The following is a 284,022-nucleotide window of genomic DNA, read 5'->3' as shown; positions in this document are numbered from 1 at the left end:
CCCCATCCTCCGTCCAAAGCAAGAGTACCACAACAAGTGATAAAAACTTTGAGCTCTTCTGAGTAAATTGATCCCCCCACCTCCTGCCCTGAGACATACTCACTCATAATTACTCTCAACTTTTTGGGGTAAGAAGCACACTCTCAAAATGTCTGGCAAGCCACCAGCCCCTACCCCCTGCTTTCCGGTTATAGGAGTTACAGGACAGCATTACCTATCTTACAAGATATTTATAATGAGTCGACCTTTATCATGTAGATCTGCATCTCAGGATGGGAAAAAAATGCTTCCCAAGGTCGCTCCAGATTTGCTATTTGATTCAGAAAGAAACATAGCAAGGCCATCTGTAGTCTGCGCTCTAAATTACAAGTACATGGTTTATGTCCTTCAAGACACCCCAAGTTTTAGATCAACATCTCTTCCTCCAAGATCCCTCTTTAAATATAAACAGGCATAAAACATGTTTAACTTAGGGTATGAACGGGAAGAACTCAACTCCTGCTGTTGGATTTGTAAGCATACCAGTATGGAGAATGCTATTTTCAAGGCCGAAAGAGATGAGGGAAGATACACAACTTTAGGAGGCAGCAACTATATTCTGCAGATATTTATATACATAGAAAAAAATAAATCTATACAAGTTTCCTTTTTATTTTCCTCACTGCATGGTTGTGATACTCAAACGCCTTCAGATTTTAAATATATTGATGCATGTGCTACGCCGAAGAAAATTCTCCATAAGTAATTAAAGCACGAACCTTGTAGCTTTAGGATGTCAGTTTTCAGATCTGACAGGTGAAACATATGGAAACCTGGTTATTTCAGAGAAGTACTGTAAGCCCCCAAAGCACTGTGAAAAGTCAGAGGTGGATGTCTCCTTTGTTGACTTATAATGACGTTTCCAGAAGTGGAGCCCAAAGCACTGGGCACACACAATCCGGGGTCAAACTGATCTGTGCCTGAAGGGATTATGTGCTTGAGAAACAGTCCAAGCGTTGTCTGTACATCTTGTCTCTGAAAAAGGAGAGATGAAATATCCAGGCGAACGTCCACGCGGCAGACGGGAGCTCATCCTACCCTACAGTTACTTTGGCTGGAAGAGCCAGGACCCAGCCAGTCTGGGGTACTGTCTAAGGGTTTTTTTTTTTTAATTACTGTTTGTGTGTTTGCTTTTAGTGTTAGAGGGCCCTGCTGGATTTATTGTAGAGCAAAAATGTGCACCAGTTTCCTGGTACCAGTGAATATTCATGCCACGTCCCAAAGAGTCACAAAAGCCTCTAAGATTCTCTATTCCACGGGCTTTCACGATATCCAGACTGAAGGTCCTGGAAACACACAATTTAGAGAAAGGGGACTTCATTTAAAGTGTGTCTCAAGAGAGATTTCCCTCAGCCCTGTCATCGACCCAGAATGCCCAGCTTATTTCTGTTTTGAAGGAAATCAATTTCCATGGGTTCTTGGGAACTTTAAGAACCACGAAGAAGGATGGTTGCTGCCCATCCTGGGTGTCCCACCTTACAGATAAAGAGGCAGAGGAACAGGTCCTGTGGCAGGACCAGGGGCGTAGGATATAAAGTGCGTTCTTCTCTCCAGTTTGGCTCTTTTCGCCTGTGCTCCTGGATCTGGTTCTGTCCTTCTCCACTGCTTAGCGTGCAGTTTCTCAGGCCGTGTGTTATCCAGGGTCATACAAACTAAAGGACCAGCTAACAAATCCATGCATAGAAATATCCATTTGCTGATTAACCTGAAACATTACAATTTTAGTTTCTTTCTGCAGCCCGGAAACACTTGTTTTGGAAAAAGAAGTCCTGTAGCTGATGTATTATTTTCGAATATCCTGAAGCTTAGGTGTTAGCATCGTTTCCGGTGAGACTGCAAGAGATTCTTTAGCAAAGATTCTTTCTTAAAATGCAGGCTAATCAATCTCGAGTAAGGTTTCTTTAATCCAAACAGACTTCTGAGCTATTTTTCTTAGCAGAAAGGGCCTGACAGGCAAGGAAGAATCCGGCAGTGTTCACAGAGCCTGTGGCTACTCTCCTGTCCTTGGGTCATCAAAGGCAAGCCTGGGAGCTCTGGGGACCCAGCCAGAGCTTCAGAACACTTACCCTCCAAGAGGTCGCTGGAGTCTGAAAGCAGATTTTATCCTTCTCTGTTCTGCCTTTCTTCTTTGCACATCAGTCCCTCCCCCGGCCACCTCAGCTGAAGCTTGCTTTCAGCATCAGGGTGACAAGTGAGCAACTGCAGTCTGAAAATGTTCTGGAAAATTCCAAAAGTAAACAGAGTGATAACATTCACATCATTTTTTTTTTTTAAAGTCGTGTGTCATTATAACTATTCTACCGCTGTTGACTCTTCAATGGTCCTAATTTATAAACTAGAATTCAAGCACAGGAAAAAATGTCAGTGTATGTGGGATTCAGGACCACCTGGGACCTTAAGCTTCTATTGGGGGCTCTTTCTTCAGTATGGGGGTGCTACTGGACTCGCTCTCTCCTCTGCTAATTTGAGCGCAGGAAGAAGTTTACGAAGCAATTAAATTCCTCTGTTACATGTATTTTTTCCCCTTAATAACCAGTGACAAAGGTCAGGCTGGCTTCTTCCTGACCTCACCTAACTTCTTAGAGCATCCATTGCGTTTCTTTCTTGTTCTACGTTGTATAAAGGGCACCCTTATCAGCTGGCGTGTCACTTTCTGAACTTTTCATCAGTGGATCTTGTTCTGCATCTGGAATGACAGAATTTCTATTATGCTTGCACGTGACTGCCCTCAAGCTGTAGTTACCTCTGAAAGCCTACTCCCTTCAGGCCTGGATTTCTGAGTGTTTTCCAGTAAAGGGCAAGATGCTTTTCTTGGTGAAGAGCATTGCTTCGAGATGGTACCTATTTCTCCAAGGAAAATGATTGAGCAGGGTTGCCTGCAGCCCATTATAAAAGACTGGTATTTCCCAAATTGAAGATTCCTCTCTGATCCAGCGACCCACTGTGTGTGCATGCAGGCTCCAAACGTCATGGAGTTGTCCTGTGGGAACTGAACAAAGGACCGAAAGATACTGCTATTGCATGTCCTTTGTGTCTGACCCAGGAGGGACAGAATGTCCACATCTATGAAACCAGGCTGACCGAGGAGTCTGTAATTGCTGAAAGTTCTGGTTCTGCTTCCCCAGAACAAATACACTCGGGTTCTTCAATAATGCTTCATATTATCAGATATTTTGGAGCCATCTCTTGTTCTTATCAAACTTTGGACACTCATCAGATTCACACTGACTCTAGTATCTAGACAGGAAAAGAAAAGTCCATACATAATTAATTAAGATTACTTGAATCAAAACAGACGGGCTTTTATTTTATGTTTTTTTTTCCTAATTGGAGAAGTGATAGTTCATGAGGATGATGTCATCTGGCATCTATTCTAACAAGCCTCTAAAAAAAAACCAACCAACCAACCAACCAACCAAACAAACAAACAAAAACAAAAAAGCCCACACAGTCAAGATATTACAGGAAAAGACAACTTCTCCAAAAGTGGCTGTTAAATTGGTGTCTTTCTCTATTGCAGTTTTGTTTGGGTCTTTTGAGTTTGAAATCTTTGGATTATTTTCTCTGGAAAATAAGTGGAATTGGGTCTCTTAATAAAGTGAAAATATTTTCAAAAATTAACTTGTTTTTTAACAATTTCATACACACATGCAGTATAATGCGCTCAGATTATGCTCATCTGTCTTTATGCCTCCCCCCCCCCATTTTAGTTCTAAAAACCACTTGTATAGTTGCCCAAGATAAAAGCATTCTCTGGGCGCATGCCTTTAATCCCAGCACTCGAGAGGCAGAGGCAGGCGGATCTTTGTGAGTTGGAGGCCAGCCTGGTCTACAAGAGCTAGTTCCAGGACAGGCACCAAAGCTACAGAGAAACCCTGTATCGAAAAAACGAAAATAAACAAACAAACAAATAAGTAAATAAATAAATAAAACGGTTCTTTGGATAGTCACATATTGGCTGAATTATATAGAATCCTATAAGACCTCAAGCATTTTTTTTCTTCTCTGAAGTAGACACTTATGCCCCCAACACACAAGATCATATCAATACCCCACCCTATTCAATAGTTCCATACTGTTCCTCAGCAGAGTTGTGTATCCCAGTCCAAAAACTGAAAGTTCTCGTTCCTAAATTAATCATTTCCCTCTTGTTCCATTGTCTGAAGCTCATCATAACCTGATTAGCCCTGGTATATTCATTCATTGTGCCCTTATTTATGTATGAGAGAGAATTTCCCTTTGTGGGAAATTCCAAGTAGATGCTCACAAAGACAGTCCCAGGGAGCATCAAGAATTAACCTAAAGCTTTCAACAAGCATCAGAAGACAAGGGAAACAACCCAAGTGACATTTATGTACTGTCTTAGGGTTTTTGTTACTGTGAAGAGACACCATGACCATAGCAGGTCTTATAAAGAAAACATGTAACTGGGGACGCTTACTTATGTTTTCTGAGGTTCAGTCCATTATCATCGAGCAAGGAGCATGGCAATGTGCCAGCAGATGTGGTGCTCAATCTGAGCGTCCTACACTTGCATGCAAGAGGAAGTCAACTGACTCCCTGAGCACTATCCTGAGCACAGGAAACCTCAAAGCCCACCCCCACAGTGGTCCGCTTCCTCTACCAAAGGCCACACCCCCTCTGACAAAGCCACACCTCCTAACTGTGCCACTCCCTATAAGATGATGGGGGCCAATTACATTCAAATTACCACGTGCACCTTTCAGAGGTCAGATAAGATGTTGTAGATTCAAACTGAACAGTGGGAGGCAGCGTGAATGACAGCTGGGGACTCTGCTCACATTGGCTTGGCCTCACTCCCTGTGTGTCTCACTGTGACTCTGGTTAAACATGGGGAACATCTGGTGGCAGAGGCTATCCATCAATTGTGAATCAGCTCGAGCAGTGACTGATGCTACACCTGGAACTCCTGCATCCTGAGTTCTCTAGGCTGATCAGCATTCTACGTGGAACTAGGTGGCAGGCTTCCTAAATTCATTTAAGGACTGGGGCGTGTGGTTCAGGGGCCCCGAGCTCAATCTGGAAGAAGAAAAAATAATCAATTCCTCTCAGACTCACTTTCGTAAGCTATAAATTGAGAAGTTTGGGCTCATTTCCAAATTCCTTTTACTCTCCGGTGAAACAGTCATAGTGAGGACTTTGGGACCATTTACTGAATACGGTGGGAAAGAGGTTTGAAGAAGTACACCTATGCCCTTATCAAATCCCGAGCGAAGTCGCATGAGGATCTGAATTTACTCTGCCGCCGAGGCTTTCTGAGCTGTAGAGTGGCCCCAGCGATACGGCCGATAGAGGATGCCACAGAAATGAGGAAAGCTCAAGAAATAAAAAGTAATGTCAAGTTGAATCAACAGTCTGTGAAAGCTGTTGTCATCATTGCAATGTTCAGTAGGCTACCTGAGAAAGAGCTATTTTGTGTGTGGGGGACCCTGAAAAGCAGCCTTTGATAAGGATTATGGGGTTGGTTACCATGCGGATCTCTTGGATCTTGTTCTAGACAAGTGCTCAGCTTGTTCGCATTTAGCTTCTAACCCTCACTATTCTTTGTGACCTTGGGAAATAGATTAGCATTTTTATATCTAATTTCTTCGTTCGCTTCGGGAACGTGCTAGGGGCGACACAGATGCCGAAGTGGTTAAGAGCCTTTGTTCCTCAAACAGGAGGCCCTGAGTTATGACCTCCATGACATTCAAGTGAAAAGCTAGGCTTTGGCCTCATGTTCACCTGTCGCCCCAGCCTGTGGGGGGTCTGGGCAGGAAGGATCGCTGGGGCTTGCTGACTGCCAGATAGGTGTCAGGCAGAGTGAGAGCCCTGTCTCAAAGGGACAAGACAAAGAGACAAAGAGAATAGAGCAGGACACCCAGCATCATCTCTAGGCCTTTTCATATGTGTGCAAACACATGCGACTTGTGTGTGTACACCACATACACACACCATATCCATACACACACACACACACACACACACACACACTCGAAATAATCTGAACCTTATACCAATAGCATTTTCCACTACTGTGATTTCTGAGGATTAAATGTGATGAGTCTAGCACCTAACAAGCTTTCGGTAAATATCGGCTGGTTCTGTCAGCGCCATGATGCAGAAGGTGCCTCTTAATGGATATGCCTCGCGGAAACACTGCTATTTAAATATGCTGTCAAAACAGGGAGCACCCTTCCGCAAATTAGACTCATACAGGTCAATATTATAAAATCGTGCTTTTGTCATTGCCCCATGTAGTTCTCAACGTTCAGAATGTAACAAGGAAAAAAAAATGAAGATCATACTTTAAGCTCTGCGGCTAAAATAAAATCTTCATCTTTGGAGCTTGCGCAAACCTCTGGGCATTGAAAGACAAGGCTTCTCTTTTTCATCCCCAAAGTTATCTTTCATCAGACTTTTTTTTTTTTTCCCTTACATGAGCCAACTTTGAAAACACTTGGAAGCAGAACGCACTCACTCTGAGGCTCCTCACTGCTTGGCTGATAACCTTGGTAATGTCAATTAAATCCCTTCATTTCCCCCACAAAATGTTAATACTAAATGGGACTTTTGAGCACATGAATCAGTGACCTTTTGAGTGCTTTAAGCCCTTCAAAAGTATTAAATGCCAGAATATGAATACTTGAAAGTAGAAGACGTCTTTTTGTTGCTCCAAAAGAGTCAAACTAATCACACCTTTTATTGCTAAAATGAGTCATACTGTCCAAGTAACAAATGCTGCCCCTGAAGTCTGCACCTTCCATGGCAACCCCACAAGCCCTTTGGGGACTGCGCGTTAGTGGTTTAATCCCTGCCCTTTATAGCCTCTAGCTTTGGATAAGTAGAGCCGGTTGCTGCTATTTATAGATGAAATCTGTTTTAAATGGGGAAAATATTCATCTTGAGATTACCCTCCCCAAAGAGTTCTGAGCCTGAGCTTTCGTGGAGGTCACATCACTCTTCTGACTGATTTGTAACTGGAGCCTCAAAAAATTCCGAGCCAGAGAGCCCAGGAAAGGAACTATGTGTTTATTTAAACCTCTCACCAAGGAGGGCAGGCTGTGAGAATGACATGTCCTCGAACTTTTGCAAAGGAATCTTTGGCCATAAATCCCGTTGACTCTTTGGAATCAGATAGCTCCTCCTGGTACACTGGACAGATTTCCCCGGTGTCAAGTTATTGGCCCAAAGCTTTTAGGGGTGAGGTTTCTGTGCAGGAAGTACCTCTGAGGAGTGGCAGCCCCACTTAAGGTATCACTTGAGTTTTAAGGCGGTAGCCTTATGGGCTGTTGCTCTTCAGGTTAGCTTTCCATTGCTGTGATAAAGAACCCAAGGAAATAATTTATAAAGAAAAAGGATATCTTTTGGCTCACGATTCTGGAATTTTTACTCAAGGGTGGTTTGGCTGTGTTCTACCAGGGTTGGGGCAGTATTATAGTACAGTGAGGTGGGTCCATGTGACAAAGGAGACCTGTAGCCAGAAGGCAAAGACATAGATAGAAAGAGGTGAGCCTGTGCATTCTGACAGCCAACTTCTTCCATGTGGGTCCCACCCCTTAAAGGTCCCATCTCCCCTCAGTAGCTTCACAGGACATTTAAGATCCAAAGCACGACACACCTTTCCCATAGTCCTTTTCTCTTCAGTCCTGGAAATCACATGCTTTTTTCCCCCTCTTGGATTCTACGTTACTGGATCATCTCCCAGCTTTGTAGACCATTTAACAGACAGAAGTTTCCATATAGGGAGGACATTTTCTTCCACCTCTTCATTCATTCATTCATTCATTCTTTCATTCACTCATTCATCAGCATGCACAATCAATGAACTCCTATTGAGTACCAGGCACCACAATGGGCCTTTAAACTTTACCAAGATTAATAAACACACTTCTTCCTCTCCGGGGGTTTGCATTTATGTTAGAGGCAAAAGATGTTCAAATGTCATCTATTTGTGACTAATTGCTTTTGAAGAAGTGAACATTCTGATAAAATTTTACCTAAGATGCCTTCAAGTTTGCCTTGGGGTTCAATTGACCTTCTAGAGAAATAGTTTTTGTTCGGCTAGTTTTATAGTAAGTGTAATGTTAAATAAATATGATTGAAACATGTCAACATGTTGAACTTGAGCGAGGCATCCGGGGTCTAGAACTATTTATTTCATGTAATGTTTTGAAGATGAATTCAAAGAAAATCCATGAGTTTAGGCCTAATTAAAAACCATAATTTTTGAAAGAATGCGTTTCAGAGGTGATCTGATGGAAGGGAAGTGGCCATGGAGATTCAGACCTTGGCCTCCCTGCAGAGGAGCCGGTGCAGAGAGCTGACCAGGAACCAGCATGGAGAGGACAGAAACTATTTGTAACCAAAGTGAACTCCCCTCTATTTTCAAGCTAGGATGACATGTCAAATATTTAATAGTTACATTTTATACACCATTAATAAACTGGCTTTTGTTAGATGTCTAGATATCTTCTGATCCCTAAGGCCACAAAATGCTGGCTGTGATAAATATTCAAGTTGTGAGTCTTTGTGCTAAAAAACAGTAGGCTCATTGTTAAGTTGTAAACGTAGCCTCCAGGCCCCAGGCCTGAGAGTTGTATTGGTCTGGACTCCAAATCCCAGGATGCAGGGTCCTGACTCCTCCCTGGGGGGGGGGGGGGCGTCATGTCCGCTCCCACAGAGTATTTAAGTGAAGTCCCAAAAGAGGATCATGTGGTCCCTTTTCCTTTCTCCTGGTGGTCAAGTTCACTGCCTCCCGGTTCCCCCTGGGGCCACCCAAGAGCACAGGAATCCCATTAAACCTGGATATTTCTTAATTGGCTTGTTTTGATTTGGCTTGATTGGGAATTTGCGTTGGCAGAGAGCTCGCGTTAGGAAAAATTTCTAACACTCATTACTGTCTTTTTTTTTAATTACAAAATTTTGGGAGGTAGAGGGATGTGTGGGTGTGTGGTGGAGGTGTGTGTGTATGTGTGTGTGTGTGTGTGTGTGTGTGTGTGTATGCACACGTGTGTGAAAAGCAAAGGAGGACAACTTGGTCAAATTTCTCTGTCACTGTCCGTCCACCTAGGCTGGTAATCAGCAAACCCAGGCCATCTCTCCTGGTGTTACCACCCACAGCGCTGGAATCACAAGTGTGTTTGCTCGTGGGATTTGAGCTCAGGGCTTCACACTCACAAGTGGTCAGCAAAAACTCCTTGGAGTCATATCTGAAGATTCCTTTGACTGTCCTGTTGTTTCTTTTCCCCTACCCTTTCTTGTTTTAAAAATGACTAGTGTTTCTCTGTAGAGGAATTTTCTTTGGATTACTTTTTCATTCCTTTGGAGTAAATTTTGCTTTTTAATCCTCCTTTGATATACATGTAGTTATACTTAAAATGGCAAGGTTTTTGTCCCTTTTAATATAAAAGGAAATATATGAAAGATAAGTGGAATTCTTGGTTTTCCAGAGTCACACCCTTCTCCTTTCTTCCCCTCCAACTTGAAATGGAATTTAGTATAATAAACATTTACTTAATAAGCATACCCAAACAGAAGAATTGGAGTGATGGATTGTTTCACATATAAACATTCACTAACAAAAACTGGCCAACTCTTTTTCAGTTTAACTCACTAGCTCTCCATAGCCAGAAGCCTTCCTGAACTCTACTGTATGGATGCTTGTATTTTAAAGAGATACATTGGGTCCCAAACTCAGTCGCTTAAGCCCTAATTCATTGGTTTCTCCTATGAGTCAACAAGTCTATGTCCTTAAGGAAAGACTTCAAAGGGAGAGGTGAAATGAATTTCAAAAATGAACAAATCTTGAAATCTAGACACAGGCGTTTTGTTCACTACCAGAATGCATTGCACCATGGATAGTGCTCTGTAGTGCTTGTAGGCAGCTGCCTTCACATATTGTGAAGTTAATGTTGAAGAGTTCCAGCTGCTGCTGCCATCTGCCTACCTGGGGCAACAGGAAATGAAGCAATACATAGAGAAAAGCTGGGCTCTGGTGGGTAGAGGGCTCTGATGGAGACACACCAGTATCCAGGGAACTCAGAAGCAGATGGGCCAGTTAATCTCTATTGGAGGTCTCTGTAGGGAATCCTGCTCGCAGTGCGATCATCTTGGAGGAGAAAAGAAATCTAAGGTTGATTCTTTCTATACATACCAGTTTTAGCTGAAGGCCAATTTAACACCTGTGCTGATCCTGGGGAAGCCTTTGCCTTTTCCTGTCCGCCTGAGCAGGGAAAATCTTGTCATTACTATGGATTGGAGGTATTAGGGTACTTGACATGGCCATGCTCATGTTATAATAATAATAATAATAATAACAACAACAACAATACATCCACTCAGACTTTACCTACTGCCCACAGATGGCTTCATCGTTCCTTTAGTGTGGTCTGTTACCTCGCACTGATGTACAGAGGGCTTTCTATTTGGAAGGACATTTCCTGGAAGGTGCTGCTAGAACTGTTACCTTTAGCCTGATCAACAGGTTACCACCTGAGCAAGAGCAAGCTGCCAGCCTGAGCTACAAGTCGTTGCTGTTTGGGCATCATAAGCCGGTACTATTTGTATTAGATCTTGAAAACTGGGAGGGGTTTTCAATATGTAAAATCAGGGAGGAATGAAAAACCAAGAATTCGGTGGCGAGCAACAGAACCGCATTCTGTTCATTCTCAGAAATTCGTTTCATAAGCTTCCAACCTCAGGGTCTCACTTACATAAAGAGGTGTCAGGATAGATGGCGTCCAAGTTTCCTTCTAGCCCTGCTCCTGTAGTGTGACTAGTGTAGACAGAAGTTTCTGTCTCACCTGGTCCTGCAGCCATTCAATTCCAAAGAAACACACAGTGGCTTATATTAATTATAAACTGTTTGTCCTATTAGCTCAGGCTTATCATTAACTAGCTCTTACAGCTTAAATTAACCCATAATTCTTGACTATGTTTAGCCACGTGGCATGGTACTTATAATCAGTGAAGCATTCTCATCTTGCTTTCTCTGCATCTAGCTGACAACTGCGTCTCTCTGTCTTTCCTCTTCCCAGAATCCTCTTAGTCTGGTTGCCTCGCCATTATTTCCTGCCTGAATACTGGTCAATCACTGTTTTATTAAACCAATACTAGTGACAGATCTTTACAGTGTACAAGAGCATTGTCCCATAACAGACTAGTGTTTCCATTCAGTGACACAGGCTTGAGCTGAGGCATGGAAGGAGGAGCAATGGTCTCAGAGTGGGCAGGAACCAAAGGGAAGGGGTGTAGAGTGCATATAGAAAGAAATAGTAAGATTTGGTGCTACATATCAAGTTTAGTAAATTATTCTATGAGAGCTATTAATAAGGTCTAATAGCAACATATTAGTTGATTTGAGTTGGAAGAGCAAAGTCTGTTGAGTTTGCTCTATACATTGTCCAAAGCTCAGGAAATGCTCCTGGATAGCTGGGTGTGGGAGTTGTTTCTCTTCCATCTGCATTTCCAGTTGCTCCAGGAATTTTCACCATGAAAGATTATGTATGGTGACTTACATACTCTTTGATTAGAAAATCAAGTTCCAATGGCGAACATTGGGTTGAAAATACACAAAAGATGCTTTCTTTTGGCTTGTGGGGTCATTGTGAAGAACAACTTTCTCTGAGCCAGACTGGATCAAGTCAAAAATTACTGGGGCCTGAGGTATGATGCCTTTACCACACACACACACATGCACACACAAGCATATGTGCACACACCTACATACCTGCACATACATGCACACACTCAAAAACAGGAAAAAAAATTTCCACCCAAAATAACTTCATCTTGCTTTTATTTATTTAATTTCTCTTCTTAAAGCATTATGGGTCATATGCAAAGGAGAAAATAACCAGGGGGTGTAGCAGTTCGGACTTTTTTCATAAGCAGAGAGAAGTAATTTGTTTTATTTTTGAGTGTCAAGTGGTTTGATTGGAAGTGTTTATGTTTTCAGTACTGACAATCAAATCCAGGCCCAGTGTAGGCCAGGCAAGTACTTTGCTAGTGAGCTACATTTGAAGTTCCCAAAATGATTTCTCTTTTTAAATTTAAAGCTCTCTAATAAAACTCTCAGATGATGAGCAAATGATTCCATGCATTTCACTTAAAGATGCCGGTAAGATACCTATTGTGAAATCTGTAGCAGGCAGTTGTCATGGACGAGTCAAATTTAACACAACAGAACTGAGAATGGGGACACAGCCTTGGGAGCTGGCTCTCCAGTGTAAAGTTCCGTGGTTCTTTAAGGAGTTCAAGAGACAGGGCAGAGAAAGGTGCACACAACACTACAACCTTAGAGTAAGAAACTGAGTGTCACAGTCAGGGGGTAGACAAAGAACCAGGCCTTGCCGTGTTAAGTGGGAGACCATGGAGCTGCTACCAACCCAGGATTCAGAAGACACAAAAAAGAAGGTAAGTAGAAGTATAAAAAGAAAAATATGGAAATGAATGGGTAGTTCACTGTAGTCAAGTAATAGCATCACATTAAGTGCATGCCACCAGATAAGTGGAATATATATATATATATATATATATATATATTATATGTGTGTGTGTGTGTGTGTGTAGATAGATAGATAGACAGATAGATAGATAGAGAAATAATACTTGGTAGAATATTATTCAGCCATTAAAAATGAAATTATGTTGACTGTGGAAGAATGTGTGGAACTGGAGACTGTCATGCACAAATAAAGCACACTCAGAAATACAACTATTGCGTGTTTTATCTTCTATAAAGAATCTAGAGAAAAATCAAAATCAAAACATGAAAACAGATGGGAACTAATTCGAGGCAGAGTTCCAACAGGAGGGGAAAGAGAGCAAGAGAGAGTGATGGAGGGGGCACACACTTGAAATACATAAAATCTATGTATAAAATGTCATAATGATCCCACTTTCTGGTTCAATTAATCAAAAAAAAACAGAAAAGGATAGTTGGATGGTTCAAGTTTGCTTAATTTTGCCATTAACAAAACATTGCTTTAGAGAAATGAGTTCCTAATTTTGAGTCTTCATTTTGCAAGTGTAAGACTAAAACAGGTGAAGTTAATATGTGCCATTAATAACACATGAAGTAAATACAAGCTTGCTCTTATAGCAGATACATGCTAAGTAACCTTTACAATATCAGGGGTTATCTTAACGTAGAATATTAAATTATGATACAGCTCTGAGACATATTTGTAATCTGGCCATAAATACCTTGATTCTTAATGAGGCTCTCAAGAGGTCAATAGAGGTATAAGAAACACGGGAAATAACAGGTATCGTGCCCTTTACATTAACTGGGTCTCTGTCCTGGAACTCCATTTCAGGGTTCTAATGGAAACCTAGGAGCCTTTCTGTTCTTTCTTTGGAGAAGACTGTCTGAGTGGGAGTTAAAGGACTTCACACAGTGGCAGAATTCAACTTCAAAACAGGCCCATGTGATTCTTAAGCCTCTTAAGAGATGAATAAACTCATTCCTTTGCAAGAAACTTGTTCCTGAAAATACTTTATTAGGAAATGGAATTTCTACTCATGTATTTAGAGTTTAAGAATCCATATTGTGTTGGCTACACTCCACTTTCCATGATCACTTCGTTTCAGCAAAGCAAGCTGGTGTGGTCTGCTCACCCTGATGTCAAAACTTGGAGAGCAATCCCAATGTAATGCTGCACTGTCTCCAAAAATTATCATTACTTCCACTTCTTGGCCTAGATTTTGTTTTTGTTCTTTTGTCCTAAATTTCAAATGTACATGCAGATAATTACCTTTTATAGATAAATAAGTTTATGGCTATATTAATATACATAATTACACACTGTATATAAATGTATACACATAGGCTTACTATACATATTTTCCCAGTATAAGCTGCATTTCAGTCAGTTTAACAACACACTGCTTTAGGTTATTAGGCAAATTAACTCCAGAACACTGGTTTCGATTTCAGGGTGATAGCTCCTCTAATCAATCATAATCTGATATAAACATTAATCTGTTATAAACATTACACAATAAGTATCTGAAAAAAATGTCTATGATTTGGAACTGATATTACATATTAGACTTTTGGCATAGTCTATCTAACTTTAATCACCTTTGCTAGTGTTCAGAGCAAACTTTGTTCCTTTATGTTCAGACCTCCTCTTCCCAGTTATGACATACAGATTACACGATTTCTAGAAGCTGATCTTAAAAAACTTTATCTCTTTAAATCAATACTAGGCAACTTTCTGTGTGAGTTGCCACCTTGGTCATGTAAATTGTGATTTCTATCCATATCAAAATAGTCATCCTCTGTAGCCTGAGTTCAGTGTGCCAGATTTTGGATATAATATTAACCAATCCCATCTACTTAATTATCACAGGAATCTCTGAATGAGATGTCACAATTGTCCTTGTTTGTAGATCATAAATAGGTGGAAGCTATCTGTTCAATATCACATGACTAGAGAATGGGGCATCTGGAATTCAGAAAGAGCGTGGTGTCAACCACTAAGCTCTGGTGTATTACATGGAGAACTTGAGTGTCTGCAAGGCCCAGAAACATCCTAAGGAATTTAGGTGCCAATTTTAGGACTGAATTAGAATTTCTTTCTCAAATTGACAATGTAAGTGAAAATGCTGTGTCTTAGTTGCTTTTCCATTGTTGTGATAAAACACTATGACCAAGGCAGCTTAGAAAAAGAAGTGCTTGGCTGGGCTCACAGTTTCAGAAAGGTAAAAGTCCATCAGGAAGCCAACAGCCGTCATGTTGGTCAGGGCAGCTAAGAGCTGCTATGTTGGTGCAACAAAAGTAGGGAGGGGGGTGGCATGAGTTTTTTTGAAACCTCAGAGTTTGCTTCCAGTGACGGACTTCTTCCAATAAGGCCCCATTTCTTAATCTTCCCCTCCCAAACAGTTACAATGACTGGGGACCAGTATTCAAATACATTAGTTCTGGGGGGTCCTTCTCATTTACACTGCCACACTGTATTATTTCAATCTCCTGTTGCCCTTAAATTTAGCATCCGTGAGGGAATCAGCCAAGGAAGACACGGTGATGCGTAAGGATAATTGAGAGTCCTTGCCCTTGCATCATTTAGTTGGGAGACAAAACTGACAGGTGGAACATTCGGAAAGCAACAAAAACGTGTAGTTAAATGCTTAATCATCTGGTGCGTTAAATTACATCACAGAAGGACACAGAGAACAAGGAGAATGCTGAGGGCTAACAGAGTCACGAGGAGTGTGAAGGGATCTTAAATGTTAGGAAGAAAATAGATAAGAAGTTGGAAAATGAAGACTGTTCAGTTAACATTGCCACAATGAGGATGGCCTGAAGCTCGGGCAGATGAACGCCCGCTGTTTGGCCACTGTGCCCCTCATTCTTTCTCTCCGGCTCTTCCCTCTCTCTTGCTCTGTCCTTCTCTTCCCTTTATACACACACTTGTTTCTATATCCTACACTTTTACGTGCATGCACACGTTTGTGACTGTATACTATAGTTATATAGTTACTGCTGCCTGGTGAACCAGCAGTACAGGGCTCTTGGTGAAGCTCAACTTTTCTAACTGAGGGGGTGAAGGGGGAAAAAACCCCACTCACAAACTCTCTTGATGTCTTCCTTCTTTATTTCTTCTCTTTTCTCTTCTCTCTCTTTATTCCCTCCCCTCTATCTCATGTTGTGTACAGTTTTCATGCCCCAACAGAATCTTCCAGGCAGTACAAAGTCAAAACAGTTGCATCCCATTTTTCATGTGAATGATTATAGGTAAAAACATGTTTTTCATCTCCCTCACATGACTAAATGTTTTATGTATTACAGGTGGAAAACAAATCATCCCAAGAACCCGCATACGTTCATACTCAAGCAACTTGTTATAGATTAACCGTGTGGCAAGCGAGGTGTTTGCCAGGTCTTTTACTGGCAGGCTGCATTTTGTAGCTACAAAGGAAGATCCATTTACATGATTACTTTATCCTAAAAGGTAATCTTATAAGGAATCTTAAAGGAATCACAAACTTAAACTTTTATATATGAAAAAGAATCAGTCAACTCTACATATCCACTCATTAATCATTTTGTATATCAGGAGACTGAGGACATAAATGGGTATAAGGAATTAATCATCACCTTTGGTCATCAACCAAACCTAACAAGGAGAATATGTCAGCCAGTAATAATCGGTCTGCTTTGTTCTTGTTCCCTGACCTTAGAGAGTTCCACATTCAACTGTGTGTCTTTCTAAAACTTTAGATTGTCTTCTTGGGGTTTTCACCTCAAAGTAGAAAGGGATGTTTCCAAGAGATAAGCACACTATATTACAGGCGGTGGTGATCTCCCCACATCAACTCACACCAAGCTAGATACCAGATAGCTGCAGCAAACATGTAAAGGCACATTCCAGGGTCCATAGTCCCGGGGCCTTGCCTAAATGAGATTGGCCCATCAGAGGATTTCCTGCTGGTGGACTGACACCGGAACCTCAATTTCAACTTGCTGCTCCTCCGGCATGGCCCACAGCCATATAGTCATAGATTTACTTTCAAATAATGTTTACCTTACGCCAATATTAAGTTGTTTCAGTTGGATTAAAAAATGATTGGCAGCTGGGAGTTGATGATTCATAACTTTTAAATCGACAATTACGAATTCATGAGAGAACAAGGTATCAATTGACTTAGGACAAGACCCACTAAAATACCCTGTATTCTTTTGGAAACCAAGAATAGGTTAATACTTATTCCATGAAGACCTTTTGCTTTTATTAGAAAAAGGAACTCTATAGATTGTAAAGTTGGCTTTTTTTTTTTTGACCGATACTGCCTTACTCTTGATGTCCATATTTTTGGTTTATCATTGCTGTGGGAAGCAGAGAGGAAATTGCTCTGTAACATTGTCCCTCTGCATTTGGCAATAAAATCTAAGAAAAAATAAAGTATTCCTTCAGTGTAGTAAGTTAGCAATTGAAATGAAACTTCCCAGTGTAATAAGCAGAAGGTGTCGCTATGAATCATGCGTTCTGTGATGAGAAAAGCCAGGTTTCTGAAACCACGCTACAGACCCGTACATGAAACAGCATTGTTCTCTGCAGCTTTGGTTGTATAAATAAAAGAAACACAGTTCCTGGGCTTTAAAATTAATTTGAGTCATTGTAAGTTGGATGTATTTATTACGGGGTTTTGTAACTTGCAGAAGGTGTATTCCTTCAGTACAGCTCTCACTTAGCTGGCAACTTCTGTAATCCACAAACTGGGACCAACACTCTTCTTCCTATGCCAATTGAATGCAATATTCTTGGTCCATTATGGGATTATTAATAATCCTCCTTAAGCAACTTTGGATAAATAAGCACAGTTATACTCTCCTGATATATAAAATAGACATTATCATATCTGAAGTTTCACAAATACAGTAAAGCCAGACCTAAAGTTCATAATCCTCTTCTTTTTTCTACAAACATCATCACAATCTTATAGATATTCCTAACAGGCATTAGTAGTTGTATTGTTCATGCTTATAGCACAGCAAAGTGTGGATTCTGATACTATAATGAAATATTGAGCTTACATGCTGCATAAATAAAGCTCACAGTTCAATGGCATGGTGCCAGAATCAGCTCTGCTCAGGTGAGGTCCAAGGTGAATGACATCCAGTAGCAAAAGAGTGTGGGACGAGATCACAAGACCACTCTGTCAATCCCTTTGAGGGCACAACCCTAACTACCAGAAGAATCCTTCCTCACTAGAGTCTAACTTTTAAAGGTCCATCCTGTCTTCACATTTTCACCTTTGGACCCATAACACGACATAGGAGTTTTATACTTCCACCACATCCAAATAATAGCAAATGTGTCTGTGTAGGAGTCGAGTCTGTGGATCTGGGTGTATGAGCAAATAATATTGTGGGGGATTCTTTCCTTTACAAATCTGATACATACTGTTGATTCCTAAAGTCACCTTTCCTTGTCTATTTAAGCAAAAAAGTCTGTTGACCCCTCTTCTCACATATTGTTGGAAGCACAGCATTTTGACCAATGACTATATTTATTCTTACTGGGGGTAGGAATTGGAGGGGAGGATGCCACTTCCATTTTGATGAATTCTGGCTTCCCATTCTTGGCCGTTGAGTTCTCAGGTTCTTCTCCGCTTTCACTTCCTATCTGTCAGGCCATTTTTCTGCACTATTTCACAGTGGTTTGTGTTGTTCAAGCTCTTTGCTCCTTAGCAGAGGCTTCTGAAGGACTTGGGGACCTGAAGGAGAGTTATGTAAAATGCCTAGCACATTTGATGTCATCTAACCTTCACTGTTGGACAGCTTGCTATTAAAGGTCACCTGATGCACCAATGGTGAATAAACACACACACACACACACACACACACACACACACACACACACACACACGCCTGGGGAAGGGTAGAGAGAGGTAGAGATGAAGAAGCATTGACCAAAGGTTGTTCCATCAGTATTACTATGTGTATTTAAAGTTGAGTGAAGGGTACGTGGAGCACGTACATTTTCCACTCTACTTTTGTGTACACCCAAAACCTTATAACAAGCTAATTTTTCTCTTTGCTATGCATGGTATGGAAATACCTACTATAGATTATAATATATTATACAATTAATAATTATATAAATCATAGATACATTTACTTTTGACTCATATAAGAGGTGAGTTGACTAAAATTTGGAGAAGTAAATATTATTAAAATAACTTAAGGGCCCATTGAAGATATTTTATGGCAAATGCCTGAGTTATATTTTGGAGCACAGAAAATTACACGAGAGCTCAGTAGCCATCCACACCAAACATTCATTATCCCAGAGTCATGAGTCAAAAATCCAGGTGAAGTCAGGTAGATTTTTCTGGATCAAGATGTTTCATAAGGTTGTAATGAAGTTGTTGGCTGGGGCTCAGATCATCTCAAGGTTTAAACAGTTGAATGTCTGCCTCCAAATCCATTTATGTAGTGGTTGGCAGGACTCTGATTCTCAATGGCTATTAACCAGAGACATCAGTTACTGCCAGTTGTTTTTTTCCAATACGTGACTCTACAAAATGGGAGAGGTTACCTTAGAGCCACTGTGGGAAAAGCTCAAGACAGGAGCCGAGCTCTTCCTGTCACTTAAGTTCAGGTAAACGTCAGGTCTGTCCTTGTGCAGTTTGTCAGCCGTGTGTCGATAAACCCAGCCATCCAAGGAGAAGGTTATAGAGATTTAAGGCTCTCGGGATCAGGAAAGCATTGGCTGCCTACCACAATTTGCTCTCTGAGCCCTGGGAATCTACCTCCCTCCCACATCCCATGTGGGTCTATCGCCTGCTAAAGTCCCCCAAATATTATTCCATCATTGTATTAGCCCCAAGATCACAATCTCAGCATCTGAGTGGGGTGTGCATAGATCCTAAGGCTCAAGACTGTATGTAGTATCCCTCAAGGTTTGGACCCAGGTAACTCAGGTTCCAGGTTCATGTTTTCTCATGTGCCAACCCACAACAGTGGACACAGGAGAAGAACTAATTGTACATGAGAGTGGTTTTTTTTTTTGTTTGTTTGTTTTTTGTCAGAGCATAAGAATGTGAAAGGTGAGGGGTGGTTAAAAAGTACTTAATCCATAGTACTTCTGAAATCTGCTTGTAAATGATGAATGTTTCTTAATTATTTTTGGAGGCTTATTGATACTTTCCCAGGATTATTGGCCCTCTTCTTTGACTTCAGTAGCCTAGGTCAGGCTGCTGGAATGAAACACCATAGGCTAGGCCATTTACAAAACAGACAGAAGTTTATCTTATAATTCTGGAGGCCAGAGGTCCCAGATAAAGGTGTCATCGGGGAGGCCTTTCCTTGTGGCTTGCAGATGGTTGCCCTCTTTATTTTTCCTTTTTAAATAGAATATCTTTTATGTACTCTTTGACAGTTTCACATATGTAAACAATGTAATTCTAAAGATTTGTTTTTATTTTATTTTTATTTATGTGTGTCTGTATGAGTACATGCCGTGTGTGTGTGTGTGTGTGTGTGTGTATGTGTGTGTGGGTGTGTGTGTGTGTGTGTGTGCCCACAGAGGCCAGAAGAGGGTGCTGTGCGCTTCGAAACTGAAATGGGTGGTGGAATTGAAAGCAGGTCCTCTGAAAGAGCAACAAGCACTCCTAAGTGCTGAGCTACCTCTTCAACCTCTTATGCAATGTACCTTGATTACATGTAGCCCGTCTCCCCTTTCTACTCACCCCAGACACCTCAACATGCCCCCACTTTGGATCCTCTCCTATTTCCGGTTTGTTTTTTATAACCCACTCAGTGATTTGTATTGGAATGTGGACTGATTTGTTGGCTTGATTCTCTGCAGATTTTATGTAGCAAACATAACTGCAGTAAGTTCATGAACATTTACTGTCCAGAAGTCAGAGTTCCACAGCCTTCCTCCCCATCCTCTGGCTCTTACATTCTTCCTAGAACCTCTTCCCCAATGTTCCCTGAGTCCTTGGGTCAGGATAGTTTATGTAGATGTTTCATTTAGGGCTTATTCTCAGCAACTTGACCAGTTAGTTATGAGTCTCGTGCATTAACTGCTGGCCACTGCAGAGTGTGACTTCTTTAGCCAAGCTAAAGGCATCACTAATCTATGGGTATAGGGGTAAATATTTTGAAGGTAGTTTGACAATGTGTCCATATAGAAGACAGCAGCAGTAGTAGGATTCCATTTAGGGCCGATGGTTGCCTAAGCCATGAACTTTTGATTAGGATAATAGTACAAGGCATGAATTCCTTCCTGGGGAGCAGGCCTCAAATGCAACCCACAAGTTATTGGTTACCCACAGAAGCTTTGTGTCATGTGACTGGCATGTGTGGGCCTTAACTTTGAAGTTTCGGGTTTCTATGTTCAATTTGGAGCACATATAGAACTGAGGAAACTAGAAAGAGTCCACGAGAAGGCGAAGGGTCAGTAGAACACAGATGATGTGAAAGTAGAGTCGGGGGTACTTGTGTGCGGGGTTGAATGTTGAAATTTGGAGTCCTAGCCATAGCCTGAAATGCAGGGAATGTGATTATTGAACTGAGAAACCTACTATGAAATTGTCAGGAAAAAATATTAAGCTGCCTCCTGATTTCTTCCTGCCTAGAACCTCACCTAATTAGACTGCAGGACTCCTCAGCATGTTATTCAGTCTAGACAAGTTGACACATTAGAGCGCTCCCAGAGGAAAAGCGGCTCCTTTGTTTGCTGTTTTCCTGATATTGTCCCGCGCTACCTTCTCGCCCACAAGAACGACGCGGGACACTTAGGATCCTTCTGCAGAAAAGCTTTAATGCGTCTTGAGAGAGAGAGCATAAGCTTACATGGCGGAGACCCAGAATGAGGGGAACCCAGCCCTTATAAAGGAAACAGTCCTCGCTTCTGACGTGTCACTCTTGGATTGGTCCGCTGCCCATTATCCCAGATGATGCCTCGGAAGTAGGCAGGGATGCAGCAGTAGAGAGTTACCAAGCGCGCTGGGATTAAAGGCGTGTGCTACAACACCTTGAACTCACAGAGATCTGCCTGTCTCTGCCTCCCAGGCATTGGGACCAAAGGCGTGTACCACCACACCTTGAGGTCACAGAGGTCAATATGCCTCTGCCTCCCAGGCATCAGGACTAAAGGCGTGTACCACCACACCTTGAGGTCACAGAGGTCAATCTCTACCTTTGTCCCTTGAAGCAATGGAGAATGTGGTTGTGGCCCTCCACATGATATAATAAAGAACTCAGCAGAAGACAGTTTCTGTTGGAGAACAAAACTGAGGAATACTATGACTTTAAGAACAACATAAGAAACAGTAAATACAGACTCTTCTGGACCAGACTATAAAGCGATGCACATCAAGGTTCATCTCCTCTAGAAGGAATTCCGACTTAGACTCAGGAACAGCAGTGAGTCCATCTTCCTCCAGAATAAGTGATAGTCAGAAGAACTTGTTTGGAATAACTAGATAAAAGGAGAAATATCCAAATAAATACCTTTAAGTTAGAATGAGAGGCCTGCTTTGGTCAAAATTAGAGCCATGGTAATACTTTGTATATCCCCACATTAAATATTCAAATACCAACAATGTAATGCTAATAACAAAGGACTATAAATGTGTTGTAAATGAATGGATTAGAAATAAGATCCAACTTAAGTAACTCTGAAGTATGGTACCTTTTACTGTCGGCTGTAGTCTAGAGGCAGAAAGCACTGTGCGTAATGATTGTGGCTAGGTGAATTCCTTCCCAAGGGAATAAGCACTCCTGATTCTGAAACTACCCTCATGGAAACCATAGGCTTAAGCAAATGAGCTTAATAATAATGCTTGGAATAATGTGAGCCAGAGTTTTCTCTGATGGGGAAAAGAATTACAAGTAAGGAGAGCAGGTGAGACATATGTGTGACACTGGTATCAACTTAGAGATAAGTGTGTGGTGTGTGCCGGAAAGTACACAGAGACAGGTGTGTGTGTGTGTGTGTGTGTGTGTGTGTGTGTGTGTGTGGTCTTTGCATGCTTACACTCATGTTTTCACTCCGTTTCCTGAGATGGCACAGAAATAATGATACCTAAATGAGCACATGTAGTACCTGGGTTCTACTTCTTTGATGCAGTTCTCTGCTAAGAGGAACTAAGGCTGGGAAAAGTTTAAGAGTAGCAAGGCCTTCACAAGGAAGCCTCTCCCATAAGGTCATGTTCAAAAGCTGATGGAGATATGGCAAGAGGGCGCAGAAGTGTGCTGGTCAAATATTGAATGATTTTTCAAGAAAATTTAGAAACATAGTAGTAATGAGAATAAAATAAATATCAGCAAGTCCGTTTATGAATAAATAATTAAAGGAAAGACCATATTAGAGTTTAGTTCTCATTAACACATGTAGAATGATTCCTGTATACTTAAAAGATTGGTTAAATATCATGACAATGAAATTCTGGCAAGGCCCATAATGGGCATTAGAACTGCTAACTGAAAACCATGATTAAAACTAATCAAGATGTTTTATGAAGAACCAAAGTAGCTCCTTTCCACGTGCCCTTCATTACAAGGTGCAAAGCAGAAGCTCCATGCTGAAGAATATATCATCCTAGCAAAATGATCAGATTGGGCATCACCTGGAACAAGATGTATTAATGTACTCATTCACAAGGGCACAGTGTTGGTATTAGCGACTTTTCTCACGGATACAACTCAATACCAGGGAAGCAACAACCGAACGGGGCAATGTATTTTGGCTCCTGGCCCAACAGTGGATCTGTCCATCACGGTGTGGAGGGTGTGGAAGAGAAGGAGCTACTGGTGGCTGTGCAGTGGGAGTGAATGCTTGCTCATTTCTCAGGGAACCAGGAAGCAGAAAGGGGGAAGTAACTGGGCCAGGCTATAAATCTAAAGGACAACCCGTGGTAACCCACATATTTTTAGATGGGTCCCATTTCCCAAGCTTTCACAGGTTCCTAAAACATTGCGAGTGGCTGGGGACCAGGTACTCAAACCGGTGAGTTTGTGGGGAACATTTTATATCCAAACCATAGCAGTTTCATCTCTTGGGCATTTTTGTGAAAAACAAAACAAAAAAGGCACAACTGAATTTACTCATGTGAGAGCATGAGAAGAACCCGAAGTGAGAGACATTTAAAACCAGCCAGGACTTTCCAGAGTCACCGTTGTGGATAACAAAGTCTTAGGACTCTTCGGAACCATCCAGATGAAGGGAGAAGTAGCAGCTGAAGACACTGTGGGGCCATGGGTTTGAGTATAGGTCAGAAAACCTGTTTGGGAAATGCTGGCAAACTTGAATAAAATATATAGATGACTTAATAGTATAGTAATTGGAGTAATTTGGGGAAAATATGCAGCTATAACATGATGCTGTTTTTATAACTTTTTATAACTGTGAGAATATTTAAAATGTTTTAAAGGCTTAAAAAATTGGCCAGATGGCAGAATGTGTGAATCTGAAGAGCCCAGGTCAGAGGGAAGGCGACGGCAGAAGAATCATGAAAAGCTCAAGGTAACGGAACATGCTGCATAGCCAATCCCACCTGTCTCGACTCTGAGTCCCCATGTTAGTGATCGTGATTAGTAAAACATAGTTCATGTTGCACATTGATCATTCACGCTGACTTTCTTGTTTTCTCTATTTTTATAGGTAGAAATAAAAAGATAAAAATAGGTTTCTCAAGGCTGGAACGATGACTCAGCATTTGAGAGCACCGACTGCTTTTCCTAAGGACCCAACACCTACTTGACAGCTCACAACCATCTATAACTCTGGTCCCAGGGGGTCCAACACTCCTTTCTGGCTCCCATAGGCATTGTACATACAAAAGGTGCCATCATGCATACAGGCAAAATTCCCATACATGTAAAAATAAATATTATAAAAGGTACCTCTTTTCAGTTAGATACAAATTGAATATTCCCAGAAGTTTGGGGAAATTAGTCACTTAGAGACCACTTGGCTTTATTATTTTTAAGTAAGAAGCTGGTAACTATGCAACATTTCATAGCCCCAAATGCTGTAACGTGGCTAAAGATTATCCCTATGAGACTGAACACTGGAATGCTGATGTATAAGCAGAATACCAACACTATGGTATTCTGAGAAATGAGATAAAACATTGAAGTATGGGTATATCTGGTAACGGAATTTATAAATCCAGGTTTAAGTCAGGGTACACAGAGCGAAGGCCCTTTCAAAGTGTGGTTTGGAGAACAGGAATTCTCTAATTTAAATTGTCAAGGGAATGTATAAGCAGGAGTGTAGTTGGGGTTTTGATTGATATCCGAGAATACATTTGTCTTCTATCCTGTTAAGCCTGCAAATATCCAAGTATTTCTGAACAATGCAGATTGAAAACTAGAACTACAGCAGAGGATTTAGAGCAATGTGTGCTGTCCAGTTTGGCAGTGAATTTAGCTAGTCAAAAGGGCACGGTGCAGGGACTGTACTCATTCCTGGAGACAAGCAATTGAAAAACGAAAAGAAAAGGCAAGGCTAGTGGAATACAGCAGACTGCATTAGTTCATTTTCTGTTGCAACAAAATACCCAGCTCACTAATTTGCAAGTTAATTTAGTTCACAGATTTGTAGAGCGAGGGGCCTCATCATCTAGGCCTCTAGTGAAGACTCAATGCCTTGGCTGAATCACATAGTAGAGAATGAGAAAGGAAAATCGCTGTGGTCAGAAAGGACATCGTTCACAGGTACCCTTGCTTGATAGCAATTCACGTTTGAGGGAACTTGCTCATCCTATGCGACTAGCATTAATCCTGTCCTAGAGTAGTGCCTTCATGACATTTTACATTACTGTAGGACCCACCTCCTACAGAAATTAGAGTTTCCATTACTCAAGTCCCATCACTCTGAGGGCCAAGCCTTTAACACACGAACTTTTGAAAAAGGAAGCACATGCACATTATACCTAACAGTCAAGAGGACATCCCTGGTCATCAGCTGGGACTGGCCCTTGTAAAAGGAGATGGAATGATCATTTCCCAGCTGCCCAGGCCCAAATAATCACACAGAAACTATATTAATTACAACACTGTTTGGCCTATTAGCTCAGGCTTCTTATTAACTAACTTACATCTTCAATTAACTCATCTCTATTAATCTATGTATTACTACAAGGCTGTGGCCTACTGGTAAGTTTCCAGCATCTTTCTCCTGTGGCAGCCACATGGCATCTTCTTGACTCTACCTTCTTTCTCCCTGCATTCAGTTTAGTTTTCCTCACCTAGATTTATTCTGCCCTGCCATAGGCCAAAGGTATTAACCAATGCTAATAAAACATATTCACAGCATACAGAGGGGAGTTCCACATTAGCCCCTTGTCCATATGTTATCTTCAAAAAGATTACTACTGCTGATTGTTAGTTTCAGTATAGAAAAACCCACCAGACAGGGTTGTCATGTAGACTAAATGAAGAAGCGTACGTAAGGTCATACTAGCTTTGTTTACATCAAGGGCATGGCAGTGACCACTTTAGACTCTCTCCAGGCAGAATGGTAATTTGGATAAACTTGTTTCACAAGACACTATAGTAAAGCAGATTTTTTTTTTTAAGTTGGAAGAACAGTTGTGACAATTTATCAACATTCCTTGAGATGTTTGTTGGCCCTTAGACATTTCAGAGTTCCATTTGGACGCGGAAGCCTTGGCCAAACCTGGAAATATTAATTTGATTCTCCCCATGGGTGCTAGTGGACCCAGCATGTTTATTTTACAGCTCAAGAAATGAAGCTCATTTGGTTATGGTGACATCCCTCAGCATCAGCATCTGCTGGTGTTCTGGATCAAACCAATCTGAGTCATGGTCCCAAGAAGATAAATGTATCAGCATTTCTTGTCAAGGATATAGATACGTAGGACTATTTTCTGTAAGAAAAAATACATTTATGACCTTGAGCCTTTTGCTCATGCACAGCATGTTTTATTAGGTGTAAACAGTTACAGTACCATGAATTCTCAGACTGTGCTTGTTTCTAATCCAGGCATTGGGCAGAAAGCTTCCTCACTGGCTTGTCCTTCTTCCCTTCTCCCGTGGGTGGGTGTAAGTCTGGTGGAGAAATGGGGTAAGGGACAAAGGTTCAGTCCTGTTGGGAGTGGAACCATTCGTTTTCAGGTTTTGATGTCATATCAACCTAAGTTGGCATTCTTTGAGCTGTATGTAATTTCATTTAATTTTTAAACACATCTTCGTGTTGTTGTTGTTGTTGTTGTTGTTTAACCAGGACAGACGCAGAACCCCACAGGGTCTGCTGGCATCAGCCTCCATTCTGGGCTTCTCTGCTTACAAGCTTGTCCTGGCACAGCAGCCTTGGCTGTCATTCTAAAGAGATGTCACCACAGCCTCTAGCTGTGTCCTTTGTCCAACCTCTAGGATTCTTTCGACCTTCTTCTTCACATCCTCTGTCCTTCCCCTTTGGCATTCAGGTTCAGGGGAGCTTGCAAGACTCCTGCCACTACATCCTTGCCACCTCGGATTATTTCACCCATAAACCCCTTTCCTGCAGGACACTGGTAAAGGAGTTAAATAGGCATAGTTCACGCTGGACCACAGAGGCATTCACCAAACTTCTTTGGTCATGATAGCATCGGGGACTCTTCTGTGTAGGCCACTCATTTATTAACGCTCACCTAGCACTAAGAAATACTTCAGAAGACAAGTGAAATGAGAACTCCAATGCATCCTTCCGCACCTTCAGATGTGGGACCACTATGGGGGAGGGACAATGGACAAGGGCAGGCAGGGTGTTCTTCACCAGACTGCTTTATTCAAATATCTTTGATCATACCTTACAGAAGCATCAATGGTCTTGAAATTAGATGCCAAGAGTTTTGAGTCATTAATCTCCAGGCCCATTGAAGACCGGCTGAACAGCAGTCCTTTTTCTAGGATGCACTGAGGAGGATGAGGCCTTCATCTCAAGATGCCCTGTAGAGCAGACATGGGAAGCAGAAAGGGCAAACTGGTACCTCAGCTCAATCCGCTGATAATTGAACATCGACAATCTGTCCACTCATAGCCCTACCAGAGGTACCAAGGGGTGCCCTGTTATAAAGGAATATGGGGTCAGATACACACTGGCCAAGCACCACCGGCTGTTGAGGGATCAGTGACTCAAGCCACCTGCACTCCAATCTCTACTCTCTACTGCGTTACATGTGTCCCCCCTTCCCTTCTTCTCCTGGATTCCCCCATAGAATATAAAGTTAGTGTCTCCGCAATGTCATTCCCAAGCATCTTTCTCTTCCTAAATAACCAGCACTCAATACTTTCTGTTTTGAGTTGTTAAGTAATTGTCTCACAACTGCTGGTTATACTTTTCCCTGTAAGAAAACCATGACTCTTGAACGTAATGGTCATAACAGAATCTGCCGAGAATCTGCATGCTGTTTTAATATATGGTAGATATTTAATAGTGGTTCATTAGTACTCTACATCAGTATGAAAAATACAAAAATTCAAGCACAGTTGTAAATTATTTTCTAAGATTCATAACAATTTTGAGGCATGAAAGGATTCATTAAAGAACAAATGAAGTTGATTTTTCTAAATTTTCGTAACACGATTTATGATGGAATACTTGTCATGAATATGAGAAACTAATAGGAATGCCAAGTAAACTGCGGGGCTTCCTCTGTGCATTTGCCATGGCTGCTTCCCAGGGGGATGTACCATTTCAGAGTCGGTTGTTCCTCCTCTTCCGGGTTCCCTTCGGATGACACTGTAAAACTTTAATTAAGAAACAAAGGAATGGGTGAATAGAAGTACACAGGTTTGGAGAAATGGTTCAGTAGGTAAGCATGCTGCCAAGCTCGACGAAGGCCTTATAGTGAGTTTCTAGTAGTCTTATAAAAAGTGTAGGCATCGATGCACAAGCCTGTGACCCCAGCATTGGTAAGCGGAGACACATGGGGCCCAGGAGATGGCAGAAATTGTGAAAAGTGGGTTCAGTGAGTGAGCCTATCTTAAGGGAATAAGGCAAAGGGAGGAGCCTGATTGCTTCATTTTCCACATGTACACACACACACACACACACACACACACACACACACACACCATCATTGCTACCAATACCACCAACACCAGTAACAACAGCAAAGAAACCAAGAGTACAACATGAATACAGAGATCAGAGGAATGGGGCCATTTATTATAACTACTAATCATAAAAATAATTATTTACCAGAATTGTGACAGTGGACAAAGATAAATGTTCCAAGCCTTCCACTGGATAAAACAAAATTACCTTTATCTGCTGATGTAGAATTAAAGAATTCTCTGGCTTTCTTATTATTCCATTGTTTTCTTTCTTTAGCCAACCAACAAGACCTTGCTTGATTTGTTCTTTCCATCCACCATTCATGTATTCAGCAAACGTTTATTAGCCCCTTGGGTAGTGAGGCTCCAGTGGCCCCGATAATCATCTCCAAAATCCACACATTTGGGGCTGTCTGGATGACTCAGTGACCAAGCCACCAAGTCTGACAGGGTGGATTCAACCCCTGGAGCCCACATGGCAGAAGAGGGAACTAACATTCACAAGTCGCACGTATACGCACGTGAAACAAACAAAAACAATTTAAAAAATTTAAGACATATGAGTTTTTGTTTCTAGTTAGAATTTGATTTCCTTGTAAGCAGATACCCTCAAATCAGGTAAGAACATTTTGGGGCAACTCAGAAGCCCCCCTAAAGTGACTCTATTTTATAAACATTTTCAAAAATCATTTTTTTCCATAAACATGCTTGAAAATTTTAAAGGGAATTGGATTTTCTGAAAATCTGAGAAATTTATTTGAGTTTTAAATTCCTCTTTGCCTCTTCATCTGGGGCTGAGGAGGTACTTGTGGTTTATATTGAAAGAAGGAGCCAAGTGATTGGCACCTGGAGAGGTGACTGCCCCATGCCGGGCTCTGCAAGAGGAGGGCAATGCTGAGCAACATATGACTCATGGAGCCCGACTGGAGAGCTGCATTTTAATAGCAGTACTTAGAAGACAGATAAACACAGCGGCCTCCAAGGGAAGTGATCCTTTCTGGATATCATCTGACCACAAATGCAAGGCCAGAGCATCCACTGAGCTGCTGACAGGTGGAGGTAAATAAGTATTTATTCCAGAAACATGCCCAGTTCCCACAGCAGCCCTGCCCTATTAGGCTGCTCTGCTAGGCGAGTAGAAATGTTAGATTCCTCCATGGAATATAACTTGTAGGATAGTCTGTTATTTTTTAGCATCTTTCAGGAAGATATTAAAGAGAATCTCTGTGCAGACAAATACACCACATAGTAATCCTTCCTTCCCTAACCTGACAAAGCCACACCCAGTGTTCCCTGCTGTCAGACCGTCATTTGAGCCGGCTGAAGTTCGGCCAACACCTCTGATCTTGCCAGCATGCTCTACTCTGGAAATGATAGCCACAGAGTACCGCTCTGCTGAACTGGGATAAAGTTAGTCCATGTTAGGGGTGACTTGATAGCTGGTGTTCACTTTGACAAATGAGTTACAGTCCTGGAGCAAAGAGTAGGCCTGTGTGCGCCACCTCGCAAGCTGTTCGTGAAGGCGTGGTGCGCAGAAGCAGGCACCACCCGCTTCCCTTGTTAGCGACAGAATGTAAATGCGCGGCCAGAATCCCCAAATCCAGAAGTGATCCAACAGTTAAAATCTCTCTTTTTTTTTTTTTCTGAAGGCAAGAATTCTCAGCAATTTTTCATTTTAAAATTGCCTTTGGTCCTTTTTGCACTGTCGGGCCTGGTCAGGATAGTTTGGTTTGTTTAGTAAAGCCCACGTTATCGTTCTCCTGCTGCAGAGAAAATGTCCTAGTTAATTAACCGCAGCTAGGAAACACATCCATTTCAATTATTTTTGAGATGTGATAAAATAACAAATCCTCATTTTAAAATTACATGAAAGGTGCCAGACCTGAATGCTAAACCACTTTCAACAAAGCTCACTTCAGTGAATACACGCTGCCGGAAGAAGGCTGAGGATTTGCTTGAATTGATAATCACTTACTAGGTTGCTTCTTGGGGAGTACAAAGATATCATACTATGAGCGTCTCAGTGTGGCTACGACATCTAAGAATCATTCACTGAAATCTCAAGAACAAAGCAAGCATGATGCTTGTGTGTGTCGAGTACTTGTTCATGTGTGTGTATATGTTCATGTAGGGTTAGGAGCTTTTCCTGGGGAGAAGCAACATTTGCACAACTCTATTCACCCCAGAAAGGAACACTCGCAGATCTAAGCAAGCATTGCATTGAAGTTCTCCGGATGAACCAGTGAGTTTTATTGGAGTTACTAACAGGTAACTCTGATACAGGTAAGGGGCTACTTACATATAAGGATAACTCACAAGCTGCTGTGTCATCAAAAATCCACCTGTATCTGGGTCGCAACTAGAACTCTCTCCGCAACTTGAAGTCAACACAACAGGCCCACGAATCTCCTCTCAGAAGCTTGGCTGGTGAACCTCTTCCCCTAGCAGCTGTTTAATGTGTCTATAAATCTGTGGAAGGGCCCTAGGGAGTCTTGTATGCGTTCATTTTCCCAGACATAAGACTCTGGAGTCTCACAAGCCGTCATCTCCTGAGTACTTTTGTTGAGTTCTTAGAAAATAAGAAGACACAGGAATCTCAATTCAGGGGATACTGAAACACAGCAGGGTGTGCCTGTGTCTGTGGAGGCTAGAGAGAGCTCTGCTTCCTATTTGGGGGGATGAGGTAGGTGTCTTACCGAGCCCAGAGCTCATTGATGTGACTAGACTGGAGTTGTTCATCCAATGAGCCTTGGGAATCTGCTTGTCCATAGCACTGGGATTGTAGCAACCCACTCAAGGCTTTTATGTCAATGTAGGTACTGGGCATTCAAGTTCAAGTTCAAGTTTGCCCAGCAGCCATGTACAGGCTGAGCTGTGCCTCTGGTTTCCAAAGGTGATTCTCCCTCTTTCCAAAAAAAAAATGAGAACTTTGTACATGAACACTATATCTCTATTGCTTCTACCCCTTGCTCCTTCACCAGACTCCTCCTTGAGTTCCTATTACCTCCTTTCCTCCTCCAGCTCTTCCCATTCACCCTCACCACTCATGGTCTCTTCATTACTATTGTTCTATACACACACAGACATACACACACATGCACTCACGAATGCACGCACACACACACACATTTTTACAACCAACCAAGTCTGTTTAGCAATGCCCATATGTGCATGCGTCCAGAGCTGCCCACTTGGAATTGGACATCCTATACAAGAACTCATTCCTGGAAGGATTTAATTCCCCCTCTCTCAGGAGCCATGGATCCTTGGAGTTCTTTATCCAGGGTGGGACCCTGTGAAATTACCACTTTCCATGTTGGTGTGGTAACTGGTATTGTCACTACGCTAGTCTCACTCAAGCAACTTTTACTGTTGAGATTTCATGGATACATTTTCCCTGTCATACCTAGGAGATGCTATCTAGTGGCAAGCATCCCGGGGTCTCTGGCTCTTACAACGGCTCTGCCGCTTCTTCCCTGATCTTGCCTCCAAAACCAAGATGGTCGGTTACCATTCCATTGGTAGCCTTCCAGAACATGCAGGTAAGACCCTACGGCTGAAGACAATGCACATTTCAGAGACAGAACTTGGAGGGATCAAAATGGAACTGACCTGAAAGCCTCCATCCCAACGACTGACCCTCATAGCATGCAAAGGTCCCAGCCATCTGCCAATGGAGAGGCACAGTCGATAGTCCTGCAAGCTGTAGAGCCAATAAACCAGAGCAATGGCCCAGGAACAGCAAGATCTACTCAATGGTGCAATAGTGGCGCTTTTATTTTAGAGGTAACCAATAGTTCTCGAATTTGAGACAAAATTCAGTAGAATTTGTGCCTGGTACTGAAGCATGATTAATAAAAGCTCAGAGAAAGAAATTGGGGTTCAACCTGAAGGTCAGAAAAGCAAAGGAGCCAGTCACTGGCTCTTATCACTACCTCAGGGCAAAATGGCAATACTGCCTCCAGGAGTCTCAGAATGAGACTGAGACTGAGAACTGTCTCCTCCTGCCTTATATTCCTCACTAGTTCTGGGAATAAGGGCATGCACTACTACGGTTCTATGGCAAGCTAGTGTGGCTACTGGGATTAAAGTGGTGTGTCACCACTGCCTGGTCTGTAAGGCTGGCCAGTGTGACTGTTTTCCTTTTCTGATTCTCAGGCAAGTTTTATTTATGAAAATACAAATGAAATACCACTCCATTGTACCGTAAATCTTACCAACTACCCACGGTTGGAGAGGTCACAAACCCAGGAGGATAACCTAGCCCTGTCATTTTTTTAAACCAATATAATTTCTAACTGTGGTCTAAATACTCTTCGTACCCACAGGTAAGGATAGCTCTCACCCCTCATCAAGGAGCTTCTTTTTGCACCAAATGGAGACCATTACAGAGATCCACAACAGAGCGATTCAGAGAGTAAGAGACTGTGGGTACCCAATCCCAACTGATGCAGCTGCTACTCAATACCTAATTAGCATTTGATGCTGACTTACCTTCCTCATCTTATTGATAAGGAAGTATTTTTAGTTTTTCTTCAACCTCGTCTTCTCTTTTATGAGATATCTGAGAACAAAAGAACAGGGCTCTGCAAGTTCAGGGGAAGAAGAAATTTTGAATAATAATTTTTTCCATATAAATTGCTATGTCATATATAAGGATGAGAGAATTACAAGTTTGTCAGAAATTGCAAACAAGGCAAAGCTTTGGGAAAGCTCTCCCGATACCTCAAATCATTTCAACTACTTTGTAACGAGTCAAAATTCAATAATTAGCTGTTTCAAATGATGCCGGAAGAGCCAGCGCTGCCAGGCACAGGGGCCGCAGTTACAGAGGAGGAGAGGCCAACACCAAGCCGGTCTTTGCTGAGTGTCAGTGCAGCTTAATGCCAGAAGAAACCTGGGAAAGCATCAAGTTAAGAAGACAGTTGTTATGTCTAGTTTGTAGAGACGCTGGTGGGACTTCTAGATGTCCAGAGCACTTCAAACTACTTTCTCATTTCTCTGCCGTAAATTCCCCTCCTGAAACTTTGAGAGAAACTCGTATTCAAGGACAAGGCGCTGTGTAAAAACAAGATTTAATTAAGGACCCAGGAGGTGGTGAGGATTTAGTGTTATGCAATCAAATGAAATATTCTTCTGCAGTGTTTTGTTTTCTTAACAAATTACCAACGTTACTCGGGAACAAATCTAATGGAGAATAAACCCAAGTGATTAAATCAAGGGTGGCAAAGTCTAAGTCTATGACCTTTGCAGAGGGCACCCGCGTTTCTGTTGTTTTCTGAATCCATTTCAAGTACAGCGAACTTCAAAAACAACACAGAGGGGGCTGGGTGTGGTGGCACTCAGGTGGCAGAAGCAGGTGAATCTCCCTGAGTTCTATGTCTGCCTGGTCTACACGGCAAGCGCCTGGCCAGCTAGGACTACACAGTAACACCCTTTCTCAAAGCGGGAGGAAGAAGAGGTCAGAGTTGGTGGTATATGCCTGCAATCCCCACCCTTGGGAGACCAAGGCAGGGAGATTTCAAGTTCAGTTCAGCCTGAGCTACATACTGTATTCTAAGACAGTTTAAGAATTCTTTTCTTTTTTTAAAGTGGAAATTGATTTAGAACAAAATTCAGAGTTCTTCCGAGGATCGAATCTTGCTGAAGTTTGCTAACCCAGCAAACACTACTTCAGTGAGCCCATTACTGTCACAGGTTTCAAGTGTCTACTTTGCAAGAGCTCAGACAGCCCTGGTTTCCAGTTCTGGCCTTCGTCATCCAACCCTCCACTCATTCACTTACTCAGGCTATCCAGAAACGTGCTGCACACTGTGATCTAGGACTGTGTGAGGCACCACAGAACAAGGTTGACCCAAAACAGACGTGTTTGCACAGCTGGTGATGGGGAAGATACACAGCAAAGGTGCACAATTCAGGATGATCAGAATCAGGCAAGTCGAGGCCCCTAGAGGGATTTCCTTGACTGAGCAAATTTAAGCTGAAGTCTGAAAGATGAGTAGAAAATGCTTACTATGCTGGGCAGTGGTGGCGCACACCTTAAATCCCAGCACTCGGGAGGCAGAGGCAGGCAGATGTCTGTGAGTTGGAGGCCAGCCTGGTCTACAAGAGCTAGTTCCAGGACAGGCTTCAAAGCTACAGAGAAAGCCTGTCTTGTATCTGAGGAGTAGGGAAAAACATTCTGGGTTAAAGGAAAAGAATACACAGAAGTCGCCAGGCTGCAGACAGCAGGATGTTTGGGGATGTTAGGAAACAAGGTTAGTGTGGACAAGAGCAACGCCCCTGAAAAGCACCGAGGAAACAAACCAGTGCCCAGATCTCAGCTTCAAATAGAGCAGAGATCTTTGCAGAAAGGCTGAATTCTCTAGAAGAGAGAGACTTGAGGTGTGTCAAGACGAAAGGCTATCCAGCTGGAGGGAGTTACTTTCAGCCAAATTTCTGACAATTTGAGTGTGAAAAGAGGTGATAATGACAGCTTATAAAATATCAGATAAAATAAGAAACCATTAGTGCATGATTATTTAATTATTATACATGATTACACTTAAAGTTTGGTGGCAGATAAGATGATATTCATGTAATTTTAAATTATCTTCCTACAAAGTAGCTATTGATTAAAAAGACAAATGGTATAGTTGTTCATAGATCCTGTGAAGACTCTACCTTCAGTGATCAATGTTAGGTGATTAGTGTAGTTAATACACCCTGAAATCATGTACATTAGAGCAATCAATGAGAACAGAGGGCCATTTTCTTACCTAACCCACCAAAGTGCATAGGCGTCATGAGAACTCAGGACCATAGAAACCGAGACACATGTTCCACAGTAACTGGCCTATGATCATGAAAGTTTAAGATCATAAAAGCCAGCAGAAAAATGAAAAGCTTGCTGTAGACCAAAAGAGACTAAGTAGGTGTGGTCACTGAAGACAGGGCTCTGCCGGGTTCTTGGGTTGCAACAAACATTATTGGACATGTTTTATAAAACTTGAATGGAGTCTGGGTGATGAATTGATGTGAAGTTCCTTCATATGATGGCTGTAGTTATATATGCCTGTCAGGAAATGCTCTGACTTAAAATAAACCCTCTCTAGTATTTGAGGGTAATGGTGATTGCACCCATAATATGCACACCCAAGAGAGTCAGACAAAAAAATGTTCCTTATGCTTTATTTCCAAAACATTTTTAAAGCAAGCTCAAGAATCTTTGAAATGACCAATAAATCCAGTAGTTTAGAAACAAGAAGTAAGGCTGGACAGATGACTCCGCAGTTAAGAGTGTTTGCCGCACAATCATGTAGGCTGGGAGCCAGATTCCCATATCCAGTTAACAAGCCTGAAGTCCTGCAAAGGCCTCTGACTCTAATGTGGAGAATCTGGGCCTCTCTTCTGACTTCTGTGTGCATGCAAGCTTCTCCATTAATGCACACATACAATGCACACATGTCCACATACATAAATAAATTATATCCTTAAGAAAAAATAGATCAAAGGGCTAATAGGACTAAAAACTTGGATTTCCCCGCCTGAATAAGAAGGGCCAAGCAGCTGGGCCCAGTTAGAATTCAGTGTGATAATAGTTCTTGGGAGTGATATACAAACAACAGAGAATATACGTTAATTTTCGTGGCTGTGTCATAGAGGGCTAAAAAGTTGTTAGGTGAAATACCACAAACCGTCACCTTGCAATATCCAGACTGGAGGTTGCAGACTGTGTGAGTGAGTTCTCTAAAGAAGGCTAGGATGTCAGCTCGCCATGTTCTACTCCTGTAACCCAGAGCCCTCCTCAGGCTCACTCCTGCCGGAAGTGGAGTTCAGTTCCATGTAACGCAGGACCAAAGCCATGCTAGCCTCTCTGACTATCATCGGGGGACAGCTCTTGGCCAGAGAGGTTCTTACCCATAGTGCCTCTGTCACCGTACAGAGACCTTCCTCCTTCACATCGAATCCTCATGTTTTGAATCTTTCTCATCTGATAACATCTACAGAAACCTCTGCCTTTTATGTGAGGTAATGTGATTAGGTAAGACAGTCCCCAAAATACCTGCAATCTGTCATTACTGGAGATTGACTCCAGGCCTCCTGTCAGGCAAGCATTCTACCAATGAATGCTATTCCCTGACCAAATCCCCTTACTGTAAAGATGAACTCGATTAGTAATCTTAACTGCATTGCAACCCCCCCCCACTCCTCCCGCCCCCGTCATACAGCATGATCATGGAAGTCACGCCTGGCAAAGGTAGTGAGACCGGCTCAGAAATGTCCCTACCACAGACAGACAGGAGAGGTGATTTGGAGTCCACAGTTAAACAGTGCAGGTGACAAATCATGACAGTCTGTCTCTTAGGCATTTGCAGTTATGGTTTGAGACCGCCAATAGTGACTGGCCCTGGCTTTCCTCTACTAAGCTACAGGCGTGGTCAGAGAGCTCCTGGCTTACGCTGTATCTCTACTGCAGAGCCTGTCACACTGTGAAGCTGAAAAGAGAAGGCGTGGGCAATGAGTAGCCAGCGACTGATTACACACAACAGCCAAAGGCTTATTTCTCAGTCAAGTAATCAGAACCCCAGGGCTGGTCTCTCTGAGTCATTCTCCTAGAATAAGGCGGGTTAGGGTAGAAAACTGACAGTTAATTTCCACTTCCCTTTTGATTAATGATATTACTGTATTTATAGAACCCAGAAGCACAGTTTTAGGGCATAATTTGACAAGACGGCTTAGAAAAGAGTCATTTATCAGTAGAGGCGGTTAATACGTTTAGCACAAAATATCTTACAGGGGTATGCCGCTACAGTTAGCAGATTATGATGAGCTTACAGCGGTGTCTGCAAGAGGAGGGAACTGTTTTGAAAATCATTCTATCAGTAGCTCTCTTGCTTTCTACGATAAAATTAGAATCTGCCCATTCTGGATCGTGATAAGCACCCAGACTAACAGCAACGCAGGGGAAAGAGTTTAATTGGCTCACAGATTACAGCCCATCATCCAGGGAAGCCAAGGCAGGAACACCAGGTAGGAGTGTGGAACAGAAATCGTGGAGGAACACAGTTGCCTGGTTTGTTTTCTCTCACTTGTCAAGGATAGAATACAAGCCCCACCCCCTGTGTAAGGAAGCACCACCGACAGTGGACTGAGCCCTCTCATATCAACCAGCAACCAAGAAAACATTCCACAGCCACGCCCACAGGCCAGTCTGATGGAGGCAGGTACTCAATTGAGACTCCTTCTTCCTTGGTACATCTAGATTTGTATCAAGTCGGCAGAAAACTATGACAATATAGGCCTTTTTTTTTTTAAATGAAGCCTTCATTAGAAAACAAAAGATGGTCCATGATTTTACAAATTGAAAGGGATCATATTCTGAAAGATGTCTGTGCATTTATCTTCTGTCACCTCAGCTTGTGACACACCAGTCCATGCATATACAGCTCTATGCAGTCAATACTTTTGTGGCTTCCCTGTTTCATTTCAAACTACACCACAGGCGTCTTCTTCATACCAATAAATATAAATAGGAATTATCATTCACAGAGCTGTATGGTGCCTTCTACCGTGTTGTTCACAAGGTGTTTTGTTCAGGCAGTCTTTCCTGGGAAACTGCTACTGAGTAATTCCCAGTCACTCTAGCAGGACACGCATTATGTTGGCCAGCATCTTGCTACGTCAACCTTTGAATGCTTCCCTGAGTATTTCTTCAAATAAATATCTAGCAGTATTACAGATATCAAAGGGTAAGAAATTTTGATATTGCCAGGTTGCATTCAGAAATGTCTAACCCCATGATAATAAAACATATATTTACTCATTGATAATAAATAATGAATTGAATATTTTATATTTTCCAAATACATTAAATGTATGCTGCTTTATTTGCATATATTTCATATAGTATTATTCATCATTATGTCTCTGATTTTTAAAATCTCTTTGAAGACAAGTGTATTAAGATGGCTTATAGACATTATTTTCTTTCTCATCCTGCCGAGAAAGGAGCTGTCCACTCTAGAATAAAAATATTTGTCTCTAAATATTCTGTGTAAATAAAGACTTCAGTTGTCTTACTAATATAAGGAAATCATGCATGTCTGGCTTGACCCCTCCTTTGATATAATCAAGGATCTAAAATTGTAATTTGGGAAGAAAAGAGGGCTCTTTCCTCCCTTCCACAATCCTTCTACTGTTTTAACTCTTAGGCTCCTGCCCCTCCTGGGTTAAGTACCAACTCAGGAGAAAATGAAGTACTTACATATTATGGAATATTATTTAGCCATAAAGAAGAATGGAATCCTGTCATTTGTAGCAAGATGGATGGAAATGCTGAGAATTATATTCAACGAAATAAACCAGACATGAAAAGGTAAGTAGTTCATGTTTTCTTCTGATGTATGGAAACTTAAAAAAGGAAATTCCACATGTTGTGTGGAGTAGATGAAGTACTGAGGGAATGTGTACTGTTGGCAAGGGCACAGCTATGTCAAATCCCCAATGCCTCATACCTATGCTAGGGTAAACCCACTCTCACCATGAGGTTCAGAGAGATGGCAAAGCCTTCTTCTAGTTGCAAGTATTGGTGTTTGCAAACAGTTGACCAGTGCATGCACAGGCTAAGAACCACAGCTTCCTCCTCCAGGAAGACTGCAGCTCGAGGCAACTCCCTTGCAGCGAACCTCTCCTGAGAGAGAGCAGCTAAACTCACATCCTTGCTTCTACACTAGTAACTGGCCTCTTGATTGAGATGAATAAATGCACTAAGTTTCTGGATTTGCATAGATGGTATACTCCATCAAAGAAGCACAACCTGCCCAATCCCAGATTTTCTGTCCTTGTGTGTGCCCTTTCTTCATTCTCTGGTCTCCTGAGTCAGGTTTCCAGGACCAAGCCATGCACATAGCAGCAAACCTGGATATAAAATAGTGACTAACAGGGCCTGGGAAGGAGTGTGTGTAGATAAGGTCAGACTGGATTTGATTGGTGCGCCCCGTGTGCATGCATTGCAATGTCACACTGAACACCATCGATATGTGCACTTAATACATATTAATGAGAAACTTTAAGACATTTAAAACATTATTGCATTGCTGTTACCAACATTTGCTGTCACATTTTCATTAAGTCTCAATGTCAGTAGTAAAGGTCAAGAAATTCCCAGTTTGGACAATTCCAACAAAATTAAGCATAAGATGCCTTCTGTGGGGGTCAGTCTACTCCAGGCAAAACCCCTTCTGTGACTATGAAGAGGAACACTGTCTCCAACAAAGACTAACCATCTGCACCCCAGGAAGATGCCGGCTGTCCTACTTAGAGAAGCTGCGCACCGCATGCGCAGAGTGGCAATAGTAAAGGTCATTCAATGTCAGACCACCTTCCAGGATGCTCCCCGAGTGGTAGGCAAAGCTTAAGAAGGGACAGCTTGGGAGTTCTCCCTCAGAGAGGACCCGGATAATTTGTAATCTGAACCCTTGGACGTCAGCCAGATCTGACACCTGTGTGAGCCGCAGTTACATCTGTTTCAACCTGGCTCTCCTTGTAACAGTCTCATGAGGCTGTTTGAAATCCTCTGAGATCAAAAGTGTAAACTATGTCTTGCCACAGTACACTTGAGATTTTTATTGCCATATGTGTGTGTAAATTTCAGAACATTTTGAGAGAGGCAGCATGACATAATTGCCCAAATACAGATGCTCTGACAGAAATGTAGCTCTGTGACTGATAAGGACCGCTAGGAGCTGTCTCTTCATTCCATCCCTTTAGGGCACATCAAAGGTTTGTCTCTATGTCCAGAGTGTCATTGGAGAGTTGCTTTTCATTGGCATAAAGTTTTCTGTTTTCTTTTTGTTCTTAAGATTAGTTAAATTGTAGACTTCAACTAAAAAAAAAAAATACATGCATTTACCCACAGTAAAATATCTGGCCAGTCTTGCTACGTAAGTGACAGTTTAATAGCGGAAAGAGAAACCTATTCTTGAATCTTACTTTCAGATTAAGTAGCTACCCCTTTCTCATTCCTCTGACAGACAAGGTAAGATGAACCACAGTGAAGATGGAGAGGCAACTGCTGACGCCTGTTCTGGAAAGAAATGAGGAAGTGACTTGGGATGGAAGGCACCTTTCCAGAAGGACAGATTCTGCCCTTTGATTCAGTGGGTGAGCTTGAGTTCTATGGCTTGAGAAAAAGTATTATTTTGGGTGATGATGAGATATAGAGAACAGATGTAGCCCAGTAGTAAAAAGTATGGGTTTTAGTTTCCAAAGGACATGTATCTCAATATCGGACTACGACTACTTCATAGCTGTAAGATCACATGAAAATGGTTTACCTGATATAGTCAGAGGGGGTGGCGATGGAGAACGGTTGTCAGAGTTATGAGTTAAATAAAACAATATTGACAGCACACCAAGGCTGGCACTGCTTGACTCTCAGGAGATCACAACTCTGTGTCTCTGTTTTCCACGAGCTCATATATATATATATATATATATATATATATATATATATATATATATATATATATATATATATATATGTATGTGTATATATATATATTACATATATATATATTGTCCAACATTTTCTGACAAATTAAGCAGCCTTTGGACTTCAAATCCTATTAGAGAGGGAGTAGTGGGTATTGTTCTTGAGAAATGAGAATTCTTCTAGTAGGATAATGTTTCAGGGCTTTGCAGTATGTATTTTGTTTAACAAGGTGAGGAAAGGTATTTATCTTCTGTCCAAATATACAATCTTTACATGTTCCAAACTTCATTTCTAAAAGCGTTCATCAGTCTTAAAATGTTTTTAATTAATGAAATGAATAAATTTTTAATATGGAAAGGTAATCCAATCATTACCTTTAACACATATTTAGATTTATATGAAGTGAATTTTAGTGACAGATTCTATATAGGATTTGATGTTTAATGCAATCTGATACATTCATATGACACAGAGTTTTCTATTACAATTATTTTTAGCCTAAACTTATGAACTCTGACGTCTCTAACAGTTGTATATCCAAAGAGCAAACTGTCACTGGTGTCCCATGAACACTGGTGCTAGACCATAACATCTAATTACACCATCTGACTAATTAACTTTTGCTTTTTCTGCACCAAAGAACCATCAAACACGATGCTTTTTCCCCCAGCACACACCTCTTTCAAATTCCAACTTCTCATGAGCATCTTTTGGACATTTCTACAAAGTACTTAACTTCTCATCAAGATCTACTGGAAGTAAAAAGACATTTACATCTTAAAATGAGCCAGTAGGGTAGTAAGTTTGTCATTGGGTGTTCAGTTTCCTCCCTGTATGTGCTTCGTATTCAAGTAGACGGAGTCTAATAGTGTGTGTTTTAGAATAACAAATGGCTAATAGACTCCAAAGGTTTCCCTGCTGGCAAAATATGATATGTGTGCTAATAAAAATAAATCACACTGCCTTTTACATATATATTTAAAGATCAGTTTCTAAAGGCGTGAAAAGTCTGAAGGCAATGGCGTTTAGTTGTTAGAAAGCTTTGGCATTTAATTAAGACTATAAATTGTTTGGGGAAGTAACTGCTCCAAGGGAAAGCAGACGACCTAGAGAAAAACTATGCCACCATTTCAGTTGTGACTTTGATCTGTGTGCCATCAACGTTCAACTACTTGAGACTGTTTCTTTGATTCCCCCCTTTCAAGTGGTGGGATTGTGAGAATCCGTTTCCCGTGACCTCTCAATATGAGGTTGGTATTAATGCTGTTGGTTTTAATGTCATGAAGTGATATCAGCAGTCAAAAGGAAACTGTTCTTATAGTGGAAGCGAGAAACAGTCTGCGCTGGCTGTTTGGTTGCCATGCTGATGCATCTGCTGTGTGCAAAATGACAGCGGGATCATTGAGGAAATTCAATATCCTCCCAGCGAGAAGCCAAATGAGATGGCTTATTTTGGGAACGTTCTGACATGAGGACGTGTGTGTTCTTGGAACATCCTCAGAAAGCTTTTTATTGAACTTTCTCTTGATTAAAGGGACAGCTGATACAGATACGTAGAGAACGAGGAGCTGCCTTTATTATTGTCAATATTTTTCTTACTGCCAGGAAGGTATTTTATTGCTAAGCATTCGCTGATCATCTGTTTTGAGCAGCACCCATTGAGAGATGGTCCTTGAAGCCTGGGTGCTTTGCAAGGGAAACTGACTACAGTACTCTTCACAGTGGTACACATGGCACTCCCATCACACAGACAGCAGGCTTCGGAAGGAGCTCCGGCACTCTACCTAATATCCTTCATATTTTAAGATCTGTACTTTGGGTGCTTGTAACATAGCTCACTGAATGTTTTCAATAATGAAAATTTAAAACTTGAGCTTCAATGTCCTTGTGTGTTGTTAGCTAGAATGCTTAAGTGGCAGCAAAAAATAGCCTATTAACTGATATTACCAATCATGTGTGACATTTGTTAGGACGTAGTATCATGATTTGTGTTTTATTTTTTCTTGAATTATGCTCTTTCCTTTAAGTGTAATTTCCGCTCAGGACTAGGGTTTGCCGTTCACGTAACTTGCTTTGCTAATGAGAGTCAGGATGGTCGGTACAATCATCTGGGGATGACAGACGACTGCGGTGATGTATTGAAAGTCAAGGCTGCCTCTGTTGTCCTGCTTCCCAGGTTGTCACACCTGTGTGGCTTTTGGATTCAGTAAGCATCTCACTAACCTTCTGGAATAATAAAGTCAAGATCAATAGTAATCATAGAACTATAAAATGATAAAATAGTGGCCGTCGGCTTGCAAGGGTGAGTAATGACTCACGGTCGAGTCGTGCCAGGGAGGCTGCGGGGCAGCTTTTCCCAGTGTGTTGTAGGTTGAACATGCCTAATGAACACCAAGGACTCCAAAAAATGCCATCTCTTTGAGTTAACTATCTAAAAACCAATAAACTTTTAAAAATAAAAAATAATAAAACCGCATTTTAATAAATATTTGTGGAAATTTTAGTATTTATTAAAAATAAAAATAAAGTAAAATAATTAGTAAAAAGTTTTTAAATGAAAACCTTTTTCTTCTTTCTAGTCTGGCACACATTAAACCTCTCTGAGATCAGATTTCATTCCTTTAGGTTAAATTGTGGGGACTAATTCATTTCCTTCCCTAAATTAAAACAACTACCGAAATAATATTTCTAAATTAAAGCTACCGAGATATTATTTTTTTGCACCTTGCAGTTGTTTAGAACAAAGTTATTCCAATAGTTTACACGTATTGGCTAAAACTGCCGAGATGAACAGATGCTAAGAAAGACTGCTTCTCTGAACTATGTGCCTGTAAGCTCACTGTGGCTCATCACGGCTAACACTTTCAGAGCTCTGGAACATTCTCTGTAGTGAGAGACACCGGCCACTCATCTTTTCTAGCTCTCTTAGCTTAGATTCACTTTGAGTCCTGAAGTCACCTAGGCCAAGGGTTCTCAACCGGCAGGTCACGACCCATTGGACTGAACAACCCTTTCCCAGGGGTGGCCTGAAACCATCAGAAAACACTGATTCATAACATTAGCAAAATTACAGTTATGAAGTAGCAATGAAAATAATTTTTATGGTTAGGAATCATCACATGATGAAGAACTGTATTAAAGGATTGCAGCATTAAGAAGGTTGAGAACCCACTGTCCCACGTTAATGTTCTAGGGCGTTACCTTCATGTTAAAGATGTGATTTGTCAGCTGTCTTCAGACTCCAGAGCTTGTGCAAGCACTGTATGTACACACACACACACACACACACACACACACACAAACACACACATGTTCACGGAGACAGAAACACAGAGATACACAAAGACACGATATGTCTGGCATACAGTTAGGAATTAGTGAAGTTTGAATGAATGGCTAAAGAAGATAAAGGCAGCCAATGACATACACGACATTGGAATATGAAGGGCACTCTCAGTGAACTGTAGACCTGAATCAGGATACACAACTCTGATGCTACGTAGCTTGGTGAAGACAGAAATGTATTTATGTCTTGGAGACATTAACATGAATATCCTTTCTATTAAATAATGTGTTAATAGACATAAAATTACAACATGATTTCTAAGCTATAACTACTATGAAGTAGTTTGCTAATTTCATGAAAAGTACAAGTAAACACAGAACATTATAGCATAGACGTTACATACTGAAAAAAACCCACATCATCCCCTAGTTAATTACTGCATATTTATCTCACAAATCTTTTCTAATGCTTACTCTCAAATTATTTTCCAATTCAAAATATTGGGGTTGGGATGTTGTCTGTTGGTAGAGCACTTGCCAAGCACGCACAAGGCCCTGATTTCAATTTGCAGCACTGCGTAAGTGGACATGAGGGCACACAGCTGTACTCCTAGCACTAGGAATGTGGAGGAAGGAGAATCAGAGGTTTGGAGTCAATCTTTTGAGCATAAAGAGTTCTGGGCCAGCTACATGAGATGAGACCCAGGAATTAAATAAGGTCAGTTTTATTCATAGATGTTTCTCCTCCTGTAGTATTGTGGGATATTTCAATGTCAGAACACATTCGTATCTCCTTTGGTAACAAAGTTTGTAGCCACACCTTTCTTCCCAAATTGACCTTTTCTGAAAATTTTACTCTTTATTAACACAATTGGTGTAGGAGGTCCTTCTGTTTATGTGTTGCTTTCTTTGGTTAATTGAATAAAGAAACTGCCTTGGCCTAGTTTATAGGGCAGGACTTAGGTAGGTGGGGGGGGGAGAACAGAACTGAATGCTGGGAGTAAGAAGGGCAGAGTAAGAGAGAAGCCATGGATCCTTCACCTGAGTTGAATGCCAGTTAGAATCTCCGATAAGCCACTGCCATGTGGTGATACACAGATTAATGGAGATGGGTTAAACTAATATGTAAGAGTTAGCTAATAAGAAGTTAGAGCTAATAGCCAAGCAGTGTTTTAATTAGTATAATTTCTGTGTGGTTATTTTGGGTGCAAGCTAGTCAGGTGGCTTGGACAAACAAGGCCCCCCTTACAACACACAATGTGCTCTTTTGTTTATGAATATAGTGGTATATTATTTGAGTTTTAATAAATAAAGCTTGCCCGAAGATCAGAGGACAAAGCACCCACACTAGTTAGCCATACAGAACAGGGAGTGGTGGTATACACCACTAATCCCAGGACTTGGGCGACAGAGACAGACGGATCTCTGTGAGTTCAAATATAAAAGGGAAGAGACAGGAACTCAGTGTGTGGAGTCTGAGGATTCATGGAGACAGGATCTCGCCCATTCAATCTGAAGATTTGGTAGAGATAAAAAGTCTCCTTAGTGGTTGGCTATTTTGCTTTTCTGATCTTCACCCTGAACCCCAACGTCTGTGTCTAGGTTTTTATTATTCATGCTACAGTTTATGATACAGGTACTAAATCACATCATTTCTGAGCATCATGGCTTCTTCAGTTGCTGCTACCCGTTGCTGTGAATACAGTTCTTACAGCTGGCAGGCGTGTCCTAGTTCATGACCAGAGACGTTTGCTTCATGTAGATGCCACAAGTCAGCAAGCCAGCAGAGATGCACAATTTGAGGGCATAATTTGACAAGACAGCTTAGAAAAGAGCCGTTTATCAGTAGAGGCGGTTAATACATTTAGCACAAAATATCTTACAGGGGTATGCCGCTACAGTTACCAGATTATGACGAGCTTACAGCGGTGTCTACAAGAGGAGGGAACTGTTTTGAAAATCATTCTATCACTGTTTACTGCTGCCTCATAGACAATCACAACCTGCCCTGCGCTCCACTGGGGATATTAGAAACTTGTATCAATGCTCTTAACAGACAATAACTGCAGGTTTCGACACTGAAGTGCCTTTAGTACTGAGCTCTTGAAGAAAGTCACCGGTTCTATCCTTTTTTAGAGACAGACTGTTGGAGTGGGTATAAAAGATAGAAATTAAAATCTATCTTTAGAAACGTATCGCCTAGTTATGTAGAAACGATTGTATTAAAGGTTCCTTATCATTTAATAACATATTGTAGACGAAAAGGTGTGTCAATTATGATAAACTAGCATATCTATCCTTATTGTGTTTATCACTAGCCCAGATGGAAAGGCCTTTAAAACTGGTCACTTTGGAAAGTATTTGTTTTCCTGTCCACCCTGAGCATACCCAGTCTCTCTTAGTAAGCATTTGAATGCATCATGTTGAGTATTTATTTTTTAAAGTATGGTGTAACATAAATAATATATATGTGTCAATACTCTATTATATTATATAGTCACGATTATATTATATAGTCCCTAACTATATAAGCAACTGAAAAAAACTATATAAATCATATACAGATTCTGTGAAAATGGTATCCTTTGCTGGACTGTGGTTAGATCTTCCTCAATGTATTTCAGCCTTCCCCACTGAATGTTGGCCACATAACTTGAGTGAAATTGATCCTACTGATAAATCTAAAGCAGAATTCTGGGAGTCTTTCCCCCACCTATATAATTATTGGTTTGAGGTGGGCATATATTTCAGGTTAAAGACAATGAACACTGACCCAGTGGTTGGGTTCTAGCTTTTTCAGATTGCCAGATTAGAACACAATATAGAGTTTCAGTTCTAAGATTATGGAAGACAATCCTCTTTCCATCTTGGGCTATGAGAAAAAATCACTTGTAGTCCTAGACACGGCTAGAAGCTAGCTGCTAGCCCTGAAGAGCCCAAGTCTTCAGAATAAGACATTGCTCTTCTCAGAACAGCAACTTGGAACAATGCTGCTTGATAAGAATGTCAACAAGGTCTAGAAAACCTAATCATTTTTAATGCCTGAGCCTTCTAGCTTTGTGATTAGGCAAATTTCTTTGTGAGTTAATTACCATTAGCTATCTTTTCTGTTACTTGTGAATTACAGTGTCTTTCGTGGTACAAAAGTCCATTACAGCATCTTTGTCCATCTGACTGTGAGTCACGAGAAAACTCTCGAAGAAAAGAGGACTTTTCTGAGGCTTCTTGGGTTTCCCTACTGTTAATGAGCTTGTCTTACTTATCTAACACTAGATTTCCTACCGAAAGTCTATGAAAATTATCAAAGACACAAAAATGCGCTATTTGGAAATATTTTTTTTGTTTTTTTTTGTTTTTTTAGTCTTTTTTTATTTTTATTTTTTTTGAAAGTAATTTTATTAAATTATAAAAAGTTTCCATTTACACCCCTCCTCCCAACGCCCTCCCACTCCCCCCTCCCTCTCCTCATCCCTCTTTGTCCCCAAGGGCAGTCAGGGTCTCCTGCCCTGTGGGAAGTCCAAGTTCCTCCCCCCTCCCTCCAGGTCCAGGAAGGTGAGCATCCAAACAGACTGGATCCCAAAAATCCAGTATATGCAGAGGAAACAAGTCCCAGTGTCATTGTCAATGGCTTTTCAGAAAGACTGCAGGCCAGTCACATTCAGAAAATCCGGCCACATTCAGAGAATCTGGTTGGATCACATGCTCGTTCAGTCACGGTCCATCTGGCCTTGGTAAACTCTCATTAGATCCGACCCCTTGTATCAGTGGTTGATAGTATCCCTCGCAGTCCTTCCTCATTTTCTTCCTCCTTCTGCTCCTCATTTGGATCTTGGGGGGCTCAGTTCGGTGCTCCAACGCGGGCCTCCATCTGTATCGTCATCCAACGCCAGATGAAGGATCTATGGTGATAAGCAAAATATTCATCAGTATGGTCACGGGCCAATGCCGGTTCAGGCACCCCCTCCTCTGTCCAGAGAACAATCTGGGGATCTCTCCTTGGACCTGGGATCCCATATATAATCAAGTTTCCTGTAAACTCTAATATGACTCCCTTAGTTGAAATATATTCTTCCCTGATCCCACATTCATCCTTCCTACCTCCCCCCCACCATCCCCGGCCACCAAGCTTTCTCCACTTTGAGATACCATCTTACACCTGTCAGAATAGCTAAAGTTAAAAACACCAATGATAGCCTATGCTGGAGAGGATGTGGAATGAAGGGAACACTCATCCATTGTTGGTGGGAATGCAAACTTGTGCAGCCACTTTGGAAATCAGTGTGGCAGTTTCTCAGGAAACTGGGAGTCAACCTCCCTCAGGACCCAGCAATTCCTCTCTTGGGAATATACCCTAGAGATGCCCAAACATACTACAAAAGTATTTGTTCAACTATGTTCATAGCAGCACTATTTGTAATAGCCAGAACCTGGAAACAGCCTAGGTGCCCCTCAATAGAAGAATGGTTAAAAAAGGTGTGGAACATATACACATTAGAGTTTTACTCAGCGGTAAAAAATAATGACATCTTGAATTTTGCATGCAAATGGATGGAAATAGAAAACGCTTTACTGAGTGAGGTAAGCCAGACCCAAAAAGAGGAACACGGTATGTATTCACTCATAAGTGGATTCTAACCATAATTAAAGGTCTTTGAGCCTATTATTCGTGATCCTAGAGAAGCTAAATTAGAAGACGAACCTGATGAAGATTATTTAGCTATCCGCCAGGAGGTAGGAAATAGTCAAGAGTCCCAGGTAACCTTGGGTGCATGGGGGGTGGGTGGGAGGGTTGTTGGAAGGGGAGAGGGTTAGAGAGAAGGGAGTAGGGGAGGAATGGAGAACGCTATTTGGAAATATTAACATTGAATTTTTCAGCTAATGAATCTCTGAGACATGTTTTAAAGACATAATTAGGGAATAAGGCTTCTACAGAAACTGAAGTAGCAACATGTTGGAAGGATGTGGAGATTTAAACAGTGTAGCAGCAGGAACAGCCTGGAGGGAAGTCTTTATAAAGTGTGTCCAAGTACCTTTCAGACTCATGAAGGTTTTGTTTGGGGGATTTTTCTGTATGCTTTCTTCCTGTGTGTGTGTGTGTGTGTGTGTGTGTGTGTGTGTGTGTGTGTAGGTAGGTAGGTAGGTTAGAGGCTAATGTTATGGGAGAATAGGGAACTTCACTTTCTAATAATGAATTCTAAAGACTCTGAATGTAATGTCAAAAGCAAGGTAACTTATTTTAAAGTCTTGCAAGGTTGGGTACCAGCTCAGACACAGTGGCCCATTAGGCTCAAAATGGCATCCGAATCGTAAGTCTCCCCCTCCCCTTTGTCATTGGTTTGCTCTTCAGGGAAGTATAGTCTTTCCTGTATGTTGCTTTGCTTTTTTTCTACCCCACCCCTTTTTGTCATGAACACTTAGTTACATAACACACTGCCTCTCTCATTCTGTGATAAACTTTTGGTTTGATTAAACAAAAGAGTAGCCAACAGACCCTGACAATCAGGTGTCAATGTAGGGGCAGGGTACTCCGTGTCTCCTGTTCCTCTCCAACCTAAACCCAACAGAAGGCTAATGAGGGTTTGGAGTGCACAGAACCAAGCCTCCTGGGTCAGAGCACTGTTCAGGGAGCCGGCAAGATGAGGGCAGGTGAGGAGATGACAAAGGGCATGCTAGCAGACTCTGTGGAGCAAGAGAAATGTGCAAGATGAACTCTTCTTTTATACAGATTTTGAATTAATTTGCTTGGTTAAAGGAGCACAAGAAGATATGAGGTCAAGGGGTCGCATGCCTAGCCCGATGCTGGGACTGCTGGAGGCTCTGGCCTGCAAGAGTCCCATGACTGTTCACCTCCCCTACTACATGCTCCAGGTCATGTCACCTCCTGGTCCTGTTCTCAGCCCATTATTTTATGATCTTTCTAATGCTTGTCCCTTTCTAGAATGACTCTCTGTAGGTATACACTTTCCTCTACCAAGTAAAGTAAGGACTGGTGTGAGACAATTCTGTATTCTGTCAATTATGTTTTAAATAAATGCTGATTGGCCAATAGCCAGGCAGGAAGTATAGGCGGGACAACCAGACAGGAAGCAGATATGGGACAATGAGAACAGGAGTATTCTGGGAAGAAGGAAGCCCATTCCTCCCCAGTCCTGCCCAGACCACATAAGAAGGAAGATGTGTCCTGCCCCGCTGAAAAAGGTACCGAGCCATGTGGCTAACATAGATAAGAATAATGGGTTAATATAAGTTATAAGAGCTAATACAAAGCCTGAGCTAATGAGCCCATCCATTTATATCTAATGTAGACTCTCTATGTGATTTTCTTTGGGGCTTATCAGCTATGGGAACTGGGCAGCAGAAAAACCCCAGCAAGCAGGCCCTCATATTACAAAGGACTTCCAGATGGCAACAACTTTGTCTTGCTTAAACCACTAGAACACTAGCCCAGATTCACAAATTGGCACCAGTCCCACCCTGGACCTCTGTACTTGCAAGGCAAAAAGAGAACAAACCACTGGAAATCTAGGACTTCAAGGATTTGGAGGCTTCAGATTCCATCCTTGGATTCAGCGAGGAACAGCGCAATTCACATGAGTGCGTGTGGTCATCTTCCCCTGTTTTCTCTTAGTTTGTGTGATGAGGACCAGGTACCTGAACTTATTATCCCTGTAAAGCTACAGCATTGGACATGAGGAAAACATTATCTATCGCTAGGGGCTTCTAACAACCAATGCTCATTTCAGTGGAGGGGCAGGGGTGGATGAACTCGCCTGTTCTGCCACAAACAAACCACACAGGGAAGGTTTACATCTTTGCTCCATAATAAAGACTTTTATGTTTATTGCTGTTTTCTCCAGGCAAAGAGTTTAGGAACAAAAATGGGTAGAGAAAAGTCTCTTCTCACACAGATAAACATTCCTCTCTATGAAAACAGATGGGAGCCTGGAGGTAATTAGACCCACTGTGTCAAGCAATCAGCTTCATGGGGAAGAGGGCCAAACAATGCTGACAAGGGAGCCAGCTCTCACCGGGGACAGACAGCTAGCCTTTTAGTCAGTGGGCGGCGTCTCCATTGTGTTGGCTCTCATCTGGTCCTGTTTATGGGCTGTCACTCTGGTTTCTCTATCATATTTCCCTCTTCCCTCATCCTCCCCAAACACAAATACACGGACCTGAATGCAGCCTCCAATCTCTAGACATGCCGTGAATATCACAAGGAGAACTCGGAGAACGTCTCTAGAACTTTCTCTAGAAACAGGACCTCTCTGCAGGATTGTACTTACACAGGAGGTACCCCTCAAATAACTTCAGTTTGCTCCTTTCATAGTTACTCCTACCTCTGCTGAGTGAGAAGAACATACCTGAAATCCAAAACCTACTTTATTTATTTATGTTATAATAAGCCAGTTGTTGTTAGCTGACTGAGTCATCAGCTCTATGAGAGCTAGGGCAGGCCTGATTTTGTTCACAGTACCGCTACGTACAGCACACAGGCCTTCAGTAAATATTTGGTAAATAACAAGTTAACAAATGACAGACGAATGGACACATGAATGTAGCCGACTCCAAGGACTGCTACTATAATCCTCCTATTCTAAAATAGAGTGTCAATGTCACCTCACCAAGATTTTCTTTTTTTTCAGCCTTGCTATTTTCCCATTCATTACTTTGTTCCTTCCCACCTGTCTTTTCTGGCCCTATTAAAACTGACTCACTTAACTCTAATTGGCAGCAGCATATATGAAGCGTATGTACTCCACAAGCACCTGTGTGCGCATATATCAGTTATGGTTGTCAGAAAAGATACATATTTATACATATTTGAGGGCCAGCAAGTTTGAGGGTTCCAGTGGTTAAAGGTGCTTGCTGCCAACTCTGACATCCTGAGTGTGATCCCCTGGGCCCGTGACGGTAAAAGGAGAGAATTGAGTCTTGAAGTTGTCCTCTGACCTCCTGACCATGGCATGCGCTCATTCTTCTCCCACAACTTGAAAATATTTTTTTTTAAAAAACCAAGATAGGTATTTGACAGGCCATAAGGTAAGATTTTAAATATATATATATATATATATATATATATATATATATATATATATATATATATATGTATATATATATATGTGTGTGTGTGTGTGTGTGTGTGTGTGTCTTTTAACAGCTGTTCTGAGCTTACATTGATTTTTGGCTTCAAGCAATGTTAATGATGACAATAGATGTTGGTTATGTCTTTAGACTTAGAGAAAATGTGTATTTCCTTGAAATATAGTTCAGACTTTCAAAATAGAAGTATTTGCATGATTTTAACCTAATTATGACAGGGGCTGTGATTGATCCTATTAGCCTGGTTAGTCTAGAAATGTCTCCAGTGAACTTGAGCGCTTCTTAACCATCTCGTCACAGCCTTCCCATACAGTGTTCTTAGGAGGAGCAAGAACGTAAAACTCAGGTTCTTGTCAAGGACTTTTAAACTTGCTTTGTACTGGCCACATTTTTCTGTCTTTCTTTTTGATCGTTGAGATAGGTACATTGAGATTAATAAGCATTATAAATAATTAATGCTCACAGTGCCTCTCACTAGCTGCTCTGAGTTGACCTCCCTTTCATAAACTATTAGGGACTACCTACATGTAGGCATCTGCCCATGTCTACAGTGCATGGAAATACAACCCACTCTGTGGGCTTCAATGAGATGGGAGAAGGGAACAGTAGGTTGTTAGATATTGAAGACACCCAAACAGTTCACATGGTTCCTTTAAAAAGAAGAAAATCAAAATATGGAGGAAGGTGATGTATTTCTGATCCCCCAAAGGTTGTGAACCAGCTGTATGTCCTCAACACACATATACACCCAGTGTTGACTTCTTATCTGGGCCCAGCAAGTGCTCAACTCCTTTTAACTTTATTCATACCGTTAGAAAAACTGTCCTTCTATTAGCCTAGTATGTTTTGGTATGAGCGGTGTGAGTAGTTTGCATGCAGAACATATGGAACAAGACCTCCGGGCTCTTTTGTGAAATCTATCAAAGCAGAAGGTGGGGGCTGCAAACTCCTTGGTGGAAAGGTGCAGCAACTGGCTGGGAGGAAGTGACTGCTAACTTCTGAGAAACAGCAGGAACTGCAGATACTCTGTGACAGTGACCGGACGTAGCAGAATGTGCTACTTGCTCCTGCCAGTGTTAGGAAAGGACCGTGAAGATGCCCCTCAGCCAGATGGGACTCCCTGTGGGAAGGCACAGAGAAGGCCAGCAGGCCAGCATAGCTTAAGCCAGTCTGTTTCTGAGTGTGTGCCTCTGTCAGACAGCAAAGTGACAACCATGTCCTTGGCATTATACATCTTTGAGTATTAACCCAGTGCTCCTCTCCTGCTTAGGGTAGGTTTGCAGAAATGGTGGCTCTGTGACTGTTCATCTGTTCTCATGCCTGGATGGTTTGTGAGAAGTTTGTAGGGAAGTTAGTGACTTTGTAACTGTTTTTTTTAATTCTTCTTCTTCTTCTTCTTCTTCTTCTTCTTCTTCTTCTTCTTCTTCTTCTTCTTCTTCTTCTTCTTCTTCTTCTTCTTCTTCTTCTTCTTTTTCTTCTTCTCCTCCTCCTCCTCTTCCTCATCTTCCTCCTCCTCCTTCTCCTCGTCCTCCTTCTTCTTCCTCCTCTTCTTAGCTTTGGGCAGTTAACTGTCCTTACCGAAGCCATTGTGGTTGCCTAGCAACAGTGGGCAGCAAAGCCGTGCCAGGGATTCCACATCTCTAAGGAATGAGGTTGGTTGGTGTCTGTCCATGGACAGAGGATCCCAATGGGCTTTGCTTAAGATGGGAGGATGTCACAGTAAGAAAGTTGTAATCCCAGACTTTGAAACCCCGGGGAGATGCTGGTGAGTCTTCAGTTCCTTCTGTCCAAAAATAATCCATGGAAATTTCTGGATGAAGTAACCTTCACTCCAGACTTCAAAGATAACCTTTCTTTAAAGTCTGGGGGAAAACATCAAAGAAACTTTTTTTCCTTTTCTGATGAATGACCTTTTTCTATGGCCAATTCTGTCTTCCCAGATCCCAGGGCAAGGTCTGATGTATGATGTGTTTCAATAAGTGCTCTTGTCAAATGAGTAAAAACATTCTTTGTGTACATTTGTCAGAATTAAAACTTGCGCATCCATAGGGTACTGAAGCAGCCAGCCTTCTTTTCAGAAACCTAGAGAACCCCACGCTTCAGCTAGGATGCTCATGGATATGCCTGGGCGCTCCTTCTCAGCCTGTTTCCTAAGTGGAAATTAGCAACCACCTTTGAACACAGGAATAGACATAGAGATGGCCTCTTTCATTGATCTGCAGTCAATCCCTGGAAAATTTACATATGGACTTGGTACGCATTTCCCCTTCAAAGACAGAAATAGCTTCTGTTTAGAATTGCCTTTCAAATCTTTTTTTTTTTTTTTTGAGACAGGGTGCCACCACTGTCCAGCTTTGTCTTTCAAATCTTGAGCAAGATAATTGTACCTTTTTTGTGGAAGTTGTCTCCTGAAGGGCAGTTTCCTGTGTGGGGTGTGCACCTATAGCCCTGGTTTCTCCCTCGTTTGGCTTTAGACTGTGTCTTCCTTTTAGTGACTGTGAAAAGTGAGCTTTGCTTTTCACTTTAGACCTGAGGGTCCTGACTAGTACGGAGAACTCACTATATTCTTGTATTTTTATGTAAAATGTCTTGTTTCAATGTATAATCTACAAACCTCCAAAGATGTACCTCCTCATTTTATTTTCCACTTTGAAACAATGAAACTTAGCAAGCATTCATTTTCTCTGAATTTTCCTGAAGAAATCGCCTAATGAATTGATATTTTGAGGTGCAGACAATTAGCAAGGTGGACACCGTGCCTTGTGGTCATCAACTGTGACACAAACAGCCCAGTGTGAAGCAACAATGATGCCCAGGGCAGAGCAGGACGCTGCTCTCATTGCCAGGTGGGCTCTTGTTCTGATACACAGAGCCAACTGAGGGGTGCAGGGACCATCAGGGCTTCTGGGGTGAAGACAGGGAAGTGTTCTACTGCCGTCTTTTATTCTCAGGTGGGTTCAGTTTAATAGTTTCTTTTCCGAGCTGGTACGAACTGGTCTCCTGATTTTGCCTGCCATTCTCTTTTCCCCTCTTCCCATTCCCTGGAGACAGACCCTCTCCTGCAGTTTTTCAAACCCAATGGGAACTTGATTCTAACTTCTCTAAACAAAGGAGGGTGAGACCCGGGGTGCCTACAAATCCAAGGACCAGAGAAGCATCTTCCGAGGACCTCCTGCAAGAACGGGGTGATCGCCTGCTGTACTGAGAAACCAATTGTGCTGAAACCATGGATCACGTAACCACCAATTACTACTCCAATGTAAAGAGCATGGAGGAAAAGCCTAGCAATCAGACACGTTGTGTTAAATGGAAAGAGATATTTATGCTCCGGTAAGGCATTGAGAGAAAATGAACTACTTCCAGCCTCGCGTGATATCACTAGACTCCATGCCACGCGTATTTAATGAAGCTTTTCAGTTTTCCTGTGAATCCTGAAACAAGAAAACACCAAGATGAAAACAGACTCAAAAATATATTTGTTAATTCCACCTTGTTTTATCTCAAGGCTAATAGACTTGCTGAAGCTTTGTTTAATTATTATACATGTTTCCGGTGTGTATGCCGAGTTACTATGGTTACTCTGAGGCTATGTCTCATGACCTTTAAATGTTATTGTCAGGTGGCCAAGGCTCTCTTGTTTTTGAAGTCAGTACTCTGGAGTCATGCTTTATGAAAAATAGGGTGGGTTTTGTTGTACATGTTTTCATGTTTTCATGGCTCATCGAATAAACCCATTGAGTATGTTCTGCTCACAAAAGCTGAGCATACTGTTGAGTAAATAGATCACAGTTCTTGCTCCCTATAAAGGTGTCACTGAGAAATTAAGAAAACACAGGCACACAATTATATACATCTTAAATGTAACGAGGGCTATAAGAGAGCTATCTAAAAACTGCTTGTGGACCACAAAGGGTCCAAGAGGCTCCTGGAGACGGGAGTATTGAGTGTGGTGTAACGAAGTGAAAAACCTTCAGCAAGACAAGGGAACTCAAACATCTTCTTAAGAAGAAATGGGGGAAGCTCGTAGTTTGGAATCATATGATATAGTTCCCAGGCCCCTCAGCTGTGTGAGGCACACTGCTCGAAGATGAGGAGAGATGAAAGGTGAGAATGCCTCGATCCTTAAGTTCACGCAATGCTACGTGTTGATGTTCCCAACAGCTGTAAAGAAGAGGTTACTCTCCACTCTGCCAGATAGGAAGCACCCAAAATACCATGCTTTACTGGCGTACGCATCATTCAAGAGAAGCAATTGCATTTCTTGGAACTCCCATTAAGTGAAAATTGGATGAACTTTACTCATTAGTCATTGATTGCTTGTGGACCTTTTTAAATGGTGCTAATAATATCTTTGAAATGTTAGAAAAGTAAGCAGTAAACACACAAATGTGAAAATGGAAAAAGTAGATTTATCTCCTAAGGTAGAAACTGAGTAGGCTGGCGTTCTAGAGGAAGGCTCGCCTGCTGGCATCTGTGCAATTGAATGTGCTAACCGCCGAAGCTTATTGAAGTGCCCATCTGACCACTGATTCTTCCCATCCGTGTTAACCAACCTTTCAGTCTCAGTGGCTCATTAATTGATTAGCACGTGCAAGACGCTAAATTTGATTCCCAGCACATGAACACGTGCAGAAGTTGCCAAGGACAGAATAATAAAGATAAGAGAAAATGGTATCCTATACGTTTAAGGAATGTACCCGGTCCATTGTTATGGAACACACATAATAAGTAAGTAAGCCATGTACAATGTCAGGAAGTGGTGACATCAGCAGGGGACAGTCATGTGCAGTGAGGTGACAGCTTTGACTGTAAATCGGATGCACATGGCTGGTTCAGGGAGAAGATGGTATTTGGGCAGAGACGGGAAGGAAAGAGCTATAAGACACATGGATTTCGAAGGGTGAGGGATGCCTTGTGAGCCAGGCAAAGGAAATAAATATTTCTAAGAAGAGGCAAGGGATCATGTGAAAAGCTTTTAAGGTGAATTGCCGCAGGACCACACTGTAGATAGCAATGGGGGCAACTCTGGTGACATGCCACATTACCATGGATTAGTGCTAGGAAAAACCTGATAGGAGTGGCTTTAGTGAAAAAATATTGAAGAAAGGAATTGGGGGCAATGGAAAAGGAATATTTGCATTGAAGAAGGTTACAGGAATGGAGTAGAAACTAAAACGCCAAGAAGGCTCAAGCTAAAGCAAGTTACATATTTGTAAGCCTGGTGTCAAATGGACAGGAGAGAGGAGATGAGAGAAAGGAAGAGAGGAGAGGAAGGGAGGGGGTGACCACCCTGCCTGCTTTCCCACAGGGAGAATGTGCCTTCCTCCCTTTTCTTTTTTTAGTCAAAATAGGAGATTTGCAGGTTTCCAGAACAGATTGTACCGCTGTTCAGTCTGCTTATTCTCAAGGGAGCCCTTAAAGGCTGTTTTATCTTACAAGTCAAGTTTACATTCTGCTACTTTTACTTCCTTCTGAAACGACCAGAACATTTGGGGGAAAATACTCTAAATTTTTTATTTTATGTGTTACAATGTAAAGACCTAGTCAGTGTGTCAGTGTGATCTCTCTCTCTCTCTCTCTCTCTCTCTCTCTCTCTCTCTGTGTGTGTGTGTGTGTGTGTGTGTGTGTGGCTGTCTAAAATAAGATTTTGGAATTCTAAACTCCTACTCTCTTTCAGCATGTCATCCAGGTCGGTGTGTAGGCCGACGTTTGGAAGTTGCCAGTCAGATATTAGGCCACAAACCAGAACATCGGTAAGAAATAAACTTTGCCTGGTTTCTTTTCTGTTAAAAAAGTAATTTAATTTAATATTGAAGTTTTCTTGATAAAGTTCAGTTTTCATATCTTATTAGTAAATATTTTTAAACAAATGGTAGAATGGTCTTTTCCAAATGGGATACTGAAGGAAAGGGAATGGAATGTTTCTGGGGAAGAAGATGGGAGGAGAGATGGCAGCTAAAAGGGATGCGGTATGGCCTTTCCCATTTTAACGCATCATTAATGTCACGTTGTCTTTGTGGCCCTACAATAGCTTAAATGTCCTGGGCTATTTCAAGCATGTGTTTATATATGAGGAAGTCCTGAGTTGAGACATGAGATAAACTCAACAGAGCGTATTATTTGGTTTAGTTAAGCTTGGGTTTAAAATGCATTCTATTCCAGTTTGGGTCTTGTTCAAAGCTATTGAAATAGCTGTTTCTGGCCTCGGAGGTCTTCCACAGTTCTGTCATATACTGGGAACACTGGTCCCTTCTTCCCTAAGCCCGTTATGTCCCTCTCTGGTCTTTGGTTAAATCTAGGTGGTCATTGAGAAGTGGAAGCTGGGTGAGGCTTGGGGCTGGAGGTTAGAATAACGCTATTTTTATGCAAGCATAAGAGTTTTCCATAAATTTCCCTCAGCCTCTCCTGGTTCAGTTTTAAAACTTTCCAGACTCTACTCAAAGGCCTTCCTCAAACTATCTGAGCTCTGAGTTAGAGAGGGTGGTGTAGTGTAAAGGTTTGTAAAATTAGGATTCAAAACACAGATCCAGGTTCAGTCTTCACCTCTAAGCTGTATGACTGTAGCCAGTTCCTTTCGTCTCTGTGGGCCTTACCTTTCACCCACAGCATTACCGATAGCATGGCTTGAGTAGTCAACTTTGGGTGAGATGGGTGGGATATGAAAGCAGCCTGGCAAGGACCTAGAAAACCTTCCACGAATGCTGAGGGAGCTCCTTCTGCTCCTTCAGCCAATAGCCTTTAAGATACTAGCCCACTTGGGCATGGTCTCTTATACCGTAAAAGCAGCTGCAAAGGCGCCTGCTCTCTCTTGCTTCTGGCTCCTGCTGGCTGCTAGACTCGGTTCCTCTTCACACAGAGGGCAGTGACCTGTACGTTTTCCCCTTAAGTAAATAACCCTTTTATTATTCATAATTTTGATTGTTTTGTGGCTTACGTCACCGTCTTACGCCCCCACACACAAGGATGCTACTGAACTGACAGCGCTCAGCACGCTGCAGTGCAGATCAGGAGGCTGCCTCCTTCCTACCGTGTGCACTCTCAGGATTCTCCCTGTGGTCTGCCTATCACCATGGCTTAGAACAGACAATTCCCTTGAGAGATCTATGTCTTGAACATCACCTTTGCACAAGTGATTAAATTCATATAATACAAACCTCTGGGCCTGGAGGAAAGACTCAGTGGTTAAGAGCACTTGCTACTCATGTAGAGGACTCTGGTTCAGTTTCCAGCCGCCACATGGTGGCTCACAACTATCTGCAACTCCAGTTCCAAAGATCTGATGTTCTTTTCTGGACTATATAGGAACCAGGAATGTACGTGGTACACAGACATGCATATAGACTCTGCACTCATACACATGAAATAATAGTAAATGTATCTTTACAAAAATGGAATTAGCACACCTCTATTCTCTAGTGTCATAGTCCTAGACACACTAAGCCTAGCTCTCAAATCTACAAACCATTTTCAGCAGGAAGAATGTTGTTAGAAAAAATGTTTAAGTGAAAACCCAACTCAACTCATTAAATGGTTTTAATTAAAAATATAGTCTATTTACATTGTCTTTTTCAGCTAGGTAGAAGAAATCTAATAATGAATTTTGATTTTAGTTAATGCAACAATTTATGAATATATGGCCAAAAATGTCTCCCTTATTGCCTTTCTGTTTGAAGGCAATCTCTGAGTCTGAGAAATGGAATACTTCATGGCCCCAATGTCTGTGAACACTGGCCTTCCCTCTAAATGTGTACATCCATCACTATCTCCTTGGTAGCATCCACACTAATAAGGACAATGACCACATTAGAATTCTGCCTGGGGCTCCCAATTAGCTTCCCAGAGTTCAGAATCTATCCCTTTCCAATTTAAAGTTGACATGATTGGGATGCCTAGGACTCGGAGGAGCCAGCTCTGCTTTCCTTCCTGTCTTTTTACATCTCTAGAAGGTTACACCTTTAACTGGAGGAAGTTGGGCTCAGAGACCACAGAGGCCGTGGCATATGTAGAGTTACTGCTGCCCCCTCTACCGCACAGTTCTGTTAAGTCATGGAAAGTTTAGGACAGAATACCTCAGAACACATATATAGCATAACACACAAAAAACACGGGTGGCATTCAGATGCATCTACTAAGTCTTTCATTTTAGTTTGGTCAGGGAAGAAGGTGATATGAAGGATAAAATCTTTTCAGTTGGTTGAGGTCCTCTTGGCCATGTAGGCATATCGGCACATACTCTACCTGTCGGTCACACTGACATGGACATGTGGCTCTTCTTTGCTTTAAGGGAACTGTCCTTTCAAAGATTTTAAATTCCACATCCTTTGGTGAGCTGTGAATTCATAAGAAGTTGGACTTTATTTATTAGTCTCCACGAATCTGTAACCCAGTTTCAGACATCTAAATGACTCTCTGTCAATTATCATTTGCAATAACAATTAAGGGCTAAGGTGCAGGCCTAGAGCTGGGTGTGCCCCCTCATACCGCAACAGCAGCACACGAATGGAGTCCAAGAATCACCACCATTACGTTGGTGATTTTCTTTTTTGTGCTGTTAACTATTAAGAAATGGTGATTCGGGGAGGCTCAAGGAGCTTACAGGTGTGGACGATGAAGTGGAATGCGTTTGCATTTGATAGGGACATTACAGGTCAATCGAATGGGAGGCAGATTCACTTCTAGGCTACCAGGAGACCACCATGTATCCCAAACTATTCCTTTGAGCCAGTTAGAGAATCAAGATGTTATAGAAAAGCAAGAGAAGTAAAATGTCTTTGCTCCATTTTGTCACCTGACAGAAAACACCGGAGTCTGTAAATTATCTTGTTTGAAGCTGTTTATGAAATAAGAATTCTATCGTACAGAGGGTTGGCCTAAAAATGTTTGGGGTTGTTCTCCTCCGGTTAGTCTTGAGAACCCTGGCAGTGGGGAACACTAACAGAGAGGCACACCCAGAAGACAGAATATGACTGTGGGCTTAGACACACTAAGATTATCACAAGGCTATTCCCTTCCCAGCTGTAATTTAGTGACAACGTCATTAAAGAATTATTAGTTTAGTGTCAAAGATACAAAAGATCTTTGGGGTTTTTAATTTCTGTGGTTGGGTTTACAAGATGACCTGAAGTTATCTAAAGGAACCTGCATTGAGTGAAGACAGGAAGAGACACTCTAAGTCTCGTCAAGTTGTTGGCTCTGGGCTTGCTGTAGCAGTTGGTCTGAGCGCGGCAGCAGCCAGTTTTCCACTTCCTCCAAGATTTCACCTTCTACAATGGGCTTTTAGAAGATCCCTCCCTTTGATGAGCAGAAGTTCAAATCATTAACGAATCACGGTATCAACAGGACCCTGCACTTTGAAGGAACATTGTTCAAGGGATTTCGAGGTCCTTTCGTTCTTCAAATGAGAGCAACACAGACCTGTAGTTCTATGTATATTAAAACAGAAAGATTTGCCAGGATTCTAGAAAATGGGCTAGATTTCAAAGTTTTCTACTTTAATAAGGAAAAAGTAATAGCTCAGGACATTTGCTCTGCCTGCCTCCTTCCTTTCTTTCTTTCTCCCTTCCGGTTTCTCCTCCAGAGTCATAATGGACAAATGTAAGGAGCACACGTTTTGGTGTACAGTTGGCCATGTGAGGTCATCCTCTCAATTAGGATGATAGAGCTGTCCATCACCCCTAAAACTCTGCATCTAGCGAACCCCACTCCGCCCCCAGCGTTTCCCTGAGCTTCATATACAGGAAGCTGCGCAAAAAGTTCCTTTTCCATCAAACTCTTTGGCTCAGAAAAGAAAAAGTTACCTTGTGGTCCATTAGTGTTTCAGTATGTCAGCTGTACATTCTTACTGTGGACTCAAATTCCTTTGTGTGGGATGTGCATCTGTGTTTATCTTTTTGCCTGTTGACTGATGTTCGGGTTATTTCTAGGTTTGGGTTCTTGCAAATGATGTTAGGGATGGTCATGGCTGGTTCTTTGTATGCACATATGGTTTCATTTCTTTTCAGTGAACTCCTAGGACTGGAATGGTCGAATCACATGGTAAGCATTCCAGTCTTTGTATGGAAATGATTCCTTGCCCCCGTCTAGGGCAAATACCTAGGAGTGGAATAGTTGAGTCAGACGATGTAACTCTGGTTTATTTTGCTTAGCTGCTAAATTGTTTTGCAAAGCGGTTGCTGGCATTTTTGCACCTTTACCAGAGGTATGAGAAATTTCTATGCCTGTGCATTGTTTCCAAACTGGTAAAGTTAGCCCTTTTAATTTTTGTTTTTTAGATATTGAAATTATATCTCATTGTGGTTTTTAACTTGCATTTCCTTAAGTAACAAGTGATGTTGATCATTTTACATATCATCTTTCTATCTGGCACTTAAATATTTTGTTCACTTGTATGTTGTATTGCTTGCTTCTTATTTGATATTGAGAATTTTTTATTTTGTCATTCTGACAACTCTTTCTCCAGTCTTGGCTCGTTCCCTTTGTTCAATTAACAGTGTTTTCAGAAGAGCAGAAGTTTTCAATTTGGTGAATTCTAATTTAATAATGGCTACTTTCATGGTTCATGCTTTTGGTATCTCATCTAAGGAATCTTTACCCAAAGGCACAGATATTTGTTCCCAAGATTTTGTCTAAGGGTTTCATAGTTTGGGTTTTATAATTAGGTCTAAGATCCATTATGAGTTCATTTGTCTGATAGCTGAGTTTCTCTTCAGGAATTCCCTTCTGTTGGAAGCAGTTGCCTCAAGTTCAGAGACAGATTTTCCGTGACAACTTGATGGGGGGGCCTCTGGGCTGTGGCTTGGACCATTCAGTCGTGATGGCCAACTTGTCAAGCTGCCCTTTGAAGTGAGCTGGGACTCCATTGCCTTCCTTCCGTCGGCGCCATCTTCTATCAGAGCTTCTATCAGACAGCTCTCTCTCTCTCTCTAGCTCAGTTTCTTTCTTTTGACCCTAACTTAACAAGGTCACAAAATCAAAGTTAGTGGTCAGCTAATGAGGGAAATTTTGTGAGTGAAAATTCATAAGAAGAGTTAATGTCTTTTTAAAACTTTATTTCTTTTTACATACCAACCCCAGTTCCTCCTCCTTCTCCTCCTGCTCCTCCCCTTTCCCCCTACCCTACCCCGATCTGTTCCTCAGAGAGGTTAAGACCTCCCCTGGGAAGTCAACTAAGTCTGTCCCATTACCTCACTAAAGCAGGACCAAGTCTGTGGTCCCCCCATGCCTAGCCTGAGCAAGGTATCTCTCCATAGAGAATGGGCTCCATGAAGTCAGTTCAGCAGTAGAGTTAGATCCTGGTCCCACCACCAGTGGCCCCATACACTGCCCAAGCTACACCACTGTCATCTATATTCAGGGGGCCTAGTTCGGTCCTATGCAGGCTTCCCAGTTGTGAGTCAGGAGCCAGTGATCTTCTACAAGTTTGAGTCAGCTGATTCTGTGGGTTTCCTCATCATGGTCTTGACCCCTTTGTTCATATTATCGCTCATCCTTCTCTGCCTAGAGCTCGGCCCGGTGGTTAGTTGTGGATCTCTGCATCTGCTTCCATCTGTTTCTGGAAGAGGGTTCTAGCTTCTCTGGGGTCGTGGACTGTAGGCTGGTTATCCTTGTCTAGGTGTGTGTGTCTGGTTTTCACTTATGACAGACATACTATAGTTGTCTTTTCTGGCCTGGGTTACCTCACTCGGGATTTTTTTTTTTTCTGGTTCCATCCATTTGCTTGCAAATTTAAAGACGCCATTGATTTTTTTTTTTTAACCACCAAATAGTTTTCCGTTGTGTAAATGTACCACATTTTCTTTATCCGTTTTTCTATTCAGAGGCATTTGGATTGTTTTTGGGTTGTGGGCAAGAGGGAAATCAGGAAGAGAAACGAACTCTTGTTAACCATTTATAGAAGTCCTTTTTTAATGTTTTAGTGAACAGCTTTGTAAACTTGAAGTAAATAAGATATTTCACCAAACAAGCCATGGTGGTATTCCTATATTTGATCCAAAGCATTTTCCCACAAAAGAACACAAATACGCAGGGGAGTGAAAAAGGAGAGGTGTATTAGTTAGCTTTTCTCAATAGACACAAGCTGGAGTTACCTGAAAAGAGGGATCCTCAGTTGAGGGGTCGCCTCCATCGGATTGGCCTGAATAGTGATTGATGGGAGGGCCCAACTCACTGTGAGCAGAGTCAGCCTGAGAAGGAGCTGGTCCTATGTTATCCTAAGAGGGGTGCCTGAACAAACGAGCAAACGGTGTTCCTCCATGGTCTGTGCTTGAGTTCCTCCTTTTAGGTTCTCGCTTGCATGTACTTAGTCCCTGGCATCCTTCACCGAGAGACTATCGTTGGGACGTGATAGCCAAATGGTTTTTGCACACAGCAACAGAAAAGCAAGCTAGCAGAGGGCTAAGAAGCATGGTGGGGAATGCTTGACATGTATGCTATATCCATGTAGCTAGCAGAGGGTTCAGAAGCATGGTGGGGGAATACTTGACATGTATGCTATATCCATGTAGAACAGTACTCTTACGTAATATGCAACTGTGTACAAAAAATAGATACATTGAAAACTTTCAAAGAATTTTTTAAAATCAACAAATAGCACAGAAAACCCAACTTCCACTACGAGAGACAGCTGGAGTAAACGAGTGTTATTTCCTCCCTAGATCCTTGAAGTGGGACATTAGTTAAAGTTTCCAGTCATTGTGCCATCTTCTGCATAGTGGCTTGCCTGCTAAACTCTTGTCATCTGAAAGCAGCAGGTTCACACCATTCTCTCCTATCCCTAGCTCCAGCCCTGCCGCCACACAGGTCTCACTTCACTGGGTCTAGATTCCGTAGCCTGGATTCTATACAGAATGCACTATAGAGCAATTTTGAATTCAGTAGTGCATAGAAAAGAAAGCATGATGGTATCTTTCGAATTGGTAGCTTCATCTTTGAGTTACTATGAAGCAAGATTGAAATGCCAATTCATTTTCATTTAATTTAACATTAAGGTTTTGAAAGTTATTTATTGCAAAGGATTGATGTTTTAGTATTTTGTTTATCTAAGTAATGTATTTCCTCACCACAAAACCCATCCAAAATACTGGACAGAGGGGTTCAGAAGAGTGCTAAAAGCCCCTCTGGGTTGATGCTTCAGCTGAGCACACACTTCAATAACCACAGAAAAGAGGGGACAGATTGTCCATGAGAAGGGCTTCATCCAGCAGTCAGCATTGCTTCTGCCACTGGACTTGAGAATGAAATCACGTGGTCCAAAACTACATCACAGTGTGAAGACCTAGGATCACGTGAGGAACGTGGGAGACATTTCAGCCTTGTTTAGATGGACAGGAACTGCAACTCAAAACCAAGATTTTTAGGACCAGAATTAAGCCTAAGAAAAGAAATACTGTTGAGAGACAAAGAAAAGAAGGAAGGAAAGAAGGAAGGAAGAAAAAAAGAAAAAGGAAAGCATTAGTGTCTCATCTTAATAATAAGTTCTGTTTAATTTGGTAATCATGGCTGTGAAAAAAGACAGTTTAAAATGAAGACGGACAAAGAACTAGAAAGGAAATGATCCTTCCTAGGCCTTTGGAGATGACCTACTCCATTGTTAATTTCTTTGGTAGAGTAAATGTATAAGAACCAGAAGGTTCTGTCTTCACGCAAATATGTTTTCATTTTTTTTTTAAATGTCAACAAGCAAAGAAATTTAGAAAACATGTGTCTTTGGAACAAATTGTTTACACATAGAATGTTTTTCAGAGTTTCCCCAGGAGGGTTCAGTGGAGCAAAGGACCTTTATAAACGGCAGCAGTGGATTGTCTGCGAAATTGTTCCATCAGGTGCCCAGGCCATATTTTTCCGTCATTTGCTTCCTTCAAATGACAAAAAGTTCCAAGTAACTGGTATTACTTGGAGATGAAGGACGCTAGTGTTGTGAAGTGTCGGCGTGTTATTTTCTGTGAAAGTGGCAGTGTTGAGACAGTTCTACGGACGGAAGTAGGAGAGGAGGAACTCCCTCTATGTTAATGATTTAGATAAGAACCAACTCCACATCTAACTTGCTCCTCTTCTGAAGCAGGCTAGGTAAGGGGAAGTGTCTTTGGGGACCTTAGAATTAGTCAACCTGATTTGAGAACACACTTCTGTTGCTGAAAGAAAATTGAAAGTTGGCAAAGATTTTCTCAAGAGAGCCGATCCTCCCAAGCAGAAGCATTAGGACATTATCCAACCCTGCTCTCCCAAAAGGGGTGAGTGGCCTTTGGTGAGGAGCACAGCAATCTTGATGAGAGGTTGTGAGAGAGCTGGGGAGCCCCGAGGCAGACAGTTAAGGATAAGAGACTTCAAGGGAAGGCATAGACAGGGTCGCCCTCAGCCTCTGCAGGCGGATGGGAGCGCATCTGCCTGATTTATCTTAATAAGCTAGTTAAATTGAAACTAGCTGCTGGAGATAAGAGCCAGGACCTCTCAATGAGGGCTGAGGTATTTATGTTCAATCGGCTAACAGAGAAAATTGGCTAATTTAAAGCATGTTTAATAATTCTGATTAGTGAGCTGTTATCTCTACTCAGTGAGGGCTTCAAAGAGCTGACTTCTCCAAGCCGTGCATGAAAGAACATATAATGATGACAAGATAAGTTAGTTTCTGGAAATTCCACTCTTATTAAAGAAGAACCTCCTCACCTTCCCCTCCCTCAATCCATTTAAGGAACAGTTAGAAATACTCAAAATAAGTGACAGAAAAATTATTTGTGCTATTTATTGCAATATAATATCTTTAAATCTGAAGTTTTTATATGCCGGGCTAGAGCAATGGCTTAATGCTTAAGTGCAATTGCTGCTCTTGCAGAGGATCAGGTTGGGTTCCCAGCACCCAGGTGAGGTGGCTCCTTGTACCATCAGCTCCACAGAGAAATGATACCCAGAGTGTGCTCTCCTTCCGCCTCTCCCATCCGCATGGTACTGACATCCAAGAGTCTAGACTCCCATTCTCAACTTCCACCATGCTGAGGGAAATTCTGTTACTGCATTTTTAGCCTCTAATTTTGTTCTAGGCCTTGTAAACTAAATACGCTTGATAAATACCTGAATTATTCTTCTGAGTATGTTATTCAGTACCTGCATCCCTCATTCTCTTCAGTTAGGAAAAAAAAAGAAAATTTTTATTGATTGAGTCATAACTTCATACAAAGGGAAATTAAACTGTAAGGCGTTTTTAAATTAAATGTGATCTGAAAACATTTTTGGGATTAAAACATTAATGGAATTAAGTCCTGTTTGCTCTTTGTTGCTTGGTTGCTTTTACTTGCCTCAAATGCTGTGACTCTGTAACAGCCTTCTTCCTGTAGGGGCCAGAACTACTTACAATCAATCATCTTGCAGTAGGTCCCTGTGGACTGTGGCCTGAACCCCAGTGGGTCTCCTCTTCTGTGGAGAGTGGGTTGACTTCCACAGGTGTTCTGGCTGTTCTTTCCTGTTAAAAAGACTGGATAAAGAAAGTTATTCTCAGTAATTTTCCTTGTTAAAGTGCCACGTGTCCTTCTGGGATTTCAAAGGTCCGAGTGGCAGAACTGGTTTGTGATTCAGAGCAAATGAAGAAAGCAAACTGTGGAGTGCATGCAGGTCTTCAAACCGCTCAAGTTCTCATCCAGAGAGCTGTGACGCCATCACCAGTCTCCCTGAATCACATCAATCCTCCTCCTCCTCTTCCTCCTCCTTTTTCTTCCTCCTCCTCTCCCTCCCCTTCTTTTTCCTCCTCTTCTTCTTCTTCCTCTTCTTTTTCTTCCTCCTCCTCTTCCTCCTCCTCCTCTTCTTCTTCCTCCTCCTTCTCCTCCTTCTTGTTATTCAGTCATTTCCAGAGGAATCTAGGGAAAAAAAAACAAATACTCCGATAAAATAAAATTTAAACTTAGAACATCTCTGTGTCAAGTGAAAATTTTGGCATCCATTCATTATCAAAGATAGGGAAACTCTGTTACACACCCTCTTGACAAAACAGAAAAGTCTACATTCTTGTCCCCAAAGAGCATGTGACGTCACTTACTCTGTGTGAGAGTGTCCTTCTTTATTGCTTTTGTTTGGATTCATGAGTTGATAACATCCATAGAAAACTGATCTGGAGACTTGATGTCTATTTCATGGATACGTGTAATTCCACTCTCGGCATTGTTTCCTAAGCTTACCACCATCCAGGAGAAACAAATTGTAAGCTGTTCATGAAATTCAAACTTTTCTAGTTTAAATTTCCTGTTAACCAATTTCAAGTCTTAAAAGTTTAGTTTAAGTACATGATTCATTTTATTTAGCCTAATATAGCTAATTTCCCTTCACTTCGACACATAATCAATAAAATAATATTAACAAGATACATTGCATTCTTGTGTGATGGACTTAAGTTGCCAGAACTTGGAGAATATTTTCTACTTAAAACATATCTCAGGAAACAAAAAAAAGAAAGAAAGAAAGAAGGAAAGGAAGGAAGGAAGGAAGGAAGGAAGGAAGGAAGGAAGGAAGAAAGAAGAAACGAGCAATTTCAAGAATTGGAGAGCTGTGTATGGTCAGGGGCATCCTTTGGGAAATGGTGGCAGGTGTCAGGTGACCTCCACTTCCACATGCATCTCCTGGTTTTTCTAAAACTTTGGAGATGTTTCCTCTGGGTCAGTGTTCTTCTTTTGTGCACAACTTATGAGAAAGTTCTGGATTTCTTTTTTAAAAACTGAACTGACGTCAACAGAATCTGAAGCAGATCAATAGAGTGGTGACTCCCCGCTAATGCCTTTCTGGAGAAGCCACACGCTGTTGGCAGCAGAGAGGAGCTGAAGATGAAGATGGTTTTAAACCCATTTCGATGAACTGCCTGTCTAGACTTCTCTATCATTTACATTTTCGTTTTCTTCCTGGTATATTTTAAAAGTCATATCGTTTACTTGTTGAGCATCTGGCTATAGTTCAAAAAGTTACTTTCTTAAAAATTGCACCTGGTAATCTTCCAAAATTGCTTTTAAATAGAATTCTTAAACTGTAGGAATAAACAATACAGAAGGTATACTTAAACACTTAAATAATACCATAGTTTATCAAAAACACATAAGAAATTTCAACTCCTATTCCTTGCCTTACAAGAACACATGTTTTTGCTACATTATAAACAGGTTTTTATGTAATTATTTACACAACTTTAGTAATGCAATTTAGTGGCTGTAGGATCAGAACTGATTCTTTTTTAAAAAAATAAAACAAACTTTAGCTCTATTTTATTTCATGTGCATGAGTGGTTTCGTATGTGTATGTATGTGCACCACCTGTGTGCCCAGTGCCTGCGGAGGTAGAAGAGGGCGTGAGTTCCCCTGAAGTGGAGTTTCGGGTGGTTGTGAGCCACCATGTGGTGCTTGTGACTAAACACCAGTTCTCTGCAGGAACAGCAAATGTTTCTCCAGCCCCAAACTAATTCTTTAAGAACAGGATAAGCACAGAACCATTTCCGCTTGTCTTCCCCTGTAGACTGTGTTCATTTCCGCTTGCAGTTCAGTGGTTACTGTATCGCTTACAATTTTAAAAATCACATCCACAGGATGTAGCAAAACCCAGACTGTGTTCATTTCTGCTTGCAGTTCAGTAGTTACTGTATCGCTTACAATTTTAAAAATCACATCCAAAGGATGTAGCAAACCCCAAACAGTTTGGTATGAGCGTTTATTTTTTTTTTCCACTTGTGAAATGCCCTTCATTTGTTGATGTCGTGTAGAAGATAATTTACTCCGCAATTCACATCACAGTTCAACTTCAGACAGGCAACACGCTGCGCCTGAGAAATGACTGCCTGAACTTCAAGTCTGAAATACTGGAAAAGGAACAGTTTGCTCCAGTTTATCTTACGGAACAATCGAGGCAATTGGGAGACATCAACAGTTGGAACGCAATTTCAGCAGCAGTTGGGATAGCAGGAATCGGGTAGAGTTCTTCTTCAGTGTGCTGGGAAAACACAGGCAGTCTTGGGCTAGAACACGCAGAGGGATCTAAAGTGACCTTGGTTTGTTCTCAGTAAACTGACCTGGCCTCCTCAGGGTCACTTTTATCGTTCCCAATGTTATTGCATGCTATCCTTGTCATAATAAATTTATGACCACAGAAGACATCAGTCTGACAGACATGACACTAAGACCCTCACAGCCACCCTAGGCTTCCTCGTCTCCATCCTTTATGTGTGTCTGAAAATCGACTTTGATTGCACGGCAGCTTTAGCAGGTCCAGCCAGTTCTGCAGCCACCACAGCCATGTTCCCCCTATGACACAGCCCTATTCAGGTCTGTCCTACCTGCATCTGCCTGCCCCTGTGCGTTTCAGAGCACTGGATGGAAATTCTTTTATTTTATTTTATTTTTAAAATATGGCTGGAAGTAATTAACAATGATATAAAATAATGCCAGAATCATCAAACAGAGAAATGTTTCCAACACAGGAAAAGTAAGGCCACCAAGATTCCAACTTCGTCTTAAATTTTTAAAAGGTACCAAAGGGCCTGACGAAAACAAACAAAAAAACCCTGCAAGACAGAATTAAGTTTGTTTAATTTTTCTAAACAAATATATTGAAGCTTTGTTCTTTGTGATACTGCCAAGTCATGAAGTATCAATTTTTACAAATGTAACTGTTCACAAAAGAAACAATGTTCTAATTGGGTCCATTGAACTCTGACACATGAAAGCTGGGGTCACATGAATTAAACAGCAAAGGGGGTGGTGCGAAAGCTTCTTTAAAAATAATATTTCTTCCTCTCTTCCTTGAGCATGCATTTCCATCTCACAGGATAACTTCCTCCAAGTTATCTTTGCACAGTTTCCTGAGAAACATGATTCTTTGGCTCTGGCCCACTGTTCACTGTCTCTTCTCTCTACCTCCCCTCTTTCCTTAGTTGGCCCAGAGAACATGTCAATCAATCAATCAATCAATCAAACAAACAATCAATGAAGAAATGGGTTGAGGCTACTGGTGTCGGGAGACAGGCTGTGTGTCCATCACAAGCTCTTCCCCCACCCCCAGCTGCAGTTCTAAACATTCGCTTATTCATGATGCTTTGCTTTTGCTGTCTGAGATGGGTCAGATCACACAGGTCCATGGTACCATAATCACCACAGTCTGCCAGCCTTGTGTTCTTATAACCATCTCCTAGCCTCTGCTGGAGCTGTGAGCTCCAGAAGCTACATCCTCAAAATGCCAGCTTCAGAGCTTTCATTATTCGTGATTACCGTCTTGCTTACCACTGTGGGTCACCATGGAAGTCCTGGCCTGGACATAATGCCTCTGTTTTCATGGATAAGAAATGGGAGTTCAAAACAATCAGTGACGTGAAGTCACACAAATGAGTGACACTTAGTTCAAAGACCTCACACTAGTCACATTTATCCTTGTTAGCACAGGCTCCTTTTTGCTATAATGAAGAGGAAATGGGTTATTGAAGATAATCGGATGTTCTGAAGGTTCGTTAGGAAAGTCAGAAAATCCAGCCTGGAAATTGTGTCTGTTACTCTGCAGTCTCCTGACAAGCCTGTGACTTCTGCCTCTAGGCAGGGACCCAGCATTGCTTGTCACTTTGTCTGAGTATAGAATATACCCCCAATGCTGTTGTTGAAGCCGCCTCTGGAGGCAGCATGCCCCTGCCTTGCTGACTGGTCTGCTTGCCATCTTTTCTCAACATCCCAACCACACTGGAGTCTCAAGAGGATGTGTCTAACAGGGTGGATCCATGTCACCCCACTATACCTCGCTGCAAAGGAAATTTGAGAGCTCTTAGCTTCTCTTTCAGAGACCTAGAATTAGTGAGATGAGAAACTCTCCAAATACTTGGAGAGACGAAAGGCGGCCGAGCAGCATGGTGGATGGCCACCCTGGGAGGAAGGTGAAGGGATGCTAGAGCTTCGTTTCTCAAATGAGGAAACTGAGGCTCACTCAGACGCTACATTTGTGTGAGCTGTATTTCTTGTTAGTATTCATCTGCCTGCTTCTTAGAAGTAGTGGTCTGGGAGACTTTGATAGAAGTGGAAATTTACAGCAGAAAAAAAGGAGCTTTTGTGCCTGTCCTCTGCTGGCCTTATCAGCCTGGAATGCTCTGTGGAAATTGTTGTTGAGCTTTTATCTGATACAAAAGGGTGCATAACCCATTTCTCCTTCTGATCTCGGTTTTGAAAAGGAGAGAGTGAGTCTGTTCAGATGCCAGGCTTGGGGGAAAGAACTTTCTCATTATTCACCAAGTTCAACTAAGGATTTCCTTGCTGGGTTTGGGGAACAGCATCGTTGGAGTGTGGACGTTCTTATCAGGGCAGTTCACTCTCTTGAACACTTTTTTAAAAATGTTTATATATTTATAATCTAAACACCATTGGCAGAAAAACATTTGTCACTCTCTGAACACTGTCAGTATACAGAATATAGCGATAATTTATACAACAAAACTAACTGGAAAATTACAGACATCTTGGGCCCACAGTTGTAGGACCTCACCTGCATAGTGACCTGACGACTGCCCTTTCTATAGACATGTCTAGTTCATCAAATAGTGACATTTAGTAGGGGGATGAATTTCTGGATAATAGGCCCACGTACTCAAAATGTAAACTTTTGTGTGATGCATGAAAAAGATTCTGTCTCCCAAAGATCTTAACCATTCAAAGTGAATGATATGTTTTGGACAATTATAATTAGAAAAATCAAAATCCTCTTCCCCCCCAGAGAGAATATTTTTTTCCTTTTAATCTTTTGTAGTTTTTATTGTATTGCATCTTCTTTTTCTCTATGCGATTCTGACAACAGTCTTTTGAAGTAGGTCTAGGAGAGTTGAATTTGTTTTAAAATAGACTTCTCGTATGTTTTATGGCTGGTGCTATAGGTCTGCTTTCATTTTCTTCCTGAGTTATCTTAAATACATACAGATGTTACCATTGGGATTAGCTTTGAATTGACTAGCTCACCAGTGTTAACCAACCTCTCACTGTCACAAGTATCCCCAAATTTCTCATCATCTAAAGTTGAAACTCCAGAGTCAGGTGGTGATGGCACAGGCCTATAATACCAGCACTTGGGAGGCAGAGGGAGGTGGATCTCTGAGAGTTTGAGGCCAGCCTGGTCTAAAAAGTGAGTTCCAGGACAGCCAGGGCTACCTAGAGAAACCCTGCCTCCAAAGTAGAAACTCCAAACTCATTGAACAGCTACTCATTTGTCTCTGTGTCCTTTATGTTTTAAGTAAAAGAAGTTTTCAGTCGCAGGATAGTTTGCTCTGTTTTATTCCTCGCCTCATTGTGAAGAGGACATAGTCTCACTAGGAAAGTCTTCAGTCTGTGGGCAACAAAGTTGACATAGGCAAGGTTTAGTTTTAAAAACCAAGTGTGGCTTGGAAGGTGTGCTGTTTACTCAGCAGAAAGAGAAAACTCTTTTCTTGGTTTGCGTGGGAGCCATTTCCCGCAGAAGAAAAAATTGCTTGTTTACGCACCTGCATAATTATATTACCGAAATCATACTGATGTGTTTGTCCAGAACTGTGTTTATTTTACATAAAAATTCAAAGCGTATAAACTATACTATTCCTTTCGAAGAAAGGATTTATAATTAGCCCTGACACTGTAATGGAACCCGTCCCAAAATGATATGCAAAAGTGTGCATACATGTGACTCAAGTGGGTGGACCTTGAGGTTCATCAAACACTTAAAGAAGCTTGCCAGTGTCCTAAATCAAAATGGCAGAGCACTGTGTTAGACCACAGGTGTAACCTTGAAATAGACCTAATGAAACAGTGTGAATCCAGGTGTCCCTGCAGCCAGACCCTATTTGTAGCAATGGAAAGCATGGGAGGTAGGGACTTTACACAATCCCTCCTGCTTCTGTTTGAAGTCAATGTTATTTGAGATCAAATAGGAACAGGTTAGGGTGGCCGCTTACTGATTTAAATTTTTATAACTTTTCAAAATGTTTTTGAGCTTACGATTATATTTCTCCCTTCTCTTTCTCCTCTTCAGATTCTCCTATAGCACTCTCACTGATCGCCTTCAAGTTCATGGTCTCGTCTTTCATTAGTTGTTATTGCTTGTGTGTATGTGTCTGCATATACAAGTATATTCCTACATAGAAGCCCTGCTCAGTCCATACAATGTTACTTGTATGTATGTTTCCAAAGTGGGTGATTTGATTTTGGATAACCAATTGGTGTGCTCTTCCCTGGGGAAATCAAGTCTTAATCAAAGAGAAGAAAAATAGCCCAAAGTACAGAATGATATATTATGAATCAACATAAAAGTGTTAGAGTAACTACTAACTTTTTTTCCTTATTTTTATGTAAAACCAATCCCAGAATTTTTGTATGTACAGAGCTTCTAACGTAACAGGGTCAATGTGAGTATCAACCAAGCCTGACTTGGCAATTTCCCAACCACTCAGTATGTGTACTTAAACTGAATTGGTTTTTAGAGCAGAATTGAAATAAGAATGAACAAATCAAGAATTTGGTGTAGACCATTGTACTGGCTGGTTTTGTGTGCCGACTTAGCATAGCCAGAGTTATCAGAGAGGCAGGAGCCTCAGCTGAGGAAATGCCTCCATGAGAGCCAACTGTAAGGCGTTTTCTCAGTTCTCCCCATTCTTCAACAGGGGAGGGCCCAGTTCATGGTGGGTGGCGCCATCCCTGGGCTGGTGGTCCTGGGTTCTACAAGAAAGCAGGCTGAGCAAGCCATGTGAAGCAAGCCAGTAAGCAGCACCGCTCCATGGCCTCTGCCTTAGCTCCTACCCAGGTTGAGTTCCTATCCTGACTTCCTTCAGTGATGAACAGCAATGCAGAACTGTAAATCAAATAAACCCTTTCCTCCCCAGCTTGCTTTTTGGCAATGATCTTTTGTCACAGCAGTAGAAACCCTAACTAAGACAAGTTGGTACCAGTGTAGTGGGGGTGTTGCTGTGACAGACCTGACCATGTTTTGGGGAGATTGTGGAAGGACTTTGGGACTTTGGGCTAGAAAAGCCAGCAAGCATTAAGAGCTCTGTGGATGGTCAATGGGAGCTTGGGGGATAAGAACATTGAGAACAGTGCAGAAGATGGATTCCTGGCTTGTTAAGTTTCAGAGGGACGTTTAAAGACTCTATAAGGGCCATCTTGTTATTTTGAATTAATAGTCTGTTGTTTTGGTCATCTGGGGCTGAAGAATCAACTGTGATTGACAAGATACCAGAACTACTGAAGCAAAACCTCGCTTTGCTGGGACACTGGATGCTGCTCAGCTGGAGCTATGAAATTGATGGTGATTCAGAAGAGACCGGCAGCACTGAGGTGAAATCTTCTGGGAAGGGCTTCCTGAGAGCACAGAGAAGCTGTGTTCCAGAGGTGGCCAAGGTTGCCCCTCATGCTGGCAGCTGGACTTGGTAATGTGTAAGAGTCACTGAGGTGGTACTGGTTTCGAAGGCCTGAGGGGTCATGGAGAGCAGCTGAAGCTTGGCACTGTGAGAGGCCGGGAGAGGCCACTGGTGAAGGTGCAGCTTCAGTGGCAGTTGAAGGCCAGGGACTGAGAGGTCATACAAAGAAACTGAGACTTGGCACCGTGAAAAGAGCCTATGAGAGAATATTGGTGACAGTGCAGCCTGGTTGCAGCAGAGACCTCAGCAGTTCAGAGATGTCTGTACCATGGGATGCCCACCAAGATCAGCAGCAGTGGAGTGCAGCCAGCCAGAGCCTAGAAGACGAGCTGTGTGTGCTGAGGAGGGCAGAACTGAAGAAGGGACCCAAGCCCTTTGGAGGAGCCCAGAAGATGGTGAGGGGATCCCAGACATTGGACGGCTGGAATTTTGTTTGGCTTTGGCTTCATTGTGACTGTGCCCTGACTGTTCCCTCTTAAAGAAAGCATTTTACTGGATCCCACAGTGGAGAGACCTGCATTTTAAAGACTTTGGATTTTGTTTTGTTTTGTTTTTTTCTAGACAGGGTTTGTATGTAGTGTTGGAGCCTGTCCTGGAACTAGCTCTTGTAGACCAGGCTGGCCTCGAATTCACAGAGATCCACCTGCCTCTGCCTCCTGAGTGCTGGGATCAAAGGTGTGTACCACCACCACCCGGATAAGACTTTGGATTTTTAGAGACTGGCTTTTTTTTTTTTTTTTTAAAGAACTGGAATTTTAACGTGTTTGAGTTTATAAAGGCTGTGGGACCTTTAAAGTGATTTAAAAATCTTGGGGATGAATAAGAATGGAATGGTTGTGGCTTAATAGTGTTGTGTTTGTGTGTCAGGTTGATGAGGGGTCAGTTGTACTGACTGGTTTTGTGTGTCAACTTGACACAGGTTAGACTCATCAGTGAGGAAGGAGCCTCAGCTGAGAAAATGTCTCCATGAGATCCAACTGTAAGGCATTTTCTCAATTAGTGATCACTGAGGGAGGACCCAGTCCAGGTGGGTGATGCCATCCTTGGACTGATGATTTGGGGTTCTATAACAAAGCAGGCTGAGCAATCCATAGGAAGCAAGCCAGTAAGCAGCACCCCTACATGGCCTCTGCATCAGCTACTGCCCTGTTTGAATTCCTGTCCTGACTTCCCTCAGTGATAAAGAGCAATGCTGAAGTATAAGCCAAATTCACCCTTTCCTTTCCAACTTGCTTCTTGGTCATGATGGTTTGTGGCAGCAATAAAAACTCTGAGACCGTCATTATTTAAAAGTTACCAACGGAACTTCCAAATGGCATCATCTTCCATGGTAACAATCTTCTTTTAAATTAAAACATGAGTTCACAATTCCCTTACTACGTTACTCTCCTCTGTAGACTAGAACCACAGTCAAACCTGATAGAACACAAGGCTAATTAATCCTTGGAAATGGGTTTGGTTTGGTTTATGAGGAACCCAGTAGCCCACATTCTCTGTCAGACAGATGACTGGGTGGATGGTAAGATCCACTCGGAACTGGTACAGGAGCTTGAGAAGTCATAATTCTGGAAAAATCTACCAACCAAAGCATTCATTTCACCATCTGATACCCATCAGATAAACGTGGGGGAGGGGCCACATGCATGTTTCATAAAGCAGTGAGAGTGTTTACCTCAAAATAATTAGGGTGAGTTCTCACAGGGTTGTGAATTTTCATCCCCTTGCCCCTCCTCCCGCCGCTGCCAAGAAAGCTACCAACATGCAGCCGTTTCTGCATATAGGACCTTAATTTTGTTAAAGATGAAAGACGATGTTCATGAAGCAGGGTGGGGTAGAGAGAGAAGAAAGAAAGATTATGATCTGAGTCAAAGAGCCTCCTCTATCGTGAAGAGCTAAGGCTTCCTGAGCTAAGTCTTTGCTTTGCTCCTGACCTTTTTGTGTTGACAGCTGATGTTGCTCTCACAGGTCCAGACTCCAGGCTGGCCTCAGAGGAGCAGGAATGGGATTCAGTTCCTTCTGACCCAGATTTCCCTTTTTATCTGGCTCTTCCCACCCCTGTCCCCTTCCCCCACTTCCTTTCCTTTACTCTTTCCAGGAGAGGCATTTGCTCTGCACCTGTCCTTCAGGTTCTCTCGTCCTTCTGTTCCTAACCAGGTGGGAAAACAGTCAGGAAAATAGAAGAAAAGACGTGAGGTCAGAGGTCAGGCTCTCTGTGCCACTGTCTCCACACTGGAGCAGAGGCTGTATTCCTTACCTCCAGCTCCCTGTCTAGATTCACCTGTGCTCACCACTTCCTTCCCTAACTGCCCTTAACAGGTCCTGTTTAGCCTAAGGCTGCCTCCAGCCCTCTCCCGACGACCTCTGCAATGTCCACACCTTTAAACAATTCCTTCAATTCATTTTCCCCAGTTAGTCCTTTGGAAGAGCCAACTGCTAGGACATACTTGCTTAGCTGAAAGATGGAGATTCAGGCACAGACATTTCGAGTGATAACAAGCCAGAGAGAGGACAGGACCTCCCAGATGACAAAAGCGCCCCCTAGGCAGTGCCCTCCTACCTGCTCCCTACCCCCCACCACCACCCCAGCACCTCCTGCTCCTTTGTGTTGATAGAAGCTTCATGCAGTCTCCTGTTGTGTTCCCTCCGGGTTTGAACTTTAATATCTTATTGGGTGGTTATAAGACAGCCCCAACACAGATGAACACTGTTTCACGGGAGACAGTGATGAAATTTCCACTGTGAGGGAATCCCGATCATGAAAAATGAGACTGAAAGAATGACGGAAAAGTGTCTGTAATACAGGGTTCAGAAGTAGGGCCAAGTTAGGAAGGCGATGTCAGCAGGGGCAAACAGAACCTGCAGGGAATCCGAGCAGAGGGCAGATCGGCAGATCGGCAGATTGGTGAAGACGTATAAGCCCAGGGTGTCTACCAGGCAGAGAGAAAAAGACCCGATGGCATCAGTGAAGAGATGAGATGCCAGACAGGAGGCTCAAGCATTGCAAACTTTGCTGAAACAGTTTCTAATGTGGAGGGAAGTGGCTGTACCTCCAAGCAGGAGCCCTGCTGGGTGCCTGGCCTGTTAGATGTCCCAGATCTTAGGGACACTGTCTCTAAATCTGACCTGTGTCAGAATGCTTCTCTACAGAGGTGGAGTCTATGATCACTTTCTTTTCAAGGACTGCACATGCATGTGTTGGCTGCACTAGACAGCTTAATCCCATACCTGACAGAATTTTCCATCACTCTTGTGTGAGCACAAAATGTACTGGTGAGAATTCTTTTTTAATGATTTTCTTTTAAATCAACTAGAAGTTTTTAATACCAAACTGTTCTTTTTCTTTATTTTTATTTTATTTTTTATTACTTTAAAAATAATACCAATCCAAATTCCCACTTCCTCCCCTCCTCCTACTTCCCTCCTGCTCCCCCCACCATACCCTACTCCCTACCCCCTCAGTCCTAAGAGAGGGCAAGGCACCCTGCCCTGTGGGAAGTCCAAGGCCCTCCCCACTACATCCAGGCTGAGCAAGGTATCCATCCCAATAGAATAGGATCCCTAAAAGCCAGTACATGCAGTAGAGACAAACCCCAGTTCATTGTCATTGGCCCCTCAGTCTGCCCCAAGTGTCAGCCACACTCAGAGGGTCCAGTGTGATCCCATGCTCATTCATTCTCAGTCCAGTTGGAGCTGGTAAGCTCCCATTAGCTCAGACACACTGTCTCAGTGGGTGGACCAACCCCTCGTGGTTCTGACTTCCTTGTTCATATTCTCCCTCCTTCTGGTCTTCAGCTGGACCTCAGTCCAGTGCTCCGATGTGGGTCTCTGTCCCCATCCATCACCGGATGAAGGTTCTATGGTGATATTCAGGATCGTCATTAGTCTGATTACAAGGATGGTTGAGATGGAGGAAGGACAGATATGGGAGCAGGAAAAGAGATATCTTAATTGAGGGAGTCATTTTGAGGTTGGCAAGAGGCTTGGCTCTGGAGGGGTTCCCAGGAGTCCATGGGGATGACCCCAGCTAGGGCCCTGAGCAGTGGAGGAGAGAGTGCCAAACTATTCTTTTAAGTTGGTTTAATGAAATTATTAATATTTACTGAAGGCGTCATCTGTTGAAGTGCTTGTCTATTTTACTTGATTAAGGTTTTTTCTTTCTAACAGCCCCACCGTCACCTAACCCCCAAGGTCATAACCTTGCCCTCTGCTACCTCCTCTCACCCCTGGCCCTGGCAAACAGAACTTCCTGGGGCTGTGAACTCTGTTAGTGTCAGAGGCAGCATACACGGAAAGCATTGCTAAAAGAAGCCATTGTCAACACTCAGCATGAAGGACAGCTTGCTCTGGTACAGCCGTCTTTGAGCCGCTGAGCCTCTGTTCAATCAACAGTTATTTATTTGGCTTTGGTTAAGGGCTCAGCAAAGTCCCGTGTGACCTCTGCGCACACAGCCAGGCTAGGAGTAGAAAACCTCAAGTTGTGCCCATCAGGACCTTGAACCAGCTCTCAAGGTTTGAAGAAGTTTGACGGACGACACTGAAGAGTTAAGTCATCCGAGGACACAGAAGGAAAGTCAGTAAGAACTAGGGAGAGCGTAGAAAGCACCCAGGTAGATTAAACAAGGACAGAGAGAGAAATACAGATTTTCCCCCTCAACTCAAGTGAGAAACCTTCTACAACCAAAACCAAGTCTCTACCTAGTGTTTGTATGTTGGTTCCATTAATAAACTTATCAATCCAAATACATGCTCACCTGTGTAATTGCTTGGCACTTTACTGTAATCAAAGAATATGTTTGATGATGAAAATTATTTACTAGCATTTTAGTTTGGTCATCTTAACTACATGTGTTTAGAGTGACTTGGCACTTAGGTGGAGATATTTAAGACCTAAAATTAGAAATAGGAACTATTGAGTTATTGGCACGTCTCCACTAGGAAATTGCAGTGTCTTATGTAAACACAGTGTTATAACTTGTAGTTTTGCAGTATGGTGTCATACAATCATCTCCTTTTTAAAAAAAAATCATTTCCATGCTTGTTTGTAACCTGCTTTGATCACATTCCTCCCCTGTTACCTTTTCTTATTCCCCCTCCAACTCCCCCTTTCCCCTTTCACAGCCCGAATGTCCCCTTACCTTTCAAGTCTCCCCTCCTTCCTCCACACATGAGAGAAAATGTGCCACACTCTGAGAAGGACTTACGGGGCATAACAAAATGATCTTCTGTTCCATGAATTTTCTATCGAGGGCATAATTTCACTCTCCTTTATGGCTCAATACAGCTCCACTGTGTATATATGCCACATTTTCTTTATTTGCTCATCCATTGATGACATCTAAGCTGATTTTGTAGTGTGAGTGTTGTGAACATCATTGCAATGAGCATGGATATGCAGGTCTCTCTGTGGTATGCTGACTTGGACTCTGGGTATATACCCAAGAGTGGTATAGCTGGACAATGTGATAGCTCTAATTTTGTTTTGAGGACCCTCCATGCTGAATTTCACAGTGTCTGGGCTAATTCCCATTCCTACTAGCAGGGTCTAAGTGTCCCCCTTTTCTGCATTTTTGTCAGTTTTTTGTTTTCATAAAACAGATTTACCTGTCGGTTTTATGAGTAGTTCAGATGTACAATGTTTACAAGGGTTTATCCTCATAACGTAAGCCCCATCTCTGCTTTTCTGCCTTTTTAACCTATGGAATGAACAATGACTAACTGCATCTTACCTTTGCAGGGCTTCTGAAACTCAGGGTGCCCCTCCAGTCAAATCTCATAACTTCATGTGTTGCTTATTCTTAACTTGACTTTTAAGTTTTATTTTTTTTTCATTTCACTGACGGAGTTGCTTCTTATTGAGAAGAGTTTGCCATTGTATAAGCTTTTTATTATAAGACAGTGAGGGGCAATCTTGGGGGTGCTTCAGGAAGCATAGAAGGGAAGCTCAGGCCTGGGTGCAGATGAGGAGACAGACTGTATTTTATGGCTCACTGAGGCTGTGCTGAACTCTGGAATACATGATGAGTTCCTAAAATTGTTTGTATGAAAGCCCTTTGTTATTGAATCTTCAGTAACACTTGATTTTGCTTAGTTTTGACTTTATGGAGCTCCTTTTCTACCTGTGTGGCTGAATTTGTTGTTGAAGTTTGGAATGTCTGGAGAAAAAAGGAAGAAGAAATATATTTGCTGATCTGTAACATAAGGGGCTGCTCATTGGGGTTTCTGTCCCACCCAGTACCCCACAGCTGGCAAGGTCCCAAAGAAAATCACACAGAGGTCTCCATAAGTTATAAAACTGATTGGCTCATTAGCTCAGGCTTCTTATTAGCTCTTTGTAGCCTATATTAACCCATTATTCTTATCTATGTTAGCCACATGGCTTGGTAACTTTCTCAGCGGGGCATGTCACATCTTGCTTCTTCAGTGGTCTGGGCTGGACTGGGGAGGAATGGGTTTCCTCCTTCCCAGCATTCTCCTGTTCTCATCTCCCCACCTCTACTCTCTGTCTGGTTGACGCCTATATTTTCTGCCTGGCTAATCAGTGTTTATTTAAAATATGATTGACAGAATACAGACAATGCTCCTGCACCACTGATATTGACACAGATTTTAAAATTTTTCTCCTGAGATCAAACTTCAGACAAGAGGGTTCTTGGTGACAGAAGTCTAGAGCAGGGTTTCCCACAGTGTTGTGGGATCATCGGACTTCTTGATGATTTTTCCCTTTCTTCCTAAAAGGCTGCATGACATGTGTTTATCTCTGAGTATAAATATCCAAGAACTTGTTTTTGAAGCTGCTTTTCTGAGACCATCTGAACCCATTTAAAAAATATCATTGTTAGGCGGGTGGTAGTGACGCACACCTTTAATCCCAGCATTGGGAAAGCAAAGGCAGGTGGATCTCTGTGAGTTCAAGGCCAGCCTGGTTTTCAGAGTGAGTTCTAGGACAGGCTCCAAAGTTGTAGGAAACCCTGCCTCAAAAAACAAACAAACAAACATCATTGTTACATTATACACGTACATACATAAATACATCCAACTGAAGATCACTTGGTGTTACCCATAGGTGTTTAGAGCTGATCTCTTGAGATTGGCGAACCATTCAGGGGTCTTGTCTTTGAAGATGGATTCTCTCATAGCAGCCTTTAGTTGCCTGCAGCTCTTCTGTGGAAGGAAGTTTTGGAGAATCCCTCATTTACTCTGACATGTCAGTTGGTGCTGTCATTGTTTCGGGTCTTGCTTAGGCAACCACATTGTTGCAATTTCAACACACTTTCCCTGTCATTTATAGAAGACACAATCTGAGCCCTTGGACCCTTAGACTTCTCTCTCTCTCTCTCTCTCTCTCTCTCTCTCTCTCTCTCTCTCTTCCTCCCTCCCTCCCTCCCTCCCTCCCTCCCTCCCTCTTTCCTCCTCCCCCCGACCCCCCCCATCTCCCTGAGTCTGTTTCCTGAGACTTAGGTGTGGGTCTTGTAGAATGCATCCACTGGTACTAGGTCCCACACAATCAGTTCTTCTCTGCATTTTGACCATTCATGAACCCACTCTTCAAAATAACCGAATCACCCTGGTGTCAAAGGGACTGGTGACTCAGATTACCTACACTAACTCCGTGCTAGCCTTAAATGGTCACCCCCTATAGGCAAATGCTGGAGGGAGCTATGCAGCTGTGCATGGCAGACTTTGGTCTAGAAGACAAATCTGTTGTATCCCGGAAACATTTCCTTGTCCTGTATCCTATGGCGGTCCATTGATTTCACTAGGCCGGTGGCAGAGCCTTAAGACTCTACATCCAAACAGGATGGTTTTAGCTTAAATGACTGGTTCCATTTGCCACCAGATGGCACCATAGTATTACCAGGAAATGCACACAGGTTAAACCGATGACTTCATCAACCAGAGGGAAAAACAAAGCCGCTATCTTTAGAGTAGCTAGGACCACAATTTACCCTTTGTAAGCTTGATCAGAAACAGCTGTCCAGCCAGAGCATCAGCAAGAAAACAACACAGACCCCGAGAGGTCAGAATGCTTGCTCCCATTGAGCTTCCTGTTCTAAGTTTTCAAATTGACCTGTGAATAGTGTTGCCGTATTAGCTAGATAATGGCTAGGATATTTCTCAGGGCTCAGTGTCTGGTCTATAATTGATTCTGTACCAACTCTCTACTCATCCCATAGCTGGTAGAAAGTAACTTTGGAGTAATTTTTGAAAGGTTTGTGTCTGCTGGTTTGGATCTTATTAACTAGGCTGTGTGTGGTAAGAGTGAGCTCATTCTAAACCGTGACAGCCCTTGCTCATGTCTCTTGGAATGGACAGGCAAAAATCAAAGGGCACGCATATCCCTGAGTTCAAATGACCTTTCTGAAAGATGAGTGTTCAACACAGAGCATGTAGGTGATGCTTCCCATCAGATCTGAAACTTTGATCCCAACCTCTTGGAGAACAAAAGTTGCAAATGAACCAAATTCTACCATGGGCAGTTTTATTCCCACGCTCTGAAGTTGTTCCTTGTTCCTTATTTTTTTTTTTTTGCCTTCCCTTTAGAATGAGTTGTTGCTCATAACAATCTGTACTTTGTTAGTAATAAGAAAAGATTGGTATGAGTCTACAAACAAAACTTGTCCTTAGTTCAGAAAATTGTTCAAAACTTTCTCAGGAAATTATTCCTACCAAAAACAAAAACAAAACAAAACAAAAACCTTCCTTCTTGCTTCTTGTTTTGAAGGAAGACTTACCAGTCAATAGACAGGCGGCGACGTTTACCTTGGAACAGCTGGAACACTTGGAGACTTGCCTGAAGGAAGCAGAAGAGAAGGCTAACGCTCTATTGGAACAGGTAATACCTGTCATGGGGACTGGAAAGATCTGCTGCTTGGGCTGCCGGACAGCAAGTTAAATGCTTTAGCCTCTGTCCCATTGACCCAACACAAGTGCATACACACACACACACACACACACACACACACACACACACACGTCTATGTACACATGTACACACAGACATACACACACAGGCAAACACATACATACGGACACGTGCAGTCACATACACAGACACGCACACACAAACACACACACAGACACACGCACACACACAGACACTCACACCCACAGACACAGACATGCACACACAGACACCACACACACACACACACACACACACACACACACACACATCTCCTTTGTTTAGTATAACAACACTTCCTTTAATCTGTAGAGAGCTTTTTCAGCCTCGAAAGCTGCATTTTTGTGCTTTATTTGGTTTTCATTCACTGCAAGCCCCTCTGGGAGTTGGGTGGGCCTTTCTTAAATAAGTGGTTTTCCTGAAGAAGTAATGAATATTCGCATTCATGAATAATGAATGCGAATAATGAATTCGCATGAGTTATAAATAGATAAACTCAGAGGTAAATGAAAACCTAGCAGAACCACACATTTTTCTTGAATTGTTCTAGGAAAGTTTGATCTGGAAAAAGGTCTTCAGATAATGGCTTCCCTCTTGGGTTTTGCAGAATTAAGCAAAGCAGGTCATAAGTGGTGTTTAGCTTATGTTGATGGGACATTGCAGAGCAGGTGTTCCCTGTATATGGCCAGGCCTTGATTTTAGGCACAGTGGATATGGCTACCATAAATTCTCAGTCCAGAGCTGGTATCATTTCCTAATATCACATTTTGAAAACACACAAATAAATAAACAATGTGATGTTTGTTGTCGTGAATTTAGAGTGCAAATCTTCCCAGAGCTGGGTCTCCCCACTTGGCACAAGGGACTGGAGAGAAAAGGACAGGGGACCCTGGAGGTTGGAAATCTGTATTAAATTCTCATGGCTTGACGGACTTCAATAGACTTGGGGAGGCGTCATTTCCTGAGGCTTCTAGGTTAACACAGGTACTTACACATCTGAGCCTTACAGGAATGTTTCCAGGGGATTGTAGGAAGGGAGCATGCATGTCATTTCTTCTCAACCTACAAAGCAAACGTAGTGTCTGGGGCCTGCTCGTGGAGCAGTGACTAAAAATGATCAAAGCTATGGTTCTTACAGGACTTTGGTCAATCAGTAGTGAAACTGTGGGGCTCTTTAGCGAAAGTGTCCATCACAGATCCACGCCTTGTCAGCTGCTGTTTCCCTAAAATAAACCTCAAACAATAGCAAAGTCATGAATTATATACACAATAATGACGGGCATGGAAGATTATTTCTAACTCCTCGCCAAGGAAGACCAGGATTTCAGATAAGTCTTGAATGAGGAACTAATGGAGAATTCCCTGCACTAATGTGTGTTTTACAATCAATTGCTTTCTATGACCAACTCCCTGTACTCTCTTAGACAAGATGCTGCTATATAGTCCAAGTGGCCTCAAACTCACTATTTATCCAAGGCTGACCACAAGTTCATGGTAATCCTCCTGTCTCAGTCTCCTGAATTTTGGGATTAAAAGTGTGTCTCAACACACTCATCTCTGCTTTTTTATTATTAAAATAAGTGAGATTTGATTTATTCATAAAATGTGTGTTTTATAAAGTATTTTTATTTGACACAAATGACGCTTAACGCTTGAGTTGGTAACTGGAACATTCACTCGATATATCACCAAATAATTAGCTGTAGTTTTTCAGCATTTAGAAAATTAAATGGAAGCTAAAATGGACATGATTTCATCTAAATTCTTTTTTTTTTTTTTCTAAGCAGTAAGAGGCTAGTGAGCTGCTAGGAGAAGAAATGTGTACAAGCTTGGTTCCCAAGTAGCTCACAGAAAATAGAATCAGTAGGCAGGTAGCGAGGGGAAATGGGTCCTCTTAGGACTCCGGGTGAGATGCCGGCCAGCATTACCTGTTGCTGACCTAACACAGCTCTTGACGTTTGAGACTTGTATGACAAAGTAGCCTTAGCTAGAGTCTGGCAACACTGTGAGGAAATGAAAGAATGATGTGTAAAACACATTACAGGGATTTGCAGTATTCCGTTTTTAATTAAGTTGAACATTTTCTTGCATTTGGCTGCCTCTATCACTGCTGTTGAAACAGACCAATCAAACACAAACACGGCTCTCAAAGGGTTTCATCTGAGATTTTTGGCTCTCTGCTCAAACTTTATCTTTGAAAAGAGAGAGAGCTGTAGTTAGCTGAATCTAGTAATAACCTAGTTGAAGTGGGAATTCGTTTTGGATGGCTTTTAGGTACTGTAACTTGCAAAACGGGAGCTATGGTAATTAAGCATGCCATACACACTGGCTGTGGAAGAATAGTCATGATCCCACGCAACAGTTAGCTCAGAGGAAGGCAAGCTGATAGCTCGACTTTTCTCAGTTATTGCTTCTGTCCAGTAGAGATGAGGCATAGACACAGTCAGGGCCCTACAGTGGCTTCCATAAAGCAAGGCTTTTGGTAGAAGAAATGGAGAATGACAGAAACTGGAAGGAAAGAGCACAAATGATGCTTTCATTTTTCCTTCCTTCCTTCCTCCCTTCCTTCCTTCCTTCCTTTCTTCCTTCCTTATCTATTTATTTATTGCAGACAAACCCAGTTCGTTCCCCCTCCCTCCTCTCCGCCCACTCCCCCCGCTCCCCCACCTCACCCTTCATCTGCTCCTAAGAGAGGTTAAGGCCTCCCCTTGGGAGAAAGCAGTGTGAGCTTTCAGACTCCCTGTTCCAGGTAGGCGTAATTTTCCTTTAGCTGATGGCATGGATGTTTCATAAGACCCTGGAAAACATTCCTAACTGCCACCCTGTAGTTTGTAGGACAGTTATGTTACACACAAAGAGAAGTATTTTCCTGTATTTGTCTGGTAGTAATGTTACACACAGAGAAATATTTTCCTGTAGTTTGTTGGACAGTTATGCTACACATAAAGAGAAGAATTCTCCTTTTTCTCTTGGAGTCTCCCTGCATGAAAATCTCTCATCACAGATAATGAGGATGAAGCAGAAAGTGAATGGGAGGAAACCTAAGTTCGTGTGTACATCCAAGAGTGTGACAAACTCTGTACCACACTGTAAATGCTAGTCAGTGAGTGAACACAGCATCTTCTGTTTCTTTTTTATAATTATACTTATTTTATTCATTTGTTATTCCTTTATTGTGTGTATGTGTGTGTATATTCGTGTGTGTGTATGTGCCTGTGTGTATACGTGTATTTGTGTGTATGTGCACATACATATTTGTGCATGCATGTATGTGTATGTATGTGTATATGTGTGTATGTGCATATACATATGTGTATACATGTATGTGTATGCATGTGTTTATGTGTATATGCGTGTATGTGCACATACATACTTTTGCATACATGTATGTGTATGCATGTGTATATGTGTGTGTATGTGCATATACATATGTGTGTATGTGCATGTGTGTATGTGTTTATATATGTATGTGTGTATGTGATCTGTGTGTTGGTCAGAGGGCAGCGTGCAGATGTTGTTTCTGTTTCCACCAAGTGGGTCTCAAGATAGAACTCGTGTGATCAGCTTGGCTGTAAGCACCCTCACTCCTGAGCCATCTTTCTGGGTGAGGGTTAACTTCTTTCTTTTTTTTTTTCCAAAGTTTATTAAAATACAAAAATCTCCATTTCTGCCCCTCCTCCCAACACCCTCCCACTCCCCCCACTCCCTCCCCTCCTCCCTCTCCATCCCCAATAACAGTCAGGGTCTCCTGCCCTCTGGGTAGTTCAAGCTCCTCCCCCCTTCCTCCAGGTCCAGGAAGGTGAGCATCCAAACAGACTGGATCCCAAAAATCCAGTATATGCAGAGGAAACAAGTCCCATTGTCATTGTCAATGGCTTTTCAGGAAGACTCCAGGCCAGCCACATTCAGAGAATCCCGCCTCCTTCAGAGAATCTGGCTGGATTACATGCTCGCTCAGTCCCAGACAACTGGCCTTGGTGAACTCTCATTAGATCAGTCCCCTTGTATCAGTGGGTGAACGCAACCCTCGCGGTCCTGATTTCCTTTTTCATGTTCTTCCTCCTTCTGCTCCTCATTTGGACCTTTGGGGACTCAGTCCAGTGCTCCAATGTGGGTCTCCATCTGTATCGCCATCCCTCGTCGAATGAAGGTTCCCTCTGATCTTGCCTTCTTTGCTCACGTTTTCTTTCCTTCTGCTTCTCATTTGGACCTAGGGAGTTAAGTCCAGTGTTCCAATGTGGATTGCTGTCTCCAACTCCATCCATCACCAGATGAAGGATCTATGGTGATAAGCAAAATATTCATCAGTATGGTTATGGGCCAAGGCCAGTTCAGGCACCCTCTCCTCTGTCTAGAGAACAATCTGAGGATCTCTCCTTGGACCTGGGATCCCATTTATAATCAAGTCTCTAGTAAACCCTAAACTGACTCCCTTAGTTGAGGTATAGTCTTCCCTGATCCCATATTCATCCTTCCTCCCTCCTCCCCTCCCAGTCCCCCGAGCATTCCCCATTCCTCCCCTGCTCCCTTCTCCCAAACCCTCTCCCCTTCCAGCAATCCTCCCCCCCCCCCCAAGCACCCAAGGTTACCTGGGACTCTTGTCTATTTCCAAACTCCAGGAGGAAAACTACCTGAATTTTCTTCAGGTTCACCCTCCTATCCAGCTTCTCTAGGATCACGAATAATAGCAGCAGGGGCCCTGACTTCTAGCAGAGGGCCATCGGAGGGAGGGCCATCGGAGGGAGGGCCATCGGAGGGGTGAGTTTGCTTCGGGCCCGTGGCAGGGTCCCGGTGAAGAGGAGCTCGGGCGTTCCCCGACCCCATAGACGCCCAGGTCACCCTGCAGTACTGGCTCCCCCCTCCCGCCTGCCATCCCAGCTCCCATCCAGGTACGAATTCCTATATTTCTCCCTTCCCCCTGGGGCCATAAAATTTCCCCAGCTCAGCTGCCTTGCAAGCTGGGCCTGGGCTGCAGGCGCATCCCGGCTGGAGGCAGTTGCTGGGTCTTAAAGGCCTCCCTGAGGACAGGTGGACCAGGGGCCAGCTCAGCCACATTCCTGACCAGCAGGGGCCCTGACTTCTAGCAGAGGGCCATCGGAGGGGTGAGTTTGCTTCGGACCCGTGGCAGGGTCCCGGTGAGGAGGAGCTTGGGCGTTCCCCGACCCCCATAGACACCCAGGTCACCCTGCAGTGCTGGCTCCCCCCTCCCGCCTGCCATCCCAGCTCCCATCCAGGTACGAATTCCTATATTTCTCCCTCCCCCCTGGGGCCTTAAAATTTCCCCAGCTCACCTGCCTTGATAGCTGGGCCTGCATTGTAAGCGCATCCCGGAAAGAGGGAGTGCCTGTGCTTCAATAGCCTGCCTGAGGAAAGGTGGGCATTCTGTCAGTGAAGTCCCTGCCCAAGAAGGGAACCTGACCCGGTACCAGAAGTTCCAATAGAGAGCATTTGAAGTAAGAGATGGGCAGACGCCAAGGCAAGACCTCATCCAACAATCTGAAAAACAACATGAAAACACCAGATCCCAAGGACCCTACAATAACTTCTTTCTTAATGTCCTTCCAGTATCTCAAGTGCAGAGCTTAGATCTGTAACTATTTTCCTTGATAGACACAGTAGTCCTGTAAGGGACACTATTACTATAATCCCCACTTATTAGTGAGGGCAATGAAACTCACAAATATCATGGTTTCCCCAATGTCATGTAGTCAGAGAACGGTGAGCCCGGCATTGGAACTCAAATGTGTTTAACTGACCCTCAGTTCTTTTTTTTTTAAAAAAAAAATTTAAAGTTATTTTTTATACAATGTATTTGATCTTGTCCACTCTCCCTCAACTCCTCCGAGGTCCTCTTCACCGTCCTGCCTAACCTACTTTATGCTCTTTCTTTCTCACTCTCTCTCAAAAACAAAAATGAAAAACTGAAATCAAGACAAATAAAAATCAATAAGACAAAAAATATCAAAACAAATCAACCTCTACCCCCCACACACACAAAAAACACCACGGAGTTGGTGTTCTGTTGGGAGTGGGGTCTGCCCTGGAGTGGGGTCTGCCCTGGAGTGGGGTCTGCCCTGGAGTGGGGTTGATATACCCAGTGATGCTCCATTAAAGAAAACTCATTCTCCCATTGGAGAAAACTCTTCCTTTTTCCCCCCAAGGGTATCAATTGCAAGTAGTTTTGTTACCAGGAGAGCGGGTTCTTTTGTTTGTCCCGGCCGCCTGGCTAGCTTACACCTGAAATAACCACACAGAAATTGTACTAATTAAACCACTGCCTGGCCCATAATCTCTAGCCTCTTATTGGCTAACTCTCACATCTTGATTTAACCCATTTCTAATAATCCATATATCACCACGAGGTCATGGCTTACCAGGAAAGCTTCAGCATGTCTGACCTGGCATCTCCATAGTGGTTCTCTCTCTGACTCTGCTTTCTTTCTCCCAGAATTCAGTTCTGTCTTCTCCGCCTACTTAAGTACTGCCCTATCAGGCCAAGATGTTTCTTTATTAATTAACCAATGAAAGCAATGCATAAACACAAGGACCTCCTACACCATAGTTTCTTGGTTAGTGATGGGATCCTGTATTCACCTCCCATTCAGTGTTGAGCCCCATCTGACTTGAACCGGTGCAATCTCTGAGAGTTCATGTGAGCATCAGTTCTCTTGAATTGCTAGCCCAAGGGGTACCAAAAGCCCACCCCACCAAAAAGAGAAAACAAAAGAAACAGAAAATACCAAAAACGCCATCATGGGCTTTTGCCAAGGCTGCTGGTTGTCCTCCAGAGCTTCATGATAAGGTCCTTTGCCAAAAATAACCCTGCCAGTTCTTAAGAGTATGGAGGCACAGGCCAATGACACTAAGATGATTCTCTACCCTGCAACTGACTAAAAAGAATTTCTCTTGATTCTTTAACTGAGGTTTCTATCTTGGAGGCCAGATTGGCAGACCCTTCCTCCAGGGTTTCTGATTTACTAGATATGGTGCAGGGCTTAATCATTTACATTTCTATCAAGACCCCATCTAGTTTCAAGGCAGCTGCTAACCCAGAACTCCAAAGAATTTTCTTCAGTGTTATCTTGCGCTCTGCAGCTGTGTGGATTGACACTGTTGCTTTGGATTCCTTTGAGCACACTAAAGAGACAGCCCGGATAAGGTGGATGTTGGCTTTTCCTCAGGTTAAAGTAAGCGTGGTGGTTGGCACGGGGAGGCCTGAGCTCTTCTCTTTTGAATTCACAAATGTGGTGTCAGGTCCTCCAGGACCAAGAGGCCCTGCAACTGTGCTGTCTGTCCACATGTCAGGCAGCACCGGGAGAAGAGGCAACTGCAAGGCAGGGATGGTTGTTCTTGAGATCTGTTAATCCTCCCGTATCCTGCATGCTTGTATTTGCAGTAGAGATGAGAAACACAAGTGATTAGCTGGATACATTGTCACTGCCGCAATCGCTGGGACCCTTTCGTTAAGAAAGGGAAAATGAATATCAGCAATCTCTGCCTCCGTATCTGACCCATTGACCACACTGGCAGATGCAGAGTTTTGTCCTGGGGAGCTCTATGCATCTCTTTTCTGGAGAGAGATGCAGCAATCCCAGCACCCCCTATTGATGAGCAAACTCTTAACCACTCACTCACCTTGATACCATTGAATCACTAGTTGGCCTAGATGTATTGGTTAATTCCTGAACTCTAAATGCTCTCCCTTGGGCTCAACCTATGTGACATGAAGCAAGCACTCCTCTCTAGAAGTCTTAGTCTTCCAGAAGACTGGGAAGATATTTATGCTCTTGGGGTATATTTGGGATATGTGACAGTAGCTCACAGAAGAGTCATGCTTGGGATATACTACCATATCTCACAGTGGGGACACATTTGGGATATGCTAGGATAGTTCACAGTGGGGACACCTTTGGGACATGCTGTGATAGCTACAGAAGAGACACATTTGGGAGCTGAAAGCTCACAGTAGAGACACATTTGGGATGTGTGTGATAGTTCAGAGCACAGACACTTTTGGGATATGCTACCATAGCTCAGACTAAGACAAGTGAAGTTTTCTGTTTGCTGTTCGGCACACATAACTGACGTAATCACTGCACTGCAAAGACAAGTTAGCCACTGAATGTCTTTTAAGCAAAGAAAAGACTAGGGAATATAACCAGAAAAAATATAGTCCTGGGAACTCTGCACACCAGTGTTCAGAGGAAATGTCAATAAAGTGGAGAGCTGTGTCTCCAGCTAGCAGAGAGAGTGACAGGAGCTGAACTCTAGAATACCCACCTTGTTGGTGTAGTATGACAGCAAAGAGGTATGATGAAGTAGGCACCGATTCTCTGCAATCTTTATTTTAAATAAAATATAGTGTTTTCTTAGACTGAATAAGAAAGATGAAAGTAACCCAAGGGAAGGCAAAATGTAAAGGTAAAAATGTCCGGTGTCTCCCCTGCTGCCTCTATATTCCTTCTTTCTGCAAACTCACCCTGAGTTTATTATTATTATTATTATTATTTATTATTTAATTAATATTATTAATTATTAATATATTATTATTATCCAATGTGGGCTCTAATGGCTTTGAACGATGCTAAAGTTAAATCACGACAAATTTAGGTAGCTAGTGTGCACGCTTACTATCTTTAGGTTTCCTGTTTGCTGCCGTTCTGCATAGCACTCGATGTTTACTTCATAGATGTTTACTGCGCATTTTGCTGAAAAGTGGAAACAGCGCTTTGAACAGACTGGCAAATTCTCTCACGCAAAGAAGACAGGCAGGGAGGACACAGGCACTGAAACACAGAGCTTCCCCTGCTCTTGGGAATTTACTAGGCCACACTAAAGAAAGCCTGAGGGGGCAGTGCTGGGTCTTAATTCTGCCTGGGAAGCCTACGTGCTGAGATTAACCAGTAGTCAGTCTCTTGCCCTTGAGAAAATGGAGAGTGCCGTCCTTTTTCACTCTGTGTCTGTCTGTCTGTCTGTCTCTGTCTCTTTCTGTGTGTCTGTTTCTGCTCCCTGTTTAAGTCTGTCTGTCTGTCTGTCTGTCTGTCTGTCTCTCTCTCTCTCTCTCTCTCTCTCTTTGTGTGTGTGTGTGTGCGTGTGTGTGTGTGTTATTCTTATGGTAGAAACTGAACAATGAGAGCTAAAGCCAAGTTAATGTCTTAGGCCATTGTTGGGGGCCTCAGGCTTTGTCTTCAATGTGAGGCTTCCGAAGCACAGCAGATGGGACATTTCTTTCAGGACGCCTTTGACAGGAGTGTGCAATCAACAAGGGAAAGAGCTCAAGTGTAGGCTGTGAGTGGAAGGAAATAGATCGCAGGAGAAGAATAGGGAGGATCCAGCAGTTTACTTTCTCTGGGGATTTTTATCGATTTGACTAATTCTTAGCCTTGGTTCGCCAGGCATTTTTACGTGTGTTGTTATTTAGCTTGGACAAGAAAGAAACAAACCCACAGGATTAGGCATGTCATGTTTGACTAATACCCAAGAAGTACTTAAGCATTTCACACCAAAGGCTCTTAATATCGTCCCATTATTTTTCCTCATCTTATACCTCAGTGTTGGATTGATATTTTCTTTCAGGGATAGAAGGAAGGTTGATCTCTAGCAAAGTTTTAAACAGTGAGATGTGTATTGGATGGCTAAAAATATCCTGATGTGTGCTGGATTACTCCCAAATACAATAGTCCAAGTTCATCTTTACTGTTCAGCTACAACAGCAGATCCCCTGATGTAAGCTTATTTGAAATAAGCCATGCCAGCATGGTAGGAGTATTCATTCTGGAAGTGCTCAGAAGTCATGCTCCCTGTGCCAGTAAAAAAGCAGGCGGTTCTATGAATGAGTTTCTGTTTTCTGATCTAGTTTGAAGTCTACTTTTAATGTCACAAAAGCACACACAGCCAGTTTGGTTTGGAATGGGTTCCTTTGCCACTGGGAAGTCTCATTGTATGTAGCCTCATTGGGTCAGTCTGGGCTAATCAAAGTCCTGATTGATTTTAGAATCAGAGTTCTCTCTTTAATTATAGAACCCAGCCCCCTCCTTTCTAGGTGGATATTAATCTTCACTCTGTGACTGGGTTGTTGGGAATGAATTGGACAATGTCCGGGCAAAAATTCAAGTCCCTGAAGAGATTTTTTGTTTTGTTTTGTTTTGTTTCGAATGGAATCAGGCACAAGGGCAGACTGGCTTCTGCTGTTGTTGCAGGCTGGCTGTGTGGACTGCTAGCCTGTTACATAACTGAAGACTTCCTTTTGCTTGTAAATGTCAAGATCAAACTGAGGTCAGTTTTAAATAGCTGACTGGGTGCTAATTAATGCGATTTTCCTATACAAGGAAAAGCAAAAGGCCTTGTGCCCACAAGAGTCATGTGATTGACTGTTGATTGTAAACGGAGCCTGCGCTCGTGTTTCCTGGTCACCCAGATCCAAATAGTCACACAAAAACTGTATTAATTACAACACTGTTTGACCTATTAGCTCAGGCACCTTATTAGCTAACTCTTACATCTTAAATTAGCCCATTTCTATTAGTTTATATTTTTACCATGAGGCTCGTGCTTTGTTACCAATTGCTTCTTGGGCAGCTACATGGTGTCTGCCTGACTCTGCCTTCTTTCTCATTGCATTCAGTTTAGTTTTCCCACCTACCTATATTCTGCCCTGCCAAAGACCAAAGCAACTTCTTTATTAACCAATGGTAATAAAACATATTCGTAGCATACAGAGGGGAATCCCACATTAGTTGATAAGTTAGGGTGTCATTAGTATGGGCTTCATCTGCATTTTCTTTATTCTGTTTCCTCTTTTCTTAGTTTTTTCAAGTAAAATGGGAAGTGAATGTCTTATTCTGCTATAGTAAAGTATGGGGGAAGGGAAGGTGCTTTGCATAAAGAAAGGATTACTTGGTTCCTAGTTTCAGGTGATCAGAAGTTTGGTATCAACATCTTTTAGCCCTGGTGAGACTCATGGTGGATGCTATCACAACAGCAAGAACTCACGAGAGAGCAGTGAATGCCATGTACAAGAGAGGGTTTCCGAGCAAATGCTTTGGTTGCTTATCACAACATTCTAGCAGGATTCTCCACTCCTGCAGGACCCAAGCACTCGTGTGAGGTGTGAGGCAGGGTTAATCCTATCCCGTCAGGAGATGTGGCTCCCAGACTCCATCCCTGAACAGTCCCATTTCTCAGTACCCACTTTGGGGTCTGAGCTCCCAGCATATGGCTCTGTCAGGACCAAATCATACCTAAACCCTAACATTTAGGTCCATGATTTTATTTACTTATTTATTCTTTCAGAGAATATTTATTGAAGCTGTGAGCTAGCATTCTTCTAAGAATCCCCATGTAACAGCTCATGCAATTGTCCAAACAGTCCTATACAGCTATATGCCATTTTGCTAATGCAAGAACCTCAATGGACTTGCAGGCCTTTTGTCTGCTCTTCTCCTCTTTCGCTTGGTGACCTGGCTTCAGGATACACGCGGGGCTGAGACTGCCCAAGTCTTCATTGTCCCAGATCTTCTTCCTGTCCCTAAACATGACACCTGCTAAACAGCTTCATCAAGGCTACCAGAGTCAACTCAAGAGCCACCTCTCTAGTATATCCGCCTCCTACCACAGACCTGTCCTTGTTCCACATCCCCTAGTGGTAAGCGCTACCAGATACCTCGTGACTGAAATGAGAAGGCTCTGTCCTCTCTCCGTTCTGCTTCCTCACCCTACACATCCAGTCAAATGCTCTGAATGACCTTTCCCTCAGGAGACGCGAGCAAACCTTTCCTCATCTCAACCAGGGCACCAACAAAGGACTCAAAGAAACAATTCCATCCAGTGTACCTTGGCGAACCAATGAGTGAGGGGTTACTTGTAGAAGCACAGGCAACTTGGAGGTGGTTGTGAACTGAAGAACTAGAAATCCCACCTCTACAGGGACTTGAGTTTTTGTCCTTACATTGTCCAATTTCTACCTAACAAGCCAGCACCAGAATGAAGATTAATATCTGGGTGAAGGAGGATTGTCAGGTTTTATAAACAAAAGGAGGCCTTGTACGTCCCTCCTCCAGGAAAGGACTGTTAACTGTCAATCAGTCTTTTAGAAGGAATGGAGCACCCCCTCCAGCATGAAAGACAGTGAATGGTCCCAACCTTGTTTAGGTCATCTGTGGGTAATCATTGCCACTGACAGCTGAAGGGAGCAGTTGGCCATGTCAAGCCTGGAAGATGGTTGGTTCACATTAATATAAGTCATGCCTTCCATAAAGTTTTTAGATCCATCTTTCTTCTGTTTTCACCATCATTACTCTTTTCAGGCCACCTTGTGTAGCAGGAACTCCTGACTTATCCATTATGGTCCTTGTTTAGCAGCTTTACCAACACTACAGCTGGAATAAAACCTTTCACCACTTACCCGCATTTCTCCTTGGCTTAAAACCCCCAATTTAACACCCTCTGCTGTCAGAGTCAACTCTATTCCTCAACATACCTCACTTTCATTTCTTCAGATCTTACACCACTCCCTGCAAACTATTCTTAGCCTTTTCTTTTCTTTTCTTTTCTTTTCCTATGGTCTTAGTTTTTCATGTATATGAGTGTTTTGCCTGCATGTGTGTAAGTGTAGCACATGTGCCTAGTGCCTGTAAACATCAGAAGAGGAATTAGATCTCCTAGAACTGGAGCTACAAATGTTTCTGAGCCACCATGTGTGCTCATGAGTCCTATTCATGAGCAACAAGTTTGCAGAGTTGAGAAATTGCACCATTTACACTTTTTCTTAAATAAAGAGAATGAACTGTAATTTTTGTTTAAGAGAAAAATTAAATTTTGATATACACCTTCCCTTTGGCCCTGTTTAGAAGTTCTCTGCTCTGCTTCTATGGTTTTTTTTTTCTTCTCACCCTTACTCCTGATCCAAAAAGCTTCAAGAAAGTTCTCATTTCCAGATCTTTCAGAAACCATTTCCTCCAAACTAAGAACAGGAGCGTTGGTATCAGACAACCCCGACTGTTTCTTTCAGTCACAACAGTTGGTGTGGACATGCAGGACTGGGGATGGATGGAGAGGTATGGGAGAAGAGGGGTTATACAAATTCAGATGTGTATTCAAGAGACAAGACTGAGGCTCCTGAGGACCAGTCAATGTATGGATACTTAGAAAACTCTAGTTTTAAAATGGTTAAGAATCTAAGATGGTGATGAAGAGAAGAAATTGGAGACAAGAAGTACTAAGCAGTTGTGGTTAAGGATTGGTGAAGTAGAAGCATGGTTCCAGATTGGTCTCCTAGTTGCAAAAGGCGGTATCTGAAGTTATCTATCGTATATGTGAATTTTTCCGTGATTGTGATTAGGATTGATTTTTACATGATTGTGATTAGGGATTGATGAAGCAGAAGTGTGGTTCCAGATTGATCTCCTAGTTTCAAATGGCTATATCTGAAGTTATCTATCTTAGATGTGAATTTTTACATGCTGAAGATTTTGTGTTTCCCAAGGAAGGCTCCTTGGAGGCTTATTACCACTCATACTAAGAGCTTTCTGTCCAACAGTGCTTGTAAGCTGACTTACTTATATCTTATGAATTTCAGCCTTTGAAGTTACACGGTAGCCATAACCCATTCTTAGAAATTGTTCTTCTTATACTCATGTTCAGCCCCCAGAGTTCCAGGGCAAACATTTTGGATGACTTTGTGTTTTCTGTGTAAGGATCCCATTTCCTAGCCATGGAATCATTCAATGTTTACATCCTGGAATTACAAAAATGTCCATCATTTGAGGTTATTTAAGTGGATGCACAGTGATGAATAGTAGCCTGGAGAAGGCTTTTCAGAATGAGCTTCCAAGGACCCAGGAATGCAGTTATCTTCAAATGTAGAGCTATTAGCCTAGCATCAGCAATAAGTTATCAACTTTTTAATACTGCCATCTTCTTAGGAGTACACAAGCGTCCTGTGTCTATACAACATTTGAATATAGAAGGGCATCTGAAAAATCTGTCTTCTACCAAGAAAGATGCCATGATTTGGAAAATAGAATATAATATCATTTATTTGACATTGCTTTTTTGGGTGGTGATGCTGATATTTGTTTTGTTTTGTTTATTTTTGAGTGAGAACCTCACCACCTAGTTCTGACTGGAAGGAAACTCCGCTAGGTAGATCAGGGTACTATTGAACTTACAGTGCAGAAGTTTGTGTTGAAGATGTAGCCACTGGGAGGGAGCAACTTCTGATCAATTGTCTCTGCATTCTGACCAGTTGTGGTTTTCTGTCATGGTTTGTCTGTGGCAGACAGAGGTGTCTTTGATGGTGGTTGAGAACTACATTTAGCTGTAGAACGATAAGTTTTAGAATGTGGTTAGGAAATACGAAGTCTAGTAAGGGACAGTAATAGGTTTTTTTCTAAGATTCATGACCTTACTAGCCCCAGGCAGTTATCTTGATTTGCAAAACAAAACAAAACAAAAATTTGCAGGTTAAAACCTTTAAAAGCGGCTAGTTTTGTGACTCTGTGGCATAAAATTTAAGAACATGTCATGTTTGAGAAGAAGATCCATGATTGAAATCACTTTATATAAAATGAAAAGTAAATTCAAGTAGGTTTTATTGTTATACCAAATAATGCTAATCAGGACCCTTAAGGGATTGAATCCCCTCCATTGCTAATAAACATGGGTTCTTGATTACCATATCACAGGACAAGAAATATCCCTTCAATTAGGAGGAGAAAAATGAGATGAAAAGGTTCCTATTCATTGTGCATGGACCACACATCTTACAAGAACCGCCCACATTGGGAGACTATGCTCTCCCAAGCTGCTCTCCTTCCCACGAGTGTTTGTGCATCTAGATTTTCCCAGAGGCTGTTTTGTCCTCCCGCTTCAGAGAATTCTCCTCTCCCACTGCCTGCCTTCAGCTTCTGAAGCACATTTTCACAACCCTGGCCCACTCAGATCTGCCCTTAGTTGATACTGCACTGTTGAAACCGACGGAAGCTTTTCAGTTCAGAGATGACCTGTACCCCTTTTAGAATTGTGTGAGGTAAGAGGAGCTCAGGGCCATTCTGATTTAGCTGAAGATTACTGCCAGCGTCTTGGTTTCAATGGTGGTGGGGGAGGCTCTACAAGGATAACCATCTCCATAAGATGTTCCTTAATTTGGTGCACCCCTGAAGAGACGGGGCGCCTGGTGAGAATAACTGACTGCAGATTGTTGTACAGGAACCAAGGGTGAAAACCCCCGAGAGTACACACCGAGTATGAGATGAGGAAATAACAGAAAACCTTTGCCTGGTCACGCTAAGGCAGAAATGTTGGTCAGGTCTGCACTTTTATCTCAGGTCCTGGAACTTCTGTCTGCTCCATATTGTCTGTGTCCTCTGTCATCCAGGTTGGGATGTCTTCCCATCGCTTCCGTGCCTTTGCTATTTGTGTCTGTGTTTGTGTCTGGTATCCAATAACAAAGGAACTAGCCCCCACAGACTGTCCTTTCCCTACTTTGTCTCCTCTTAAGCCTGTACCACCCCTGGGAACAAAAAGGCTGCGTCATCCTAAGACTATACAGAGGCTTCCCTACCTCATTCCCCACCTTTTATTAGTCAATCCTGGTTGTTCTCTTTTCTTAGGTTCTCACAGACTCTGAGGAAGCAGTGAGTTGAACTTGAAGTCCATTCCAGCGGAAACAGCCTTTCCCAGCTTTAAAACTCACCCTGGACAGTTACCTTCTTCATTCAAAGAAACCCACTCTGTATTTCTTGCCCCCGGAAGATATTTTTGAAATTATATAACTTTTATTTAAATCCCTCAAGTTGGCTAACAGGGATTTTAGAGCGGGGACTGCTCTAGTCGGGGAAGGGGCAGGACACACATCAAAGATAGCAAAAGACATTTTTCCCAATCTGGAGATCAGGAAGCCAAGTCCATGAGCACCATCGGCAGAGAATGCCTGCTGCTTTTATGCCCCATGAACTTGCTTTGAGAATGTGTCCAGCTTAGGGAGATTCTCTGTGCCCTAGAAATGGGCTCTTGGTCCCTGCGGTGAATCTGCAATCAGTTCATTTGTGGTGTCTAGGCTTGGGGACAGGAGGTTTCTGAGTCATGACCAGGGTGGGGCCAGAGTGTCTTCCTTCTCCAATGCCTTGAAGTTTTGTAAGCTGCCAGGTGAATGAGTAGTTCTAGAGGTGGTGGATGTCCCGACGGAACACATACATACATACATACGTATGTCAGAAACATACATATATGTGTGTCTTTCCACAGTACCCAAGTCTATTGAATAACAAGTTTACAAGGTATGAAATTTTCATTGGCGGTGATATGCCAAGTACCCCTAGTTTCATATTTGGCCACAACAAACATAGGTTTATTCCAGTCTTAACTGTTAGTATTAATTCTCAGATCACATAATATATAGCACACACTGATTTTTATCTATCTTTCTTTATATATATCACCTGTCATCTATCCATCTATCATCTATCTTTCATCATCTATCTACCTATTTATCATCTGTCCATCTATCTACTTGCCCCTATCTATCTATCTATCTATCTATCTATCTATCTATCTATCTATCCTCTATCTATGTTACAGGATGGTAACAAGGGGGTTAAAGAGGCTACAGCAGAGTTCAAGGAGTTTCAAAGAAGCCTGAGAGACAGAAGCTCGTAGAGATGCAAAGGCAGTCTCTTCAGGGACAGGATAACAATCCCAGTCTGGGCTTTTCTTTGCTGCTTAAGAGTTGGACCACAGCATCAGAGTTGAGTTGCAGACGCATGGTGTGAAGGCAACTGTAGAGGCAAATGGTGGGTCCAGGTCCAGATGATCGATTAGGCAGACAAGAGAATGGCAGGTCCAAACAGATAAACAGGTAGGTAGATGGATGAATGGCGATTGAATAAGCCATGACAGTGGCAGAGTGAATCAAGCTGAGCAGTTTTTATGAGCTGGTCAGAGATTGGTCAGTGGAAGTGTCACCATCTTAGTAAGAGGTTCCCTTTCTTTGTGGCATCCAAGTGAGGGTGTCATTCTCTTTCCTTAAACTTGTGTGTCTGACAATTTAGTTGGTCTGATTTTCCCGATATGATTTTAATATGCTCATGTGTTCCTACAGTTTCAGTTTTCTTTGATCAGTTTATAGGGTAGGGCCTCCTATTTTTCAAACTAAGTTATGTGTCATTCTGTACCGCATGGGTGATGCCAGATATGTAGTGCTTGCTGTTTGTATGTCCACCAAGGTACAGAGCCATCCTCTGTTCTCAAAATGGAGTCCCTGTGGGCAAGGCAGAGCCTACAGACAAATCACTGTATTACAGTGCAGAGTTATAGGTAGGGCAACCCAGTTCTCAACAGAGGATCTTAAGAATTATTATTTGACCAAGGGTGAGAATCTGTGGGTTGAAATAAATAGTAAGGTTTACAGGGGAAAAAATGTTATTTCTAGCATATTCAAGTTGGTGTATTGGGTACTTTCTCTCTGGCAAGAATAGCTCTGTGTTGTTTTGTTGTTGTTGTTGTTTTGAATTATGCCGTGTCTAATATCATGCTGACATCAGTGTCCCACAACTCAATGTCACTGTTTTTTTAACTTTAGCCCCCAAGTGCTGACTGTCATAGCCAAGCTGATGATTAATGTCCTCACCTTTTCCTGCATCTCTTCATTTCTTTCTAGTTTTATCTGCACACACGAACATGCTTGTATGCATGTGCACTTGTGCACACACGTTCAATGAAAACTTGGAAGCTCTGTTCCTGGACCTCTATATTTCAATTATTAATTGGCCTTGAAGTGACGATTTCATTATGTTTTCACATAGGTCTTAAGCTTTCCTGTGCTGTGCAGGGATTTCCCGCTCAAATAATTTGGGTGTGCTGTGGGTTTCATTGTGCACCCCTAAAATTCCTCTTCTGCTGGCATTCTCATTCTGTGTAGCTGAACACGTGACTACTTGGAAATGGTCTCGCTATTGTTATAATCAAGTGAGGCAAGGTTGTGCTTTAGTGGGGTGAGCAAGCTCCATTTCCAAGATGATGGGATCCCAATTAAAAATGGAAACGGTCGATATAGACATCCAGGTTGGGAGGAAGCCGTGCAAAGATGAAGGCAGACACCAAACAGATGATTCTGTCAGTTAAAGAGCCACAGAAATGGACAACAAGCCACCAGCAGGGAGGGAAGAAACATAGAATCAAGCCTTGCTCATAGGCTAAAGGATGAATTGATCCAGCTCATACCTAGATACAACTCACAGCCTATATAAACAGGAGACAATAGATCCCTGATGTTTATGTCACCCAATGTGGGGCCCTCTTTGGAGCAGTCCTGGCAAGCTAACACAAAAATAGCTCTAATTCTGAACTGTGCTCTAAAATACTATTTTAAATGTACATGGACATAGAAGTGCCTGAAAATAGCCTGTTAAAAAATTCATAAAAACTCTAACACTCTGCACTATTTGCAATGGTCTAAGACAAGGGGCAGAATGAGGAATTTATTATTTCTTTAAAAGTAAGTTTTAAATTGGATAAAATCACTTTTGTAAGTCAAAATGAGTCTTCAGGCACCAGGTCCGCCCCCCCCCCCAGTTGGATAATACTTATTAAGGTTTTTGCATCTCTTATTTATTGCTTCAGAGACTCAGAATGTGTCATAATAGTCCAGACCAGCACATAAAGCTCTTAGCACTTGGGAAGACTTTGTTTTCAAAACCCTTTCCTCTGTACAGAACTCTGCAAGGCTTGGCTAGAGTTCGACTTTGAGCAATTTTGCGAAAATCTAGCCTAGATAATTAGCTTCGACAATTAGTACTTGCTGCAATTTGTAGGTGGTGGAGCAGAAAATCTAGGAATGCAGACAAGAAGAGACAAAAGAACCCGCAATTCCACATTACTTAGTAGGTGGTTTTAACAATTGCACTTGATGACTGGATGAATGTCCAGTTTTAAATTGCTCCGTGGCTTCAACTCTATTTACTGAGAGAGAGAAAGGCACTGATTACAAGTAGATTCACTTTGAGCTCAGTAATTCTAACATGTCTAGTATATGAGCAACTAACATATTAAGCAAATTTCTCAATATGTGTGTTTATGCATTAGTGGAAAATGAGTGGCTGTATGTATATATAAATATTGAGAGTTGATTTGTGGCTAGGATTTAACAACAATTGTCAACAGAATCACTTACAGGTTACTATATGCCTGTGCTTAAAGCAGAGAGCAGGGCCCAAGACCAAGCCCTTAGATTTCTACAGTGAGAAGACTGGAAGGTCAGAAAAAGTCTAGCCAAAGCCATAGGAGAAATCCAGAAAATGCCCCGAGGCAGAAAGAAGAGAGTGTTTTAAGAGGCATGGAGTTCCCAGATGTGTAATATTTTACTGTGAGGTTGAATGCAATGCCCAGGAAGGGTGCATCATGTTTGCTGAGGTGAGAAGGGCAGAACCTTGACACCCTAAATACCAGCAGAGCAGAGGAGGGCAGAGCCAGGCTGAAAGAGACGTGGAACTGAGACTGTAGGTTGCTCTCCTACCAAGGATTGAAAAAATTTTCCATAGTGATATGTATGTGTGTAAGCAAGGAAGAAAGGAGGGCAAGAGGGAGGGAGGGGAAGGAGAGGAGATTAAAAGGAGTTCTGGAGAACCAATGACAGCAGAGGGAGAAATCTCTGAAAATCTAATGTACGACTCCGTGTCCAGGAGTGCCTCTACTTCCTGGTGAAAGGGGTCAGCTAATATTAAAGCCACTTTGCTTGAAGTCTCTGTTACAGATGAAGTAGTCTAGGGAAATCAGTGGTATGGTTGAGGCTGAAACTTAGTGCAGCGCTTCACTGAAGGAAGTTTTTTTCTTGGATACACCCATAAGGAAGAGGAGAAGGGGGAGTTTCCAGTGGACAATTTGGGCAAAGCCAAGCAGTTTTTCCACCTCCACTCATTGCTCTGCCAGGATAGTACATGTGCAGCCTTTTCACACATGGGGTAGAAAGCAGCGGTTGCAATGGCTGGTGACCACTACAGATTCTTTACCCTTGCTCAGGGTGCCCTATCTTCTTCTGTATATTGGGCACATTAGGACTGATACATTTTGCAATTTGTTTTGAAATGCCATATCTTGAGGATTCTCATGTGACCATGATTCCATGGGGATTGAAAGTAGCTTGGAGATTTGAATGTGAAGCTTGAAGTAAGTTGGTATGATTTTGTCGTGCCTCTATTGGGGGAGGGTGAGTGCATTTTGTAACATGCGTCATATTACGTGGGAACATCTTGGGGAATATGCATGCAAACATATGCACATATATGTATATATGCACACTCGTGTGTATGTTTGAATAAGAATGGCTTCCATGGGCTCATCTGTTTGAATACTTGATCCCCAACTAAATGAACTGCTTAGAAATGATTGGGAGGTGTGGCCTTGTAAGAGGAGGTATGTCACTTTGAGGTTTCAAAAACCCACACCATTCCCAGGGTCTCTCTCTGAACGGCCTCCTGCTTGTGGATCAGGCTATAAGCTCTCAGTTAACTATGTCAGCACCATGCCTGCCTGCTGCCATGATCCCTGACATGATTCTCATGGACTGAACTCTAGAACTGTAAACCCCAATAAACTCTCTTCTATGAGTGGCCTTGGTCATGGCATCTCATCCTAGCAGTAGAAAAGGAAGGAAGGAAGTGGGTAGGTGTGCACATGGGTATAAAGTTAAGATTGTGCTATTGCCATTTTCTGACTCCAGTCGCATAATCACCCATGACTGTGAATCACAGTGTTCATGTTTTAGAAGAAACAACCTTAGAACACCTGACTTAGGTACAGTTCATGATGACAGCGCATCTTCTTGACCATAGAGACTAATCCAGTAGAGAAAATATGACTTAAGATGCCAAAGAGATGTCAAAAGATGCCTTTTTCAATTTTTTTCCTGCAACATGAATAGTCTTGTTATTGAGTCTATGGGTAGCATCTCTGCTGGGTAAAGACAGCTTGTTTCCACTGGGGAATGATGAGGCCAGTACAGGCCCAGCACTATGACGTAGAAACGGGAAGAAAGAGGATACGTTGGTTCCTGTGGAGTTTGTAGTCGACACCTGACACTCCCGTGATATACATCAGTTCTTTGTCTCTTGAAAAAGGGAATGTGATTGTAAGGACCATATGAATGGACACTTGTTTCAAGAAGTTTGAGTAGACAAGAAATGGAATAATTGAAGGGAGCGTTCAATGAGATTGTTCATTTGTGGGAATTATCATAATTTCATATGCTGAACAGAATCTTCTAGAAAGGATAACGCAGAAGATGGAGAGTAGATTTGGTTGTTTGAGAGCAAAAAGCAGCAGGAGTGGAAGCTCTGTGATGGAAAGAGATGATAAAATTAAAGCCGAATGAAAGAATGGCCTTTGGAGGTAGGAAGACTATCTCTTCTATGGATTCATTATGGATGATTTTCACAAAGCAAAAACCGGGTTAACAATGTAACAAGCCTGGCTGTCATCTCACTCAACAGCAAGGCCAGAGGCCAGAAGCTCTGGAGGTAGTTACCTCAGTCAGACAAGAGTTTTCACCCAAAAGTTTTGAGTACCGCTCACCTTTGCCTTGCCCCCTTCTACATGCCAGTTGTGCCACCTTGGAGGACACCTGCAACATCACAAAACATCACACATGGGTAAGAACGTCCCGGAACAGAGTCTCCAAAACTCTGGTAAAGTTCTTCTCTTTGAGCTTCGGGAGTTGCTATTGTATTCTACAGCCATTTCTAAAACAGTCTCTTATACCTGAGAATCAGGCAAACATGGCAGCTTACTTCATACATGATTCATATACTAGGACTGGGTAAAGCCAAGCTCCTTTACATGTGTGCTGGTTGGGTTTTGGGTCAAAGGATAAACAAGGAAAAGGCTATGAGAAGCAAAGGATTATTTTGATCCTTTGTATTTGGTCATAAAATTTTGCAATTCATGATTTGCAGCATAGAATATGGTCTACTATAGAGAAAGTTCCAGAGGGTGCCGGGAAGAATGCCTGTTTCATTTGTGCTGGGTGAAACACTGTCTTTATGTCTGCCGGTACAATGTAGCTCGAGGTCTCTGGTTGGTCTTAGTTTTGATGACTGATTTGGATACGAGAGCTGCATATTGAAGTCGTCCGTCACTGGATACCAGGACCACCCTGTCCGTCACTGGATACCAGGACCACCCTGTCCGTCACTGGATACCAGGACCACCCTGTCCGTCACTGGATACCAGGACCACCCTGTCCGTCACTGGATACCAGGACCACCCTGTCCGTCACTGGATACCAGGACCACCCTGTCCGTCACTGGATACCAGGACCACCCTGTCCGTCACTGGATACCAGGACCACCCTGTCCGTCACTGGATACCAGGACCACCCTGTCCGTCACTGGATACCAGGACCACCCTGACATCTTGCGTCCGTCAGTGCTTGTTTATGAAAGTGGGCATTTGAAATCTGCTGCAAATGCACTTGCAGCAGTTGTAGCTTCTCTGTGAACTGCTCACCTCCTCATTGTAGAGTGGTCCTTCTTAATCTCTTGTGACTCACTTTGGTTTGAGGTCTGTTTTATCAGATGTCAGGGTAGCGACGCAAACTGGTTTCAGCTGCTACTCACCTGAAGATTGCTTTCCATCCTTCGGCTCTCAGCCACTGAGTTTCCGGATCAGTGAGCTCTGTTTCTTGGAGACAACAGATAGTTGGATTTCGTTTTTTTGTTTTTTAAATCCAGTCGCCAATCTACTTATCTTTCCTGGTGACTTCAGGCCATTTGCATTTATTATTGAGAGATGTTTGTCGATTACTGCAATGTTTGCTTGTTTCCTTGTTAGATTATTGTTTGTTCCTTATTTCTTTTCTATTAATGGGAGTTTGTTGGACTTGATGGAGTCCTATCTGTCCTTGCCTTGTATTTAAGGGTGAGCAAGGAACATTTATTGAGAGGCAGAGTAAACTGCACCATACTGTTTTGTACACCTATTCCTCTCCTTTCCTGCATTCTTGGGATTAGCACTGTCCCTTTCCTCTGTACAGCATCCTTTTAAGAAGCTTTTGGTCACTGCTGTGTTGACTTGGCGGCCAGGAAATGCCTTAGTTTGTGCTTATCTTGACTTGACTGTGTTTTCATCAATTCTAAAATGTAGCTTTGCTTGATAAAACAAGCATGGTTGACTAATTTAAATTCAGGGCTCAATAAACACACACACACACACACACACTTATATAGAAACACATTCAGGGCTTGAAATTATATATACACAAGTGTGTGTGTGTATATATATCATTCCATTCTTGCATGTTTTTTAGAGTTGTTGAGGAGAGTTCTGAATTTTTTGAGAAATGGTTCATTGCACTGATTGATTTTGGTCAACTTTACACAGGTAAGGGTCTTGCGGTAAGAGGTAATCTCAATTAAAGAACTGTTTTCACCAGACTGGTCTGTAGGTAAACCTGTGAAGCATTTTTGGATTAATGATTGATGTGGGAAGATCTAGTTTACTGTAGGCAGTGTCTCCCCTGGGATGATAGTCCTGGGTTCTATAAGAAAGAAGACTGAACAAGCCATGGGGAGCAAGCCAGTAATCTGTTTTCCTCCATAGTCTTTGTGTTAGCTCTTGCCTTGAGTTCCTACCTCTAGGTTCCTGCCTTGAGTTCTTACCGTGATTGAGACATGGAAGCCAAACAAACCATTTTTTTCTGAGTTGCTTTTGGTCACAGTGTGTTTACCACAGCAACAGAAACCCTAAGACATGCATTTAGTGTTAGCTGCCAAGCCTGAGATCTTGAACAATTGTTGGTACATTATCATCAGATAATTATGTAGCTTTCCTTTTTAGTAGTTGATTCATTTGAGTTGATTTCTGTGTAGATTGTGGTAGGTTCAACATTAGTTTTTTGCATGATATTACCTAGTTGTCCTAACCACTTGTTTAAGGGACTCTTCCTAATAAATCTTCTTGACATACTGGATAAAAATCTCTTAGATCTTTGGGTTTAACTCTATTCCATCTGTTCACATGTCTGTCCTTGTTGCAATCAGACACTATGTTCCTTATTGCAGATTTGTATAAGCTCTGAAATTGGGAGTTATGAGTCCTACAGTGTTCTTCTTCTATGAGATAATTTTGAATATCTTGAGTTTCTTGATACTTGTAAGAATTAAACAATTGACTTGTTCATTCTGAAATAAATTTTGTGATTTTAATAGTGATTACATTTAATCTACAAAGGGAGCTGGCACCTTAACAGTATTAAATCTTTTAATCTATGAACATTGACTGTCTTTCCATATTTTTAGATTTTCTTTAACTTCTTTCAGTAGCATTTTGTAATTTCAATGTACCAGTCTTTCCCCACGTTGGTTAAATTTATTACTAAGTAGCATTTTCAGTATGCTATTATAGATTGTTTTTTTTTAAAAAAAATCCTTATTTCAGTTGTGTATTTCTCATTGTTTCAATTGTATGGTTTGCCTTCTCACTAACCTTGCCAAACCACAATTTCTCTCTTAAATACTGCTGTGGTTGCTTCACACGTTTCTGCACCCCTGGTTGATTCATTTATAATGTTCTAGCCTTCTTGATGAAATGATACTTTCGTTAATTAACATACAATGACTTTCTTTGTTTTTAATAATAATAAGTTAAACTGATACTATGTAAAACATCTAATGACATTTATTTGGTGTGCGTGTATGTGTGTGTGCCACAGTTTGCACGAAGTCAGCGGAAAACTTGCGTAAGTCAGTTTTCTCCTTCGGATATGTGGGCTCTGGGGTTAGAACTCATGTGCTAAGGCTTGGCAGCGGGTACTTTTATCCACCAAGATATCTCACAGACTCATAGTAGGAAGCTGTTGCCTTCTCATCTGTTTTATCTAGCATTAATGTAACCACTCAGGCTCCCTTGGCTATTGTCTGCAGACAGTACCTCTTCTTTCACTTTTTACCTGTATCAAGTCAGTCTGCTGGAGGCAGGACATTGTTTGATCACATCTCTTTCTAGTCCTTTTCTTTTCATTGGGAGGTTGAATCCACTTATACTTAAAGGATTATGAGTTGTAGCATGAATAATAAAATGCCAGAGACAGATTTTGGGCTCAATCTGAAAACCGGAAAAGCAAAGCAGCCAAACCACTAGAGAAATATTACCTCTCCCAAGGCTGGGCAACTGCAGACTGAGCAGACTAAACAGACCAAGCAGACCAAGCCTTTCTCTCCTCCCATTTTATATTCCCTCTAGTACTAGGATTAAAGGTGTGAGCCACCACCACCTGGATTTGTTTCAGCATTGATCTTGTGTAGCCCAGAATAGGCTTAAACTCACAGAGATCCGTCTGCCTCTGTCTCCCAAATCCTGGGATTAAATGTGTGTGCCCCCACTGCCTGACCTCTGATGGCTTAGCTTTGCCCTTCTGATCTTTAGGTAAGCTTTATTTATTAAAATATAAATAAAATATCTCTATAATGAGTAATGAAATATGCATTTCAGTTACCTTGTTGTGTTGTAGGAGGCTACCTGTTTGTTCCCAGCTGCTCAATCCCAAAACAATCACACATAAACCATATTATTTACAATACTGTTTGACCAATAGCTTAAGCATATTTCTGGCTAACTTATATATCTTAATTTAACCGATTTCTATTAATCTATGTATCAGCACGTGGTCGTGGCTTACCGGATAAAGTTTCATCTGGAATCTGTCTCTGGCAGGGTTACTAAGGAGAGCCACTTGTTTGTTTCCTGGCTTCCCAGACCTGAAATAATCACTCAGAAACTAAATTACTTAAATCATTGTTTGGCCCATTAGCTCTAGATTCTTATTGGCCAACTCTTACATCTAAAGTTAACCCATTATTCTTGTCTATGTTAGTCATCTGGCTTGGTACCTTTATCAGTGAGGCGTTCTCATCTTGTTTCCTCTGTGGCTGGGTGACTACTACAGACAGTGACTTTCCTTTTCCCAGAATTCTCCTGTTTTCATCTCCCCACCTCTACTTCCTGCCTGGTCTCCCATCCCTACTTCCTACCTGACTACTGACCAATTAGCATTTTAGTAAAATACAAGTAACAAATCTTTACAGGGTATTGTAGGTGGCCACTTGTTCATTTCAGGCTGCTTAGGCTCGAAATAATGCCACAGAAACCATATTATTTGCAATACTGTTTGGCTAATAGCTTAAGCATATTTCTGGCTAACTCATATCTTAAATTAACCCATCTCCATTGAGGCTGTGGCTTACTGGGTAAAGTTCTGGTGTCTTTCTTCAGTCAGACTACATGACTTCCTCTCTGACTCTGCTCTTCTCCCAGCATTCAGTTTAGTTTTACCCTGTAGCTCTGTTCTACCCTATCAGGCCAAGCCAGTTTCTTTATTAACCAATGGTATTCACAGCATATAGAGGGGAATCCCATATCAACAGAGTACAAGATCACTGTCCCACAGCACTGTTCTTTATGTATTTTATGACTTTTTTGTGCTTTATTTCTGTCTGTGTCTAAAGTTTCTAGTGAACCATTTGATTCTCTCTTATAGTCTGTTATTCTCTTATAGATGTTCATTTTCCCCAAAATAGGAAAATTTAGTTAGTCTACCTGATAGCATCCCATAGGCCTCTAGAAATTTCTCTCTCTCTCTCTGTCTCTCTCTCTCTCTCTGTCTCCCTGTTTGTGTGTGTGTTCTCCTACCAGGTAATCCTAATGCCCCATTACAATTATCATAAAATGTAGGCCCTTCATCCATAGAATTCACATGTAGAATCCTAAAACTCTATTTCATAGTATTTGTGGGGTATGGCCTTTGGGATGCAATTAAGTTTAGATGATGTCATTCGAGTGCCCATGGTGGCATTACTACTCCTATAAGGGGAGAAAGAGACAAGAAATCTTTCCGTCCCACCGTGTGAATCTATAGCAAAAAGATGGCAGAGAAAGAATGTCTTTACCACTTAATAAACTGGGACCTTGATCTTAGATTCCACAACAGTGACACATAAATGTTTAAGCCACTCAATCCACAGTATGTGCTACCACAATCTAAAAGAATGACTGACAGAAGTTGGTGTCATGAAATAGAGAGTGGAACAGGTTGACAACACCATAGGTAAAAGCCACCAAGCCTGATGACTGTAAATTTGTTCTCTGGAACTTACATGGTGGAGGGAGAGAAGGGAATTCTACTGGTCTCCGTCTAAGCTCTATGTGCATACCGTGGTTGTTTGAAAACAAAATGGCCATAAACGGGAGTGGCACTATTAGGAACTGTGGCTTTGTTGGAGTAGCAGTGGAGGCTGGCTTTGAGGTCTCATATATACTCAAGCCATGTTAGTGTCTCAGACATCTTCCTGTTTCTGCAAGATATAGGAATCTCAGCCACTTCTCCAGCATGTCTTCTTGCATGCTGCCATGTCCCACTATGATGATAATGGGCTGAACCTCTAAACTGTAAGCAAGTCACCCCATTAAATGTTTTCCTTTGTAAGAGTTGCCATAGTCATGGTATCTCTTCACATCAACAGAAATCCTACTAACTAAAACATACCCCTACACTCACATCCAGACAAAAAATAAATAAATGGAAGTTTTAAAATGTTTTTGATTTATTTATTTTTGCTTTATGTATATGGGAGTTTTGCCTTTATCTACATCTGTGCACTGCATGAACGTAGTGCCCATAGAGACCAAAAGAATGTGTGAGGTTCCCTGGAGTTATGGAGTGTTGTGAGTTGCCATGTGAGTGCTTAAAATTGAACTTGGGTCATCTGGAAGTGCAGCCAGTGCTCTTAATTGCTGAGCCATTGCTCTTGTTCCTAAAAATGTTTAAAGAAAAACAATGGGATGCTGTTATAATAGGTACCTAAAACATAAAAAAGATTTAGAACTCAGTAATAGGTAGAGGCTTGGAAATCTGTAGGGAAATGCTTACTGAGTGGACATTACATTGGAAGGGCATAGATCAGGGACCAAGCACTTGTCTGATGTATACAAGGTTCAGTTAGATCCCTGTCCTGGAGGGGGTGTAGTTATTACTGTGAAATGATTACCAGGGGTAATCTGATGAGAACTGAGAAAGGGAGCTAAAGAGAAAGCCTCCATCTTCCCAGAGAAGATGCATCCTATGAATATTAGTAAGGAATCTAACAAGGTCACAGAAAGAAAAGACAGACACAGTATTTACACTGAAGGAAAGATGATCCTGGCTGAATGTGTTCACAGCCTAATGTGAGAAACATAAGACATGTCAGTGATGAAGCTGGACATTTGGCTGAAAAGAATTTCAAATATTTAAGGAGCAGATAAGAAGATAAGCAAGTTGAAAAATATAATTGCTAAGCAAATAACAGAAAGTTCTCAGCTTATTTACACTGAAGAGAATGCCAAGGGTATTGCCACAGAACTGTCTTTTAAGGACATAGTTATGAGTGTGAGCCACAGACCTACTCGGCACCCTTAACAGGAACACCAAGAATTACCACTACAAGAGCTAGAGATGGGATGGGATGAAGGGAGGGTTTCTGGTTTCTTAGGTTCCAGAAGAGAGTCAGTTATGCACATGTAAATGGTTGTCCTTAGTTTCAATGAGCCAAACAAGCCATGGTGGTGGGTGGCACCTGAAACCAGGGAGGTACAAGCAAGCATGGCAGAACCCTAGGAGCAAGACTCATGTGGTAGAATTCTGGAAGTCTGGCTCCTATGCAGCAGAGCCCTAGAGATGAAACTCCTATTCAGCAGAGTCCTGGGGATATGACCCACGCTGTGCAGGGCTATAAAGGATCAAGCACTGGCCAACAAAACCACACCACATCAGAGGATACTTCTCAAGCCTTATAGGTGCATAAAATCATCTTTCTTTCCTCATGTCTCCTTTGTGGAATGGGAATGCTCATCTTATGCCTATTTGATCACTGTGGTTTGGAAGCATATGAATTGTTTGGTTTCCCAGCTGGAAAATAACAATACCTCTAGAGGAAGTGTCTTGCTGATATGTGATTTAGAGAACACTCTGATGGAACTTGGACTTTAAACTTTGATGTTGGAGGTTGTGTAAGCTAAGACTTTGGGGGCTGTTGAGATTAGATGTATTTGTGTGTAAGCACAACATGAATTTGGGGACAGCTCTATGTGGAAAGCTAAAGACTGAATGTGTCCCGAGTGTATATGTTGAGGTCCTAAACCTTGGGGCAATAATTAGACCTGGAGATAATCATGAAGCTGAAGTATCTAGAGTGACAAGATTTTCTTATAGGAAATAGAAGAGACCTGGGATTCATATAGTCTCATAGTGCTCATCGTTTTAAACTTGTAGACTGTGGTAAATGTTATGCCCATTTGAGTTGATAGAAAGAACTCTCTTCTGACTTTCTGACAATCTTCTAGCTTGTACCACACCTTCCTAGTGACTTTTTCAAGGAACTCTTGAATTTCTATTTGACTCCCTTTTATAATCTTTTTGCTATTTTCTGTTTACTTACACATCATTCTTCCGATTTCCCTTACTCTTGTTTGTTTGTTTGGTTTGTTTTGTTCTTAACTCTGAACACATTTAAAATCATAAGATTTTTTGTGGTTGTTGTTTAAAAGTCTAGGATTCATTCTCTAGGATTCCAAACAAAGATTGCTGTTACAAAAGAGTTTTTTTGTTTCCTCTAAAGAAAAAAAAAGGCATATTGTATTTCAAAGGATAGTAGTTTTATTGAGAACTGGACATGCCAACTCTTGCAATGTAGAAATTCTAGATCCAGATCCTACCTTTCACCCCTCAGAACAGGTGATATCACCCACTGAAGACAGTTATCCATTGTGATTTTTTTCTTGGCAGCAGTTTGTAGAGACTGTATTTCTTGTCATATATGGTCACTGATGTCCCATTACTATTTCTATAGTTAGCCTGTGATAATAGAGATTTCCTTGGATATTGATATTTTTCTTCATCAAGAACACCAGAAAGTGTTCTTTTGGACTCTTAAAGACTTCAGTGACTGACTCTGGCAATTTTGTCAACTCTATTGTTATCTGTATCAAAATTAATACTGGGAGCCTCCCATCTTTCATCCTCGAATTTTAGTGTGACTTAAATATGACTCTAAAACACATCACCATCTTTTCTTTACTATCAAAATGGCACTTTGGGTGTGGTTTATCTCTGACTTCTCATGTGCCTGGTTCACCTGATGTTTGTAGGATGGGTACAACATGTTCATTTCTGGTAGATAAGAGAACACCCCAGATCACCCTGGTCTACAAGAGCTAGTTCCAGGACAGGCTCCAAAGCTACAGAGAAACCCTGTCTTGAAAAACTAAAAGAGAACACCCCAAATCAAAGTTCAGCCTCGTTGAAAGTTAACCAACAGTCTGTAAAATGGGAATAACAGCAGCATAAACTTCTTGAGAAATTAAACTGAGATGCTGGAATAAATTAAAAATAAAAGGTTTTGCAGACTGTCTGCTATGTAATAATTCTCTACCTTTCTAGTTAAAATGTGAAGGATTTTTTTGAAGGTAAGAATAATGTTTTCTAATGTTTTCATTTTTAATCTCTCTCTCTCTCTCTCTCTCTCTCTCTCTCTCTCTCTCTCTCTTTGCCTTTCAAGATAGGGTTTCTATGTAGCTTTGGAGCCTGTCCTGGAACTAACTATTGTAGTGCAGGCTGGTCTTGAACTCACAGAGATCCATCTGCTTCTGCCCCCTGAGTGCTGGGATTAGAGGTGTGCACCACCACCGCCTGGCTATCTTCTATTTTTTACATATAACAACAAACTTATTTCTGCAGCAAATGAATAAATAAATACTTGTTGAATAAAGGGATAAAGACTCTCTAAATAGAAAATAGGTCAACAAAAAAAGCAATCAAGTAGTGACCAGGTATTTTACAGATCAGAAAGGATATGGAAGTAAAATGCACCCAACTGAGAGAAAAAAAGTTCCATAAATAAAAGTTTTCTCTGATAATGGAAATAAATTAACAAACCAAATACAATTTAGTGAAAGAGAGAGAGATAAAACTCACCCTTCCTTCTATGATTCAGATCATTATAGAAGAAGGGACAGAAAAAATGTTAAGGGCCAGTGGCAAGTGAGGACCACAGGGGAGCTATGTTTTCTAGGTTCAATAAGGCAGTTACACATATGAACTCCCAACAGTTAAGATTGCAAGAACAAAACATGTCCAAGCTCAAGCCAGATGAAATCCCCGCATGTTGGGGGTGGGACATGAAATCCCATCGCTACCTAAGGAGTTAGCTTCTGGGGAGGAAAGCTAGTTGTCCTTAAGGGTGTGACCCATTGCCTGTCCAGCAAGCTCCCTTGGAAGGTCGCATTCTCAAGAGTATATAAGCAACACCAACTGGACTTAATGGGTATTTTAAAAAATAATGAATGGGGACACAAAATTGCACGGGGCATAGAAACAGGTGTGGATCTAGGAGGAGATGGGGAGGAAATAAATATGATCAAAATCCAGGGTCAGAAATTCTCAAAGAATAATAAAAATGCTCTCAAAACTCAAATGAATGCTTACTGTGATTAGAGGAGGCAGAAGAACAATGAGAATAATAATACTCAGTACTTAGTATGTTGCAGATATCCTTCTGAGTGTTGCTCTTTCATAAATGCACACAGTTTTTAAATCCTGCATATTAAGTAACATTCCCTTACTGTCAGTGTAAAAGGAAATGAAACCCAGAGAGGCTGAGCAAGTTGACCAAATCACTTAGCAAAGCTGAGATTTTGCCCTACAGGCTTTGCCTCAGAGTCCACATCATGAGCTACTCTACTCTAGTAAGACTGAAGTGGGCCCAGAGAAGCCCGACAACATTCACAAGCCACCATGTGCCCGAGTCTTGGCTGTGCTAGTGGCCATAAAAGCACATTGGGCCTCCCCAAACACTTCAAATGGAGAGGTATCGTCAAGAGTTATTGGGATGTGCACTTCCTCTGGTCCTGGGTATACACCTAGGGCACTCCAGCACATGGCATGGTGATTGCATTGAGTGACAGCTAGTAGACTTCTTAAATGAATGATTGTGTAGATAGGCTGGGAGAACCAGCGTGTGGTATAAGGTGTGCACGTGTTTGCTTTCAGATTGCCTTCTTCATACCATGAACTATCCAAAAATACTGATTTTTCAGGACAAAAAACCAAACCAAACAAACGAACAAAAAAAACGAAAACTTTTGCAGAAACTTCCAGGGCAATGAGAAAGAGATTCTCTGAGGTAATCTATGCTTTGAAGATCACCAAGAAGTGGCAGTGAACACAAAATTCTCCAAACTTTCCGGTGACCCTCAGGAGTGCTGCTGAGCTCAGAGACGGCACAGGGAGCTGTGTGAGAGAAATAAGGAAGCAGTCAGGAGACCCAGCGAGGGACTAGGGTCATCACAGCCCCCTCCTTCAAGGGGGATCCGAATAGTAGAACAAACACAAAGGGATATTTTGGTTGTGCTTTTGCATAGATCTGGTTTAATCAGAGTTTAACTTGAAACACTTAAGGTCCAACATTTCCTCCTGCCTCCAACACTGTTGCTCTTATGGTTAAGTGTTAATGTGAGTGAGAACCCGCACACTTTGTGACGTGCTGTAGACTCCCAAGAGTTAAGTTTCAAGAATTATACATGACCGCAAGATGGGTTTCAGGGGCGATTGTGCCAGCTGTAGGACCTCAGAACACAGCGGGGGTGAGCACTAAGACCCCAACAGACAGAAATGTCTCCTTGCATTGTTTCTGTGCTCTTACCTCTCTTCCCCGTTAGAAATGATGAAGTCACCAATATTCCCTTCTTTCTCTCATTTGTCATGTGTAGAGAATGCCACAGAATCTCTCGACAGGAAAGTGTAAGCAGACATTAGTGGGAGACAATTCCTTCCTAAACTGACCTTTTAAAGGAAGCCTTTAAAATACCACCGAACTTGGCGTCCTTACGAAAACATGTCTTTAGCTTACAGCCTCCGAAGAAGCAAAACTACAGCTGCTTGAGAAAGTTTCCTTGCTGGAAAAAAAACTGCAGGCTGTGAGCCAGAAGAGTGCTGGGGGAGAGTCCTATGAACACATGGTGCTTGAGAAAGACAAGGTATGTGGAGGAAAGGGCGTGTTTGGGGAGGGACTTAACTGTATGTGACAAGTCTGGAAGCCATGACTGGGCTGAAGGTCCCCACTTAATGGGCTGGGCCTGTAACTCGGTGGTGATGAAACAGACACTTAGAAGCAGTTTTTACTAAAAGTGTTGACTAACTGAGAGCATAGGGGGAACCTGACACCTGCGTTCTTCATTCTCTGCCCGTTTCTGGCTGGAGACATAGAGATAAGACATTGTCTAAATCTATAGTTACCCAAGATTCCAGAAGACCAAACCCTGGGAGGAAAAGCACCTCTGCCCCAGATGAGGGCAATTATCCACAAGGGTGAGGCTGCATTCTAAAATGAACAAATTAATGTAGTAGATGACCACCATGTGGGACGGAGCCAGCTGAGGAAATGATGGACCAGTGCCGTTCGGGTCACATCTTGACCCAGCGCTTAACTGTGCAGAGTTCTTGCCTTCTAGTTTCATGTCGGTATTCCAAAACTTGGACTTGGCCACTGGGCTCCTATATTTGTTCCTCTTCCCAGTAAGGTCATATTAAGTAAACATCTCCTTTCTCTTTTCTTTACCAATATTTCTCTAAATTGTTTTATTGGAATAGGGGCCTGGGCCTAGCTTATTGGGAGTGCCAGCGCTCAAGCCTTTAACCTAAAATGTCTGGTAACAGTAGAGATTTGCTTAGCATGAACATGGGTCTGAGTTCCATCCTTAACACTGCAAAAAGAAATTAAGCTCACATTTGAGTTTATGGGGGTGAATACAACATTTATATTTGGTGAAGGTAACTTCTTCTCCTGATCCACATTCACAGATTAAAACTTTTGTTACACTTGAAGATTTTATAAATTTTTGATAATGTATCTTTTGGGGAGATATTTTGTACATGGTGTCAACTGCACACATATTTCTTTGTTTTCAGGGTTGGAATTGATGAAGGACTTATTTCTGTTTAGTTAATAACAGATTTTAAAATTTGACATATTGTCTTAGTTAGGGTTACTAATGCTGTGATAAACACCATGACCAAAAGAAAGTTGGGGAGGAAAGGGTTTATTTGACTTACACTTCAGCATTGCTGTTTATCACTGAAGGAAGTCAGGACAGGAACTCAAACAGGGCAAGATTCTGGAGGCAGGAGTCAACACAGAGGCCATGGAGGAGTATTTGCTTAATGGCTTGCTCCCCATGCCTTTCTTTCCCAACCTGCTTTTATAACCCATAACCACCAACCCAGGGATGGCACTACCCAGAATGCAACTGGGCCTTCCTCCATCAATCATTAATTAAGAAAATGTTCAACAGCTAATTCTTAGGGAGACATTTTCTCAGCTAAGGGTTCCTCCTTTCAAATAACTCTAGCTTGTGTCAAGTTGACACAAAACTATCCAGCACACATATTTTTAATCTATAAAGTGATGGATCTCTGAAAAAATATGTATGTGTCATTCTATAAATTAGACTTTTGTTCAGTCTGAAGAGTTTGCGTGTTATGCCTATGGATATGCTTTTGTGTGAATATGCATATGAGCATGTTCACAGATACACACACACACACACACACACACACACACACACACACACACGCTCACTAACACTAACCGCATCACTCAAGCTATCATTTTTTCCCGAACATTTCCTACCAGTTAACCTATCTTGTGCTTTGCCCTCAGGCTTCCTCATAGACAGAGAAATGACCTCCTTAGTACAGATGGCTTCAACATCTAGCTAAGACCTGGATGCTGTCAGTCAGTAGATTGAGAGCAGGCACACATTTGCCTCTGGGATACTTGGACTAGGAAGTTAGGCCTTGCTCTCTAAACCCTTTTCTCTTCTTTACAATTGTTTTTGTTGAGCAATATGTTTTTCTCTGCTCCCCTACCTTCCTCCCCCTTCTCTTCTACCTTCTCCCATGATCCCCATGCCCCCAATTTACTCAGGAGATCTTGTCTTTTTCTACCTCTCAGGTAGATTGGATCCATGTATATCTCTCTTAGGGTCCTCTTGGTTGTCTAGGCTCTGGGGTTATGAATTCTAGGCAGGTTTTTCTTTGATTTATGTCTAAAAGCCACTTAGGAGTGAGTACATATGATATTTGTCTTTCTGGCTCTGGTTAAACCCTTCTCTTTTCCAGTGCATTGAGAAGTTGCAGGCTGAAGTAAAAGCTTCCCAGGAGAAACTTACAGCCCACGTAAGTGTTTCCCTCCTTTTTTCGATCCCATGATTCATAGCACTGTAATCCTGAAGATGAACAGAAATTTGTCAGAAGTCATAAATAAGGTTTATCCACTGTAAAGCTAAAAGGCAGTATTTTTATAAATTCTCCATAAGTAAAGTTCATGTTCTTGCAGATGCTTAAAATGGAAAAAAAAATGTGTTTTTCTATATGGTCAGATGGCTTAACCATCTGATGGTGCATCGAAAGAACACCAAACACAGAAAAGGATGCCAGGAAAGCCAGAGGAGAGACTGAAGTGGCCATCAGTAATGACACATAGAACTTGGATTTGAGACAAAGATCCTGAAACTTTAGTTCATGCCAGAGACCCCTGGAAAGTTTCAAAGGCAAGCCACCCAGAGACACTCTTTGCTGGGTGCTTAGGCCTCAGGTGAGTGTAGAAGCCATTGATACCAATGTTCCCAACCTCTGAGCCAGTCTTGAGCCGCACATGCTAGGTGTACTCGTTTGCCCCAGTCTTGCGCTGTTTGGGAAAGCAACCCTACATCAGAGTCCATGGGTGTCCAATTGCTCCCTTAACGTCTTGATGAAGATGTCATGAATTTCTGGAGTAAAATTCATTTGCCTTTTAGCCCATGTCTGTGCTGAGAAGCAACAAGCACCAACAGACAGGATACCCATGCGCTCTTGTGTCCACGAATCAGGCGCCTAGCTGCTCCTGAGAATATTAACGCCCCTGACACCTTCAGCACGTCTCCAGAGCTTGTGGTGCTTCTGGTCGTCCCCGCGTCCACCTGGGCTGCACGGGCTACCCTTGATAAAGGATACTGGCCAGCCCTGCCAAATGGCTCTTCTCAACAGCACCAAGTTCCCCCCCCCCCCCGACCAGCTCAGAGTGCAAGCAGAAAAGACTGTAAGATAAGAAATTCTCGTGACCACCCATTGACGATGTGAGGCGAGCTGACTTTGGAAAATCTTTTTAATTGTCTCATCTTTCTGTGCTGAAGGAAAAAAAAAGTCTTATGTGTTAGGACAGAGCTTTTAATCCTTAAACTTCGTCTTTTTCTGATCTTGGGTACTGATGTGACCCATACTGGAAATGAATGTGCCGGCCTTTGTGGCTTTGTGACCGTTCTAACAGAAGCGTGGCAGACTAGCTCCAACCTTCTGTCACAGCTGTTCCTCCGCAGGCCTGCCCTGAGGGTGCCAGATAATGACTGTAGAGGGAGGAAGAAGGCTCCTATTAATCTGTCACCTACATCCCTGCACAAGGAGGAAGCCAGATGCACTCCCCAGATTCTATCTTCCAAGTCTCCCCACGATGGACTGATTTTAAAGCTCCCTGTCACTGGTGTCTTGGGGAAACCCCTGTGGTATCTACTTCTGTCTTCTAACTCCAGCATGTTGGCCCCCACTGTGCTGCTATTGTCCTAGGTTCCCCTGAATTGAGGCTGTTCTTTTGTATAGGGTTTCTAGAATTTTCTAAAGTACGTTGTCTGGTAGCTAGCATTCAACATCCCAGTTTATATTCATCAAGGCTTTTCTTTAATTCCTCAAGAAAGTTTAAATGGAAACTATTAATAATAGTATTTATTGAGTTGGTCGTGTGTCTTCCTGTCGTATCAGTTTCAAATTCTTAAATAACCTAACAAACCAGGCATTATTTCTCAGGTTAAAAGACTGAATCTTTTAAAAGATTAGATTACTTTTTATACTTCATGATTTTGCCATCACAACTGAGTGTCTTTCTAGATTCCTTTCTCTGTACTATCTCTGTCTCTAAGGTGTCAGAGGTCCTGTCTAGCATGACTTCCAATGTCCCTTCCTTTTTTCATGCCCCGGAAGTGAATCATTCCTGAGCAGCGCTTCAACTCACAGTCCTATGCAGATGACAACCACCTCCATCTCCTTCAAGTTCCTTCTGTCTCAATCATCCTGTGATGATAACCCCTAAACGATTTTAATGTACATTTCTTCAAACATTATCCCTGGAGAAAACCTTCAGCAGAGGTCTGCAATCTCCTCAGAAAAGAGAGAAAAATGTGTGTGTTGGGGCGGAGGGTGCCGCGGGGGCGGAAACAACACAAAGTGGGTTTGTTTGCTTTAGAAATCAGTCATGTATAACTAGTCTCTCGGAGTGTCCGTAAGGACCATTTTACAGCACATAGCTGTGGCGATGCTGGCATCGAACATCAAATTAAAGCAGTGTTTCCTACGTGACCGAGCATCACGATGCTCTCTCCAGACCAGCAAGCCAGATTTGTCATCGCCTTTGTCCGTATTTTGAATACACCCCTCTCTTTCATTCCCCAGCTGTGGTGGCTAATGGACACTACTAGACTGTTCTAGAGATCAACTAAAAAGCAGTCTCAAAACCCTAGCCATCTCTGTCTTCATCCTTATGTAGTCAGCTGTGAGGCTCTGTGCCTAGATCTGTGTTTCCTGACTTCTACACCTGCTACTTCACTAGGCTACCAGCTCCCTCTCCTTTTCTGATCATTATATACTTTAGTTCTTGTAAATGGTCCCAAATACTTAACATGAAAATTCAGAGCATTCTACTGTCCCTCTCCTGGGACAAAGTAGCCCATTTGTTTTAGGTGCATAGGGTTTAGTCAGCTGAGACGAGAAAGGATAAAATCTATGTATAAATACTTAAGTGAAGTCTACATGCACAGCTTCGAGTACTTTCTTGGTATGCTTGAAGCATGAGGTTTAAGCTCTAGGATAAGAGGGAATAGAGAGACAGAGGAAAGGAAAAGAAAGGGAGACAGGGAAGGGAAGGGTGACTGACTTAAATCGAGCATAGAAAATTAAATGTAAGAGTCTCTGATGTTGAGAGTGAGATCTATGAGCGGAGAGAAGGGCTTAAGGAACTAAGATGTGGTAACAAAACATTGTAGATAGAGTGAAGTTTCTTTTGGGAGGAAAATGTAAAGATCTTGAGATTTCTGAGAACTGTGAAGATTAAGAAATAAATAATAGGGAGAGATAAGAAGAGTTTCTCTGTGTTATCAACTTCAGTCTCTTTAGGTATTTAAGGATCCCATTAAAGACTAGACTTCCTATTGTCCTGTAACTTCCTTAAATGTACACTTGTATAAATAAGCCACTGTGCCGGGCAATCTTATGTCAACTTGATACAAGTTAAAGTCATCCGAGAGGAGGAAACCTTAATTGAGAAATATCTCCATAAGATCTGGTTATTGGCAAGCCTGTAAGGCATTTTCTTAATCAGTAATTGATGGGGAAGGGCCCAGTCCATTGTGGGTGATAACACCCCTGGACTGGCGGTCCTGAGTCCTATAAGAAAACAGGTTGAGCAGGCTGTAAGGAACAAACCAGTAAGCAGCACTCCTCCATTGCCTCTGCATCAGCTCCTGCCTCCAGGTCCCTGCCCTGTTTGAGTTCCTGTCTGACTTCCTTGGATGATGAATAGCAGTGTGGAGCCAAATAAGCCATTTGCTCTCCAAGTTTCTTTTGGTCATGGTGTTTCATTATAGCATTATAGTAACTCTAACAAAGTCAACTACCTATTGGTTTTCCAGTTTCCCAAAGACCATCCTGAATGGTGCTTGCAAACACAGCCCTTGGTCCTATCTCATCTCTTCTTTACTTTACTCTTCTTAGTTTCTGACTGATACTACTGACAAAATGAAACTCCATTTTTACTTATATTTACAGTACCAAGTGGTGTTGGAGAGTGTCATCGATGGGGGCTTGGGCAATAAGCTGTCAGACATTGGTATAACAAAATCTATGGTACAGAGAAGGAACCGTTCAGACCATGTGTAGCCATGCGAACCACTTTCCTACCTCATCTCCATTACGTACCTGTGATCCTCCCAGGGATTGTGCCATACTGCTTTGTCTTTAGGAACTTTACGTATTATTCCTTTGCACATGGAATACCTGTCTGACTATTCAGTTGGCCATATTTTTCTCATTCTCAACCAAGATATTTGGAGGAAGTTTTCCCTCACTGAAAAGTCATCTGTCTTTTATTGGTATTTTCATATTTCTGTGTTCTTTTTCACTCCATGGCGCTGTGACCCCATGATGGAATAGCCTCGTGCTGTGAGCCTTTTCTCCAAACCTGGGTTCTTGGAGAGCAGAGCATAGGCCTGCCTTTGTCTCCCGCGATATCTCTTCAGTGCCTTGCACAGATTGGAATGAAATGGCTTAAGGCAGAGACAGGAAAACAAGGGGAACAGTGGTGGGAAGCAAGGCACATGTATTCTCTCGTGCATATATGTGAATGTACGTATACAGTGTAGCTTCAGCTACGTGTGTTTCCTTATGTGTGAAATGAAAACAGAAGGGGGTCTACTTCAAGGAAGAGGAACACCAGTGACAGAGATAAAGGGGAGTGCAGCGGGGGGAGGGAGCAGGCACAGTGATATGTGTGTGAAGATGTCACTATAAAAGCCATTATTTTGTATTCCCATTTAAAAACCAATAGAGCAAGGAATGGCAATAGTCAAACTAAAGTGAAGTTTACTTTGACGGTAATAGCTACAGACTTTGTATTTCAAGGTAAAAATTTGTGGAGATAGTTGTATTCCTTAAAGATACCAGTTATGGGGGCTGGAGAGATGGCTCAGTGGTTAAGAGCACCGCCTGCTCTTCCAAAGGTCCTGAGTTCAATTCCCAGCAACCACATGGTGGTTCACAACCATCTGTAATGAGGTCTGGTGCCCTCTTCTGACCTGCAGGTAGAGTACTGAGAATACTGTATATATAATGAATAAATAAATAAATATTTAAAAAAAAAGATGTGATGGTGTGATTGCACCAACAAAGTGACTTTGTGTGAGGGGTCCTCAGGAGCTGCCCCTCACACAGGAAACTCCAGATGAGCAACAGTTGTGTTTTAATGGGGGCTGGAGAGATGGCTCAGAGGTTAAGAGCACTCACTGGCTGCTCTTCCAGAGGTCCTGAGTTCAATTCCCAGCAACCACATGGTGGCTCACAGCCATCTGTAATGAGATCTGGTGTCCTCTTCTGGCCTGCAGGCATACATGGAGGTAGAATGTTGTGTACATAATAAATAAATAAATCTTTTTTTAAAAAAAAAAGATACCAGTTATGTACTGTGTTGGTTCAGTCTGAGGCTCGTCCTGTCAGGTAAAATGTGTGCAGGTCACTTTTCTGTTGATGTGATAAAACACCACGAGCAAGGAAACTTACAGAGGGGTTCGTTTGAGCTTATGGATCCAGAGGGATAAGAGTCCATGATGGCAGAGGGAGGCGTGGCAACTGGGGCCCAGCAGGGTGGCAGGATCAGAAGCTGAGGGCTCACACCTTCAACTGCAAGCACAAAGCAGGGAAAGCAAACTAAAAATGAGGGATATTTTAAACTCTCAAAATCCGCCCCCAGTGACGTAATTCCTCCAGCGAGGCCATATCTCCTCAACCTACCCAAACAATATTTGGTCTCACTATCTGGAGACCAAGTATTCAAATGCTCAGAACTACGGGGGAGGACATTTATCATTTAAACCACCACAAAATACAAAGAAGAAAAGATAATAATTTTCTGAAGTGGAAGTGAGAATTAAAAACAAACAAAACACAGTTAAGATAAATTCCTACTACAGGTGGAGAAGTATACTTAATGAGAGATCTTAATATGAACAATAACAACTTATCATCTGGACTTATTCAGATCAGTCAGAGAGAAACCAATAGGGGAATTGCATTTTTTATATAATTAAACTGATGCCTATAAAATTGAAAACTACACAAGCCTTGATATTTCTGTTACCACTTGTAATATTTTGAAGTTTAAATTCTCACTCTGCTAACTTTACGGTTCCTAGAAACAGCGTACATTTTAAAATGTTTTTAAAGATTAATTTTTTTTTTTCGCCCAGTGCACATGTGAGGACTCAGACTGGGCCACCCACAGAACTAAGCTGCCCTGGCCAATCTTTTCACTCTCAAGTCCGTGATTACTTAACAGCTTAGAGACCTACACAAGCTAAAACATATCCTTGAAGTGAATGTTTATAGTCACGTGAAGATAGCTGTTTAAGTTATAATGATTTGAATTAAGACTAGATATTTTAAGGGGAGGGGGAAACCTTTAAAAACGAATACCTTCCAAGTGGTTGGATCCATTTCTTGTTGAACTTTAGTATTTGAAGGTATAGTGCCTTGTCTGCCTGCCTAATCCAGCATTAATGACCTTAAGGCTTACAGTAGCCTTTGTGTCGTCTACCCTGCTGGACTCTCATCGCAGTGATCATCTTTTCCCTTGGCGTCTAGTTATCCACAAGACCTACCCAGGACTCAGAATTCTGTCAGTCTTCAATGGAGCGCTTTCAAAGAGAAAAATCTGGATGACTGAGTAGTTGGCCTTCAAGTATCCCTATTTTTTATAGCGTCACCTGTCTAAAACACATCAGAATATGCCGAACAGTCAAAACTATCCCAATGAAGGAATCATTCAAATGAACCATGACGCCTTCTTCAATCTGTCGGATCGGTGACTGTGTGCTGAAACCAGACTGTCAACAGCCAGTTTCATGGGATGCTCAGAGTCAGTAGCTGAGGGGAGGGGGCCTGGCACACAGGCAGGTCCAACCTTGACCCTCCTGAAAGTTTTCCCTAGGAATTTGGTTGAACTTCTTTCCCTACAGAAAAGCTTTTGGTGTGTTAAACTTTCCGAGCCTTAAGCTCTATGGAACGTCCAGTGTGTTCATGGGAAGTTTCTTCCTACCCTAAAAGTCTAGCCCACCTGTTGATTGCTATTTTCCCATCTTGGTCACTTTCTTAGGGTTTGTTTCGTTTTCCTTTGACCTTAGACATCCATGAACACAGTTTCCCCAGTCATACCCAAATTTCCATTCCGGTTGAGTCTTTCTTGCCGTATGCAGTCTGGAGGGGTGGGGGTGACCCATCATTCAGGGTATTCTCTATTCGCTTCTAACTTGAGATGAGCCTACCTGCGAAGAAACTGCAAGGAATCTGCATGTTGATTCGGGTGATGCAGAAGGATAACAGTGGATGGATTCCGACTGTGGTACCCAGGCCTTATGCCAGCAGTTGATAAACCTGGATGAGAAGAACTGTTCTTAGACCTTTTTCTCTGAACCAGGTTCCTACTGCTTTCAGGAGCCTCCAGGACCTCCCCCCAGCTTCCTCAGGCACAATCTCACTTTATTTAATTCGGTCAGAGTCAGATTAAATCAGCTGAAACAGAATCATAGTGCTTACATTAGCTCAGTGATTTTCGCAGTGTGGACCCTGAGTCGGAAGTATTAGTATCACATTGGGAGTAGTTTGAAAATCATATTTTGAGGTCCCTATTCCATATCCCGGTTCAGAAGTTTGAGGGGTGGAAATACAGCAGTGGTAGCTTGTAGAAGCCCCCTAGGTAGTTCTGGTGCTGGTAACCCTGACCAAGCTATGGTCAGCCGGAGTTCTCCATCCTGACCAGCACCGTCCTTGACTACACAGCGCTGCTGACTCTCCTACCACTGAGAATCTGCCCCAGGCCCGAGTCCTAACACGGCAGGCACCAAGGCTGCAGCAGAGCTCAGCACAAGGCATCTCTGTGTTCAGGTGATAAACCAAAACAGGCACGATCATCCTGCCCCTCCCCTGCATCCCACACTGCTGCCTGCTCTTGTATCATCCCTGCATTCCCGGAGCTTGGCATGACTAATTCCACTGTCACGTGACAGTAATGAACCCTTTGGAGTCACTAACAGTACGCTTTCCTAGGGCTGCCACCCACACTGTGTCATGGCTTTTCCACAACTGTCCCGGGAGGCGTTTCTCCTCCATCAGATAAGGAAAGTGAGAGCTGAAGATGCTAGGATCCCTTCTCTCAGACTCCCCGGTAGCTGTTCTGAGTCTAGGGGACCCAATTTCTAAGATGGGTCCCATTCCATTTTAGAACTTCTGCTGCTTTTAGACCAAAATACGTGCCGCCATTAAGGCGTGGCTTATGGTGTCTGCGCTTTACATTTTCTTCAGATCTTACAGTGGAATTAATCAGTCTAAGAGAGCTGGGCAGATGTCTCTTAGAGTGTCTTACTTGGAGCCAATGAGGGATGATAAAATTCCTTTCCAATAGAGCATCTGAGGCCCTTTTAAAAGAGCTATATATATATATTTAACCTAATGGAAAATTCCTCCGCAGCTATTTATGGGAAGAACCACATAATACTGACAGTTTGCACCTAGAATAAATTGAGGAAATAGTGCTGCCTGTGCTGGGTGTATTATAATTATTCTCCACTTGGCTTTCCTTGGCTGGATTATCTATACTGCATCATAATTCAGCCAGCCATTATAAACATTGTATGGTTAGTCCATGGCTTGCCTTCATTACACTTGATTTGCAGAATTTGGAAATTAGGTACTAAGAGAGGTTTTCCAGCTGGTGAGAGTTGTTGCCAGATAACCTCCGAGGGCTTGGAAAGGAAGTGTGTCTGAACTGTCACTGTGCACACCATCATCTTCTGACACCCTCTCCATGCTGGTTGACACCCAGGGGTTGGAAGGTTTGGAATTCACTAAGGATTTCCCCTGGGTTCAGAACGAGACTTTCCTCTACTCCCCTTCCATTTTTCTGCCCCTCCTTCAGGAAGGAGCTATTTCTGTCTGAGTTTCTCCTTTAGTTTTTAGGTTTTTCTTTAGGTTTTATTCTACACCACTCGCTGAGTTCTCCAGGGTCTAGATCACAGCGATAGTCGTGTGTTACATTTAATATGAACTTGAAAACGGCAATAATAAATAAACAAGTCTTTCTGTTTTATAGTAAATTATCCAGGAAAGAGTAAAAATATTTATTGTTTTATCCCATTTCCAAAGGAAAGAAACAAATATCTGGATTTAAATCTAACATAGACTGGTACTCTATCAGCATTTAGTTTCAACTACTCTCTTAATATAATTTTAGAGTTATTAAATATTAGCTGCAATATTTAACTGAATTTATTCATTTATACTCTAATTTTGCAAAGGATTTGAGATGACCCATAAAAGCATGTGTGAAATATCTGTTCTTTAAAAGTCAGTAAATAATAATAATTGAAACCATACATTAAAGGGCCATATCCTAGAAAATTAGAATATGTTTGGGGAAGTCCTAACTTATTACATAGTATAGTTTTAACAAAAATGTGGATCAGATATTTCTCATAGCCAAAGTCAAGACAAAGAAAATGCTGTCACAAGCAATTCTTACTGTATTAGTGAGGGAAAGATATTATCATTTATTTTCTAGTAAGGTAGCTCTGAAATGAGATTTGTGCAAGCTATCCTACACACAATAGTGAGAGAGAAACAAAAGGAACCCATGAACAATATCAGAGCAGCAGACATATTAATAGGAATGGATTTTGGATGGCAGCTCATGAAGCTTCCAACAGCAGAAGGCTAGCTCACAGTATGTGAATAAAGTTTTCTTTATGGTAATTATAGTGTAGCTACTTTGTGTATGATTTTAATTCACAGTCATTTGTGATAATCCAGCAGGCAAGCTTTCCTGCAGTCCAAACTCAAGCAAATAATGTACAAGATGGAAGGCAGCCAGAAAGTCATGTTTGCTGAGAAGGCGCCTGACTTACACACACACACACACACACACACACACACACACACACACACACACAGAATAAAGCCAGGCAGCTAGGTCATCGAATTTTTCAGAAGACAAAAATCCAGCCCTCTGCATGAAGTCTCCTCATTTGTAAGTGTCGGCAACTAATTCAAAGAAAATAGAGCGGCGTGTGTGGTAAGCAAAGCCTACATAGAGGTGAACTAGGTAGCAGCCATAACGCAGATTTTAAATGCAGGCAGGTACTTTAGTGCATCTGCTCCACTGTTTGAAAGATGCTCTTTGCAAGCAGCAAGAATATGTGGTACTTGCAGCTGAGGGGTCTTAGAGTATTTTATCACAGTCTTTCAGGTACTAATTTGTTATTGGGCTAATGGATGGCACTACTTGGTGGTAGACTGAAGAATCCTCCCTTCAACCTGCAGGGTCCAAGGTCACTTTGGAGTCCTCGTCTTTGTGGTCCAGAGAGTCAGGCCAAATGTCTGCTTAGGCCTTCCAGGAAGTGGAACCTTTCACCTCCGCTTACAGCCCAATTGTTAGAACCCAGTCATAGGCACCGTGACTACAGGGGATTCTGGGAAAGATGAGCTGGCAGTAGACCAGGAAGAAAGTGAGGTTGTACATGTCAATGAGAAACTGTCCTGTCTGCATTTTAGTCATTCTCTGAATGAGGATTGATAGTTCTTCACATCTTTGGCTCCATGATAAAGTGCATTAAATTGCATTATTATTATGAAACAAGGAAGAATTAAGATCAAAATTTATGCAATAAATACCACACAATCAAAGCTATGCATGAGACTATACACAATACCTCCAAATATCTATTTTTATTCCAAGTGACAAGAATGTTAAATGCTTTTTTTTTTCCATTGGTGTGTGTGTGTGTGTGTGTGTGTGTGTGTGTGTGTGTGCAGGAGTGCTCATAAGTGTGAAAGCCAAGAGGCTGGTATCAGATTGATTACTTTCTAACCTGAAAGGTCTCCATCTGAACCCGAGGCTCACTGCTACAGCCAGACTAGTTGGCCAGTGAGCTCCAGGGATCTTCCTGTCTCTGTCTCCCTAGTGCTGGGTTGATTGGTGTGCACCACCGCACTCAACTTTTTCGCATGGATGCCGGGGACTGAACTCTGGCTGTCTAGATGCCATGCTTGTATGGTGGACACTTTACCAACTGAACTATCTCTGTAGTTTTCTCTTTTCTTGTTTTAAGACAAGATAAAATTCAGCTCAGCCCCGCTATTAGCTGAAGGTTTGGTCTGAGTCACTTAGTTAAAAGAATGCTCCTCTCTCTTCCTAAGGGATTGATTTTAGTGTCCCTGAGTTGAAGCCACTGACTTTGAGGCAGTTGTGTCTGCCATGGACTGTGCTCCAAGTGTATTCCCGTAAATCTGTATATAACATTATGTCCAATCTTTCTAGATACATGTTCCAACTTGGTCTTGCACTCAAAGGTCCTGTGTACAGGGAACGTGTATATTTTAAGAGTTGCGAGTGCCTGATTCTCCGTGTTGCTTTAAGTTGTCTGCGTCCTTTTCCTTCTCAAAGTGCACCACTGAAGGAACTTTTGAGCTTTTGTAGTAATGAGACTCACACACCTCAACCAAAGGCTTGCAGGCAGTCGGAAGCCCATCAGCAAACATGGAGTTTTCTCTTTGATTCTTCACATGTAAGTTCATGTTTTCTGGTCGCACGTACTCAGATCTGTAGAGGTTTCTCAAAATGTCACATACCTGGTACTAACTCTAACAAGTGTAGATCGTTGAGTGGAATCAAGGTGTCTTTAAGCTTATCTTGTTGTTCAATGCGAAGAAGTATGAAATTACCAAGCATAATGAACTCTGAACTGTTAGGTTTAGCTACCAGTACTGAAATCAACAAATCCTTAGCCAATTTAGCCATCTCTCATCTCCATGATGGGTTTCTCATCCCTTGACCTAGGAGGAGGCAGCTTCCATAAGAGAAGAGCCTGTTACCAATAAGTGCTTAGTACCAATTTGTGCTTAACCCCAATAGCCATGATGCTAACAGTCATTGACAACATCTGGAGACAACAGAGGTGAGCATAATACACTCCCGAAACCTCCCCTCACACTGCCCATAAACTTCATACAGTCTTAGTCCTTGCCAGTTAACTAAGAACTTTCTTAGTTACACATGTTCATGTTTTTCATGTGGGTGTGCACATGCTATAACCCATGACATGCGTGCAGAGGCTAGAGAACAACATTTTGACATTGGCTCTTTCTTCCACCTTTATGTGGGCTCTGGGCTCGAACTCAGACCATCAAACTGGCACAGCAAGCGCTTTCTGGCTGAGCTGTCTCAGCACACCATGTTTTTTAAAATGCTACACCATAAATCCCACTTGATAAAACATATCCCCCCTTCTGAGTACTCAAAGCAAATGCTAGAGTCTAAAGCCCGGCTCTTCCCTTTACCAGCTGTGTGTCTTTAAGTAGGCATCTCCTCTCGGGGGTATTGAATATATATCATTCTAGATGTGACCTGATGGTTAAATGAGTTACTTAACAGAAGCCTGCACCAGCGTGTTCAAGACAGGTATGAGTCTTGCATAAAGATGTACTAAAAGCAAAAGCAGAGACAACCACCAACTGACCGATGACAAGAAGGATGGAAACAACCCGTAAATATTCCCTAATTTGTCCAGTGGGGAGCTTGAATGTATGTGTGACCCTTCAGCAGTGTGAACATCTGCATACCGGAACCCGGATTGAATGAGATGACAGGAGGGAAAGGATTACAGTAGCGCCTGCTTGGGACATGGCCAACACTTGTCACTATTGGCATTGCTTTTGCTGGGATGCCCGGCCCTCTTCATCACTCACAATATGTGCTTTGACATTGCCTAGCACTTTATAAACATTTATTTTTCAGTATCAGATTCTATTACATGGAGTTTAGCTCTTAATTACTGCACTGTTTTCAAAATAAATCATGTGCCTGTGTTGAGCTGAAGCAATTACTCATTCTTTGTGCGCATGAGGGGATAGTGTAGGAGGCGGCTCCCTGCCTGCCAGAGCGGGCACAGAGGAATTAGCTGGGTGCTTCTGCTCACCTTCACTTGAGTGAGAATGCGCTGATTGTGTCAGGCAGTTGCCAGCGCCACAGGGAATGGAAAACTACTGCTGAGGTGGTTGCAACTGGAAAAGATCATCTTTGATGCTCAGGGGCAGCTCTGGAATGCTCTAAGTCCTTCCTGCCTAGCCTTCCCCGGTCCTTGCTTTCTCAGCCCCCTGGAGAATGTCATCCAACCTGTTTCTCTCCCATTCTAACTTGACCCCAATAAACAACTGTCCCTACTGGGAATGTTTATGACGTATATTCCCTCAGCCTGGGGCTAAATGATTGCAGCTGACTTTGCCAAAGTTTCTTTAACTCCACTGTGAGATGTCTGGAGACATCTGAGGGTGAGAAATGCGGATGCCAGGACAGGGTTGGGGAGGCTGGGTGGTGCCGTTTTCTCGTTTTCTCCTGTGATGCTTTTATGTTACTCTTTACCCTCCTAATTTCAGTACCTAAAGGACTCAGATTAACCCCATTTTGTTGTCCCTTCTCTCAAATTCTCAGCCAGCAATTCCAGAGTGAAAGAACCTACCATCTACAACCAAGAGACCTCAGATTGGTTGTGAATTAATTTATTTTTAAAAGTAAATTTTAGTACCTAGAAACCATAGAAAATGTCAAACCCTCACTTTGCCTGGGGAAACAGAAAGTTGCTTCTAATTTTAAATATTCATTTAAGCAATTGCTTAAGTGCAGATATTTATTATTTTTAGTGTTTCTAATATAAATAGATCTATCTTTTGTCCAATCTCTTCCCTGGGTTTTATGTGCCATAAAGCCTTACATAAAGCTCACTACACTCACTACAGGACAGGAGGGAAACGGAGGGGGCTGGGAGTGTTCTCTTGAACCTTCTAGATAAAGGATTTGCTGTAATCCTGGAATCTATAAGAAAACTGAGTAACCAAATAAGTAAATATGTTAGACTGACGTGTCTGTACCAAGGTGATTTCTCAAATGAGGATGCCCAGGTCACAGAATTGACAAGTGGTTTAGACACAAGTCATCTTCAGATTACCCGGAACCCCCCACAACATCTCCACCCTTTCCCACTCTTCACCAAGTACCGCAGCAGTGCAGCAGGAACTAGTGGGAGGACTTGAGCCTCCCCTAGAAAGGACACAAGCAAATCACAGAATGCCAGGAAAAGGAATTGAATGTGAACCCAAAAGAAATGGTTATTAATTGTTCACGCTTCAGTCATTTCTGCTGATCCTAACTTCTCCTGCTTCAGGCTTAGTGGGTGCTGGGAGCTTTGGCTGTGAACTGTTACTGTCTGTCCTCTTGAAGAAGCATTTAAGAAGAAGGATTGGGAGGAGGAGGAGGGAGGAGGCCAGACTGATCAAAAGCAAAGCGCCTGGGGCTGGGCTTAGGGCGTAGAGGAGAATGCACGGCACATGAAGATGGGAGTGGGTGCAGGAACAATGCTCACAGTCAGGCCAGAAGTTCAGCAGAGGGAGCAGGCTGGGAGAAGAGAAGTGTTTTTCAGCTTTGTGGATTTGCTAATGAGAACACAGCTAGATGTTTACAGTAGGCATTGAAAACAAGTTGTGTCCAGTTGAAGCCCATGGGGATGTTTCCCCCTCAACACTCTTCCAGGTGTGGAACACACCCATCCCCAGAGACAGGGCTCAGGAGGTAGCCAGAGTAATTAAGAGCTCTGCTGCAGTAACCCTTGAAGGTCTGCCATGTTCCCTTAAAGCCCTTGTTGTGAATTCACATTTCATTTCGTTAGTTGGTCGGAATTCTCAGGTTGAGGGGATTTCAGTCTGAACCAGCAGCATAAATACTTATGAGCGAGTAATCTCTCAGTTCTGCTATTGCTCAAAGTTCATTGGAGGGAGGCTCAGTAACATTGTGGAGGAGAGTCCTAACATCTCTACTGAACCGCAGTTGCCCGGGCAGTGGAGTTTTCCTTTCAGACGCAGACTTAGGACACAAATTTAGACTTCAGAACAGCCTCCTCCCAGATGGTCCCTTACCCACCAGCTTCAATCTGACACCTCTGGGAATCTGGGTCACTGAGACTGTGTCCTTCCCAGCTCTCCCCGCACCCACCTCCCATTTCTGGCTCGTGTACCGGTGTTGTCTCACACATTATTGATGACGAATAATCGCTTTCAGAATTTTCTTTAAGAACAGCGATTATTTTCTTCTTAAGATTTCTCAGTTTCCTTTTCAAGACTGTGTGCTGTGGGAAATTTCTGACCTTAAAAATGTGATTCTCTGCATCCCTTGGGGATTCATGTAACCGCAGGCGCTCTCCCTGCAAGCCTTAACCAGGCTCCGTTTCTCAATGTGAAACCATAGGCCCAGACATGTATGTGGTATGCATACTTGTGTGCACCCAGCCATGTATGCGGTATGCATACCTACTATGTACACCCAGCCATGCATGTGGTATGTGTGCCTACTGTGTGCACCCAGCCATATATGTGGCAGGCATACCTACTGTGTGCACCCAGCTTTGTATGTGGTGTGCATGCCTACTGTGTGCACCCAGCCATGTATGTGTCATGCATAGCTACTGTGTGCACCCAGCCATATATGTGGCAGGCATACCTACTGTGTGCACCCAGCCTTGTATGTGGCAGGCATACCTACTGTGTGCACCCAGCCTTGTATGTGGTGTGCATGCCTACTGTGTGTGCCCAGCCATGTATGTGTCATGCATAGCTACTGTGTGCACCCAGCCATATATGTGGCAGGCATACCTACTGTGTGCACCCAGCCTTGTATGTGGTGTGCATGCCTACTGTGTGCACCCAGCCATGTATGTGTCATGCATAGCTACTGTGTGTACCCAGCCTTGTATGTGGTGTGCATGCCTACTGTGTGCACAGTAGTAGGCATGCCTACCTACTGTGTACACCCAGCCATGTATGTGGTATGCATACCTACTGTGTGCACTGGGACTACTATACAGTTCAGCTTTTAGTATATAATAAAGTAAAATGACAGCAATGCTATTTTCTGTGGACTACCATGTATTATAAAAAATTAAATTTAAGCCAGAAGAGGTTAAATAACAGAGCATCAGGTAAACCCCTGCCTCTCTCGCTCAACTGTGTTTAAGATAAAGTTAGTGTAGAGATTGACAGTCTGGTATCTAGATGCCGGGTCTGTACTGTAGCTACTTGATGAGAGTGGAGAAGGTGGAAGATAATGAGGATTAACAACAATACCTATAAACTCGTGGGGGTGGGGTGTCTGCATGGCATCACAGAGTCTGGCTCCTTACAGGAATACCCAGATTAATCACCTGACACTAAGGATATTTTTTAAATAGGGAAGTATGAAAAAGAGAATTTGTCTTAACTGCTCATTGAATATATGTTATTTCAGTTTTTCTTTTAAATGCCCAGTGTATCAGGGCTGGGGAAGACTGCTCACTCTGAAAGTATGCGGACCTGAGTTCACATCCCCAGGACCCACATAAAAAGCTAGATATGACTGCATGTACCTGTAAGCCCAGCATGGTGGGTGGGGTGAAGGGCGCAGAGATAGACCTCAAGCCCTCGCAGACCAGCCTGCTTAAATGAAAAGTTGACCGTTTGGTTAGAGACCCTACCTTAAGGAAATGAGGCAGAGAGAGGAGACAGCCGGTGTCTTGCTCTGGCCTGCACTTCTTCTCACATGGGCATTTTCACAAGCATTTTCACAAGCAGATGACACACCAACAATAAATACACACAGACACCAAGACCTGCTTCTCTATATAAAGTGTAAAAACGACAGACACATTTTCATCTCTGAGACTTTTCCATCCATCTCCAGTGCACAGATGGAGCAGTCAGGGGTACTTTCAAGCTGCCGTAGTGTTTGCAGATGTGCTTGGGAAAATCCACGGGATGGTCAGAGGCTCAAGAAGTGCAGCTAACTTACAACCTGCTGGAATTGACAAAGCATCATTCAGAGTTGGTGCCCTGGACAGAGCACGTTGGAAAGCAGTGCTCCGGGGTCCCTGGCTCAGCAGATAGGAGAACTTACTACTCTGTTTTTTTCTTAAAAATATTTATTTATTTACTTATTATGTATACAATATTCTGTCTGCTTGTATGCTTGCAGGCCAGAAGAGGGCACCAGACCTCATTACAGATGGTTGTGAGCCACCATGTGGTTGCTGGGAATTGAACTCAGGACCTTTGGAAGAGCAGGCAATGCTCTTAACCTCTGAGCCATCTCTCCAGCCCCAGAACTTACTACTCTTGCAGAAGACCTAGGTTCAGTGCCCAGCACTCATATCAGGTGCCTCACAATAATCTAATTCCAGTTCCAGGGGGGAATCTATGCGCATCTACACACACATGTTAAGTATGAGTACATATACACATAAAAGTAATATATTCTAAGAAAGAAAGAAGGAAATGCATTACAATATGGGGAAATATTTTATCACTAGTGTTAAATACCTCAAAGGGTCCAAGTTGCATTACTGAAAGATTTTACCTTTTACAATCAAAATTGTAGAGAAAAATTAACAGACTTATGGGAAGTGAGATTTTCCTACAAAGGAGAAAGACAGGGCACCAAAGCTGGCATGCAGATTTAAAGCACTCTTACATTAACCATGAGCTTCGATAGATAATTCTGAGATTGGTCAGGATCCCATTTACAGAAATATATTCCACCTCTGTAAGCAGAATTGGTGTTAGTAGAGATCACAACTCTCAGGAAGCATTAGACCAGTATTAGAAACCATCTGGGAACAAGAGTCAAATCCCAACAGAGGTTTCCCACCAGAGCCTCCCACTACTGCCCAGTTCCAACTGGGATCTCTGGCTCAGGCTCTGGGAAGCCGTCACTAGATCCCCCACTTCTGAATCAGGGGTTTCTCCCATGAGTGCAATACTCAGTGCAGCTGTCTCATCTCAGTCCTGGCAGGAGGGCCCACTGGGACTACAGGCGTGCTCTGAGGGACAAGGGGCTGGCAGGTGTTGTCTTTAGAAGGTGCAGTCTCATGAGGTGGGGAGCTCCTAAGTTTGGGGAAACTTTCCAATGCTGATTGGCTGGTAAATACTTCCATGACACCAAACTGATGAGCAGGACTTTTCGTGCCCAAGAGTTTGGCTGGGACGAGCCTGAGCAACACGCTGTGAGGCCATCTCTTAAGTAGAAAAAACTACATCCGTTCTTGCCATCACACCACCTTGGGGCCTCACGAGTTAGTTTGATGAGCAAATACTTGCTGTGCAAGCATCGGGACCAGAATTCAGATCCCAGCATTCACCAAAAAGCTGGGCATGGTGGCACATGCCAGTAACTCTAGTGCTGATAGAGTGTGTTGTGGAACAGGGGGACAGGAGGATCCCTGAGGCTTGCTGACCTTCCAGCCTATGCAAAATAGTAACCTCCAAATTCAAGGAGAGACCCTGCCTCAAAAAGTTAAAATAGAGATGAGTTGATATCGGATGTCTCATCTGATGTCAACCTCTGTCCTCTGCATGTGTATGCAGGCATGAGAGCAGGCACCTACATACATACATACATACATGAGAGTGCATGCACAAATTCAGACACATGCATGCACACTCAGGCACACACACTTGCCTACTACCACTACTTCTACCTTGGGCAAAATAAGCCAGAAACCAAAGTTTATATATTTATGACTGAATTGATACAAATATCCAGAATATAAGTAAACACCAGGAGACACAAAGTCTGTTCCCACTCCCTTTGGTCTGTGCAGGGAGAGGAGGCATCACTGCTAATGCGTCTGAGTAGAAACACTCAGGAACTCTGTAAGAGTAAAAACTGTGTGACTTTGTGTAGATACTAAAGATTATTGGGCTGTACGCTTAGTGTAGAGGCGAATACTACACCTCCATCCAAGAGAGGATAAACACAACTGGCTCCTGAGCTTTGCCCAAGCAATCTGGGAATACGAGTCTTGTTTCCCTGCAGCTGATCCATGACACTCAGAGGATCACTGTGTCTGGTCCTCATGTCCACACATTGACTGAGCTACAGCATTGCACTGGGTTTCCAAATGCAAAGTTCCTCTAAGTTTGTCATCTTAGCATGGAAAATACCCACAAAAGCGATACAAAACTGTTGGAAGAGTCTTCAGGATATGATTAATGAAAGAAAAGTATGCTACCTTTCTCTTACAGTATTGCTATAAAAATCAACGAATTAGTGATTTTAATCATGTTGATATTTGTCTATTTTCTGTTCAAACTACTTGCACCCTAGGATGAATAAAGTTCAGCAATTTAATGCCATACAACACAATTCTACACCCATTTCATTTTAACTGCAGAGATTCTTTACTTAATAAAAATTTAACACCAGACAGATTAAAACTAGCCTCTAATGCATTGCTACCTAGGTGTTTCTGACCTTAGCTCCATTTTGAGAGTAACTGAGAACTTCCACAAATTCTGAATCTTGAGTTCTGTCTCCAGAGACCCCAGCTTCACTGGTCTGAGGTGCAGGTAGGTTATCCAGATGTTGTTCTTCCTCAGATTGTTTCACCGTGTTAGTGATGCTGGGAACTATGGCTCTAGGGTGCTAACAGATGGGGCCCACTCAAGTGGCATAGTGTGTTTCGCCATGAACCACGGCGATAGGCAGATTGGGGACTCTGGCTGGGGGTGAATACCGGCCACTATAAACATGGGGCCGTGAGCTGAGCAATAAATTAGAGGAAGAAAGGAGTGTGAGTGGGGGTGGCCTGTGAGACAAGAAGAGGTGACAACATCTGACCCTTAGCCAGAGCACAGGGCTGTGAGGTAAAACCCCACAACCCAATCATGTGTTTTATAGCGGACTGTAATTGAAGGTTCCTCTGAAGCCACATGAAATGACAGGGGAAGTGACAGTGGGGGAGCTTCTGCCCACGACATCTTGCTTTTTGTTTGTTTGTGGGTTTTTTGGTTTGTTTTTAATGGAAGAAATAACTCAGTCTCCTGCATGATGGGTTCACGACTGAAGACAGTCTAGCCAAGGCCGCTTTTGCTATGAGGATTTCCGCTGTTGAACGAGTTCCAGAGTCACTATTTTATAATGTATTTTAAATGTGTCTTCTCGCAGCAAGCTCTGACCCACTTTTCCAGAGTGTCCAATCCCAGGTGACAATCCTTTATTGCCCCTAAACTTTGTAGCCGCCTAGGGCAGGGGCAACACAAGCTAGGTGAGTCTAGGAAGTGAGGGAGCATGCGTGGTTCTTAGGGCGGAGCAGACATCTAGCTCTCTCTTTGCCTTGGAAGGATTTTGGCAGTTGGGTAGCGGCCACCTACCTCCCTGTCAGCTGGTCCTGCTTTCGGCTGTCGCCTGTGTTCTTCCTATCTTTACACTCAGATGGCTGTGAGGCAGGTGTTTCCCATGCAGAGCAAACAGGCCGAGGCCTTCCCACAGCCCTGTCTGAGCTGTAGGGAGATTGCCTTCATCTGACCTGGTAGTCAGTTGTGCAATTACGCGTGATCTTTATGTTGAATCCAGGTGGGCACCACAACCGTAGGAGTTAAAAGATTTGAAATTAAAGATGCTTGTATATCGATCAACATTTAATTCCTTAGTATAAGTTATTTTGAGAGCCAATGTCGCTGATGGTCACAAGGTCTGCCCTGGTAAAAATGTGTTAAACGTATTGATTCACACTTGCAGTTCCCTTTCAAGAGTTCAGATATCCAATATCAATCATGGCCTGAAATCATTAGACAGAAAATTCCAGAAAGAAACATTCATAAGCTTTAAAGCTCATGCTGTCCGAACAGGGTGATAAACGCTCACTCGCCCTGGATATTCAGACTTTATGTCCCACTCTCCTGAGCAGTCACCTTAGCTGCTGTCTCCGCTCTCACATTGTGACAGAACCACACTGCTGGTGCCTGGTAAAGCTATGTGGAAGCCCCATGCAAGGTCACCTTCCTCTCTCTACTTCCTCTGATCAGATAGGTCCTGTATCCTAGCACACCATCACAAGAAAGATGAAAATGGCAAAATAAAGTTTGGAGCAAGAAAGGGGCACCATTTTTAATTACCATGCATTGTTGTAACCAATTTTTGTTTCTGGCGCTGTTGTTAATCTTACCATAGCTAGCTTATCAGTTAGACTTTATCATGTCTGTGTGGGAAAACCATGGTGTTCTAGTTCCATTTATGTTGCTGTGATAAAGTGCTCTAACCAAAGGCAGCCCAGGAGAAAGAGCTTGCTTTGGTTTATCCTTCCAGGTCACGTATGTCATAGGGAAGTCAGTGCAGGAACTCAAGAATGGACTGAAGCAGAAACCGTAATTGTTATTGTCATTTGGAGACGTGGTGTCTCCCCTGGTTCTAGCTTCCAAGCACAGTGCAGATGTATGATACACACCCAGCTTGCTTTGTTTGGGGAATGGTTCACATAGCAAAGACCTACCAGAACCTTCCTTACCTGGGAAATAGCAAGGTCAGCAGAAGATCTATAGAACACACCATGGTATTTATTTTTCATTAGTCTTTAATATTATTACCATATGCATGTGTGTGCATGATGTGTGCCGAGAGTACTTGCATCAAGGTATATGTGTGGAGGTCATCAGAGAACATCTTTGTGGAGTCGATTTTCTACTTCAACCTGTATGTGGGTTCTGGGGATGGAATTTGGGTCATCAGACCTGTACAGCTAACTCCACTACCCACCGAGTCACGCTGCGTGGCTTTTTGTCTTAGTTGCTGTTCTTGGCTGTGATAAGACACCACGACTGCAGCAACCTATAAAAGAAATAGCTTAATTTGGCTCATGATTTTAGAGGGTTCAAGTCCAGGATGGCAGAGCAAAGGAATGGGGCTGCTCACAACTTGGCCCACAGCCAGCTGGCAGAGAGTGTGTGTGCGTTTACTGGATTACTCATTCGTTTCTCAGATATCCAATTTATCTGATGCTTATGAGAAACATTCCGGGATATAACAGTAAGCAAAGGAGACCAGATCTTTGCCCTGGTGGATCTTACTGTGTGGATGGGAAAACCAGGAAGACAAATGTAAAATCCTGTGGTGAAAAACACTGCAAAGAACAAAATAGGGAAGGGACTGGCGATTCTGGGATTGGACTATATGATCTCTTAGAGAGAGTGATGGGGAGCTGGCTTGAACAAAAACATACAGGGAACTCGGGTGTATCTCTGAAAGGACATTCTACTAGCAGCCCCAGGAGGGATGACATGCACATAGCTGGTTTCTGAGGACAGTTTGACAGCTTACGTGTCCTGAAGCACAAGTGTCCCCGGGCATAAGGTGTGACTGTGGCACCTGAGGCTGTGCCCCACCAATCAGGCCTCTGAGGCACAGTGAATGATGCCTGTCTTCAGAAGCATCCTGCACCTACACCTCAGGTTGGATACCTTTCCCATAGTGCCATGCTTTGGGGCAAGATTTCCAGGAGAAGAAGGAAGCAACAGTCCCTCCAGGATACCCCAGAGGTACCCCTCATCTATCTTAGTTCCCGACCAGAGAAGATAACACAGCCAAGACTCTGCATCATGAGAGAACAATACAGGTCAAGCTGGCCTCTCCCTAAATAGACCCTTTCTGGAAATTAGTTGATTTTCCGAGTCAGAGTAGTTACTGACAACAGTGTGGTGACAATAGTCTATCTCATTCTTCAGGTTTGTCCCCACACACTGTAGGGATGGAGTTTATGTTCTCACATCTGTGGGTACAGCTGATGTTGACAGTGCCATTGGCTTTGTAATCATGCCTCTCCTCTCGGCCATTTGCCCTGTCCCTTTGTTTTTGATTACTAAGTTCTTTATTAATCCATTGCCCTTAGAACAACTCAGAGGTCTCCTGCAAGCCACGTGATTAGTAATCACACTATTATGTTCCTGCATCCCCTTTTCCTCACTCCACTGATGGGATTGGATCAATCCCCAAAGATTCTTTCATCTGTGAGTGACCCTTCCCTGGCAGCACGGCTGCTGTTAACTGTGTGAGGTTAATATGCCCCTGTGCTAGCCAATGTATTTCTATTTTCCAGCCTTGTGGTCTCTGCCTTACTTCTAAAAAATCCACTGAGAAACTATAGGACCACTTGCATTAGAAAGAATAGTTCCCAAGGCTCCGTGCCTTCTCTAAGCTCCACGGTCACCTTGAGAGTCCTTATGTGTTCTAAAAGAGATCATGGGATTTTCCTCAGCACCTCTGCATAATCATGTTTCAGAGGTTCTGTTATAGCCAGTGAAAGGTTCACTGTCCCAACTGTGTCCAGACACAAAAGAGTCATTGTTGACTTGACCTTTAGCTGTCAATTGGCCAATTTTTTTCTGCTGATAGGAATCATGGCTATCTCTAAACCTGTATCACGGGCCAACCAGGTTGCAGCGTGGTTCGTACACTAAAGCATATCTACGAAAGAAACGAGAGTAGGGGAAGACCACCAGAGACGTTCCTGCTCTCCTCTTATCCCTGGGGAAATGGTACCTCTACCTAAAAGGATCTTTCTTCAAGTGCATGACCAAGGTTGAACGCTGTGTTTCAACTAAGAAAAAGGCCTAACCCTTGCGCTTTTCCTTGAAACAGTCTCCGTAGGGCCACCAACTTCTTCCCTAGCCAATAGCAGCGCAAGGGAAGCGATAGAGGAATAACATAACCTTTGGTTTTGATTGAGAAAGGTACCGGAATTGCTTAATGTCCCGTGTAATCAGTTTGAATGGATCCTGTTGAAGTGTGCCAGCTGGAGGAAACATTATTTATAAAAGCAACAAGCGACGCTCAGCAAGGAAGCAGAAACTCTGAAATAATGTGGAAAATTTTGACTTCAAACTCCCGTTCTAAAAACTCCCCTCGCCAGGGTTTCATATAAATTAAACAGATTTTGACTGTTCCCAAAAGGTTCCGATTCTTTTACTGAATGGCGCTGTTTCCGAGACCGTTTTCCCCCAGCATGGGGTTTCACAGACCCAAGTCCAAAAAGAGAACACGCAGATTCTGGATATATCATTTAAAATAAAGATTGCCAAAAGATGCGATCAGTCTGTGCTAGCAATCCTCTGCAGTCTATGGCGGATGGGAGCCCCGTGTGTTCTCGAGAATGCAATGGCTCCATTTTGCACCCCCGCCCACCCACTTTCCTGACCCAGGTTAGAGTGGTGTCCTTCTGTCAGGGTCACCAGCTGGGAAAGGGACTATTCAGGAGGAAGTCACAGGGCTCCTTGGAGTAACCTGTTTTCACCACCTGCGCTAGATTAATGAGGTGATTGTTGCTGTCAAATTTTTGTTTCCAGAGAAACAATGACAGTTTTTATTAAAAGTTTTTAATATGGCAGAGAACAAGCCCAGGATTTGTTCAGACTCCATGACCTGACCTTTAAGATCATCTGGATACCTTGAAGGAAATACAATAGGACCATCAAGGTCTTTGGCCAGCTTCTGATACCCTGCGAAAACCAAAACTCCAGGTACCCTCACCAAGTGTTTGAAGACGCTTGTGGAGGATAAGAATAGTAACCTGGAAAGACGTGGTAATACAGTTACTTATACTTGTATCTGTTACAAACCCATTCCTAATTGGTACTTAATATGAAACAAGTCACCCAGAACAGCATGAGAGTAATAGTTCAGCAATGCAGTCTAGAAGATAATACTTCCCACTGCTTATTTTTTCCCCAGAAAAATCAAGAATCCAGCCACTGAAATAAAATACATAACTGAAAGTCTGGGCAGAGTATCTATCTACTGTACTCTCCCTTCCAATACAAATGGGGACTCCCTGGGTCATTGGGAGCCTAAGGGACCTTTTTATCAAAGACGGAAGCATATTGGCATCCTAGAACTTACAAACTAGCCAGCTGCATTCCATCAGGATGGCCTGTTGTTCCTAACGGGCCGGCAGCTAGCCTCCAACTGTGACTCTTGGCTTTCCTGGGGGAAATTTCAAAACCCAGGCTTCTGTAGGAGCTTTCTGCTGGATTCTAGCTGCTGCAGCAGGACACAGTGTAAACGTCCACTTTTAACCAGTGATAGGTGTATCCGTATCCATCCAGGTTTAAGGAGGACTCGGAACTTCTCACTACTGAAGTGGAAAATGTGCTACGATGAACGCTTGGTTGTTCAGTTCACAAGCATCTCAGGACCTTGCTAGAATTTCAGGACGGTGATATCCTGCATGGAGCCAGTCCAGCGCAGGCTGGCCAACACTGGCAACCTCCTATGAGGGGAATCAACTCTTAGCTTTTTCTCGGGGCTCTGCCAGCCTCGGGAGTGTGGTGTACAACTGTTGCCACTGTTTTACTAAATCCGTAATAATCATGAGTAAATGCTGGGTCAGTGAAATCATTTTCAATTTTGTTTGAGTATTATTTGGTTACTTGTTAGGGGCTATTCGTGATTTCTTTGACAACCTGGTCTTTGTGGTATTTCTGTCATCTCAACACTCAGTGTTCTCAGGCATGGGGATGGTAAGTTCAAGGTCAGACTGTGTCTCAAAGAACACAAAAGGTTAGTGGGCTACTTTGTTGATGAGTATTAGTATTATTGTATTTTTATTTATATCTTTCAAACGAATAGTGAATTATAAAATAGTTATTGTGCTCATTAAGGCTTACATAGGAATTATTGTCGCTATTGCTATGAAGACATACAATACACCACACAACCACACACTCACCTCACTGACTTCTGCCAAACGGCCAGTAGCAGGAAATTTCAGTGAGGTGTCCTAACCGAGACAGGTCAGCAGTGACAGCGTGAAGGCTCATGTGTTGCTTATATTGATTAATAGCTTAGCCTGTGTGTAAGTAGCTACAGGTCTTAGTATTTGTGTGTGGGTGATGGAGTTACTATCCAGTGGAAATGAAGAAATGAATCAGACAGATGGATTAGAAACTTCTTTTCCCTCTTTTATATCACAGATGTGGGCCACAAGAGAAGGGTCAAAGACGGAGACATAGAGAAAATATGGAAGGAACACGGAAACATAGAGAAAATATGGAAGGAACACAGGAGTTAAAATTACAGATGTGAAGGTCTGGGTCTGAGTCTCTCTACCATCATCATCACAGAATGAGGGCCAGTGGTAGGAGGGAGATTTATGTAGGACTGGGGAGGCTTTCCAAAGTAGGAAATTCCACAAAGCCATGAAAATCCCAAAGCCCAGGGCCACTCCCCAATAAGCCCCCCGTCCTTCATCTCTTCCAGGAAGAGAGATGGGAATACAGTCTGCTCTGTCTGCTGACACCAAATACCTATTTGATCTGTGAAACTTCGAAGGGGAGCTTCCAGGGCTTTCTCTCAATACCTGCTCTTCTTGGACACTGCGGGATCATCCCCTGAGCACTTGAGAAATAGGACTTTGAAAGAGAGGTGGCTGATTCAGCTCAGAAGGTGGTGCATGGTGTCGTCTTAGAGGTGGATGATTGGTCTAAAGTCTTAGAAACGCCTGACATTTTAAAGGCCTTTTGGTTTAGATTGGCAGGGCTTAAGGTGTTCCGTGTCTTCAAATACGGAACCTCGGTGTTCTTAAATATTTAACCAGCATAAAAGAATTAGGTGTGGTCCGCAGAAGAACGGTGTGTGCTGTGGCCTGTCATTAACTGTCTCGCTGGACGCAGCTGTGCAATGGGTGTCTTGAAACAACAAACTAACATGTGACTGTCAAAACAATAAAGGAACGCTGTCTACGGTGTGACCTTTCTGTCAGGTGGTCACTCCCCACTCCTTGGAGCAGGCCCAGCGGTTCCCGATCAGGAGAGAGAAGTGCAACCAGGGAGCCTCCCGTGAGAAGTCCTTGACCCGGGATGGCAGTTTGCCGCCTGCCTAGTTATTCACTAAGGTTTTTCAGTCTTGGCTCATTGAGTCTATACCTACAATTTCTTTTCCAAGAAAGTTAGAAAGTCATCCATCCATTCCCTATGTATTTAACCTGAGAAAAAGTTTGACTTCTCTGGCCACTGGGAAAAGGTGTTTTGCACTCAAGAAGGACACTGAGTCTCATTACCAGTGAAATCTTTTAGTGAGTGTCAGAAATGGGAAAGTGAGTCAATGTCTTGATCAATTTGGAGTAAGCATCACTTTATTTTTCTTGCCTGCTAGGGAACTGCCCTTGAGGACTGACTGTATGAAGAACAAAATCAGTTCGCCTAAGGGAGCGTCTATATTTTTCCTATTACATTTAAGACATCTACGATGCAGGCAAATCTCTCACAGGAAAAGGCAAAAGAAATCCATCAGATACAGGATCATCTCTGTCTTCTATTTCTTACCCATTTACTTACTAATACCGACAGCCATCTGCTGTGCGATGGGCTCTGTGCACTCAACACTGGACACTAGTGTGACTATTATCTCTAATTTGCAGTCTCAGACCAGCAGAGACCCAGCCAGGTTAGCATCCACTGATGATGAACTAAGGCTGGAGCAACCCTGGTAGAGGGTAGGAGTGGTTTTCCCTACAGTGGCCTTGGGGATGGGGCCAGGATCACCTATGAGGTGGGAGGGTAGGAAGTGGGCAGAGGGAGGGATGGTGAAAGAACCCAGGACACTACAAGATCTGGGACAGGCCCAGAAGACAGTACCACTCAGAGCGGCCAACAGGGTGGGAGTGAGAGGAATGTGCTTTCAAACACATTGCCTTGATTTGACTGGTGTGTATTTAAAACAGCTAAGGTTGGGAGGGGATTGAACAGGCAGATTGGAAGCTGAAAAGTAGGAAGCCGTTTGAAAGTTAAAAGTGCTCAAAGAGAAAATTTAGATACTCTTTGACAGGTTTTTGTTTTTTTCCAGCATTGTTTTCTGGTAGCTAACATTATAAACATCTCTCAGGAACTACCAAACAGCGCACATTCTGCCACCTTTGTCTTTCCAATGTTCGACAGCACTGTAATTTCCAGTGCGTCTACTCATCTATTTTTACCACCATTGCTGGTAACAAAGACAAAGCAGAACAGAGCAAAGGAGCTGCTGTAGGAGGAGCTGGGTGAAGATCAGCCACACTGCAAAATGCAGTTTTGTATATGGACTGCCAAATATGTGGTTTTTGTATGGTCTTTACCATAATGGCATACGCATTTTACTGGGATCTGGTTTTTCAGGTTTCAAAGGTTATTTTTTTTTTCTTCCAGAACTGGTGTTTTTGTTTCTTAGTTGATTTTGTGGCATCAGTGGTAAGGGGAGTGTCCTTCCTCTGGCCAGAGCCCTACGCCTGTCCAGCAGTACAGCACAGACATGAAACAAGAGTCAAGGGAGGATAACGTGCTAGTGACGTCACTAGACTCGGGATGAAATTTAAAACAACTCTTTCTTTGGTAACATCAGTTCTAAAACATCTCTATATCGTGAAATGTATTGAAAAATAAAATATAAGACTATATTTCTTATCTACTCTTCATTCCAAATTTATTTCTAGGATTTAGAACAGTTTCTATTGCCTGGAAACAATACCCCCTATATAGACAGGGCTACTGGGAACCAAAGTAAGGCTCATATGTAAAAGGTATTAGGATGCCTCTTGTGTTCTGGAGAAAATCCAGAACTCAACACTGTCTTCTTTCAATTTAAAGCAGTTTTCATATAATAGACTTTGTCCATGTTTTTCTCTACCCGGTATCTTCTCAGATTCTCTCCTTCTCTCCACCTCCCTACTCACCCAGCTCTATGATCCCCATCTCTCTTCCCCCTTTCTCTCCAAAAAATAAAACAGTAGTCCACAAAACCCCAAAACAAAATAGAGAGTCCATTTTGTGTTGGCCAGCTGCTCCCAAGCGTAGGGCCTGCCCAGGAATGCAGTTAGCATACACCACCATACTTTACTGAAGAAAATCGACTGTCTTTTTCCTAGTAGATATCCACTGCAAACAGCTTCTTGGTCAGGAATGGAGCTTTGTCCACTTTCCCTTCTCCCTACTGGGATTTTTGTTTGGTTTGTACCATGCAGGTCAGGCACACTTTCCCAGTCTCTACGAGTTCATGTGTGCGTTTTTCGTCCTTCCGAGTCTAGAAGAAACTCTTTTCTCAGAGTCATCCATGTCTCTGGCTTTTGCAATCTTTCTGTCCCACTCTTTATAGATTCAAGAACCTTGGAGGGGGAATTTGATAAAGACATTCCCTTTAGGACTGAGTGCCCAAAGTGTCTTACTCTCTTTACCAATTCACATCTAATGCAAGGGAAGGCTTCTCTGATGAGGATTGAGTAGAGTAATTCTCTGGTCTGTGATTATAGCAATACGTCATTATGGGTCATTTTATTACTATATTCCTTTAGCAGTAGGCTTCCCTCTGAAACCATGACTTACTTAGTTTCAGGTTCTCGGTGACTTTAGTAGTATCAAGTACTCTCACAGAGTTGGCCTTAAATTAAAATAAAAGGAAGTGGTTGGTTACTCCCATAACATTTGTGCCACTATTGTACCAGTGTATCTTGCAGGCAGGTCATTGTTCTAGGATGTAAGGTTTGTAGCTAGGACATACTGATGATTAGTTTCCTCCTCTGGTAGCATGTAGAGTATCTTCCAACGTCATGAACAATATAATAGTAAATGAATCTTAAACTCAAATTATAATTGCTGTGAGAATAAATCGTGCTTTGGAATAATAAAAATATTTTTGGGGTTGCTTCTACAGTCACTGAGTTAGTAAATTGTGCCACATATTAAACATTTTATATTCTGAGACTTCTCATATTACTTTCTATCACTCAATATTTAACATTTACATTATAGTTTTTTCCTGACAACTATATATTAGAAAATAATTAGATTGTGCCAGTGAGAATCTACTGAGGTGCTACCTGTTGATTGTGATACCCTTCTCTTTAAGAATCACAAAAAAACGAAAAATAAGCATTTAAATGTCATCCCTAAGCATAAAATTCCAGGATCACAGAGCACTGGTTGAAACCATCTTTGCTGTTCTTCCTCAGTGATTAGCACTTGTCACAGTGCAGATTCCCTGCTTTTCTGGAGATTTCTCACAGTCACAATGGTCAGTGTCACTTTCATGGATTCTATCTCAGCCCACTGCAAGGCAAAGAAACAGCACACCATAACAGTGACTTGGAATTTCCAGAAGTGTTAGAAGACACCTAGCACACAGGAACTCCCCCGAGCTGCCACATAGACATTGAGATATTAGATGATGTATTACTCCCTTGTCCCAGAAAAAAAGAAAAGAAAACCTTAAATACATAGTCCAGATTAAAATCAGGAAAAGGGAATTCTCCTGTTGCAGGCAGGAAGGCTAACTGAAGAAGAGAGTGCTGAGCTAGAGTTGGTGACGAGAGGCTCATGGCAATCAAGAGTACCTTACTAGACAGTAGGATGTGAGGACAGAGGACTTAGAATGGAGCTTCATGAAATGCTGGGGCTCAGGGAGACTGTGGCACAATGGAACAGTAGGCAAAAATGCGCATGATAACCGGAAGGACTTTTTCATCTACCCGTACTGGTGTATTGAGTTGTAATCAACAAGAAGTTAAAATCCTAGGCATATTCTGCTTGGGGACGTAAAGTCTGAATCTATGTGATATATAATGTACTTTATACCCAAGCTAAGAAATTAATAAGATTCACCAAAGTCCAGTGCTACCACAATGGACCACAGAAAAGAAGGGTGAAGGTCATAAAGAAAATAAAAGGCTGAGTCCAGATGAGAAAAGCTGGAGCTAGGAGGTAGAAGGTAGCTCATTAGGTAAAGCACTTGACTTGCAAGGAACCAAAGTTTGATCTCCAGAGCTGGGTGTGATGAGGTCTTCTGACCTGTGCTGGGAGAGGTGCGGACAGGTGGATTCCTAGGCTAAGCCAGGGTAGCCTGTTGGATGAGTGGTGAGTTCTAGGCCAGTGAGAGGCTTTGTCTGAAAAAGGGGGTGGTGGTAGGAAGCTTCCCAGTTTGTTTTCTCGCTTCCACATGCAGGTCACATGCATGAGCATGCACACATCTGCACATGGAAACACGCACACAAGAAAACCGAAGAAATGTTAGATTGAAATCTAGTATGTGATCTTTGAGCTGATGGGTTTCAAATGGAAATCATTAAAGAGATCAGGTGAGGGCCTGGAGAGTGGACAATGTTCTTGCACTAAACATAATTTTTTGGATGTTATGATGGCATTGTACCTCTATAAAGAAGGTCATTATTTTTATAGGTGCGTGCCAACGTGCTTAAGACATGTGTCATGAGATCCGATATGTACGTGGGAGAGGGACAGTACAGGTGACAAGTTGTCAGCAGTTGAGGGATGAAAGTAAAGGGTCTCAAGATGGTCATCAAGACATTCTTTCAACTTCCCTGTGGGTTTAACGTTCACTGAGCAAAAAATTGGTTACAGATTAACCCCTAACTAATTTAGCCTTTCAGGCAGTCTGAACATGAATAGAAATCAAAGGCAGATTTGAGCCGAGCATTATAATGTTCCGGAAACATGTGACATGATTTGAGATGTAAAGATACTGATTTGTTTTAGACTTGTTCAGATGAACCTTTTAAACTGTAAAAGCGAACAAAAGTACAGGAAATAAGTGCATAACTTCCCAAGTAATAGCAAGAGGAAAAGTATAATTGAGAGAGAGAGAGAGAGAGAGAGAGAGAGACAGAGAGAGAGAATATATATTGATCCTCCCAAGTAGAAATGCCCATTTCCACCTCACAAGGCGTTTGCTCTATTCATGCTGGTTTGGTTTCCCATGGGAATTGAGAAGAGGTCTTTTATGTTTTACAAAATCTTGTGAAAGATTTTTAAAAAAAGTTTTGTGGGTGTCCTTTGGAGTGTCGCCTTGTGGGCTCTCTCCTTGACTTTGAGCTGCTTTATAACCAGACACTGTAGGAAATGAATGGGAATGTCAATAAAGGCCCACAGAGATGCAAATGAGCCGTCTGGTGGAATGCAATTAGGCCCTGATTCATTTGACCATTCAGCTCTCCTGATCGCCTATATATGTATCGCTCTTTAAATTCTTCTCCGAAAAAAAAAAATTGTGACTGGTTTTGAAATAAGCTACGTTGCGCAGACTGGCTTTGACCTCCTGGTCTTCCTGCTTCAAACCCCGGTAAAGAATGGCAGACTCAGCCTTTCAGAATTTTGTTGCTCAGAGTGTGGCTCGGTATATCTGAGACAAATCAAGCATATTGGCCCCAGCCTAAATAAAAATCTACATTGTAGAGGGTCCAGGCCCTACACAAATCAAAAGTTATTTTCATGTATCAAACTTTTTGACTCAGTTATGACACCAATATCGTCCAAATTTAACAGCACGTTCAGTACAACTGCTAGCAAAGTCTCAGCACGTTCCATGGAATCTCATGGAACCAAGCAATGGCAATATACAGAAACAAGGTCGGCAGACTGCCACTTCTGTGTTGGTAACTAATAATGAAATAGACAAATAGCATGAAATACTCCAATGGATTTACCAGCATCATTACACTTGGACCTTAGAGCCATTACTCAGTAAAATAAAGGATGCCTGAACCTGTCTGGCACTGTGACAGCAACTCTGGCCACTGGGGCAGCTGCTAAGTAATTGCGGTGTGTACCCTACTCACATGGACACAACAGATAGGGTGTGGTGCCCCCCACACAGGATGGAACAGGACAGAGTGTGGGTTCATCCTGCTACCCAAAATGTCGTGCAATTTGAAACTCAAAAGCCTTTGTTTCTGGAATGTTTGAACAGCAGACGAACTCTGGCAACTGTGGGGAATTGAAGCAGAGAGAAATGGAATTGCAGGTAAAGCGAGGACTACTGTGGAGAAATCTTCACCAAGAGAACTGTGCCTGAAGATCGTCAGCACTCGGGGCACCGGTGTGAACTTTTATAAAGCAGTCTGAAGGAAGAAAACCATGAAATGTGCTATAGGAAAGGGATGTGAGAAGAACAAATGAGAAAAATGTAGAATCTTTTTTTAAAAAAAAAAAAAGAAAGAAAGAAAGGAAAAATCTGAAAAGATTACAAAAGAATTCAAAATGATGGTTGCCTCTGAGTAAAAAGGAAATCTGAAGAATGTTATGGAAACGTAATCCAAAGTAGATTATATGCATGTATAAATTTGTCACAATGAACATTGCCACTTTGTGCAATTGGTAAAAGCTAAAGAAGAAACAAAGGATGCTAAGACTGGAGCAAAGTAAATTTCAGATTTATTACTAAATGTATATATTATACATGCATGCTTATGTATCATATACATGCTTGAGTTTGTATACACATTCCATTTATGTATATGACTGTAATCAATATGGTCTTTGAATCAAAGCACCAAATCCCTAATTATATGTTTATGTCCTGTTCATATCTAGTAAAACCCAAGTAGGCCAAAATAAAATCCACCCGAGCCTGGGCACTTTTGAATTGCTTAGGATTTCATCAGGCCTTAGCTAATTTTTGTGGGTTGTTAGTTCAAATCACCTAATTGCCGGAACTGTACAGAACCCTAAACTTACCATCTATTTTCTAGTAAGGTCAGAAATAGAGTTTTTCTGACAGCTTATGGAATTTCTGCAGGAAACTCTGATTGCAAGCATATTAAAATGTTTGGCCCTCTGCTGAGATAATTTCGTTATTTTCCCTTCCCCCATTCCGATTTCACGTGTGAACACTGCCATGGTCCTTTCTGTCCCTCCTGCAGCCAACTGTCTAGTTATGGCTCACCAATGAGCTAATAACATGCTATCGGCTGATTAACTCTGCCCTCACGGTAACCCTTACCTCTATTCTATTACTTAAATTATTGTATTAAAGTAATTATTATCTTATTAGAATTCTTTTATGTGTTCACCTTCCAGATTAATTTGGCTTCTAGTTCCCTCTCTAATGAGCACGCATTAAGAGTTAAGTACATGTATACTGCCTTGAACTTGTTCCAAATGTTTGTTCCTGCTTCTCTTCACACTATGATAGATTTCCTGGGGGCACAGGCCTTACCGCTGCACCCTGTCTGTACAGGTCATATGACCATACACAGACCAACTGTGTCACACTCTTTAGTTCTTTATGTAGAAAGGTTTAACTTGTTTTTCCCCTGTACGAAAGTAAAGCATGACATCTCTGGTCCCTCAAGGAGTTCCAGTGCTGCAAATCCATGTGTCTGCAGATAATCTATTGTTTGTGCCTCTGGAGTCAAAACCTAATTTCTTAGTGACATAAGACCAGACTAGAGAAGAGAGCAATCGTAGTGTAAAGTAAGCAGTATAACAATGTTTGAGTCAGGTATGGACACACTCAGGTAATCCCAAAATTCCGGGACTACCAGAAGCCAATTTAAAAGGATGGAAATCATGCAGGATTGGAGAGATGGCTCAGCATTCAGGTGCTCTTGCTGCTCTTACAGAGGACCTGAGCTGAGTTCCCAGCGCCATGTGGGTGGCTGACAGCTACCTGGAACTCTAGGGGATCCAATGTCACCTTCTGCCTTCTGTGGACACTATATTTATCCACTCATACACATACATGAACACACGCACATCCTCCAAATTAGAAATAAGTGTTTTTATTTAAAGAAAAGTGGAAATCACCATAATGAAAAGAGTATTTCATCATGTCCCTTAACATAAGGATTATTTTGTTGAAGAGAATTTGGAAATAGTAGGCAAAGAAGAAAAGGCGCCCCATTCTCTCCCTATTTTCCAAAAAGCAGGCATAAATATTCAAAGGTGCCCTTTCTCCCTCTTTGGAGGAAAACAGGTTATTCACTGGAGATCATCTGAGTCAAGCCAAGCCAACATGAGTTGAGTCAACATAACTAACATTGCCAGCTGGACTTTATCTTCCATTACATACAGCTGTGTTTTGAAGAACAGACTCCCAGGCCTTCAGCAGATAACAAAACCCAAGGGCTGATTGAAGTCCCTTACATGAAACGGTGTAGTCTTTCACATGTAACCTGCACACGTGTTCCATATACTTTAAACCTTCACTATGCTGTATTGAACACAAAGTGAATGCTTCCTGGTTATTGTCTTGTAGTGTTTGGTGGTTGGGATAAAGAGAACAAATATCCATATATGTTTAGCACTGGTATAGGTTTTTTTCCAGATTATTTTGCTCCAAGTTTGGCTGCATCCACCGAAGTAGAGCCAGGAGATCCAATGAGATGACCAGGCCTTCCTTTCCACTGTTCGATGCCCCAGAAACTCAAGTTCATTCCCCCTCGTCTGGTAGCTTCTCTAGAAAACACCCCTTTCTTTTGTTCTTTAGCTAAGAAACAATAGAAGCTCAGACTGTAGCCATCCCTGGGGTACCTGGTCCCTGAGGACTCCCAGGCACATGTATGAGGCAGATGTCAGTCAGATCCTAAATCGAAGAAAACGAAAAATTCCCCATCCCTGGGATAAAAAGCCAAACCTCAATCTCAGTTATTGTGGTGCCTAAACAGACTTGATAAAGCATGCAATTTCTACAGCATCACAAGTCAACCGTAGTATTTTTCCAGGCAAGCATTTGAAATTACAACAACAATATTAATCCTCTCCAGGAGAAGTTTTTAGACGAGTAAGCGTTGCATGTAAACAAGTGTCCTCCTGGGCAGGACCCAGACGCTATTCCTGAGGGTCAGTGGCTAATTGCTTACTCTCCAGTACAGACAAAACAGTTGTGTGCTCCTGATCCTGTGAGAACACGATCACCTGAGGGGCAGCAACAAAACACGGCAATGCATTGCTAAGCAAGCCAAGAACTTAAAGGGACATTTTAAAAATACAAAAAATGTAGATTTTAATTAATGATGAACCTTGACTTGAGAATGAAAAACATTTAAAATATTTGACTGTTTCCTCAGCCAGAGTTTACTCTCTTAGAAAGCATCTGTAACTTGAGAGAAGAAATGAAATAACAACCATGCCCTAAAATCCTACATGACCCCCCCCCCCCAAAAAAAAAACGTTGACTATTTCTTTTCCTCTCTGGTCCAGTGGTCTGTACTCATAAGTACCATATCTCCACAGGAAATGCAGAGGGATTCTCAAGGAGATGACGGGTTTAATAAAACTGAAATCTTAAGTAGAAAGTTGATCTGGCTTCCTCATCAGAAGGTATTGCAGATGGTTCTGTAATCAACCCAGATTCTTCCAAGTTGCCCAGATTCTCTCTAGTATTTCTACCTCGGAGCACTCTCCCAGCATCTTCCTTTCATCCATTTTCTAGAGGTAAATTCCTGACCCACGTTCACAAACAAACATCCCCTTGAAAGCTAGCCTGTCTCCTTCCTTTGAATGCTGGGTTCTCAGGGCCCTCATTGGGAGACCTTAGGTTATAATGAGTGTGGTGGGAATCGCCTGTTCCTTTTGGAGTACAAATGCTGTGTACAAGAACTATACGGCAAAGATGCGTGACAGTCTTCCTGGGAAGCAGTGTCTATTTCTCAACTAGAAGGTGTTCAGCAGTTCATAGAGAAGAAAAATAAGGATTGGGCCATGGCCCATACCAAAGTTTCTGGGCTGTGCATCTTTAGTATTAGTCCTCCAACTCTGTGCTGCCCACTCAGGGCTCACCCTCAAATCCCGTAGAAATAAGCAGCTAGACTCACTCTTCTTAATGACTGCACCTTCAGTGGCCGCTGGGAAAGCCAGGGCCTTGCCCCACTATAGCATCTGTCACACACACCCTCAGCCTGGAAGTAGGTTGAGACAAGGACAGGGCGGACAATGGCTACTGTTTGACTAAGTGGCGGCTAGAGAGTTCCAGATTTGTCTTCCGTCGAAACCGAAAGATGCTCCTGAAAACTTTTAATTGGCGACTCTGAGAAAATATCTTCTCGTCCTCAAGTCATTAATTTTTAAGACGTTCTAATCACAACAGTAAACATGAATGTACCCAGGAAATAAAAACCACAGTCAAGAGCGGTTATTTTGGGAAGGTGAACTATGTACACATATCTTTCTGGGGATTAGCAGATGAGCTGTCGGGGATGTGAACAGCCTTCTCACAGGCTCTCCAAATCTTGCTTTTCCTCAGTCCGCGGTACCCTAGTGTACTATTGAGTTCTGCTATGACAGTCACTGCCAAGAAAGGAAAGGGAAATGAGACAAAGAAACTCAAGAGGCAAGAAAGTTTTTAGGTTTTCAAAACCGTCCCAAGTCCTGGCCTTCTGTTGCCACCATTTCCGTGTCGCCCTTCTGTAACTCATTACTAAGGAAGTAGCACCCACCTCAAAGGTGTGAGCAGAACTCTACGGTGCAGAGGGCCTCAGCTTTAATCAAATGATAGCCAGGGACTTTGCCGGCAAATGCAGAAGCAGAGTAGTGCCCAGGAGCAATGCCACAGGAAACTGCAGTTCTGTTGGGTGAATATTTCCAGTCTGTTATCAGGGGTCCTTCCATGAGGGAGACACTCTTAGTTCTACTGATGAGCTGGGCCTGACAGCTTAAAATGAAGGTCAGTCGTTCTTGGAATCTCATCACCTGTGCTGAATGACCACGTGGAAACAGTCTGAGTGTTAGAATGCAGTTTGGCTTACATGGCAGGAAGTTAGATGGGCCTTGAAATCATGTTCTCTCTGAATCCGCAGCACCACAGGGAAGGTAGCAGCAGCACAGGCAGTAAATGAAGAGAGGAAATTAAATCCCATTTCCATGCGCTCCCGGTGTTGCTGACATATCGGAACATCCTGCAACCCCAGAGAGGGAACACTCCTCTGGGTCCTTATATGTTGAGTCCTCAAATACTTGGACAAGAAGTTCGGTGTGAAATGTTGAGAAAGAAGATGAGAAAGGGAAAATACATTTTCACCTTGAGAGGCTTAAGTCCTGTGATATCATAAGGTAAAAAGTTGGGAAGAAAACACAGCAAGGCCTTTGCAATAGTGATAGCTGGGAAAATTTAAGATGATTTAGATGTTTGTTCTTTCTCGACTCTGTTTTCTAGATCTTTCCAGTGAATGTGCATAAACTCTTAAGTCACAAGAGAAAATGATCGTTTTTTTTATGCTTCTATAATTGAATGGGAAAAGGAAATTATGGAAGAAAAAACTATTGAGGACCAAGGCACCACATTACAGGTGGTGCTCAGGAGATGGGCTGTGGAATCTGATGGCATGGCTTCTTCATCTTAGGTTAACATCTCTTATATTTTGCCCTTGTCAGTTGGAAGAAGGTACTGCATCTCATCAACTCCAAGGGTTTGGCTGTAAGACATGTTCACCATTATTTCATTGACTATACAGATACAGTGGTTTATTTATTTATTTATTTATTTATTTGTCTTTTGATGTTTCCCACGTTCCATCCTGAAGCTCCATTCTTATTTCAGAGAGTAAAGAAACATGTCAGGAAATGAATGGAGTGTAGTGATAGTTGTATCTGGTTCATAGGCGTTTCTGCAAACTAAACTTTAGTATCTCCATAAAATCCTTAGACACATACACAATAGTACATGCCTAACAAACATGACCCATTGCTATGGACTTAAGGCCATGGATGCGAAGCAGGGGGATGATTGGAGAGGAATACCAGGAAAAGTGTTTGAACGCTAGGGGAGAGGGACTCTTCACATGAAGACTCCAAGCCAAGCCTGCCAGCTGCATATGAAAACCATCAAAAGAAAAACCGTAAGAAGCAGGGTTACATGGGGCTCTTACACATAGCATTCTCATAACTTGTTTAATGAGTCAAGTGTGAGGGTTGCGAGACAACAGAGGAAGGAGAAGAGAGTTTGGAGCTGAGTGGCCCAAGTATTGCAGCCCCTCTATTTGCACATTTGTCCTGAATGCCTACTGAGTAAACGCAAGACCCAGAGCTCCACAGCCCAAAGGCTATCATAGAGACAGACGTATGAAGTAGAAATAGGTCTGCAGCCTCGGTATGCAGGTTCCAAGAGGACAAATAAAGATGCATGCCTAAGGACTCTGCCTCGCTAACCACAGAACAGATTAGACGTGCGGAAACAAAGACATGCTAACATTCTTTTCACTGAACAATTTCATATGTCCTGAATTATCATGAGGTTTCAAGGAGTCGATGCCTGTCCTTAAGCACTTTGTTTTTGATCTTTCGTGACTGAGTGACAGCTCACCGCTAGTAAAAGGTTAATGGCAAAGACTTAAAGACACTAAAAAGCTGTGTATTCATTATATTATTCCCTTGAAGGGCTAAGTGTATTATACTTTTATTTACTAAGCTGTGTAGAACCTACCAATTATTTACTATGTGTGTTCTTAAGTTGAAAGCCCTGGCGAAGGCTCCAGCTAGGAACTGAGTAAAGAATGTTGACCAAGTGGGAGAATTTTGGTGGAATGAGTCAACCAGAACCCTGATTACTGAACCTTCTCAGGGTTTGTATAGAAACAAGACCTGACCTGGAAACTGCCCAGGAATATGAAATAATTCTCTGATGCCAGGAACCACACCAGGTCAAACAAAGGGGAAAGGGAGCTGTTGACCAAAACTAAGCCTTCCATTCGTATGCACTCAGAGCACGAAAGCCAGCTTTGTAGGGCAGCGCATTAGTCACAAGGGGGGTGGAAATACATGTCAAGCTCATCATGAGTGTTAACACTCAACAATATGCAGCAGCATCAGGAGTGGTGGTGCAGCCCTGGAATCCCAGTATTCAGGAGGCTGAGGCAGGGATATCGCTGTGAGTTCAAGGCCAGTGTTGACTAGTGTCAGGTCTTGGAAAGGGAGAGGAGAAAGGAGGCTATAGGTAAAGACTTTGAGTCTGATCACCCAACTGTCAATGCCGAATGGCCAGAACCCAAAGCAAGCAAGGCATCTTTTCTTAAAGCTTTCAAGGGAGAGCACTATTCTACACAACAAAGAAGCAAACTTGATGTTGCTCCCTTAAAGTCAGGATTTAGGCTCCTTTACTGGGGTCACAGAGATGCTGGATAGGAAAGGAGGATTTAGCCAACCTGCCTTGAAGTCCAGGAGGCAGGGGCCTGGGTATGCTTCCTGACCTGCTCATAGCTCTATTCTCTTAGGATCTGGTAATCTAGAAGGTCCAAGCTCAAAAGGCACATGAGTTCCCAGCCAACCAACCAAAGATACAAAATGAGCCTCTGTCTGCGCAGATGAAACTCAACACATAAAACTCTAAAGATCATAGCTCTTTGGAATATGTTGTTCTCAGGAACTGCTATCTGGGTTCTATGGTGCTTTCATCCAAACTTCCCCAAAGCAGGAGGAAAGTTCTTCACCAAAATAGATCAGAAAGCTTCAAAGAGAATAACTGATACTCAATACCTCACCAAGAGTCTCACGTTCCTTTCTGGTTATCTCAGTTTTGATGATGTTGTTGTTGCTTCTGTTTTATTTTTGTTTGGCTTGGTGCTTAGTTCTGAGCAGTATTCTTTGTTGGAATTGTTGGGTTTGGATTTTAGAACAGAATGTATTAGTCTTTCACACAACAGACTTGAATTTTTGAGTGAAGAAGGGCTTTTATCATGTCCTGGTCTTGACCATTTCTGACATTCCCAATAGAGAAGAAATGGAGACGACCCTGCAGGTCATCTAAGCTGCCTATTTAAATTGTGCCTGCCCTCAGCGGCACCATCTTGGAATAAGGAATTAGTGACAAGGCCTAGGAGCCTGGTGTGTGTCCCAGTAAGTGATGAGAAAGCGTGCTTTGGTTTGGGCTGTGCTAACCTTTGCCCCAAAGGACACAGCTCTGATTTCTACAGGGGGAGGAAGGTGGTGGAGAGAAGCTCAATGAAGCAGCAGTGAAAAAAAACAGAAACAAAAACCAGCAAGAAGTGTGACAAATGTTGACTGACTCTTGGCCTCAGGAAGGAGGGGGAAGGAGGCTGTGCCGACATAGCAGCTACCACTTAGCACATGACCTTCATAGAGGCACAAGGCTCACACTCAGAAGGTCCCATATTTGGTATAATAGTCAATGCCAACAACTTGAAATCCCTAGTAATTTTTTATTGGTTTTTATTGAGCTATACATTTTTCTCTGCTTCCCTCCCTGCCTCTCCCCTCCCCTTCAACCGTCCCCCAAGGTTCCCACGTTCCCAATTTACTCAGGAGATCTTGTCTTTTTCTACTTCCTATGTAGATTAGATCTATATATGTCTCTCTTAGGGTCCTCATTGTTGTCTAGCTTCTCTGGAATTGTGATTTGTGGGCTGGTTTTCTTTGCTTTGTGTTTAAAAATCACTTATGAGTGAGTGCATGTGATAATTGTCTTTCTGGGTCTGGGTTACCTCACTCAAAATGATGATTTCTAGCTCCATCCATTTGCCCATAAAATTCAAGATATCGTTATTTTTTTTCTGCTGTGTAGTACTTCATTGTGTAAATGTGTCACATTTTCCTTATCCATTCTTAGGTCGAGGGGCATTTAGGTTGTTTCCAGGTTCTGGCTATGATAAACAATGCTGCTATGAACATAGTTGAGCACATGTCCTTGTGGCATGATTGAGCATCCTTTGGGTATATACCCAAAAGTGGTATTACTGGGTCTTGAGGAAGGTTGTTTCCTAATTTTCTGAGAAATCGCCATACTGATATTCCTTCATGATAAAGATCTTGGAGAGAGCAGGGATATTAGGAACATACCTAACACAATAAAGATATATATGCAATATACAGCAAGCCAACAGTTAATATCAAACTAAATGGAGAAAAACTCCCAGTGATCCCACTGAAATCGGGAACAAGACAAGGTTGTCCACTCTCTCCATATATATTCAGTATAGTACTTGAGGTTCTACCTAAGCAATAAGGAACCAAAAGAAGATTAAGGGGATACAAATCGAAAAAGAAGTCAAACTCTCACTATTTGCTGATGATATGCTAGTTTACATAAGCGACCCCCAAAAATCCCAGTAATATTTTTTAAGACAAGGTAGTTGAAATTTCTATTTTGTACCAGGTCTCTTCCTTCACAAAATACACGGTGAAACCCATTCTATTTTTAAGGGCAGTAACTCATGGCTTTCTTTAGAATGTTTTCAGAAATTGGCCAGCCATTTAAAAGTTTAAGTGTAGTGAATGTTAGGCAGCTGCAAGCCAGTTGATCAAGGAATGTGCCAACAGATTTGAACTTGACAAGGTCTCCCAGTCTAGGCAAGTCTTCAAACTTGGGCTATATCTTAAGTGCAACCTGGCTGGCCCCTTATTCTGCAGGTAAGAAACAGAGGCAGCCATTTATGACTGTTACTGTTTGGGACCTGTTGACATCCATTCTTCCTGGACACGCTGTCCCCACCCACAAATACGAGGACTTGAGCCTTGTGGCATCTGTGACAGAGTGCATTCTCTGCTTCATTACTTTAATTTCTCAGGCTGCATTTTAGCCAAGAAACCGTCTTTCATCTTTCGCTGACATGGTTTTTTCCCACAGAGTTTAAACCACTGTTGGCATGGCTGTCATTTTTACCCAGCCAGGGCTGGAGGGATGCTGTGGCTGACTCGGCTGCAGAGAGCATGTCACCTGATCCTACTCAAGCGCTCTCCTTCCCTCTTCCTTTTCAAGGTTTTAGAGTTTGTTTCTTATTCATGTGTGTCAGTGTGTCTGTCACATGTGTGTATGGTGCCTGTGGGAGCCAGGAGGGGGCATTGGATCCCCTGGAGCTGGAGCTGGGGTGAGCCACCCAGTGTGAGTGTGGGAACTGAATTTGGGGCTGCTGGGCAGACAGTAAGCACTCTTGGAGGCTTAGTTATTTCTCCAGCCTTTCCTTTATCATTTTCCCTTTTTTGAGGCCACCAGCTTTGCAAAAAGTTCTGTGTGCTAAGAGGTTAAAAATACAACATATGAAAATATATAATGACTCTCTCATGCTTATCATAATGTATGCATTTTTAGCGCATTAGAGATGCGTTTATTATACATTAGGCGGAGAGGGAGCCCAAATTGGAGATCTCTATCGGGTCCCTCACTTCAGAGTTCAGGGAACTCTCTGGAAGAGGAGGAGGAAGAGTTGTCGGAGCCAGGGGGTTTGAGGACACCTGGAGAACATGGCCCACAGAATCAACTAAGCAGAGTTCAATGGCGCTCAAGGAGACTGAAGTCGCAATCATGGACCCTGCATGGGTCTGCACTAAGCCCTCTGCACATATGTTGTTACTATTAGCTTGGTGCTTTTGTGGTACTCCTGACAGTGGGAGTGGGGGTGTCTCTGACTCTTTTGACTACCTTTGGGCCCCTTTCCCTCCTACTGGATCACCTTGCCCAACCCTGATATGAGTGTTTGTGCCTAGTTTTATTGTAGTTTGTTATGACATGTTTAGCTGAATCCCTGGAAGGCTGGTGTTTTCTGAAGGGAAACAGAGGAGTGAGTCCAAGGGACCGAGTAGGTGGGGATGGATGGAGACTGGGAGGAGGGGAGGAAGGGGAAACTGCAGGCAAGATGTATTGTATGAGTGAAGAATCAGAAAAAAATGTTAATGGATTATTGGTCATAATAAGGACTCTTGGTTTGTATGAATTTATATTTTTATTGGAATTAGTCCTACTTCTGAAAAATACAAAATAAAAATATCTTTCCAGGAATATAATATTTTGTTTTCTGAGATAAGACCAGCCTTGAACTTGAGATCTTACAGTCTTAGCCTCCCAAGGGCTGGGTTTATAGGTGTATGGTACCTTGTGCAGCCATTGTAGACACATTTGTCTGCAAGGCTGTATCTCTGCATCCTTCTGTTTATTCTTTATCCTGCTCCATGGCACCCTGAGTAAGGAGAACTCTGGTAAGCCATGAGTGGCCTACATTTGTGCTTTGACATCTCCAGGAGGAGGCAATGGGTGTACTTCTAATGGAAATTCCTCAAAATTGCCACTTAAATCATTTGAACCCTGTATATCTCAAAGTCTCATTTTCAAAATTGGATGAACTTTTTATTCTGGGATTATATTGTAATGGGGAAGACAGGCATTCTCTGGGATAAATATACCAGAGACTATAAAGGAAAATATCAAAAACAAGCAAGTACTCAACTGGTATCTTGAATAGAAAAGAACCCTAGTTGCTGGACTAGGTTAATTTCAACTATCTTTCTTTGGGATGTTCATGCCCACCTTCTGAGGGTGTCTGCACTCTCCCAGGTCAGGCTGTACCACCCAGATCATGTCTGGTACTAGACTGGATTTCCCTCTAGCAGATCATGTCTGGTGCTAGACTGGATTTCCCTCTAGCAGAGACATGGCTTGAGGAGGAAGGGCTGTGTGGTGGATAAGCATGATCTTTTTGGGACACAGCAGTCTGTAGATGGTGTGGCTGCTCTTTGTGCATTCATGGTGGCAGCCTGCCTGGTGGCCCTGCCAACAGTGCCCTGTGCTTGCTCTTTTGTTGTTTTGTGCCATGTGGTGCCAGCAGGATTCTGGCAGCTGACACCATCAGCAGGTGCCCCTAAAATACCAAGTGACTCTGGTGAGCCAGGAGGAGGAAGTTAGGCCTGTGGACACCTGGGGCCTTGTGCCACCATTTCACAAGACACTGGCTTTTGTTATGTGTTATGTGTTTATTATTTTTTTTAAGCCGAAGGGTGCCACCCTTCTCTTTGTGGTTCTTTGAAGACAGCAGCAGTGCACGGCTACCCTCCAAGCTTAGGAAGGATCATGTGTAAAAGAATAAACAACCTCAGATAATAAGGAGGAGTTGGACTGACTTGAAAAGTCCCCATTTGGCATTAAGCAAGTCAATTCCACTGTCCAAGCATAGCAAGCAAGGTGAAGTTTTCTTTTGAGAACGAAATAGGAAATATGTGGGGCTCCTTAACAAGCCCGGTGTGCTCTTCCTCAGGATGCCTGATGTTCACAAACACAGGAACCATGGAAAAGATGCTCTCTGGGTTCATCCACTTTAAATAGACCTTCCTATTTACCCCAGATTTCAGCCTTACTTTATTGAGGTTTGAAGGGGAACAGAAGGGAGGGAGGGAGGGAAGGAGGGAGAGAGGGAGGGAGGGAGGGAGGGAGAGAGAGAGAGAGAGAGAGAGAGAGAGAGAGAGAGAGAGAGAGAGAATACTACAGATGTATCTGAATAATCAAAGCGACTCTACTGGGAAAGGCTTGCTTTCATCAGCTCCTCCCAAGCAGTGTTCAACACTTATCAGACCCAGTGATGGTTTCCAATCACTGGGTCTGTGGAATGGAGTCACATGTCATAGGGAAAACTTCTACTTGTTTAGAATCTTATAGACAACAGAAAAGTCGAAAATGGCCTTGTATATTTAATTTCATGTTATCATTCAACAATATTTCCATCTACACAATACTTTGAGGTCAGCTGTGAAGAAGAGAACTGAGCTGGAGAGGGTTGATCAGTGAGTGTGAGACAGACAGTCGAATCGAGAGGTGCTTCTGCAGAAGCAGAGGATGATGACCCAGAAAGTGAGGATGAGAGAGTGTACTAGTTTTTTTATATTGCTTTGTTTTGGCTTTGGTTTTTCAAGACAGGGCTTCTCTGTGAAACAGTCCTGGCTATCCGGGAACTAGCTCTGTAAACCAGGCTGGTTTCGAACTCACAGAGATCCTCCTACTTCTACCTCCCAAGTGCTGGGAGTAAAGGCGTGTGCCACCACCATCCAGCAATAGTTTGCTTTTAAGGAAGGACAATCTTGTGCATTTTCACTTCTATTATGATGAACCTAGAAAGGGCTGTCAAAGATATGGGTAAGAAGAAATAGAAGAAAGTCCTTGGACATCTGTGGGAGGAGATAGGACCTGAAACAGAAGAGGGCAATGCAACTTTCTGGACCTGTCCATCGGGAGCAGCTTCTGAAAAATGGGTAGAGAGACACCAAAGCAAGCTGCTCCACAGAATGTGTCTGTAGCGCCGAGAGAGCTCCTGTCTGAGTTGTTCAGTTGAGAGTGTCCCTCAGGGACAGGGGTTACAAGGTCATGTGTAAGGAGGCAGGGAGATTTGTAAAGTGAAGCAAGGGTTCCCTGGGTAAGCCACCCCAGTTAGATGTTTTCCTCTATAAGAGTTGTTGTGATCATGGTGTCTCTTCACAACAATAGAAACCCTAAGACAGAAGTTGGTACCAGGGGCGGGGGTATTGTTGTGATGGGCCTGACCAAGCTTTTGTTTGAAAGACTTTGACTTGGGACTGTGGACTAGAAAAGCAGTTGAACACTTTAAGTGCTGCTTAATGGGCCATACCAGTAAAAGCATGGAAGACAGTGTTGCTAAGTGTGATTTGATAGACTGTAAGTATCCTGGCTCAAGAGATTTCAAAGGAGAATATCTTTATTATGTTGCCTAGAGATTATTCTTATAATATTTTGGTGAAGAATGTGGCCGCTTTTTGCCCTTGCCTGAAAAGTTTGCCTGAGGCTAAAGTGAAAAGTTTTGGATTAATTGCCTTGACCAAGAAAATCTCAAAGCAGCCTAGTATAGACTGCTTAGTATCGATTGCTAGTGTAAACTCTGATAAAGATTTATAATGAAAAGGAGCAAGTGAAGTAAGGAAAAATACAAAACGTAAAATCTGAGGAGAAAAGGCACACTAGGAAGTAGAATAGAGCCAAGTTCTGTGTTCAAGGAGATAGATTAAGAAATGGGACAATGAAATGATGACCTCAGGGGAAGATCCCACCCAGGTAAATTTTCAACTCATGAAAAGGAATTTTAAAAAAATCTTCGAGCTGGTGTGGTGGCACATGCCTATAATCCCAGCACTCCAGAGGCAGAAACAGGCAGATCTCTGAGTTTAAGGCCAGCCTGGTCCACAGATTCAATTTCAGGGCAGTCAAGCTTAGGCAGTGAAGGAAACCATCAAAAACATAGATCTGGTAAAGATGTGATTGAACGAGGGGGCCATGTCATGTTCCTGCTCCAGCAAGTAGCAGAACTTGGTAGCTTTATCTACATGGTTCTGCTTGGTGTCAAGGACAAAAGAAAGGGGCTATGGAATCTTCCTCCATTCCTAAGGAAAGCCTCTGAGGCCAGTCATATTAGGGGTGTCCTTGAACCATTTCATGAAGCTGTGAAGGTGAAGCCTGGATTGCTTTGGAGATCACGAGATGTTGGAGATGCCAGAGCCTTGGGATATCTGCTAAGAAAAGCTACTACAGGGGGTAGGACCAGCCCAAGAGAAAGGTGGGTGTTGCAGTCCACAAAGCTGGAAGCAGGATATTTGAAAATCATTTTGACATCAGACATGGAGATACAGAATTTGGAGTTTGTCCTGCTGGATTTTGGTCTTGCTGTGGTCCAATATTTCTTTATGTATGCTTCCGCGTGTTTTAGAATGGTAAGACATATCCTGTGCCAATTTATGTTGGAAGTATGTGGTCTGTTTTTTTTATTTTGATTTCATAAAGATACAGTTCAGAGATTGCATAAATCTCAAAAGAGACTTTGAACTTTGGATTTTTAAACATTGTTGAAATTGTGATAGACTATGGAGACTTTTGACGTTGGACTAAATGTATTTTATACCATGATATTGTTAGAAATTTATGGGGGCCAGGGAATGGAATGTGGTAGTTTGAATATAATTGGCCCCCATAAGCTCATAGGAAGTGGCATTAGTAGGAGGTGTGGATGAAATGTGTCACTGTGGAGGTGGGCTTGAAGTCTCCTATGCTCAAGCTGCTCTCAATGTAGATACAGACTCCTTCCTGTTACCTGCGGATCAGCTCCTTTTCCTGTATCATGTCTGCCTGTATGCTACCAGGCATATCCCTGTGATGATAATGAACTAACCTCTGAACTGTAAGTCACCCCAATTAAATGTTTTTCGTTATGAGTTGCTGTGTCCTTGGTATTAACAGCAATAGAGACTCTAAATAAAACACCATAATATATAATTATGAAACTTCCTGATGTGTAAAATCAGATAGGCTATGGTATAAGCACTCTTAAATAACGGGTCAGGAGAATTCAGCCAACTATCCTGATTATGAAAGAAATTTTAACTAATATCCACCAGACTTTTAGACTCAACTGCAAAGCAGTGGTTATGAAATTATAACTTTCATGAGTCTATTGTTTATAACTTCTCAGTTGTTATAATTTTAAAATTATTTTAAGTGTCTAGGTATTTTTCCTGCATATGTCTATACTCTTCATGAATACAGTGCTCAGAGGGCATTGTATCTCCTGGAACTGGAGTTGTGAATCTCCATGTGGGTGCTGGGAGTTGAATCCAGATCCTCTGAGCTCTGAGTGGCTCTTCACCACTGAGCCATCTCTCCAGCCCTCAGTTATTAGTCTCATTAGAAACTGAGATTCAGACAGGAATCCAGTTCTAACAGGTATCGATAGGTGCTTCAGTGTGTAAGTCTTGTCCACTTTGTTATGGGCCAGGGATCGTTTACTCCTGCACAATGCCATCTTTGAGGTACATTGCAGAGTTGACATAAGCAAATTATGCACAACTAAACTCTTTGAAATAGCTGCTCTAGAAATATGACTGATGTAAGCTATCTTTAGGCTGTGCTATCCATCTTTGAAACAATTTGGAGGCAAGTCAATCTGGTCAGGAAACTAAAAATTTCCTTCTGCTGCTGCTAATCAGGGTAGCAACAAGGGTAGCTTGGGAAGTAAAAGTTCCTCATCCCCAAACTGTCTCCAATAATAACATGATTGCACTTAATTCAAACAGTGCACTTCCTCTGCAAACAGATCCCTGGACCAGTGCCCTGGACATCCCTCTATCTGCAGCAATTGTTCTCCAGAAGTCTCTTCCCTAAAAACTCTGTAACCCCTTTGCTGAGTTTGATATTAATAAACTCATATCAAATCATAGACAGTAACGAGAAGAGATAGTATAGCCCAACTCATTGAATTATTTGATGGTTTACCCCTGCTTTGCTTAGAAGTTATATGTATCTTCTAGAACTGATTTTCCTTTCATAATTTCACTATCAAAGAGCGATTTTAGCTACTCTTTTGCAGGTCAGGCTGACTCTCCTTTTCCATGTGTGGATGGCTAAGACACAGTGCGACTTCTGTTCTCTTATCTTTGATGTCCCTAAGCATGAACCTGGTTCTTTGCATAGTTGGAGCCTAGGAAGCATTGCTGAGTCCTCCTAGAATTGATTCTTTCACGTGAACTTGAACATGGCCACAGCTTCCCATCCTTTCATTCTGAGGCACAAGGAATGTAATCCCGAAGAGGTTAGCCTCTGCTGAGCTTAAGAATAAAGTCTGCCATTTCCTGGGTCTTTTTCCATGTCTGCATTTCCCGTTTTTTTTTTTTTTTTTTTTTTTTGCCACATTTACTTCCCATCCTTGGTTGTCCAGTTCCTGACCTCATTTCTTCTAGCCTTTGTCCCTGCTTCCTGGAAAGTCTGGGTTGCTTTCTTAATGATGTCAGGCTGGCATAGCACTTAAGAGCCCAGGCCAAAGTTGGCGTTTTGACCTGAAAACCCTGGAGCTAGCTTTCTGCCACTGGTTGGGTGTGGCCTCTGTAAGTCTCATAGCCAGTTTTCCAGACCTGGTTTCTTCAACTACAAAATAGGAATGCTACTAAGAATCTCTATCACATTTATTTGTTGTGAAGATCTCATGAATTCATGCATATAAAATATATACCAAAATGACTTAGTTCATTAATGTTGGCTCTTGCTAACTCTCCAGAGACATGCAATTTATTCTGGAAAGAAAGGGAAGCATTAGTTATATAACTTTGAGTAGCTCTAGTTCTGTCAGAAAAGGAATATATAATAAAAATAAAGTCTTGGGACTGTGGAGATGGCCCAGTTGATAAAGTGCTTGAGTTTGAACACCAGAAGCCACACCCATGAGGTGACACATGCTTGTAATTCCCAGCACTAAAGAGGAGATAGGTAGACTGCTGGCCAGCAAGACTAGCCTAGGGGTCCTCCAAGCTAGTGAGAAGCCTGTATAAAAAAATTCGTGGACAGTGTCTGAGTAATAACACCTGAGGTTGACCCTTACCTCTTCACATGTACCCACATGCACTCACATACAGAAACATACAAGAGCAGACCAAGACCAAGCAAACAATCCAAAACCCCAACTACAGTACAAATGTCTATGTAGATATTAAAAATTCTTATCTCCATTCTACTCTGAATTTAGTCTAAGTTAGCATAAGTAGACTGCCTTAGTCTGCCCCTAGAATCCTACTTAAGGTTTTATGTTCACAGTTCCACCATCCCATTTACTTCCCACAGCTTCCAGGGGCTGAATGCTCACTGCTTTTGGCCACTTTGGTCTAGGGATGCCTCAAGAGAACTGGTGAATATAGCTCATTTCTGCTCAAGAACTTCTCTAAGATGGCCTCTGACATTCCAGCATGCAGAGGGAGCTGGCATTGCTCCGGTAGGGACATAAATACCATTGCGAGGTTTGTTAACTGACCCCTATGCTTCTACAACATGTAAAGGCCAACATGTTGACATCTGGGTGATTTGTAGGTGCTGGGGGGTTAGACACCTGACGAGATGGGAAGAGATATCATGTGACTAGAGAGGATGCAAGTTTTCAGCTTCTCACTGAATTCTTTTCCCAGGCCGTCTCCTGATCCTAGAGCGGCTCAAGCCAGGGTGTTCTAGCTGCGGAACTTTTCTTTGAAGGAGAATCTCTTGTGACCTAAGACTGAGAAGACCCAAATAGGACCTGTTTATCCTGAATGAAAACTAGACCACTGGTCTATGTTCAGATCCATCACTAACGCTGCCTGCTGCCTGCTTGGATCCCTATCTAAAGAATAACAGCTAAGGAGTTTTAAAACCGTTCAGCTGATAACATCTGCCAGTTGGATACAAGGCAATCGTTTATGGCTTTAGGATTAGCTATAAAATAGAATAAAAAGCCTCGTAGATTATAGAGCTTGAGATCAGTGCAGCCGCCTGGATCTGTTATTTCTTCGCAAGTGGTTTTATGATCGCATCTAAGTCCCTTATCATGCAGGTGAAGTCATCACGGACATGGCACAGAATTGGACAAGGGCTCCTAGCAGGGAAGGAAGGGAGGGCTAAAATGTGGCTGCATTCTAACACTCGTTTAACTGAGCATTTTGGCTCAGGAAAGGATTTCCCCTAGAGAAAGAGTACTTGGAGGGAAAGAACCTCACTAGGTGTGCATTTCTGCTGTGTTGGGCCATTTGCCTAGCAACGCTCCATCCTCAGCGCCACAAAAGAAGAACAGTCTTTCCCTCAGACACCCTCCTATGACTGATGCCCAAAGGTGCACCTGCCGTGATGGGTCACCTTGACTGATTCCCACACAGGTGCTCTGTGGGAAACCAAAGAGTTCTTGGACAGCTTTACTACCTAAGACTCTGAACTACTTGCCTGTGAAAGGGAAGTCTCCATTATGCAGGCCTGCAGTGGAAGCAGAGGCCACTCGTTGAGACAACCAACTTATCACTTTCCAGCTTCGCTTACAGCCAAGGGGAAAGATTAAGACCTGGCTGGTGTCCATTCCTCAGGCTGTGAGTTGGAAATTGGAGATGCATAGAGAGACAGAGCAATACAGAGACGACTTTAAGGAAGCAGCAAGTTGCATCTTGCAGCACTGCAGAGGCCACGGGAGCCCTAGGAAGCACCTCTCACCCGTTGTCTCAGTGATGCTTCCCACGCTGGGGCGTCCGAGACTGATGGAGGGTCTGGTGGTTGTCCAGGAGATGCCCAGCTCCTTTCATGTGGTCCTGTGCTACCCTCGCATCCTCGGAGTTTTTCGGCTGTAAATCATTTCTATTGTGTTAGTTTCTGGTTTACAATTGCGAACACTTATCAGCGAGCAGAAAATGTTCCTGAGAAATGTTTTCAGATGGAACTCTTTGTCCTTCTGTCTCCACACAGACAGGTGTGCCGATGCCTTCTGAGACAATATCCGCCTAGCTTTGAGTCCAGTCCTCTCTCACTATCTCAGGAATCTTAGATTACCAACTATTCATTTCTTGCTCGTATATTTAAACTGCATCCTTTCAACTTGATCCTTCCTGTCAATATTTGAGCAAGATGGCAAAGCTCAGGCTAAATGCAATGGTTTGCTGGGAGCCTACATATCTATGTAGCTGTGTCTCTATGTCAAGGTTTACCCACCGCTGTGCCAGAGAACTTGGTGTTCCAGGAATCAGTTCTAGATGGGTTGGGATATGCTGAGGGTTGTAAATATTTATGGTCATAAAAAATTAAACCAGTTTTATGACCACTCAAAACTTAACAGTTGAAATTACATCTGAACCCTCGTTTTGTGTTTCCTTCTCTATGTCTTGAAGTCAGGAATCACTACTTTGTGTGCAAAATGTTTTGCATAGCAACCAACCCCAGATGGCAAGCATCCCTGGTTCATCCCCTCGACTTTGCCCTTCACGTGTTAGAGACAGCATGATTTACCTAAACCTTACCATCCTTTTGTAGCTAGCACTTGCTTTTGCATTTGGTTTAGTTACTCTAATCTTTGCAATTTTGGGGGGCACCAAGAGTATATGTAACTATTCCTTTACTTTTAACCATGATGGACTGAGAAGAGTGTTGCATTAATTCCTGAGAGGGGTACCTGTTCAGACTCATGAAAGAGATATTTCTATGGGAAACTTCCAATAAAGGGAAAAGATGGGTGTAAGAAGGAAAACCTAGCCACACATGCACATTCCCAGGAGGCACAGTAGTTTTAAGAGCCAATGCTTCAGTGGCATCTGACCCTATGTCATCGTTCCCTAGTTTTTTTTATCCTGAGTAACCAACACTAGAGAACCTCATCAAGGCCTCAGTCCTTGGAGCTCAGTGTTGAGCTTTACTCTTCGCGGGGCTTCTGCCACTTTGTAAGCTACTAAAGATGGCTGGGGCTCTCTCACCTGGCTCTGACCTGCTTGCCAACCTTTCACTAGAATACCTTCCCAATCTGCAACCAGTGGAAGATCCAGGGCTACCACCTAATTCCATGGGCTGTCTATGCCCCCAAATACCATCTAGGATGCTACTCTCTCTGCCCTCTTAACAATTGTTATTTTCACGTATGCGACATGAAAAATAGTCATAGTCTCTGTCTTTTCAAGCTCCTTTCTCATCCAAGCACTCAACACGTGGTACAGACAGTGGTTCCCACTTATAGAATTTAAGAATTTTAGTTGGCAATATATTCCCAAATGTACAAAAATACAAAATGTCCAAAGTACAGTGAATGAGAATCCCCCTCAAAGCCCCCTCCTTTGGCTTCACAGTCGGCGCTCAGAGACAACCTTCCCGAAGGTGCGCATCTTCCAGTCCTCTGCTTACATATCTGTGCCCAGTTCACTTTTTAATGCACCGTTTCTCTTATCCCACTCCCCTCCCAGATACCCGAGCATCTCCTCCACCAAACTCTATGAATGCTTTAGACTGCACTTCCTTCGAACTCTTGATATCAGGCGCTGCCATAGTCTCCTTCTAGAAGCAATCTCTGCCTTTGAGTTCATCCTAACACTCTCTAGATAGCCTTCTACCTTCCTTCACCCTTCTGTCCATTTATTCTTAAGAGCTTCCTCCTCCTTTTCTCCTTCACCAACGTTTGAGTTCTCCAGTGCTCAGTCCTCTGCCTTTTCCACCTTTTATTCTACACCCCCATTGGCAAACTCACCAATACAATGTCTTAATGGCGTTCTTTGTAGATGACTCCCTAAGTTATACTGTCCATTGCAGACCTCCTTAACGGAACATCATATTCATCAAGTTAGATCCCTATTATGTTCTTATGGGAAATCTCAGATCTTAAGTCAACTTAATATTCTTCATCTCGCAGTTCTAGATTTGTGATATTAATGCCATCCCACCACACATAGAAACATTATTTTCTTACAGGCTTCTCAACTGACTGAGCAACATTGTAATTCTCCCACTTGCACAAGCTGAGAAACAGGACTCATCTTTCGTACCTCCTACCCCTCTGCCTCTCTCATTTAAATAATCATTTCTAGTTCTACAATCCATTCTCTTCTTCCAGATTCTCTGGTCCAATCATAGTATGCCTAATCCATTTCCTTTTTTACCGTGGTTCCATTCTGCCTTGACTTGCTTGAATCTATTCACTGAGACTTTCAAGGTTTGTATGAACATCAATAAGAAAGAGGGTGAGAGGGAGAGGATGGGGGGAGGGGAGAGAGAGAGAGAGAGAGAGAGAGAGAGAGAGAGAGAGAGAGAGAGAGAGACTGACAATGAGGAATTGATTGACTCACTCTATGCTGGGGCCTGTTACAGTTGGAATGTGTAGATCTGTTGTGTCGGCTGTCAGACTGGAAATTTGAGGAAGAGTTGATGTTGTAGTTTTTGAGTTCTAAGTCTTCAGTTTGAAGTAGTGAGCTGGAAGCTCAGACAGGCTTTCTATGGTGGTGTCTAGAGGCACGGCTGCTTTTTCTTCAAGAAACTCATATCTTCTCTTGTGAGGGCCTCACATGATTGCTTGGGGCCCACCCACATTATAATCTTCTTTACTTAAAGTCGACTGATTGTAAATGTTAATCATATCCACAGGTGCATTTACATCCTCATCATCCAAGCTAGTATTTGGCCAAACAACTGGACACTCTAGTCTGGTAAAGTTTGTACACCCAGTTAATCCTTGGCATGACAACAACACGTCTATTTGCTTGTATGTATGAGACTATCAATAGGATATTTCCCATGGGGTGTTACATATGTGGATGAGAAGATATGTGACAAACATCTAGAATGATGCCTAGAATATAGTATATGCTGGATAAATGATAGCTGCTGTATTCATTAAATTATAAATACTATTATATTGATTTCGTGCATAAATTATTTCAGTTCCCTCTTATTGCTTTCGCCATCATCCGTGAGGCTCCTGTCTGGCTCCACAGCCTCACTCTTTAGACTGGAGGCCCCCTGGGTTTCTTCCAGACCCCTCTGCTTGTCCTTTGTCTTTCCATCACAAGACTCTGCCCATTCTGCTTAATTCAATTTGATAGACTTTTGTACTATTTAGACTCATTAACATCTTTTCTTTTATATCTCATTAAACTATGAAGGATTTCCCCCAATATCCTTGGCAAAGTCACTTCTTTAATAAAAATCCATTTGGATACATGTCATTCCTTTCATGATGATTATGACACTTGTCAGCAGGATGTATATGTATTGTTTTGAGTTTATTTTTCATAACTAAGTTTTAAAGACTATCAAAAATCTGTGATTGTCCCAATCATGCCAATATTCCATTTACCAAGTCTCTCTTTGACAGATGAAGGCCTGCTTCCTCTACCTCTGCACAAAGCATTTGCCTGCTCCTAGCTTCAGCCTGCAAAGGCTGCAGAGACTGAGGGGAGGCCCACTCACTCTGTGCACTCACAGTGATCCTCCTCCAGCTGGAAAGGAAGGGAAAACAGCCAGATCCAAGATCTGCAACTGTGTTTAGAAATTCCTGTGCCAGTCCAATTTTAGAATGTTCTTACATAGCCTACACTTTGTGTCTCTGTAGCTTTGCATGAGGCCCTCCACACACTCCCTGATCACATGCCAGCTTATTAAGTCTGTTCCATCAACCTGACAGTTTTACAGATGTGTGTGTGTAATATATATATATATATTATATATATCGATATGTACATATACATGTATATATATATATATATATAATGTACCCTATTATCATGGTTTTGATTCTTTCTCAATTTTTTTACTTCGTTATTTCAGACCTGTTCTATATTTTTTTCCCCACCAGTCCTAAGGATTGATGCCAGGGCCTCATGAATGCCAGGCAAACACTCCACCCACTGAGCTATGTCCCTGCATACACATTTAAAATGAATTTACATGTGTGCTATAACTGTAGCCCAGCGGTAGAGAACTCACCTAGCATGCCTCTGGCTTTAGGTTTAATTCATAGTGTACATGCACAAGCACTTAAATGTATGTGCACATGCACTTGTATACACACACATGTACTCAAACATTATGCATCTACATATACAAGCACTCATACAAACATTTGAATATGCAAAGTACTTTCAGACTCTTAATGTCTTGGTAGGAATTATGTTTTTGTTTTTATTCTCTCTCTCTCTCTCTGTGTGTATATATATATATATGTATGTATATAGTATTTTTGAGGCAGAGTCCTTATATAGCAAGCCAGACCTTAAACTTTCTATGTTGCGGAGGTGACCTTAAACTCCCCATCTTCCTACCTCTGCCTCCCAAATGCTAGGATTATAACCCTGGGACTTTTCAGCCGGCTCTTGGGTTACTTTTTAAGTAAGAAAAATCAATCATCATCTTAAAGCTTTTAAAAGGAGAGTGTCTTAAAAGATTCTCCAAGTGACTGCTTTCAACCTCCCTTTGAGTAGGAAGCACAAAGAGTTTAATCCGCATGAGTTTGCTCATCCATTTAGAAACCCCAAGGTGCTTTCAGAATTTCCATTTGGCACTGAAAAAAAAAAAGGGAGACATGCTTGTCTCAGATCTCTCTGTTGCTGTCAGAGTTAAGGAAAGTACTTAGAATTCTCCCGGTGGGTCTCTTTGAAGCTTATCGACGTCGCTAGCATGGCTCTGAGCAAGGCAGCGAGTATGAAGAGGGACTCAGGGACTTTCTTTAGCTAGTGTGATCCAGGAAGGAGTTATGGGTGGGAACTGAGAATCCGAAGACAGAGGCGCATTGCTCAAAGGGAGGGGAGAGGCGCTGGGATTCCCAGTGACTTGGTGCGGGTTGGCATTCAAGACTGTGTTTGTTCATCTTTACACTAAGAAGCTTAACTTCTGAAGTTACGACTTCTAAAACCAGTGATCCCTTTTCTGCAATCCCTTTCTGTCGAAAACTGAAATTGGCCACCCACATTACCTGGACCCCTTCCCATGGGAATGTCCCATACGCGAATTAGTGGGTTGGCTGGTCCTACATTCTGAGAAGCTCTCCTGGCTGCTTACCTGTTCTCAGGTGTGCAAGCACACTACTACTCACAAAGGAACTTGTACAGCTGTTGTGGCCAGCATCTGGATCTCCCTCACAGATTTCCCTCTAGTCTGCCTCCCCAAGATTAACCAGGAAGCCTATAGTTTGCAGATTAATATCCCATACAATTTGGGTTGAAGCTGACTTGGAGAGACAACTGAGCCTATGTTTTGTTTTGTTTTGTTTTGTTTTGTTTGTTTGTTTGTTTGTTTTTTGTTTTTTTGTTTTTGGCCTCCCCAGTATGTGGGTAGAGGATAGAAGAGGGGGAAATCATTTGTATTTTGAAACAGTAGCTGAGAGGAAGATTACCACTGAATGGTTTGCCTCATAGCAATCTCCTATGTCTTTCTAACTGCCTCTGGACGATTAGAACATTTTACCAATTTTCTAGCCTAGTGCATTGATTATGGCTTCACGATGACCCCAGCTTTCCCCTGTCATTAGGTTTTATGTTCCCGAATAAAACAAGTACCAAGCACAATGGCACCCTAAAGCCATTCCGTCTTAAGGCTGGGGAAAGTTCTTGATCAGTGACAGCCTGCAGCTGTTCCTTATTAAGACAAGGGCAGGCTCTAGGTCAGACTTGCAAGGAAAAGCTAATTCATAAATCTGTGATTTAACAATCACTATTAAACGACTAGATAAAATGTAAGAGAAACACTCCAAGCCACTGATACAAGATATAATTGAGACAAGCATCTGAAAGTAAAACCAGGGAAAGAGCATTAGTTACAATTTGAGAATGGTTTGTTCCAAACCACAGAGTCTATGCAGCTGAGACACTGTCCTGCATATGGCAATGTTGGTAGATGATTGGTGTGCCGACGTGGGTAACTACATCCACATAAAAACATAGAGATGGGGGAACCTTAAAGGGGCCCTTATCTTAGTGGCAGCACGTTCCTCAAAGGGGTTGGCACAGTTCTCTTAGGACAGTAAATTAATCCTTGTGAGAAGGTTGTCCTAAAGCAACAAGCCTGCACGCTCCTCTTTGACTTCCTGTCTAGTGACACCATTGCTCCTTCTAACACAAATTCCCACCTTTATGATACCGTCCACCAGGAACTTCTCACCAGAACTGAGCCTGTTGATGTAGTGCCATACCTTCAACCTTCCAGAACTGAGCTGAATAAGGCCTCTCTTCTTTATAAAGGGTCTAGCCTTAGTCATTGAGCTGTGGTTCAGTTACTGAAAACAGGATTAAGTCAAATTAACAAATGTCTTCATAGCAAAGAAAATGGTCAACCCACTGAAGAGTCAACAACAGAAAGGGGGAAAATATCTAAACTCTTCATCAGATGAAGGGAATAATCTTCTCCAGCGAAGAGCACACACAATCTGATACCAAATGGTCAGCTCTGGAAACATATACAACTAGCATTATGCAGATTGAGCAGGTTATATTTAGGAATATATATGTGCATATATATACATATACACATGCACATCTATATACACATACATATGCATATATGTGGGAACAATTAGTGAAATATAGGCCATTAATAGTGTGGAGGGAGGAAAAAGAAGGAAGAAATATCACAATTATATAATAATCTCAAAAAATTTAAAGCACACACACACACACACACACACACACACATATATATATATGCTGTACAGTGAAGGAAGTGAGATCAAACTATGTGCTTAGATGAATCAATGGATAAACAAAATGGGGCCTAGTGCCAGATGGCTCAATGTACAAAGGTTCTATGAAAGCCTGATGACCTGAGTTTTATCCTTAGGACCCACATAGAAGTGGAAGGAGAGAATCAACTACACAAAATTATCCTCTTATATCCATGCATGTGGCATGCACACTACGCAGCACACATGCACACACACACACACACACACACACACACACACCCCACATATTATAGACATTAAGGTATATACACAATAAAAATATTAAAAGAAAACATATGACCTATTCATGCCATAGAATTTTATTTCTTAAAAGTGAAGGAAATTCTAACCCAAGTTTCAGTATGAACAAGCCCCAAAGATAATGTGCTAAATGATAATCTTATTTATATGAGGTTCCCAAAACAGTCAAATTCATAGAAACAGAGAAATTATGGCTACCCAGAGGAGAAGAGAAGAGAAGAGGAAATGGGGAGTTCTAGGTTTTTGACAAGCTGGAAGATACCTGGAAATTGGTAGCCTGGTAGCAATATCTCTGTACTTGACAGTCCTACACCATATACTTCCGAGTGATAAGATTATGAACATGTTGTACTCTCCATTGGAAAGTGATGTACACTGTTGACTCAAAAAACTGACATCAGTTTACATAAGATTTTTTGGAATTGAGTTAGAGCAAACAGAAGTTAATGTCAACTTTGATATGTGACATTTGAACTAAATGAAGAGGCATCTAGTTCATCTCTTCATTCTTTTACACAATAAAAATATTTCTTGGGCATACCCTGAGTTTTGACTTCACCAATGCCTGATTGGCTGGCCCTGTGTCAGCCTTACTTCTCATAGTGGAGTTTGAGAATCAGTCTTGGGTCCCTCAGGGCACCATGCATTTCCATTTCCATTTCTGATGATTTGGAAGTTCAAGTTCAAATTAAACTCAGTGAATATGATTCCCATGGTATTCTATTTTGCTTTCTGTTGATGTTATAAACACCGTGATCAAAAAGCAACCTGGAGAAGAAAGGATATATTTCAATTTGCAGCCTATAGTCCATCATCTTCCAGAAGAGCAACAACAGAAAGAAACCTGGAGCAGAAGCTGAAGCACAGGCCCTGAGGAACACTGTTTACTGGTTCCCTCCTCATGCCTTGCTCAACCAGCTTTCTTATACAATCCAGGGTCACCTGCCTAGGCGTGGCACTTTTCGCAGTGGGCAGAACCCTCCCACCTCAATTATTAATCATGAAAATGCTCATAAGCTTGCCCGTAGGCCAATCTGTTGGAAGCAAGTACTTCCATTGATGTTCCCTCTTCCTAGGTGGTTACAGTTGTACCAAGATAACCAAAATGTACCAGCACACGTGAACCTTTCTGGGTCAAGAAAAAAAAGCAGGCAATTTATCATGAGTCTGTTGTGACATCGTCAACCTTTTATTGACAAATAACTGGCATACGTAGCCCTAAATCTTGCTATCTCAGACTCTGGGAAACTTTGACACAAGAGAGATGTGGCAAGAGGTACTTAGCCAAGTCCACACTTTCCCCTCCCTACTGTTTTCCTGGCACATTTGAGAGGACGGTGTGCTGATGAGAACCACCATAGAGACCTACTGGCCATGATTCCTATAGTTAGTCACAAATCTTTACCAGGGAGATTAGATTTATGCACAACCAGCTCCCTGTTAGATTTATAATGAAATTAGCGAAGGCGCTTTGTAGAGAGTGGACTAACCAGCGAGGCAGACCCTTGAGACCCACAGATCCGAGGAATAATTTCTATCTGACGAAATGTTTTCTAGCAAGGGTATTTGTTTAGACTTGTTAAAATATGCAATCTGAAACTTGTTAATACCTCCAAAGCAAAGTTTACATCACACCACACCTTCCCTCCCCTCCCCTCCCCTCTCCTCCCCTCCCCTCCCCTTCCCTCCCCTTCCCTCCTCACACTCAATCCAGAGATTTTTATCAGGTCATGGTGTGCAAACCAATACGTATACAGAGCAGATTCTGAAAGTAGCTTGTTTCAAGCGCTATTTTTAAAGCAACTATGCATAAATCCCAATATTTTAGTCTCGATGCCAAGAAATGTGGTTTCACATGATATGAACCAGAGAGTTTCTCTAAACAGTATGGAAAGATATATATGCAATTAGAATTATAGCTAGGATGTTGAAGATAAGGAATAAAGGGACAAAACAACTTAGGGTTGCAGTTATTGCTGCATGTTGAGATCTTTTTCCCAAGTGCGGAACTGTTTCTACAACAAAGAGATAAAAAATTTCCATAGACATAATGAATGATAAACAGGGGTGTTTTCTTCCATTCATTCTCTCTCTCTCTCTCTCTCTCTCTCTCTCTCTCTCTCTCTCTCTCTCTTCTTCTCTTTCTCTATCTTTCTCTCCTTTAGAGCTAGGATATTCCTACATTCCCCAGGCTGACCCTGAACTCTAGACTCATTTCATTCTCCTTACTGAGTCTTCTAAGAAGATGGAATTATAGATGTGCATTACACCACCCACAACCATCTCTAGGTGCTCCATATGTGCATTACACAGCCCACGATCATCTGTAGGTACTCCAGATGTTCATTACACCATCCATGATCATCTCCCATGTACAGCAAATGTGCATTACACAGTCCACGATCATTCCTAGGTGCTCCAGATGTTCATTACACAGCCCACAGTCATCCCTAGGTACTCTAAATGTGCATCACACAGCCCACGATCATCTCCAGGTACTCCAGATTGCATTATACCACCCACAACCATCTCTAGATGCTCCAGATGTGCATTACACAGCCCACAATAATCCCTAGGTGTTCCAGATGTGCATTGCACCACCCACAGTCATCCCTAGGTGCTCCATATGTGCATTACACAGCCCATGATCATCTCCAGGTACTCCAGATGTGCATTACACCATCCACAATCATCTCTAGGATTGAGTCACTCTACTTTCAAAGAGCACTTATAATGAAACTGGTAAGTTTTTAGTTCTTTAGGGGAAATCTTAACTGAGACTTAAGTGATTGAAAAATTAAGGAATTGACAAATTACTGATTTAATTGTGGCTATTAAGCAGATTTTACTCTAAAATAATGTACCAGGATGCATCATTGCCAAGAGTTGATTAGAATCTCAGAAGTTGTGCTTTGCAAAGAATCAAAATTCAAAATAATAATGCTGTCAATTATACTCTCAACTCATAAACTTCTCAGCACTTTTAAACCTAAAACCTTTCTCACATAAGAGCCTGGAGGTTTCATTTCAAACCTAAGGATTTCTGTTGTAAAATGGGAAACATTTTGAAACATTTCATTGAATGGGGAAACAATACACAGTACAGAAAATGCCCCACTTAGTTGCCCTCTCTTGTGTATTATTTGCAGGTGTTTTGTGCTGCGCAGGCGCTGTTCCCATCCTAAGATTGCTTTCCCCTTGCTACTTGACTTTCTTGATCATTGTAGAATTGTTTTAGGGTCACCACTTGCACGCAATATGCAGGTGCCATCTGTTGCTTATCACTTTGGGGGCAAAGCGAGGCTTGGCAAAAAAAAAAAAAAAGAGCTGTTGATTGGGAATATTAACTTAATTACACTGTCTGAATTACAGGAAGAAGCCTTAAAAGTCGTTGAAGCAGCTCGATGCTTAGGATCTTGATTTTTCCAGCCCTTGAATGTACCCCTTGGCTTTAGGAGTCAAGAGGGTCACAGGTGATCAATAGTACCCATTCGCTTCTAGAAAGACACCTTTCCTCAAGTTCAAATGGAGTGCTGAATGCAGAAAAAAAGATAACACAGACTCAGCCCAATTGTGAAGTAATCACACAGCAAAGTGCTTTGTTGTTTTGTAATCATGTTAGAGGAACTTAGCATCTCTCTCACAGGCAGATAAGGGAATTCATTTTCATCATGTGTATAATCGCTTCGGGTTTCTGTTCTTTTCCACCCACGTCACTTGGGGCTGTTTGCTAATGATCCCAGCACCTGTAAAGGTGGGGCTGAGAAAATGAAATTGCCTCCTGTACAGCTGGGGCTCTTTGGGCTCTCTCTGTCCCCAGGGAGAATTGGACTGGGAAACAGTCTCCTACCAGGCTCTGTTAGGTGTGACAATGCGCTTCTCTCTGTTCATAGGGTGTGGTCTGAAATGCTGAGACCAAGTAGACTTGGCATTTGTGGTACTGCCCACATTTTTCTTTGGGCAAGGTTCCCTTAAACACTTTGCTTTCTTCTTGCTGGGCTCAGCCAAAATCAGAGTTATCATTCAATAGATTCTTTCTCAAAAATCCTGTCAGTTTGATTGATCTCTAAACTGAGGCTGCATCACACAGTGACAGAACAGACAAACCTACCTCTTGGTCTCAGAACATCTTTAACAGTACAACATAGCATATAGCCGAGGGCTGTAAGAGCAAGTTTGCTGGTGGAGATTGACCCTGTTTGGCTCCTATGGTGAAGAGTCTACAGTCTGGGCTGTGAACCTAGAGCCTCCAGCATAATAGGCAAACAGTCTATCACTGAACTACATTCGCATCCCAGAGCCATTTCTTCCAGGCTACCAAAAAGTCACTTGCCTAGACTCCTTTCTGTCATGAGTAAACTCTCTCTGTGTGTATAGGTGTGTGTGTGTGTGTGTGTGTGTGTGTGTGTGTGTGTGTGTGTGTGTGTATGCAGCAATGCTCATGAGCGCCCACTGGCTAACTATATAAAGAACGCTTTAAGAGAAGGCTAACCGCCTGAAGTCCCACTGTTTCTGATACTGGAGCCGTAGACTTGAGGGATTTTAGGTACAGCTCTGAGTGCCAATCAAATACCTATTCAATTGCTTTTAAGCTCTTCCAGCCAGAAAGCAATATAAGACTGGCATAGGCGGAGGGATTTTAGAGATGAAAAATCAGGCCCCTGGCTCTGAAAAGTCCAAGTCTATGTTATTCTAGGATTTGAGGGTCCAATATGACTTCCTAGGTCTCACTCTCAGACAAGTTCATAGTGTCAGAATTTCACAGTCAGGAGCTACACACCACTTCCATTCCCATTAGAAAGGTGTAGACTGTGAAATGTTCCATGCTAGGCACAACTCACAGGACTGTGTCCCAGTTTTCCCTAGGGATAGACAGGAGGGTGTAAATTGTCCACCAGCATTTGGAGTTGCACACTTTGAGCAACCTACTTTAACCTCTCTGTGACTCAGTACTTGTGTCTAAAATGAGAATAACAATAGTCTAATTTCACTGGGTGGCTATAAATATGAAATGAGCCAATGAATATGAAATTCCAAGAGCTATGTCTGGTGTGCTGCAGAGGGTCAATACGTGTTCATTTCTCTCTAGAAAATTCCCGGCAATGGGCTGCATGCCACAGGAAGGGAACGGCAGCTTATTGTCTTTAGGGAAAAGATTTAGTACAATTCTTTAGTTAGAAAATATTCCTTTGCCTTGGAAATTCTCTCCAAAGTGCACAGTACCGCTTTGGTTTCTATTCATCTGTAATTTCTACTAAATGGACACTTATATTGGGATTCTGGAAGCTAAGATATCAACTAGAAATCCTCTTGTATCTCCAATAGTTGTTTTTCTCACAAAGAAAAAGAACTGAGACCTGGTTCTTACTATAGGGCAGCCCTTCCTTCTCTGCACAGTTCAGATGCTTTCTAAATTCTTAAGGTTGCTTTGCCACTGGAAATCTCAACTTTACTAAGTTTGGGGAGCAATTAAAATGCACTGTATAGATTTCCTGCCATCAAATGAGATGAGTAAAGGTAACGGAATGGGGGGGAGGGGTACTGCAAAGAGCTAGGAACAAATGTTGGTTCTGATTTTTGAATCTGGCTCTCTTGGCATCTACCAGAGTTCGTACAGGCATAGATGCATGGTGGTGGCCTTGCTTGAGTCCTAAGACTTTGGGTACCAACTCTTCCTTGATACCTGATCAAATGGAGCAAGAATAATCAGCTTTCATTTGTGATTTCGCTTCAAAATGCTTTGGAGGAAAGTTTCATTTGATTAACCTTCTCTAGCATACCATTTGACTCAGAACTGTATGGTGATTGCCTGCAAACAAACAAATAACTAAGTAAATAAAGGTGATTATAACCCCCTGAGCAACAGAGAGAAATTAAAAACACCTTGCCTGCATTGCTTTTTATCAAATATTTCATTTAATTTCTAGGTTCTCTAGGAGTGACCACAGCAACCACCTTATAAATGCCTCCCCATACTACTCTTCAAAGCCACTGATTTATATATGTTTGTTAAGTTACATCTAATTAACTTGTAAAATATTAATGACACTATTATCTAACAATTCCTTCCATTGCTGTTGAAAAAATCAGTAAGGACCTTGCTTCAAGTCCATTTGAGGACTTGAACAACACAGCTATCTCATCTACCTGGAGAGACATGAGTTGAGTGACATGTAGGTTTCACCAATGAGCAGTGGGGATGTGGGTTAAGGGCTGGAGTGTAGCACGATTAACAAGAACTCAGAGACAGAAATCGGGCTTCAGCCTGAAAGTCAGAAAAGCAAAACAGCCAGCCACACTGTCTCTTTCTTCTACCTCATTCCAAAATGGCGATCCTGCCTCTCTTACCTCTACTTCAGTCTGAAATGGTGATCCTGCCTCCAGGAATCTCAGAATGAAACTGTGTGCGAGAGCTGTCTTCTCTCATCTTACATTCCTCTCTAGGGCTGGGATTAAGGGCGTGCACCACTACTGCCCTGTTTCTATGACAACTAGTGTGGCTACTGGGATTAAAGCTGTGTGTCCCCACTGGCTAGTCTGTCAGGCTGACCAGTGTGGCTGTTTAACTTTCTGAACTTCAAACAAGCTTTATTTATTAAAATACAAGTGAAATATCACCACACTGGAGGGAATGTTTGCAAGGAGGCATAAAAGAGTCTCTAAACATGGCCTGCATGGGTTGGGAAGAACCATACAAAGGGCACTTGGTTGCTATCCCTAGACTTTGACATGGTCTCCCGGGGCCATGATGAGTAAAGACACACGAGAAGAGGCACAGTTGACTTTTAAGCCAAGCACTACTATACTTTCACTGCTTTTTTAACTGAGAAAGGAGTGAGAGGAGAAATGTGGCCCTGCATTCAAATCCGATTCCATCCTACACCCTTGGCAGTGAGCATGTTATTAGTGGTCAACTGTAGACAACACTTTCATCTTTGGGATATAAAAAAATGAAGGTGGGATGAGCCAGGCAGGTTTCAAACATGGGGAAAATATCCGTTGTCATAGAAACAAGTGTGTTGCCCTGGGAACATGGACTAGACCCTTAGAACACTCCTCAGCTCCTTTCACACAGGCAGCTGCTGGCTTCACCCTGGCATCAGGCCAACACTGGCTGAAGAGAGGATCAAGTCATTTACATGTCTATTTTCAGGGCATTCAAGGTAAATTTTGTCTATCCATAAGGAAATCAAGGCAGCCATGCAGAAAATTATAAAGAGGAAAGTCTCACTTCCAAATAAGGACAGATTCACCTGTTATAAAGGATGAAAAGGACACCTTTTACAAAGACGTGGTTGTGTGTTTGTGAAGGGCGAACATGTGTCCTACATGTTTCAAGGGAGAATGATAAAAACAGACATCATTGCAAACAATGAGTAGAGTGCCCATCTACACACTACATCATTTGATCAGCACAGTAGGGATGGAGCTTGTCAATGACATGTGGCCGGCCCAGTTTCTCATGACCACTGAGTGACAAGGTCCAGCTGCATAGTACGAGGCCTCCATTCAAATGATGTAGAAACACCCAGACATTGAAAATACCACTGACAACTCTGTGTCGAAACTCCCCTATAAATAATTCCCCGGCTATTTCTTGACTTGTTATAAGGCAAACCATTCAGCAATATGATACAGATAAATATTTCCTTTTCAAAACATTGCACAAATGCATGATTTCCTCCCTCTTTCCACTCTTTGGGAGAAATAGGAAAGCAGCAAAGTAGTAGGAATTTAGCTCCAAGCAATAGAAGCCTTCTTATCCTTTTGGTGATGACTAAAGAGAGTCCCTGGTTACTAGGGAGACCACAACAGACTCCATTAGGTTCAAGTACAAAGCTTGGGTTGCCTGGCTAGTGAATGCCAAGAAAAGCAAAGGAAAATATTATCATTGTTGAAATCATTTGATGTCCCTGACTAATAAAACACGTTGGCAAAGTGAATTTTTCGAACTGCCCAAAGGGCTTCGTTAAATCTATGAATTAGTAACTCAAGGCCGTTCTGTCTGGAGATGGAGGGGAAAAAGGCGAGGATGTTAAACTATTCTAAATACAACCAAAACCTAGGCAACCAATCTAGATTTTTTTTTGTGGTTGTTATTGTTCGATTTTTATTGTAAATTTAACTCCCCTTAACCTTTGTTTCGGCAGCTAAATAACAAAATTAATGTTTTGGGTCCCATCATCCTCACACTCGAAAAGAAGCGCAGGCCTTCTTATCCAATTTCTCCCAAATAACCAGAATTGTCTTTAAAATGTCCCTGGCGACTCCAATAGCCCCCCAGGCTTCAGAGGCTGGGCTCTTCGCATCTGCTCTGTGCCCTTTCTGTGAGTGGGAGGGGCCAGAGATGGAAAGAGCTGTGGGGTGAGCCAAACCCAGAAATACCTCTTGACCCAGCTTCCAGAATTACCGTGGGCCTGCCTGAAGATATTCCTCCTGTCTCTACTTGATCATTCCCAGTGCGGCAGGTCCTCGCCAGGACCCATCCTATCTTATAGAGGCAGCTCGGATTGTTGGGGAGTGTTTTCTCATGTCCTGCCAAGACCTGCCTCCTCATGTTTTCTCCCCATTGTTCTTCATGGTATCTCTAGAACAACACGGTTTGACTCAGCTTCCTCTCCCCTCCAATAGTCCCTCCGATAGCTGGAGTCAACTGTCATGACTGCCCTTGGATACCGCTGTCTCCAAACAAAACAGCCTCAACTTCCCTATTAGGTCATAAGGCGAGCAGACAAATGTTATAATAATATGAAAAGGTTGACACGTAACCTCCATAAGAGAAAAACAATAGAGTCTTGAAGTTGTGTATTGTTAAAGTAAAATATCTTGAATGAATAGTTGAGGGGTTAGGGGGGCAGAGCTTAGAGGTGGCTGAATTCTTAGTGCATTCAAGAATCTGAATTCAAACACCAAGAAATAAAAATAAAACCGAAGGAGGCGGGGAGGTTGGAAGTCTAAGTTGCTATTGAGATGCACTTTGTCTACACCTTGGGTTCCTGCATTCTGCAGCCTTCTCAAAATATCAGTGTGACTTTTCTAACAGAGGAATATCATGTCAGCTCCTGGTTATAGCTCACTAACTCTCACAGGTTACCTTGGTTTATGATTTTTTGTTTGCCTATGAGCAATGCCTACTTTAAGAAAAGTTTCTAGAAAAATACTTACCTTTAAACAGTTTTAACGTGGTTTAAGAAAGTGAATATAGACTATTAAGAATTTTCAGTGTTCACACGTCTATAAGGAAGTGAGATCTCAAGTTTAAAGCCACCCTGAAATACACAACAAAGCCTTGTTTCAGAAAAGGAAAGGTTAAAAAAAAAAGAATCATGAGGAAAGTTAAATTCTCAATTCTTAATCCATCCTTGACATTTTTCTTTTAACCCCAAGCATACAGAGCTCTCACTTGGCCCCTCAGTGTGGCTCATGTCTGTTTCTCTACCAGTTCATCATTCGCTCTGCTGTTCTGTGCATGTCAGTGTGGCCAGCCCCATCAGTCCATCTTGTCCTGGGTGCTTTGCCACGCCCCTCTTTAATCGTGTTTCTTCTTCTTTTCCATCGTTTCTCTTCTTTTCCCCTCTTGTTGGACATCTCTTCGTTCTCCCCACTTCTTCACGGTTCGTGTCCATTTTCTTCTGTCCCCAGCGTTCTAAGCTGTAAAGGCATGGTGAAAACCTGAGTGGGGAATACTCTTAAGAGAGCAACGGGGAAAGGAGCAGGAACGCAGTGCCTCCAGACACCATTGCTGCGGGCCTCGGGTGGGCAAGGCCTTTAGGGACAAACTGGCTCAAGCTAGCTCCTGAGAGGAGATAGCAATCTTCCTGACAATTTAAAAACTAACTGTGAGCGTGTTTCCTGACACACTCCCTGTTCAGCGCAGTCTCTTCCGGAACCAATCTGTTTCCCAAGGTGAATCATGAATAGTTTTAGTGACTGGACACTCAGAAGGAGGGGAGAAACTACAGGCTGGACTGGTCTTGATTTCAGCAGCCAGCCAGCCCAGTGCAGTTCCTGATAATTAGGCAGTGTGTCATAATGAGATGAGGAAGGCTGCTGAGAAGTCAGGGTGCCTGGGCTGCGGACTGCCAAGGGCAAGCCCTGCCATATGCCAGCTCTCCGATTCCCTAGAGAAAGACCCCTTTGCTACCTACCATTCCTTTGAGTTGTTCTTTGCTTTTACCTATTGTGATGCTGTTAGTTAAGATTTTATGGTGTCTGCATCGTGTGTTAAGTCTGAAAGACAGTCCATCTCTGTTTTTGATTTCCCAAGTGATGGGTTCCTGTAGCTCCACCCCAACTTTGATCTCTGATGTGTAGCTAAGAATAACCTTGACCCTGTTGCTGCCCCTGCCTTCATTTTCCAGGGATTGCTGGGGTTGCAGGCATGGGGGACTGTGCCAAGCTTGGCAATCTACTCTTGATTTTGCTTTTCCATGCTAGCTAGGGAACCCTTGCGTTCATGTATCTGCTTTCCCACTGAGCTGCATCCCTTACCTCACCACCCATCTTTAGAACCTGAAATCTGTATCTCTCTAACCCTATGTTCGACTGAGCTCACTGGCTTTTTATACCAAGAGACTGACTCCCTGGCGCCTGAGTGCACACCCTTCAGAGGCCAGACAAGAGTAGGTTCTTTCCTAGTGAGCATTCCTTTCCCTATCTCAAGATTTGTGTCTGACAAGCACTGTTTTTTGTTCATTCTCTGGGCTTCTTAATTATCAGCCACAAAGACTTGGCAAGGGGAGCTCTCCAGGGGGAAGGCAGCTACCCAAAAGCAACACGAACGTGCGAAAACGGCACTTGTTCTAACAAACTGGCTCCAACTCTGCAGATGAGGCCACCTCTGACAAATCAAATCCACTTTGAGATCCATAAAGGCTCATTGTGAATCCTTCCGTTGTGTAAATACTTCCCAGTAGAGTTCTCAGGAAGGTTTAGACCTGACCATGTTCCCTCTACACACGCCACAATAAGTATCTGCAACCGTCTACATTTCTGCTCTTCCTGGTAGCAATGTGCATTCCAGAGTTTATTTGAATGCAGATAAAATTCAAATGTCAGAGGAGAGAAGGCTCCTAATGAGGGCTCTGGTTGTCTCTCATGGATCTGCCTACAAGTTGGGGTAGAAACCTGTTACTGGGGGGCATTAGCATCCTGGTAGTAAATGCTAAATGACAAATAGCATTTTTCTAATTGTCTTCTATTCAAAGCATCCAAACCATAGGTGGGTTATAGATCCAGATGAACCCCCTCCCTGTCAAGAAAGTAAAAAGAGATGTTGATGGAGAAAGTGGGCTTAGATGAAGGACGTGTTTATGCTAATCAGAACTTCAGAAGCAAGGCTTGCCCAGACACCATTAATTCCCTTTATTTCTTTGAGGCATCTGCCATCTCCAGTGACAGGAAATTCTTAATTTTTTTTTCCTAAGAAACTAAAGCACAAAAAGACAGTGAAAAAGCTACAGACTGACTTGGCAATAGCTAAGCAAGAGGCTGCCATTACTGTCCTGGAACTCAAGGAGAAGATAAAGACACTCTGTGAAGGAAGGCCTTGCCCTAGAGGTCAGTATCATTACCCCGTACAAGCGCACATTGGCTCCTCTTTCTGGGTGATGCATTGCATGCAGATTGAATGGCAGCAAAAACAAATGCTAGGTCCTGTGCCTGGTAGTGTCCTGGCCTAGATGCTGGTCTGGCCCAGTTAGACAACATGTGAGTTGAGGCAGCCCAGGATCTATGAACTCCAGGCTGGATTTCCTTTGATCTTTTGACAGAGCTAATGAATCAGCAGTTGCAGAGAGGATGTCTCCGTATGCAGAGAGCTGGGCTGACAAGCGTCTGAGAAACGTCACTGGCTAAACTGGGTGGCAGAAAGGGAAGGGCAGGGCATGAGAAGGACAGGGCACTTCAAGGCCTTGGTCTCTAGAGTAGGACCCGGCCAAGATGGGCATAAGAAATGAACACATTCTTTTCTTACCAGCAGATGAATGAAGCCAGAAACAAGGAATGGTACTTGGGAATGAAATCTTGGGTAATTTGGAATGATCTTAACAACTATATAGATGTGTGGGCATATGTGCATGTCCAGGTGCATGTGACAGCCAAAGGTTGATCTCAAGAGCTTTTCTCTATTGTTTCCCTCCTTGTTTTTTGAGACAGGGTCTCTCACCAAAACCAAAATCACGGTTTCACCTACGCTGGCTGGCCAGCAAGTTTGAGGGGTTGCAGACATGTGCCACTTGGCTCAGCTTTTTATGTGGGTGGTAAGGCTCCAAATTCAGGTCCTTCTGCATTCGCTGGTAAAGGGTTCTGTGGTGGTGATATCTGAGACGGGGGGAGGGAAGTCTCATTACAAAGTCCAAGTTAGCTTTGAACTTTTGAGCCTTCAGATGCTATGGAGGAGGCATGGACTACCATGCCTGGCTTTACATTGATTTATAAAAAAAATAAAATAAAACAACTATAGAAGTTATAAACACACGGTGGGGGACAAAATAAAACCCCTCAAGTTGTCTTCATTAGCAATAATTCAAGGAAGTGTTCAATAGTATATGCTAAGCTGTTTACTGAGAATTCCTTGTATGTTTCTTCTCAGAACAACTGTCAAGTGTACAGCTAGACTCCAGTAGAACAAAAGAAGGTCAGAGATGGTGACCAACTCAGTTCTGGGTTAGAAAGGAGCAAGCAATCTTGGGGAGGTAGCATCGTTTCCTAAAGCAGGTGCACTTCTTGGCTTTGACAGACCAAGAACATTTTCTCACTGGTATACAGTTGCTCATTTTCTGACCCTTGATCTCAGGCTAAGCTCTGGTCCCCAGGGGTCTTTATTTGCTGTGTGCCCTCCCTGCCAGGCCAGGAGCGTGTCATTGCTCTTACTCTGGCTTCCTTTCTTACTCATAATTAACGCTGGCAAAAGAGGAGCAACTTGGGAAGAAACGGAGGAGGAAGCTGTGGGCGATGCGGCAGCTTCACAAAAGGGGACACTCCCAGCATCCTGACTGCATGGTAAAGTTTTTGTTATGAATTTGGTTTTCTACTTTTGATTTTTTGAGACAGGATTTCTCTGTGTCCTGGAACTCGCCCCGTAGACCAGGTTGACCTGAACTGAGAGACCCTACTACCTCTACCTCACCCGTGCTGGGATTAAAGTTGTGGGCCACTACCACCTGGCTGGTTTTCAGTTTCAATTCCGAAATCAATTTCCCAGAATGCAACTGATATGTCACAACGTCACCTTGGAACACATGTCAAAGGGCAACTATTTTCTTTTTCATCAAAATAGCTAGAAAGGAGTCTTTTAAATTATCTTTTGACCAACACAAATCCTTACAAAATCATTTAGAGAATGTCCTCAGCTTAACAGTCTTTACTCGACATTGTCCCAGAGTTCCAATGGTCATGTCGAAGAAGCTATCAGTCATGGTAGAACACGGAAGGAATGGCTCCATCTCACGTGACAAAAACTTGTCACCTTTCAGCTGCTTGGTAAACCTATTGCCGAAGTGCTACTGTAAGCTGTCTACTTCCAGATCTTTCTGTTTTGGTTAAAATGGTACTTTGTGCCCTTTAGTAATAAATTGAGTTCTTGGACAGTTTATTTTTAATTATTTGTTTTTAATTAGCATTTAAGTTGTTAGACATCATGATGACGTTTTCAAACAAAGCACGTCTTCCATGCTTGTGGGGTCTTCCATGAACTTTGTATACTATCCTCATGCAGGGCCATGCTAATCTTCCACGTACAGTTTCAGCTTTAGTCTGCATGCTTCTGAAGTGAGCACCTCTTGAATACTCTGATAGGTCAAAATTTTAATAATATTGAAGGGAAGGGAATATAAAGGTAACCCTTTTTATTTGATACACTGATTTAAAAAATAAATAAAAATTTAGCAGCCATCGTAAGCCTATTGTGGTCGGGCAAGTTGCTTGTCTTATTTGGTGAGGAAACCGAATCACTGGACTGTCTCCGATTCTTTTCTTCAGATTGATTTATTGTATTTATGTGGATGTGTGTGAGCCTGTACGAATGTATGTACCACATATCTTTGGGAACCTGCAGGTGCCTGATCCCCTGGAACTGGAATTCTAGGCTGTGCTGAGCTGCCTTATAGGTGCTGGGAACCAAACCTGATCAAACCCAGGTTCCCTGGACGCTCAGTAAGTGCTCTTAACCTCTGAGCCACCTCTCCACTCCTTCTTAAGTCAATATTTGCATGTTCTAACTCATCAGTCAGTCCCTACTGCGAAGCCTTACCCTGAACTCCACAGTCTAAGAGAAGAATTGTCAAGTTCATGGTGGTCCCAGATTAATATTACTTGGCATTCGCAAATACCAGGTTGCCTTGCCATGCCTCAGAATCGCTTCAACGTTGTGTGAAAGGATATCCAGGAACGCTTAGAACACAATGGCTTATATGTAAGAGATCAATTCTCTCTCTCTCTCTCCCTCTCTCTCTCTCTCTCTCTCTCTCTCTTCCTCCCTCTCTCTCTCTCTCTCTCCCTCCCTCCCTCCCTCTCTCTCTCTCTCTCTCTCTCTCTCTCTCTCTCTGTGTCTCTCTGTGTCTCTCTGTCTCTCTGTCTCTCTCTGTCTCTCTCTCTCTCTCTCTCTCACACACACACACACACACACACACACACATTTTTAGACTTACACTACTATGTCCTCCCCAGTTTTCTTGGGGTCTTTTTTGTAAGATGTTTGTTTAGGGTTCTCAGACCAAGTGGAGGATGCCCCGGGCCTAAGAGCTTAAGAAGAAAGGATGACCTGGGATTCTTGGAAACAACTCCAAGAGAAGAGTGTTAGCTAATGCAGTGGAGTCTCAGGCACCCTTGGGGCACACTTTATCATTCATCTCCGCTTCTTTCGGCACTGAGTCTTCTCAGTCTTAAGTTAGGTGTCAGTAGAGGGTAGAAGCTGACTGTAAGCAGCAGAAGAGCTGCACTCATCACCTCTGATAAGAAGAAAGCAAACATTTCCCTAGCAGTTCCAGTTGAGGAGACGGCTATCTGGCTTCAGTTGGGATACCCATTGCTGATATCCCTGTGTGGCCTGGACTGCGGGATGATGGATGGATAATCCTAGGTCAGGCACCTCCACTGGGTGGCAGGGTAGAGGAAAAGCGGAGTGGGGAGAGAGTCCTCTGCCTGGCAGCTGCCCCTGGAAAGTATAGAACTGGATGTAAGAAGGGGATATCCCTTACTGGAGCGGAGGATGACAGCCCAGTATCAGTGCACTATCAGCCAGTGGTCAAGTTAAAATAGAATGAAATACTTAATGAGTCATTGATCCCTGGGACATTTATACTTTAAAAGTAGATTTTTTTAAAATCAATGAGCAGAAGGCCTTTATGGTCCAAGAAACAACTACCCAAATGTGTTTTAGACACCATTGGAAATGTAGTGAATAGTTTGGGGAAAGGCGTCCTTTTCCAGCCTCTGTCAGTGATGGGGTGGCCACCCTTAACAGTGGCCTGCTTTTGCTAGCAATTTCCCCTGAGGGAAGGGAAAGCGTTGGCTGTAACAGTTCATGTCACTGGACCACCACGACACGACTTCTCAGTTGGAGACAAACCCATCCTTACGAGCCTAACAGATTAATGGACTATTTCCAAATAAAACAGACATCTCTGCTATCCAAATAACGCTATTTCTCCCCTTGTTTGCTTTTTTTTTTTTTTTCTAAGCAACCAGGTCATCTTTTGGACCTTCTGATCAGGGAATGTCCCAGAATATTAGGAATATCTTAAGCATATTCATGCTCGACTTGAGAGAACAGTGAGACACCAAACTGTTTTTCTTCACACACAGGAGTTCAGCTGAGAATAAAACACCCTTGCTTAAAGAGAGAGAGAGAGAAAGAGAGAGAGAGAGAGAGAGAGAGGAGAGAGAGAGAGAGGAGAGAGAGAGAGAAAGAGAGAGAGAGAGGAGAGAGAGAGAGAGGAGAGAGAGAGAGAGAGAGAGAGAGAGAGAGAGAGAGAAACCTAGCCAGGCAGGCTTCTCACAGCCCTACCTACCTAGTCTTTGCTGGTTTTATTTTGTGCGCATAGTCACAACCCAAGCAAATCCCTTCTGTCATTTCCACAGCCTGCTCCTGAAGAGCTTACAGCTCTGCTGTCTGTCAGCAGCTCAGTAGCACTGGAGTCCCAGTTGCTAGGTTTTTCAGTCTGAGGGAGTCTGCTCTTTAAATCTCAGTGTGTAGGAATCGAGCCTTCTTCCCCCTTTGCTTTAGGAAGACAGAAGACCTACTCACTGGTGAAGAAGGGTAACTGTGATGAAAATATCTGACTGGACAACTTTGGGGAAAGTTTTGTTTCCGCTCTCAGTCTCCAAAGACTCCGCCCCATTTGGTTCCTTGGTTTCTGAGCCTGTGGTGAAAACATCATGGTGGCAGAATCTTGTCTCACGGCTGTTCACTGGATGGCGAACAGGAAGCAAAGCAAAGAAGGGAGTGGCCAGGCCGAATTAGCCCCCAAAGTCACTCACAGTGACCTAGTTTTTCAAACAAGGCCCCTCCTTCTACAGCTTCCACCTCCCTAGAACGGTCTGCTCCAACTGGATCGCAGTCATGGGTCAAACCATTGATTCAGTTAGCATCCTCATATCCAACCCTCCCTGGAAATGCGCGTAGGTGTGTGCTTTACCAATTTTCACCAAAGTTATTTTGCAAAACACCTTTCCCACCCAATCCTTTTGTTGATTGGATGCAGTTACTTGATGTCATATAAGGTTTCTCTCTTTAACCAGAATGTGTATTTTAAGCTTGCTTCCTTAAAGGGATATACTCCTTTGTTTTTGTTGTATTTTAATTTTAATCAATTTTTATTATGATGCACTACTTGCCTGGATCTGACCCTTAAGTGAGAGTTGTATTAACTCTTAAGCCATCTTTTAACTTTCCTCCCATTTAAAGGACCTTCTTACCAGGTGGTGGTGGTGCCTGTTTTGAATCCTAGCACTCAGGAGGCAGAGTCAGGCAGATCTCTGTGAGTTCGAGGCCAGCCTGGTCTACAGTGTTACAAGATAGCCAGGGCTACCCAGAGAAACCCTGTCTCAACAAACAAAACAAAAACAGACAACAACAAAGAAATCAAACCAACCAAACAAACAAAAGGACATTCTATAGGTGATGTTACTATATCCCAGTGCAGACATTGCCAGGATTCAGGATCTGCCTAGGGGCAGCCACATTTGGGGGTGAGAATTTGTAATAGAAATAGCATTTCAATTTCCAACACTGGACAAATCACCCCATGACTTTGGAAAGTCAAACTGCTGTTTTTCTTTCTATGTTCTTCAGAAAGTGGAGAGAAGTTGCTTTGCTACCACTCCAGAACAAAGTGAAAGTATCTGAAGGGGAAACATTTACCCCAAGTCCTTCAGACTGAACTTCCTCTCCGTTCCTCTGTCTTTTGCAAACATCTTCAAGATTAAAGCTCCCGTTGCAAGTAGGAGTTATAGAACTAGGGATTAGGAGATAAATAAAATGTCCCAAGTCTAGATATGACAATTCCCCAATATAGTTTATACATTAGGTCCCTCTGAAATGATTATTATGTTTTGTTGTAATCTGTTGGTTTAACTTCAATTATAGTCAAACAAAAAGCAATTTAAAAGCCACCTGTAAGGTAAAATCACTACCAACCCTACCAAGTCTACAAGTATATCCCAAAGAAAGAACATTGGGGCTAAAGTAAACATTAACCTGGTAGAATTAAGAGCATTTAAAGAGAGCTCATTTTGAATATACTGGACTAAACTCCATCTTCGGCAACTGCCCGGTGTGTAGAGATTTTGAGCAATGCCACTCTATCCTCCTCCACACCTTTTCCAAAAGCTGTTGTTCCCCAGACCAGAAAACAAGGGCTTGACTAGAAGCCTACAGACAACCTTTTTTCTGAACACAGGGTCCTATCCTACCAGTCTTCCTAGAGTTGTGCAAAACGTGACCAGGCCAACCCCGGGCTCTCACTGTGTAAAGCATTTGCGAATCTTTCAAGAAGCATTGCCGAACACCTGTGGCATTAGATGCGCTGGCAAGGGGCTCGCTCTAAGAGCTATTGAGGATAGTTAGGCAGCCTATGTCCCTAGTGACCACATAGGATGTCTTTATCCTGACAAGAATAAATATTAAAAAAAGACTTTAGGGAAAGCAAAAGATGACGATTTCTCTCCCAGCATGCATCAGTCCCCCACACACTTGCCACAGAATTTTCTCAGACAGAAGCTCCTCTGAAATAGGGTCATTTGTATGTAGAGCAGTAAAAACCAGCCCTGGACAGCAGAGAATTTGAGAGAGCAGAGATACAATACATCCAGCAAGTGCTTCCCAATACAGGCTTTTCAGGGGTTTAATATGTGTCTCATAGAAACAGGGTTCATTTAGATACTGTCCGATAGGTTGTCTCCTCTGTCCACTAAACTCATCCCCAAACAGACCCACTGAGCCCCCAAACCAAAGCCTTCTCATTGGTTTTGGAAATCTCTAGGAGATTCGGCAGTGGCCCCCAAGAGTTCCCTTGAAGCTGAGTGATCTATTGCACAGGATCCCAAGAAACAGGCGTTGCTCCACCAGCTCAGTACTGCAGCCTGATTCACTAGGCACAAATTAGAGATAGTGCTCCTTTTCAAAAGGATGCTTCAGAGACCTCCAGGCCTAAGAAGCACCGACATATAAACTAGGTATAGATCAGGATTTTATTGGCTGCAAGTGACAGAAATGGAAATAAAATCAGTTGGAGCAGGAAACAAATTTTCAGCCGCCAATGCAAGCTTGGAGGCTGAGCCAAGGGCCTGGGAACGGCTCAGCCGGTTCCTCTGTGGGTGTTGGCCTCATCTATGGCAGGCATAGGCTAGGAACAGGTCCACAAGCGGTCCTGGCTCACAGTCTGTGTTCACCATCTGCTGTTTTGGCCTGAGCGGAACAGCTTTCTCTTCTATTCTGTCACAGAATAAGGTTTCTCTTTGGGGACCCCTCTCCTGTTCTCTATAGTTTTGTGAAACTGGCAGGAGAGGCGTCTCTCTTCCCTTGCGGAGAGAGCACATGTAGGTTAGCCAATCACTCTTGCTTTTCCTAGGACCTGGATTCTGAGCTCAGTTGACAGGGGCAAACAGAAAAACACCAGAGCTAATTACTCTGGAAGTTGGTCCCTGGCCTCTGAGGAAACCGTCTCACTGTTTTTGGTACCTGTGTCTCATCTGCGGCCCCAAAGCTCTTTGCCTTCGCCAAGGGTTCCCTTCAGTTCTGGCTATCTTAGATGCCAATCTAAACTGATACTCTCAATTTTTCTAAAGATAGTGGGCATTGGATTGTGGTGCATGTAACCAAAAGGCTTTACTTTATGGCCTCTTCTAGGGAGCCCCGTTTCTTTTTGAGAGTCTGTAGAGAAACGTCAGGGAAGGAATTGACAACACTTAACTGATGCTCCTTGGATCAATTACTGTGGCTGAGGCAACAGGCTGTTGTAGTTGGCACCTGAGCCTTGTGCCAGAGGGCAAGGGCCAGGGACCGGAGTCAGATAAAGAGGGGGAGGGGCAGCTGAAGAGAAGCACTTCTGTCGTGTCCCCTGTCATGTCCCCTACGCTTTCCTTTGGTTAAATCTCATAAAAGGAGGGAGGAGAGCCATTCACCGTCCTGTCAGGAAGGAACACCTTGTCTTCTCTTTCTGCTTATCAGTTTCATCGCTGTTTATCTAGGCTCTTCCTCTATGAGCTTTCTGGAAATCTATTTCTTTTCCTAATGAACAAACGGTAAGAAGATCCACTCCAAAGCTCTCGATTGGGGGCCGGCATTTGTAGCTACACCCGCTGTGGGAATTCGGTGATGTCAAGGTCCCCTCCGTCCTTTGTTTGTGAGACTAATTTTGGAAGTACACCAGCAGGAGGAAACATGGCTCCCTTTCTTCTGTCTATCCCTGGGCAATGTTTTATTTCCTTTTTCTTCCTTTTTTTTTTTTTAAAGTCTCTTGGGTTCTATATTCAGAGAGGTTGGATGAAAGGGCACGCATGAGCTAAATGTCAGACAAGGCACGTGGGAATGGGAATGGGACCGTGATCTCTTGCAGAGGCTTCCAACTTCACTGTGGTCCCTGCTGTGCTGTGCGCAGTGCTGGGGAAGGCTGTGAAATGCTGCTGCTGCTGCTGCAGAGGAGGAAGGGCTTTCTTTCAGGAAATGTACCCATCTGTGCCCGGCACTCCTTCATTAAATAACAGCAGATGGATGCTACAGACACTTTGGGGCTGCAAACAATTGTCCAAACCTGATGCAGCTGTCCTCCTTTAAACCTCTTGTTGACAAAGCAGAGAACATTAGCGGTGTCCTCTTCTTTGGCTCCCCAGGAATGTCTCTGGGTTTGTTTTTTTTTTTTTTTTTTTTTTTTTTTTTTTTTTTTTTTAATTCAGGGACTTGCAGTTTCCTGATAAGGTAGAGATTAATAGCATTGACCATATGGGTAAAGTTGGCTTAAAAAGATGTTGGGGGTGGACATGGACTCATCAAATCAAACTTATGAAAGATCAAAAAAAAAAAAACCTGATTCAATGTGGTAAGTGGAAAAGTGGAGGAGCGTTCTGTATTTACTTCTGGGATGGAGTTGGACGTGCGCCCTGATCTATTTATTAGATGTCTAGCTAGCCGTGTGCATATGTGTCGGTCTAGAGAGAAGCGTTGATTTGAAAGTCACGTTGTTTGCATCATACTACTGTGCTATCCCTTCGACTTTCTCAATCAACTGCAGTCGCACAGAGCGCATACCAAAAAATAAGGAAGATGGAAAACACAGGGCTATAGCTCAGGAATAGAGCGCCCACCAAACCTGTGTGAGGCTCTGGACTACACACCCAGTACAGGGATCATTTAAGAAAGAGAGGGGCTGAGGAAAGGAGAGGGGAGGGGGCAGGAAGGAAGAGGAGGATAAGAAGAAAAAGGACAAGAGAACAAGAAAGGGGGTTGTGAAAGTTGCTTAGGGTGCCGCTGAACCCGGGAAACGGTATTAGCCCATACTATCAGGATAGATAAGACCTAGAAGACAAGCACTTCTGGGCCCACCTGGAAGTCCTAATGTGAACTCAAACTCCACTGGGGCGCAGGGATTGACTGATCCACAAAGCATGGCCCAGGTGTGCTCTGGGGGCCACACCTTCCACACCTATTCCTAAGAAACAAGGCAGGAGCCCTGCCTATAGTCTAGAGAAAACAAGCCAAACCCCAAACCAGAAAATGGAAAAGAGATAACAAATATCAGAAATTAGTGAAATGAACTAAAAAGAGCAGCAAAAAAAAAATTAATGAAACAAAGTTGACTCATTGAAACGATAAGCACAATTAACAAAACCTTAACCTAAAGAAAGATAAGGAAGAAGCAAATTAGTGAAAGTAGAGGCAAAAAGGGAGATAGTCTGATAGCCCCCAATCACATGAGAGGATCATTAGAACCGGCTTTGACAATTTATGTTCTAAATCTTGCAAAATCTAGAAGAAATGGAATTCTACACACATATAACTTACCAAATTAAAACAAGAAAATATAAACAACTTAAAAATGTCTGCAATAAGCAATAAGATTGAAGCAATAATGAAATTTTCCTAACTAAAATTCTGTGCCCAGACAGATTTACAGAAACTTAAGGAATTAGCAACAAATGTTCCTCAGACTATTCCATAAAATGTAAAGGAAAGAAATCTTCCAAATAGTAGTTTTAAAAGGCAAGTTTTACCCTAATATCAAAGTCGGATAAAAACATGGAAAAATAAATCATGGTCAATCTTGGTGAACATGGGCAAAAAAATTCTCGATAAGATATCTGCAAGCAAAATCTGTATATCAAAACATGTATATCAAAAAGGTATCAGATAAGTGGATTTTTGTAATGTTATTCCAGGGTTACAAGGCTGGCTTAACATATGCAAATCAAAAATATAATAACACATTAATAGTCTACCGAATAGAAATAACAATCATCTTAATAGATGCTGAAAAGACTTTTGGTAAAGGCCAACAACTTTCATCACAAATACTTCGAAGAAATTGAAGGAATTGAAGGAGCATACCTTCACCAACAAAGACTACCTATGGCAGACTTATAGCCAAGAGATCACTAACTTGGGAGAAGTTAAAGCATCCTCACTACAATCAGGGATGTGGACTTTCTCCACTCCTACCCAATATTCCCCTTTAAATTTTAAAAAGAGAAATAAAACAAAAGAAAGAAATAAAAAAGATATAATATTCATAGAAAAGCAAATGTTTTATCCCTGTTTGCAGATATAAGATCTTATGCAAGAGAGATTCAAAGACTCCACCCACCAGAACACTTTCAAGACCTATAAACACTTTCAATAAGTATCAGGGTCACAAAAATCAACATACAGAAACCAGTAGCTTTTCCACGCCCTAATAATGAGCATACTGAGAAAAAAAATCAATAAAACAATCAACTCACAATAGTTTCAAATATATAATAAAATATTTAGGAATAAAAGGGAAGTGAAAGGCCTACAGTGAAGGTTTTAAAACGCTGAAGAAGCTAAGCAACAAGGAGAACCCTGAGTAACATATATAGATCCCGCTGGGAAGGGGAAATAAACAAGTTCTCCTGAGAAAATTGGGAGCACAGGAGTGGGGGGGAGAAGGGAGGATGGAAGGGGAAGAGGAGGGGAGAAGAGGAGGAGGAGGGGGTAGGAGAACTTGAGGGAACTGAATAGTCGAGATGGGGGAAGGACAGAGACAGAGAGCAAGGAAAGAGATATCTTGATTGAGGGAACCATTATGGGACTATCAAGAAACCTGGCACTAGAGAAATTCACAGGAATCCACAAGGATGACCCTTGATAAAACCCTAAGCAATAGTGGAGAGGGTGTTCAAACTGACCTTGCCCTGTAGCCAGATTAATGACTATCTTAAATGTCACCATAAACACCATGCTGTTTCATCCAGCAACTGATGGAAACAGAGACAGAGATCCACAGCAGAGCACTAAGCTGAGCTCCCAAAGTCCAGTCAAAGAGTGGGAGGAGTGAGAATAAGAGCAAAGAGGTCAAGACCATGATGGGTTCACCCCCTGAAACAGCTTACCTGAGCCAATAGGAGCTCACCAACTCCAGCAGGACAGGGAAGGAAGGAGCATATGACCAAACTAGGCCCTCTGAATGTGGGTGACAGTTGTATGGCTGGGGCAGACTGAGGGGCCACTGGCAGTGGGACCAGGATTTATCCCTACTACTTGCACTGGGTTTTGGAACCCATTCTCTTTGGAGAGGTACCTTGCTCAGCCTAGATATAGTAGGGAGGGCCTTGATCCTTCCTCAAAGCAGTGTGAGGAGTGGATGGGGGCTGGGATGGGAGCTGGGAACAGGAAGAAGGGAGGGAGTGGGGACTGGGATTGGTATGTAAAATGAAAAAAGATATGCTTTGGGGTTTGTTTTTAAATAAAAGAAAAAAACACTGGAGAAAGAAATTGAAGATGGTAGGTATAAGTTAGGCAGGCCACCTGTTCTTGTGGAGTGAGACACTGACTATATTACCAGATGTGATCTGCAGATCTAACCCAATCCCAATCAACATTCTAAAATTATTCATAGAAAGTAAAAAATAAAACAGGAAAAGAAATCCTAAAAGTTGCATGGAGGCCCAAAAGTTCCCAAATAGCCAGAACGATTGTGTCGCAACAGATGTTGCAGAGGATATCACCACTCCTGAATTCAGGTGAACCAAATGCTAGGAACCAAAACTACGTGGAATTGAACAAAAGCAGATGTGCGGATAAACGTAACAGAAGACAGATCCAGAAGTAAACCCATGCAAGCACAGGTGCCTGACTTCAAAAGACGCCAAAAGAGATTTCAAAAACATACATCGGATGGAAGCTGGCCCCTTCGTCAAATGGCGCTGGGAATACTGCATACCTTCATGGAGAAGAATAAAGTCACATCGCTGTCTCTGAGCTTGGAGAGAGAAATTCATTCAAAACACACAAAAGGCATTAACATAATACCAAAAGTGAAACTTTTAGAGGACAATATAATCAAAGTTCTTCAAGGTCTAGGCGGAGGCGAAGCATGTCTGAGCATGACCCCCATAGCTCAGAAAATAATACCAAGAACTCACAAGTGGGAGTATATGAAATTAAAAGACTTACAAAACAAGGAAAGCTGGTAAGAGATGGGCTACAGAGTGGAAGGAAACCTTCGCTAACTACACATCTGACAGGATTAATATCCAAATTACACAAGAAAGTCAAAGAACTAAACTACAAAAAACCCTTAGTTCAGACAATAAAGAGGTTAATGAAATAAACATCCAGTACTGAATAGATGAAATACAAATAGCCAATAAATGTAAAAGAATGCTCAATATCCTTAAGCATAGGGAAATGCAAATTAAGACCATGTTGAGTTTTTATCTCTCCCCAGTCAGAAGAGATAGCATTAAGAAATAGAAATGGATGCTAAGAAAAATGTGTGGAAAGGACTCTTAGGCATTGTTGGGAAATATGTAAACATATATTCTCTCCATACACACACACACACAATACATTTGTGTGTGTGTGTGTGTGTGTGTGTGTGTGTGTGTGTGCATGTACTCTAAACCGGCTACAGCACATTTGACTATTCACCTAAGGGACTGTAATTCAGCTTACCTCAGTGACACTTACATACCATGTTTATTACAGTACTACTGACAATATGTTGTTGCAGAATCAGTCTAGGTGTCCCTCATTAGAAGAATGGAAGTAAAATCAGAGTGCGTATGTGTGTGTGTGTGTGTGTGTGTGTGTGTGTGTGTGTGAATTTTATTCAGCCATGAAGAAGGACAACCTGGAAATCGGACAGAACCAGGAATGATAATACTAAGAAAAATAAGTCAGATATTTAAAAAGGTTGCACTTTCTCTTCTTTATGAACTACGGAATTCTCTATAGGTGTATAAAGAGAGACGGGGAAGACTGGCACGGTGGGAGTCTAAGAAGGAGGGAGTGGGAGCAGATGAATAGTGTCAGTGCAGGATATACCTGAAATAATTGTCTTTATGAAATCTAGCACTGTATCTAATGCATACACTAGTGGAAATCCAAGTACGGCTTGGGAAGCAGGGCATGCCAACATTCATGCTTTCAAATTCCATGTCATTAGTATGACTTCTAAATCAGCGTCGTAAATAAATCTTCAGGATACCTATGGCTGAAAACATGTTTCATCAAAAGAGTAGCAGATTTGGGGGTGCAGTATAGCTCAATGATAGCACGGGTGTGCTGTGCGGGTTTTGTCAACTTGACACGAAGTGGGTCATCTGGGAAGAGGGAGGCCCTGAGAAAATGCTTCCATCAGATCAGCTTAGGCAAGTGGGAGGGGCATTTTCCTGATTAGGAACTGATGAGGGAGGGTCCAGTCCACTGTGGGTGGTACCAGCGCTGGGTCGGCGGTCCTGGCTTATAAAGAAAGCAGGCTGAGCCAGCAGCCATGAGGAAAAGCCCCCAGCAGCTACATTTCTCCATGGCCTCTGCTTCAGCTGCTGCCTCCAGGTTCCTGCCCTGGCTTTACTTGGATGGTCTGTCAAGTGGGAGTTATAAGATGAAATAAATCCTCTCTTTCCCAAGTTGCTTTAGGCCAGGATGTTAATCACAGCAATAGAAATCAAAATAAAACACGGGGTATAAATCACTAAATAAATAGATTATAAATGAAGTTATCATCAGTTTGTCAAAGATTTTATTTTTGAACACTAGGCTTTACATTTTATAGCCTCTAGTTGTTAAAAAAAATGTGACCACAAATTGGCTTAATGACATGGGATAAGACTAAAGGAATATACCTCCTGTCACAATCTAACTTGACTAATGTCATTGCACATTAGATGGAAGCAAATTCTTGAAGAGTATATCCCCCAAATTATTCCTAAACGACCACGTACAATCAACTATGTTGAGACATGTGTATAGGAAAGGGGCAGATACAGAGAATTTTTAATTTTATTTGGGAGGAGAAAGGTGATGGGGCAATTATGAGCAGTATTTATAGGGGAAAATGCTATAAATCAACCATTTATTGGGCACTGGATTGAAGCTCCATTGATAGAATGCCTGCTTAGCATGCGTGAGGCTTAGGGTTAACATGTGGCTAGGTTGACAGGATGCCTACTTAGCATGCACGAAGCCTGGAACTAATGCCCAGCACTGAGAAAAACAAAGACTGGAGGTACAGATCTGTAATCCTTACACTGGAGAGATGGAAGCAGAAGAGTCAGTTCCAGAAGTCCAAGGTCATCCTCAGTTACATACTGAGTATAAAGACAGCCTTTTTCAACCAAACTGTTTCATAGGGGAAAAAATATTATTTTACGTGATCACTAAAGATGCTATTAGAATGGAAATTGGTACTCAAAACAGATTTATCATTTATTTGGTGACTGACAGTGTGATCCACTGGCATCCACCTCATTGTAGGCCCAGTATTCTGTTCTTTAATGGGTCAGTGTTTTAAGTTGTGTTTTAAGGATAGCCTAAGTACTTACAGATTTAAATTCATTCAGAAATCTACATTATTGTTGGTGAGATTTATAAGTAATGATTACTTTAAAGTACAGACAAGAGTTTGATTAAATATAAAAGCATAACACAGGGTTAGGAAGAGAAATTGTGCAGAGGAGATTCGTGTACAAATGAAAGGACAAAGAAAAGAATGCTGTCCTTTGTCTCAAGTGACAAAGAATTGGCAAGACTCCAAATACCCCAGGAGACAAGATTAATATTAAGTATATCTGTCAACATCCTGTTTCAAAATTCTAGCCAGGATCAGAAATATCTAAAAACATCCAAAGAAGTTTTCGCCCAAGAATGAGTCACATACTATATATGAGAAAGCCATAAAACCATCAGCCAGGGCCATCAGAAGTCAAGCAAACCTTCTTAATCCCCTCCTCTGACTTCTGAGATTTACAAATGAGAAAATGGAGGACCATCAAGACCTTCCCTCTGCTCTGCTGCCTGGGAAGTACCAGGAGGCCATGTAGAAAATATGGACCACACAAGAAGTTAAGTCGAATCCCCTACAACATCTTTGAGCCTTTTTCCTTACCTGTAGAATGAGGATCAGAATGGCTCCTTTGTAGGGATGATTGGTAGCTTAAGAGTAATGTACACAACCACCTGGCACACAGAGAATCAACAAATGCTGGGTCTGGTTACCCAAAGTCCTTGGACTAGTAGCAGTACAAACACCTGCTTCAGTTTGAGGGCGTCCCCATGTATCTTAAAAAAATCCTTTGCCTGTGGGCCTCTTCTCAGGAAGGGGATGAAGCGGGTACTATTGTACTATTCTATAAATACTTAGGCCTTTAATAATCTAGAAATATCAAGTGAGTCACTATTGTATAAAATGCCAAGTGGAACTTTCTAATTTTTCCAGAATAGCAACGTAGCAAAAGATAGCTCAACCAAAGGGACAGAATCTAATAACTAAGAAATACACTAATGAACAGAGCTGAGGGATCTTTTGAAGAGAATCTTTCATACATAAACATGTGTGGATAGAAATTTTATATACATATGTGCCAAATAAGATTTTATAAATTATAATTGACTTTTTTTAAATTCAGCAAGATTCTGTTAGATTTATCTACTCAAAGGACAGGATAAGAATCCAAACATTCAAATATAGAATGAGAGGTAAAGAAAGTTTATTATGTCTTTATAATATGTAGAAAGATGAGAAAAAATTTATTTATTTATCATAGTTAGCTCTCTGTATTGTATTGGTCCATGACATGAAAACACATATCACTCAAAGGTGTACTTAGTGAGCTCAGTAATACATACTGCCTAGCATGTTGGAAGCCCTAGATTTGATCTCTAGCACCAGGGATAGATTTTAATGAATAACAAACAATCTTATTAATATTATATTGTAGTGGTTTTTTCTCTTTGGGAGCCTGTCACCCAAATAAATGCACAGAGACTATTCTCAATTATGAATGCCCAGTCTTAGCTTGACTTGTTTCTAGACAGCTTTTCTAACTTAAACTAACCTGCTTCTCTTCAACAACATTCTGCCTCTGGGCTTCTTAGCTTTCTTAATTCTTTCTTCTCTTCTTACTCAATGGCTAGTTGTGTAGCTGGGTGACTAGTCACTGGTGTCTTCCTCTCTTCCTTTTCTCATTCCTTCTTGTCTTCTCTTGAGTCTAGATTTCTCCCCCTATTTATTCTCTCTGCCTGGCAGCCCCATCTGTCCCTCTCCTGCCTAGCTATTGGCCATTCAACTCTTTATTAGACCAATCAGGTGTTTTAGACAGGCAATGTAACACAGCTCCATGGAGTTAAACAAATGCAATACAAAAGAATGTAGCACATTTTTGTATCATTAAACAATATTCCACAGTATAAGTTAATGTAACACACCTTAAACTAATATTTCATGACATTATATTTTAGCTTCATTTAATTATAATTCAGGTATTTAGACATACTTGACATATTTGGTCAAGATTTACTGAGGATAATCAATTTATGATTTCACAGCCAGATACCTGCTCAATCACTCCACTGCACACTTTAAGATAGTGCATGATACCTTATGATTAGTGTCTTCTGGCTGTAACTTGGGTTGTTTCCAGATAGCTGAGAAAGGTAAAAATTATACCAGTACTGGAAACACCCTTGAAGAAAGACTAACTAGCAGAAGAATGGATTATATAGTAATTTTTTTCCCATGTTGGGGACCAAACTTGGGGCCTCATGCACGCTAGACAGGGTCTCTGTTCCAGACCTACATACAGCCCACCTGCCTTTATATACTTTTTTATTGTTTTGGTTTTTGAGATAGTCTTACTTTAAATACAGCTAAGGCTGCCCTTGAACTCATGATATAATAAAGGATGACTTTAAATTCTCAGTCTTCCTGAATGCTGGTTTTAGAAATCAGTGCCTACCACATCCCCACGTGTGACTATTTTTTTAAATCTTTAAGTTGGTTTAACTCAGCTCTCAAAGATTAACTAACATACATGAAAATCGCTTTTCTGCTTAATATTTATTATTTATTTGCTTATTATTTATTTTTCAGTATGAGCCTATTGGGGGTAAACTTAGAGTTTGAGGGGGGTAAGCTAGGCCTGGGCTTTACTATCAGCTGTAGCTCCAGCTTGGGAATTTGAATTTTTAATGAGGATGGCTTCGTCCCATTTGCCCATCAGAGGAACAACTGCTCTTGTCTCCTCGGTGTTGGTAAGTCCTAGATGCTCACCCTGCCACTCAATTCCCCTCGTTCACAGAATACAACCTTCCTCTGCTCCCCAAGGCTTCCCTAGCATGTCCGTGCTCTGTGCGTCTACTTTATTAAATAAAAATTATATTCAATAAAATATATGGCTTGTGTAATCCAAAGGAGAGAAACCTATATGTAACCACCAAATAACAATTTCTGAGCCATGGCGAAAGGGCTGAAGGAGGAAACCCGGCTCCAGACTTGGTATCTTGGATATTTTCGCTGGCTTGAAAGAGATTCCTTTACAAATCTAATCTACCCAACTCTAGCTTGAATTTTTCCGTTAAGTTTGTTGTGTTTCTTCACTAAAACTTGTCTTCAGAAAAATTTTATATCTTTCCTTTTCTGTTCCTTCCAAGCTGCCTTTTAGTATAACCCAAAGGCAAATGAGTGTGTTTTGAGATTCCTTACCCGTGACCAAAAACTGAGGTTGCACACTCTCGGTTATATCCAAATGCATTCTGGATTATTTTACTTAAAACCATGAAGAAGGGCTTTGCAAGATTTTGTTTTATACTATCTAATGAAAAAGAAATGTAGGCACCAATGGCATTACATAATTTCATTAAAATTGCTATTTTTTTTCCATGTAAAGTTTTATCTATCTTTTGTATTAGAACGGGTTTTCTACTGTAAGAATTGCTTTTGAAGAAAAAGTCATTGGCAAGAGTAAAAAGGATTTGAGAAGTTTTCAATTTCTGGTGTGTTTTATTTCAAAAATAGCTTTAGTGATATGAGAGTGTAAATATGCTTCAGGAGTAATTACTGGGCAAGATTTCATCCAGTAAGCCTGTTCCCAGTGTCAGGTAAGAAACAAGACATGAGTAGTCCCGGAGGGATGGCTTGAAAGAGTTATATTCAGCTTCATGATGAACATGGGGACTTAGGAACCAGATAGCTTAAAAACGTACTAAAGTACATGTTTATGGCCTCGAAGAGACCCTAACATCATCCAATATTAGTTACCAGAAAAGAAGAGCTGATTGTGTTATTTTATTCCACTCTCAAATAATAGAAATCTTGTTTGCAGGTACAGTAACTAAAGAAAAGAAAAAAAAATAGCCCTGAAATGATGCCTTGCCGATCAGTAGTGATCATGCAGTTTTGCAGGTAAAAGAAGGAGGGAGGGGCTGGCAGGAACATATCGAGCCCAAAAGTATAAAATGCCAAGATACGGAAGGGGCAGACCCAAAAGGAAGCAGACCTTCGGGCTCTGTGTTGTACCCTCCTGCCTAGGCTGTCCCAGAGCAACCTCGCTAAGGAGGTCGGGAAAAGCAGAGGTCAGGCCAGACAGAATGGTTCTAGTAGAAATCTGTGACTTTCAATTTAGAGCGGACGAGTGGGCTTCCTCAGACACCCCTGCCGATCTGAGGCACATAGGCCATATCCGAGGATGCCGTTGTGGTCAAAGGTTCTATGCAGACTGTTCTGAATTCTAAGGTAGTGGTAGTAGCTAGAATATGGGTTTCTTAGAATCAGCGCGCTGTTTCGAAAGAAGAAATAAAATACAGACTCGTTTTGAAATTTAGTTTCCAGTTTTATAGGAAGCTAATTTTAAACTGCTGAATAAAACTTGGGAATGAGGTCTTTATTTTGCTTTTTATTGGGTGAGGGAGAGGGAGCCAGCGAATTTGCTTCCAATAAAACAGCAAAACCACCCGGCTGAATCCGGAGAGGTAGAAAGAGGACCCAATAGCAGTTATTCTGGACCAGTGGTTCTCAACCTTCTTGATGCTGCAACCCTAATACAGTTCCTCATGTTGTAGTGACCCCCCAAATTATTTTGTTGCTACTACATAACTGTAATTTTTCTACTGTTATGAACTATAATGTAAATATCTGATATGCCAAATACCTGATCTGTGATAACATCTCTAGGGGTTGCGACCCACAGGTTGAGAACTACTGCTCTAAACAGCTGAAGATGTTCAAGAAAAAGAAGAGAAGGATTCACACCTTCCAAAAGGGACAGGGTTCTGGCCTTGAGGCTCCTGACTGAGTTTCCCAGCAGAACAGGCCAAGAATATAAAGAAGAGAAATTGCTGGGCCAGTTTCTGAGATAGTATAGGGACTAGGTTAGTCGGACAACTCCAATGTCAATAAGCCCAACAGCTTACTCCTAAAACTTAAGGTAAACATTGCCTTTCAGCCACCAGCCCCAAGGGCAAAAGAAAAAAGATTATCATGAGTTTCACATGAGAATGAGGGGAAAAGTGGACGAGAACAAATTGTACACTCAACATCATGCATTTTGCAGTCTGCTTGCTTGACAGCTTGCTAAGGCTCAGTATAAGGATCCAGTCCTCACCTTGACCTTGTAAGAGCAAAACCAGTGCTAACGAAATGACATTGCATTCTCATTGCAACGCGCACGTTCATCTCCAGACGTTTGTCCATATACCCTGATGTGTAGCTCGTTCTTTGGTATGGCAACTGGCATATCAAAGAGGCCTGGGCTCTGACTTGGGCGTGGGAAATCCGGTCCCTCTGAGGATGCCCCCAAGTGCATGTTTTCATTCACATTTAAGAAGTGGCGTAAGATCCCCAGAGGAAACTGACTAGTGAGTTTCAAAAATTACCTGTCTGCATAGGTCGAGCACAGTGTGCAGACCGAATCACTGTTTGCCGAACAGATTCTAACATTTATTGTATTTGGGTCTCAGGGGGAAAGGATGTAAAATGGGAAGAAGCAAAACAACTGACATCTGAATCGCAGCTCTACTGATCCTAATTTCTTTTCTATGCCTTAGATTCCTTGTTGCTCTAAAACTGAAAAAGAATTATACAATTTTATTGAAAAAAAAAAAAGAAGTCTGGAAACTCCCCTGAGCACAAGTGCTCCTTTCCTGGAGGGATCCGTTCCTCCTAGGGGTGGAGGTCACAAGTTTCCATTTACCCTAAGGTCGGATGCACATGTGACATGGAAAATGTGTTCATTCAATTAGTTACAGGAGAATGTCATTGAGACTAGTGCAGACGTTAGGGGAGAGGACTCGGTGCTGCCTCCTGACAGGGTGGGGCAAGCCCATTGCCGCAAACATGTGGGGTGCAACGCACTGCTGTGGCCATCTTTGGAAAATACCATCTACCACATGTGGTTTGCTTCATAACCCAGTTTTGAAGGTCAGGAGCCGAGTATAGCCTGTTGGTGTTTCCTTTGTAATAAATTCCATTTCTTCTCGGGCCAACAGATTCTTAGGGTAGATTAGAAGGAAACGTCAATATAGGAGAGCATGTTAAATGCTATGGCATTTGCAAACGCACCTGCAATGAGAGGGAATTACCATTTTCTCGGCCGTATTTTCGTGGATAGAAACGGATGACTTTCTATAAAGAGAGGAGATACAGCAACTTTTCTCTTTGGTTGGGATTTCTTTCAAAATGTTTTTATTACGGAGATGTTGTATCAAAGTGATACTGGTACGTCTACGCTTCACAGCGTACTATCTAGTCCCTCTTTTGAAGAGAGACAGACAGTCGCTGGGCTCAAAGGGAAATTGTATTCCCTGAAGCACATACAGCTGTGTCTAAACTGTTTAAATCTGTCAGTTGATTTTTAAAAATTTTAAAGTATTTTATGTGTATGAATGTTTTGCCTACATGTATATATGTGTACCACACACACGCCTACAGACGGTCATGAGCCACCATGTGTGTGCTGAGAGTTGAACCCAGGTCCTCTTTAAGAACAGCAAGTGCCCTTAAATGCTGAGCCATCTCTCCATCCTTCAGTCTTTAAATGTAAATATAAATTTGACCAAACAGTAGAGCATCTTATAAATTTCACATAACAAATTGAGTACCAAGGTATAGCAGCCAACTAAGGTAGATTCCCTGTTTGCATGGCACTTGGGTACGAAAGCTTGTTCCATGTTGTTTTACTAAAATATTCTTGAAAATAGTGAGTTCTTTATTGAGCGGTGTTGCGAGTGCAGGCAATGTCATAGAATTTATCCCTAATGAATCACCAAACATTTAGATTAGTTTGAGTAGATATTGTCCAAAGAACGAATGCTTACTGGGTTTTTGATAAACCAATCTGTTAGCTTTCATTTGCATTTCTCTTACTGATTAATAAGGATTTTTTTTTCTTGAGGAAGACGTGAGGTGATGTGGACTTTGCAAAACTTTTTTCAAGTCCTTAGGGAGTTTGATTGAGTTAGAAATCTAAACACATATACAAGGAAAACCCAGGAAGAGTCATGGAGTCTGTCGTGTAGCCTTAAGGGACAAACACAATTAAAAATAGAAATAAGAATAATCATTTCTCAAAGAACTGAAATAAATGAAGAACATCCCTTCTGCTGCGGTGTCAGAGGAAATGTGTGGCCTCTGCCACAATGTTCCCTTCACGCTCTCCTTCAGTCTGCTCCTAGCCATTCATCTGGTCTCATTCCTCACATTTTTAATGGTTTATCTCAAACCTCAGCATCCCCAAGCTATTGAAACCAGTCCTGTCTGACCTGTTCCTTTCTGACCAACTATAGATTCAATTATCTGGCCTTCCTATTTAGAAGAATACTTAAGGCCTATTTTGCATCATTTCCTAGAGGTCTTGTTTGATTTTTTTTATTATTCTTTTCTCTTGTGATTATTTGCAATGCCAGAGGTTGAACCTTTGTCAAACAGACCCCAAGTTCCAGAAGTAGCCAGTGTACTTACTATACCGCACAGAAAGCTGAATTGATAGCCTTGTTTTATTGAGATGAAATATGTCAGGTGTAGTGAGGGATAAACAAGAATGTTGACAGGGTCAGTGTGGAATCTCTACAGGCTCTTAAGGGTATTTCTTATTCATAGGGCTCCTTAAGGCCTGTTGGTGTCTTTGAGAACCAATAAGACCTAGTCACACAGGGCTGTCTTCATGCATGGTGGAGTATGGCTAGAGCTGTGTAGCAGCCTCCTTGAGACACGGCTTAAGTGGAAGAGTTGACTACAAGCTTCATTTGTACCGACCTGACTGGGTCGTGCAGAATTGTGCATTTTGACCTGTAGCTGAGAGTCTTATGGACAATGTAATAAGGAATATTCTGAAAACAAAGCTCAGGCTTGTTTCTGGAAACTCCTTCAGCTTAATTACCTCAGTTTAGAATAAAGTATAAGGTCGAACTGTAAGGTCATATTTGAGGGACTCAAATATGAGAGAAGCTGAGGAAAGTCTCGGTCCTTCTAATTACAGAGCTGTTGTCAGCAAAGTGAAGGGGAAGAGCGGGTCTCTGTGCCTTCACATGGGGACGGGGAAATCAACACTAATTTTTGTTAGCTCCCCTGCAGCCATGAGGGAGTTTAAGAAGGGAAACCAGACAGATATCTTGGGACCATGTTGATCCCCAGGTAGGAAGCAAAGGTCAGGAAGCAAAGGTGTGAACACCTATGTGCACACTCTGAGAGGTGAGCAAACGCCTTGTGCATAATCAGAGCGCAGTCTGGGAAACATTTCCAAAAGCCAAATGTGGCAGGACTTGACTACTGTCCCATCAATGAGGGGACACGGGGAATGAGAGCGATGAGCGACACAGGAGTCTGAGACCCTGTGTCAAAAACCGAAACGAAGTCCTTACCAAACATGGAGCATTGAGCAAGAATTTCGTCAATCGTGGCCTTTGTTGTTTCTCTAAATAAGATACAAATTATCCATGACTTTGTGCTAGTGATATCTTGGGTTTTGTGTATTGGTGCTCCATAGAAACACATTTACACATACACATGTTCATGATTAAAACACCATGCTTTACGTTTGACGATTTTAATTTTAAATCTTTTAAATTTCAATGAAATTTCCATTCATGGGAATCCCAAATAGGATGCGTAAACTTCATGTGCAAGGGAATAATTGTTGAGGAATGTCAATTTTTTTTAACAATAATAACCAAGTGATCTAGGGAAAACATAACAGCCAGAAGGTACAACAATGTTTTCCATTCTTGGATCTGGGCCCTGACATTCACAGCATGCTTGTTTGAAACAAATCAAAACACAAAGGAAGGAAAGAAGGAACGATGGAAGGAAGGAAGGAAGGAAGGAAGGAAGGAAGGAAGGAAGGAAGGAAGGAAGGAAAGAAAGAAAGAAAGAAAGAGAGGGAGGAAAAGAAGAAAGCTTCCATCTTGCCTTCAAAGAGTTTACTAAGTGCTCTTCAATTTACTTTCTAAACCATTCCTTACTTGGTCATCACCCCCGGTTTTCACATAACTCCTTACCTGTGTTCCTTTAAGATGAGTACTTCTTAGATGGCAGTGAAAACTGAACCAGGTGTCTCATGTTAAACTCCTCCAGCCAAGCACTCAGGAATGCGCATGGCTTTAGAGTGTGAATGAAGTAAAATGCCCGCCCGTTGTCTTGCTGTCTTCTGCGTGTCTCTAAAGCAGTAGCCAGCTGCTTTAGAGACATTAAAGTTAAATGAGATTAATTTCATCATGACAAAAAGTGACTATTACAGGCAGAATTTCAACCACACATACACATATACATGCACACACAGAGACAGACAGACAGACAGGCAGGCAGACCTACTGGTAGACACATCTTTCTTATCCTAAACCTTGCAGTCTGTAGCAAAAGAGATTTTGGAGATAAGGGTCAAGTTACAGATCTTGAGCTGGAAGACAGGACTGGATTTTAAGTAGGCATGTGTACACACAAGCTCCTAAATGCAGAGGACATTGCGGGACTGTGGCCAGAGGGGAGTGAACAGGTTCTGAGAGATGGAATCTTACTGACTTGGGAGACGGAGAAAGAGAACTGGATACCGAGGAAGGTGGACAGTCTTTGGAAAATGGAGAAGTCAGGCAGTAGGACTTGTCCTAACTCTTCCTAGGGTGTGTAACCCAGGTGTCCTCATCTGGTTTCTGCACCTGTGATAATCACCATGACCTCAAGCAACTTGAGGAAGAAAGGATTTATTTCATTTATTGCTTCCAGTACCTCATGAAAGGAAGTCAGGGCAGGAACTCAAGCAGACACAGAACCTAGAGGAACACTGCTTTCTGGCTTCCTCTCCAAGACTGGCTCATCCTGCTTTCTTAACCCACTCAGAACCACCTGCTGGGAAGTGGCTACTCCCACAGAGAGCTGGGCCTTCCCACATCAATGATTAATCACAAAAATGTCCTAACAGACTCGCCTATAGGCTGACCTGAGAGAGGATTTTTCTCAATCAGGGTTCCTCTTCCCAGACAATTCTAGCTATGTGAAGTTAACAAAAATTCACCCAGACACCTGGCCTCCCTGGAGGTGGAGCCTCCTGAGACTATGGTGGACCTCTGGACTGTGTGATCAGATAAGGAACGGATGTTCTCTAAGCAGTGGTTTGTAGTATCTTACTATACAGAGGAAAAGAAAGCTATCTTGAAGGCTTCCTATATTCTAATATGACCTCAATTCTTAGACTACAGCCCTTTCATGCCATATAGAATGTTCAGACTGAAGAAATTCACTTTTCGGGTAACTATAATTCCTCATTGACTCTGGGTGGCAGTGGTGTTCACTTTTAATCCCAACACTTGGGAGGCAGTGGCAGGTGGAGCTCTGTGAGTTCAAGGTCAGCCTGGTCTTCAGAGCAAGTTCCAGGACAGTCAAAGCTATACACAGAGAAATAAAAATAAAAACTAAATCCACCCTGAATCTAAATACCACTCACCTTCTCGTCCTCTGTATAATGATGATGGGTCATATGATCATGTGATCTTCTGGGCTATGCTGCAGATTGAGAGGATGAGAGAAAAGAAGAGCGCCCATGCAGTCTTCTGATTCTTCCCTGCACAGGCAACTGGAAGGTTCTTAGGGAGACTGTCCGTAGCATAGGGTTTCACACCAGGCTCTCTGACTGGAGAAAGGGGGTGGGGCTGCCTGGAGGGTCACTGAATTTGTATGAGGAAAAAAGACATTTTGATGTTTTTTGTAGTGGAAATTTCTAGGTGTCTTTGTAAAAATCAACTCAGTCACTACTTACTAGTAACTATGGGTATCCTGGGAGATAGAGGATACAATCTATTAAGTATGACTTAAAAACTAATTGTTGTGTTATATAACCAATCTTTCTTTGAACGGCCCACTCATGAACAACGATGTGGAGACTTTTTATTAATTATGAAAGCTTGACCTTAGCTTAGGCTTGTTCCCAATTAGCTCTTAAAACTTAAATTAACTCACTTATATCAATGTATGTTCTGTTACAGGACTCATTACCTCTCCTCAGTACCACTTGTCCAACTTCCTCTGAGTCTGACTGGCAAATCTCGCCTGCCTCAGATTCTTTCCCAGAGTTCCCATCTCATCCCAGAAGTCCCGCCTATCCTCTTCTGTCTAGCTATTGGCCATTCAACTCTTTATTAAACCCATCAGAAGGTGCCTTAGGCAAGTGAGGTTAAACAGATACATCTTCACACAGTGTACACAAAGATTATCCCAACAGGGTTAGACTCTCTTCCAGTCAAGGAAATCTACGAGAATGTAATCATTTTGTAATCACTGACATGAATGCAAATTGATAACCCAACCATGTAACTCGGTAATCCAGAAGATTCTACCTATCTTAACTCAGTAATAATAGTGTGATAATTCTGTAGCCAGTGTAAACAGGTTATGTAGAATAAACAGGATGCTTGTGAAGAAAACCAGGCCATTATCTCCTCAAACTGGGGCCTTAGATCTAGGCATGGAGCTGCAGTTCCTAATGGCTCCATAGCATCCTTTGGTTCATGACAAAGGAGCCATGTCACCAGTTGCCTTGTGCTGTACACTCACCGGCAATGCACCTCTCATAGCTTATTCAGTCCTGGGACTTGCAATTTTGTATGTACATCTTTCCCAGGACAAAAGTCTAGTTTGGAGCAAGACCTATTGAAAACATGCTGATACTCTACCAGGTCTGCCCAACCTCCCGGCATTGTGACTTGTTGTCTGAATGAAAAGGGAAAGAACATGATTGTTCCTAGGTGTGGTGAGGAAAGTTTATTGGAGACATGTGGGAGAGCACAGCCAGAGGCTGGGACATCTGGGAGAGTCCAAAGTAGACGTGACCCTGAGTCAAGTAGGAGAAAAGGGGGAAGGGAGAGAGGAGCAGGTGCAGCATCCAGGGTGTTCAAAGGTACAAAAAGAGTGGGTGACCAAAACGGTTGAATTATGTTAGGTAGGGCAGCTGGGGGAAGGAAAGACCAGCCCCTGGGCTGGAGAAATGTAGGGTAGGGTGTGGGTTATGCCAGTCAGGAGAGCCCTGTAACAAGTGAAGACTGAGGGGCACAGGGAGAGCCTGGTGTTCAGTGCCTACTCTGATACGTTAAACAGGCACCTCAGCCATTTCCCCAGGTTTGAAACCTAACAATGTCATCTACAAAGTTCACACTAGACAACTATAAAACCAAGTTACAAAAAAGAAGATCACACCAAAATAAACTATCAGAATGTTTTCAGTAAGTTTGTGATGTTGGACTTGACTTACATTCCATGAACCATGGATCGGGCATGCCTAGAACCCAAACCTTTGGTTGAGCAAATCAGTTTCTCTCTTAGGAGCTTAAATAGTTGTAGGCTTTTGGGTAACCAAATGACATCAAATGAAAAAAATATTAATTCTTAATTTCTGCAGAAGTATGAAAGGGGGGAAGAAATTTTTTTTTTTTTCACTTTCTAGGTTCTTTGGTTGACTAAATATTACATTGACATGAGGTGGGTGGCTAAGCAAAAAGTCATTTTCATCACATAAAAATCCATGGAAATGATATAAAATATTGAGAGCTCAAGGGTCAAATGATTGGAGTTTACATAGCATTGTGTGCCACCAAAAGAAATAATGGCTTGGAGATTCTGGGCAGTGGAGGCACTGTGGCAGAAGGTTGAGGAGACAATGTGTACAGAGATAAAGTCTTTGGGGTAAGGAAAATTTCAGATTCAGTAATTCAGGTTTCTTTAATATAAATGTCTCTTATCAAAAGGGCAGCTTTTGGTCTATTCCTGTTTGTGGAACTTCTCAAACAAACAACAATAAAAACAACATCTGGAAATATGCCAAGGTATTAGACTAACAGCCTGGTCACATTTTGTAGTTGGTGTGTTCTGAGCCGCTATAAGGATAAAGGGAGATTAAGCAATCTCCAACTGATCACCACTTCCAAATGAAAAATTAGTTTTCTCCAACAGTCTCACTGGGGATCCAAACCACTAAAGGGCAGGCCCCATGGCCAGCAGCAGATGGACAGGCCCGTGGCCAGCACATAACAAACTCAATGGCATCTCTGAAGATGTCTCCCAATGTTGTGTAGGGCTACCTTTTAGCATTACATATCTTTTATGGCTTTTGGTTTTGTGTTTTATGGGGTTCTTTTGTGTGTACATGTGTACATGTGTGTGTCTCTGTGTCTATATGTGCTCCTTGTGCTTTTCCTTTGGCTCTTTTTCTTCTGTTTGTTTTGACCTCTTCTTGTTTTTTTGTTTTTGTTTTATAGTATTATTAGTTTGTTTTTTAAGGAGAGGCAGAAAAGGTATAAATGTACATAGGAGGGGAAAAGGGAAGATCTCGGAAGAGTTGGGAGAAGGGAAACTATAATCAGAATATATTATATGGGGAAGATCTATTTTCAATAAAATAAAAAAATTATTAAAAAGGACAACCAAAATAAGTGTACAAAAAAGAAAAAAAAAGATGTTACAAGTCACTCTAGTTTTATCTTTTCTATTCTTGTTTCCTTTTTCTTCCTCCCTCCCTCCCTCCCTTCCTCCCTTCCTTCCTTCCTTCCATTCTGTTTAGATAGACTTTCATTGACTAGCCTGGAACTCACCTTGTAGATCAGATTAGCCTGAAGCATGCCTGTTTCAGCCTCCCAACTGCTGGGATGGAATGGTGTGCCATGCCCCCATTTTCTCCAGACCTCTTTTGTTGTCATTAAGTTAGACCTTGAGGGGACCGTCTTAAAGACTTTATTGTGGAAAAGAGTAAGGAAGGTGCATGCAGAAACCCCTAAGCTGAGTCATGTCTTAGTCATGTCTTAATCATGTTTTGTCAGAACAGTTATCCTGAATTGACAAGTGTAAGTCTGCTTTCTTCCTCAGCCATTAGCCGACATCAGTTAGAAGTACAAACCAATGAAAAACTTTCAATACCTCAGACTGAATACCCATAATCATGCACTTCAAAGGGGACTTGTTAGTAGGACAGAAACAAGCTTCTGTTTTTAACATGCTTGCAATGTCTTAAATTGACTATGTGGTTTGTAGTCCTGGTGGCTGTGCTGTGACCCCAAGCTCAGTAGCTAAGGAAGCAATGAAGCTCAGCAGTTTGTCCAGTGTCATACTGACAACGCAGACAAATACGTTTTCTCACATCAGATTCTGGGCATGCCTAGGAAAGAGAATTCGTTTGTGTGATTCTTTACATAAGCATCACAGACAGCGACTTACTAAAGTTTACCGACTGAAGGGTTTTTTTTTTAATTTTCTGATTGGGATAGAGAAACACAAGAGTTTAAGATTTGACAAGAAAGTTTATATATATATATATATATATATATATATATATATATATATATAGCTGTTGTTAAAGGAAAAGCAGAAATTCAATTCATTTCTAAGATATTTTTATGAAAAAGAACCAATACAAATATCAATTTCAGGACTTTGAAAATACTTTCATTTTTAAGTGGGCACTTTCTTCACTTCCCCTATGTTTGCTAAGATAAGTATCCTAGTTAGGGCTTCTATTGCTGGTAGGAGACACCATGACCATGGCAACGCTTATAAAGGAAAACATTTAATTGGGGATGGCTTAGAGTTAAAAGGTTTAGTCCGTTGTCATCATGACAGGAAGCATGGTGGTGTGCAAGCAGATGTGGGGCTGGAGAGAGAGCTGAGAGTTCTACATCTGGATCCACAGGCAGCTGGAAGTGACAGTGCCACACAGGCCAGGCTTGAGCTTCTGAGACCTCAAAGCCCACCCCTGAGTGACACACCTCCTTCAACAAAGCCACACCTAGTCCAACAAGGCTGCACTTCCTAACAGTGCTACTCGCTATGGGCCTATGGGGGCCATTTTTATTCAAACCACCACAATAAGGATCCATGTAGAAACAAGTTAGACCCAGCAGAAGGTGTTCCCTTAGATAGAATATGTAGAGAAGGAAATGCAACTCTTTCTGGGCCCCTAGAAGCAAGTGAAGTAGCATCTTGGGCCTAAAGCTGGACACTAGACACATCCGGTCTTGTCTTCCCATCTGCAAGATGTCATATAACTTTATGGCTACCTTTTGAAACTTAAGTAAATATCTTATTAACTAGCTTTACAAGTTTTGAGTAAGTATGTAGTGTACGCTAAGCATCCTCCCACTCCCCTGACCCTTGCCCTCCTTCCTCCTGGCTCTCCCCACTGCTCTCAGTCTCGTTGTTCTCTTACACAGCTTCATTTCTATGCTCATGGCATAAACATTACTGACTTTATGTAACTATATAAAATCTACAAAGGAGAAAAAAATGTGGCATTTGTCTTTCTGTGACTGGCTGACTTGACATAATGTTATCTCTAGTTCCATCCATTTTCCTGTAAATCACAGATATCATTCTTCTTAAGGCCTTTCATTTGTATTTTGTGTGCACATGTGGCAGGGTGGCATATGCCATGGCACACATGTGGTGGCTGGTCAGAAGATAAGCTGTGTCATTCCTCTCCTTCTTCTAAGATGTAGGTCCTAGGGGTTGAATCAAGGTCTTCAGGGAGCAGGTGCCTTGGAAGCAGGTGCCTTCGCTGACCCAACTTTGTTCTTCATATCTGAGAAAAAAAATACCAGTGTGTGTATATCCCACCTTTTCCTTATCCATCCCTCTGTAGTTGGACATCTAGATGGGTTCTATAATTTAGCTAGTGTGAATAATGCTATAGTAACATTAGTGTGCAATACCACTGTGTTGTGTTGACGTGCTATCTGGGTCATATAGAAGATCTGATGAGGTAACTATAAAATTCTCTGTGGTTAAACTAAATCACTGTGTGGGCTCTGCAGAAGCTTTCGGCCTCCTCACTCATTCTGAGGATGATTGACAGTTCTTCATACTGGTTTCCTAAGTAAGCTTACCAAGAATGCAGGCTCCAATTAAACCAATGCTCTACCCTTCACTCACGGCTTTCTGTCTTTGTGAGCAAGCGACTGGTATGGCACAGCATTCAAGGAAACGTCTACCTAAGCTCGTCAAGGGTGTGTAATAAGGAAACCCACAGAACAATAGAGTCCCTGTGTTGAAGGAGGCATCGCTCAGAATGAGATAAGATTATTGGAGTTTGAATAGTTGTGTGGCGAGTGATTCTCCCAGACATTCCCATTGCAGGAACGGAACTTCCTTTTCCCATGCAGGAGTCGTATGGAAGGTGGTATCTATTAGTGAAGCGTGGACCACTGACGGTCCAGATCACAGGCTTTCACATGACCCCATGCACAGACTGACGGCAGTGTTCTGCCAAAGTACAGCCCATGGGGAATAGGCCTTTGAGGTTGTTTAAAAGTGGTAGGGCTGTGAGAGAGCAACAGATTTCCTTCTTGGAGCTTAATTTAGCTGGAAAAAGGAGATAGGCAGAATGTGCTTCCTGTAGTCTCATGTATTGTGTAATTTCATTAGATATAAACAAACTCGCTCTGAGTCATTTAATCAACTGACATATTTACTTCTATGTAAAATGTGACCTTCAAGCTATATATAGCACATAACCCAAAAGAACACTTTTTTAAATAGCTCCCCAAGTGTTCCATTAACCACTGGTCCAGTCATCAGATCCTACAACAAAGGCCAACTTCAAGGCGTTCGTTGTCCGACTATAGCATTGCACAGATATTGAACTACTCAGTGTAGGTCATAGGGCTGTTTAACCCCTAAAATATGTGAGCCTGGTACCATTGTCAAGGAGCCCATATGTCAGTGGACAGGACAAAGGTGGAGGTAAAACCAAAACAAAATGACAGTAATCCAGGGTCTGGGGAGATGGCTCTGTGGGTAAAAGCCATTGTTATGAAAGCCCCAAAATCTAAATTCAGATCTCCAGGAAACACATGGAGCCAGGGTGTGAATGATTCCCAACTTGACCCAGCAAGGAGCTGGAAAGGGAGACAAAGGAATCTCAGAAGCTAGCCAGCTAACCTGGCGTGCACAGCACTGAAGAGAGCCTGTCGCCAGCAAGGTAAAAATGCAAAGACCAACACCCAAAAGTTGTCCTCTGATTTCTACATGTGTGCCATGGTATGGGTACACTCCTACCCACATACACAAACTCTCCCCCAACCCCCATGTACTCACACGCTGAATACATATATACACACAAAGAAAAAAATAATCTAGTGTGTAATTGGCTGATGGCTATAGAGAAATGGGGGAAACGGGCACTGCTGTGGATTCTAGTATGCCCTCCTGATCCTGGAGATGGGACCATTTACCCAGAATCCAAATGGACTTGTCCCTTGTCTTTTCTTTAACCAATCAGCAGAAGTTAAAAAAAAAGTCATATCTTATTTTTCCTAGCAGTACAAGTTGGTGGCCTCTGTAACATGTAGGTATTCACTGATAGATGTAAATAGAAAACATTTCCTTATAGGTCCACAGAGAAGACAAGATTCAAAATTAAAAAGAAAAGTATCAATGCTACAACTTAATTTGCTCTTATTATCGGTGTTGTACGTAAGTTTTCCGAAGCATTTACTTGTTCATTTACTTTCTCCTCCTTATCATCTCATCCGTGATGCTTGTTGCTGGTTGACATCAAGTCAGGAAATGCTCCTGGTCTGTGACAGGTCTTGTGGCTGTCCTTCCCATGGCCTCCTTTAAATGCATCGTCCATGGGTTCCCATTAACATGATGGAACAATGGGTTGTGTGCTGGTTAATCTCGATTGTCAGTGGGGTGAGATCTACAGTCACCTAGGAGATGGGCCTTCGGGTACGGCTCATGGTAGACTAGCTTGATTAGAATTAACTGACGTGGCAGAAACTTGTCTACTTGTGGGTGGCACCGTCTGTTTCTGCGCTGGCATCCTGGCCAGTATATAAAAAGGAGAGCCTTTCTGAGCAGAGCGTGAACATTCTCATCCAGACTGCGGACACTACGTGACCAACTGCTTCAAACGCCTCCTGCCACGACAGCCCCGCCAAGATGGATCGTACCACCAGCTGAGAACCAAATGTACATCTTCAGGTTGCTTTCATCAGAAAGCAACAAGAAGAGCAACTTAGGTTGGGTAGATGTGAATAGATGTTTTCTCCTAATCCCCATTAAACAGATTCTTGGGCAGAGGGCAGGGGATTATACTTTGTGTTTCTAAAGAAGTATGATATATTAGAGAGTACGTCAGGGAGAGTGAGATCTTAAAGTCCTCTAGGAAGCCAAACATGTTAGAATCCTGAGCGATCCTGATGAGTAGGCTGCTCAGCAAGGAATCCATTCAGTCTCTCATCCCTTATATACATATGCACCTAGGGCCTCATACATGCTATATATGTTTTTGTTTACCAAACTATATCCCTAGCTTTTCCTTGAGACAGGGGTCTCATTAAATTTCCCAGGTTGGTGTTTGGCAGAGCAGGCAGGCTTTGAACTTGCATCCTTCTTCTTCAGCCACCTGAATGGCTGTGTGTACAGGCCCATGGTATCTTGTCTTCTATCTAGGGTGGAGTCTGGTAACAGGGGGGAGTCGCTGAAGCTTCATAGCAGTACCCAGGATTGCCCTTGAAGGAATGCTTTTTCATGTGGTTTCTCCAAAGCAAGTAGACATTTCTGTTAAATTTTCTCACTTATACATTTTAGGATTTATCTTATTTTTATTTTTTTTATGTGTGTGTGTGTGTGTGTGTGTGTGTGTGTGTGTGATTATATATATGGCCAAGTATATACAGGTGGCCTTGGTAGCTAAGAGATGCCATTCACAGCCCTGGAGCTGAAGTTACAGGCTGCAGTGAGCCACCCAGTGTGTAGTCTGAGAACAAACTCTGGCCCTGTGCAAAAGCAGCAAGTGTTCTTTCTCTTCAGCCCATTTCCCCCATTTTCTGCCCAGATCTCATGGAGCTCCAGTGCTTTCAGTGTGGCTTCCTAAGGAAATCAAACAATGCAAAAGCCTTCCCTTGCCATAGTAATAGCTCGCTGGCATTTTCAACAGCAAGGGGACTGTGTGCAATTTCCTGAGACGGCATGATTTGAGGACAAAAATTAGTAGTTTGAGAGTCTAACAAAAGTCAAGCTGAGTCTCAGCGATTATTAGCTGGTGGCCTGGGCTAATTGGGTAGAAGCAGAGATTCAAATGCTTATTTTAAAGAACTTAAAGCCCAAAGAAGCTCGGGGACCTGCAATGCCGTTGAGGAAAGGGCCTAAGGAGAGCTCGCATGCTGATGGTGCCATTTCCTGGGTTTTGGTTTTTATTTAAATGGCGTCTCTGCCTTCCAGTGATCTAACTGTTCCTCTTGTTTGAGTTAACATATTAACACACACACACACACACACACACAAATTGCCCCTTCCCTTTTGGTTCCTAGGAGACTAGCAGTCCTACATCCTGAGGCCTCCTCTCTTACCACATCAAAGAGAGTAACCACCCAAAGTTCCCTGCAAGGGAGATCTTCAACTTCATTTCTCCCCACACTTGTGCTTGGGTTAGAGAGAGAGGGGAGATCAGATTTTCAAAGCCAGATGTCATTACTCTAGTTAGCTCTGATGTGGTTGCTGTCTGTCCTGAGATGTTTAAAATGCATGCAAAGACTTTAGATGCTCTAGAGGCACCGTAGAAGGTGAGCCGTTAGAAGAATTTTCTCCTAGATCTCCCGAGATCTGGAGTAGTTAACAAGAACAAGCTGTTGAGATTGTGATCTGTTGTCCCTTCCTGGAACAGAACCAGATGGACAGACCAAAGACGGCACATGTCTTCAGCCAGTAGTTCTCCCGCAATGGGAAATGTGGAGGACAGAACATAGTCACCGCTGAGCTTCTTGATGTCTTCACTCAGCTCAGGTGGAGTTGGGAGGGAAAGCCATCCAGGCATGAGGCTGAGTGGGACAGAGGTACAATCCCTCTGACAGACTTTCCTAGGGCTTTGACATCTGCTTAGGTTTGTATTTATACAGACGCACATAGAGATGAAGGTAGGAAGTAAAATAGTGGGTAAGGGGAATTATTCCAACTTGAAAATTGTTCCCAAACCAAAATAAGCGGTCCTTGGCAATCACAGCAGAGAGAGCAAGTGGGAGGGGAGATTGACCTTGATAGTGAAGGTCATGGAGGAAACTCGGTCCACATTGCTCAGATCCGGAAAGCTGATTGGATCAGTGTGTTTATAAATGGAGCGATACGCTTGTTTGTTTAATAAATCTTGACTCACAGAGCCACAGAGGGAAATCACTTCTCCACTACCTACCCAACCACTACGGGTCTACAACCTTTGTCTGAATCCGAGAGGCCTCATGCTTCTCGGAATGCAGAGTTTCTCAGATGGGGAAGGCACTCAGGTAGGGCCTGGGACAACATTCCATCCTGGAATACAGCAATATTTACACAGGATGGGATGTTTAAGCACTGTAAATAGGCTCCCTGTTCAGATCAGGTTTTGTTGCCAAATGTATTGCGATCATGTAGGTTGGGTTTTGCTGCCAGATGAGCAATGGGAAACTTTGATCCCCAGAGGTTTGGAGATTGGGAATCTGCGAACTAGCACTAGAGATTGGGAACTCACACAAAGAGAGCTGAATGATTGTCCTCACAGAACATCAGCTGATCCACAGAAACCTGGGGAAATTTAGAAAATGGTTTAGAAGCCTACGGGGGCAATAACAGTATTTAACATCTCTTGAGCAAGTAGTATGTGCCAAACACTAATTTAAGATTTTTTTTATTTCTTACCTACAAAGTGTAAGGTATTATTATGGTATTTTAAACAAACATTGTTTCAGTTGATTATAGTCTCCCCTTATTCCTCAGCCCCCCTAAACTTACCCTTGCTCTAGAGTCCCCTTCCTGCTTTAATTTCACATGTATCCTTTTGCCCTCTCCCGTATTCCTCAACATCATTTTTTGCCCCATCTTGAGCTCTCTTCCAGGTGTTAGTCTTTGCTTTCATCTATTCCCATCTGTATTCAAGTATATATATATATATATATATATATATATATATATATATATATATGTGTGTGTGTGTGTGTGTGTGTGTGTGTGTGTGTGTGTGTGTGTATGTGTTATAACCTATGGTTCAAAAAATGAAAAAGGATGTATAATTTTCATCTTCATGAATTTGGATCACTTCACTTGATAAAATATTTTCCAGATCCACCTATTTTTCTAAAATTTGTGTAATTTTATTATTTCTTATGGCTCAGTAAAATTCCGTCATGTCTACATTCCACATTTTCATTACCCATTTATCTGCTGGTGGTATTCTTGGCTAGTTCTGCTTACTGAGGACTGTGAACACTGCAGCAATAAACACGGGTATGTTAAATGTCCTTGAGGGAGTACATGGAGTCCTCCCAATGTGTCCCCAGGAATGGGATAACTGAGTCATATTGTCCTCCACTTTGTTTTTCTAGAGTTGTGATAAAGCACTGACCAAAAACAGCTCCGGGAGGAAAGGGTTTATCTCACTTTACAACTTACCGGAACAAGAACTCAGAATAGGAACCTTGAGGCAGGAACTGAAGTAGAGGCCAAGGAGAAACACTGTTTACAGGCTTGTTTGGCCTGCTTTTTTCTACAATCCAGGACCACCAGCCCAGGGGAGAACATCCCTTGAGGGCTTGGCCCTCTCACATTAATCATCAATCAAGAAAATATCCCTACAGATTTGTCTATTGCCCAGTTTGACGGAGACATTTTCTCAACTGAGGTTTCTTCTTCCTAGATGACCCTAACTTGCTTCAAGTTGACAAAAAAAAAACTGACCAACACTTATGATAGTTGTTTATCTTTTAATTAATCTATTAGTTTTGATAATTACATACATATTACTATGATCATATTTTCATTCCCTTTTACCTTTTCGCATCCTGTTTCTTTGGCTCATGTCTTTCCATGACTCTAGGTCTTATATTCTTAAATATATTTGAGAATATATTCAAGATTATTAACTATACTTAAGAGTATATTGTATTTAATATCCATACGTGCATATAAAGTGTTTTTTCCTTATTCAACTGCTATTCCCTCCTCTCCAGTTCCCCCGCTATCCTCACCACGACTTCTCCTTCCAAACTGCATGTGGTCTCTTTTCTTTAAACCCACCAAATTCAGTTAATGCTACCAGTGTTCTATCAGTGACCACGTGCAAAGAATATCAACTCCCCCTTCTCCAGCAGGCACTATGTGCTAATACTTCCTCAGATAACAGTGGGACTTCCTGAGTCCCTCCCCATTTATGCTGACTTGATCCTAACCATGCAGTCCCAGCCACTGAGAGTTCATGTGTGCAATGATACTATCATGTCTAACAAATACTGTTTCTCTATAGATGTCTATTCCCTTTAACTCTTACCATCTTTCTGTCCCTCTCTACCTAGACAATGATCTGAGTTTTGGGAGAAGGTGTGATGTGGATTTCCGATTTAGGGCTAAACACTCCCTGGTCTCTTATTGTCTGTATACTGACCAGTTACAGATCTCGTCATTAATTCCCATCTATTGCAAAAAGTTGAGAGATACACTAATCTCTGAGTATAAAGAGAAAGTGATAGAAATTGACTATTATATCCATTTTACATAGTTAAAAATTTTAAGTTGTATTCACTTTCTAAGTCTCTTAGGAAGGCATGAGACACCACGCTACAGTACTAATAGAGCCTAATAGAACTAATAATGGGTGAACAGAAAGAATAAACGGCTCTACTGAGCTGGCAGCAAGCAATTGAAAAGGACCAAGTTTAATGCATGAGTGGGTTTGTTCCCTCAACGTTAATATTAAAATTGTATTCTTATACAAGTGAAAATAGTATTCTTGATATATTCTTCTTGATATCAAGAAATTAAGGGATGTGTTGTAGATTTTGAAGTTTACTCTAGAAGTGTCTTTCTGCCTTTGCACACATCGACAATTCATTACTTCACACTGTTCTGCTTAGCAGATTGTTGATACATTGTAAGCTTTTGAATAATGTGAGAGAAAATGGATTATTTACATTTTCTTTAAGGGAAAACAGTGATTCTTTTTGAATCACTGTTTGATCCACAAGGCCAGACTTGGCATCTTGTGTGTGAATTCACATGATATGAGATGAACAAATGGTTCAGATCACTTATCTCTCCTACCCCACCCCCACCCACTCCACCCCACCACACACTTAAATCAAGTCTCCTGCTGGAAAGTCAACATGCAGGATTTAGTTTATTTACATTTTTCTTTTGATTTATTCCATTCTTTCACAAGTTTATATGAAATTGACTTGTTTGTGTTGGTTTGCTTCAGGTGTAAGTGTGTCACCAACAGCAAGGATGGACTCACAGCTTTGTGCTGGGTTGAGATCATTACTAGATAGAACTGGTCTCTTTTCACTACACATGTACGATGATGTGTGTGTCTATAATAGCACCATCACATGGAAGGTGTTACACATCCAGACTGGATTGTTCTAGCAGCGCCTGGAAAATGATGCTGCCCCTTTAATTTTACCACTCCAAAGTTTTGACTTACCAGGGCTTGGTCTATGCCTATAGTTAAAACATTCTTCACTCAGAACTTTGACTTGGGTGAGTGCTTATACCCATACTGTAGGTTAAAATAGTTCATACTTCTAAATTTACCTTGACTCCAATGTGTAGTTGCAACATCAGTTTTCTATTATTATTCCTATTATTCCTTAACTTATTCATTAAGCAGGTGGTGGCTGAGTCGAGCCTTCTCTCCAGCCTCGTTCCTATTTTGCATGCCTGTCATACCTCCGCGGTCTTTGCGGTTTTCTCCTGGGTCCTGTGCTATCCACGTTATGGGTGAACGTGGCACCTCACAGTCTTGGATTGTAGTTTCTATAACTAAGACAGGTTCTTTCTTTCCCTGCCTATAGCTGTTCAAAGATCTACAGCCGAGCATGGGCTTTCCAGGAGAGCTTCTGCAGAAGATTGTGCCTTGCCTTAGGACAGTCCTGTCACGTGAAAGAGTCCTTCCAACCCAAAAGCAGCCTCTGCTAAATTATCTGATGATGTATGCTCATTCCTACAGCTTTCCCTCTCTCGTTTTTATTTCTCTGTGGCCTTATCTGTTCTGTACTATACTGACAGGATGGATGACTTCCACAGAATACAACTCTCAGGGGAGCTAAGGCCAGCTAGGAAGACTGCTGCTTGGCCAAGAAGCGTTTATCCTGTTAACTTGTGGGTCACATTATTATACTTCCTCCCTGCACACAGATACACTTATCCCTAGACAGTTCTACCATTAAACATTGTTGCTCATTGAAATGTATACGTCACTAAATATTTCTTGTTTATTTTGATATTTTAATATCTTCAAACCATAGCTATTGATGTCAAATTTGGACTGAACTAACTAGATTTTGTATAAAATTTTACAATAGTTAATCGAATTATTCCAACATCACTATCTAGCATGAATAGCTTCTTCATCTTTTTCAAAATAGTTTGACTATATCTGAAATCTCTGCTCACTCCACCAGGATTTTATTTACTGCTTTAGATTTTATTACACATTTCCCGCAATTTTGATTTTCAAGTCTTTATTTTAAGCCATCTTCTAGAAACAATTATTCAGTTTATTGAAATTCTTACAGGGAAAATGCCTACAATGTAGGACTACGATCACGGGGGGCATGCTCCTTCATTTATCTATGCTGCTGCTACCTAATTCCTCCCATTTCTGTCAGGCCAGTATTGGTACACATTATATCACCTAAACACTTAACAGTAAGCCTTAAGCTGCAACAAGAACTACATGGGTCCTTCACTGATGCCAAGATAATCTCATAAACTAAATGAAACAATGAAATATGAGATCATGTCTGTGGCTTATAGGAAAGATAAGTGTCTGATTTCCTGTGATCAGTGCTGTAACTGATTCTCTTTGACACTGGACTGGAAGAGGTCTATCCCTAGGAGATGGTGGCGACCATCCGGTTCTCAAAATAGTACAGGGTTACAGAGGAATCTGGCCTTGCAAAGAACAAGCAAGGAGACCAGAAGCAGACAAATTTCACTTACATTCACGACACCACGAGTTCAAGCCTTGTCTGGAGCTAGCACTGTCTCCGGAGCCAGTACATTCTCTTCATTACTTACACCGGTCAGGTATGGGCTTTCAGATTTCTTAAGCAAAAGTAGTCCTGAAGGATACACTATTATTGGCTTTTAAATAAAACAGTTTTGTTCAGTGGCAGACACTACTAGTAACCTCCACAAAAGATGCTATTCTTCTCCGTTAACAGAACCCCAATGTTACTCAGGAGTTAGGCAAATAATATGCTTTCGGAATTTTCCCGCACACAACACAGAACTTGAATGTTCCTTAGCCACACCTCATGGGTAATCTTTCTTTTCAAAACTTCTTTGGAAATATGTTAGAATTAAAAAGGTATATCTATAGTAATTCTCTGCAAGCATATAGAAATAGAGAAGATGGGGAGAGGAAGGGGTGGTGATATTTTGTTTGTGCTTTAACAAGTAAAGCTGCCTGAAGATCAGAGAAGCAGAGGAGCCAGCCACTCATTCTTACTTCTACTAAATCCTTAGGCCGAATGGACTATCCTGTCTCTACAAGCCCTCATACTAAATGCTGTCTCTATGAAACCTCAGACTGAATCCTGAGCTCCTGTCTCCTCCTGCCTTATAGTCCTCTCTCCACCCAAACCATATCATTTTTGTCTCCACCTCCCTAGTGCTGGGATTAAAGGTGTGAGCCTCCACTGCTTAGCTCTGTTTCTGTTTTAGACTAGCTTAACATCTCCTAACCCAGGGTGGCCTTGAACTCACAGAGATTTGTCTGCCTCTGTCTCCTGGCTGCTGGAATAAAAGGTGTGTGCCAGCACTGCCTAGCCTCTATGGCTAACTACTGCGTCTGGCTCCACACTCTGATCTTCGGGCAAACTTTATTTGTTATAGCATGAATAAACCATCACCAAGGGGAGAGACTGTACAAACATGCCAGCATCATGAAAGTTTTACTACCCCTTATATGGGAGATAAGACAGGATTTTCCTTTCTCACCCAATTTTTAGACAAAGATCTTTGAAGAATGCAGTGACCTTGCAAATAGGTCAGGAACAAAGGAAGCCACATAATGAACTAACCCTGGAATTTCCCAGACTCACCTATGTGTAATAATAACCTCCCTTTGTCCAAGTTGCTGATAGATGGGCCATATTATATGTGGCAGAATCACTCTGACTGTTCAAGTCACAAACAATATTGGTTCCCTGAGACTAATCCTAAGTATAAAATCAACTTACTTCATTGATTAAAGATGACTTGAATTTGAAAAAAATGCATTTTCTCAATTCTAGGCAAATTTTGCCATTTAAAGGTGTTATTTATTTGGCTCTAAGAATTGTATTGGCCCATTACTACATGATGTAAATTAAATTTAAACACCTTCTATATCTTAAGTGAGAAATAAAAAGGCTGAGCCTTTGAAATGAAGACATGCTCTAAGTCTTTGTTTATCCAAGTGGTTAGAATCAAAAGACACTGGGAAGGCCATCTTGGGAAAGTAGCCAGAACAAATGCCCACAAGTCTTCATGATAACCCTGCAGCCAATTCCTAAGATTCTTACATTTGCTGGATCATAAATGAGTAATAAATGAAAACATAAGAATAAGTGATGTGGAATTCCCCTCTGTATACTGTGAATATCATTGGTTAATAAAGGAACTGCATTGGACCTATAGCACAGCTGTAGGGGAAAAGAGCTAAACGGGGGGGGGGGGGGGGGGGGTAGCGGTGGGGATGTGTGAGGGGACTAAAGTGAATGCTGGGAGAAAGGAGGAGGAGTCACAGAGAAACTATGTAACCCCGCCAGAGACAGATGCCGAACCTTTGCCCAGTAAGCCACAGCCACATGGCTATCTCTTGTAATTTCAAGATAAAATTACATCTTGTCGCTGAAAAAAATAAAATCGAGTTGATAAAATTGGAATAGCATTTCACAGGCGGTGGGAATGGAAACAACTGCATTCTGCAAGCTGCCCCCGAGAGTAGGGCAGTTGTTTCTGTTTCATTTGAAATATTTTATGCTGTGAAAGTTTCACACATTTATACAGTGTATATTGGCCATATTCATCCACCACTGCTTCCCTCCACCTCCCCCAGTGTTTTCCTGCCCTGTCTCCCAATCAACTTTTTCTGCTATAACCCTAGTGCTAGAGAAGTAGAGTCAGAAGTATCAGAAGTTCAAGGGCATTAATAACTCAGTAAGTTCAAGATCAGCCTGGACTATATAATACAATAATAGTAATAATAATAATAATAATAATGATGATGATAATAATAATAATAGAACAATTTGTTTTTATGCCACCAGTTGAATGTGGAAATAGACATCTCTGGCCCTAGCTTCATCCCTGGGTCTGTTTTTATTTTATTTTATTTTATTAAATGATCAGTAAAGCTTCACAGAATAAAAGTGGAACAAAGCGTTAATGAAAATAAAGTTAAACTAGTGTGTTGGTGTAAATCTGTAATCCTAGCACTTAGAAAGTATAAAGGTAGAAGTATTGCCACTCAAAGGCAGTGTGGACTGCATAGGGAATTTCAGACTAGCCTGAGTCACATGGTTTCAAAAATCATAAAGGAAGAAAAGAGAGGGAAAAGGAAGGAAGGAAGGAAGGAAGGAAGGAAGGAAGGAAGGAAGGAAGGAAGGAAGGAAGGAAGGAAAGAAAGAAGGATTGCTTACATTGGAGGGAGGATTGAGAAACAGTACTGGTTTATCTGAGCCTTTCTTCTGCAGTGGGCAAGGTCCTCACACTTTACTCTGTTGCTGCTAATAATACACTTGAGAACTTTGATGGCTCCTTCCCGCTTTGTTACTTTTCTTTTCTCCCTGGTCTCTTCTGAATTGGTCCCAGTATGTTCCAAGAAAAAATGGCCAAGGGCTAAAGCGTACCACTCGAAGTCCATTGCTGTCATCTGATTCGAGAACCCCACCAGCGTGCAGCGTACAGATGTCTGTTTTCATAAAGTAATGTAAACAGGAGGAAAGACAGAGTTCAGAAACTATAGTTCAGTAGCTGTAGAGTTTGAGATCCAGTCTCCAAGCTCATAGGGGTCGAATGAAAATTATATAGACATGCGAAACAGTTTTTTGTTGTTGTTGTTGTTGTTGTTAAAAGGCACGCTTTGCAAAAAGCATTGACAACTCAGTTGGACCCACAGGGTAACTAAAAGAGGATGGGAGATGGACATCACTGCTTTCATTCTGCCTTTCTGATCCCTTTATTCTGGACAAAGGGTCAGAGATAGTAATCCCCAAAGTGCAGTTCTTTTGGGTTCTTGGAAGAACAAAACCTTGAGGGTTAGGATCAACCCCGGATAAAGAGAGCAAGAGGCTCCCCAGAGCATAAGTGAGCCATGTGAGCTCTTAAGCCACGAGAGAGTGACAGTCATGTGGACTTTTAGAAACCATTTTGTGGAACCGGAAGCGAGACAGTGTTGGGTGGAGGCATACCTTAACCAGGACTGCTTCCTTCAGTTATACCCCTTGCCCTCTATTTAAATCCAAGGATCCTTTGCTACCTTAACAATGGACTTGTGATCACTGGTCCTCTCTTAATGGAGCCACAATGTGTGACTTGCCTTTCTCTGTTTTTCACCATGATTTGGTTCTTTACTTCATGATTAGGACTCATGGCTGAACCCAGTAAAATAGGGCTGCACCAGCTCAAGATTTTCCAGTTATTCATGGCAGGAAGTTTCAGAAGTACATTTTAAGACCTAACTGGGGAAAAGATAGACAACCAAGGAAACACTTACAAGTGTGAACCCATGGGACTGTATAATAAAACGGAGAGAAGAATCAGCACTGGCGGGTGTATCTCAATGCATGGCAAGGTCCTTTGTCCAATCTCCAACACACACACACACGTATACTGTAGCTGGAAGAGAGTAGGGAGAAGGGAAAAATCCAAAATAATTCTAAGATTCTACCTTAAGCAAATAGGTAGGTGCGTGATGGGATCTCTGTTGTTGGAGGGCCTGCTTGTTCATTCCGGCCGCCCAGCTAGCTTAGCTCTGAAATAACCACACAGAAACTGTATTAATCAAATCACTGCTTGGCCCATTAGCTCTAACTTCTTATTGGCTAACTCTTTTTTTTAAACAAGAGTTTATTGTAATTATATGCATCCATTTTATCTTTAAAGCTTTTTGAGGGGTAAGGGGAAACTACTGAAAGTTAAGGACCAGCCAATATTGGGGTACAAATGTTTCTTATGTTTTGCACATTCCAGCTCTATTCATCAGATACACGAATATATTTGGTGTGTTACTGTTTATCAACAAAATGACTATCTCATTTAGGGATAGGCAAATCAGTCAAATTGCTAAGAAATTAATTTTACTCAGCATTTTAAAGAATAGTAATGTTCAATAATAAAGTAATAATTAAAATCAATGTTAGTCACCCGAAGGAAACCAAGACTCTAAAAATATATATTTGCAAATTTGAGCATTGGCATATGTTAGTAAATAGTTAAGACAATGGTCTATTTCAATGAACATGTTAAAGATTACCAAAGTCCATAATATATTTTTAAATGACTGACAGAAAATGATTTAAAAATAAATTTCTGTGTTAAGAGTTAATTAGAAAACTATCATGAGTATAATAGAAAGAAAAACATTTTGATCCGCTGACTATGCAAAGATAATTTACACAGGTTCATTGTTATTCAGAAAACTTCCCTGAAAAAGACATACTAAAAATGAGTGTATAATTTGCTTTGCTATGATCAGATTATTGGCTAACTCTTACATCTTAGTTTAACCCATTTCTATTAATCTGTGTTTCGCCACATGGCAGTGACTTACCAGCTAAGTTTCAGTAGGATGTCTTACTCTGGTGGCAGATCCATGGTGTCTCTGACTCTGCCTTCTTCCTCCCAACATTCAGTCCTATCTTCCCCACCTACCTAAGTTTGAAAGAGAAGTCCTGTCATGCTATGAAAGCCAATGAAAGAATGTGCTGTCAATAGGTGGAGGGTTTAGGGGTCAAATACGTTGAATGAGAGGCAAACTCAAGTTTAGTGGCATTGGGAATTCACATGGCCAAGTTTAGTGTGCCAACTAAAAGAAAAATTGAGGGTTTCAGCATGATGATACATGCCTGTGACTCAGCACTGGGGAGGTTGAAGCCTGTGTGGTCACATAGAAAGAGTCTGTTTCCAATAAATAAAACCCCAAAACAAAAATGAAAATCTAGGTTGCATTGGGTTAATATGAGACAAATATTAGGAAAGCCACTCCAGACATAGACAATTGGAGGAGAGCCGCCTGGAATGACTAAATAATGAAGGGTTCTCTGTCCTTTAAAAGATGCAGGAGGAAGTCTGAATGCTAACTATGTGGAACCATTAACATTTACAGAAGTCAGGGGGTGACAATATCTTAGGACTCCACTGGAGACCAGACACCTTGGGATCCAAAACTTTCTGGATTGAGCAAAACCTCCAACACCCTTCAGTTAAAATGCATGAGCTTCATTGGCACTGTACCAGCCCGGGTGAACTCTTAGGCTCGATTCCCACTACTCTGGGGTGCACGAGTTTGTCCTCTATTGATTTCCTCCTGCAATCATGACAAATGAACCAACCCTAGTAACTTAAAACAGCCCAGTTGTATTGGTTTATCATTCTGGAGGCCAAAAGTTCAAAACAACTGGCCTACCATCAGGGTGTGAGCAGGTGATGGGGCTGGGTCCCCACTAGCAGTCCCGAGCAGCGTGATCCTTGGTACTTTCTAGTTTCTATAGGGCTATGATGCGTCTTGGCTCTGGGTACCTTTCTTATCTCCAGAGCCAGCAGCACAGTGTATCAGATATTTTCTCATCACTGTGGCCAAATACCTGACAAAGAGCCACTTAGGAAAAGCAGGCTTTGTTTGCCTCAGTTGCATGATGGGGACGGCATGGCCGGTGGGGTTTCAGCTGGAGTCACAGAAGCCTGTACTGAAGCTTGTTACATTTTCACAAATTATGGCGAAGAGAGTGTGAGGGGGGGAGCACAGAAGAAGGGACAAAATGGGAGGGGAGACTGACTCAGGTCAGAACCAGAACCAGGCTGAATATAACTCATAACTCACAAGCTTGTACTGAGTGATCAAGTCTGACAGTCAGGCCTCACCTCTTAAGGATGCCATAAAGCCTCAAAGGTGCGCCATCAGCTGGGGGCCAAGTGTTCAAACACCTGAGCTTGTGTGGGACATTTTTGCAGTCAAATAACATGCAGCATCTCCAGATAGTTCTTGTTGGCTGACCTCCCCGCTCCCCCCAGTGATTACCTTAAGTCTATCACGGTAATGCAGGATGACTTTTCTATCCAAAGATCCCCAGGTACTTTTGCAAAGGAGCTCTGCCACATAAAGTCACCTACTTTCTGGGATGGGAGTATCCTTTATTTTTTTATTTTTTTTTTTAGTAAATTTTATTAAATTATAAAAGTTTCCATTTCCACCCCCCCCTCCCAACACCCTCCCACTCCCCCTACTCCCCCTCCTCCTCCCTCTTCGTCCCCCAGGGCAGTCAGGGTTTCCTGCCCTGTGGGAAGTTCCAGTTCCTTCCCCCTCCCTCCAGGTCCAGGAAGGTGAGTGTCCAAACAGACTGGATCCCCAAAATCCATTATATGTAGAGGAAACAGGTCCCAGTGTCATAGTCAATGGCTTTTCAGAAAGACTTCGGGTCAGCCACAGTCAGAGAATCCGGCCAAATTCGGAGAGTCTAGTTAGATCACGTCCTCTTTCAGTCTAGCTTCCCGGGAGTATCCTTTAGGAGTGTTATTTTCCACATCTTTGTAGACATCCCTGAGAGGGATATTAGTCTGCCAACCCCGTACCTCTATTTCAAAGTCCTCTGCTAAGAATTATGGATGAAGCCTGCATGTCGTCCTCTGCTCAATGTTTCACATAAATAAAAGTCTCGGCAACAAATGTCAGCAGTGTTGTTACGCAGTGATGGGATGCTCACAGCCTGGAGGATTTGCTCTGAGTTATGTGATGATGTTAGGTGGCTGGTACAAGGCACTGTGAATTTAGTGTTTAGGACAAAAAAGAAAAAAACCTGAACCACTCAAATAAATTCTTTGTTATTCTTCAGTTACTAGCGTAGGTACTGCAGCTTATCACGTCTTATGCCCAGTTTTAAGAAGAAAAAGACGTCCGCCAAGATCTGTTGGTTCTAGACTGTACACTACATCTGGGGGACTGTAAAGGTCATGGTAGTGCTGTCATCTCAGGGCTAATCCAAGGATGGAGAGCAGAAAATGGGGGTTAGTGGGCGAGGTGTGAGGTAGAGTAGGGCACGTCCTTCAAACTCATGCACAGAATGACAGTGTCACACGACCGGGCCCGTGAGTAGTGTCAAGTTCGCTAAATAAAAATGACTTCCCTCTAAACTGTATAAATAAAACAATCTTAACAAACAAAAATGATGTCCTCTATTCTACCATTCTCAGAAGGAAAAAAACTACTCTTCTGTTATTATCAAAGAATAACTATGTCAGCGCCATCATTACCAGAATATTGTGTTATTCCTCAGTCCTACGTGATACTAGGAACAATAATCATTTGAAAATAAACACACACAAGCTAAACTGGCCATCCCCATGTACCACCGATTACACAGGGTGTATGTGTGTGTGTGAGGGGTGTCCCTTGGGGAATAACACAGAACCTAAAGGAGGAAAACTCATCCTCATGGGCTTTGCCTCCCTGCTGGCTCCTTCTCCCATAAGGACAGAAACAGACCTCTACTCATTGTCCTCTCTTTTGTCCCTTCAGACAATCCCCTGGCTCTCTCCTTGCCTTGAATTTCCTGACTCTTCCAGAGGGTTCATTTCCACCTCTGGCTTCTGGCCAGCATGTTGATCATTACACTTTATTCTTGATTTTCTTTGAACAGTCAACTATTCAGCCTCTTGAAGGGTGCTTGGGACCTGCTCAGTGGAAGAAGTAAGATTTTCTAGAATGCCCTCCTCTTGCTTAGATCGAACCTTCCCTGCAGTAGCTCAGAATGCTAACAATGTTCACATCTTCTCCGCTTTGTTCAAAAACCCTTTCTGTAAAATATCCAGAAATGTCTTGAGGGTTCAAAGTCACAGAAAGGGAATGAAGGGCAAGTTCACCCACGTGCTCTTACCTTTCCCCAGAAAAACACCTGTGCTGTTGGTAAGCTGAAAAAAGATGGGTTGTATCTGAAATGTGCCCCTCACCACAGACTGGTGTTCTGAGCTCCTCTGCCCTACTGAGAAGATATTTTAATGGACTATGGAGCCTTCAGCAAATGGAGCCTGGCTGGCAGAAGTCAGTCACCAGAGCTGTGCCTCTGAAGGATGTGCTTGCCCTGCTCCAAGTCCTGGCTTCTATGAAGGCTGTTCCTGCCCTGGTCCCAGTCCATAGCTTCCTGGTTTTTGGCATGTTCCCATGTGAAGGGCGGCTGCCACACATGTCTGCTGCTCTAGAACTGTTCTTCTCTGGCGGACCTTCTCTGCTGTGATGAACTAAAACTCTTTGAAACTGTGAGCCAAGGAATCCCTCCTTTCTGTCCTCAATTGCTCCTTCAGGTGATTTGATCATAGTAATATTAAAGGCCTCTGTTATCATATAGAAGACTTGTTCCAATGAAATCTACCTCTGTTGATCTCTGACTGCCCCTGGAATTAGATCTCCCCTGTCTTAGTTAGGGTTTTTATTGTTGTGGAGAGACTCCATGGCCATAGCAACTCTTACAAAGGAAAATATTTAATGGAGGCTGGCTTACAGTTTGAGAGATTTAGTCCATTATCATCATGGTGGGAAGCATGGCAGTGTGCAGGTAGGCATGGTGCTGGGGTAGAAACTGAGAGTTGTACATCTTGATCCACAGGCAGTAGGAGGAGACTGCCATACTAGATAAGCCATATATCTTGAGCATTGAGATCTCAAAGCCCACCCCCACAGTGACACAGTTCCTCCAAAAAGGCTACGCCTCCTAAGAGTGCCACTCCATACCTGCCAAGCATTCAAACTCAAGAGTCTATGGTGGTCATGACTATCACACACCCCCAGTCTTTCCTCTCCCAATCTTGTCTTCCTCAGAAAGGATCCTTTCTAAGCAGATGAATACCAGACAGGAAAGCTTATTGATGTACGTTGGCCTTTTATTTCACCAATAAAAATTTCCTTTTAGATACTGATTTCATTCGCAAAATGAAGAACCATTTCTGTTAGTCATTTCTCTGAGTAGCCATCATGAAATGTGTCAAAGATTTGCATTTCAGCGTGCCATAGTTGAACCTCTATATCAAGCTATGTTAGTTCTACATCAACAGCTGTGATACATTCTTATTGCTTTTCCACCAAACTACCTCCCTTCCCAAGTTGACACCAAGGTATCATTCTACCTTTCTGTGACAATGCCCTACGGTCTTTTGGGAACATATTATCTGACTCCAACAAGCTTTAGGGATAAAGAGGACTCATTCATAGAATCCAGGATGTCTTATGTTTCCTTCTCAGGTATGATCCTCCCTTCATCTGCCCTGGAGAGTGTCTCTTCTCTATCCATTTTTCACAGGAAGAGACTCCTCTGAAGAGAACGGAAATGAACCCTTCAAACATAAAACCAGAAACAGAAGCAAAGCAAAACAAACCCTCTAACACTCTCGACTCTCTCTGGGTGCCCTGGAGATGATTTAACTAAGTATAAACTGTTGAGATGGTTTCTGGGATATAATCAAATCAAAGGCGGGCCAAGGCTGTGAGGACCATGAATCCATTTAGGTAGCCAGTAGCATTTACAGGCAGAGCCCTGTCACATAGCCAGGGGTAGAATAGGTGTCATCTCCCTTCTCCAACTTTGTGAACTGCAGTCTTGTAAAAAAGAGGCTTGCCTGGATGCCTGCCAGCCACCTTTTAAGGACTGAGCCAAAAGTTCAGACTGCTGTGCTTCATGTAGGTCATCAGAAATCAGGCTGATCAAAACCAACTGTGGGGCTTTTTGAAAATGCAGATTGCTAGGCATTCTGATCCATCCACCCAAGCAAAATTTCAAGGATGAAGTGTTTTGATGAGATCCCGGGTGTCAGGTTTGGGAATCATTTTCGTAGCTTCCAGAATCTAACCCACAGATCTCAAGGAGGACTGAGATCTCCTAGTCGTTACTTGCCTCTTTTAAAAGAGAATATTAGATATTCTCTTTAAATATCTGGGAAGATATAGATAATATTCAAAGATATTAGATTCAGTGTACAGGATCATGACAGTATGTTTTCATTGTTGTAGAATTAATGTGCAATCCCAGAATTCAGGATACAGAGGGAAGTGGAAGAGTTTGAGGTCATCCTGGTCTTCATAGACAGTTCCTGGACAGTAAGGGCTATATAGAAAGACCCTTCCTCAAAACGAAACAAATAAAACAAAGAGAATTACTATGACTTCCTAATGAGAAATCACACCCCCACTTCGCGATTAACAAAGAAAAACCTCTTGCATTATACCACATGACTCCTGGCTAACACACAAAAGGAAACTAGCCCTGGACAGGAATTCCCACCAATTTATTTAGTGTCATGGCTCCAAATTGCACTTTGAGCAATTAAACCCATTTCATGGAGAAATACCAAGATGGCTGTTGAGACAAATTAGGTTTAGAATGTAAAGATATTGTCATAGCTAACTGCAGACAGATGGGGCTGCTTTGACCAGCAGCTGTTAACCAGGGACATCCTGCCTGCAGATAGAATTATGTTCTTCCTGATCAGCGAACCCAGACTTAATGACAGGCTAGGACTTAATGGTAACCCTGTCCTAGTGACCTGTAAAAGCATCTGTGTGTTGGGGGTGGGAGTGGGAAAAGGCCTAAGGACAAGTTGTAACCAGGGCTGTCTCCTTTTGTTGTGGGAAAAGGGCTTCACTGGTGGCAATCTAACAGAGACATGTTCTCAGTAAACTAAACTTGATCATGTTAGATGTCCAGTATTTTTTTCCTATAGCTTCTACTAAATCTGGTTAGTGTAATATGCATCTCTGAGTGCCCCCTCTCTGGATTCTACTTTATGGAACTTAGTTTCTTAGGCAAGCTTTATAGATCCTTTATGACATCAAATTATTACTCCAAGTTTCTGCTACGTCATCATTACTATTTTAATGCTGCAGTTCAAAGATTTGCTAGAAGGGGGAAAATGCGCCCAGGAAGAAACCTAGGTGCCATCTTTTAAATTTTATTTTAACTTTATTTTTTGAAATTAAAATACAATTTCATTGTTTTCCCTCTTCCTTTTCTTCCCGCCAACTCCTCCAATGGGACCCCTTGTTCTCAAATTCATGTCAGCTTTTCTTTAACTATTAAGGATTTGTGTGTGTGTGTGTGTGTGTGTGTGTGTGTGTTTGTGTGTGTGTACAACTGAATCTGCTCATACAATGTTACTTGTTTGTATATGGTTTCAGAGATGATCACTTGGCATTTTATAACCATGCTGTGCTGGATAGCCATCAATGTACTCTTGTCTGAGGAAGACTATGCCCCATTTCTGCTCTCAATTCTCCTTCATTGCCTGTAGTTCTTTGTCTAGGGCTGGCCCATAGGATTTTTCCTTTTCATGTTAGCACGTCTATTGGTGTTGCCATATTTTGACAGCCATGTCATTAAGATTTTATGAGTCTAGTTTCCCTAACATTCTAGGAGATACAATCTTTCATTGGTTTCCCTGTTTCTCTGATTCTTACAATTTTTCTGCCCCTTCCCCATTTTTTTCTTCCATTTCTCAGTTTCCTGAGCCTTAGGTGCAGGATTTGTGGTGTAGATCTACCAGTGGGGACTGGTTACCTAACATGATCCCTTGTTCTCTGCATTTTGATTTCTTGTGTTTTTCTGAAACAGTCTCCATCTGTTTCAAAAAGAATTTTCCTTGATGAGGAGTAAGAATTACAGTTTTCTGTGGGTATAATAATACACACTTAGGATGAAGATAAGAATTATGCTGACTTAGTAAACTGGAGTTCATATGTTCTCCACAAAGACCCACAACCTCATAGGCTCTGGATAGTTAGCTAAGTTTCCAATACTAGGCATGATTTCCCTCTTATTGAGCAGGCCTTAAGTCCTACTAGAGAGCTGTTGGTTACCACCAAGATATGTGTGCCACTATTGCACACTAAGAGTTATTGTGCTACGATGGCCATCACTGAAGTTCATAGGTGTCAAATAACCAAATGCGGTTGTTAGTTGCTTTCCTCCACTGGAACTTGCATGGTACCCTCTGATATCATGAATGCTAGACCTCAGGAAGGAGACTTTCAGGTCTGCTCTAGATCAAACCTTTTAGATTCAGTGTCTGAAGTATATGTTTCAGCAATGAGGAATTATCTTCAACCTCTAGTAGGCAACCAAGGCAACAGCAATAACCTATCATGTTTTGGGAGTCTTTTGGACAGTCCTGACCAACAACTCAAAGAAGATTTCTCATGCCTGACATTGGGGGTTTTTACTAGATCGTCTATGGCTCTTTGGGTAAGCATTGACAGACCAGGTGGGAAATTTTCACTCAAATTATATATGTATATGTATTCATATATATATATGTGTGTGTGTGTGTGTGTGTGTGTGTGTGTGTGTGAATACATATACGTATACATACACACATATATACAAATAATGTAATTTTAGATAACTAAATAATAAAAATATTCCTTGTGACTTTTCCTTATGTTATTTTAGCCTCCTCCCTCTCTTTCTGTATTGACCTTCCTCCATAATTAAAGCAATCTCTACTCCATTTTTTCCATTCCCTCCTTCAAATCACTTGTAGTCAGCTGTTTCCCTCTCTGATATCTAAGTACTCTAAGTGAAATCTTTTGGCTAGTCCTTTCCCATGGTGATTTTGCATTACATGTGTGCGTTGTCCTGTTAAGGAGGGCCTACCATATTCCAAGCACAAGAGACACAGCAGAGAACAAGACAGTGGAGAAAGTGAGCTTGTGGAGCTTCCGTTCTAGGGAGCAAGAGACTACAACATGGGAAAATTAGTCAGGTGCCGTGTGTCATTTACACCAAAGCAGTAAACAGAGATTTGAAGTATTCAGTAATGGGAGCTGAAATTATAAGAAAGATGTCCGGGGAAGGCCTTACTGAGTGAAGGCAACTTTGTAGAATAAAGACCTGGAGGAATTAAGGTGATGAACCATGTGCATAGTGGAGGTACAACAGTCCAGACAGAGGTGAGAGCAAATGCACATACCCTGTGGTAGGAATATGCCTTATCTCTATGGAGTAGCAACAGGAATAGTGGGAATATATGAGGTTTACACTGGAGAAGAGATGGTGAAGAAGAGAGAAGTGACAGGGCGAGCAAGTGGACCTAGATCAATCACATGGGGTCTCTGCAAGCATGTGAGTCATTTAATTTTCTCGAGATGAAAAACCATTGAAGAATTTTAGGTGGGAGTACCAAGGTCTCTGGCGTAACTCATGCTTGTCTTTGCATGGAAGCTGTGTGTGTTGAAAACAGAGCTGATAGTAGAAACAGCGTGGATCGATGGGAAGCTAATGGAATACCCTATATTTAATGCTATACCCTGTGAGGTATTATTTATATAAATGATGAGCACAGTGGGTAGTAATTCCTCACCTTAGAGAGTGCGTGGGAAGGAAGATGGGAGTCCTCAGTTCCCCTGGTTTCCTAAGTTTCTGGTATCTTCCAGAGAGCATCTAAGCATGATATGTGTACAACCAGAAGAGAAGAGTGCTTTCCAGCCTCCATGACCCCTAACCACTAACCAGCTCTTGAAAGTATTCATATCAACTAGACCTCTCACTCTGGGTCTGGAGAGTCCTACAGTCCTCCGGTGATGCTTGCCGTGCTGCGGTCAGGATGTCTGTACCCTTCCAAAATTCTTCTGCTGAATGCTAAATCCCAATGCACTCTTAGAAAGCGAGGCCTCTAGGAAGCAGACAGGTCCTGAAGCCAAGGCCTCTGAATGCAGTCCCTGCAGCTCTGTCTGCCCTGTTGTTGCACCCACCCTGGGAGGTCAGCCAGAAGGAGCGGTTTCTGAGGAAAGAGCCTTTCCCACATGATGACCTGGCTTGGAGCCTTAATCCTGGGGTTCTCAGGCTTGGGGACCCATTCCAAGGGAGTTTCTGTTGTATTCAGACTACCCAACCTGCAGTCTTGATGTGGATGCCTGGGTCACATGGGCATTGCATCTGCCTAGGACTCTATGGCACATGAAAGCAATGACCTTCAACTCAGTCTCTGGCCCTGGCTTTCCTGCCAGCTATCCCTGCGGTGCTCTCGGACTCTCTCCCAATGATCCAGGAGGTGAAATGGCCACATCCTTGGGGCTGCAGGGTCCCCTTGTGCTTTTATCTAGGTATTCCTTATCTTCCAAGGCACTTGGGGAAACAGGCGGGCTTTTATCAGCTCTCCATTCTCTTTAGTCTGCTACTTTGTCTAATATTTTTATTCTAAAATGTAGTCCTATTGTATCCCTGATCATCACTACAATGCATCAAAACCTGATAACAAATATCGCCCTCTATTTTATATTTTTAAGGGACCAAACCTATCTAATAATCACAACATTTGTACAGCGTTTCTAACTTTTGCCAAGCCAGTTAACAAGTGCCAACTTTAGGAGTGTTCTAAGTGTGCACAGCTTGATAGAAGGAAATCAAAAAGCCTCTGAAGTCATATGTCTGGCACCATAGAGACCAGTCTTTGTGAGCAAAAGAAAACACGGAAGCCGTAGGAGAGAGTGAACCTCAAGACAATAGCAATCTGTGTGTTTGCCGGTAAAGTACAAGAATACGGGGCGGTGGGGGGCAGGGCTACCATTTCTTTCAGAGAATTCCCATTCACAAATGATTAGTAAGAATAGCAAAGTTTCTGTTTCTTCATTTTTTTTTTTATTTAAGTGGGAGAGGTATATGCCTACGGGTGTGCCAATTGGGAAGCCCAAGAATGACCAAGGGTGAACCTGGACTCCCCGGCAGTTGTTGACGAGCATACACAGCTTTCAAAACCGGCCCCAAGTGACTCAGAGTGATGGGCATTTGTTCAGAGAAGGATGCTGGCACAGTCTTGGAGGCTGAACAGTAATCCTGGGTGGCTCTAGGATGAGGTATTTAATCACCTCAATGCTAAGAGTCTTTCTTATTGAGTAAATACTTGGCAGCCTCAGCATCCGCTTGGAAAACAAAGAGAAAAATAAACTGCCTTAGTGAGGACCTGGTGAGGTGCTTGTTCGTGCTAATCCTGACTGTCCTTTAGGGCTTTATAGGGCTGCCTCTCCCCTGCCCCATAGCATGGCTGCAGGAGTCAACATCACATCATATTCGTGATCCGTGTGCAGAGGCCCTATCATTAATTGCTAGTAAAAGAATGAATGAGTTAAATCTGACTGTAGATGATCCTTGTGTCCTAGATGGAAACAAAGCGCCATGTTGTTGGAGGTATTTGATTTATAAATCAGTCGTTGGTTCTCAGCTTGTAAGTACTTAGGCGTGACAGCAATAAAGGGGCATAAATGAGATACTCCTCTTTAGCAGAAGTGTTAAAAAGAAGCATTCACTGGGTCGCCATTCAACACGGTATGAAGTCCTGTACCCACGAACTCACGTTTGGGCATTCGAGGTCTTCCAATCTAATGGAACACCATACAGCAGTGGGTTTGCCCTGTGCCCGTCCCAGTCTGCCCATGGCAGCCTTGCACCTGTCACTATCTCTGTGCATTTGTAGCTGCAGTGACGGCACAATGCAGCCTTTATCCATTGGTTACAGTTCGGTGGCTAACATATGAAAAGTTTGAGAAACACCAGATTAGAGGCATGTTGTTTATGGAGTTTCTCAGAATGTCTATAGCGGCTACACACACACACACACACACACACACACACACACACACACACACGCACGCATGCACGCACGATATCACTCTCTCCAACACTCCTTTAAAGGGATTTTTAAACGTTGTTCCCTCTGCTATAACCTACTTAGTGTTATTGGTTACTTTTGTAGAATTCTTGCTGGCTACATTGCTAAGACTATGGTGACTATGAGGTTACAAATAAGAAGCTGGAAATGGCCAAAGGTGAAGGTCACAATTCTGCCAGCCTTTGGTCCTTCCAGGCCGAGATAGGAAAGTGAGCAGCTCAGGTCAGATGCAAGAACACGCTTGTACTTCTCACTCTCAACCTTGCTACAAATGCCTGACTTCCACCGCCCACTTGTCTCCTGGTGGTGACAAAATGCCCGACAGCAACAACTTAGAGAAGAAAGGATTTGTATCGGCTCACCTGGGCAGGCACTCTGGCAGAACTTTGTGGCAGTAGGTGCACATGGGGGAAGAGGCCATACTCATCACAGCAGTCAAGAAGTGGGGTGCAAAGAAGGGATTGGGGACCAGATAGAGCCTTGCACAATATGTCCTCCAAGGCCTGCTTCCTCCAAATATGTCCTGTTTCCTAACGTCTCCAGAAATTTCCAGGGAAAAGCACCAACAGCTGCCGGTCAAGCATGCAACACTGGGACCTGTGGGAGAGAGTTCACACCCAGGTGATAAACTGTCTCATCTTCTCTTTGCTGCAGTCTTTAGCTCTCAGCTTTATTCCTCTTTTATGTCTTGTTGCCCCTTCGGGGCTGAGAATTGAGTCCGAGGCCTTGTGCATGCAGGAAAGCATTCTCTCTATCAAGGAGCTATAGTCCCAGCCCATTCACCTCTATTTTAAATGTAGGCAGAAACAGGGGTGATCATGAAAGCGGCTGTGTGCTCACAGAAGCTCCTGTGCGTGTGGTAGGTTCATACTCCAGCTGTGGCTAGTCATGTCTGTGACTTCCTCACGGGTAGACAGGCCCTTGCCTGTGGCTGTCTCTGTCTTGGAAACTCTCGGTATGGAATGAAACCTTAGTTACCTGGTCAGATGGCAGACCCTCCATGTCCAAGCAGCCATGACTTTGTTGGTGGGCCTATCTATCTGCCGGCAGAAGTCTGGGGAAGATGGCAAGAGTTTGAAATTTGGGACATGTAATAAGCTGTCTGGGCCTTGAAGAATATTGTCTTGTAACAAAGGAGGGATTACTGTTGAGGGGAAGGAAAAGCAATGATTAATAATTGAGTTCAAAAAACAACCCAGTGCGGCCTGAGACCGTCTTCAAGACAACTAGGGTGTAAGTTCCCTCACTTTGGGGAAGAGTTTTTAAAGGTTTTGCCATTTTGGACAAGTAGGGGACTGGGAGGATGGCTAAGTGGGTAGAGCGCTTCCCAGAACCCATGTAGAACAAACCTGGGTAATCCCAGCACTCCCCATGAGATGGGAGACAAAGACATGACAGTCTCTGGAAGCTCCCAGGCTAGCTAGTGGACTACACAGCATGGTGACAAACAACGAGACCCTGGCTCAAACACAGTAGATGGCAAGCAACTGCAGCTGAGGTCCTCTTTCCTTCACATGTATGGAGTATGAATAATAAAATCCCAGAGACAGATATTGGGGTTCAACCTGAAGATCAGAAAAGCAAAGCAATCAGCCAGTAGAGAGCTCTTACCACTAAGAAATCCTCAGACTGAAAGAAAGTGGGCGCCTGTCTCGTCCCACCTTATATTCCTCTCTAGTGCCAAGATTAAAGGCATGTGACTCCCTAGTACTGGGATTAAAGGTATGAGCCACCACCTCCTGGATCTTGTGTAGCCCACGGTGGCCTTGAACTCACAGAGATCCATCTGCCTTGTCTCCCAAATCCAGGGATTAAATCCAGTGGGACACCACTGCCTGGACTCTAGTGGCTTAGTTTTACATTCTAGTCTTCAGGCAAGCTTTATTTATAAAACACAAATAAAATATCACTATCCATGTACACCATAGCACATGTTTATCCCAACCAAGAAATGGAGCAGATATTTTTTCTGTTATATGTCTAACGAGATTGCCTAACCATAAAGTTACTCATGTAAGAAATTCCCCTTTTGGCAAACGTACCCACCTTCAGCATCTTCATTTCGTTCTAAGACACAGCAGGGAGCAGATCTTAAGAGGTCTTGCCAGTTCCCCTTTTCTCGGCTTCCTAGTGCTTGTCTACTCTTTTTCTAAGTGTGAGCTCCCTGGGTCACAGATCAAATTACGCCTTTCCAAAAATTCTATGTCAAAGGCCACCTTCCAGCAGGACAACAAAATGGATGGAAATTGGGCTTAGATGAGGTTGAGAATAGGACCCTATGGTGGTATTACTGCCCTTAGGAACAGTCACTGGTGGCTGGAGAGATGACTCAACAGTTAAGAGAGTGGTTTGCTCTTCCAGAAGACCAGGGTTCAATTCCAACCGCCCACATGGCAGCTCACATTGATTTGCAACCATAGTCCCAGGGGACCCTCTTCTTACCTCTGCAGAGATTGTATGTACATAGTACACAGACAGACATGCAGTTAAAATACCCATACACATAAAATTTAAGAATAAAAATAAATACTTTTTGGGTGTGACTGCACATTCCTGTAATCCCAGAACTTTGGAGGCAGAGGCAGGAGAATCACATGTTTTATTACAGCCTGAGCTACCTATAAGACCCTGCGTCAAAGACAAAAAGACAGTCTCTCACCTCATCATACGGACATATGAAAGAGACCGTTATAGCCAAGAAGGCTTTCACAGAGCCAACCCATCCTGACCTAGAATGTCCCACCTTGGAAACTATGACAAACAATGCCCATTGCCTGAGACACCTAGTGTGTGATGCTTTGTTGCAACATCTGAAGCCCACTGTTACCCTCCATTTCTCTCTTCTCTCTCTCTCTCTCTCTCTCTCTCTCTCTCTCTCTCTCTCCCCCTCTCTCTCCCTCTCTCTCTCTCTCTCTCTCAGAGCAAGAATACAGATATACTATCTAATGTCACCAAGGTAAGGCCTCCCATTGTCGCAGTTTTCCCCCTTTATCATTAGAAGCAGGCGACCAAGGTATCCATCTGTATACAATGCTGCGCACTCCGGTTCTCTTCAGACTGTCTAACTTTTTACTGTATCAACTCTAATTTGTCTTAGAAAGAAAGAGAGGGTGAGGGGATCAGGAAAGAAAAGAACGCGCGCTAGACCCGTGTATCCTCTGGACCGATCCTGCACTCTGGTTTTGCATTTCGCATATCAGTTTAAAGATAAGGTGGGGAGAAAAATCTGACAGAGGGGTCAAAGTGGAAAGTGGTAGCAGCCAACCAAATCCAAGGGCCACCATCTGGAGCTCCAGAGATGCCTTCTCCGCCCTAGACTGCCAAGCTTGGCTTCTCCACCCCAGGCTCCCAAGCTCGGCTTCTCCACCCCAGGTTGCTGCCACTCTTCTTTGCAACCTCTGCCACCCACTTCCCTGCTGCCCATTCCCAGCTCACTCTCTCACTACTGCTGAACCTTCCTTCAGCCCAGAAGAACCCATAGCAAACCTGTATTTCCTGCCTCAGCCCACAGGGGACACGGAAAAACGGTCCATTGAGAGTGACCAATGCTCCCTCCCAAATAACGACTGTGAGGGCTGAGCAGAGAAACAGTCTGCAAGTTCCCCAGCCGCCCGGATTTCACCTGCAGGAAAGGCCTGCCCAGCGGTGCTCCACGGGAATAGGAGAGTTTCACAAACTCAAACCTTGTGATCTAAGCTTCCTAGGAGCTGCACTTTTAAAGTTAGAGTCCGTGAATGAAAGAAATCTCAATATTATGCTTTTTCTGTTGCAAGATAGCCAAAATACTACTACTTTAATAATAATCAATGAAAGATAATGAGACAGTTCACATTTTTCCAAGCTAAGTGTTCCCAAATTAATGACTTTCATGTTGATCGCATATCTCAACTTATAATAGTGGCATTCAGTTGCTTATCAGGCATGTGTAGTTACTGTCGTTGCCAGCACAGGTCTGGCCAGATGTAAAAGGGAGGGCCCTGGTATGTCAGCAAGTAAGAAAAACCCCCTGCTGTATGGATAGCTTCTCCTGAACTGGAGGCCATATGCCTTCTACAGAGACCATGAACCAAATAATTCTTTAAATTGTAATACCTTTTAACTATTCTTTTTTTAAAAGAAAAATATACATTATTTTTAATTTTTTGTTAGTGTGTGTGTGTTACACCTGTCTCTCTGTGTGAATCTACATCATATGTGTGCCAATGCCTGTATAGGCTAGAAGACGGTGTTAGACCCCTAGGAGCTGGAGCTGCAGGGAGTTTTGAGCCCCCAGACACGTATGCAGATGAGTCCTATGAGCTCTAGACCACTGAGTGCCTACCCCACTCCCTTTGCTGCTCTTAAACTGAAGAGAGATGAACAAATCATCACACTCTTCGATACTAGCATTAGGTTTTCTCATAATGAGAACTGAAGTTTCCCAGATAGTCTTAAAATTTTAGCAATTTGACAATCATAATTTCTAAGATTGGAGAATGGATTGGTGTCTCCTTGTCACGTTTGTGACCCCCAAGGATGCTGCACATCTTTGCGCCTTAGGTGCTCAAGCTTCCACCTGAGTCCACCTGAGATCCTTTAAGGAAGCGCCAATGGTCAGAGAATAACAGGGATGGGTTTTTACAGGAGTAGTAGGTGTGTGTCTGTGTGTGTGTGTGTGTGTGTGTGTGTGTGTGTGTGTGCAGTGAGTCTCACTCTATATGCCCAACTGGCCTAGAACTCATGGCAGTGCTCCTCTCTTATGCTCTGAATGCTAGAAATACAGGCATGAGTCCTGGCTTGTGTAGAAAGTCTGTTTATCCATGACTGGTAGTGTAGCAGATGCAGTCCTCGGGCTTGTCTCCACTGGAGGATAGAGAAAGCCAGGGGCTCTCAGTTATATTATATCAACCATTCTTCACCCTTAGCCCAGAGATTCACCAAGGGCCGTGACACTGGATAAACTCTGATGTTCTAGAGGATGCTCAGTATTATTTTAAAATGCTGGCCAGCCTAAAAGAACTGAGCCTCTGTGATGGAGCCCATGCAAACAGTTCCGTGTTTGGGCTCAAGTGATACTCCTGGCAACTCTGAAGCTTGGACTAGGAAGGTAGTCTTTCTCTATGGCCATCTCCCCCAAAAGGAGAAATGGCAAGGTTTGTTGTTCCTGTACAGACACATAAACATCTAATTTCAAGTGTATTTTCCTGTATCTAAGTCATTCCTCTTGTGAATGATTCTTTGGGGGAAAGGAAAAGATGAAGCTTGGCGTGGCTCTTGCTGGGGTTTGTCTTTCAAGGTCGGCTTATTCCCACAGTTGGTTGAAAGTTAAATGCACATAAAAAAACAAAATTAAGAGTTGACACGGAGTGATTCTGGTCCCTCTCCAGAGACTTCCAAGTTCTTTCACAAGCACCCGGAATCGTTCCCCTCACGGGGTCTAGCTTCTGTTCTCAGTATGTCTAACCGGATGACGGAACATCTGGGCTGCCTCTCAAGAACGTGAGAAATGAAACGCTTTCATCCTCCCTCTCCGAGTTCTGGAAACGCTGGTGAAAATCATTTTCCTCTTGTGTTTGTTTGTCTTTTGTTTCAGCATCCAGCTCGGTCGAAGTGCCCTATGGAGGTCTCCCACCTGTGGAAGAAGGGGACAGAAAGATCAGCCTGATTATGGAGCTGTCCACCCAGCTTTCCCTGCAAACTGAGAAGATCACTCAGCTCGAAGAAGTGTTAGCAGAAAAGGAGCAGAAGATTGAGGCGCTGGTTGCTAAGCGCAGTGACCGGCTCTCCCAAGAAGATGCAAACCTTCCAGAAGATTTTCAAGACCTCGCCGCTGTACATGATGATAAGAGTGTTCCCGTGGCCTCTGATGAGGAGATGTAGATTTCCTATATGACAATAATTAAAGTTTAGTGTCATCAAGGTGGAATCCAAAGCCTAACTAACTGGTCAAGTTCAAGTTTACAGGTTTGAGTACCACTTACAGTGTTCATGCTAGGAGAAAACCATAGAAAGGGGAGCATCCAGAAGTAGACCCTGAAAGTGTCCACCACTCAACAGTGGTCACACTGCCACAAAAGGGTAGAATGTTGTGTCTTTAGACACTCCTGGTTAACAGTGGGTAAGGGAAGAACACAAAACCAGGCAGCTGACAAAGGACTTGGTACTGTCCTCGTACTAGAGCACACTTTGATGGAAGGATGGTAAGTATCCCTTAGCGCAGTGCAGTTGGGAAATGAAAGCTGTGTTGGAGGGCCAGCTTCAAACTGGGCATGGTTAGAGGACGGGGGAGCAAAGTCATAGCCAAGAGAGTAAACAGCCATGAGGGCTGTCCTTTCAAGTGCTCTCAACTGATTTTTACGAGCAGTAGCAAGGGTAGAAACAAAATAATGCTGAAGCAATTTTAAAAAATGAATCAGAGCTCTGCTCCTTTGGGAAAAGATTCTGGACAGTATCTTCCTGGGAAAAGACACAACACTGATGGTTTTCCCTAAGGAGAGAGACTAAAGATAAAAGAAAAATGCACACTTCTGTTATGACGACCACGTAGTTGTGAGCCCTATAAGATAATGGCAGAGAACATGGCAGCATTGGCAAATGGGGGGGGGCAACCTGCAAGTAATGGACTGCTCAGAATCCTGTCATGTCCCTCTCCCACCCTTCCCACTCAGATGATCCACGTCCTACCCAAAGGACACTAACAAGATTTCCGAACTTAACTCTCATAGTGAACCTCATGGCAAGCTGCAATATTGGCGGGCTCCTGAGCGTGGCCAGATTGCTGCAAGTCAATGCAGTACATCCAGTTTAACAAACAGGTGTCAGAATTCTGTCCCCAAGCACAGCACTGGATGCCAGAAGCAGAGTGGGCCTAAGAATCAGCTTTTTCAGCAACGCCTTCATAGACGCAGAGGAGTCCCCTTAAAGATGGTGATTTTGTATATGGGTGAATGAGTCTGGGGACAGGGAGCCTGTCTGCTTGCTGTAAAGGAGGGCCTCACATTTCTTGAGTGGTTGGTGTGAATACATAGTCCTGGCCTCTGGTGTTGGACCTGAAATACACGGTTAGATTTCCCTGTAAATATAATCCAAGAAGATAGTTGTAGGCAGGCTTCAAACACAGATTTTATACATTTACTCCCTGATTCATGGACAGTTGCTCCTTGCATGCTGGGATGGGACCAGTTATTAAAAGAGTGCTAATTGTATGCCCTGACCACCAACAAGACAGTGTCTAAACCTGAGTGCCTGCCCTGCCTTTCCCTCTTTCCCTTACCTCTTTCCTCCTTTCCTTTCCTCTCCTCTCTCCTCTTTCCCTTCCTTTCTCTTTTCCTTTCTCTTTGAAGGAGCTAATGGAGTCTTGTATGGGCTATGACAACTTTGAGATTCTAGATATTCATTAAAAAAACCCAAAATAATTCATTTTTAAAAAAAAAGTGTTCCACAGAAAATTTAGGTTTTTATGCTGAGCTATGATCTCCCAGTATTTGAACATAACCTCAGCTTCATATATAATTGCTGTGTGTGTGTTTGTGTGCATCTGTGCCTATGATGTTTAGTGTCAGAGATGAGACCAACTCAGAACTAATTGGTCATGAGTACTGACCCCCAAAGCAGTTCAGAGCCCTTTTTACCTTTTCTGAGGTGTCTATGTCATCCCTACAGGATCGACTAAAGACATCCCTTCTCTCTAGCTAGCGCCTTCTTATCACCCTATGCCGCACGGTACCCTGGGTTTGACTTCATGATCTTTAACACCAGTTAGCTATGCCAGCTGTGACCCTAAAGTTTTGCTCACTGCCCCGATACAACAGTGCTGCTGGGGGCTGGCGTCTCCTCGCTGTGAGTTTGTGGGAGAAAGCTATAAGTCTTTGCTTTCTGAAAAGAGTGAAGCGTTCCTCAGACAAGCCATCGCCTTCTCATTTCAATGTACTAATGGGCTCACCAAGGCTCCCCCTCTTTATTTTATGAGAGATTGCCTTGAGCCCCTGGGATACTAAAAGGGATAAGGAGGAAAAGAGGGGAGAAAGAGACAAAAAGGAAATCCCACCATATCCCACACGGCCCCTGTTAACTTCTGCATCAGCTTCCTGGCGAACACTCACACTAGCCCTCAGCATGAAAGCAGCCGCGCGGCAGAGATAAGTAACAGGAGGTGCAGATCTGGCATTAATGATTAATTGAGCCTGCCACCTCTACATAGCCACACGCCAGCCCTTGGAGGTTAGCATGAAGGGTCATGATAGTCTGAAAAGCCATCTTTATAAGAAGCCGATCTTTGATTCAAGTCTAGGTCACCTTCTGATGGGAAGGTGGGAGGGGATTTGGTCTAAGCATAAATGGACTAATCTGTGCTGGGGACATTTGGCTAACAAGAATTCTCTCAATGCCCAGGGTTTATGGATCAGGGGAGACGTTGGCCTCTGAGCAGTTTCTAAGAGAGAAGTTCATGTTCCCGGCTGAATCCCCGCAGCTCAAGGGCTAACTAACTAGCCTGGCTTTCTAAGCAGTGGGAAAATTAGGCAGCAACAACAGCAAACAAATAAGGAGATGGTGCCACACCAAAGGTAGAAAGCTGAGACCAGCACCCAAGGGTGTCCTCTGACCACTGCATGTATGCTACGACACAGCCATGCCCACACCCACACAGAGGAGCATAAACATTGTGCACACTTTATATATATACACACACAAACAAATTAACCACAAAAATAACAAAATTCGGGCAATAAAGGATTTAATGAATAATTGAAGTCATTTTCCAATACTCTAAAAACATTTATAGAAATATGCAGTATTAAGTATACCTTTGCCTTAATCGTGAACATTTTTTAATCCAGAAAGTTAAATTAAATAAGGAGATATAGAGTCAATTTAAGTAAATGTTGGCATTAACAATCCTTTCATTTCATTATTATAGTCAAATGCTCCCAGATGCAATCATAGCAAGATGAAATTGCTTTAAAGTAACAGACATTTAAAATGAGCAGAAATCAGATCATTTGCTCAAAAGTACAAATGAGGATTCATTTCAGTAACTGCAAAGAAAGCACAATTTGAAACAGTCTATTGTGAATGCATTTCTGGGAATGAATGAATTCAATCAAATTTTAATTATCTGTTACATTGTGCTTTTTCCCCCCAAGTCTAATTTTTTTCTTCTACATTATGATAATGTAAGAATTTTTTTTTACTTTAGCAAAATGAATAATGAAATGTTGGCAAATACAAAATGATATTTACTTGACAATGAGCAAGTGTAAGGACAACTGGGCAGTGGGCGGAGCATCCCAGCACTGGAGAGACAGAAGCAGGCAGATCTCCGCGTTCAAGGCCAGCCTAGTCTACAAATCGAGTTTCAGCACAGCCAGAGCCGTTACACAGTGAAGCCCTGTCTTGAAAAAACAAACAAACCAAAAGAACAACCAAGTACAGGGACTGGAAGGATGAAACTATCCCCAGAATACTGTGTTTATGCGGGGAACAGATGAGGTCCCAAGTCACTGTGTATCATTGATACAAGCACTACTGTGTTAAGGATCCAGTGCCTTGGATCCATGAGACTGATAAGGCCTTCCCCAGATCAGGCTCAGAAGAACAGCAAAGCTTTAACCTGGTCCCTGGTCCAAGCAGTGCATGGGGAATATCAAGGAGACCTTGTCCTTCAGCTTGACTGAGACCTGAGACTGCGCTCCTACAAAGACTCTATTGAGACGGGCTAGCCTGCCTCCTAGCTCAGCTGTGAATGCTGTGCCCAGAGATTCGATTCCAGCTGCTGGTGCTATCCATTGGAGCACACGACCCGCCCAACCTCAGCACCTGTCATTTTCCTCATTCCCCATCATCCCAGAAAGGTCAACCTCAAAGCCATGCAGGTCCAAGAAATTTTATGATTTTGTTTTTATTCCATGTTTATAGATGTTTTGCCTGCATGTGTGCCTATGTACCACATGTGTGCCTACTACCCACAGAGGCCAGGAGAGGGCATCAGATCCCTTGGAATTAGAGTTACAGACAGATGTGAACCACCCCTGTAGGTGCTGGGAATCAAACTCGGGTCCTCTGGAAGAGCAGCCAGTGCTCTTAATCACTGAGTCATTTCTCCAGTGAACTCCACCAAGTAGTTCAAAAATTTAAAGATTTGTTTTTCACCTTTAATTATATGTATGTGTGGGTGGTCAGTGTGTGGGTGAGAGTATGTGTAAGCAAAGGTTGTCTCAGAGTCCAAAAGAGGTATGCATATATCTCAGTCATAGGCCAAAAGCTCAAGACGCTGACATTTACGGTGGTGTCAATACCAATTTACAACACATTACACAACTGTATTTCATCAGGGGCGACATAACCATTTACTTAAAGAGACAGGCAGGGAATAGAGCTGTCTTAAGCAAGCAAGGCTGAGACAATAGAGGGGGTGGTGGCACCCTGTGTAAACTGTAGAGTGTACATGTGCTCTTCATACAAATATTCATTTTAGAACAAAACAGAAGTCCAATGAATAAATGGAAGCCAACCCTTCTCTCTATCCCTCCTTCCCTTCTTTCCTCCCTCCCTTCTTCCCTCCTTCTTTCTTCTTTTCTCTCCCACTTCCTCCTTTCCACTCTCCTTTCTTGTGTTAGGATCCACTGAGCCTAGGGCCTTCATGACCCCTAGGACTCATCACCTAGCTCACTCTGCAGCTCCCAAACATTGTCGACACTGAACCAAACAAGTTCGTCAATCACCTGATTGGGAGCAGCTTTTCATGGTTATGCCTTTGTCGTGAAACAAGTCTGATAAGGAAGGCTCCCATGGAAAATCCTTTTCCTGAAGGTGGAACAGAGACTGATTTGAGAAAGAAGAGAGACAAGGAAGATCTTTGGGCTAGAGCTGCATGGTGGTAGGGGTGTGAGGGGTGTGAGGGGCGTGAGGGATGCAAGGTACCATTGCCCGGGGTTGGACGTCTTGGTCCTGACATTTTGGAGTAAGAAGCTTGGGATTCATTATCTAACTGGATCTGTCTTTGTAAGAATAAAATAAAGCAATTCGATTTGAAAATATTTCCATTAATTGTAAAGTGCTCTGGAACTATTTATTACATTTTCATAATCAGTTGATTCTCCTCAATGCAGGTCCCTAACAAGGTCATGAGCTTCTGTTGCTGTCGGTTTTTTTTTTCCAGTAGCAACTAAGCCTTGAGGTGTCCCTTTTAGAAAGCATATGATTAGAATAAGACTGCGGGGTCATCGGCATTTGGATTAGAACTGTAACTTGCCAGCCCAGGCCACACAGAGCAAATATCCAAGGGTAGACTCTTCTTTTCCTCACTCGGTTGCCATCATTGTTGAGGTACCTTCACTCCATGGAAAGAAGCTGGCACCAGATAACAAGCCCATAGTCCAACAGTGGGGAGGCTGAGACAAGAGAATTACAAATTGGAGTCTAGCCTGAGCAACATAGCAACTTTCTCTCTATATAAAAATGTTACCAGAACTCATGTTATGTGGTTTTCCATTCAAGAACAGGACTTGGAATTATTGGATTTGAATGTTAAGGGTCACTCTTTGCTAAATAAACAAACAAACACCAACCAAACAAAAACCAGCTGTAAATGTTCTAAATGGAAATGACCAGACAACTCAGGCCCTCCCACCAAAGGCTCGGGCTGTAAAACGTGTGTTGACTATCGAGCTTTAGAAATGCGGTCCCTGGGAATCTGAAAACAAGCACAGTTTTTGTTTGGTTTTTGTTTTGTTTTGTTTCGTTTTACCATAAAAACCATCATTTCATTAGGTGTGGGAAACCTTGTGACTCGTCCTATTTCCTGCTGGGACCTCTGTCCCAGCACGCACATCCTTTTATTTTAGAAAAGATCATTTCCTACTTGAACTGGATTCTTCCATGTCTGGGAAATCTTAAAAATCTTTGTTGCAAGAATTATTTATTCTTTATAGTTTTGACTAGTTTTCCCTCCCTCTCTCCCTTTCTAGTGGAGTTTGAACTCAAGGACTCATATATGCTAAGCACAGACACTCATTACTGAACTAGGCTCTGTTTTTTTTTTTCCCACATTCCATATCAGCATGATCAGACCTTTTGAATCTTAAACATTGGTTTTCCAAGTTTTTGAAAAAACAATTTAAGGACCCAAGAGCTGGTTCAGTGTTTAAGAATGCACACTGCTCTTCCAGAGGACCCCAGATCTGTTCCTAGCACTCACATCGGGCAGGAAGAAATCCCCCTTACCTACAGACCTCTGTTCTCATTTACACAAGGATAATCGAGAGGCAATACTATGAAGATTGTCCATCTACCTTCAACCTGGATGAAAATGGAAGAGGTATGGATTCTTCATGCAGCAGGCAAAAAAACACATCTTGCCCCCACTTGCTCCAGTGATTGTGAGTCAATGTATTTCCCAATACAGACAAGAAAAATGACAAACTACAGCCATGGGCCAAATCTGGGTGCTACTGGGCTGTGCAAGGCCTGAGGGTTTTGAACGTTCTGTATGTTTTAAATAATCTTACTCTAAAGAGAACAGTGTTTGTGACACAAAGTTACATGAAATTCAACATGTACTGTCTATGAATCATGTATTAGAATATAGTCATTCTCATTTGATTAGACAATAACAAATCTAAATTACTTGCTTTTTAACAAAAAAGGCTTGCTGACCTTTGACCTAGAGCAATGAGATGAATTGCTCAGTTAAATGGACAGTGTGTTAGGAATCGGGCCTGAGACTTACTTTCTTATTACAGGATGGGTATACCGTGTATTCAGAATACAGACCTTTCTATACGTATTTATTCTCAACAAACATCATAAGAAAAATGTATGCTAACCCGATGTCCTAAATCCCACTGAACAATGAATAAAAGAAGTCAATAAGTATTAATAAAGAAGCTTAGCCATCTTTTACTATTCTGTATCAAAAACCTTTTCTCCCAGATTATTGATACACCCTTCTTTCCATTTTGTTCTCACATTCGGAGGTTGCCTACCTTGGCTTCCTATTCTCAGGACTCTGTGGCCAATGGAAATGGGAAGCCAATCCAGAGACTCCACTCTAGGTCCTTATTCCAAACCCCAAATCAACTTGAGAAAAAAAGGATCCAGAACATGGCTCTGAGAGGAACATTAGGAGACAAGTGTATTCCCTCTAACCATTCCTGCATCTTGTTATGGCAATAGGAGGTGGAAGCAGCTGAAAGGGTCTGGTTCCATGCGACAGCATCCAGGATAGATTCTGAGACCCTAGACATAGCCCCTGCTTAAGTCCTATGCCCCGGTATGGTTTGGATATGGTCAGCAGCAGATCTTGCAGGACCACAAAGCCTGGGAGGACAGGGGACTGAGTATCATCACACAACAAAGAAGAGGTTTGGTACCAAGAACCCTGGTATGTGGCCAGGCAGTACAAGACCCTGGATGGCTGGTTGAAGTTCCTGCCTCCATGGTAGGACTAAACTCAGTATCGATATTCAGAAGCCTTAGAGACTAAAGGTAAACCACAAAAGGAATCAGCAGGTTTGAATTTTTTTTCCACTGAGATCCACATGAGCCATATAACATTCTCCCATTCATACCAGACCAAAACAGTTTTGTAGACTCTCTCCTTCCACTGAGTTCTGCTTCACAAGAGGTTTATGGAAACCCAATAGGACATCTTTTATGTTTCATTTCACAAACCCATCAAATTGGTGAGTCAGGATCTCAGCCAGCCATTCTCCTTTTGAAGCCTGCAGCCTAGAGAATTACCATCACCCCTTGCCATGCTATGACTTGCACCCTTCCTGTCCATGTCTGTGGACTCACACTCTATCTACCACAATCTTTTTTTTAACTTAACTAAGTATAGTCAGTTGTGTTGATTGTATTAACAAAATTTTATCAAATGCTTAAAAATAGCTAAGATAAGGTAAAAAAAAATCACAACATTGATTCAAATTATTCAATTTGCTTTCTTATTCTCATGTAGAAAGTACTTTTAAACATTCAAAATGATATTTGGTCAAAAATCTGGGCATCATGGTCTATAAAATTATCTACCACAATAAAATTCTTTAATTTTATTTTATAGCTGTAATGTTGCTTCAGTATCTAAAACAGATAAAGGAGCTGAGCATGGTGGTACACACAAGTAACCTCAGCACATTGGAGGCTCTGACAGAAGATTTAGAGTTGGAGGCCAGCCTGCGCTATATAGCAGGTTCAAGACCAACCTGAGCTTCATAGTGAAATTCTTTGTCTACCCTTCCAACTCGAGAAAACATTCAATCGATGCAATACATCACCCTAAAAAACTAAAGACGGAAAATCAAATAGCCTTCTCAGGAGATGCAGAGAAAATAAATGTGGCTAAACTCAATCCTTCCACAATTTAAAAACTAAAGTCAAACCTAACTTCTTTTCTTATTGAGAACTTATTCTCAGGCTGGGGTTGTAGCTCAGTAATGGAGCACTTGCTTAGCACTCACAGAACCCCTGCTTGATCCCTGAACCTAACCAAAGAAGAAAAAAGAATTTACTTAACGGAACTTACTTGTAACTGTAACACACCCAACGAAGACAGACCGAATGTTTTCTCACTGCGATTGAGAACAAAGTGAGGCTGTCCAGTTTCAACAATCTTCTTCAGCAAAGTGCTGGAAGTCACAGCTAGTGCAATGAGCCAGCCAGAGGAAGTAAAGCATAAAGATTAGAGAGGAAGAAACAAAACTCTCCCTACCTGACAGTTTGCCAAAAACCTCCCTGGGAGTGCTGAATGAACTCAGCAAGTTCTCAGAATCTAAGATAAAAGCAAGGCAAAACTGGATTGCATAGAGAAGCAATGCAGCTGTGATGAAGAAAAGATACAGTATCGTTACAATCGTGTTTTTAATGAAACATTCTCGGGTGCGAATCTACCAAAACATGTGCCGAACCTTAATGCTGAAAATTCACCCGTGCAAATGGAAAAGGAAATAGTTTACAAGGGGAGTTACATACTGTGTGTGGGGCTCAGAAGATTCAACATGAAGAAGCTATTAATTCTCCCAAACTATTACACAGGGTCAGCATTATTCTGGTCAAATTCCAGCAAAATGGCTACGATGCATTTAAATCGCCACCCTAAATTGGTGTGTAAAAGAATATTAGCTAGAATACAAGAGAACTTGGAAATAATTCAATTGAAAATAGTCAAGTAATTTCCAAAATAAGTGGTGGGCCCCAAATTACAGATTCTCAAAAAAGACCAAATGGATGCAAAATAACCCTCTCAGAGTTACTCATATTATATTCAATCTGAAAAGAAATAGATACAAAAAGAAATTCTTAAGGAAGACAAAAACTAAGGCACCTTTGTCTTTAGAGGAACAAGACAAATTACATTGTATTTCTCATCAGAAATAATTCAGTGAAACGAGTAAGGGAAATTCTCACAGAGCTGAATTAAAACGGACCGACCAGCCTAGAATTCTCTCTCAGCAAAGCCAGTCTTCAAACGTGAATGAGGATTAACAACTTGTAAGCAGGGCAGTGTCGCATGGTAATTTTTGCCTCTAATGCCAGAACTCAGTTGATGCAGGCAGGAGGGTGAAGAGTTCAAGGCCCGCCTTTTCTACATTGTAACTTCAAGGTCAGCCTTGGGTACATAGTGACTCCAAGCTCGGTCTTAGCTACATAACACCTTGTCTCAAGAAAAAAGAAGTTTCTTTTTTTCCCTCCAGAAAAGCAGAACTGCAGAAATAGGACAGACTAGTGACTGTGGGGTGTAAGGTGCTACAGAAGATACACGGTGTGGCTAGAAACGCCATGAAGTCCCTTGTGATAGGAGCCTTCGGCACCCTGGCTGGATCCTGGTTGCAGTGTTAGGCTGTACTTTTCTAATCTGTTACCACTAGAGAAAACTTGGTTAAAGAGCAGTAGGATCTCACAACTGCAATAGTGAAACGTTATGGGGTCTCTTAGAACTAACCGTGAGTCAACGAAAGCTCAACTTCTTTCAGCATCATCCTCTTCCTCCTCTTCCTCCTCCCCTCTCCTCTTCTTCCTTCTCATTCTCCTGCTATTCTTCCTCTTCCTTTTCTTCTTCCTCCTCATCTTCTCTCCTCTCACCACCTTCCCACCAAAAGGGAACTATTCCTATCCTTCTTCTGCAGTTGCTGATGCTATTGCATTTGACAGAATAAGCACATAGCGATGGGCAGCAGGTACCCAATGCCTGGTGTCAGGTTCACACCAGCCGACTTCCATTCCCACGTCAGGTTCACAACCACCTACTCCTCCAGGTATGAGTTACCCAGTCTGATACTGAACTGAGACCAAACACAATGCTTTCTAACCCCCTCTGGCTCCAGTAGAGGATCCAAATCTTGGCCTTGCCCTCTAACATGCATTTATTAATAGGTAGCCCTAACGCTCTCTCCAGGATATAACCCCTCCCTCTTGCTTGGTCCGTGTATCTCAGTGACTTGCCTCCGCTCACGTCAGTGGCTTGTTCTAGTGGCTGAGAGAACCTGCGCGGCTTTGCACACAAACTCACGTGCTTGTGAAGCTGAGGACGCTCTCTTTGGCTCTCTGCCGTTGGAATCTACTGGGCCTCTGTCCTCCTCTGTATCTACAGGCTTCCACATCAGAATGGCTGGAGAAAGAGGCCATTCTTCCCCTGAAGACTTCTGTCCTATGCTTCAATCCTCTCCCTCTCCCCCATCCCATGAATTTCACTCTATTTTCCATGTGGCTTCTACAGGGATGCTCCCAACTGAACTGCAGGTTTTGAACTTCAGATTCTGTTTCTACCATCTTGTGATTCTGGTTCCACAGAAGCCACTGTTCACTCAGGGAAATACACAACTCTTATATCTAAGTCACCCTGGCGAAGGAGCATCTGTACTGCTGGCATCAGTACATGAAGGGTGGGCTAGGCCTTTTATGAAGTTTCCTGTGTCTTATGAAGGATGCTACAGTGACATCCTTCCTTCCCCAACACACACTGTTGTAATCTGCTGGCCTGGTTTGTCACCTGGGTACAGAGTCCTTTAAGGCACAAGCCCTGCCTACTCTGTGCCCTCCTCCTCCCCCCTCAAGCACCAAGGCTAGCAGATCTCCTGCCTCCTCTCTAGCCTGCTCTCCTGCACTCTGTCTGCAGAGGAAACTTCCACCTTTCTCTCTAATCCCCCCTCCCCTCTCTCCTCTGCATCCCTTCCTCCTCCATAATCCATTAAATAAACTCTATACCCCAGCTCTCCCTGCTTGCTGTATCTTTCTGTCTGTCTCCCACCAAGGCCTTGGGTGACCCGCGCCGCCCCTCATGGGGACAGTATTGGGTCACACACTCTTTATAAATGATAACACACCCTGCTTTTAGCCATGCAGGGCTTCCCCTGACCATACTGCCTACAGCTTGAATTCCACATTAGCACAAACCTGCTTGTCCCTAAGATGCAAGAAGCCAGATGTGGCAGCCTATACCTGTAACCCACTGCCAGTGACACTAATGGGACTGACCAACAGTAAGGCACAGCACAGAAGACCCTGCTCTCACCTGTATACTGAAACAAACAAAGAAGAAAGAGGAAAAAAGAAACACTCATTCAAATAATAGGCACAATGTAAGTTATGGAGAAAACTGAGCACAACAATCACCAGGCAGCTCTGAGTATGATATCATTGTCTGGTTTCTAGATTTGTTTTGTCGTGCTGTGGCAGTGGAGCTTAAAACCAGGTACCTGAGCTTACCAGGTAAGAACCTGTCACCAGGCTGTTTCCCAAGCCCATAGTTCAGTGTAGGCAGATGTTGCCTGTTCCCAAATAACTGGCAGCCGCTTCCCAAATAACTGATTTGGAGACTAAATATAGATTATACAGGCTCGGCATTTAGCTCAGGCTTGTTACTACCTAACTCTTACACGTAAATTACCCTATATATTCTTATGTATGCTTTGCCACGTGACTTGGCACCTTTTCTCAGTCCGGCATGCCCATCTTGCTCGACTCTCTCACTCCACCCTTCTTCAGTGTCCTCAGTGTGATTGTCCCACTAACTTTATCCTGCCTTACTATAAGCCAATTAGCTTCTTTATTAACCAATGAGAGTCATACATTTTCACAGTGTGCAGGAGGATCCGCCCACAGCAGTTCAGTGCACTTCAAAAGCCTCGTCAAGGCCCAGAGTGTAGTTCACTGAAGAGATGCTTGCCCTGCTGTGCAGGGGCCATAGGTTGTATCCCTGTTGATGCCCAGAGCTGCCACCACCGCCACAGAAAAGCATCTTTACAGGTTTGTATTTTACAGTGATATCCTCTAGTACTGAACTCTGAGAGCTACAACACAGACTTGCCCCGCAAGAAGCCCCCAAGAACCCAGTGATGCCATAGTGGTGTGACAGGAATCCTGATAACTGACCCCTTCCTAATTGGGAACTTAGTCAAAAGCTCACAGTTCCGGAGGTCACAGACCTTGAGTGGGGGTGGGGCCCCCACTTGAGGTGGTTTTGCTTGTTTGTTTTTGTTTTGTTGTGTTTTTTTCTGCTAAATGGACACACTGTCAAACTGTTTTCCAAGTATTTAAGTTGATGCCCAGACTAGTGTTGTTCTCATTCTTAGGCAGGGAACCCGAGTCCTGCTGCGGACCGCAGCTAATGCAGGCTCATAACTGATCAAAGGGCTAGGAGGGACTGAAGGCTACAGAGGCCTAAAGGAGAAGTCTGTGTCGCAGCCCCTCCCCCACCACAAGAGCTCAGAGCACAGCACAGAAAAGAGAACAGAAAGAAAGAACCAAGGCATGGAGAGGAAGTGCTCTCTGCTGAGCGCGGCGTGGCTGCCACACTTGGGACCTCACGGCAGCTGTGTGCACCTGCACACAAGCCAGCCAACAGGACCAGGGAACATTCCAGCAGGCAGCCGTAACTGGGCTCAATTTGCTACCAACAGGACATGAAGGTGGAAGAGCCTTGGATAGGGAAGTTGGGGAGCTGCCTGGATATGGTCAAAATACACCGTATATGTGTATGAGATTGCCAAAGTACAAATAAAAGATACTCTGTAAAAAAAAAAAAAATACCCAGGAGTGCTTTCATGTTTCTTAAGGAAAAAAAAAAAAAAAAAGAAGGAAGGAAACCCATTTTAGAAAGAAAGAAGCAGAAAAGTGAATTCAGGGACCTGGACCATTTCTAGCCCTTCATCTCAGTTTTATCTGCACAGCAAATCGTTCTGTTTCCCCTCCACTGTGCTGTCTGTCATCCCACTTCCTAATGTCACTCCCAGCCCTGGATCCAATTCCTTGAGGCTCTTTTTGTAAAGTCCCCTAGTATAAACACAAAGGTCCTTTTCAGCGGCACAGGTCATCTACTTGATTGGCTCTAGCCAGCTGCCTCCTGAGTCACCTCACATCCTGGTGCACAGGGTACTATAGATAATTAACATCGTGAATTCCCTATAAAGATCCAAGCCAAGGTACCCTTGGTCGAAGATTTCCAGCACAAGAAAACCCTTTGTGTGAACAGGAAGCTGGTTTGCGTACTCACTGTTAACTAGACAAACAAGCCCGAAGTGAATTGCATTTGTCATCTTGGCAGCTCTGTGCATATAAAGAGGCTTAACTGGGAGATTAAGACAAATTCTATCTGAAAATATTGCACTGTAAAACCATACACCTGCTGGAGTTCAAAGCGGAGTGGTTCTATTACAGGTTGTGCAAGCAGCAGGAAAATTTTACGCAGTCCCAAGCCTGGAAATCTAAGGCAAAGCCCCCACCCCCAAGGCCAAGGCTGTTTGAGCCAAGGTTGTTTGAGCCAAGGTTGTTTGAGCTCTCGAAATAAGACTGAAAACTAACACTTGTCTGCTGCCTGAAGGAAGTCCAGCTAGACTCATGGGGGCCGAGCTGGGGAACGCTAGGGAAACTGCTGAAGTGCTATGGGGGAGGGGAGCCAATGACCTCCCCAAAGCAAGGAAAAGATGAAGCCTGATGGAATTTTTCTAATTCCAGTAAAAATGAACACACATGCGCGCGCGGACAGACACACACACACACACACACACACACACACACTGCTCCCTAACCTAGAAGCTGCTTACCCTTTACATCCTGTCAAAGATTTTGAGCTGAAATAAACAGAAGTAAAGCGGAGCTGCAGGAGAACCAACACGGGCATCGAGCCTTTGCCCACACTGAAGTTCTCTGGAACTCGGCCCCACACCAGTAACGTTAGTGGAACCCAGGTGTGCAGTGGGAGTCAGGGAGCTGCCCATTCAGCTCCATGTTAAGCAAATGACGGGTGTTTTTATTACTACCTGCAATCTTCAAATTAATGACCTAATGCGCACAGGAAGAATAGACCACCTCTTAGAAGGTGGTTGGATTTATTTTTCTAACCCAAAGCAGGAAATGCTCTGACTGGGCTCCGACCCTCTCCTGAAGCTGCTCTGGGCACCCTGCCAAAGCTAGCTCGCCAGGCTGGGTTCTTCTGTTTTTATCTCGTCCAATCCCTTCCCCTTAGGCTTTCTCTTTTTCTAGCATCTCTCTGTGATATACCTCCCTGCAGGGTAAGTGACAGAGGCAACCTGCATGCCTTGGCCTCCTGCTTGAAAAAGAGAAAATCAGCTCTGACCAAGGTAGAAGTCATGGGTTACCTTTAAGGTATAGAATTTTCTGGAAATCCATACAAACAGACTAGACTGTGCATTTCTTGGGACCCCAGAATCCTCTCTCTCCCTCTCTCCATCCTTCCCTCTCTTTTTCTTCCTCCCTTCCCCTTTCTGCTTCCCTTCCCCCCTCTCTCTCTCCTTCTCTCTTCCTCCCTTCCTTCCTCCCTCTTACTCTCTCCCAGACTGTTCCCTGATGTACTATGTAGCCCAGTCTGCTTATAAGCTACAAATAATCTTTCTGCCTCAGCCTCCCAGATGTTAGGATGGCAAATTTGAGGCCACTACAATCTGGCTTGGTGTTTTTGTTTTCTTTTGTTTCATTGATTTAAAAAAAAAAGTTCTGGGAACTTGTACTGTGTCCGTGAATCCTTCATGTGCAAACAGTTGGGCTAATTGTGGGCTCCATGCCAGCGAGCTTCCGCCCCCATAGGTGTTCATAGAGTGCCAGGGGCAGCCTTCAATTTCCAGCCACTAATAAACAAGGTAATCACTCTTCTGGTGGATTGGGCTATGTTTCTTTCACTGAAACAATTATGTCTTCATTATTGGCTTTCCAACAAAACACTGTGTTTCTAAAAGTCTCAACATTCAAACCTCTTAGCAGTTTCTCATCAATTTTAAACCTGGATTTCAACCCAGCCAAACTCAGAAGCACATTCATTCATTACCCTATCTGTCTCTCACCCCAGCTCCTCTGACCCATTCTCTTCCTGTCTCCCCTGATTCTCGGTGCCTAATCAACTGATTTTATAAGCTCAGTTAGAATCTCCTGAATATAAAATTGTTGGAGTTCAGCTTGGTGGTGGCATTGGGCAAAGCACATGGGATATCATCTGCTGGGGTTTTATCTCCCTTCGCCACATAAGAAACGTCAGCACATAAGCCACCATCTGGGAAGCACTCTGCACGCCATGGTGGCTCTCACTCATTTCCTGCTGTCTGAACAGACAGCCAAGCACCCATGCTCAAACCCAGAGTGCACTCCCTCCTAGCTGTGTGGCCTCCTGTCTCTTACCTTTCTAAGCCTTGCTTTTGGGCTTACTGCCAAACGCACACAGCTTCAGCTGTCTTTCCTGGGTTTTCCCTTAGAGTCAGAGGTCATTTCCACCTAAACTGAAAAAGACAAAGCATTTTCAAGCCACTAACAAAGAACTGGTGCGGCTTCTGGACCCTCCCTTCGTAAGATTTCCTATTTCCGGCTCTGGCCGGTGAGATCAGGGATGTACTGAGTGGGACAGTTATTGGTGGTCCTCTTCTCTCCTTCCAGCAAAGCTCACACACTTATTATAGAAATACTTAACGAGTGATGATGAAAACGTGAATGTCTGTTGTACAAATGAGTGAGCCCCACTGAATGAACAACGTGAAAAGAAATAGATTTTTTAAAATAGGAAGAGTTTGCCTGAGCCAAAAATATGTTATTCAACAAAGCACTTTTTCCTCAAGTGGGACTAGTTTCTTGAACATTACATTCCCCTAGCAAGATTGCCCAGTAATGAAGCCAGAGATGCCTGACCTTCCAAGTTGAAGCAAGGCTACGCTGTCTTGTCTGGGACACTTATCAGGTGTTTCCTGAATGCCATGTGTCAAAGGCTATTTTAATTCTGGCCCAGAGGTCTTTTGTTGCTAGAGCAAAGGACCATAGATCAAAATCCCAGATAGGGCGTGATTTCGAAAACACTCTGAGTTAAAATCCCACATAACTGCAGCCATCTCAAATGGTCATGGTGAGGATTAAGTTAGATCATATGTATACTACACACTTGGCGTAGCATTCAGCCAGCACTTAGGAAATATTAACCATTGCTATTTTTACCAGGATGTAAAGTCGCATTTTTAGAATTATACAGTCTGTCCATCAGCTAAAAATATCCATCTATGCTCACAGTTATGCACTGGTGGCCAGTGTCATTCTGGAACAACCACCCTGGTAGAGATGCTGGAAGCAAGGGGTAACTCAGAGACAGGATGCCTGGGCTTTCAAAGTGGTGTCTTTCAGCAGGAGCCTACAGAAAGGGGAGGAAGCCTGGGAGCGGGCAGGGGCTGTGGGCTCAGACAGATCTACTAAGTCCTTTCCTGTTGTCTGGACCTAGAGGGAGAATTGAACTTAGATAGTAGCGAGTAGCTGTTGGCTTTTGAGTTAGGAAAACCAGTCTTTTCTGCTCCCCAACCATACTAATTTCCTACAGACTGCACCCCTTCCCTGCACATGAACTAGAGTCGTAACCTCTAGGGTCAGATAGTCCCCCCCCTTGAGCTGCAACAATAACCCACCCAAATAGGAAGGTTATTAGTCATCTTGGTATTCTATAACAAATAACCCACCCAAATAGGAAGGTTATTAGTCATCTTGGTATTCTATAACAAAGTACGTGGAGTATATGGCTTATAGAATAGAAATCATTTTCTCATTCTGGATGATGGATTTCTAGGCCAGCAAGGGTGAACGTCTCTTCGTTGTCTTCACCAGCTGAACATGAAATATAAAAAACAAAACAAAACAAAAAACCAAAAAACAAACTCTCTCCCTCGTCTCTTTCCTCGCTCTTTCTCTACCCCCTCCCTTTTCTTAAAAGGTTACAACCCCATTGGCTTGGAGCCTAACCTTCATGACTTCATTTAGTCTTAATCAGCCTGTAAAGGCCCTGTATCCAGATGCAGTTATGCATAAAGTGAGAGTTCCTACATATGAATTTTGGAGAGACAATATTGTCCATACCCAGAGACACCTGCGACCAGTAAGAAGCTCATGACCACTGAGGGACAAGTCCAGATGCCAAGTGTGGTAGATGGGTGTGACAGCGATATCAAGGCTTTCTTCTTTGTACCTGGTACTCTTTCAATATGACTTTGCACTCTCTTCCTCCATCCTTTGTCTCTGAGCTGACATTATGAACTATTTTGGCCAACAAAATACACAATTTAATCGCTGAGTTAAAGAGGCCTTGGGAGCTTCCGCGTATTGTAATAGAAGCCTAGTGCCATCCCCCGAGTGTGCCTGGGTTGGCCTGTGGGGGACAAGGACAGATGTGGGACCAGCCAACACTCAACCAGCCAACCACCAAACACATGAACAGAGTAATCGACTCCTCAGCATAGATGAGTCCAGCTGAGATCAGTTAAGCCTGGCCCACTGTCTGTCTGGTGGAACCGGAAGCAAACGCCACTAAGCTGAGTGGAACAACGCTTGTTAAACAGAATAGATCACGGAACCATCCAATAAAGAGAGTCGACAAAAATAGGGAGAATTTTGGGGCTGAAGAGCTAGTTCTTCTCTAGTTTTATATTTGTCTAACTTGGTAAATAACCTGCCCGAAGCGTGTGCCTCATGTGCCAAACAAAGATTATATTTTAAGCCACAAAGGAAACGACCAAGGAGCTTAAGTGAAAGTCAGACGGTAAAGTCTGAGTTAAGGGGAAAGGAAGGAAAAATAGTTACATAAACTTGAGTTATTTTCAGGACCGAATCTGAGAAGCCGGGGTCCTTGTCTGAAGATCCTACGCTTCCCAAGTTAAGACTGCATGGGTTTTAAGAAATATGTTCAAACTTGAAGCCTGTGGTCAGGTCTTCCAAGAGGTGAAATAAAGGTGGCCCCCAGGCTCTCGGTCCTACAGTGAGAGGTACCTAACATGCGTATTAGTTAGACTCAGATTAATCATGAGGCAAGAAACAACACTGTGTGGCACATCTTCGATGTGACTTGATATTGGTTCTACATTCTTCAACCAAAAGCATAACAAGAAGAAAAAGACCTGGTAACTTATAAAGTCCTAAGCAATTGATTGGATTTCTGGGTCACACTGGCAAGTCGAATTTACCTTCTGGGGAACGGGTAACTCTGAAATATCAGAAAATCTTATATGATATAAGTGGATAAATCTTAGCAAAATGGTCAATTTGAAATTACTACCACCAATCAAATATCTAGCCTCTGGAGGTTACATCGTAGTTCAGATACAACTTGAAAGTAAAACCCAGGAGAGCGGAGGAAGTCACAACTGATACCAGAGCAATAGAAGGTCAAACAGGCCTGGCTTTCTCCATGACCCCAGAAGAATCCAAACAGCGGAAGCAGTGGGAACCAGGGGGAAGGAACAGGATGGAGATGGTGGGTGAGGTGATGAATTGGAGGATGTCAATCAAAACATTTACATCAGTGCCCTCCCACGGCTCTGGTGTCATGAAGGGAGCGGTTAGTTCTTACAGCTACAGACTCCTGGTCTGTGTCCAGATTGAAGGCGTGAGGACAGCTCTCTCAGTGGGAGTTGGGGTATGGGAAAATGAACAGCGGAGGAGGGAAAAAGCAGAGCATTCTCAGAGAAGCCTGTGGACACTAAGGAGGACCAGGATTCTTGGCACTGCGCTCCCTCGCCCATTCCCCACACATGCTGTGGGGAGTTCTGTGATGAGAACCTACTATGACATTACAGGAATCTCTCCGTGAATTTGCACTAGGCTCTGTCTACATCTGTAGCTAGGAACAGACAAGCAGAATTGTAACACTGAGGAAAGCCACCCGTAAAGAGGTAACCAAATAATAGCCACAGTTAAGTTCGCAACTCAATAAATCAAACTGGGAAAGAGACAGAATCATAGCAAATAAAAAATGCAGAATAATATGAGCAATTAAAATAAAACCCTCCACAACAAAGGGCTTCTTTAAACTGTTTTGAAAGGATTCTGTGGTGTAAGCTCAGTAGCGAACTTGGTGGCAGAGATCTCCGCAGTGAAAAGTTTGATCTATTGACATTCCTGGAACAAACCAGCAAAATAAGCAGTGCTGAGGAGTCAGGAAGGGAAGAGGTGGCTTCTCTAACCATGAAGCCCAGAAGAATGCAGATGGAAGATGTGAGGGAAAATTTCACGAGTATGAGGAAGAGCCTGAAGGATAAATATTAACTTAGTAAGAGTTCCAAAAAAAGCAGAAGAAAGGGGGACATTATAGAAGAAATAATAAACACAGTAAAAGATTAAAATGTTCTTATCAGATCTGCAGATGAAAATCTCACATTAAAAACAAAGACAAAGTCCCTGAGCTTCATCTTGAGGAATTTCAGGACCCAAATATTGAACTTTCCAAAAACACTTGCAGGGGACCAAGAGTGTGCCATTAGGAAACAATCAGATTAACATTGACTTCTTAACTTTAAAAAATTGTTGCTAGAAAACAAAGACACAGCATCATTACCGCTCTGGAGAGCAGGCATTTGGGATCTAGACTTATAAACCCCAGCAAGATCTCACTACCAGACAAGGACATGCACCCATCTTTGGCAGAATGTGTGCATTATATCCAATTACATCCTTACTCAGAAAATGTACCACTAAAATTTCTCTAAAAGCATATACCCTTCCAGTTAATATGCTTCATTTATGAGTAATAAATCTAGTAATACCTGAGCATAAATTCTTAAGTCCTGTAGAATGGTTAGAAAAACTGACCACATGTTATTATGATACGCATTCACGATAAGTTTCAAAGTGCAGAGATTATTACAACTAGACTTTTATCACTCTAATGCATAATTCATTAATGACATAAAAAGAACAAAGCATTAGTCTACTCTCTGGCAGATTTTCTCAAATGTCTCTACAATAAATCCTGTATGAAATCAAAAGCAAATTCAAACTAGAACCGAGTTAAAACTGAATGTGTTTAAAGTAGAAGAAGACCTGCAGAATGTGGTCAAGAATTAATATGTGCAAGGAAATCCAGGAGTAAAACACTCGTAAGAGAATAACAAAGTTGAAAAGAAATTAACTAAGTACTTGAATTAGGAAACTTAATAAATGAAAATGAAAGCTAGGAACTCGGAACTCAAGGAAGATAATGGCAAAATAGAGAAATGCAAGGAAAGATTTGAACAATACGAGAGACCATTGTGTTTTCTTTTTTAGGACAAATAATCAGAAACCCCATCAAATATGAAAATGAAGAAGAAGTCGTCTGTAGAAAGGCAGACATAGATTAGTGACAAACCATGACGAGCTGCTTTATGAGGCTTACGTTCTATGTTGAAGCCTGTGGAAGGGGAGGGGTTGTTCAGAACACGTGTGGAGAAGGATTTGCGGTTCAGAAAACTACGCTTTCAGTGACATGAGTGAAGAAGAGCGTTGGAGATCCCAGCAAACAGGCGTGGCAGGAGCCCAAATAAAGCAGTGACAGCAAAGCCAGAAAGCAGGCGAAGGATTCTGGAGCTTTTTAGAACTAACGAAGCATAGGCTTTGGTGGTCACCTGGATAGTGAACGTAATGCTCTAGATGAGGCCTCGTGATCAGAGATGTTGGAGGCACCATCACATCATCTGCAAGCACAGGAGCTCCTTTGGGCCTTCACGTGGGCGCTGTGGAGGAAGCCTAGGTTGTACACTTGAGTGTAGGATTCATGTGGGCTCCAAAGCAAACTTGTGTCTTGGTAGCGGTGCAGATCACCTAGCAGTGTTACCTTGAAGGACTGTGAGGCCAGCTCAAGGTTTAGGAGGAAAGAAGATGGAGATGGATCAGCAGTGTCCACAGTGGCCATGGGTGGAAGCGTAGTGGCAGGCCTGCAGTACACTGGCGGACCCTGCTACAGGAAATATTTAAATAATGATAAAATGAAATTTGTTTCCAGCATCATGTGGTATAAGAAGAAAAGTGGCAATTAAGTGGAACCACCAAATCATCAATATTTAAGAAGGGGCATGCCAGTGTTCTGGTTTGATTTGGTTTGCTCCAAACATTCCAACCAAAAACAACATGGGAACTTGGGGTGGGGTAGCTATTTGTTTTATAATCTCAGGTCATAATCCACCTTTGGGAGAAGTCAAGGCAGGCTCTCGAGGCAGCATCTTGAAGTAAAAGCCTTGGAGCAACATTGCTTGCCGGCTTGCTCTCTTTATCACTCTCTGTCACTCATGCCTCCTTAGCTTTTAAGATACATACATACATACATACATGCAGTCCTTCCTATATGAATAATCATCAAGGTCACCCTCCTAGACATCACCACAGCCCATCCTGATCTAGGCAGTTCCTAAACTGAGGCTTTTCGTCTCAGATGACTCTGGACTTGGGTGGAAATCAGACTAACCAGGGTAGCTTGTCTGAGTGTGAGTTCAACAAGTTCTCCTAGCCTGGGTTTTAAGCATGCTTGTGTTATCACCAGTCACCCAAAGTAACCTGGGTTGTGCACGTAGCGTAAAAGGGTGGCTGGAAAGCTGCAAGCATCAACTCGCTTTACTGTTGGAGCTGCATCCACAGGAGGTCAAAGTGGCAGAAATGTTAGTAAAGTACTTGGGATGAATGCCCCAACTTGTTTGGGGGCTGGAAACAGAACCCAATGTCTGGTGTGTGCTAGGCAAAGATGACCAATGTGCTACACCACCAACTCCAATTTCCATAGCATAAATTCTTGTCCATTGTCCTGTACCTTTAATCTAAGCCTCATCCATTTTAGAGCCAATCACTGTGGCCTGAACCAGTTTCCAGAACAAATACTTTGCTCTCCTCAGTACAGTTTATTGATTTTCTCTCATTCAGTAGACAGAAGTAGCCTGCCTTTATTAAATTTAAATTACTTTAAAAGTGTATCGCTAATGCTGAGTTTGTAGAGCGAAGATGGCCTGGATGAGAGATGGGAGCCTAGGAAGCTGTGTTATGACAATGAGAGAGGCAATGTTCCAGGAGACCACAGGGTTTTCAGCATGCAGTGCATCAGTCACTGCTGTGAAATGCTGAATTAACAATTTGTTAATTGAAACAATTGTTGGGTGAACAATTTATCCTCATTGGCATGGAATTTCCTACTTTTAGTAATTATATGTATTTAACTAGTATCATATATACATATTACTAAATGAACATATATTTATTCTTTGATAATTTAATGCAATATTTTTATAATATTCACCCCTACTCCTTTCCCTAACCCCTCCCACATCCAGCATCACCTCCTTTTTAAAAGCATTTTGAGTTCAGTTTGTGCTGCCCATAGATTCCTGGGTTTGGGGGCTCAGAAATCCCTTAGTTTTAGTATCTTCAATGTGAAATTACATTTTAGGAAATCTCCTTGGCCAGCGGTTGGTCAGCATATTTGTTGCTATCTCTGAACTTTAACTTCCATTTTTGTAAAATGGCTAGTCTAGATTATTGGTGGGACCCCAGACAGCTAAGAAATCTCAGGGACAAATCCAATATATGCAAAAACAACATAACTGTGCATGTGATAGTTTAACATAACATACTAGCTTGGTTTTCTGACAGTGTTTTATTAATTTACTTTTTATTATTTTATGTGGGTGGATGCTTTCCTTGCAACTATGAGGGTCACATGGGTACAGTGCCAATGGAAGCCAAAACAGGGAGTTGGATCCCTTAGAATGGGAGTTTTAGGTGGTTACGAGCCACCATGTGGGTGTTCTTAATCACTAAGTCATCTCTCCAGTTCCATTTACACACACACACACACACACACACACACACACACACACACCACACATATGTGAGTATTTGTTTAGTTTTTAATGAAGAAAAGAACACACACATACACACACACACACACAGTTTACTACCTTAGGCATAGGAGTATTGAATTGCTATATAGGATAGTATTTTCAACCCCTAAGATCCAGTCCCACAAGATTACATAAATGGATCAATCACATTCTCACTCACACAAAGAGACACTAGCATTTTCTATAGACTTTAAGCAAGAAGAAACCGGGGGCCAGGGAAGCAAGAGGCACTGTGCAGCCTGGAATAGCAGCCAGTTTTGAAACTGAGAGGCTTCCACTTCGGTCCTGCCCATCCTGGCCCAGCCAACAGGAGATCCAATCCCTTTTATTCGGTGACCATCAACAACAAAGATCATGAATAGAGTTCCAGCCCACAGTGGGAATAGAAGCAGAGCTTTGTGAGGTCCTGAATACAACATGCACTGGCCTGGTTTGAATAGGGCTAATTAAAGTAAAAGAAAGCTTTCTCTAGCTGATACCAAGAGGTTGCTTATCTCTATGACTTCCAATATTGAGTCCCTCAGAAAGAAAGCAATTCTAAAGGCGTGTGTGGTAGTTTTTGCTGCTCCTCTATCCCCAGGAACTCCCTTCAGTAGATTCCCTGCTGCCCACACAATGGACTCTCAGAGGGCCATAAAGTGTCTATAAAATGAAAGCTAGGAAAATATACTTTAAATGCAAAGTCAGACACTACACACACACACACACACACACACACACACACACACTACAGAAATAACCAATAATGATATCAGGAAATGCAAACTGAACACGTAATGGAGTACTATACCACTTAGAACCAGAGAAGTCCATACCTGGATTTGAAAGACAGGCAGGAGTGAGGCTCTACTAGAATTCTCCTCTGTTGTTGATGGGAATATACAATGATAAAATTGTTTTTGGAGAATTACTTGGCAGTTTCCTATAAAATTAAACAGAAACGTACCTTCAATGGCAAATCTTAACCGTCAGTTTGATGAGATCTGGAACCACCCAAAAGACAAGCCTCCTGGCGTGCCTATGAGGGATCGTCTTGAACAGGTTAACTGAGGGGAGATGAGCTACCCACCATGGGTGGCACTGCTTTCTGGACTTGGGTTCTGGACTGTATAGGAATGAGAAAGTGAGCTAAGTGAAGTATTTGTAATCCTTTGGTTCCCATCTGTGATCCTGTGATGAGTTCCCGAAACCTCCCATTGCCATGACCTCCTCCCCACCAAAGACTCTTCCCAGGGACTGGGAATTAAAATCAGTCCTCTCTCCCCTGAGTTGTATCTGTTCAGATGTTTATCAAGATGACAGAAAAGCAACCAAGACACTATTTTATAATACAGAAACACCGCTCTTGGTCTTTTTCCAATAGAAATTAGAAGAGGCAGAATTCCATAGTAAGGCCTGCAGAGCAGCTTTATTATAATAGCTGCAAATGGAAGCAACATGGATATTCATCAATAACTGAATAGCTGCACTTGGTTTTGCATTTCTCAGGAGCCAAGGAGAGAAGACCGCAAGTTTAAGACCAACCTGTGATATACAACAAAGCCTTGTCTTCAGTTAAAAAGAAAAGCAATATGACAGTGATATTTGCCATATGGTATCATGGCAATGATAATATGCCAACGATACAATGGATGCTACTCAGAATTCAAAAGTAATAAACTATTGTTATTCGTAATAACAGAAACCAAGGAGTTCATACCCTCTAATTCCATTTATATAAAGTCTAAGAAGAGGGGAGTCCAGCATGGTAAGAGAATACAGTGGGCTGGAACTAGGGAAAGAAACAACATCACTAGAGAGGAGAAAGAAAACTTCTGGTATGGTAGAGATCTGCTTGAGAGTGTAGATGACATAGCTATATGCATTTATCAGAATCACTTATGCTCAGAGCATAACACCTGTCCATTTAGTTACACGAAAATTAAAATATTTACTTAAAGACAATCTTAAAGACAACCTTAAAAATAGCTTTAAGAAATAAATATCAAAAGTGTGTGCTTCATGTGAATTCTCCACAAGGATTGTAGCTGGACGTTACTTGTAATATATGGGTACGTTTGGGGGTTTGTTGTTCTTGTTGTCTCCCTGGTTTTGTTTTGTGTCTCTGTGTGTGTGTCTGTGTGCCTGTGTGTGCTCACGCACGCATGAGCATTTGTATACAGGTGTGCTCAGAGGCCAGAAGAAGGCTGGAGAAAATTGCGAACACCACAACGTGGGTGTTGGGAGCCAACCTCAAGTCTTTTGCAAGAGCAGCAAGAATGTTAACCCCTAAGTCCCCGAGCCCTGGACCATCTCTCCCATCACTACTAATAGACTATCTTATAATTGTTGACTTACTACTCTGTAGGTACTTTACAAAATCAAACATCATTGATTACAAGGAATATTTTTATTAAGCCAAATGCTTCAAGTGGGATTCATTGTCTTCAAGAGGCTGGCATTGCTGTGCTTGAGTCATCAATATTTAAGTCCAGGAATGAGACTTTCTCTTTTACCTTCTTTAAGAGACGAGGAAGGATGTAGCACTTCAAAAAAGAAAAAAGAAGAAAAACACAGGTAAGCTGGACAGTAGTAGACACCAGTATACAGCTGGAATCCTGGGGCTCGGAAGGCAGAGGCAGCGACGGAAGGATAACCAGGCCTCACACAGTCAAGGGTCCATAGTGAGACTATGACAAGTGGAGGTGGGGGACGGGTGGGAGGAAGGAAGAAGAGAAGGAGCAGAATTAAACTCAATAATGATCTGTCTCTGGGGCCCGGCCCACTGTGTTTCTAATGCCCAGCAAAGAGCTAACTGTGGATTATGGAAAAGTAAAAATGCTATAATGTCCAGAATTGCTTAATAAAATAATTAATATCAGAAGTGGATTGTGCATTTTCCATCACTGCTCCTCTGTGTGAGAGGAGGAGAGCTGGAACACAGCAGCGAGCGTGTTGATGCTTTTGTTTAGCTGGAGTGCAGGAGGGACCTGAAGTTAGGTTTCAGGGAAATCTTCACGACACTTTTGCTTGTTTGTTTGATTGTTTGTTTGGTTGGTTTTGCTTGTTTGCTTTTGATGGTTCTGTGGAATAAACCCCAAGTCTTAACATGCGCTCTGCCATAGGCCCTAGGACCCCTGTTTAGCTCGAGACTGGAGGTACAGCCCTGACAACTATATCACAGAAAGTACACTGAATCACCAACACATTACACACTTCTCTTCTGTAGAGGTAGTGTGGCTCTTACGAAGGATAAATTTACCTTACCTTGTCTGAGATCTAGATCTCCAGTGCTGACATGCATAACTCTCATTTTGCTGCACCCAAATAATATATCTCTTTTTTTGCCACAGCATTCCAATTTTTAAGAAAAGTTATCAGGAAAATAGCAATTTAGCTGTCAAAATGTCTTACGTTTAATGCTTGAAGAAGACAGGGAAGACGTGCCATTAACCCTGTTCGTCTCAGAAAGTCTTACAGATATGTTTGGTAAAGAAACTTAGGAAAAGAAAAGAGGAGAGAAGACAGGAGTAGAATTCAACAGAATGACAGTTAAAGTAACAGGAATAGGAGAAAAAGACAAAGAGAAGAACATGAGAGGGGAACAGGCAAAAAGAAGCCGTCGTCGGTGTCGTGGAAATGAGATGCAAGCACAGCCTCACCCCTCCTCAGGTGGCTTCTTCAGGCAGCCCCGTGGGAGACAGAAAGAGAAGAAAATGGAACTTCATGTTTGCTTTGTCTCTACCACTCCTTCCTCAGTCTGGCTGTACTGTCTCTTATTTCAAGGAGAAAACATTCCATTCAAGGTCATCATTCTTTGTTGAAATCTCCAAGAAGACATTTAACAGAAATGAATCCATGGTGCTTTACTGTTGTGTGACCCAGACTCAAGAAAGCAGGAAGACTGGGCAAGGGTCCCTTTCGGGTCTAGAATAAAAGTCCAACAGTGACCTCTCATTTTTGCCCAAGCAATTTTATATGACAAAAGTATATGTAGATCTATAAAATGGGTATATGAATCAAACATTTACTGTTCATAAATAATAAAGGTATCTTAATATATTATTTTAAATCATTTGAGAATTTCATACAATATATGTTGATTATATTCACCTGCTTCTCTTCCCCCAGCTCCTCCCAGATTCAGCCTCTGTTTCCCCACCCTTCCCAACTTCTTGTCCCACTCACATTTTTCCAGGTTCTCAACCCTTTATTAATTCTTCCAAAACCCTCACTGTGAAATGAATCCTGAGAGAATAGATTATGTGCATGTGACTGTGTACAAAATTTTACTTCTAAAAATATGTATTAAAATAGTTGATAAAAATGAATAAAAGAAAACACAAAAATTCCAGCTGCACCTCACCTTTACTTTTAAAGTCCAACGTGTGGTGATCATGTATACTCTTAGGTATGGGACCCTCCACTGGACTGCAGTTAATCTACCAGTTTCACATGCTTAAATAAATTGACTCTCCCTCCTCTAGAAGCCATCGGCTGTCAGTGGGTCCTCAATTAGGGGGAAGTGCAATAATTTCTTTCCCTCTACATGTTAGAATACCGACCTGCATCACCCTATGCAGGCCTCGTGCAGACCGTCCCAGCCTCCATGAGCTCATGAGCATAGAGGGCCGGCCTGTGGGGTCCAAATGACACTGTTTGGCTCCGGTCCTTTCAAACGCTTGGACCCGACCTTACCATCTTTCTGCCTCTTCTTCCAAAATGGCCCCTGGACCTTGTGGATCTGGTGCTGCGGGTGTTTCATTCACGGCCCAGGATTCCGCGGACATTTATTCTCTGAATTTTGATCAGTCGCATTTGTGCCATGTCAAACGCTTCTCTGATGAGGCTAGAAGCTGCACTGATCTATTGCCATAAAGATAAGAATTTAGAGGGCAGATTGATTTTTTTGTCCATTTACCAGGAAAAACTGTAGGTTCCCCCTTTGGCACCTGTCGTCTCCTCATATATTCTTGGCCAGATTTATAGTACCAGGCCTGTGGAGCAGGCCCTAACTCTAATCAGAAAATGACTAGCTACCCCAGTGACAGCCATGATGCTATTGTGCACATGGGCACCTTGTATATAGTTTACAGGTTCACAGATGATGCCATCAAGACTATAGATGGCATCTCCCTCCAAGGAGCTTAGCATCACTTTCGAGCACTATAAAAGACAGTCATCGGGGAGCAGACTTCCTGATCACTATCAACTCCATCTCTCTATATGCTGTGACTAAAAGTGTGCAGTGTTTTCAGCAATAAGGTCTCACCAACAAGTTACTGGGGTGGGGGGAGCCAAAGACAATGTCAATACAGACTATACTGCCTAGGAGATCTCCAGGACACCCATGACCTGTAATACAAGAAGAGATATTCTTTAACTGGCACGAGCCTTTTAATTTAACAACCTGTGGCATTTGGAGGGAGCCTGTGTAAGTTAATTCTGATTAAGCTCTTTTATATGACTGTATATATGAGGCCCATAAAACAGTAGATTTCTTTATTGCTTTTTCAAACATCCTTTGTGTTAGTTGCCCCACCCTACTCCCAACAAGGAGAAAAGGGGATAGGAAGGTTTAAGTAGAAAAGAAGAGTTTATTTTAAAATAATCATTTGATATATATATACATATATACATATATATATTATCATTTGATAAGAATAAAAGCAAATTTTTATGTTAATGAATGTGAGTTTATTCCCACATAAAGAATTGAATTTTATACTTTACCTTATAGGGCTTCTTAAATATATCTCACAGTTGAAATATTTTGATTTTATGACATTAATTTGAAAATTCTGCTTTGTATGAATACATAATTTTAAAACAAATTTATCAGAAGTAATAGGGAAGGACATTACATACACATCAAAGGAAAAATCCACCAATAGGATATCACAATTCTAAACATTTATACACCAAACACAAGAGCACTCAAGTTCATAAAAGAGACACCACTATAGCTAAAATCACATATTGACCCTTATACCATTATAGTGGGTGACTTCAATACCCCAGTCTCACCAACAAACAGTTAATCCAGACCACAACTAAACAAAGACATGATGAAGTTAAATAATGCCATAAATCAAATATCCAACAGATATTTACCGAGCATTTCATTCAAACAAAATAAAGCATACCTTCTTCTCAGTAGTTCATGGAACTTTCACCAAAATTGGCCACATACTTGGTTGCAAACTATGTCTCAACACATACAAGAAACTTAAAATAGCATCCTATTTGACTATCATGGATTAAAGTTAGGTATCATCAGCAACAGAAACAACAGAAATCTTACAAGTTCATGGAAACTGAAAAACTTACACTACTGAATGAAAAACGGGTCAAGACTAAAATCAAGAAGAATATTAAAGACGTTTTTGAATTGAACGAAAATGAAAACACAACATAACCAAACTTTATGGAGCATAATGAATGTGGTTTTAAGAAGCAAGTTCATAGAACAAAGTGCCTCATTTTAAAAAAAAAGGAGAGATCTCATATTAACAAGTTTAACAGCACACCTGAATGATATACAGCAAACAGAAAAGCTAAACTCCCAGAAGGAGTAGATGGCAAGAACTAATCAATTCAGAGATGAAATCAATAAAATAAAAAAAACAAACAAAAATACAAAGAATTAATGAAACAAATAGTTTGTTCTTTAAGAAAATCATTAAAATTTATAAATTCTTAGTCAAATTGATAAACTCAATGACAGAGAAAAACCCAAATTTTAAAAAAATTGGATACAAAAATAGGAACATCACAACAGATACAAAGCATATCTAGAGAATCATAAGAATATAATATAAAAATTTATACTCTACCAAACAGGAGAAACTAAAGGAAGTGGATAAATGTCTTGATATAGACAACCTATCCAAGTTAAATCAAGATCAGATACACAACTTAAACAGACCCCAAGCCTCTAGTAAAATAAAAGCAATAATCAAAAGTCTCCCAACAAAACAAAGCCTGGGGCCAGACCAATTCGGTACAGAATTCCAAAAAATCTTCAATAACTGTTAAAATAAAGGAGTGTTCCAATTAAACTCCTTTTTATGAATATAAATATGAACCTCATAAACTAGTAACAGAAGGAACACTGCCTAATGCTTTTTATAAGCCCATAATTACTCTGATACCTAAACCACACAGACTCATTAAATAAAGAAAATTATAGACCAATTTCCATTATGAACATAGGTGCAAAAATTCTTGATAAAACACTTGCAAACTGAATCCAAGAATACATAAAAAAAAAAAGTCATTCACCATGACCAACAAGTAGGTTTCATCTCAGACCAAAAGATTAAAAACCACATGATCATCTCATTAGGTACAGAAAAAGTCTGATGAAATTCAACATTCCTTCATTGTAAAAGTTCTGGAGAGACTGGGGATACAAGGAACATACCCCAACATAATAAAGGCAGTGTAGAGCAAACCCACAGCCAGCATCATCCTAAATGAAGATAAATATTTCCACTAAATTTAGGAACAAGACAAGAATGTGCACTCTCTCCATGCCTATCAATACAGTGCTTAAAGTCTTAGCTAGAGCACCAAGACAAATAAAGTCCATCAGAGCGATTCAAATAAGAAAGAAAGAAGTCAAATTATCATTATTTGCAGATGATATTATTTTATGCATAAGTGACCCTAAAAACTCCACCAGGAAACTTCTAGAGCTGATAAATTCTTTTAGCAGACAACAATACCTTTCACAGAAGCTTATAAAAATTAAAACAAAAACATTTGGGATAACTCTAACCTAGCAAGTGAAAGACTTGTACAATAAAATCTTTAAGACATTGAAGAGCCAAGTGGTGGTGGTATCTGCCTTTAACCCCACACTCAGGAGTCAGAGTCAGGTAGATCTCTGTGAGCTCGAAGCTAGCCTGGTCTATAGAGCAAGTTTCAGGGCAATCAAGGCACTACACACAGTGAAACCCTTTCCTGAAAACCATTAAAAAAAGAAAAGAAAAGACGAGAAAAAAGAAAAGAAAAGAAAAAAGAAAAGAAAAGAAAAAGAAGAAAGACATTGAAGAAAACATTTGAAAAAGATATCAGAAGATAATTCCAACAACAAAATTCTTCATAGAACTTGAAAGGACAGTTTTCAACTTCATACGTCATATGAAAACACAAAAGATCTAGGATACCCACACAATATCCTGCACAATAGAAGAACTGCTGGAAGGATCAGCATCCCCGATACCAAGTTGTATTACTCTAGTAATAAAGGCAGCATGGCACTAGCATAAAAACAAGCTAGTGAGCTTGGCATAAGTCCACATATCTATGGATACCTGTTTTTTGAAATGGTATCTTCAACAAATGGTACTGCTCAAACCATATGGCTGCACATAGAAGAATACAAATTGATCCATATTTATAGCCCTGCACAAATGGATCAAAGACCTTAACATAAAACCAGATACACTGCACTTGATACAAGAGAAAGTGGGCAATAGCCTTGAACTCATTAACACAGGAAAAGACTTCCTGGCTAGAACACAGTTAGCACAGGCCCTAAGATCAGCAATTAATAAATGGGACCTCATGAAACTGAAAAAGTCCTATAAGGCCAAGGACAGACATTTGGATGTTGTATCATTTGGACAAATACAGAATGGGAAAAGATATTTTATCAGTTACAGTTCCAATGGAGAGTTAACATGAACATTATATAAAGAACTGAAGAGAAAAAAACAGCCATCCAAAAAACAAATGACCCATTTAAAAATGGGGTACAATGCTAAACAGATAGTTTCCAAAAGATGAAACACAAATGTCTGAGTAACACTTCAAGAAATGTTTAGCATCCTAACTCATCATGGAAATGCAAATCAAAACTACTTAGAAATTTTATCTTACATCAGTCAGAATGGCCAAGATCAATAAAACAATGGCACATTCTGGCAAGGGTGTGGAATAATGGGATTACTAGTCCATTGCTGGTGGGAGTGCAAATTTGAACAGCCACTGTGGAAATCAGGGTCATGGTTCCTTGAAAGATGGGTATAGATCTACTTTAAGACCTATCTATTTCACTCCTGGACATACACCCAAAGGACTCCACGTCCTACTACAGGGACTCTTGCTCAACCATGTTCATTGCTTCTTTATTCCTAGAAGCCAGAAATTGTAAACAGCCTAGCTGTCCAACACAATGGCTGAGGAAAATATGATATAGTTAAACAATGGGATATTATTCAGCTGCTAAAAATTGAAATCATTTTTTTAATATAAAAAATTAAAATCATAAAATTTGCAGATAAGTGGATGGAACTAGAAAAACCTTACTGAGTGAGGTAACCCATATCTGAAAAGACAAGTATGGTGGCTATTAGATTTGAAGCCTTCATTCGGCATGCTACTATCCAAGTAACTTCAGAGGTTAGATATAGAGTAAGGAAATACAGCGGAGAGATGGATCTCCCAAGAAAGAGGAAGTAGAATACAGTTAGAAAGCAATACATAGCAGGAAGACTGG

The 284,022-nt window shown here is 42.4% G+C and overlaps 1 protein-coding gene and 1 long non-coding RNA gene across 4 annotated transcripts; one reads left to right on the top strand and one right to left on the bottom strand.

Annotated features, from left to right (window-relative positions):
- Positions 1-54,046: 54,046 nt before the first annotated feature.
- Positions 54,047-251,356, top strand: Ccdc192 (coiled-coil domain containing 192). 3 transcript variants are annotated; one of them, XM_087896052.1, is made up of 8 exons: positions 54,047-54,195; positions 55,482-57,158; positions 58,108-58,183; positions 84,521-84,631; positions 117,623-117,754; positions 119,898-119,954; positions 189,580-189,712; positions 251,024-251,356. In XM_087896052.1, the coding sequence occupies exons 2-8, from the start codon at positions 57,049-57,051 to the stop codon at positions 251,308-251,310; spliced, it is 906 nt and encodes a 301-aa protein (XP_087752178.1). In that variant the 5' UTR covers positions 54,047-54,195; positions 55,482-57,048; the 3' UTR covers positions 251,311-251,356. The 3 variants fall into 3 exon arrangements, with proteins under 3 accessions (XP_087752178.1, XP_048275557.1, XP_048275558.1); XM_048419600.3 differs by lacking the exon at positions 55,482-57,158; XM_048419601.3 differs by lacking the exons at positions 54,047-54,195; positions 55,482-57,158 and adding an exon at positions 55,255-55,381.
- Positions 249,210-260,181, bottom strand: LOC146891728 (uncharacterized). The gene is made up of 2 exons (XR_015005349.2): positions 259,955-260,181; positions 249,210-251,062 (listed from the first exon to the last, which is right to left on the bottom strand). It is a non-coding gene; the product is annotated as an uncharacterized LOC146891728 (long non-coding RNA).
- Between the last annotated feature and the right edge of the window lie 23,841 nt (positions 260,182-284,022).

Source organism: Myodes glareolus, chromosome 13 (genome assembly GCF_982192425.1).
Source record: "Myodes glareolus chromosome 13, mMyoGla1.1, whole genome shotgun sequence".
Taxonomy (NCBI): domain Eukaryota; kingdom Metazoa; phylum Chordata; class Mammalia; order Rodentia; family Cricetidae; genus Myodes; species Myodes glareolus.
This window is presented reverse-complemented; position numbering and strand designations above follow the sequence as displayed.

Bases quoted from the DNA above. Each gene is read 5' to 3' on its own strand.
- Ccdc192 (XM_087896052.1), top strand. From the start codon at position 57,049: ATGAACACGTGCAGAAGTTGCCAAGGACAGAATAATAAAGATAAGAGA. The intron at 58,184-84,520 runs GTAAGAAATAAA...CTTGTTTTGAAG, and splicing joins GGCCACAAACCAGAACATCG to GAAGACTTACCAGTCAATAG. The intron at 117,755-119,897 runs GTATGTGGAGGA...TCTCTTTTCCAG, and splicing joins TGGTGCTTGAGAAAGACAAG to TGCATTGAGAAGTTGCAGGC.